Source organism: Podarcis tiliguerta, assembly GCF_965153285.1.
Source record: "Podarcis tiliguerta genome assembly, chromosome: 10".
Taxonomy (NCBI): domain Eukaryota; kingdom Metazoa; phylum Chordata; class Lepidosauria; order Squamata; family Lacertidae; genus Podarcis; species Podarcis tiliguerta.
In genome coordinates, this window is record NC_139543.1 from 39,485,580 (window position 1) to 39,727,338 (window position 241,759).

At 42.7% G+C, this 241,759-nt stretch overlaps 8 protein-coding genes across 15 annotated transcripts; 4 read left to right on the forward strand and 4 right to left on the reverse strand.

Moving 5' to 3' along the window:
* Nucleotides 1-1,260: 1,260 nt before the first annotated feature.
* Nucleotides 1,261-229,426, forward strand: SNRPF (small nuclear ribonucleoprotein polypeptide F). 3 transcript variants are annotated; one of them, XM_083401097.1, is made up of 5 exons: nucleotides 1,280-1,406; nucleotides 1,894-2,019; nucleotides 4,895-4,959; nucleotides 7,438-7,504; nucleotides 229,415-229,426. In XM_083401097.1, exons 1-4 carry the CDS (start codon nucleotides 1,404-1,406, stop codon nucleotides 7,502-7,504), a joined length of 261 nt encoding a protein of 86 aa, XP_083257223.1. In that variant the 5' UTR covers nucleotides 1,280-1,403; the 3' UTR covers nucleotides 229,415-229,426. The 3 variants fall into 3 exon arrangements, with proteins under 3 accessions (XP_083257221.1, XP_083257223.1, XP_083257222.1); XM_083401096.1 differs by lacking the exon at nucleotides 229,415-229,426 and adding an exon at nucleotides 121,737-121,747; XM_083401095.1 differs by lacking the exon at nucleotides 229,415-229,426 and having other exon boundaries at nucleotides 1,261-1,406; nucleotides 7,438-7,689.
* On the reverse strand, nucleotides 7,527-25,910 carry CCDC38 (coiled-coil domain containing 38). Of its 2 annotated transcripts, none has more exons than XM_083401066.1 (16): nucleotides 25,746-25,910; nucleotides 24,579-24,645; nucleotides 22,663-22,745; nucleotides 21,109-21,277; nucleotides 19,999-20,066; nucleotides 19,209-19,372; nucleotides 18,044-18,124; nucleotides 17,142-17,356; nucleotides 16,316-16,426; nucleotides 14,569-14,656; nucleotides 13,949-14,021; nucleotides 13,233-13,384; nucleotides 11,532-11,667; nucleotides 8,943-9,157; nucleotides 8,172-8,265; nucleotides 7,527-7,954 (listed from the first exon to the last, which is right to left on the reverse strand). In XM_083401066.1, exons 2-16 carry the CDS (start codon nucleotides 24,622-24,624, stop codon nucleotides 7,847-7,849), a joined length of 1,803 nt encoding a protein of 600 aa, XP_083257192.1. In that variant the 5' UTR covers nucleotides 24,625-24,645; nucleotides 25,746-25,910; the 3' UTR covers nucleotides 7,527-7,846. The 2 variants fall into 2 exon arrangements, with proteins under 2 accessions (XP_083257192.1, XP_083257191.1); XM_083401065.1 differs by having other exon boundaries at nucleotides 11,532-11,679.
* Nucleotides 26,745-38,744, forward strand: AMDHD1 (amidohydrolase domain containing 1). Of its 2 annotated transcripts, XM_083401074.1 has the most exons (9): nucleotides 26,757-27,004; nucleotides 27,720-27,826; nucleotides 29,415-29,479; nucleotides 30,309-30,586; nucleotides 32,217-32,442; nucleotides 34,042-34,166; nucleotides 35,791-35,884; nucleotides 36,576-36,736; nucleotides 38,402-38,744. In XM_083401074.1, the coding sequence occupies exons 1-9, from the start codon at nucleotides 26,868-26,870 to the stop codon at nucleotides 38,505-38,507; spliced, it is 1,299 nt and encodes a 432-aa protein (XP_083257200.1). In that variant the 5' UTR covers nucleotides 26,757-26,867; the 3' UTR covers nucleotides 38,508-38,744. The 2 variants fall into 2 exon arrangements, with proteins under 2 accessions (XP_083257201.1, XP_083257200.1); XM_083401075.1 differs by lacking the exon at nucleotides 36,576-36,736 and having other exon boundaries at nucleotides 26,745-27,004.
* HAL (histidine ammonia-lyase) lies at nucleotides 39,629-53,577 on the reverse strand. Its single transcript, XM_083401057.1, has 20 exons — nucleotides 53,184-53,577; nucleotides 51,978-52,038; nucleotides 51,789-51,816; nucleotides 51,272-51,346; nucleotides 50,951-51,023; nucleotides 50,735-50,801; nucleotides 50,492-50,529; nucleotides 50,288-50,413; nucleotides 49,689-49,828; nucleotides 48,285-48,332; nucleotides 47,347-47,494; nucleotides 46,540-46,635; nucleotides 45,884-45,942; nucleotides 45,561-45,641; nucleotides 44,726-44,791; nucleotides 44,465-44,630; nucleotides 43,278-43,412; nucleotides 41,606-41,714; nucleotides 41,420-41,489; nucleotides 39,629-39,916 (listed from the first exon to the last, which is right to left on the reverse strand). The coding sequence occupies exons 1-20, from the start codon at nucleotides 53,428-53,430 to the stop codon at nucleotides 39,758-39,760; spliced, it is 1,992 nt and encodes a 663-aa protein (XP_083257183.1). The 5' UTR covers nucleotides 53,431-53,577; the 3' UTR covers nucleotides 39,629-39,757.
* LTA4H (leukotriene A4 hydrolase) lies at nucleotides 55,784-73,302 on the reverse strand. Its single transcript, XM_083401064.1, has 19 exons — nucleotides 72,854-73,302; nucleotides 71,125-71,255; nucleotides 70,491-70,611; nucleotides 68,495-68,563; nucleotides 64,651-64,755; nucleotides 64,447-64,499; nucleotides 63,518-63,590; nucleotides 62,655-62,795; nucleotides 62,426-62,449; nucleotides 61,459-61,529; nucleotides 61,230-61,341; nucleotides 60,610-60,754; nucleotides 60,418-60,521; nucleotides 59,695-59,765; nucleotides 58,938-58,992; nucleotides 58,099-58,194; nucleotides 57,141-57,223; nucleotides 56,401-56,505; nucleotides 55,784-56,240 (listed from the first exon to the last, which is right to left on the reverse strand). Exons 1-19 carry the CDS (start codon nucleotides 73,004-73,006, stop codon nucleotides 56,096-56,098), a joined length of 1,857 nt encoding a protein of 618 aa, XP_083257190.1. The 5' UTR covers nucleotides 73,007-73,302; the 3' UTR covers nucleotides 55,784-56,095.
* ELK3 (ETS transcription factor ELK3) lies at nucleotides 101,462-147,427 on the forward strand. The gene is made up of 5 exons (XM_083401076.1): nucleotides 101,462-101,940; nucleotides 131,758-131,966; nucleotides 132,973-133,767; nucleotides 138,163-138,285; nucleotides 142,927-147,427. Exons 2-5 carry the CDS (start codon nucleotides 131,760-131,762, stop codon nucleotides 143,023-143,025), a joined length of 1,224 nt encoding a protein of 407 aa, XP_083257202.1. The 5' UTR covers nucleotides 101,462-101,940; nucleotides 131,758-131,759; the 3' UTR covers nucleotides 143,026-147,427.
* Nucleotides 149,522-220,501, reverse strand: CDK17 (cyclin dependent kinase 17). 3 transcript variants are annotated; one of them, XM_083401067.1, is made up of 17 exons: nucleotides 219,735-220,501; nucleotides 192,633-192,781; nucleotides 185,900-186,064; nucleotides 181,188-181,321; nucleotides 172,956-173,081; nucleotides 165,740-165,796; nucleotides 163,738-163,852; nucleotides 162,781-162,875; nucleotides 160,463-160,525; nucleotides 157,631-157,754; nucleotides 156,547-156,667; nucleotides 155,962-156,059; nucleotides 155,598-155,703; nucleotides 153,588-153,630; nucleotides 152,144-152,234; nucleotides 151,496-151,573; nucleotides 149,522-151,122 (listed from the first exon to the last, which is right to left on the reverse strand). In XM_083401067.1, the coding sequence occupies exons 2-17, from the start codon at nucleotides 192,748-192,750 to the stop codon at nucleotides 151,085-151,087; spliced, it is 1,572 nt and encodes a 523-aa protein (XP_083257193.1). In that variant the 5' UTR covers nucleotides 192,751-192,781; nucleotides 219,735-220,501; the 3' UTR covers nucleotides 149,522-151,084. The 3 variants fall into 3 exon arrangements, with proteins under 3 accessions (XP_083257193.1, XP_083257195.1, XP_083257194.1); XM_083401069.1 differs by lacking the exon at nucleotides 219,735-220,501 and adding an exon at nucleotides 219,118-219,414; XM_083401068.1 differs by lacking the exon at nucleotides 219,735-220,501 and adding an exon at nucleotides 197,915-198,206.
* LOC310658577 (uncharacterized protein) lies at nucleotides 221,828-225,766 on the forward strand. Of its 2 annotated transcripts, none has more exons than XM_083400709.1 (2): nucleotides 221,828-222,907; nucleotides 225,675-225,766. In XM_083400709.1, the coding sequence occupies exons 1-2, from the start codon at nucleotides 222,038-222,040 to the stop codon at nucleotides 225,729-225,731; spliced, it is 927 nt and encodes a 308-aa protein (XP_083256835.1). In that variant the 5' UTR covers nucleotides 221,828-222,037; the 3' UTR covers nucleotides 225,732-225,766. The 2 variants fall into 2 exon arrangements, with proteins under 2 accessions (XP_083256835.1, XP_083256836.1); XM_083400710.1 differs by lacking the exon at nucleotides 225,675-225,766 and adding an exon at nucleotides 223,809-224,137 and having other exon boundaries at nucleotides 221,830-222,907.
* Nucleotides 229,427-241,759: the final 12,333 nt, after the last annotated feature.

Consider the following 241,759-nt stretch of genomic DNA (forward strand, 5'->3'; position numbering starts at 1 on the left):
CCTCAGCTTTACTCAGACGTAAGTCTGCCTGAACTCAATGTGTTTATTCTTTGGTTAACTGTGTTTAGGATAGCAGCAGCTTGCTTCAGTCTCCTCATTTAATGTCACAATGTCACGTTATAAAAATAATAATGAAAGCCTGAAAGAATAGGTAGTGTATTAAGGAAAGAAACCCAGTCAAAGGGGAATGATTCAGCCTTTGTCTCCATCACTACTGCAAATTGCCTGGATAGTTGCAGCTGGAAGGTAGTTCTCACCCCAACCCCTTTTAGAGCCAAACTATTTGGCTTCTTCCTTCTGCCTCACAGGCTCTCATGCAACAATCGAATAGGCTGATGGATCAGGCCAGTGGCCCATTTAGCATTCTGATTTCACAGTGTTCAACCAAACGCCCGTGGGAAACTGGGAAGCAGGACCCAAGCACAAGAGCACTCCCCCATCCTGGAGGGGAGCAACTGGTATTCAGAAGCAAAGCTGCCTCCCAATGTGGAGACAGAGCATAGCCATCATGGCTAGCAGTCATTAATAGCCTCCTCCTCCATGAATTCGTCTAGTTTTCACCTCTGCAAAGATGGGGTGATGGATCCAATAGGTTTCCAGACGCCTCTGCAAAATCCTTTTTGAGGTGAGGCGACACAGCATTCCGAGTGCACCATAGAATACCAGCACACCTCTGCCCTGTGCGTGTTTACTCGAGAGTAAGCCCAACTGAGTTCAATAGGCCTTACTCCCTAATAAGCGCTCACAAAGGACTGCAGCCTTTGGAACTTATAAACAGCCCTGAGATTAAAGATCGAAGGGCGCAGCAGGGAGGTTTACAGCCGGCTCTGTTTTCCGCGCAACAGACACCCGCAAACAAGGAAGAAGGAGGAGCCGTCCTGCCGGAATGACCCTGAACCACAGAGACAGAAAGTTACCCACCATCGCTATCTAACCTTTGCATTAAACAGAGCCGGTTTCCCCCTCTGAATTCCAAGGCAAAGTACTATAGAGTTTCCACCTTGGCGCTATCAGAAGCCTAGAGCGACGCTGCTCTGCATCTGCAAAGCCACTCCATCCCTGACAGAAGTTCACGCTGAGTATCACTCTGAAATTTCTATCTCTCCTCCTCGGCTCTAGTCCCCGGCTTTCCCTTGGGAAACTCCCCAATCAGAAAAGAGTTTGCTTTCCCATCGGCTCATTGGGTCGGGACCATAGAGATAGGAACGAATACCTATGAGCCGATGGGCGGCAATACTCGTTAAGGTGAAAGGTCAGCAGGAAGAGCCCTCGCAGACCAGCGGAAGCGGAAGCGTTCTTCGTCACTTCCGTGCTTTTTTCTTTTTAGAGCTTTGGCGGGCACACGTGCTGCCTGCGAGTAATTTTTTTGTTGCCGCAGCCGCCCTTCGGTTGGTCTGGTTGCTATGGTGAGTAGAAATGTGTCTGTGTCGCGCGTGAGCTGAGCCGCGACGTGGGGGAGGTTGGCGGCTCGCGAGTCCCAGGCGAGTCTGCGGGCGGGAGGCGAGGGAGAACGAGAGAAGGAGGGTCGTTCCTTGGGAGGAGGGAAGGGTCGTCGGGACGGGGCACGTGCTTGGCATTCAGAGGTCCCCATGTCCAGTCCTTGGCATTACCCCGCTTCTGAGGGGGTGGGGGCTGGACGAGGAGGTTGTACAGTGGTACTTCGGGTTACAGACGCTTCAGGTTACAGACTCCGCTAACCCAGAAATAGTACCTCGGCTTAAGAACTTTGCTTCAGGATGAGAACAGAAATCGTGCAGGAGGCCCCATTAGCTAAAGTGGTACTTCAGGTTAAGAACAGTTTCAGGTTAAGAACGGACCTCCGAAACGAATTAAGTTCTTAACCCGAGGTACCACTGTACGTCGCGATGATGCTCTTTTTCCTGTCCCGCGCAGAGTCTGCCTCTCAATCCAAAGCCCTTCCTAAACGGGCTGACTGGGAAGCCAGTGATGGTGAAGCTGAAGTGGGGGATGGAATACAAAGGCTACCTCGTCTCCGTCGATGGCTACATGAATATGCAGGTAAGGAAGGTTGGCTGGCGGGGAGCTTGCACGACCCGTGCACTGTTGCTTTAAATATCAGGTACTCTTTGAGCATTTTCAAACAAAGTTAGAAACTTGTAGTAATGTAATTCAAGGTGACGATTCACAGCAAAGATAGCTAAAAAAAAAGAATTTTTCGTAGCATGGGACACAAAGCATCCCCCTACAGCATAAAAGTTTACAGAAAAATGGTTCAACAGCTTCTTGGTGCACACACACAAAATCCAGTCAAGACTGTGCCTTTATCTGGGGAGGCAATTTTGTAGCCCCTGTGCCATTTGAACATTTTTAGGTATTTAGTAGCTGGTGCAGCAGGGAGAAAACACACACTGATGTGCCTGTGTATTAAAAAAAGAACCACAACCCAGCATTGTAGAATATTGGTCTTGAAATGCAGAACGCAATGGGAAACACAAATTGTCATATTGATGACATTGAAGGAACTTTCAACTTCAATGTTGTAAGTCATGATGTTCAGTGTTATTCTAAGTACTCTTCATGTCACCAGTGCTAAATGCTATATCTAACTGAAGCCTGAGAGTGTCTGGTCCAGGGTCACCCAGTGAGCTTCATGGCCGAGTGGGCATTTGAACCCAGGGACCTAGTCTGGCATTCTGACCATTCTAGCTCACAGGTAGTATAAAATTTCAGTATACTCTCCTTTAACATAGAAACAGCAGTATAAAATGCAGGTGTAAATTCTTACTTAAAAGGAAAGAGAATTTCATGTACACAGTTTCACCTCAAACTGAAAACTATGTACTGCTTCCCCCCATTTTCCAGCCTTCTCACTCTTTTCGTCTACTGTCATTATCAGCAAGGGATTTTTATTCACTTGTCTTCTGCTAACTCAGGGTGGATTGGTTTGAAATAAAGATGATTTAATCAGGCTGATTATCTGAATAAAGAGTGCATACCAACAGTGCAATACTATGCATATCTACTCTGAAGTTCAATGGGGCTTACTCCCAGGTAAGTGTGTATAAGGATTGCAGCTTAATTGTTTGATAGAACGTTAGTGGGGTGAGACGACTGCTCTGTGGTACAGCTTCTATAGAAAGTCTGCGGTTCAGTTCCTGGCATCTTCAATGAAAAGGATCTTGGGTAGAAGTTAATGGGGGAAAAACAGCTGCTCAATGTAGATAATATTAGGCTGGATCAACAAAAGCTCCGATGGTAAGGTGATTTTATATAGATTTCAAACGTTAATAAACAAGCCTTTATTCTACCTAGGAATATAATCTGACATTTCTAATCATGCAGATCTTATTACTTTGCATTACATCATTTTGTATATGAAAGGACAAATTCTGAAATCTGGTTTTCTATGCATGTGCAAGGATTTTGCAAGATTAGGAGTCTTCTTTTGAAAAACACTGACCAACTATAATTCTAAACTAGATTGCTGCCTTAACTTCAAGGAAGTAAAGCAGACAAAACTAATTTTGCCTATGTTGTTTCATAGCTATTACATTTGACACCAACCACACTTTCCCCATAGCCTTTGACTTTAAATCATTGTGTCATAGTTTTTAGAATTTAATTGTACAAATTTGTCATGTTTGTATTAAATTTGGGTTTCACTTAAAAGCAGACAGGCCATTTAAAAATAGTTACCTTTCATACAACTTTAATTGGTTTACCTTTAAGCTGTTTTTATTTAACACTGCTGTAACCTCTACTCTCCTCCTCTATAGAAGTCATTATTCTAGTCTTTATTTAGAAGCTTTGTTTACTTTTACTTGTTCTTCACTCACTCCTCTCATTTCTGTGCCTTTATATATATTGCTTGGTCAAAAGAGAGAATGGCCTCCCACATTGATTGGGTACTAGGGAAAGCAGGTTCGTATCCCAGTTCTATGTATTTTATGCAAAAGTAAGTCCTACTGAATTCAGAAGGGCTTACTTTAAGATAAACATTGCAGCCACACAGGACTGGGCTGCCCAAATAACAGAGGAACAAAGGGAAGACCTAATGTATTGTGCTAATTGCAGCAATAAATATGGACTTTAAAGGGATACTTTATTGCATCTCAAACTGTTCAGTGTAGTTCTAGCTATTTACAATAGATGCTCGCTGTCTGGGCAAGCAGTTGGCTGTACATCTGTCTGCACATCTAGATTTAGGCTTTTGGTCTTCTCCTTGAGCTTTTCCAACCCAGCTGGTCATCAGAATAACTTGTAACTGTTAATCTCCTCCTTCCAAATCTGTTTTCTTTTTGTGCTCATATTTTTAGATTGTAAGCTTGAGCACACAGATTGCCTTATTTAAGTTATCTGTAAGTCACTTTCAAAGCCTTTTTTTGGTTGAAGAGTGGGATAAAAATGCTTTAAGTAAATAAAAATACAAAGTGCTGGATTTGCAAGTAACCAGAACCATAGCTCAATTATTTGGATTCTATAGCTGTCAGTCTGCAAAGTTTATGTGAAAACAAGAGGCTGTCCTTAAAAAGTGCTATATATAAAAAGAATTAAGACAAGATAATTTAGGATATGCAGGGAAAGATGAAAATAACTTTAAGGAACTGCAGAAAGAGGGGGAGGGAATTCAAGGCTTGAAATGTTAAAATTATTGTTGAACGACTTGTGAAATGTTTTTCTTTTTGTTATAATCTAAAATTATAAAAAACAAGTGCTATATTCATGACTTAAAGAGAACTATTAACACTGAGTAGGATTAAGGCATGCTTTTTTGTTTGCTGAAGGGATTCTGATCCAGTGGAAGCAAATATTTAATGTTTGAATTTATATTAGATGTAAGAAGGTCTTGTGGAAAACCTCTATTGGTATAGGAACATATGCTATCCTTTGTAGCTTCTTTTCCTTATAAAATTGTGTCAATTTTTTTTTTAAGCTTGCAAATACAGAAGAATATATTGATGGTGCATTATCTGGACACCTTGGTGAAGTTCTGATAAGGTAACTAACATTAGAATTAACGGTATTTACATGCTGTGTGTGTCTGCGCACACACACATGTGCATGTTAAAATCCATTAATTAGAATATTAAAATATTGATACCAGAAATTGATTGATACTTAAAATGCAACTTGAAGCAGAATAACTTTGGTGAGAAGAAATTATTTCAGGTGTTCTCTGAAATCTGTGCCATCTTTCTGGTGATGGAAGGAATCTCAGTGGAAGAGGGGAGGGGCAATTTTTAGCAATTACTGTATTTTTCCGTCTATAAGACAAGGTTTTTTACCCAATTTTTAAGGTTTGAAAACGTGGGTCGTCTTATCCATGGAATGTAGCAAATAAATAAATAAATACAGTACTTTCTCTAGCAGTCACAGATCCTGGCAGTGGCAAGCCACGGGGCCTCCATAGTCTGCTTGCCTCCTCCCACTCTGCGCGCCCTACAGCTGGGAGGGAGGCTGTAGGCAGTCCGCTTTTGCTGTGTGCCATCTTCGCATGGCTCCATTTGTGTGTGGGCGGCACAATGTTACACAGGAGGGACGCGGCGATTGAAGTAAGATCCCCACCTCTGCGCCTTTCACATCAGCGAAACATCGCGCAGGAAAGGTGCTGCCGCTCAAGTTGGACGCAGCGTTTGAAGATCTCTCCCCCCTCTGAGCCTTTCTTGCGAGGCATTCTTAGTCTGCTTGCCTCTTCCCACTCTGCCCGCCCTACAGCTGTAGGGGAGGCTGCGTGCAATCTGTTTTTTCTGCATGGCGTCTTTGCGCGGCTCCATTTGTGTGCGGGCGGCGCAACGTTACACAGAAGGAACACAAGGTGCGATGTTTCACTGATGTGAAAGGCGCAGGGGGACAGTATTACATCAGTCACCGCATTCCTCCTGTCTTAACGTTGCACCGCCTGCACACAAATGGAGCCGCGCAAAAACACTGCACAAAAACGGACTGCCCACAGCTTCCCTCCTGGCTGTAGGGCAGGCAGAGTGGGAGGAGGCAAGCAGAATATGGAAGCCCCGCGAGATAGGTGAAAAGTGCTAAAAGTAATGGGGGGGGGAATTCACCACTCTTCCACCCCCTCCCCAAGCTCAGTGATTGCTGGCAAGGGAACAGCTGATAGGTGGCATGTTAGATGTGCGCGCGGCTGTTAGCCTCTGGGGATCCTCCCCCCCCCAAAAAAAAATTTCAACAAGTCAGGGCAATTTCCCATTTTCTGAATTTGGAGTCCCCCAAAATAGGGGGCATCCTATACATGGGGGCGTCCAATACACGGAAAAATATGGTATCCAGATTGCTGCACCTCCTCTCAGCATATTGCAGGGGGTTTCCTGTCTCACTGACAGTGTAATTGTGATGGGTGAGGTGGCAGAGAGCACTGAAAATTGTCTCAGTTCCCTGTACCAATGAATTACCGTATTTTTCGCCCCATAGGACACACCGGCCCATAGGATGCACCATGTTTTTTGGGGGGAAATAAAGAAAAAAAAATTATTTCCCCCCCCCCAGGCGCTTGCGGGGCTGGCAGCGGGGAGAAGCGCTCTTCTCCCCGCCGCCCACCTTCAGACCAGGTCCGGGGACAGCGGGAAGACGCGCTGCGCCTCCCCACTGTCCCCAGAGCTTGCGGGGCTGGCGGCGGGGTCTCCCCACCGTCAGCCTCCAAACCACTTCGGGAGACAGCGGGATGGCGGCGTTCCGCCTCCCTCTGTCCCCGACCTTGTGGGGCTGGCGCTGGGGCTCTCCTGAAGCCTGGAGAGCGAGAGGGGTCGGTGCGCACCGACCCCTCTCACTCTCCAGGCTTCAGCGAAAGCCTGCATTCGCCCCATAGGACGCACACACATTTCCCCTTCATTTTTGGAGCGGGAAAAGTGTGTCCTATAGGGCGAAAAATACGGTACTTCTGCAGTAGAAAGACAGTACAGTGGTCCCTTGGTTTAAGAACAGCTTAGTTTATGAACAACTTGAATTAAGAATGCTGCAAACCCGGAAGTAGGTGTTTGGGTTTGTGAACTTTGCCTTGGAAGCAGAACATGTTCCGCTTCCTGTTAAGTGTGTTCCAGTTGTAAATTGAGTCCCCCGCTGCTATGGGAAAGCACACCTTGGTTTAAGAACGCTTTGGTTTAAGAATGGACTTCCAGAACAGATTAAGTTCATAAACCAAGGTACTACCTGTATGTACAGTTGCTTTATTATTTCTTTCTTATGCAACTGAAAGAGAAGCATTTGTGTAATAGTAAACCTATACAGTTTAGTATTTAACCCTACGCCAATGATAGCAATTGGAAAAGAAATTGTAACAAGATGTATGCAATGAACAAAGGTAAATTTTTATTTATTACCAATTAATTGAACATAGCAAACATAGAATACTTCAAAATAACTTGGTATATGAAATAGAGGTGATGTGTAACTAGCTTTAGAAAACAATCTTCTAAACTCATGTGGATCACAGCAGAACTAAGTAACTTTTGGTTTGATTTGCAGGTGCAATAATGTCCTTTATATAAGGGGTGTGGAAGAAGAAGAAGAAGATGGAGAAATGAGAGAATAACTATTTTTTTTGGGGGGGGGTGTTGTTTTTTGACTGTGCTAAGAAATTAAGTTGTCCGGTTTTGTTTGCTTGCTTTTTTTGTCAAGTTTTGTCAAGTAACATTTTTTATGGCCAAACAATAAACATTGTCATTGAAGAAAAATTACCACTATGGAAGAAAAATAAACATACTATTTCCGACAGTTCTTAATGGATAATTATATTATAGTCAAACAAATATGTATTTTAAAAGGAAACTGGATCAAACATCTGTCACAGTTTACCTACTATAACTCTGCTAAACAGAGCTAGAATCAAGATCTAGCGCTATTCCAAAAAGAAATGTCATGAAACAAGAAGAATTCAACAGAAATAGTAATCATCTTCACTTTTTGTAGTTAAATCTACAACTTGTACCCCTTTTTGTTTAGCTTCTGGCGGCTGGGAGCGGAAAACCAGTTTTCTTCCCACCTAAAATGAAGACAGAAAATATAAACCTACTTTGTTAAATCAGCATGAAAGTTTTTCTTTGTAAACTTTTTTCTATAATACAGATTCTAGATTCTTTTTAACATGCACACTATCACCATGTTGCAGTATGCCCCTAACCATCTTTACTCAGTATTGGGTACTACTGAGTTCAGTAAGATTTACAGCCTAAGATATATTTTTAAGCACTCCTACTAACCCTTGTCTTTGGTACTGCAATTGCTCTTTCCAGAGCATGCTTCAGCCGTTCTTCCTGGATTCTCTTCAGTTCTTTCAATTTATCTTCACGAACTCTTTTAAGAATCAGAGAGAGATTTTAGGAATTAGAGGACGTTTGTATATTGTGAGAGGGAAGTGTCCACATCTTCTCCCTCCAGTGATGCAGCCTTGAAATTGTGCCTATGCTTGTAAAATTCAGCATTACTGTGGTAACAAAAATGAGGGAGCTAGAGACAGAATTTCTAAGGGGTAAACTAGTTGCAGCACTGTGAGCAATTGGTGAATTGATTAAAAGTGGCTGATCCACTTCAATTCTTTCCCTCCTGCTCCAGCCTTAGTCTGAATTGTTGCACTAGTGTCTGCTATTTGAATTGAGAGGAAAGCACTGGCAATAACTGTATTGCTAGAAATAGCAAGCCCCATGACCGGACCTGGATTGACACCTCCATGTCTGCTATTTACCCAGATCCTACGTAATTGCTAAATTATGTGAATGATGTTATGTCTAGTCTGGCCCTAAGAAGGTGGGACAACTAATAGTCACTTATAAAATACTTATAATACTAGGGTGGGGATGTCCATCTAAACAGAAATCTTTTTCACTTTGTGAAACTGTAATGCCTATAGGCTAAAAACTGGTGACTGTTGTCTCAAAAGTTTGGTCCAGAAGATAGTGTTGCAAACTCAGATGTGACTAAGTGATGGGAATACATAACTGGCATACTTCTTTAAGCACTGGCATTAAGGTTACCTCTGCCGTCTTTGTTTTGCTCGGAGTTTCTCCATAGTTTCAACAGTCTCAAGGTATTCCGGTGGAAGTATTTCCAACATCTCACACTGTTCTGAAACTCTGATTTCTATTGCTTTCAGCATTTGAAAGGCGGTCATGCTGGATACTTCAATCGTTCCACAGCAAGCCCTATACACCTCTGTTATTTTTTTCTTAAGTGTATTCAGCGATTTATCCTTAAGATTTAAGAAAGGGATTTTATGTAAACCACAGCAAATGCTTACGTTATACTAAACAAAAAAAAGGTCTACACTGAAACTTTAAAATAAGATGAACTCCCAAGCAATATAAAAGATATAATCATTTTTTAAATATAATATAGAAAATTCATTCTACAGTCCCAAAAAGGGAAACAGTCCTGAAAATGTGATGGCACTTATTCAGCACGTAAGGCAAAATCGTAAGAGAATTGGCAGAATAAGGCACACGGATTGCAGTGTTAAGTCAATGCAGTGTTGAATGTCAAGTAGGAGTAAATCTAATAAAGGCACAAATAAATCTAATAGTTCAATGCGTTTCTGAGCTTCTGGGGGCTCTCCAGGGGGGAAAGTGTTTTTACAATACTATAGGGACATACCGTATTTTTCGCACCATTGGACGCACTTTTTCCCTCCTAAAAAGCAAGGGAAAATGTGTGTGCGTCCTATGGAGCGAATGCAAGGGGGAGGCAGGCGGGAAAAGCCCCCAAGAGCCGCACACAAGCTTCGTGCGCTCTTGCGGGCTTTTCTCCAGGAGGGAGAAGGGACTGACTGGCCGCATCGGTCTGTTCTCCCTCCTCGGGAAAAGCCCCAAAGAGCGGCGCCCTCTTTAAAGGCTGTGCGGCTCCTGCGGGCTTTTCTACTAAGTGGGGGAATCCCCCCACCTCCCAGAAAAGCCAGAAGCCGCGCAGCCCCTTTAAAGAGCGCGCGGCTTCTGCGGGAGGTGGGGGAAGCTGCAGCAGATTCCCTCCTCCCGCGCTCCCTTTGAAGCGGCAATGTGGGAGGGGAGCAGCTTACACTCGTGTAAGCAGCTCCTCTCCCACTTTCCTCCTTCAAAGCAACTACGGAGGAGAGAAGGAAGGGGATCATGGATCCTCCGCTGCTCCGTGATTGCTTTTAAGGAGGAAAGTGGGAGGGGAGCAGCTTACACTTGTGTAAGCAGCTCCTCTCCCACTTTCCTCCTTCAAAGCAACTGCGGAGGAGAGAAGGAAGGGGACCATGGATCCTCCGCTGCTCCGTGATTGCTTTTAAGGAGGAAAGTGGGAGGGGAGCAGCTTACACACGTGTAAGCAGCTCCTCTCCCACTTTCCTCCTTCAAAGCAACTAAGGAGGAGAGAAGGAAGGGAACCATGAATCCTCCGCTGCTCACAGGGATTCCTCCGTGATTGCTTTGAATCAGGAAAGTGGGAGGGGAGCAGCTTACACTCGTGTAAGCAGCTCCTCTCCCACTTTCCTCCTTCAAAGCAACTAAGGAGGAGGGAAGGAAGGGGACCATGCATCCTCTGCTGGCGAATGCAGCAGATTCCCTTCTCCCGGGCTCCCTTTGAAGCAGCAAAGTGGGAGGGGAGCAGCTTACACTTGTGTAAGCAGCTCCTCTCCCACTTTCCTGCTTCAAAGTGGAGGGAATCCAGTGCAGTTCCGAGCAGAGGATCCATGGCTCCGCTTCCTTCCCTCAAAGCAGGGTGCGGGGGTGCAGGGGGGAAAGAGGGCAGGAAATAGAGGCCGGGCAGGAAGACACAACCACACTTTGACCACTGAAAGTCCACCTCAGCCTCCCCAGATTTCCACTGAGATGGCCAGGCTAATCTCGATGGCCATAAGTCAGGCTCAGCATTATTAACTGGACTTAGATAAGCCATGGTTCCCCTTCCTACCCTCCTCTGAGGCTCAATTTAAAGCAGCAAAGTGGACAGGAGCCGCCCGCTTTGCTGCTTTAAATAGTTTACTGCAACATTTGATTCAGAATATTTTTTTCCGTATTTTCCTCCTCTAAAAACTAGGTGCGCCCTATGGTCAGGTGCGCCCTATGGTGCGAAAAATACGGTAATTCCTGTGGATCCCTCCTCCAAATCATTGTCATTGGAGTACCCTGTGAAAGTAACTTCCTGCAGTTAGAAACTAAACCAGCTCAGGGAGTCCCTGATACGCCTTGAAATGTCTTGTTAATGGTGCAACTCAGAACTAGGAGAACCCCTGAATCACATGGAGCTGGTGCACATTCCTGTTTCCAGTATATGCCTACACCACTACTTCTGTGTCCACTTTTGGGGCACCAGGTAGGATGCCAGTGTTGGGCTCCCTGATACTGTATCCCCTAGCTATACTGGCCCTGGTTCAAACTGCTACACATAGGTAACATAGACAAATTGTGATACTTCTACCCAAGTCATTAGGGATAGTATTAAACTGAGTTTTACTCAAAGTAGACCGGTTGAAATGACCCTAATTTCAGTGGGTCTACTCTGAGTAGGAGAAGCACGGAATACCACTGGCGCTGTGGTCTTGTAGCCTGTCAAGGTTTTTAGAACAGAGCTATCAATGTTATAAAGATTGTATAAACATACAAAATTACCATGGATGTTGGATTATAGTCTCCGGAAGAAAACACTTTGATTTTTAATTCCAGTTCAGCACTTTTCTGTTCTTCTTTGAGGCGAGCAGCTGTAAGAGCTTTTTTCTCATTTACTATATCATTTATCCTTTTTTCCCTATAAAAAAGGCTGTGAAAAGTTGTAACTAGTATTCAAGACTATTTTGTAGATTAGTTTTTCTGTGCAATAACCCAACTCTCATATTCTGGCTGTTCTAGGCAAAGCAGCATTTTTATTCTACAGACTTTTAACAGGTTTAATAGGATTTCTGTCTCCCCAGGAAATTCTGAGAATCATAGTTCAGTGATGATGGGCAAAGATCTCTCAGAGCTTGTGCAAGTGCTCCTACAAGATGGTTAACGCTTGTAAGTGGCCTACTTGTATAAACAGAATAGGTTCAAGGGGAGTGAGCTCATTAAAAATCACTCCTTGACTAGAAAAACCATTGTTTTTCTTTTTAAAAAAAATTGAAGATACCTGTAAAACAACAGGGACATACTTGTGCAAATGATGTTGATATTGGAGAAAACGTTTAGCATGGAAACACATAATCTTAAATAAAAAGATGTAAAAAGACTGATGATGGCACTGAAATTGTTCAGATGCTTATGTTCCACCAATATTCAGTGTTAGAAACACAGTTATAAAATCTAATCGCCAAATGGAACCTTAAACCTAGGTTACAGTCACCACAATGAAATGTCTAGGTGCCTTTTTTTGCAATGAAATCTGCTAATAATATTATTCATTTATATGCTGCTTTATATTTTAAAGAACAGATCTCAAAGCAGTTTGCAAGACATTAAAACATCAAATAAAACAATCCAGAATAAAGCAAATTCAAGCTTCAAGGAAAATTATTTCCAATCTTTCTCTAAGAGACACCATGTGGGGATCTGTTAACCCAGTTAACAGATCCCAACATGGTTGCAATTGGACCCACACCAATTGCAAAACACACCTGGCGCCTGGCTAATTTCTAACACTGCCAATATTGTATGCTCCAGTGTGGAACTAGTCCAGGCTGAAGTCTCCTAGAACTGCTGATTGGCTGTTCAAACTGGTCCATTAAGAAGCCATGGGTGTTCTGTTTAAGGCATAGTGCCCTAGTGCCCTATAGATGTTTAGGGCTATAACTTCCATCACCCCAGCAAGCATGGCCAAAGTCCAGGTCTGTGCAACTGTATCTGAAGAGTGCCATATTGGTTATCTCCGATTTAAGGAATCAGTGTAAACGCTACTGCTAAATAACTTGGTTATTTTCTTCTATTCCTGTCTGTGCTGCTTTTCTGCTCTGGCTTTCAGCATGATAACTTGTTTTGTCTATCACTTGCTATGGTGCTTCAGCTGCTACCAACCTCAAGCCTAAACTAATCCATGGTCTGCAGTTGTGGTGGGGAACAAAACATTCCCATCTCATTCCATCAAAGCCACTTCACTCTCCTCTTTCGAAGCCCAGCAAAGCATTCCCTGAATTGATGAGATTTCTGCTACACATTAACTCTACTTCTATTTTTACAAAGTTCTGTCCTCTTGTCATGTTAGTTTTCCATATAGTGGCAAACACACTGGCTTCACTAAACAAATATGTAGTAGTCGTGTTAGGAGAAGGGAAGGGGACCCACTTTGTACCCGAGGATGAACAGAAGCAGCGTATTTCAAAATGTTTCACTTAAACTTACATTCCCTTAACAATGGCCTGTTCTCTCTGCCTTGCGTCTTCTAGTGTTCCACTGAGATCTTGAATATTTTGAAACAGTGATAGATTTTGTTCCTCAAGATGCCTGTACATCTGAAGCAACTCATCTGGATCTTTGAAATATATCTCTGGTTCCTAATGCAGGAGAAGGAATACTATAGAGTTGCTGAAAAATGAGTCATATCAATGCAGTTGCAAACAGTTCTTGATAAAATAAAAATTGTTAAAAATGGGAGGGGAGATTTTTAACACTGGGCAGCATTAGGTATGACAGATTGCACTTGCCTTGCTACTAAATTTTAACAAAAAATGTTAAAAATTATTGTCCAAGTGAAGGCCAATTCACAAGTTCTTTTTCTGCTGCACGTTAATCTCAGAACACTGCCTTGAAGCCAGATTCCCTTATGCAAGTCTACAGCATACTTGCAGGTATGAATACGAATATGCAAATCCTTGATCTAGAGGGCCAAGAACACTGAAATCTACACAGAAAGTTCCCTTAGGTATGAAGAATTTACATTTCAACATACGGATGGAATCCATACATGCAGGAATCTTACAGCCATGCTTGCGGCCAGTGGCTACCTCTTAGCAGTTTTGGCCCAGAGGTTGTGAAGATGTTGCACAATTGAATGAAAAGCAACAAAAGGTCCCATTTTTATAGGATGCTGTTGTATTTAACAAAGATTAATTCATCACCTCGTCAGTGTCTAGATCTTCAAGCGAAAAATCATCATCTGAAGAGGCAGAGATACTTTTTTCACTTGCACAGCTGTTATAAAAGGAAAAAATTAATTCAGATTTGTGTTTATACATTGAAGTTTGCCAGGTCAGTGCTCAGTGGTGGAAGGAACGTTGTGTTCGATAAAATCGAGACTTTGTTCTGTGTAAGCCCAGGCTAACCAACGTGCAGTGCTCCCAATGATGTTATGATTCCAACTCCCCGCAGTCCCCGCTGACACTCTAGTTCACATGCCAGTAGCCAAGGGGATGATAGATGGGAGAGCTGGCGCCCCAAAGCAGAATTGTACAACTACAGTGGTACCTCAGGTTACAGATGCTTCAGGTTGCATGTTTTCGGGTTGCGCACTGCGCAAAACCCTAAAAGTACCGGAACGGGTTACTTTCAGGTTTCGGCGCTCGCTGCGGGTTGCGAACGTGCCTCCCGCACGGATCACGTTCGCAACCAGAGCGTCCGCTGTACTTCCACGTGCCCCAAAGGGATAAGCGCTTCTCTTTCTTGAAGAGAAGCTCTTTATGATACATCTACAACCCGAAACGGAGAGAACTTTTAAAAGCAATTAAATTTCATAGAGTACCTTGCTAGCGATTTTTTTCTCCCTTCTACTGATAATCTTTTGCTCAGTGATAGTCTTGATCCCCTCTTAAAAAACCTGTAGTCGCCTCCTTCAAAAATTAACAAGTCTGTATTATTACCTTTATTCAGCAACAGGGTTATGAGAACTATATTACATATCTTATGTTATTTTCATTAATATTGGAGTGCCTATCCTGTGGCCATCCAGATTTTGCTGGGCTACAATTCCTAATTGTCCCTATTGACCACGCTGGGTGGGGCTGAGCTGAACTGGGGTCCAGCAACATCTGTAGGGCCACAGCTTAAGACACCCCTGCCTTATATTAAAGACAGGATGTGGAGCTGCACAAGAGAGGCACTGCCTTAAAGAAAGACATCAGATCCTGCATACAAGTATTCGTTGTGCAGCTAGTGCCTGATAAACTTTGCCCAAATGAACTGTATTCAGAACTAGAAAGGCACCCTTGCCACTAGCATTTACCATGGGGGGGAAAGGGAAAGGCGTGGGGGTATTTTGTCTGCCTTAACTTCTTTTGTCCTATTATTTCTTATATATCAATTCCTGAGTTTTGCTTAGATAAGAGGTGGTCCCTGATCCCATTTGCCATAATGTGAGTGGCTGAAATTCCTTATCGCCTTCCTTCAGCTACTGTCTGTGCGCAAGCTCCAGCTGACACTTAAATTACAGAGCAGAAGCTTCCCTGGTGGAAAGAGTGATGTATTACCTCAAACTGTTGCTGTACAGATGGGCAATGGGAGGCGTATGATTCACAGCACACAATGTAAGGCTCTTAGATCATATACAGCTGGGACACAATCCAATACTCAATATACTTTGGTGGCAGGGATGGTAGGACGAATTAGAGAAGCCCTGGTATTCCATCACAAGCCCAAATATGTCTCTCCCAATGATGATATGCCAGCAGAACGTCACAGATATACCGGTACTACTCCATACTGGCAGAGTGGCCAAAATGTAGTGGAGGGGGGGCGGGGGAGACTGATCCCATCCCCAACACTGGCATAACATTATGCCAACTTCAGAAGTGGGGGTGGGGAATCAAAAGCTGCATACAGAAGTTAGCAGAGGGGAAAGCTCCATTGCCTGCCCCATTTCTGACTGCCCTGACTGGCAATGGTGGATAAGGCATTTGGTCGAATCCTTAGTCTGTTCCCAGGAGGTGATGCATCACCGCCTTTGATCAAGTGCAATACCTCAGGGTACCCCTGGGGATCTGGGAGGAAGACTCTGTCCAGAAGCCCAGATGGGGAGTGGGTGTTTCATGGCTGAGTGGAGATTTGAACCTGGTCGAATGCTCTAGCCCAGGGGTCAGCAAGGTTTACCTGCAATGGGCCAGATCACTCCCACGGAGATCGTCTGTGGGCCGGACTGGTACAGCGTGATACCTGCGCATCTCTGTGGCGCCGGAAATCGCGCCTGCACAGACGCGATTTCTGGTATCTGCGCATGCGCAGATGTGATTTCTGGCACCGCTCAGCGAGTGCCCGCGCTGCACTGGGGACTCGCTGAGCAGGTGGTTCAGGGCGGCTTGTGGGCCGGTAAAACAGTCTTTGTGGGCCGCATCCAGCCCATGGGCCACACGTTGCCAACCCCTGCTCTAGCCACTACACACCACTGTGGCTCTTGCAGCCCTTGCTCCATTCATAATGCGGTCCTGCCTGGAATATCTGGTGCAGGCAAAGATGATATTCCTACAAGAAAGTCCTTCTTCCCATTGGCTCCTTACCGTGGCTTTTCTGATGGTCTTTCTTCACATCAGTTTCAGAAAAAAATACTGACGATGATGAAGGTAGCAGTTTCTTGGGATGTTGTTGCCCTTTGACATGAGCCCATTTGTCTAAAGACGTGGTTCAAACAGCACAGAAATATTTGGTAGTAAGTAACTTGATAGGCTATTTATACACACCAGCTTGCTAAATCCAAACCAGAGTGGGTCACACCCACACCATACTTTTAAAGCACTCATACTGTATACTGGTTTAACAGTCATGGCTTCCCTCAAAAAATCCAAGGAACTTTAATTTGTTTAGGGTGATGACAGCTAGATAGAACAAATGGTCTAACTTGGTGTAATAAGACCACATCCTTCAAGTACCAGAGCCAAACTGATGGTGAGGGGAAAAGGAAGGAAGGAGGAAGGTAGACACAAAACAAAGGCTAGAAAGTTGTTGTTTTTTTCAATCTCTCTAATACAAGGTAAATGATGAGAAAAACCAAGGCTCCTAAAAAAACCAGTACACCCAACCTTCACCGACTAGGCAGGACCAGTCAGACCCTGAAGTGGAAGAGAAGGCAGAAGGCTGACAAGGACTGCCATCCCATCAGTTGGGAATGTCGAGTTTGCATCATCCAGCAAACTGGAATACTGTTTCACTGGTCTGCACTTTATACATCAATGGGGCAGATATGCAAACAACACTGATCCTTAGAGATTGTTTCTCAGTTTCCACTCTGGGAGAATTGGAAAAAGGGGAAACTGAAGTGACTTCCAACATGCAGGGGTGAGGTGCAATATAAGTTTCTAGTGGACAGTACTAAAATGACATACTTACGTATTTTTTGGTGTAATATGAAAGAAGTAGACCCCATCCTGCTTTTCTCACGAGCAGGAAAAGAAAGCAAAGACTTTGAAACGTCTCTTTTATCCTTTTTCAATAGCTTCTTTTTTGCCATCTGTTGTTCTTGCCACTCTTTAGGAGACACACTCAACAAAAAAGCTTCGTAGGATAAATACAGTCTCAGATTATCTTCACTGTTTGCAATTTCACTGCAGACATTAAAGGATGATCGTTTATAAGCAAGCAGACAGTCATATTTTAGTGAAATACAACAGCTAAATGTTATAAAGAAAATAAACTGACATTATTGTAATAAACAATGCAAAAGCAAATGAACGAGTTTTTATCAGAGTTATGGGAGTCACCTTAAGGTTTGTTTCATCTTAACATTTTGAGCTATGCTAACTCTAATTAAGCCTGAATCTTAATACACACACACACACAATTTATTTCTCTACCTGCTGTTTGTGTGCGGGGTGGCAGCAGCGTGCAACAATATTGTGTGTTAGTGTTTGAATTCTATTATTTTGAAAGTATTGGATCCATAGCTATCCTGCCTACAAGAGGTATTTTCCATTCAGAGAAGGGCTTTGACATATTATGTGCAAGCCTTGAGCAATATAAAAAAGAACTAAATGCATAGCTAGTATTCCACTTGTGCAAGCTGTAGTATGAAAGCTGCTATGGAAGTTATCCCTTATCTGACTTCTTGTAGTTTGAAAACCAATTAGGAACTGCACTAAGAAGTGTTGAATAAGTGAATGACTTGCACATAGATGTATAAACACCCTGCAAGCAAATCAAGATGAACACTCATTGCTGCATAACCACCTCCCCCAAAAAACTGGCAGCAGCCTAGGTTATGCTTTGCTAAATATGTGAAATAAAGAACTCACCTTTTAAGAGAGAACACCTCATTCATTGCTGACCTCACTTCCGCTGTCACCTCCATTTTAGCTTTTGCTTCGTGAGCTGCACTAAAAATAATATAGATGTTGTAATTCTGGGTGCATATAGGCAGATTTTAAAATAGAAACACATTTTTCTGCCTGCACCCCCCAGAAAATAGGTGAACAGTCTGGTTTGCTTTTGTCCACAAGTAGCCAAATCTGCAATCACTCTGAAAACCAGTTTCAGACTGTTACGTTAGTAATCAGTGCATTACAAAACCAATGAACATTTTCAGACTGATGAATTATTCCGCCAATGACAGTCACACCTAGCACAGCACATTTAAAAACCTCTCAATGTCGGTAGGGAAACTTTCAGCCATAAGAATCAACCAGAAATTCCTCACCTCTTAAAAGTCAACAGACTAGAGGAGAAAACATTAGAGAATGAAGCAAACACCAACCCATCTCGTCAAAGCCATTCTGCCCAAGCTTGAAGTAGAGGCCCTGCTCTCCCCCACCAAAACTTGTAACACCCTCCCTGCTGACACCCGTTCATCTTGCCCTCTTCCTGCACACAGATGGCTACTGAAAACCGAACTATTCAAGCGAGCTAACATTTTGATGAACTGCTGTTTCACATATATCTAATTCATCTGATGCCGTTGTCAGTTCCTTATTTGTAGGTACAGTATAATGACCTCCCCCCCCCCCCTTCATTCTTCTTAGGTATATTAGCAAAAACTGGGGCAGAGACGTCACATTTCGACAACTACATCAGCAAAAAGTAATCTCTGTTCAGACATGATGCTGGGATCTGATGGGGGCAATCTCCTAGTGGCAGGGTAGAATGATCTGGGGTGGTCGAAAGCTTGTTTTTGGATGTAAAGTCCCCAAGTTTCTTACTTCTGAGCGTACTAGCAAGAAAAGAAAACACTGGCTGGGTCACATCATGCTTGAAGAATGTCTGCTACAGCGATACAGCGGGCCCACGTGGCCTTCCTGTTCTTTGCAATGGCTACTGGGGCACCCTGTGTCAGCACATTTGCGTGGGAAGGTAGGTCGGCACAAACAGGACCACCAAGCCCTATGAGAATTCTCCGTGTGCAGGCCCTGCAGTCAAACCATCTAGCTTGTTATTCATAATAGAAATTGCAACAAAGTGTCTAACCTTTTAAGAGCATCAACAGAACGTCTGTCGTTTTCTTTGAGAAACTCATCAAATGCTATTGCATCTTCTTCTAATTTTGTTTCGGCGAGTTTGGCCCTCCTCTCTTCCTCCGATACCATTTCCTCCAGCTTGGCTATGGTGCGTTGTTTCGTTTTAACCGCATACTGGGAAGGGGAAACATTGCAAAAAGTTAAGCACAAAAGGATCTTCGTATTCAAGCACCTTGCAAAGCTGAATGCCATTCCAATAGCAAAAAAAGGCTATGCAAGGCCTGGTCGCTCCTCTTTCAGATTACTACCCTGAAGGCTTTTCGATCGAGCATTCTCATCCTAACAGCAATGAAGTTAATAGTCCTATCAGACAGCTAGTGCATGCTACAGAGAAACCATATTCTCATTAACTTAAGGGTAAATCGGGGTTTATGGAATCTTTGGGTTTTTAGTCAGAAACTTTTTTTCTGTCTTCCCTTGGGCAGGTTTATTATGCTGTTAATTGTGCATGGGGTCAGAATGGAATACTCAGGCTTATTCACTAACCAATATAATTAGTCAGGACACTAAATAGTAAATAATGAAGGGATAGTTGAGAATTAAGACAGTGAGTGCGTATTAAAGGATGATTTATTCCAAACAAAATCAGTGCCATACAGCCACCATGTTTAGTGCTCAATTGCTTTGATTTAGTGATCTGTTCTGAACTAAACAGAAATGTTCCAGTGTGTAGCTGAAGCTCCTGTAACTAGAACTTTCCCATTTTTAAGTGCACCAACTACACGAAACAAAATAGTTACCTCCAGTAGAAACAACTCTTTCTGTTCATTGATGTATTCTGTAATAGACTGCCTATCACTCTGAATACCTTTAAAACAGTTAGAATTGTTAGATTCCATCTTCAAACCTCTGCAATTTGTAGGTTTAAATAAACTGAATGTGTACTCAATTATAAACAATATTTGAAGTATAACCATCTTTCCAGACATTATGTGGCTATCTTGGATTCACTAGCTTTGCATACTATCTCAATTTGGACCCAATGCCAAACCATGGCTAACACACCTATGATTTGATGCGATACCTGAATCAATGAACCATGGTTTGTGATGAGTCAGCAAACTAGAATCAGAAAGAGGTTTGCCATGATATTTGAATTGAGAAGCCATAGCTACAGCTGCTGCTCTGGCTCTAAGGTGCAGGAATCTAGAAACAAAAGTGCTGAAAATGAAAGCAGACAAAACGTGATTTGTCATATGGTTTGGGTTCTAAACCACAGTTGGCACAAACATGATTTGGCATGAGGACTTAAATGTATCACTGAAACGTCATTTAATAATGATATAAAAGAAAAAAGGACAATACAGTGGTGCCTCGCAAGACGAAAAGAATCCGTTCCGCGAGTCTCTTCGTCTTGCGGGTTTTTTCGTCTTGCGAAGCAAGCCCATTAGTGGCTTAGCGCTATTAGCGGCTTAGCGGATCAGCTGATAAGCGGCTTAGCGGATCAGCTGATAAGCGGCTTAGCGGCTTGGGGAAAAGGGGGGGGGAGGAGGAAAAAACCCCCGCAGGAACTCGCAAGACATTTTCGTCTTGCGAAGCAAGCCCATAGCAAATTCATTTTGCGAAGCACCTCCAAAACGGAAAACCCTTTCGTCTAGCGGGTTTTCCGTCTTGCGAGGCATTCGTCTTGCGGGGCACCACTGTACTATATTATCACAAGTTGTGGACCTTCTTTTGAATTTAAATATATATCTTAAATTACGTATGACCTGTACTACAGGTCCTATAGTATATAAATTAATCTATAAACCAGTTAATCACAAGATCCTGCATATGAATAGTTGAAAATTCTTGGTAAATACAAGATCTGGTAAACTCAGATTTATATTTTTGTAACTCATTTTACTCACACTTTGCAAAAGCAAGAGTCCAGTCCAGGGCAGAAGTCTCTTTCTCTATTTCTTGTTTTGTTTCTCTTTCAATGGCTTCTTCCAGCTTTTTGAGAGCCTTTCGAGACCTAGCTCTTGATGAAAATGTGCTCTTTTCATGCACCTTCAGATTGTGTTGAACTGTTCTAAGCTGAAATTGAAATCCATGTTATCCAGCTTTAGAGAAAGGAAATCTCTTCTCTCACTTAAACTTCACACTTAACTGAACTAGATGAGACACCCAAGACCCATGATTGGATCTACTGAGTGATGTATAAAAGTAGACATAGGGGAGGAAAAAATGGATCAAAGTCACTGTGCTGGGTGTGGGTGTGTGAACTTTTCTCCACACACCATTTCACTGACTGAAAAGGCTCTAAGTTATGCAAGTTCAAACAAATGTGAACTTTGAATGATGCCAGAAGCTAAATGACAGCCAATACAACAGCCCAAAATTTGGTTTAATATGTTTTCTTCTTCCAAGCCCTCAAAGTTGCAGCTTCTGAAGAATATTTGAGGATGCTAAGGGGTGTGGGTGTGGGTGTGGATGAGTGTTTGTGTGTGGGTGTGTGACTATGAGTGAATGCATGGACACATGAGTGTGGGCATTTCACCCAGAAGAGTGAGTCTCATTAAAAAAAAAAAAAAATTAGCCACCCATCCACATCCAATTAACAGATTTACATGCTTAGAGGATAACATTGACTCATAACATTGTTTTACAACTGTTGCCATTATATGAATTACAGTGGTACCTTGGTTTATGAACTTAATCCGTTCCGGAAGTCCGTTCTTAAACGAAGGCGTGCTTTCCCATAGCAGCGGGGGACTCAAATTACAAATGGAACACACTCAATAGGAAGCAGAACATGTTCTGCTTCCAAGGCAAAGTTCACAAACCCAAACACTTACTTCGGGGTTTGTAGTGTTCTTAATCCAAGTTGTTCATAAACTAAGCTGTTCTTAAACCAAGGTACCACTGTATTGGGAGAAGTATGTACTATCTCTTCACAAAACTACCATTCTGCCCCACTTCCCCAACCTAATAGGGCAAACGTTTTAAATAATAAGTACATGAAGGTATGGGAATTCTACCAGAAAAAGTGACTTATAAACTAAGAGCCTCTAGAGGTCAAAAAAAGTAAATTTCTGTTTGGTTGTGTTCTGCATTATCTACGAAAACAATAAAATCAAACTGCTCTCCTGGCCTATAAATGGCTGTGGATGATACAATAAAATAAGAATCTGTGGAGCTTCACAAACCCTTGGAAAATAAGGGATTTCCATGTTAATTGTGTTTTTAAAAATGTTTTAGACTTGTTATAATTTCTATTATACTAAAAGTCTGGAAGGTATTACTGATACCTCTGGCCTACTTTTGCGTCTCTGCTCTGATATTTCTGTTTCCTGTGATGTTTTCATTTATGCTTGATTTTTCATTTAATGAAAGTTTGAAAAATAAAAATAAACAACTAATGAAAACAATTACAATGGCAACTATAGTCAATTATATATTTGACAATTGGAAATACATACCTTTTCTTTTTCTGTGCACTCAATATCTCTATAAAGATATATTTCAGCATCCATGGCTTTGAAAGGGCTCTTTGGTTTGCCATCTTGCCACATAAAATATAAAAGAAAATACTATTTGCTTTCTAATACCATTTAGGAATATTAGCATTCAACTCCCAGCCCCCCATGATCCCAAACCATTAAAAATGGCAAATCTCAACTCAAGGAAAAACTAGCTAAAGAGTTATCCAGCAGGAATGAGAATGGCTTTTGATTTTCATTCATCAGTTCTGTGAGTTTCCCACATCCCTTTAAAAGGGAAAAAAAGCATAAAATGATATATATTATCTGTTCTGGCAGCACTTTGTGCTGAAGTTTATGGCTGCTTTATATTTAAGTACCAGACTAGCTGCCAAAGGCACCTAGGAATTCCATGCCAGTGAGTGCCTGGAATTCCAAATAGTAAAGTCAATGAGCAACCTGCTTGTTTCTTCTGCCAACCTGCTTGTTTTCCATGTTCCCGGCAGAGAAAGGAAAGTATCTTCCTCCACAACCAGCAAAGAAGTACATCAGGCTGGCAGAGAAGGAACAGACCACAGTCTTCCTCCTTGCCTTGGAAGAAGGCGAATATTTTTCTTAGCCTGCCTTTCCAGGCTTCCTCCAGCATAGAAGCTAGCACAGTGTACTAGGCTTTTGGCAGGTTAGTAAAAAAAAGTGTGTGGGGTAGTAACTTCTGTGAGCTTAATTCAAAATGAGTTATGGAGCAGAAATTTAGTAAGTGAACAATTTAAATACATGTGCCATGTGTAGAACGATGGGGAAGAAAACAAACACAAATCACCGCCCGTTGCAGCAGTGACGCATGTCAAGGGACAAAGTAGTAGTGGTGCTCTTCTAGTGATGGTGCTGCACTCGTTGCACCAGGGATAAATAATAAATAAATTCTTATTTATACCCCGCCCTTCCCAGTTCAGAAAACCGGGCTCAGGGCAGCTAACAAAAAATTTAAAACTCTTAATTTTAACATAGAAGCAGCATAAAATACAGTATAAAAGCATGAATAACAATAAAATCCAAAGTTCAAAAATCAATTTGGGGGAAATCCATCCAATAAACTTTAGCTAGTCAGCAGGGCTAGCTGGCTGAATTAGTCCTACTTGGGCCAGCAAGGAGGCCAGGGGAGAATTAGCTGTGGGGTCTCAGAGTGGGTAATCTTCATAAAAGGGGAGGAGGAGGGAAGAGAAGGGAAATAAAAGATCAGGCTGAATTCATATTAAAGGCCAGGCGGAATAGCTCTGTCTTACAGACCCGGCGGAAGCAGGTTAAATCCTGAAGGGCCCTAGTCTCATGGCACAGGGCATTCCACCAGGTTGGAGCCATCACTAAAAAGGCCCTGGCCCTGGTGGAGGATAGTCTTGACTTCCTTAGGGCCCGGGACCTCTAAACTATGGTTATTCATGGACCTTAAGGTCCTCTGTGGGGCATACCGGATAGGGATGTGGTGATAGTCAGATGGGGGTGTGTGTTCTGGGTTGGAAGCATTACCCCTAGAAGGCGCATGTGCTCCTGTGGGGCTGCAAACCTGGAGGTTCCTGACATCACGATATTCTGTAAAGTGCAATCCTGCAGCCAGAAGGGTGCCACTTCACTCTTGCATAATGCAGAAGTATCCAAGGCCATCCTATTTATGGGAACTCCGAGATGCACCAAGCATGTGTAGGGCCATCCTGAACTTCTTGGTCTGCCATCGCTTGCATTATAAAGATCATCGCCTCCACATCCGAATACCTCATTAGAGTTGGGTCCAATGCATGCCCAGATACCACGCAGAGCCCATTACGGAATTTGCTGTTTCCCCCATGTTCCAGATGTTGACTTTCTAGAGCCCCTGACAGTTCAACCTACAGTTTGTAAAGCTATTTGATATTTTGAATTACCCATATCAATTTTTGATCCCAAACACTGTGTTGAAGCCATCTCCATACTTTAACACCCTCCCGAGATCTAGAAAGAAACACAATTGCAAGAAAGTTTAAAAACACATTTGCTTTTTAGCTGTTTGAAAATTCAATACAGGGATAAAAAACAGCATGAACAAAGGCAAATGACTGTTTAATCTGACAAAAGTCAGCAGTAGTTGAATGAAACAAAGAGACTTAGCATATAAATGTAGATATATTGCATGAATGTGAGGCTTGCTAGACAGATCAATAAAACATTTTTAAATTTATCTCCCTGTGTATTATAATGAATATTTATTGCCTTCAAGGTAATGCTAAACTACCATGGGGGTGGGGGAGAAGGGATTACACGACAAATAAATGGGAAAGCTGGACAATGTCCCCCCCCTTCCAATGTTACATTTACTTAGCTTTGTTTTAAATGAAGCGGGATGGGAAATGGCCTAGACACGCGTCTAGATGAAAATAGACTCATCAGGTGCAAGTATGAGACTCTGCTGATATAAACCTTTTCTTCCTTTATGAGAGAAAATAAAAAAGCAAGCTTTGGGCTCACACACATGTCTTCTACTGTACAATGTTTTCCTTGGATGACATCCCATTTTAGTCAGAACAGACCCATTAAAATCAATGGCCTTAAGTCCACTTATTTCACTGGGGTTGCTCTGAGGAAATAATACACGTACCAGTACAACCCTTCATCTGTTCTCTGAAATCTCTCTCAAACTATTATTTATAGCCAGATCGAAAGGTTATGGACAGCAGGTTCAGAGAGTCATTATTTTATTTGGGGTACACTGAATAAAATTTCGCGCACGACTGCACGGGTGTGTGTAAATACATAAGCAATCAATCCGCGGAATGTAACACGTGTACAGGCGAAGCTGCCTTGATGCATGTGCAGAGCGCTAGGTGGGACGCACAGCTGGTTTCCCCTTCTGAGATGAGGACTACAGGTTTCCGGAGGAGAAAGTGACTTCTTCCAGGTAAGCTGTTGTTTTTTATTATTATTTATGTGTGGGTTTGTTTTTTTTGCAAAAACTGGGCGAAGGCAGGAACCAATGCACCGCACAGCGGCTGCACCCCAAACCTCCCCAAATGCAGCCCCTGCCCTTTCTTCGAGAAGTCTGACTTCCTCCTTACCGGAGAGCGCCCGGGCAGTCGGAGGAGGTAGCTAAAGACATGCGAGAGCCGCCACCGCAGCCACGGCGCCTCCCGGACTGTGAAGGCGGTTGGGAAGAAGAGGCCCCCCGGCAGCGCGAGGCGGGAAGCAAACGCCGCTCGGCGCCGGCGCAGCTCCGCCCACCCCTGCGCGAGGCCGCGCGCGCCTTGGCAGCTTGCAAAGAGCTTGCCGAGACTTTTCTTCGCGCCATGCCAAACACCGCTGGGATGGAAGCGGAGCTGGCCTCCTGCTCCTCCAATGCACCGACCCTGTGCACATGTTTGAGTGAAGAGTTCCACATTTGCCTCCTTCCTTCCTTCCACCCGAACATGCATAGCATTGCCGTTTCGCTTAGGGTTGCCATATTTCCTGACACCCTCAAAATGGTTGAGCTTTTTTTTTAAGGAAACCACCAAAATTGTTTATCTTATGAAGGCTTAACGGGAGCCAAAGCTCAGTCCCCAGGGTCTGCTTTAGATGCTACATCTAAAACAGGACATAATGAAAAGTGCCTCTGAGCATGTGCAGAATGTTATTGTACGGGAAAGTAATTGCCATCTACTCTCACACTGTCCAAAAACCCCCCAAAAACCTAGCCCAAAATTAGAGATTTTAAACTCTTCCCTGACGTAAGGTAAGCCTAGTTTTACTGCCCGATGCAAATTTATCTCAGGCTTTTCCGATTGCAATAAATCGCGCTTCACTGGGATGTTTTTTATATTTGCATCATCCTTTGTCACTTGCCATTCTGGCTGCAGTTGATGGGAGTCCAAAGCATCATATGGACTATTGGGGAGCATTAAAAATGAGATTCCCCTACCTACAGTTGAAATAGCTAGGAGTCCATTCTGTATAACCACCTCAGAACAGCACCAACTCATTTTGAATTCTGTACAGTCCAAGCCCACCCCCATCCCCATCCCCCATGTGTGTTTGCTTGTTTTGGGTGAAAACTGCCAACTAAGAGAAATGATGACGATTCCAGGAGGAGAGAGAAAGACCTTGCCCTGGGAAACTCGTGAGCGTTCTCCCTGCCCTGTGGACGCTGTCTGGGCCAGTCCCACACTTCCCAAGCTCTTTTGTATCTGTCTGGAAAGAGCAACATGGCTGGTGAGTATAAGCTCCTGCTTGAAGGCGCCCAACAGCTGGTGCTTGTCTGCACCAAAGGTGAGAAATACCTCCTGGAAGCTGGCATGCAACATCTGGCCGTGCTGGAAAACGGCAGCGTGGTGATTGGCAAGTAAGTGAATCTCCCGGGAGGGGGGGTGTTGCTTGCTGGGGGCGGGGGGAGTCTCTCCAGCAGAATCTCTCTCCAATGGGAAGGTTTCTGTTAGTTTGTTTTTGTCCTGACCTTCTCTAACGACAGGAAAATAAATGAAGTTTTTACAGAAAAAATAAAACAAAATTATTTTCTGTCTCTCTTCTGACAGTAACCAGCTGACCAAAACGTATACTCTTGAAATAAAAAAAAGATTAACTTTCTTATAGCCAATGAACTAAGTCAGGGGTAGGCAACCTAAGGCTTGGTGGCCCAATCACCTTCTCAATCTGGTCCACGGACAGTCCGGGAATCAGCATGTTTTTACATGAGTAGAATGTGTCATTTTATTTTAAATGCATCACTGGGTTATTTGTGGGGCATAGGAATTCATTCATTTTTTTTTCTTCAAAATATAGTCCGGCCCACCACATGGCTGAAAAAGGTTGCTGACCCCTGAACTAAGTTGTTAGTTACTTTGGACAAGTAACAATGTGACAGTTAATGAATTTTAATTTCCTGTCTACACTGAGGAATCCAACAATGATGCTAGCTAAATAACTTACTAAAGAAGACATTGGGTTAAGTTTTAAGTACATTTGCTTCAGAAAAGAAGTTTTAGATCGGGGTATAAAAAGTAATTCTGTCTCACCTGCTTTGAAATTAATGGTAAGCGTTTCGGTCGGTTTATTTTCAGAGACGGTTGTATAAAGGCTGTGGGCGACTCAAGAGCCATTCGCAAGCAATTTTCAGGAGCGTCTTTTGAAAAAGTCATTGATTGTTCAGGAAAATGCATCTTACCAGGTTGGTGTCTAATATTTCAGAGTTCAACACACCAAGCAGAAAGATGCAATATTTACGTAGGCAGAGATGTTAGCTTTAGTTAGTCTAACATCCTCTGAATTATTTTCCTTTGGAATAAAATGTGATGGCTCCCCCACTGGGCTACCTCAGCACACAAGTGGGGACAAGGAGCTGGGGAGCTTCTGAAGAAAATAAGTATTGACTGTGTACTATAGCTCTGTGTGTGGTAAACTACACTTCCCATGATTCTTTGTGGGAGGGGTGTGCTTTAAACATATGGTGTGCACATAGCCATTAGCCTGGATTTTGAGAAACTTAAGTCTATGACCCTACTTCTTTCCCATGCTGTTTGATCTAGCATGGACAATGGGACAGCCCCACATAATTGGCTAGTAATGGGTAGGCTGAATCAGTACAACTAGCCACTGAAGTTTAAGCAAAGCTCAGTTTAGAAATAAGGTTGTCAGTCGCCATATCTTATCAAAAAGTCCGTGCAAGTTAGTGCCTAACATAGGGTTGCCGTATTCCCCAAAGTGAAAAGTGAGCTGGGGGGGTCAAAGTTATTGAGATTTTTAGGGGAACATCTCCCTTCCCTTAAACAATTAAGTTTTGGGGCGCTTTTTTCCAATTACAGCCGCAAATCTTTCAGGATGACCTTCAGTTGCTGCCTCGCAGTTTCTCCCAGCCTAACCTACCTCACAGGGTTGATGTGAAGATAAAGGGGAAGAGGCTTCGTACGCTTTGCTGAGTTTCTTGCAGGAAAGGTGCAGCTTAGCAGATCCTGATCCTGCTTTGGTGCCGGTGGCGTAGCGTGGGTTGTCAGCACCCGGAGCAAGGCAAATAATTTGCGCCCCCTAACCCTAACCCCCAGATGTTGCGCCCGGTGCGGCCGGCCCCCCCTGCACCCCCCATGCTACGCCACTGTTTGGTGCATGCCAACAGCAGTATGGTATTCAGAAATTAAGCATCTGATTTTTTAAATATTTTTTTGGCCTTCTGGAAGTGAGAGGTGGAGAAAATGTCTCTTGCTCAATGTTTGTATTTCAGGCAGCTTTTGAAGGCACAGGGTCAATGACATAGAATAAAAGGCCAAGCTCCCATCTGGAAGCATTCCAGTCAAAATCCCAGGAAATCCCGAGAGAAAGAGTACCGTATGTGAAGAGTCCTGCTGAATCTGATTTCAGGTTTCATCTTGTCTAGGTCTGGGTTTCTCTCAATAGCCAGCCCAAAGTCAGCAAAGCAGAAAGTGGCATACATGGTTCTCCCCTTCTTCTTCTTCTTTTCATCATCACAACAACCTTGTGATGCATGTTAGCCAGAGGGATGGTGAACGACCCAGTGAGCTTTATGTCTGACTGGGAATTTGAACCCTGGTCTCCCAGGACCTAGTCCAGTGTTCTAATCACTACACCACACTGGCTCATAATAGCATTTTATATACTGAAGGATCATGCTTTTTGATAAATGTTCCTCCAAGGGCACATAAATAAAATTATTAACTGCTAATGTTTCCTGATTTTGTTTCCTAGTGGATATGTATGAGATTGTGCAGTTTGCTGTGTTTGTTTTTGTTTTTTTAAAAAAACAGGTCTGGTAGATGCACACACACATCCTGTATGGGCTGGTGACAGAGTCCATGAGTTTGCAATGAAGGTAAACTTACATACTGTAATTGCAAAGGATTTCTTTTACCTGTGTCTACCTTCCTTTACTCTAGATTAAAGTTTCCATAAGGTGTTGGCGCTGACCTTTAAAGACCTAAACGGCCTTGGTCCTGTATACCTGAAGGAGCGTCTCCACCCCCATCATTCAGCCAGACACTGAGATCCAGCACCGAGGGCCTTCTGGCGGTTCCCTCATTGCGAGAAGTGTGGTTACAGGGAACCAGACAGAGGGCCTTCTCGGTAGTGGCACCCACCCTGTTGAACGTCCTCCCATCAGATGCCATGAAAATAAGCAGCTATCCTATTTTTAAAAGACATCTGAAGACAGCCCTGATTAGGGAAGTTTTTAATATTTAATGCTGTATTGTTTTTAATACTCAACTAGGAGCCGCCCAGAGTGGCTGGGGAATCTCAGCCAGATGGGCGGGATATAAATATATTATTATTATTAAAGTCTCTTCTTCTGTAAAAGGCACAAATATCTTCATTCCAGCCCCTTCTCGGATGCAAATCAATCTCTAATAAGAACATGGGAAGGAATCTGCCTTACGCAGAACCAGACCATTGGCTCATTTAGCTCAGTAGTGTCTAATGTGACCCTCATTGTTTCTCCATGGTTTCAGAAAGGGCTGTCTACCAGGAGATGCTAGGGATACAACCTGGAAACTTCTGCATTCAAAGTAACTGTTCTGCCACTGAGCTGTGATCCTTCCCCTACCAGGACACTTTTGGAGAGCCATTGCACTTCTGGGATTTCATTGCATGAGGGGTATAGTTTGCCCATTATCACATGTTTAACATATAACTTTGTTTTAAAGTTGGCAGGAGCTTCCTATATGGATATTCATCAAGCAGGAGGAGGGATACATTTCACCGTGGAGCACACTCGGAATGCCTTAGAAGATGAGCTCTTCAGCAGCTTCAGGCACCGGCTGCTACGCATGCTCAGAGCAGGCTCCACTTTGGTTGAATGCAAAAGTGGATATGGGTTAAACCTGGAAACGGAAGTTAAGATGCTGAGAGTGATTGAACGGGCTCGGCGGGAGTTGGACATAGGCATTTCCTCTACTTACTGCGGAGCTCATTCTGTTCCTAAGTAATGTACCTATTCTCTCTTGTCATTTTAAGCGCTGTGCTAGAACACAATTGAAGATTAATTGGGTCACTCGTTGAACAGTTCTTCTGCAAAACAGAACATACCTACCGTATTTTTCGCTCTATAAGACGAACCAGACCACAAGACGCACCTAGTTTTTGGAGGAGGAAAACAAGGAAAAAAATATTCTGAATCTCAGAAGCCAGAACAGCAAGAGGGGTCGCTGCGCAGCGAAAGCAGCGATCCCTCTTGCTGTTCTGGCTTCTGGGATAGCTGCGCAGCCTGCATTCACTCCATAAGACGCACACACATTTCCCCTTACTTTTTAGGAGGGGAAAAGTGAGTCTTATAGAGCAAAAAATACGGAAATTCTTGCAGTGCTTCTGTTTGCCATCTACTATTAGAGTGATGTGTGGAAGTGCCCCAAGAGAATATTCAAGCATAATGAAGACTGAGGGAAAGTGGAAAGCCTGAGATGTGCCTGACATTTCCTGTAAAGCATCTGAGGGAAAAGAATTATTATTATTTAATTCAGATGTGACGGAGGAGAACACAGCGAGAGGAAGTTTAAGGCACCACTTGCATTTGCAATGTTACCCTAACCTCTTTCAAAATCAGCTGGAATATAGAAAGGGAATCTTGAACTTAAAAGAGAAAGATATTGTTTAAGGGGGGAATAAATCTCTGACATAGAATCTGGCAGGCAGGAACCTGTGGAACAACCCTCCATAGCATCAGAGCCTGTGGAGTCAAAGCCTGGACCCTCAGGGGCAGCTTCTGCTGCATGTGAGGAACCAAATGCCTCCCAAGGTAGCTCACAAGCCCAGCCATGTAGGGAGCCCAGCCATGTAGGGAGCCCACCAGAAAGTAGCCCTGGATTTCAGGCCAGAGGGATGGCCCTTTAAACAACTACGTTGTCCACAAAGGGCCAGAGTCTGCTCCCCCTCCAGACTGGTGTTTTATGTGGGTGTATCCTGCATCATGGGACGTGGGTGGCGCTGTGGGTAAAACCTCAGTGCCTAGGACTTGCCGATCGTATGGTCAGCGGTTCGAATCCCCGCGGCAGGGTGAGCTCCCGTCTTTCGGTCCCAGCTCCTGCCCACCTAGCAGTTCGAAAGCACCCCTAAGTGCAAGTAGATAAATAGGTACTGCTTTATATAGCGGGAAGGTAAACGGCGTTTCTGTGTGCTGCGCTGGTGCTGGCTCGCCAGAGCAGCTTCGTCACGCTGGCCACGTGACCCGGAAGTGTCTCCGGACAGTGCTGACTCCCGGCCTCTTAAGTGAGATGAGCGCACAACCCTAGAGTCGGACACGACTGGCCCGCACGGGCAGGGGTACCTTTACCTTTACCTATCCTGCATCATATTCTTAGCATAATAATAGTGCATTAGTCGTGGGTTTATTCTGCTTTAGTTTGTGCTTCAGTGGTTTCCCACGTTATTGCTATCCAGAGGGGCTACAGCGCAACAAAAGCAGGACAAAAATAAATGAGAACATTTGCGATATAAAAATTTAAAGGATTTTTATACGGGATATGCACTGGTTGTAAAACAGTGAGACCACCCTAAAACTTTTGCAGGCCACATGAAAACTTAATCTTTTGGTTTTTGCTGCATTGTCTGTTGAATAGGGGGAAAAGTGCCATTGAAGCCACAGATGATATTGTTAGCATCCACCTTCCTAAACTGAAGCAACTGGAGCTTAATGGTGAAATTCATATTGATAATATAGATGTTTTCTGTGAGAAGGGAGTCTTTGATCTGCCTTCGACCCGAAGAATTCTTCAGGCTGGGAAAGATTTAGGGTTACAGATCAACTTCCATGGAGATGAACTGCATCCAATGAAAAGCGCTGAGGTACTTACATTGATATATTACATAATTTTATTTGTATGTCACCTTTCCACAGCTCAAACTATGCCCTAGGCAGCTTACAACATGAAAAATACATACCACAACATAACCAAAATAGTAATAAACAATAAAGAAAAATTTAAAAACACACACAACCAAACTGAATAATTACCACACAAATCACACCAAAATTTAAAATAAAGATACAAAAAACCCTCACCCAACAGCAACAACCCCCAAAAACCAACAACACCCCACCCCAAGAATCTGTTCGGCAGCCTCAGCTTTTGTAGCTGGAGTCAGTCAGGGCCCTGCCCAGGCGGAAAAAGACCTGCGAGGCAGGGAACAGGTCTTCCAGCACTCACAGCCAAGGTGGTCGTCTTCACTGAAGGAAAAATCTTACACGAATTCTGATTTGGCGTTAGCGTATTGGAAGCACCACGGCACAGTTCTTTATTTCTGCAGTACCTAAGTTAAAAGAAAATGTGAGGTTGATGGAGTTAGCGAGATGGACTTTCTGACCTTTGCTTTTCACATCCATTCAAACATTGACTTTGCTTATCTTTTCCTTGTGATGTAAAATAAAAAGAGGAGCATCTGACGAACTCTTTCATTCGCGATAACATTGCTAGATACACATACACATTTTAATAGTTAATGTTTGTGTCTTTAATATCTTTCATAGGGTACTTTTGTTTCACCAGTGGTGATTACAATGTAGTTATAACTGCTAGTTCTATAGTATTTATTATTATTATTATTATTATTATTATTATTATTATTATTATTATTTTACTATTTGTACGTGCAGAGGTGGAGCAAGGTGGGTATGGCCCACCCCAGGTGTCACCCCTGGGAGGGGGTGACATCGTCGCGCCACCCCCCCAGGACACTTGGTATGGGCGGCACACCCCCTGGGACACTTACACCGCCCACAGGTGCACGCCACTCCAGGTACTGGAGCAGCTAGCTTCACCACTGCGTACCTGGCCCACCTTACTGGGTCACCCTAGCCACTCTGCCAAGACAGGATGAACAAACCTGATGCCTGGCCTGCCATGCTGGAGGGGATTTGGAAGTGTCATAGTTGTCCCTCTTCCCAGTCCTGCCTGCTCCCACTGGGAGGGGAGCTGTAGCATTTATAAATGCCTCAATTCTCCTGCCCAGGCAGGTGGAAGCTGCTACTGGCGGTAACCAGTGGTAACCCCCGAAATGGGGTGTTTCAGGGCAGTGAAGGGTCTGGGCTGAGCCAGCACAGGATCTGCTGGATCCTGAGCCAGGCCTGCTGCTGTCACATGATGGTACAGGGCATGATCCAAGCTTCTTTGCTGCCCGGGCTGGTGCAGCAAATAGATTTCCCCCCCACCCTCCTTTCCATTCCGACTGGTGTGAGTAGCAGGGCTCTGGTTACACTGCTGCATTAAGCCCCACTTCATTCTAGATTGAAAGCAGCAAGTTGAAGCTGAGCATAAATGATTCTGGGTTGAGGAGAACTGCATTTTTGTGCTATATAAACAGGTTATTGTGTGTGCAGCCTTACGGATAAGGGAGGTTCTTATGTGACTGACTTTTAATTCAAACCTTGCCTTGGCATCTGTTTAGCTTGGAGCTGAGCTAGGAGCTCAGGCTGTCAGTCATCTAGAAGAAATCAGCGATGAAGGTATTGCTGCAATGGCCCAGGCAAAGTGTGCAGCTGTCCTCTTACCAACCACTGCCTATATACTGAGGTAATCATAATTCTAATATGTATTGCTAGGCTGTATTTTACTGTCATTTGCTATTCCTTTGGGAAAATACGTATTATCTTTTGAAAGAATGCATCCACTGAACAACTGCTGCTAAGAGTGATCCTCCAAGCCTGCAAAAAGTTGCCGGTCTTTTATTAGAGCCGATGGAGATGCTTTGTAGTTCAATCTCTCTCCCTCCTCATGGAATTGTTGTTGTTGTTGTTTAGTCGTTTAGTCATGTCCGACTCTTCGTGACTCCATGGACCAGAGCACGCCAGGCACTCCTATCTTCCACTGCCTCCCGCAGTTTGGTCAGACTCATGTATGTAGCTTCAAGAACGCGGTCTAACCATCTTGTCCTCTGTCGTCCCCTTCTTCTTGTGCCCTCAATCTTTCCCAACATCAGGGTCTTTTCCAGGGAGTCTTCTCTTCTCATGAGGTGGCCAAAGTATTGGAGCCTCAGCTTCACGATCTGTCCTTCCAGTGAGCACTCAGGGCTGATTTCCTTAAGAATGGATACGTTTGATCTTCTTGCAGTCCATGGGACTCTCAAGAGTCTCCTCCAGCACCACAGTTCAAAAGCATCAATTCTTCGGCAATCAGCCTTCTTTATGGTCCAGCTCTCACTTCCATACATCACTACTGGGAAAACCATGGCTTTTACTATACGGACCTTTGTTGGCAAGGTGATGTCTCTGCTTTTTAAGATGTTGTCTAGGTTTGCCATCGCCTTTCTCCCAAGGAGCAGGCATCTTTTAATTTCATGACTGCTGTCACCATCTGCAGTGATCATGGAGCCCAAGAAAGTAAAATCTCTCACTGCCTCCATTTCTTCCCCTTCTATTTGCCAGCAGGTGATGGGCCCAGTGGCCATGATCTTCGTTTTTCTGATGTTGAGCTTCAGACCATATTTTGCGCTCTCCTCTTTCACCCTCATTAAAAGGTTCTTTAATTCCTCCTCACTTTCTGCCATCAAGGTTGTGTCATCTGCATATCTGAGGTTGTTGATCTTAATTCCGGTTTGGGATTCATCCAGCCCAGCCTTTCGCATGATGAATTCTGCATATAAGTTAAATAAGCCGGGAGACAATATACAGCCTTACCGTACTCCTTTCCCAATTTTGAACCAATCAGTTGTTCCATATCCAGTTCTAACTGTAGCTTCTTGTCCCACATAGAGATTTCTCAGGAGACAGATGAAGTGATCAGGCACTCCCATTTCTTTAAGAACTTGCCATAGTTTGCTGTGGTTGACACAGTCAAAGGCTTTTGCATAGTCAATGAAGCAGAAGTAGATGTCTTTCTGGAACTCTCTAGCTTTCTCCATAATCCAGTGCATGTTTGCAATTTGGTCTCTGGTTCCTCTGCCCCTTCTAAATCCAGCTTGCACTTCTGGGAGTTCTCGGTCCACATACTGTTTAAGCCTGCCTTGTAGAATTTTAAGTATAACCTCATGGAATAGCTGCTTATAAGTGACAATTTAGGGACCTACAGTCTCATCTCTCTCTTTTCATATCTCCCTCTCCTGGATTCTGATAGAATCATATAATATTGCTGAAGTGGTTTGCTGCATTTTACACTGCAATTCAAATGGTATTAACCATTGTTTTCTTTTACTTTGCAGATTAAAGCAGCCTCAAGCTAGAAAAATGTTAAAAGAAGGAGTGATTGTTGCTCTTGGCAGTGATTTTAACCCAAATGCTTATTGCTGTTCTATGGTAAGATGTTTCTTTAGAGCAGATGCAAAATTAATGTTAATTTTCTTCTGTCAGTTTGAGTGTCGGGCTTGGAGTATTGATTATTGCCTTGATTCCTTGGGAATCCTATTTAATTTTCTGTACTAGCAGGACAGTTGAGCAGATCACATGAATTTAAATACACACACTATTGAATTCACACATGAACTCTGGCCATTGAAAAGCAGCTTCTGCTTGGAGCTGATGGTTATCAAGCAGGATATTGGCATTCAGCACAGATAAGCCCTGTCTTTCTTGCAGACATGAGCCCTATTCAGGCATGAGATACGGACAGCAGAAACAAGCATACTCATTTCACATAAACATACGCATCACCTTTCCATTCGTTTGTCAACTTGTAGAGGGCAACTGTCTGCAACAGAGGCCTTCTGTGCTTGTGAAGTCCCCCCACTCATTTTTAAAACCTTGGGGAATCAGGATTCTCAAAAGTCCATGGAGTTTGATCTCCAGATCACAGAAGGCAACAGGGAGCTAGTGAGTTTGTCTCCACAGCCCCACCTGCAGTTAGAACAGCTGAAGACCGTTACAGTTAAATTAATTTTACCTGTCGCAGTGAACTCAGGCTTTCAGATGGCAATTCCAATGGCTGACAGACTGTTGGTTTCTGTGCACCTATGTGTAACTTCAGGCTTAATTACCTCTCTCTTACTAGCTCATGGTTATGCACCTGGCCTGTGTAAACATGAAGATGTCCATGAAAGAGGCTTTAGCTGCTGCCACCATCAATGCAGCTTATGCTCTAGGGAAATCGCACATGCATGGCTCCATAGAAACTGGCAAGCAAGGAGACCTCATTATCATCAACTCAACAAGGTGAGGATGCAAATAGCTCTCAAAGGCCTAATTAATGCTCTGCATAAGTTGGAATGAAAATCTAACATTCGGAATACAGTGGTACCTCGGGTTACATACACTTCAGGTTACAGACTTTGCTAACCCAGAATAGTACCTCAGGTTAAGAACTTTGCTTCAGGATGAGAACAGAAATCACGCGGTGGCAGCGGGAGGCCCCATTAGCTAAAGTGGTGCTTCAGATTAAGAACAGTTTCAGGTGAAGAACAGACCTCCGGAATGAATTAAGTATGTAACCAGAGGTACCACCGTAAATTAAATGCATCATGCCGTTTGGACTGCAATGTTTGGGACATTATGATGAGCAATAATTACTCAATCCAAGTGCAGTATTTGAGTCTTCTCCCAATACAGAACATATTGACCAGACATAAAGGAAAACCTCAATCCTTTAAAAAGAAGTCATACCTTTATATGCTTTTAACCCCCCACTTAAGACTTCTTTCAGTCTTTCTTACAGCCATGTCAGTTGAAAGTTGGTCTTTAATAATAAACATTGAATTGTTCAGGATACAATTTTCTGGCACCATGCCAGAGCCCAAATTTCATATCATATATTGTTGTGAACTAAACATACCATCAGTTTTTGTTATTTATTTAAACTGATCTATATTTTCAAGTATATTTTAATGTTGATGTGCTTGTCAATTTTAGATTTATTTGTGTTTATTGTGCTTTTTTATATACCTATACCATGAGCCACCTTGAGTAGGCTGTGCCCCCAAAAGGCAGCATATAAATAAATGACTACAAACATTCACAATGTCTTTTCAAAACAGGCATATGAATTGATAGCAATTGGCTCCTGCTTTCTATTTATCAGTCAACATGTTATGTTAAAACTATATGCTTTAAAACAGTCCTCTTGCCACATTCCTGATGTCGAAGGTGATGTTAGGTATGGGGCAGTTACAAAAGAACCACCAGGAGCTTAATATGAGCTCCCAATTATTCTTTCTGCAAGCTTGGCACCCTGTTAGTGCTGATGATCACTGCCATGCAACCCTAGTGGAGAGCTCTGTAGTGCAGCTGAGGGACTTACTATCTCAGTTTAGAAGAAACTGTTTCCATTCAAACTGCTTCCTCCAAATGGAGCATTTCTTCCACTGCGGAGGTAAAATTGCTTTGTTTGGAGGAAGTAGTTTGAACCCAAACTGACTTCAAAGGGGCTCCCTGTAACTGCCAATCAACAGTTAGTGATTGAGCTCCTTTGAACTTCTGCATGTGTCAGTCACCTGATGTCATTATGTTGCCTGGTGATTGTCTAGTGAGCAGTCCCACCCACCTGTCAAAGTTTGCCTATGGGGAGTGAGGAATTAGGGATCCACCCCACTAACCAGATCCAGTTCCCTACCCCTGCTATAAAAGATACTACTGCGTGTCAGTTTTAAGTTATCAAGTTTAATTGATAATAGCATATAGCTCTGCTATGTGAAACAACAAAAATCCCTATTGTGCACCTAGGGACAAATGGGCAAGGAGGCTTGTTTGACACTATTCTGCCTGCATTGTTTATTTACTTTGAACATGCAGCTTATCTATCATGCTTTCTATTTTAGTCCTATGCACATGAGAGATTGCTGTTGCTTTTCTAAAATATGATTGTAACCTTTTAAAAATCTTTAGATGGGAACACCTGATTTACCAGTTTGGCGGCCACCAAGAACTGATTGACTACGTAATTGTTAAAGGAAAAGTTGTTTATAAAAATGACAGTGTTCTGGGCTACTGAGGAATTCCAGAAGGAAGAAATACAGCAGTTGACAGACTCTCTGAGGCAAACACAGGATGATAATCAGCAGGGTCTCACATCTATAAGATCATACTTCCTTACCGGTCAAAGCTCAATAATTTCACTGGTTTTTATTTTAGTCCTCCCTTTGTATTCGCATGAGGAACACTAGGCCATGTTCATCTCTTTGGTAGTTTCATGGTCCGCTAGAAAATAAACCTACATGTATGCAAACAATTAACTCTGATTTTTTTCCATAAATGAAGGTCCTCTTGTATGAAGAAATCAAAGCTCTGCATTGCAGTGTGCCTACATACACCTCATAATTTTTCACAAGCAGAGTTAAGAACATGAGAAGAGTTTGCTACATCTAGTCCAGCGTCCTGCTCACAGTGGTCAGGTGGATGCCTTTGGGAAGCCCACAAACAGGCCCCGATGACTGCCGGGAGTTCACAGATAACATTTATGCAGTGGGTTGGACTTCCATCTACCTAAGGTGGTTTATGAACGTATGTTTCCTTTGAGTAACAACCTCCTCTCCACAACATGATATGTCGTTTATAGAGATGGCTTCACAAAGCAAGATTTATATGGCCCAGGAATCAGCACATTGGCTTTTAAAATTTTTTTTGTAAGAGACCAAAGCTGGTATGGTATGGTATAGTCATCAGTCTCTGACTAGGATCTGGAAGACCAGGGTTTAAATCCTTACTTGGCCATGAAGTTCACTGGGTGACCTTGGGCCAGTCACTGACTCCCAGCCTAACCTCACAGAGTTGTTATGGGGATTAAATGTGGGGAGAAACTATGTATCCCACCTTGTGCCCCTTGGAGAAAAAGGTGAGATATAAATGCAATAAGGAGGAGGAGGAGTCTCTGTAATGATTGCCACATTAGATTTATTGTTTTTATAAATTAAAAAAAAAGCTAGCTAATTTTAATTGGCTAAATTATAGTTTGATGTTAGTGCGGTTAACTCACAAAATGAGCCACATCTCCACAGGTTTTGTCGCAGCCACCCATTTGCTACAGATAAATTTAACATTCACCTTGTTTTTGTACAAAGTTCAGCCATTGTGAAATCATTCAAACTGATATGGCACTTTCTCAATGCCCATGAATATTTTCGGCTTTGGAATCTTTTTATTTTTTGGCCTTTGGCATAAAGTACAGAATACGGGAGTTATTAAAAACACACAGATTTTGCTATCAACTGAAGTACTGGGGTTCATTTCTGATAGCATTTACTCTTAATCAAATTCTTCTGAGTCGCTATGATGATGTTGGTGGCGACAGCGTGAGGCGTTTTCACTTGCTGCTAATGAAAAGGCAGTAGGGGAGATTGGCCTGGACTCAGGAAGGTGCTCCCTTCTGTATTTTTCAATGTATGGTTCAGCTACTTCCCAAACCTACAGGTAGGAAGAGAGAGAAAGTAGTGTCAGAAGCAAAGGGCAAAGATTTAGATTTTGGACCAAAATATTGACAGACAACATTTCTTATACATGATCCTAATCATATATTTAAAAACCATTGGTGCAAGTTAGCAAAAAAAAACTACTTTCAGTGGAAATGTACAGTGCAAACATCTGGACAAAGTAGCCCCTGTGGGTATGCCCAGATGGTGGTTTCTGAAGAGGACTGATATGTGTCCAATGTACGTTGCCTCCATACTCCATTCCATCACTCTCTACAAGGACACACAAGACCGGCTCTATAAGGGAGGGAGGGGATGAGGGAGCTGCATTTTATGGTGGGCCCACTCTTTAGCAAACAAATGCCAAACACAGCACAGGAGGCTGCTATCATTTCCACCCACCCCCTTCTCACATGCTGGAACTAATACTTGAGAAAAATATATCCAGAGGCTGTGCCTGGCCTTAGAAGACTGTCAGGGACTCAGATATGCTGAGGGATGGCTTTGTAATATGTATACTAGCCAGATGGAGCACGTGCAACATGTTCTTTTTGAACAATAAAACACACTCAACACAGAATGATCAAAAACAAGATTCTCATTTCTTTATTATGAACTTCCTGTCAGAAGCTCAAGCCTCCTGCAGACATGCATGTTAATTCAGCTGTGGATTCCATGTGGTCTATGGCCAGACATACAGAATATGACTTGCCATTTGTAACACAACTGCACAGGCTTCTAGTCCACTAAGAAGCACAATTTGAAGTGTTGGCTTTGACCTCTAAAGCCCTTTGTGTCTTAGGGCTCTTTGCTCCCACATGAACCTGCCCAGATGTTAAACTTCCTAAGAGGTCCTTCTTTCAGTACCTTTGCCATCATCAGTGAGATTGGTGGTGACCTTTGATTGGTCCTTTTTAATCACCTCTGCCCTGTCTTTGGAAGATTCTCCCCAGTCACCTTAATCCAAGTTTTGCTATTTTTGTTGCCAGGTGAAGACCTTTTATTCTTCCAGGCTTTTTAGATGCTGTCTTAATCTGACCTGGCTCTGGTATTAATATTTGGCTTTATTGTTCTGCTAATTATTTATTGTCTTGTGTATTTATTGCATGCTTTCAATTTCTTTGATTGTGAGCTGCTTTGAATAGTGGGAAAGAAATATTTGGAATAAATAAACATGGTTCGCTTGCCTAGCTACAATCTGTCTTTCACTTTATGATAAGCATGATTTACTTTCTCTAACCCCAATCACTCAAATGTTTGGTGGTAGACTTGTGGTGCTGAACAAGTGTCAAAGATATGGTTTCCTCCAACCTGTTTTCCTAGATAGCAAATTAAGTCTGCTTGGTACAAGATTGTTTTCCTTCCTCATAGAATGTCGGAATAAATCATAAGCATGAGGGCACATATTATGCAGCTAGTAGCTAAACACACAAAGGAACTTTTAAAAATCATGGAGTCTCCTCATCAGACTCCATTACCTGCTAATATCAATACTTACCTTCTGATCCACAAGCAGTCTGTGAGCTGCCTCAATGTCTGGGGCCATGAAGCGATCTTTCATCCAAGGCCTGAAAGGAGACAAATTGAACAACTTCTAAATCTGCTAGTAGTGGTGGTAAGTGGTTAATGTTTGGCCAATGTTCTCAGAAGTTACCGTCTCTGTGCAAGTGTTTGTTTGACATACCTGACAACAGAGCGCACAAGGTCATAGACTTTTTCCAATGGGGTCGTAGTCCTCAGGGGGCGTAGAAACTCAATGCCCTGGCATGCTGCAAGGAGTTCTACAGCCAATACTAGTAAACAAAAACAACATAAAAAACCATGGCAAATTCTGGTCATTTTTAAAACATTTGATGTAAACAGATGAGGATGAGCTCTTAGGACTAGGGCTCACCATTAAATGGGCACATTGTTAATATGGGTTAACTGGATGCATGAAATGCAGAATCTTATATTTGAAGTGGTTCTATGAATTTAGATGCAAGTAAAAGACTAAAGAAACTTAAATCTACTTTCCTATGGAGTGTGTTAATATTGTGGCACTCTGTGAAGATATATATGCACATGTGAATGATCACATACAACCCAAAAGCATGATATGAAAAGCATGCAAAGATTCTAGAACAGTTTTACTGAGTCAGGACTCGAAGCCTTGGAAAGAGGAATTGTGATGCCAAGGTGGAGGTGAGGTTCTGCACCAAAGGCAGAAGAATTAACTTCTCCCCTGTGGCTTGGATTTCCTAAGTTCAGAAGTCAGATTAGTTTGCCTTACTGCCACAGGGGCCTAGGACTCGTCTGTCCATTCCCAACAGCAAGGGCTGGTGGACTGGCTGACTGGGCTCCCTTGCCTGCCTGCCTGCCTTCTTCGAGGCCGCCTCAGCTCCTGGCAACCTGGCCAACCCCAGAGGCACCATTCACCTACGGAGCTTGTAGCCAGGGCTGCTGCAACAAACAGCTGTGCAAGCCTTTGGGAGGCAGAGATGCAAGAGAGCATCAAAGGAGGGAGGGGAGGAAAGAGGGACAGAGGCCCGTGTTGCCCGCGGCACCCTAGGGTGCCACAACACACTGGTTGAAAACCACTGATCCATGCAATGAAGCACAATGAACCAGGATCTCTTCTTACACTGTCAGTCTAAGAAATGTTGTTGCCTGACTTGAAGCCCAAATCCGCTAGAGCCCCACACTTAGTTTAAAAATACATGTAGCAGCACTGACACCAATTTCTGCGTTCATCTATCTTCAAGAAGCCAACCGAGGAAGGCTGCTCCACTCTCTTGTACTGCAGGGCCTTTCCTGATCTCTTAAATAGTTTTCAGGTCTGCATTAAGTCTCTTGCCATTCTGACCCTAAACACTTTGGCATGAAATAATGCAGGTAATTCTTAGTATTATGTCTTGTTATTGACAATCCACAGCAGTTCCTCTAACATTTTCTGAAATTATTTGTTCTTTATAATTTATATTTGTTCCTACTTATTATCATCTTCATCTTATTTTGACAGTGTTTTTTATTATAAATTGCAATATATATATTTATGTATAAGTGTAAAATCCAGTCAAATGTATTTTTAAAATGCAAGCAATTCCCATCGTTTTCCATGAAGCTTACATCCAAGTCAGTGTGCTTAAGGTGGTATGAAACACTGGTCACACCCACACTATACATTTAAAACATATTTAAAGCACATGGCTTCTCCCAAACAATCCTGGGAACTGTAGTTTATCTGCCACAGAGCTACAATTCCCAGCACCCTTAGCAAACCACAGTTGCCAGGATTCTTTGAGGGAAGCTCTATGCTTTCTGTGTGTGGCGTAGATGTGACCACAGTTAATATCCAGTTGTGCCTATGACTTTACCTTGTTCAACGTGCTCAATGACTTTGAGTGCTTTTCTCGCAGCCCATCCTCCCATGGATACGTGGTCCTCTGTAGCGGCACTGGTCGAAAGAGTATCCACAGAAGACGGATGGCACAAGGCTTTGTTCTCGGAAACTGCAAAAGTCCAGTTTGAATAAATGGTAGCCTCTGAGGCAATCCACCATGTAAACCAGGGGTTGTCAACCTGGTCCCTACCACCCACTAGTGGTCGTTTCTAGATTCTAGGTGGGCGGTAGGGGGTTCTATGGCACAAGCTGAATCCTTCCATCGAACACTGGTGGGCAGTAAGGAAATTTTACCATCAAGGAAGATGCATTAGTGGGTGGTACGTATAAAAGGGTTGACTACCCCTGATGTAAACAATGCCCCACTTTGAGTAGCCGTCAGCGAGGGAAATGAGGAACCTGGAAACGCTTTTGTAACAGTATTCTGTGCAGAATCAGCAGCGTAATATCAATATATAGCATCCATAAACCTTCTTTCCCCCCAATGTAGAGGACACTCCAAAAAGTGCTCACACTGCCAAGGAGAAAGACAACAGGGGAAGAACACAAACACAAGCCCTGTATTTGTGCTTCCTATAAGCATCTGCCTGGATCAGATGAGCTTCTGGGTCTGACCTAACAGGGTTCTTTTTACCTGTTCAAAGCTTCCTATACATTATCTCAGCAATGTTTATCACAGTAATGCTTACAGGAGCCCTGCAAGGTATCCTTGTGCTGCCAATGGGAGAAAGGCCAAGACTGTGAATTAAGAGAATAAATGGGCAGAGAAGAGATTTAAACCAGAGATGGGCCATGTACACATTACTGTTAACTCTGGCTCCAGTGTGCTCCCTCCATTAAATTTTGAATCTGCGTACTCAGGACATTAGGGAATATCTAGAGCTATCCTGTAGTTTCTTGTAACGTACTGGTTGCATGTGATTTATTTAAATGCCTTGACATGCTAGAAATGACCTGGCTATTCCAGCAATTGAATTCGTGCTGGATCTAGGAATTAGGAGACACACCCCAAGTGTAATGGTCATGTGTACATAGCCCAAGACTCAAATACCTGAGAGGGAAATGCAAGAAGACTGGTCAGAGCAGCAGATTAACTCTGGAATATTGAGAGGTCTGTGTATTCAATCCCTCTGGCAGCCCCGTCAGCCATTTTGTACTCACCCAAGGATGCTGCTGTGCAGTGTGCAATCATGAATCCAGAGTTCAGACCTCCTTCTGTGACTAAAAATGGCGGCAACTCACTGAGGGATGGGTTGCAGAGCCGTTCGATCCTCCTTTCGCTAATCGCAGCAAGTTCATGGACCCCAATTGCAAGATAGTCCAGAGCCTGAAAGATATATATTGGTTTTTAGTGATGGTTTTTAAAGTCCTAAATTGTAAATACTAAAAAAAAAAAAGGGGGGGGAGAATGTTGTTAACTACCTTGGCAGGGTATTCACCATGGAAATTTCCTCCAGAAATTGTCTCCTTCCTTTCAGCAAAAACCATCTTAAGGAACACATTAAGGCTTCAACAATAGTGAGATTGGCCATAGCAAAGCCCAAGTTATTCATTTATTACTGAATTTGTTAGAACTATTTCTATTCTACTTTTCCATTACAAAAAAGGCACATGTTTAAACATGTTTTTAAACCAAGAATATATGTTAAAGAATATATATATTTCCAGAGGGTCAACAAAATACTTTATTTTTCATCTGGACCACCAAACTACAAGGAGTTCATACAGGACAGTGAAAGACCAGAGAGGGAGTTGATATAAGCCTCTTGAGGCAGGGAGTTCCAAAGGCTAGGTGTGGCCGCACACTCTCCTACATTCCTGCCAATCACACTCCAATACTTATAGGTTATAGAGAAGATCTCTCAGTAGATCATAATGAGCAAATAGGCTCATATGGGAAGAGATGGTCCTTAAGGTATCCTTGTCCTAAGCTACAGGTAGGTAGCCCATGTATCTGAAGAAGTGTGCAGGCACACAAAAGCTCATACCAATAACATACTTAGTTGGTCTCTAAGGTGCTAGTGGAAGGAATTTTTTTATTTTGTTTGTCCTAAGCTGTTTAGGTTAGGGCTTTAAAGATGATAGGCTTCAGGTAAGTTAAGAACGATACGCTTTAAAACTTACAACCTAAATGCACAAGTGTGCAGGATCACTTTTGTCTGACAGCTCCTACGGAAACAATGAAAGCCACAGGCCCATGTGGAACGGTGTGAAACATACACTTGACTCAGGCAGCAGAATTATGCAAAAAAGATACAGGATTGTCTGTTGCGCTGTTGAGTTCTGTGGTGATTATGTCCTTGACAAATGCTATCGTGTCATTCGCAACGCCATGAACCTAAAAGAAATTTCAGATATTAGCCACATATCCTACATCTTTGTAAATTACTGTTTTAAATACCTAGTTTTATTTCTGTCCTGCTCCTGGGACCTCCAAGCTTTGCCTTCCATGGTTCTAACTTTTGTTAAGAAGAACAGAATTCAGCTCACTGACAGATTTGAACCATTTTCTTTACATGTGGAAGTGATAATTGAGTTCCTGGCTACACGTGTCAGAACCAAGTTTACATTCAGCTTTACCTGAGGGCAGCAACGCAGTGTGTATGCATCTTGTACTCTATCACAAAATCGATGAGATTCTGCAACACAGCAAAATGAAAACTTATTATTTTAAGAAGAGGAAAACATAGCAAGGTTAGTATTTTAATACTAAACCTCTCTAGCACCAAGTCAAAATATGAGATTTTCCCTGGAGTATCACATGTTTGGATTTATGCGAAACGTTACAATCTGCTTCCACTTTTGTAGCTTATAGTGTATCCTGTTTTAAACGTTTTACAATAAGATTTAAAAAAGAAAATGAAATGAGATTTGCATATTGTCAGGCTGAAGTCTGACAGTTGGATATATTTAATGAACAATTTCATTTTTTTAATATTTGGGACCTTTTAGCAAGAAATGGGGGAGCAAAGTTCAAGGAAGGTCTTTCTGGTGACTGGACCAGTGCTGAAAACTCTGTGGAAGGGGCTGAAACAATTACCCAGCTGAAGAAGAGACATTCCTTTGGATTCTTGGCCTTTAGCAAATTATATCCAAGACTTAATAATTTTTTCTTAAATACTTTTGAGGGCTAGATACAGCATTTTAAAAATAAACCGAGTTGAAGTTATCTGATTGTTTATCTGATTCGTCTAAGTAAATATGCCAAGTATGTATCACCCAAAATGGCCACTCACCTGCTATTTCAGAGGGATGGTGATCAGAATCTAAAAGTGACCTGAATCGAAAAGCCACCTCTATCTGCCCTCGATGTGGTCGCAGTGCATGAATATCTGTTTTAAAATAAAGATAGAGAGTTACAGCATAACACTTATCCCCTCTCTTCAAATTAAGGACAGTTTTGCAAGCAACACTTGGACAGGTGTTTTAAGCCTGGGACTATAGTTACGTGAAATATACAGCAAAATTTTAAATTCAAACGATAAAACCCTAAAATGTAGCCATTTAATACATATGCAGCATTTCCCTGCTCTTTTGAAGAGATATGATCTGCAAGATGTATAGTGCAAGTAGCATCTGCAACAAAGGCTACAGTGTGGAGTGATTCTGGCCAGGATTTTAGCCAGCCATGCCCTTTCCAGTATATTCCATTCTATTGCCTCTCAGCCCATATCAGCTAACATTCAGTGACACTGAGCATGCACAGTCTCTCTCGCTTACATTGTTTTGGATGGTTCTACAAACTTTGTGGTTCTCCTAAGCCTACTGGTACCTGGCTATTATGTGTGGATGGCACCATTTTGGCTACTTAAGAATCCACACTTGGAGACTGAGATGTTGGAGCTTAGTATATATTTTTCCACAAGGCATAGCAGACACTAAAAGCAATGATGTTGGTAGTTCCCATGGTCACAATTCTGCTGGCACTATGAAGATCAGAATCACATCGTCACAGAAATGTGGGAGAGGCGACAAAGCAAATACCCAAAGCCCCAGATTTAAGTATGTTCTGTAAAAGTGACCTTAGAAAATGCAATACCAACCAGTATCAAAGGCTCTTGTTGTGCCCTTCAAAACTTCTAGCGTGAGGGCAGCCACTATGTCAGCTTGTCTAGCAATTGCACTGGCCCTTTCAACTGCTTCACATCCTAGAGAAGTAATCATTTGCGTCCCATTTATAAGAGCTAGGCCCTTCAAAGAAACAGAAAGCATTAATTTTCAGAGACTCTCTCTGTATAAAGACACATGCAGTTTCCCCCTCTCCCCTCACAGGCAATGGCTGGGGGGAAATAGGGACATTCCGGGATCAAATGAGAAGCTTGGATTGCTTATGTAATTCTGGCACAGTCCCTGGAAAATAGGGACATTTGGAGTTTATGAACTTGACATCCGTTGCTCTGGCCCCGCCCACAACTGTGGCCACTGGAGTGAAAAAGATTCTCCCAACCTAAAGCTGCTTCACCATAAAAGTGCCTTCTAGTGCAAATTAGAAATGCTCCCTTCGCCATCACGATACCTGTCAAGGCATCCCGATTTGACTGGGACATCCCGGAATTATAGAAGCCACCCCAGCTTCTGATTAGATCCCATAATGTCCCTTTTTTGGTGCTGCTCTTTATTGAGAGTCAGCTGGCTCCCACAAGAGTTTGACCCTGAAAGATTCACATCTTTCACGCAAAAGGAGGCGGCTGAGCTGGAGCCCATGGCGGGGGGGGGGAGGGAGCTGCTGGTGGTGCAGGCCAAGCCACCACCACTGATGGAGGAGAGGACAAAGACAGGGGTGGCAATGGGGAGGGGGAGGAGCCAGTTTGGGGCTCGCTGAAGGAGATGCTGCTGGTAACGGAGACAGGGGACTGGGGCGGGGAAACCCCAGCCAGCTCGCATGTGCATTTGGCACTAAAAAATGTGCACCCCAATTTTAGCTACATAGTACATGCCTCCGCCTACTGGACCATTGCTGAGATTCTATGCATTTTATTACCTCTTTGGGCTTCAGCGTAATTGGTTTCAGTCCATGAGCTTCTAGCACCTGTAAAACAGTATCAGTAACAAACTTATTGGGCTTATCTTTTGTTACCCCATAAATATTTTTAACTACTCTACCGAGAAGGAAGATTCCCGAGCAGAATTGAAGAAGTGGCTTCAAGGATGTTTCGACACCCATAGTTTTAAAAAACTAATGGTTTAAATTAGTAGTAGTTTCAGTTCCATACATGGAATCCCACTTCTGCATTCTTTTAACATGCCCTTTCAGGCTCATGTAGTTCCTCTAGTTTGCACCGGAAACAACATATTCGTTTTAGGAAGCCTCTCCCTATATCGCCTTACCAGCATAAAAATTAATTAAAAACATGACCCTGTGTTTGCTTCTGAGCTGCAATTCTGTGCATGCTCACTTGGCAGTGAGTCCCAGTTCAATCAGTGGGACATACTTATAAGGAAACATTACCACAGTTGCTATCAGAATTCATTTATGTTCATCACTTGAAACCATTTGAAGTTAACAGACCCTTTGCTGGCAGAACATTTTGGCTTCAGAAAAGTTCCAGCATTTGCATGCTAAGAATACACAAATCCTTTGCTTTGTCTATGGGTTATGACATCTATATTAAAACCATGGTAGACATTGTGCAGGATCATTTGCTCGTGCTACCAGAAAATCACGAGCAGCACTCAGTCACTGTCACTGAACAACAGAAGGGCACCTTGCCACTCCCATCGTGCTACAAAGCCAGCAATTCTGGATAGATTATTTCTACTGCTGTCTGTTCCAGTTCTTCAACTTGCAGTTCTCCATACATACTGGTCAGTAACATTAGAACACTAAAAGACTGGATGCAATCCCAATCAAATTTGTGCCCTTGCACTCTTCCTTTGGGGGGAGGGGGGATTAAAAGGTACACAGGTACAGAAATGCCATTGCACATGCCCAGAATGGAAAAAGTAAGTTCAAAGTGGGGAGTAGTGGTTGAAGGGAGAGGGCAGAAAATACAGCTTAGAAACATTCCATCAAAGAAAAAGTGGGCAATCTACGAAAGCTCTAAGACTTTGTGGGGGGCGGCAGGTGGGGCAGTGGACAGTGTGTGGATGGTCACGTGCCACTCAAGCACACATTAAAAATAAATTCTGAACGTTCAGTTTGTGACACAAAGCCCTCATATGTCTCCCTGTTGCACATCGGTTATAATTGGTCAATAACTCTTCCCCATTAAAATCTAGGACTGAGACCCTAACATTTACTTATAGGATTGCATTGTAAGAAGCCTAAATTTATTACAAATCATTAATCTGCAAAGCATCAGAACGAAACACCCCTCTTCACCTTTCACCATTCTCACGAATGCTTCAGCAAACCAAAAGGAAACAGCAGAACATTGTCTCTTACATATTTTGCATCAGCCCATCCACTCTTTGGAGACCACATCTTCCCTTCTCCTATGAGTCCCAGAGCAAGATGGGAAAGAGGGGCTAAGTCTCCACTGGCTCCAACAGTCCCTTGCTCAGGAATGTAGGGCAGGCAGGATGCTATAAGAACAGGAGGGTGAGGGAGACCTTGATTACAGAAATACACATACCATAATTCACCCTGCCCCTTGAATTTTAGCAGTGAGTTTTACTCCCAGTGACTAGAAGGAGTGCCCTATGCAAACCAAACTTGCCCGTTGCCTTTCATAGCTACAACATTCTATTGACCACCAATATCCCAAATGGCACTGCCCCTTTCAAGGAGACAATCCACAACACATTGCATAGGCCTTGCCTCTCTTGGAAAGTATAATCTGAAATCAATCTTTCTTTAGAAGCTCCAGGTGCAGGTTAAACTGCAAGGCGCAGGATGTCACCGCCTCTCTTTGCACAGTTCTAGGTACAAATGGGAAAGTTGCTGCATTTTTTTTGATGGGAGCTTCATCCCCTTTCAAAATTATGCCTATTGCACTGAAAGCTAAACCCTGAAAAAATGTGGCATAGCAGAGATTACTTTACCGTTAAATGCTTCAATGACTTGATGAAGAGTTTCCAGTGATATTCCACTGTATCCTTTTGCTAAGACATTGATCCTTAGAGCTAAGAGCATACGAGATCTCTCTGGAATCAAAGGCTTCCCAACACCTGCAAGGATAAACAACCACCTCAGTATAGCCTATAATAAATCGTAGGAAAGCATCGGGAAGATCTGCTCTTCCTTACCTGCAGAATGTGACCGAACCAAATTCACTTGAAGTTCCCTCAGAGAAAGAGAGAAAGAAAGAACACAATACAATTAGTTCCAACTGCAGGCAAAATTTTAAAGTTCTTGCAAAAACTGAACAAATAAAATTTTAGACAGAACCTTTACCCAATGGAAAGTAACCTCATTAAATAAAACATGTTAGAATCTGTTTGGCTGCATTTTCTATAGGTTTCTTTTATAAATTTTAAAAAGAGACATACCATAGCTTGCTGTTTGGAATAACAGTTCGTGCAAACTTCCCAAAACCTGTAGTAATTCCATAGACAACTAAAAGAAGAATGATAAAACAAATGTTTTACTTGCATATTTTAAATTAAAAAAAAATGTATTTGAATATATGCAATCACTTTTACATATACTGCAGCATTCCCAACTGCTCACACCCAATTTAAAAAAATAAAGTAATTAATGGTTACCTCTCTGTTCCTTTAGAATACTTTCAATAACATCTCTTGATTCTCTGACTTTAGTTTCAGCTTCAGGGGTTAACTAGAAATAAAATTGCCTTTATATATATTTTTATTTTGAACTAAAGTGCAAATAAAGTATCTACAAGGGTTGCTGTCCCTGTAGGACATTTAGGCAGAGGTCTAGGGCCCCACTCAGGAAAACATGCAGAAGGGCCCCCAGATACAACAGGGCTGGCTAAAACAGGAAGTGGGTCAAAGGTCCAGGGTCTAAAATCATCTAAATTCCACCCCTGGGTACTTTAGAGTTATAATCTTTCCAGTACTCACCTTAATCTTATACAGCCCCTTTCCTAAATTGACTAAATCCTGTGTTGTCAAATGGTTGCCATCTAAATAAATATACTATATAAAAGAACAGCATTAGAATAAGAGAATACGACATGGATAAGCGTAAATAACCAGTTGTGCTATGCGGACACAGTATTTATGTCTCTGTACAGTCAGTGTTGCTACATTGGGAATATCACATTTTCATGTAAGTGTTTAAAAGAACTATTGCAGTTAATTTTTTTCAGCACTTCAAAAATCTGCGACTATGTTGTATGTTGCATTACAGAATTGATTTTTTTTTTAAGTTCTATTTCGTTACTATTTATTGTGCAGCACAAGCCTGTTAATGTTTTCTCAGAAGCAAATCCCACCGTGTTAAATAGGAGCACAGGCACATAGCATTTAGCGTAGTATATATAGCAGACTTAGAACTTAACACATAGGGAGGAGAATTAAGGACAGGGAAAGACATAATTCAAACACCAGTTCTTCATAAGTTACTCTTGCTCCATACCTGCTCTGGTTCTCGATATTTACTATATCTGAAGCACAGCATAGGAAAATATATAATGTAATACAAGATCGTTTAGATTTCAGTCCACATTTGCGGGTATAGGAGAGACAACATGCAAAAACTAAGTGCCCTCGACTTATGAGGCCTCAGAAAAACAATAGACCACCACCACATTTTTAATAAGGATACAAATGAACACCCTCAGGCTGTGATGGAATGAAATCTGGGGACATTACATCTCCTTGTATCACTGAAAGGAAAGAGAGACAACCATCAATGACATTTTGGTTATTCTGTGGCCAGTGTAGTTATGCTTTCACAGGCTATCCCTGTAATCAGAAGTGTATTTTGCTAAGCATTTGGAATCGCTCCTAAACGCCTTTATTCCATTTTCCCACATGAGAAGCTGTGGCTCAGTGGTACTCTGGGAAACCATCTGTTTTACATGCCAAAAGGTCTGAGTTTAATCCCTGGCATCTCAAAGTAGGACTGGGAACTGCCTGACACTTCAAAGAGTAGCTGCTAGTCAGTGTAGACAAGATGAGCCAAGTGTCCGACTTGGTGTGAGGCAGCTTCCTGAATCTCTTTGCACTTCTGATTTCCAACCAGCAACTCCAGTATGTAAGCAACATATCAATGAGGCCTGGATGTGATCAATCTACTATATGATCCATATCAGTGGGGGTGCCTGATGCTTTACAGCAGAAGCCAAAAGACCCACAAGCTACTGCTTCAAAGACCCTATCAACTAATTTACGTATGGCAGTGAGTTGGAAACGAGGAGGAATAACACAGCACAAAATGGAAGCAATTGCTTCTTTTCTTCCTCTATTTGCTGTAGTCAAAGTCTGGGATGTTACAATTTATGAGATGCAGAAGACACCCCAGTTTAAGTCCAATGTATACCGTGGTACCTCAGGTTACATACGCTTCAGGTTACAGACTCCGCTAACCCAGAAATATTACCTCTGGTTAAGTACCCGAGGATGAGAACAGAAATCATGCTCCAGCGGCGTGGCAGCAGCAGGAGGCCCCATTAGCTAAAGTGGTGCTTCAGGTTAAGAACAGTTTCAGGTTAAGTACGGACCTCCGGAACAAATTAAGTACTTAACCTGAGGTACCACTGTATCTGGATACATGTGGAGTTTTCTTTCGGCCTACCAACATGGGAAATGGAAACAGCTTTCTAAGCAACCCTTGTGAAAATAACTGGCTGAAATACTGCACACTTAAAATGCATGCTAGTCCCCCCTAGACATTGATGGTATTTGGAGAGACTTCCCATCACAATATCAAAACATTTTCATTGTTTCCTGCCAAGCATTTCCCTTTAGAACTTCTCCTTAATATGTGCAAACATTGCAACTTGTGGCGTCTGGTCTTCCGCTTACTTACCAACTTCCACAAATTCATTGTCCTCGAGGGCGTCTTCCAAAGTATCGTCCTGATCCAGCAATCCAAGGCCTTTGCAACGGCGAACGTAGAATTGTACTTCCTCCACAGAACCAAAGCCTCCATTGTCAGGCTTGTTTTTCATGTAACGCCTCACGGCTTCTTTCCCCAGCCACCTCACTGTGCTTGCGCCACTTCGGCATGGCACAGCAAGCCATTCCCCGCGGACATGCACCGTGTACCTTGGCATGCTTGTCCTCTGCCTGGGCTCGTCCCTCCACTGCGGAGGGTCGGTGTGAGCACCGCATAGGTGTGCAATCTGCAGCACATGCCACCTGACTGAATTCCACTGTCCCAATCAGAAAAGGCTAAAAAGCTACACACCCACCCAAAAGTTCCCTCACTCTGCAAACAAGCATGTGTATTTAAGCCAAATATCAAATCACACACAACACGGGTGACACACCCCTATCACAACAAAGCAATGAGGAAACAGGAAAAGACGAATCCAAAGCTATGTACACATTGGCATTTATTCTGGACTCTGCGCACTCCCACATCCATACTCCAACCTTGCCCTACTAAATTCACTATAGAACTTCATCTCCTGATAAGTTCGGCAAACAAGACGTTTTCAGTTTTAGGAAGATGCTTCAGATGTTTTTTCATTGGGGGCAGGGTGCATGATTGAACCTGACCCATGGACCCTTCCAAAAATTTGTTATTTAAGCGGCAGTTGACATTTTATGCTGCTTCCCAATAGCCAATATGGCTCTACTGTCTTTATCCATTACAGTGGTACCTTGGTTTACAACCGTAATCCGTTCTGGAGGTACGTTTGTAAACCAAAACGGGTTGTAAACTGTTTCGCCCCCCAAAAATTGTTCGTAATCCAAAAAAAGGTTGCAAAGTACGGGACACGTACTTCCAGGTTTGATGTGTTTGTAATCCAAAACGTATGCAAACCAAGGTACCATTGTACTTTATTGTTTTTATTCATAGATTGCAAGTCAGGGTTGTGGATCTTTTTTTAGCTTAAGAGTTATTCCCCCCCCCCACCTTAGAGGAAGTCTTCAGGGGACCACTGACAACAGCGGGCAAATATATCTGCTGCCGTTGCAGAGCAGGCTGCATTTAAGCCCCTCTCTCTCTCTCCCTCCCTCCCCCCCCACCTCTCAATCCACCTGAGCAAGAGGAATTATCATAGTTCAAGGACACACTCCATCTAGGAAAAAGCAATGGTGAAAGGTTTACCATGCTTGTTATAAGCCATGCTGAAGGTTCTGCAGAGCCATCTGGCAAGGCGAAAAATCTCAAAAATCAAGACAAAAAATGGCAGCACTGGAGCTGGGTTCTGCATGTGCACCAGAAAGAAGTCAGTGAGCATGAGAATGTCATTATTCACCATCAAAGTCAGAACAGGTAGGTGTCTTATGCCACTGCACACTGTTATCAAGAAGATGGGACAAGCTGCAGAAATGTGATCTACAATTTATTACTTCTATGAGCTACTGCAATCCCAGCTACAAAATCAGCACTAGTCAACCATGGCAATTTAACAACCTTTAGACTTCAGCAACCTGAACAAGAGTTGTTTGTAGTTGGGCTAACTATTAATCATTAATTCAGATGTGTCTTTTGGGCACTGTATTATGTAAGTATACATTGTTGCTCTCACTGAACTGCTCTTAACTTAGGCAATTTCTGACTAAGTTGTTTTTATATCTGATTAAGTTGCTTTCGTGCCTGTTGGTACTTTTATTATTCTGCAATGCATGGGGGGGGATAGTGTTTATGCTGTCATAAAGAATACCACCGACTTACCTTACAGAACTGTTAACGATTATAACTAGGTGATAAAGGACCTTGAACATTTATGTAGCACTTTCAGGTCTTAAATGTTATTGCTATTTCATACTTGTTTGTTGTTAGCCACTCAGGGTTCTGTAGACAAGGTAATTTAAGTAACAAATATGGCAGAATTCTGATAATATGTATTTCCAAAACAGTGGGAAAGTGATGTTGCCATTATTTAAAAAAATAAAACTTCAATTAAGAACATTCAGGGTGGCTTACATACAATAAAACAGATTAAGTCACCTCCATGGAGAGAACATGACAAGTGAGATCAAATGGAGTTCAGAAACTTAACCGCTTTATCGTCCAGTGTTAAGGTCTCTAAGAGGGGTGGAGAATGGGCAGCCCTGAGACTAGATCAGACCTGCAGAACCTTCTGATTCAGGTCATGGTCCCTTTCACAACAGAGCATGGTGGAAAGCAACTGTGTTGCATACTCAGGCCTTTAGCATCTGCATGTGTCTGCCTGGTTCCTCGTCTCTTTCTCCTTATGGCAACTGGATTGCTGCAGGCTAGCAGCTTGCTGGATGGTGACTGCTTGGTGGGGGATGGAGACAAAAGGGAATGGAATGGAAGGGTATGCCTGAGAGTATATATATGGAGGGGAAGAGAGCATGTGCATGTTTGTGTTTCACACCCAACACCAGTTCTGGTCCCACCCACCACTGGGAATGCAAGGGCTAGACAGTAGCTTTTTGCATGTCATACTCTGTAAACTGGAGGCAATTAAATATACGGAAAGATGATCCGATTTATCATAAAAGATTTATTGCTTCAAATAAAGCAGTACATGTAGCAAAACTATGAATGCTACTTGTGGTGACGTGCCAAATGCAGTGTCAAAATATATTTTATTTTTCTCCGGTTTTGCAGAATTTTAAATGAGGCACAAGATATAGATGCCAGCATGAATAATCAGGGGTGGGGGGCAGGGGGGCGCTTATTGATTCAGCATCAGAACAGAAAGCTAGTTCAGTAATCAAACATGCAAGTTACAATGATTCTTTTTCACGGAGAGAGTGGGGAGAAGAAAGTCCTTTTCTTATCAGAGTTTATCCTTAGGTCTGCAAAGGTTGGGCTGTTTGTCCGTCGAGTCCCAGGTCTTTGGTTACCAACATCGCAGTGACTGGGTGCATGGAAGCCTTGTGCTGGTGGAAAGCGCTGACAGCTTGAGCACGGGATTTGTCAAATTTATAGAGGTCCCTGAAATAGACGCCACAAAATTAATTTTAAACGACTTTTTAAAAAAATCAAGACAAATACCATTTATCTTTGAAGAACCACTTTGTACATATTTAACATGTAAGATGCAGAGAACTTCCTATATTGAACCACTGCCTGCCTGCTTAGGTAATTGCCTTACTTAAACAAAGGACGAGTGAATTTCATTCTGCCTTGTTCTGTAGCCATCTTCAGGGCCAAAGGAATGGCATCTTCCCAGTTGGCTTGAATGCAGAGACGCAGCCATCTGAAAAGCAGAATTAGCCTTTAGTCAGCTAAGTCAAGATCAAGAAAATCCAAGTTTAACAACAAGCAGTCTCCAAAGTGTTGGGACTAGGACCTGGGATACTTCAGGACAGTCACTGTCACAGTCTAATCTACCTCACAGGGATTCTGTGAAGACCAAACCATTTATACCACCCTTTGCTCTTTGAAGGAAATGTGGGATGTAAGTAATAATCTTTACATTTATATATATTTAAAATGCTTGCATAGTTTATTCTGCATCTAAGATTGCTTATTCAATGAATTTGGATCTCATTGGCAAGATGTTAGGGCCCCACAAACCACATGCTTGCATGTATCTCTAAGCAGGTAAGTTTAGAATTTTGCAACCAGCTAAGCCTGGTTGGACAGTATTCAAAACTACTTTCAGGGACCTATACCAGGGACGAACAGGTTTATTTGTTTTCTCAGTTGTTTTACAACCTCAGGTATAAATGTGCACACACATCACTGCTCAGTTCTATGAAATTGTGCTTTCATTTATATTTTATATATATAAGAGGCAATTCGACTGCAGATTTAAATAAAAGTTACTACTATATAGTATCAGTACATTACATTCGTAAAATTTCAGAATATTCATAACATTTTACAAACCTGAATCTAATTTCAGAGTTGTTCACAGCATTGAAGTCATAAACTTCCTGCATTCGTCTTACATGGCTCACTGGAAGAGGATTCTAAAAATATAAGACAAGAGGGGTACAAGTACAGAGGGGTAGGAAGAAAAGCAACATCAAGTCAATGACTCTTCACTTCTAAATAACTGCGCCAACTCTAGAGTTCTAGAGCAAGAAGCCATTGTGTCCGCACAATAGGACCACATGTTTCTGAAATGACACACAGACCAAAGTTGTAAGCAACAAAATGGCGCTCATTCTGCAGTCTGCTGCCAAAGTGCATGTATACTGTTCAGGGTGGTCAGAACTGTAGGACAAGATACCAACATCCCACAGTAGTTCTACAACTCTATATAAGCACAGCAATAAGCTGGAAGTACGGTGGTACCTCAGAAGTCAAATGGAATCTGTTCCAGAAGTCCGTTCGACTTCCAGAATGTTCGGAAACCAAGGCATGGCTTCCGATTGGCTGCAGGAAGCTCCTGCAGCCAATCGGAAGCTGCAGAAGTTGTGTCAGACGTTTGGTTTCCAAAGAACATTTGCAAACCGGAACACTCACTTCTGGGTTTGCAGTGTTCAGGAGCCAAAACGTTCGACTCGCAAGGCATTCGTGAACCAAGGTACGACTAAGACTTAGTCTCTTATCTACTAAGATGACAAGATCTAACAGTCATTGGAAGAGAGAAATGAACACGCTGTGACTAATAACTGAGCGCCTTCATCTGCCCCAGCTGCAACAAAACACGCCTCTCCTGCATCTGTCTCTATAGCCACAACAGGAACTGACACCATCCAACAGCACTCCTCCATTGTCTCTCGAGACAAACGGATACCAAGCTCCCCTAAATTTCACTCTACAAACTTGGAAACGCAACAAGATGGTGCCACAAACGTGTATCCTGAAAGGTAAAAAAACACCTTTTGCCTATATTTACCTCCAGCAGCAGTAGTGCAAGAAACTCAATAAGCTGGTGTGAAGACAGCTCTTTTATATCAGCTGAGCTGAAGGAGCCAAGATCGTTTTCCGTGGCCTATAAGACAAGCAGAATTAGGAGGAAATTGGAGAAGCAGGCCTTTAAGAAATTACAGGGGGATATTGTCTTTGATTCTAAACACCAGAAGTTAAGATTTGAATTTAATTTGTTTAGAAAACCCCATTTGGATACATAGAAGTCAAAAGAATAACTCAAGGGCTCTGGATTCTTTTCTCTTGTGAGGAATGCTATCTGCATGGAATCCTTATGAATTACAGTGACCTTTCAGCTGATCTGTCAGTAGATACCCAGATGGGCACAAGTGGATCAAATCAGCCCAACCCACCTCTATCTATCCCCCGATCCATAATCAAATCATGAATAAAGTACTGTATTATGACTAACTTGTTCTTAAAACAGCACCAGATTAGAGAGGCAGGCTGAGACAGCAGCCATGACCCTGAAGGAAGATTCAGAAAATGCCTTAGCTTTTGAGCAATAGCCCCTTCTCTTTATCTGATCTGCCCAACCTTCAACATCCTATCTCCCCCTATACCACATTTACTGCCTCTAATGTAAGAGAAGTTTGCAAGCTCATGTCAAAAAAATATGAAGTCTGAAGTTAAATAAAAAATTCAATAAAATCTGAAGTTCGCCTCAATTATAAATTGACTTTACTAAATTCTACATTGCATTGAATCCCCAGTTATGCATGTTGAAAGACAATGCAAAATAAAACACTTACAAGTAATTCACTCAACATGTCTTTAACACGTTATGTACATGAGACATTAACTCACTTTGACCCATCTTTGACTCAAGGCAACACAAGCATTTGACAGTGTTGAATCATACCTGGTGAAGACATAAAAATGAGTATGTCTTGTTTAGAAAAGGTTTGTATCTTGAACATACACAGAACACATGCATTTGTATCTAGAGCACACATCCAAATTCTATCTTGCCAGCTGCTACAATATAGCTTATGAGTAGCTCTCTTTTATGCTCCTCACTGATCACATCTGGCTTTGAAGAAATAGAATAGACTATATTACTGTTACAAGCCACAATAGAAAATGAAAAATGAAGTCTAAAGGAACATTTTATAGAGCAGACACATTTAGAAATTGGCATAACCAAAACTGTGCAGGTGTTTGAGGAATATTTTTTATTATTGAAAGAGACATGCTTATGCTGCATTTAGATCATTTGCTATAGTCATACTTAAAACATTTCTTACCCCAGTCCAAAAGGATCAAATCAAGTTAAATAAAGTGTGTGTGTGTGTGTGTGTGTGTGTATAAAATTGACGATAAATAAAAAAATTAAAAATAGGAAAAGTGATTATATTAAGGATCTAATATAATCAAGGATATATTTTTATTAAATATATAATTGAATATTAAATTCTAATCAATTCAGTTATATAAATAGCTCTAATTATATATTTAATAATTTAAATTATATTATAATTAAATAAACACGATTATTATTAAATATACAGAGGTGCTCTTTCAAAACAAATAGAAATGTTACAGCAAAAGATTGTGTGCTTACGTTGGTTTTACTGGAGGCATGCCAGGAGTGTTCATCCATGCATCCCAGTCAACTTTGTTAAGAAGGTCAACCTAAAATGAACATACCAACAAATTATCCAAAATCTTGGAAGTGTTTTATTTCTTTGAACTCATTGATTCCAATATTTTTGAAGACTTGTTTTTAACTGTTCATTGATAATTTTAATGGGAATCACATATACAATGAAATGATTTAAGTAACTTGAATGGTGAAATCTGAGGTTTCTTCTACTCCTTTCATGCCTAATTCCATATATAACAAGACCAGTGTAATGTGTGGTTCTACCAGCATTTTGCCGCACTGATGACACAGCAAAGATGGCATAATTGAGAAGGCGTTGTGAAACCGAAAGCTACAGACTTCAGAAGACTAAGCCCTCAAAAAATCATTCAGCAAAGTGGACTTTTTTGGGGGAGGGGAGAATGACTCATTGTCAGATTAAACTTTTCAATTAACACTGTTGTTGCATGATAAACACAAGTAAGCAGGGAGCTAATCTGGAGAGGTACACATATCTCTGCAATATGGGAACTTCTAGGAGAGAGGGGTACCTGCAGTACAAGTTTTTTCTAGGTGGAAGTTTACTTTCCTATGACACTATAACTCTTGCTGACATTTGTTGCATAGCCAAAGGGATCGGAGGCTGGCTGCTCTTGATGGGGTTACACTCTAGCATCTCAAACTGGAAGATTAGCGCCTAACCTTGTCCTTGAAGTAGGAGTACAGGAAATTCTTCCAGTCTTCCGTGTCTATGCTCTTGTATGCAAACTGCTGGATGTATGCCCTCAAGAAGCCAATGAAGACATCTGGGAACATATAAGATGCATTAACCAGAAATAAAGTGCTGCAACAGGAAAAAAAGCCACACATATTTAAAGGTAAATTAACCAATACCTGGCCCTCCAAGAAGCTGTTCTAGATAAAGTAGTAAAGCAGAGCCTTTCTCATACGGAACAGAAGAATATGCAACATCAGGATCTACTTCTTTCAGATTAGGGATCAGGTGAGTCACAGGGTTTGTGCTTCCAAGGGTGTTTATCTAGAAAGAGACACATATTGCTGGAAACTGATGTGCTTGGAAGTTGTAACAGAACTCTACCTGCCAGCAACCAGATTGTTGAACTTCCTCCCAAAAGAAGTCTGGTTGTTCCTCTTGTGTGTTTTCGGAGGGTAACAAAGTATTTGTATCCTAATTCATCTCCTGCACTGGAATGTATTTTAAAACTTACCCATTGATTTTATGCCATGCTTATACTGCTGCTTTGTTATTTAATTGATATACTGTTTATTTCCATCCAATTTTTACTGAAGTTGTGCTTTTTAATCTGGAAGCTGCCTTAGAGGCCAAAAGGCAGGATAGAACTTTTCTAAATTACCGCAATATGGAGCAGAAATTAATTCTATCTGCAATACCAGATAAAAGCAATAAATTTGCTCTTAACTTTACATGTGCCCAGCGTTTCTGAAGAAAAGTTATGTGTAAGTTAATCTGCAAATCAACCAGAAGCACTCACCGTGTTCTGCAATTCTCTCCAGCCTCCCTGAGCTTGGAAATGCCTGAACTGCTCACCAAAGAGCCGGCCACCGATCCTGCGTTCCAAGTAAACTGTGTGTCCTTCGTTTAGCCTGAAACACCAAGCGCACAAGTCATTATTTCTGTAAATTAGAGAAATCTTTTAATGAGTTAAACGCACACCAAAAGAAAAGCCAAGTACGTCCTGAAAGCACTTGGATTTCACCTACCAAAAATGCTCCCAGGTCTTGTTTGTTACCAAATTCCCAGTCCAGCTATGAGAAATTTCATGGGCGATAACCTGAAATGTATAGAAGTGGCATAAGCACATAGTGGTCTCTTTTGCCACAAACACACATATCTGTAACAGAAAGGAGGGTGCCACTTAGGTGGCAAAGATGCCCTAAACTGGCCCCATGCAGACATGGTAATAACCATGGAGAAGTTGCTTCTGTTTTTATGGAGGTATTTGGGTTATCCTCCACTGAAATTAAAAAATGCAAAATACTGTTGAATTTGTTACACATTTTAGTGGCATCGAACCTCACATTTGTAAATTTGTTTGGTTTCAGCTTTATTATGGTTTCAATAGAGAAGCCTGTTTATTTTAAAAAAGGGGGGAAAACACTAGCAACTCCATGATCCTAAATACATTCTTTGGCCTTTGTCCCACATAGAAGAGGGTCCCAAACAACTTACAACATAAAAATAAAACCACACTTGTTCCAAGGCAGGTTTAATGTACAATATCCCAGTGAGGCTCCATAGATCTGGTTTCCAGATCACCAGCAAACTCCATTCCAGCAGCTACTACCACTGCTGTTATTATCTTTTTAATTTGTTGTCTTTTTTAGTTCACGTACTGTTTTGAGAACAGTTGGTCTAAGTGTTAACTGAGCAAACTGTTTGTATTGTGCAGAACTCTATAAAGTTGTAACACTTTTGGTTTCTTAATATTGAAGTTTAAGTTTAAAAACTTACAAGACAAGTAAACAGTGAGAAATAGTAGGTGATCTCCAATGTTAGTGAAATTCTAAAATAAATTTCATTCATTTCAGTGGGTCTACGTCTATTCCAAGTATGATTACTGCTTAGAAAACATACATAGCACCTAATGTTTCAGGCACCTTGTTTAGATTTCAGGGGAAAAGAGCACCTTCAGTATAAATACTTGAGTACAGCTGGACTTATACTTACATTGGATAATGATCTGTCACCAGCCTGCAGCAAACAGAGATCAAAAAGTTACGTCTCTAATCCACGTCAGATGAAAGCTTAATATAGTATCATTTCCCAATTCAGGCTAAGTTAAGGTCACTTAGCAAAATGAAAGGCACCATGCAAGTCCCAAACTCTAATTGGTCTTAATATGATGTCCTAAGGAAAGCTATGTAATGTAACCCATAAGAGAGGGAGACACACTTACCAGTAATGTGGGAGTCACAAAAGTGAGGCAGGGGTTCTCCATACCACCATATGGAAATGATGGTGGCAACACTAGCAAGTCATACTGACCCCATACATAAGGACCTGCTAGGTCTTCTGCAATTTTCAGCATGGCTTCTGTCTGAAAAAAGGTCAGGAAACTAAAATAGATTCTAATATATATACAGGTAATGCCCAATTAGTGAGATAAGATACATCACAGACAGGATAGTAACTGACCTGTTTGTACAGAATGAATTTTACTCAGACAACAGAAACCAAGTCCCTCCTGACTTGCAATTCAGGAGGTCTGTAAAGTCATTATTAGTGGGGAAATAATACAAGTGGCTTCATATTTTAAGAAGTGGGAAAGAACTTACAAACCTGTCACAAATATGGCATTTTGAATTACAGTAATACAAACACAACTGTGATAGAGGTAGGATACAATGACTTTCAAGTCATCTTATATGCAGGTGAGAGTTGTGGAGTGATCATCTGAGACTATCTTGAAGCTGGGGAATGCAGTCAGCTTAGTCAATTAGCTTTTAATGTTCAAACTTGCTATATGTTTGCTTTACATAGGGTCTTGGGAGAACACTCGTTCGCTTTTCTTATGCAAAATGTACAGCCACCTAAGGAATAATTAAGTACAGGCAATGACCATTTCGCACAGGGGCTCCATTCCCAGCCCCCACAAATGTCAGCTAAGCCCTGCCCGTTCTGCCTTCCCCTCCAGGTCCAAAAGGACCTGTGCTTCGGCAACTACGTGTAAATTAGACGTACCTAAAATGGTCACTGCCTCTACCAGCTATTCATCTTTTCACAATATGCCAAAGTCATATAATCATAATTTTCACTAACCTCTGAAAATTCATATGCAGATTTGTCCACAAGCTCCTTTTCAGCCCACACCAAAGTTCTGGGGCCAATCTCCCTGAAGAACAAAATTCAGTCAGAAAAACCAGGAATACCATCTTGGATTTCCTGGCTGCTTATTTCTTAGCGAAAATTTCAATGCAGCTGTTTGTGGACATTTTAGTAGCTGGGGCAAGCGAGTGGCTGTAAAAAGCATTATTGAAAGGGAATAGCTGATGTGAACAGTTCCTTTAATTGCCTCTGGTTCCAAAGATTGGCGCAGACATAAGTCCATATCCTGGCCAGAGTTTGTGCATTAGGAGAAGGCGACAGGGCTTCACCAAACCCTTCTTCAACACTTTACCCTTTTGCAAGCAAGTTCTCCCTGCCAGCCTTTGTCATACTTCGTCATGATATTCACACTCCTCTTTATTTAAGTATTCTGTAGCCCAACAATTGGAGTGACCTGGAAGGACTGATGCCAAGATGCATTGCCCAAGCAATGTGCATGTACCAGTCAATTTATGCACATCTGTCTTGCAACTTCTACTTCTTCCAGGAGCTCAACTATATTCTTCAGTGAGGAAGCAACAAAATACCATCTAATTCTAGAAATCGCTTCCAAAACAGCCCGTTCTTACTGCATACAAAGTGATTAGAAAGGGAAGGTAGAAAGTTGTCTTGCCTGTCACAAGCTAGATTGAACTCTAATATTCTGTTAGCAGCCAATGTAGAACAACAGATGAAGTGTGCATTCAGATTCCTGTTCAGATACGAATCCTACTGGTTCATTTTTACCATCCTCCAAAGTGACATTGTTGCAATATTAATAAACAGGCTGCAGCCCACTCTCAAGCCCTTGAGAGAGGACAGGCTCAAGCAATTTCTACACTTTACAAATCGAGGAATTTCTACAGTTATTGAGTAATACTCACCTGCTTTCCAAAGCACCAACAACTAAAGCAATCAGATAGCAGGGTATTGGAACCTAACCCCAAAGGAGAGAAAAATAATAGAAACAATAACAGTGCTACATGTCACATATTTTACACCTACAAGGCTGAAGCCAAAGTTATCCAATGATGCATATCTACATTATGTAACCGGCCATTGTGGGCTGAAAGTGCATAATGGCTTACATTTTGTATGAAGCGGTATATCTTCCTTGTGCTTTCTTCTGGGTCAGGCAAGTCTCCATCTCTCTTGGCACTCATAAGTGCCACCAGCTCATTCGGAACAGATATCTAGTGAAGTACAAAAATACATTTGTTTTTATTTAATAATGTTAAACTATTTCACACCTTGCAGGCAATGATACCCTAGAACAGCTATTCTGTAGCAGTGCAGCTCAGAAATAATTCACTTCTCGCCTTACCTGAAAGCTCCCCTTATTTTCTGCCATGTTCACACCTGGGTTTTTCAGTAGTGTTAAGTGACACATTCCCCGGTGTCATGACAAACATCAAGTTACTTGATCAGAAGTAACACATGCCAATGTGCAATTTTGATCTTTTGGTTCCCTGTTACATACTGATCTCTTGGAGAGAATGAACAGTGACTGTTCCTGCAAAAAGACACCCATAAGACGTACACTTTGAGCAGTGTGGACAGTAAAACACTTTCCGGCAGGTAAGAACTGTTGCAGGTCCTCTGCCCCAAATTAGACTGGAAGTGTGACAGAGGATAAAAGATTAAAACTGCCTCCCATGGTCCTGGCTTGCTTTGTTTTCCCCATCAACTCTTTTTTTAAAAAAAAATAGCTGTGCAAGGGCTTAACAGCCCGTAAGACAGAGGACTAGGAACCTGCACCCAACATTGAGCAACCAACCACCAACATATCCCTCTCCAGATTTCTGACAAAATTAACCTCTGATATGTTTTGCAATGCATAAAGAAAGATACTCTCAAGGAGAACATGTGGATTTGATGTTAAAATGTTGAGTCAGCTATGTTAATAATGCCACAACAGTTTCCACATTCTGGAGTTCTAAATGCTGAAACTGCATTCTCACAACCTCCATCTTCAGCTATTTAAGTGCTTATCATGACAAATCTGGCACAAATGATGCAAAACTTGTCACTCTGCCATCTGGTTATGGGTAATAAAGTGTCTGGGGCTGGTAAGCAAGAGATTCTGACTTCCAATAAACTTAACTTTATATCCATCTGTTTCTTACAGCATTCTTTATAGGCAAGGGTAAATTATACCCTTGAATGTTTTAAGTGTGTTCTAAGGTGCAATTTACACAAACAGCAACACCGCAGCAACTTGAAAAGTTGCTGGGTTGAGGCTGCAGCATAGACAGTTTGCATGAGACTAGGTTGTAAAATGTTCTTTGCTTTATTTATTGGTAACATTTATCGCCCATCTTCTTCCACTACAGAATTCAAAGTGTTGCACATGGAATTTCCCAGTGATTTCCCAGCAGGCACTGGTCATGCCCAGGCCTCCTTGGGTTCAGCAGTGTGGCTGCAACATGTACCCTCAAGATCCTGCCTACACTTTTCTTCTTTCCTAACCTCCCCTCTTTTTCTTGGTAACAGTTTTTATTCATTATCAGCGTTAAACTTTTTAACATGGCTGCAGCATTGATATAGCCATCTACCTTTGTTTACACTAGAGCATATGACATGCAACAATTACATAAAATTAAAATAAATAAACATTTCTGAGTATATTAACAAAGTTGTATCAAAGTGTATCTACCAAAATTATTGCAATAATTGCAGATATGAAATGATGTATAGTAACATGCATTTGTATTTTGTATCAATAACAATTAACATTTATAGGAATTTAAAGGAAGTGGGAAGGAAGAAGGAAGGGCAAGTTTTTTTAAAAAATGTACTTCATGCATGCATCCTTAATCCTTTTATCCAAACTATGATATTTGCATGGATCTTGGAAAGACATGCCTGCTTTTCTCAGATTTTTCTTAAGGCCAGATTGGGGAGATGTCATGTGGTCCAGTCTATACATGACTTGTCACCTGCCAGATCCTCTTGTTTTCAGGTTTAGGAAAGCAATGAGTTCAAGGCACTCCATGGCTCCTACTGCTGAGGTGCAGGCTTTGGCAACTAATTTACATGAAACCTGTCTGTGGCCATTCTCTACTGATACATAATTATCCCACTGGCCCTTCCAGAAACCCTTGTCCAGGGCCCAGATCAGTCTGAGATGTTGAAGATGCAGCCAAGTGACTGCTGTCAGTGTGCCCATTCTTTTAGGGAAGAAGTTGTGGCTCAGTGAGAGAGAACATGCTTTACAATTTCAAGTCCAGTTCTTGAAATCTCCAGGCAGGACTCGGAGAGTCACTTGTCTGAATGCTAGGAGAACCACCCCCAAGCCACCCCCTCCTGAGCAACACCCCTGACCAGACTTTCTCTGCAACCTCCTTGACTGTTTTTGCCTTGCTGGAATGTGTCTCCAAACTCTGATAAAGCTTTCATGGATGGAGGATAGAGAGGGATGTAAAAGTATAAAGGAACTAGCTTACTGTGCAAAGGTAACATTCACAGTGTTGTTCTGCCCACTTTTGCCTCCAGCCCTGCCAATCACTAGCATGTGGCCGCTGGAAGGTTGTCCAGCTATGGGCTGAAACTGGTTCCCCACCCCTGATGGAAGCGATACTGAGCTAGAAGGACCCAAATTCTGATACTGTATGAAGCAGCTTCATGTGTTCCTAATTATCTGATGCAAATTTGCCACGCAAGTCTGATGATAAGCAAATAGATCAAACTCTACCCAGCTCACTGAATGGCTCAATTGTTCAAAGGACTTATGTCATGGAGCATAAGCACAATTTCAGAAGAAAGTTTTCAAAGCCAGAGAGCTTGGCTTCCTTGGGCTGGGAAAACAAACATCTTCAAGCCTCCTTTATTTAGCAACATTTTCTTTAAGGATTTCCCTGAAGATAGAAATTGGTTTTACTGTAAGCTTATAGCGGGGAAAACTTCTACTCAGCCAATTTACTTTAGCCGATTTGTTAAGATTCCTGTGTTATGAATCCTAAGCAGTTTCTGCCAAGTACTAGAACAAACAGACAGCTTGACAAGTGCTTGTTGGATTCAAACAGAGTCACTTTTATATACAAACATTTCTTCCACACTCACCCAAACCCAGGAGAGAGAAGCAGTCAAAGGAAAAAAAATCCACTTGAAAGAAAAAAACTGAAGCTAAAAAGAGAAACCACAAAAGGCAGGAAAAGGGACGCACAAGACCAGCTGCTTCCAGAAGTCAATTTTCCTGCCTTTGGACACTAGATGGCAGGGTTTCTCACCTGCTGGGCCATCCTCCATGGAACAAAGTATTATTTTATTTCCAACATTGCAAATTAAATCTGTCAAAACCTATTCCATGGCGCCCTCTTACAATGGAGGCTAACCAACTGGTTTTCTGCATATTCAAGAGTGGCTCCAGATCAAATAACTATCCTGGCTTCATAAGCCATAATTTATAGAAATGGACAAGTTTGATTAAGCAAGAATCTTACTGTTTGGTCTGTACAGGCGCACCATCTATGCGGAGCCGTGGGAGCCAAGCCTCCCCAAGTTCTACAGTGGCCCTGCACACACACCATGGGGCGTCCACATGCCCTGCAACATGCACGAGTGACATCAGCACACAGAGCACACGGGTCTGTACTAACACCTAGTTCTCCAAACCCCATCTATTTGTTGAAAGACAGTGGCACCTTCCAGATAGAGCATGATAAGGCAGCCAGCTGGAATCTTATAAAGTAGTAGACACTTAAATTTGTGCACCAAAGCTTTACAAACAGAATAACAGTTGGGTACCTGCAAAGAATGCAAGAGTTTTTTGCTATACATTTTCAGGTTTTTTGTCTGCATGTTCACTCAAGTTGCACAGTTTGGTGGCAGGGTTTTAATGAATACCAATACACTAATTGAGATTATGCATGACTGCTAAATAAGAGAGCCAAGTTTGCACCTCAGGGGTACAAAGCTTTCAGGTTCACCTACTTCTGCATAGTATGTTAGCTTCACTGAAGGAGTGTCCTGGCAGGGAAGAACAGCTCTGCAGTGTGTGGCCTAAAAAACAAAGTGACACAGATTACAGGCTGCGATTCTTACAGGCAAATATAGTAATGCACAAGGAACACTTTTTTAATATTACATTTAAGTTTTGCACTACACTGCTACCATTAAAAGCATAATACCCCCAAGTAACCACTTCTAGGCACAATTTAATTAGGCTCATGTGCCTGCTTCAAATTCATATATACATTTCACATTCCCTACTGCAGTCTACCAATCAAATGCCCCTTAGTTTAGAAGGCAATTTGAAGTTTGAAAAGCAAGTGGACCAGTAAGATCACAAGCACATGTACTATTTGTGATTGCCTCACCACATTATAAACATTGCTTCAAAAATGTTATAACAGAGCACCCTCCAGAACTTTATACAACATACATGCTTCCAAGTAATCGTAAAAAGGCAGTAACCAGTGATATGGGTTTTCTGGGGGAAAACTGAACAGGAAATTTCCTAGACTTTTCCCCAAAAAAGTGTTTTATCCAAAAATTCAGCATCTATCAAGCATTCCCCTCCCTACCATATCTGTTCCTGTGTAATTCTATGAGCTTCTCTGAATTTACCGTATTTTTCGCTCTATAGGACGCACTTTTTCTCCTCCAAAAATGAAGGGGAAATGTGTGTGCGTCCTATGGGGCAAATGCAGGCTTTCGCTGAAGCCTGGAAAGCGAGAGGAGTCCGTGCGCACCGACCCCTCTCCCTCTCCAGGCTTCAGGAGAGCCCCACCGCCAGCCCCACCAACTGGGGGGGAGAAGCCTGACTTGGTTAGAAGGCTGGCGGGGGGAGAAGCCTGCTCCTCCCCGTCGCCAGCCCCGCAAACTCGGGGGACAGCGGGAGAGGCGCAGCGCGCCTTTCCCGCTGTCCTCCGAATTGGTTAGAAGGCTGGCGGAGGGCTTCCCCCTCCTCCAGCCCCGCAAGCTCCCAGAGCGAGGCCAAAGCTGCACGCAGCTTCGGCATTGCTCTGGGTCCCGTTCTGGGGGCTGGGGGAGGGGGAAGCTCGGGCTTCCCCCGCCCCAGCCCCGCGCCTGGGGGGAAAATTTTTTTCCCCATTCCCCCCCCCCCCCAAAATCTAGGTGCGTCCTATGAGCCGGTGCGTCCTATAGGGCGAAAAATACGGTACCTGGTAGCACATCCTACATCTGCTTCATCCTGCACCTAATGGATCGATCTAAAGCAAGCTCCATACAGGAATGGTTCTACTAAGTTATTTTCATACCCCAGTACAAGGACTTTAGGAAATGGGTAAAGTTTTCTCCCTTTACTGCTCATCTCCCGAAGACCACAGGGAAAGTCTAGACAGCACCTCCATCATCAATTGACTTTGGTGGAAATTAAATGGTTTGATGTTCTAAGTATCAAAACGATTTCGTTTTGCAAATCTTGTTCAACACTATTATCAGCTTATTTCTGACCTTTGGTAAAGAATTACAACCCTATTAACAGTTGCACTTAGTATTATAGTTCATACAAATGTGTTGAACCATAAATGTCTGACATTTAGAAGATAGTACACAAGATTCACAAGACACAATGACCCTGTTCTCTTAGCCACCAGGTCATAAAACTTCTTTTTAAAAATGTTCAATTTCTTGAGATATGCAAGAACCAGGATCAGTTCTTCAGCTCCAATATAACCGAGGTCTTTTATGTCTTTGCACCCAGCCAATGTACCCACTATGCAATGGGAAGTTATCACACAATGGGATCCTGAGAGCCTTTACAGACTGCTACTCACTCCCCCAATACACTAAGATTGTATGATATATACTTTAAGAGAGTCTGTGGCAGACAGTCTTGGCTTAAGTGATTTCAGTTGACAGGCACCGTTTGGCCAAGTGGAAGCAGTGCAGGATACACAAAACTATAAGTAACATGTGGGAAAAGGTTGCCCATAGCAGAGAAGGAAAACAATGGTTTGCTCACCTGAAACTGACTGAAGAGAAATGGGTGCCTTTTCCCCGATGTCTGCTCTGGAGTGAACCACTGGAGTGCTGAAGACCTTGGAGACGTTTCAAAAGTGATCTCTACAACCACATCTTGCCCCCTGTGAATATTGGAATAGTGTGCATTCAGATGTTATACCTCCATCACCTTTGGAAAGTTCTAACTTTTAAATTTGTAACTGCAAATTTAGGGACAAACTTAGGCAGTCATTTTCTTAAAATTTTAACAGCCAAGCAATTTAATTATGTTAATGAAGAATATGTAGTGGGCAAATAATCTTCCATTCAAACAACTACAAAGTTGTTCGTGCATGAGCAACAGTAGCCCCAACTCACAAATACATTGACTGGTGTATATTAGAATTTCAGGACAATGAGTCATAACTACCTCAAGGAACAAGTCTTATCAGGTTTTACAGCAAGAAAAAACCTATACGGGCCCAAAGTATATTTTGCCAGACTCTTAAGCAAATTTCTTCAAGTCTGGCATCATGTCATATGCTACAATATTACACAAGCACAACTGCTAGTTTAGCATGACACGGCCTCTTAATCTAGCACATTTTAAGATAAGATCGTCAAGAGACTAGAAAAGGGGGATAAACTGAACATACTTTCCCAACTCAAACGGTAGCGTGATTTCCAGTGGTGCTCCTTTGAAGCTATGACGTTCCCCAAGAACAAATTGTGCATCTTGCTTATTGACAACCACTTTGTGTATTGTTAGATCCTTTGTGTCCAAAACCTGTAAGTGATATCATGAGCTATTATTGACAAACACACTAATATATATTGAAAATTGAATCAATATATTCAATATTTTAAATGGCCAAATGGCCAGTATAAATTCTATCTGTTCATAAATTCCCAAAGAAACAGAGAAGCAGACATTTACAAAGGCTCAAAAATGTAGCCCAGCCTTTCCTTGCATGTTGTTAACAGGCTTTTCCTCATGGTCATGCAAAAGGATTATGTTGCCAAGACAAAGGGGACTGACCAGCTCAATTTTCAGAATAGTCAGTGCTATCAATCTCTAGGTGCTATATGAATACAAGACAAGCATCTTGCAAAGCTTTATCTGCCCAGCACAAACAATTATCTGCTTCAGAGCTACACAATTCCAGCTATATTGTGGCCAGTTTTCTACATCTGTTTTTAAGATGTAGGAAAACACAGTATCTAGAGTTAGCTGTATTTCACTTTAAATGTTCTGTTCATTCAACAATCTTAAGTCTCCGTGCCTTCAAGTACTTACAAAGAACAGAAACTCGCATTGTTCCAAAGTACTAAACAGCTGATGGAACAAAGACACTTAAGATTTTTTTGGGCCAGGTGTAACCCATTTCTGTGGCCAGGAGAGTCAACTTGTAAAAGAAACTATTATAAATCATACATTTATTTACACAACAGCAGCACCAAGTAAAGTATATCAGTCCCTGAAGTGCATTAAGTATTTTTTGGATATTGTGTAATCATTAGGGACAGTATCCCAGAAACTGACAGACTGGTATGCAAGTCTTGATTCTCTTTACTGAGAAACTTGACTTGGATCTTTGTTTACAATTTAGAACATCCAGCGATCTCTCCAACTACAAATCAACCGAAAGATTTTAGCAATCGCTGCCAGTTCTTTATCAAGGACTAGGCCACTTAAGTTTAGAGAGAGAAGCCCTTGAGGAACTTGCTTTTGCAAGCACCTACCATACCAGCGTGACAAAGTACAACTTCCAAGGAAACAAAATGCAAATGCTGCAGCCACGAGGGAAAGTCGCCAGCCTCAAGAGCATCTGCTTAAGACAAACCAACTTAAAACAGAAGCCCAAGCCAGCTTTGCGCACAATCCCTCCGCCCGTTTCCTCCAAAGCTGTGATTCCCAATGCGAGGCACATGCCCCATAGGGGGGCAATTTTGAAGCTTGTTTAGACCAAGTTAGTGGCCTTTTAGGCTTCCTCCACGGGAACAGGAGTTCAATTTTTGAATAATAAACTATATGTCACGGGGGGCATCAGGATTTTAGAGATACTTAGGAGGGGCATGGCCAAAAAAAGGTTGGGAACCACTGCTCCAAATGAAGCTCCGCTGGGTTCCTCTAAGATAAACGCGCCCACAGGTAGGAGGAGGGAGAAAGAGAGATTATCTTGGTACGAAGGAGGCGTCAAAGGAGAAGGTGTCACCCAGTAACTTTCCAGCCGGTGCGGCTTCCCGGGGTTCCTTCCGGCCCGGCTCCCTCCGCCCCACAGAGGGGCCTGCCCTCCTGCCGGCTCCACGACGGGGGACGGCCGGTCTTCCCCTCTCCCTACAGACCTAGAGCCCCGCGCCCCGCCCGTCCAGGGAAGAAGTTACCAGTCGGCGCAGGCTGTCCCTCTCCGCCCTCACGGTGAGGGCCGCGGTCCCCCTCAGCGAGCGGCTGGCGAAGTCCACGCGGCAGCGCAGGTGGAGGTGGTGGGTGCGGCAGCAGCCGGGCGACGCGAAGGAGCTGGGATCCACCTCGGCCATGGCTGCGCTCTAGCCTTCACGCCAGCCGGCCCACGGCGCTTAAGAGCCGGCCTGCCGGCCACAGGCCCCGCCTCGTGAGGCGGGGTCAAGGGAAAGGGATTCTGGGAAAGACAGTTCTTTAGATGGGGAGATCCTAAGGAAAATAGGGAGGGCGGACTACTACTCCCACAATCCACTACGGGAAAGCCTCGTTCAATGGCTTCTGTTTGGATGAGTCGGTTATCCTATGGCACACCGCGAATTCTCCGGAGGAAGAATTTAAATTGACAGAAGAAGAGAGTTGACCAAGTGGTTCCTCGTTAGTATAGTGGTGAGTATCCCCGCCTGTCACGCGGGAGACCGGGGTTCGATTCCCCGACGGGGAGGTGCTAAGTTTTTTCCTTCCTTTCTTTGCTCTGTCTATACTGTACAGTATATATAATACAGTTTACAGCAACTATTTCGAACATGTACAATTCACCTACTGGTTTATTAATACTTGTCTCTGCTTGTAGAGTAAGTGCCGGTTTTGCACTAGCAATGCTTACAGCAATGGCTAATGATATTAAGCTGAAAAGCAGCTTTTTAATAGAAGTTCATTATTCATACCTCAGGCGATTACAGGAAACATAGAGTGGCATCATTAAGTGAATTCATATTTTAGGTTGAGATTAGTGCTAGTGCATTTTACTTGATTAAAGAAGTGCCATCCTGTTTCATCAGGGATGGGGGAATTTTGCAAGACTACTATGTTTTCAAAATTTATAATGAAAATTAATTGTGGGTTATTAATTATGAATAGTATTCACAATCGTGGCAAACGGATAGTTGATTCCAACTGTCCACTTGGACTGTGTGGCTCACCTGTTGGAGTGGCTTGGGATGGAACTTGAATGTAGAGGAGGACTCTTCTTCCATTAATAATAATAATAATTAATAATTTTATTATTTATACCCCACCCATCTGGCTGGGTTTCCCCAGCCACTGTGGGCAGCTTACATGATATCTAAAAACATCAATCCTTATAATTTTTCCTAAAATCATTGATTTTTAGCACATACAGAGATTCCCATGTGCCCAGCTCATAGATAACCACATGGATCTTTGGATCAGGTCTGCTTGTTTAAATAAATTGTATTCATTTGTTTCTTAACGAAAGGTTCTACACTTGATCTTAGCCACAAATTACAAATATAAACAACAACAACAAAAAGGACAAACTAGTCTATTTTTTTATCTGTATAGGTACATCTGTGTGCAGGTCTGAAAATCCATGTTATACTGGAGTCCTCAGCACAGAAGAAAACTCGAGGCAGCCAAATTGAGATGTAGGGCACTGAAGATTTATATGTGGTGCTTTTGGCTTCCTTGTGTAAGAAATAAAATGATACCACACACAAAAAATTCTGGTAAAGAGTTGAGTCAGGTTTTGTTTGACTTTGGGTAATTTTTGTATCATTTTGTAAAATTTTTCCAGTAGGGCAGTAATATAAAGTTTATCATACAACCTGTCAATAGAATGCTCTATTTGTCATGTGTTCATTTCATTGGTTATTTATGCCTCTCTGAAGTGAAGTCACTGTGGGGAAGGAGGGTGTGAACATGGGCATCTGAGTCTCTTCCTAGGTGTTGGGTACTGAGAAACTTGTAAATGGAAGCCTATTCTCTCTTAAGGCCCTTTTATCAGTTCAAAGATATGCTAGTTTAGGAAAATGAAGGAACTATGTTTCTCTCTCTCTCTCTCTCTCTCTCTCTCACACACACACACACACACACACAAAAATCTGGTTATAGAAATTAATGGTCTTACTTGTGTTAGCTTTATATGAAAAGCATTATATTCATTGCCAGTTGCTTACTTAATCTTGCTTTCTGCATGAGTTGCTTATTAAATCTACAATGCTGAAATTTCTGTGCTAAGACCATGCATTGCAAAACCATTAGTTTTAGTTCCTCAGAACTAATTTCCTGACTTCAGAATTATGGATAACTTCCTTTTTCTTGTGGTACATCCCTTTGTATTTAGCTTGCTTGCTACACTTCATTAAAATATATACTGATCTTTAAGCATGTGGCATCACAAGTTCAAGCAGACTTGCATATTTATAGTACAGTCAGTTTCTAATCACTTATTTTAACATTTGCATCCCATTCTCATTGCAAAGAGTATTTGGGGGCTGACTACTTGCTAGTGCAATGGGGTGTTGTGCAAGCATAAAGAGGCGCTGTAGTAAGTTCCATCCGATCATATCATTGCCCCGTGGTGTGATGGACGGCACTGCTGTCCGTTGCCTCTGAAAGCTTACACAAGAGCAAACCAGTTAGGACGTGATCTGAACCTTCACAGGGATTGGACGTTCAAGATTGCTCCACATAATCTGAGACTACCTCATTTCTCCATGCTGACGTGTAAGGGGCAGTGCCCACGCAGTGCTAAGCATGCATCAACATTTCTGCATGCAAGTTGGAACTACTATTGCATCAGAGCATCACTCTTAGCTGCTGCACATTTCATCTTATTTTTCCTTTAGGCAATGCTGCAGTCACTTCAGCGTACCACCATATGAACGTAAACCACTCTTAACAACAATGGTTGTTGTTGTTTAGTCATTTAGTCGTGTCCGACTCTTCGTGACCTCTTGGACCAGAGCATGCCAGGCACCCCTGTCCTCCACCGCCTCCTGCAGCTTGGTCAAACTCATTCTGGTAGCCTTGAGAACACTGTCCAACCATCTTGTCCTCTGTTGCCCCCTTCTCCTTGTGCCCTCCATCTTTCCCAACATCAGGGTCTTTTCCAGGGAGTCTTCTCTTCTCATGAGGTGGCCAAAGTATTGGAGCCTCAGCTTCACGATCTGTCCTTCCTGTGAGCACTCAGGGCTGATTTCCTTAAGAATGGATACTTTTGATCTTCTTGCAGTCCATGGGACTCTCAAGAGTCTCCTCCAGCACCATAATTAAAAAGCATCAATTCTTCGGCGATCAGCCTTCTTTATGGTCCAGCTCTCACTTCCATACATCACTACTGGGAAAACCATAGCTTTAACTATACGGACCTTTGTTGGCAAGGTGATGCCTCTGCTTTTTAAGATGCTGTCTAGGTTTGTCATTGCTTTTCTCCCAAGAAGCAGGCGTCTTTTAATTTCGTGGCTGCTGTCACCATCTGCAGTGATCATGGAGCCCAAGAAAGTAAAATCTCTCACTGCCTCCATTTCTTCCCCTTCTGTTTGCCAGAAGGTGATGGGCCCAGTGGACATGATCTTAGTTTTTTTGATATTGAGCTTCAGACCATATTTTGCGCTCTCCTCTTTCACCCTCATTAAAAGGTTCTTTAATTCCTCACTTTTTGCCATCAAGGTTGTGTCATCTGCATATCTGAGGTTGTTGATATTTCTTCCGGCAATCTTAATTCTGGCTTGGGATTCATCCAGCCCAGCCTTTCGCATGATGAATTCTGCATATAAGTTAAATAAGCAGGCAGACAATATACAGCCTTGTCGTAATCGTTTCCCAATTTTGAACCAGTCAGTTGTTCAAAATCCAGTTCTAACTGTAGCTTCTTGTCCCACATAGAGATTTCTCAGGAGACAGATGAGGTGATCAGGCACTCCCATTTCTTTAAGAACTTGGCATAGTTTGCTGTGGTAGACCTACATTTTTGTGACCCTGAAGTTTAAGCTTCTCAACCAGCAATGAGGTCTGTTAGCTTCTTTAGTGGGGTTTTTCACAACCATCTTTACAACAGCTGTGCTACTGATTCTCAAACTTTGGGATTGTTGAAATATACACAACAAAACCCTCATAATTTTGCGTTGTGCAACCCATTTTTTAAAGAAAGTAATTTGGACTAAAGTTGCTTCTGGGGCCCCCCTGGGATAACAAATTCTCCTGTGGCACAATGGGTCAGTGTCTCTGGCTGTTAACCAGAAGGTTGGTGGTTCAAGCACACCCAGGGATGGCTGTGAGTAGAATTCCTGGACTAGATGACTAGGGGTTGGGCTAGATGACCCTTGACTCCCTTCTAACTCTGCAGTTCTAAGATTCTGTATTGGCTGTGAATTCTTCCATTAAAAAGTAAATTGTGAGCTGTTAGGAGTCCACCTAGTGGGGAAAAGCGGAACATAAGTTTTTAAAAGAAATTCAAAAGCTAATGTAATTTCACTCCTTTCTCAATGCCTGGAAGTCACAGTTAGTAGACAATACTGAGCAAAAGAGTTCAATAGTCTTATCAGCCCAAAGCAGTTTCCTGTGTCCTAACTCTTTCAGTTACTGATTGGTTCAAAGAAATTTGACACACACACCCCAATGTGACAAGACCTCTACTGGAGAGAGAGAGGACACATTGATAACACTTGTGGTTGCAGCCTCCACCAAATATAATATATTATTTGCATTTAATAAGAACCATGTCTTTCAAGTTGGAAGCTGGTGAAATAAAGGAGATATGTACATACATACCATCGGCTGCACACTTTATTCATTCCATTTTTCTTCCTCCCCCAAAACAAAAGCTAGCAGCAAAAATAGGTTTGTTATTTACTTAACCATCTGCTGTTTATATGCAAGCCCAGTGGAAATAGGAGGATAAGAAAAACCTGAATGTCATCATAGAGGTCTTATTTTTAAAAAAACCAGCAAACCAGGACAGGCACCTTTATTTCCTGTCTCTCCTGCCACTGTTAAATGCAATTATAACTACGAGGTGGCTTTCAGACACCAGCTAACAGAATGGCATGACAATGAAATAAAGCCAAATTAAAACAAGGAACTCAAAAAGTACTTAATTTGGAGACAGCTTGCAATGGAGAAGCAGGAGTGCAAGTTAAACACCTCACACTCTAGGTACAAAGGTGGACTTGCTAGAGGGAGCAGTACAAGTTTTTATATATATATTTAGAAAAGATTAATAAAAGTTGAAGTCCAAAATGTCTTGCATGAGACTTTTGCAACCACAGGTATTATCTTCACAAGTATTATTTGCAATTTAACATTTGCAGAGGAAACTGAATAGATTCAGAATAACTGTTACAGCTGCTTCCGGTCCTGGTTTATTTGAGGGGCTACAGCAACTATCTCAGATTCAATTCAACTTATGAAGAAGTCATTTTCACCCCGGTCTGCATTCCATAAATTGGCTGCCAACCAGTAGGGTGTACCATTGTCAATGCTTCAGCAAATAAGCAAGCAAGCAAGCAAGCAAACAAACAAATACTTTGTGAAAATAGAGGAGAGAGTTGGAAATAATAGTTTCAAAACTAACTCGGTTTTTTTAAATTAAAATTTGGAATAGGAAATAAAACAAAAATCCTGGTGTGAATTTCATCTCTGCTATAATGTGTGGCACTTCTTCTGTGATATGTGCAATGGGGAAGAGAATCTCTTTGATATCAGAAACCATCAGGCAAGATTCAGTTACAATATCTTAAGAGGTGTCCAAATGCACAGCAAACAACTTGCCAAAATATACAGCTGATAAGCAAGTGTGACCTGCAGCAATAGTATTTCCCCCACCAGTTCTTAATCTTTTAAAGCCTTATATTTAAAAACAACACTGCAAGCAAATTTTCACAGGGAAATATAAATTGTTTCTCTTCAGTGAGCTATGAAACCATAAAAACACAAAATGAGTATCAGGAAAGCAAGCAAAAAATTTACATATTTATTACCAGTAATGCAATGGGAGTCAGAAAAGGTTATAGACAATGGAAGGCAATAATGCCCTTATCCTGTGGCACTGGCACAAATGGGGGATTATTCCACTTAAGAGCAGGCTGCTATGCAGTTGGTTGGTTTCTAGCTGACTGGACTGATTATCCACAACAGTTAAAAATGATGCTCTGTGCTGGAAGCTGGAAACAGTAAGAACAGAATCTGGTAAACTTAGAATGTGCAGTAATTCGTATTTGTGTTCCAGCTTTAAAACCTTTGGGTAGACTATTAGAATTTTTTTTAATATTAATAATGTGGTAAGCTTTTAGTATCCCTGCAAAGATCTTTAGTGTACAGTTCTGTATTTCGAGTCAGATTCCTTTCACAGTCATCCACATCTGAAGTGAATAATAAGTTTATTATTATGTAGTCTGAGGAATAGCTTTTCATAGCCCATTGCTTACTTGTTTCTGCCATGGAATATGCGAAAGACCATCCACAGTAAACTACACAAGCTGGAAAGCAATAGCAACAAAAAAGGGCTTTGCAGATTCTAGGGCAGAGATGAGGGCCCTTGGGCGCTGGGGAAAATAAAAGTATTTCTAAGTAGCCCCAGGCAGGTGTTGTCTTTCCTCGAGCTATGTGTCAGTTAGCAGAAGACAACAGGAGACAATAGCAAAGCTGAGAATGGGAGGTTGCCGGGGTAACAGGCAGGGCATGGTGTCACACAGGAAAAATGCATCCCTTTGAAATTTAGAGGTTGGGGGATAATGCTGGGCTGCTGTGAAGGCTAGGCTCCTCCTGAGATGTGGATGCCATGAAATCTCTCTCCATTGAAAGCTTTCAGTGGAAATACGTGTAAATAAATCATATTTCAAAGACACTGTAGACTGCAGCACACCTCATTTCCCCCAAAGGAACACAGACCCTAGTTGAGTTCCAAGACCCCCTGTAATCTTGTGTACCTCTCGACAGAGATTGGGGTGACAAGTAACAATATAATAAATATATGCAATTTCAGTAATAGGGAATTCAGTCCTGAGGTAGGACCCAGGGTCACCAAGATTTTAGCCCTCCATGACAAATCCAGGGAGGCTGGCCTAGATTGTGAGGGAAGCCTCACTCACCCAAATTTGCTCCCATATGTACTCTCTGTCCTTTGTAGCCCTCTGCTGCTTGTTTACTTTATTGAGTTTCTGGTAGAGATACTTCAGTGTTACTATTATCCAGGCAAACAGGTTTTCCTGCACATTTCTATCAGCTTCTTCATCAAGAATACTTAAACAATGTTAACTGGCAGTTAAAAAAAAAAGAAGAAAGCTAAGCAGTGTTAGAGATGAAACTTGTTGCAAGGTCTGATAGCTGCTGCAAGTGTGTTAAATAAGGCCCTCTTTTGTAAGTTTGTGGCGTGTACTGAGGTAAATGAAACCCATAAGCAGGTGGTTAAAAGGAAAAATGAAGCTTATATATAAAGGAAGTCGCTATTCTAATAGGGTGAATTATGGTATGTAGTACATTCTGCACTACTAATGTAATTAACCAGACTTAAGTAGTTTTTTTTTTTAATCCAAGTTAGGAAGTGGACTAAGATTCTGTTAATAGATAGCAGGAGCCGGTTTCCTGTCCCTACTTATTTCCTCATGACCATTTTTTCCGACCACAGCTCAGGAAAGACTTGCACCTGACCCGAGGGCTATTCAGCAAAATTGCTGATCTACAATATACATTCAAAGCACATTTAAAACACCCAACACCCCCCACAGAATCCTGGGAAATGTAGCAGAGCTATAGATCCCAGTAGTACCCTTAACAAACTACAGTTCCAAAGATTCTTTGGGGAAAACCATGTGCCTTAAAGGTGTGCTGAATGTGCTTTAAATGCCTGCTGTGGTCTGCCAAATATTGTTGGAGACCCAACTCCCATCAGCCCTAGTCAGCCTAGCCAGTGGTCAGGGATAAGGGATAATATAATGGGAGTTGTAGTCCAACTACATCTGGATGTCACCCAGCTCCCCACCCTGCAATACTTATTTAAGCCAAGTTTGCCCCAGGAAAATTTCATTTCTATTGTTACTGCAACCTCAACCTTCTTTTCCCACTGGACCTTCTGCCTCTATGGGGTTTGGGGAAGTAGTTTATCTCTCATAGCTACAACTGGTATAAAAATTTCAGAGCTAATAGTCCAGGTAAACATTATTAGGAACCTCCCCTGCCCCTTCCCATCCACAAAATGCGTCTCCACTTAAAACAGGGGTAGCCAACTTGGTGCCCTCCAGATATTGGCTGGACTACAGGTCCCATCATCCCTGCCCACTGGTCATGTGAGATGGGGCTGATGGGAGTTGTAGTCTAGCAACACCTGGAGGGCACCATGTTGGCTACTCCTGATTGAAAACAATGCAGGGTGGAAGAAAGAAACCAGAGGTTTCTGGCTGGCAACTGTATAACATTACATATGCATTTGGTACCGTGTCATATATTTCGAAACTGCACAAAATAGCACACATTTATTTGCTCAGGTGTATCAGTTATCACAAACACTGGCACCACTGAAGGAACTGGACTGGAGCAGCACACTCAATTGCTAATATACCACACAATGTATACTTTCCAACACTGGAAATATGTCTCAGGAAGTCGGCTGACTGGCTGGCAGACATTTAATTGCTACAGTGGAGCTGTTGTGCCAGACAGACTTCATGCTGCCTTGACTGTCAAAGTATATTGGAAAGGAAACCAGTAAAGTAACACTTTTGATTAAGAAGCTGGAGTGGAGGTGGGGAACGACGTTGATGAAATTGCATATGGATTCCAGAAAAGTCCATTCCACTACTGAACACCTCTTACTGCCATAAAGTTCTTTCTGATATGCATTTAGTCGTAATCTCCTTTCTTGTAACATGAATCTATCGGTTTGGGTCCTACCCTCCAGAGCAGGAGAAAACAAACTTCCTCTTTCATGTGATAGTCTTTGAAGATGTGATAGTCATTTGAAGATGGCTATCATATCTCCTCTCAGTCTTCTCTTTTCCATACCCAGCTCCCTCATTTGTAATACATTCGGCACAAAGGTAAAAGTAAAGGACGCCGACAGTTAAGTCTAGTCGCGAACGACTCTGGGGTTGCGGTGCTCATCTCACTTTACTGTCTGCAGACAGTTTTTCCGGATCATGTGGCCAGCATGACTAAGCCGCGTCTGGTGAAACCAGAGCAGCGCACGGAAACACTGTTTACCTTCCTGCCAGAGTGGTACCTATTTATCTACTTGCACTTTGACGTGCTTTCAAACTGCTAAGTTGGCAGGAGCAGGGACCGAGCAACGGGAGCTCACCCTGTCGCGGGGATTCAAACCACTGCCTTCCAATCGGCAAGCCCTAGACCACAGTGGCACCCACAAATGTATCATTTGTAATACAGCCTACATACAAAACACTAAAAAGAATGTTCTCCCAATGAGATCACTTGATTGGCTCAACATTCAGGCAGATTCAGTTTTAAAAGCATGTTAATAATTAATATTAGTTCTCTAAAATATGGAAAGTATGAGGCAATTTCAATATTTCTTGTACTGAATAGCATTTACTCTATTTTGTATAGGTATCTTACATTATTATTGCTATTCATTTGCATGTTTGGAGTTGTTAGTCTTACACACTTTTAATAATATTAAAATGAGCCTTGATGCCTCATCAATCAAAAAGCAGAGAGACCTAGCAGATGCATCCGCAGTAAAAAACTGCTTATGTTCTAAGTACTGTATCCTTTTTCTATAATTACATTGGAGAATCGCACACATATCAACATATTACTTTTAATAAGCAGCTACTGAGATCAATATTTATTGCTGATATACATAATTGCATAGAGAACTGTTCATGTCTCAGTGGTCCCTCTGTGGAGCAAAACCTTTAAGTCTCAAGTTATGTTGTTTATTTGACCATGAGTGAGTGCCTTTGTATTGCAGACATAGTGTATTTTGGGAACCAGAGAAGGTGCTGTTGAAGTGCAAAACCCCACTAATATTATTATTACCGTTTTTTAAACTTATTTCACATTGTGAATAGCTCTGGGTTTTCAGCATGTGAGGGATTTGAGGACAGAACTGTGAATAAAATATTCCCATTGTTTACATGTCCCTTTGTGTGTCTCAGTGTGCAACTTCACACACACACACACACACACACACACACATATATATATATATACTTGTTTAGCTGAGGTTTCTGTGTGTGCGTGGACAGGCACCCCTCCCTAAGGAAGCTATGACAGAAGGCCTGTGCAAATGTGCTTCCTCTTCCTTTTACTCCCCAACTTTTAAGGTCAGAGGATCTGGAAAAACCTCCTCCACCCTGCGATTTGATCTCATGATTGCAACAGTGCCACTGTTCCTCTCCCCACTGCCAGCCCCCTCCAATCCACTTCCCTTCTCCACCCTTTCCTCTCCTAGTATAGCTGTTAACCCCTTAAATGCCACTTATTGATTCAACCACTCCATATGGATATAATAAGAGAGAGGAGGAACGAGGGAACACAACATTTCATACAGTTACCATGTACTGGAGTGACTCTTAAACATTCTAGCAGTGCTAGGATATAGGAAAATTATCCTATCCTGGTGCCCTAGGCATCTGATTTGCATGCCACATTTCATCTTTTGCATGCACACAGAGACATAAAGAAATACTTTTCTTTACTCCAATATCTTTACAGGGTTGTGGTTTGATGTGAGCTGGATCTCTGGCAAGATCAGGGGTGTCTGCCTCACTTCTATAGGCATTGTATTTGGTGGATGAAATTCTCCATGCTATCTGGAAAAGCAATGACTTATAAAAGGCCAAGATAGTTAGCCAGGGGTATGCAGTCTCCTTATGTAGACAAAAGTTGGGGAAACAATCTGAAGATTGCAAGTGCTGCCAACACTGTTAAAAACGGTGAAGCTTTGCCTCCTGCCCTATTCATCCACTGGTCTGTTGCATATCCTGCTATGCTATGGCAAGAAACTGGGAGTCTTATTTGCTACAACTAGTTGGTAGAAGATGAATTGGGAAGCCACAAGGCTGCATCTTCTTCCGCTGTTTTGATACCATTATAGATAGATACACCACTTCTAGGCGGTGATCTTGTCACCCAAAAGCAACACTGGCAATCGTTAATAATGATTGTGTAAATTGATCCACTTACATTATATATGTACTAAAGAATGTTTATAACCACTGGCAGAGGAAGGGGGTGAGGTGGATGCGGGCTGCCCCGGGTGTCATCCCTGAGGGGGGTGTGACATCGCCGCCCCACCCCCTGGGATGCTCACAACTCGCCATAGGCAGCATCCCCCAGGACATTTGCCGCTTGCCGTGGGTGGCACCCCCCCCGGACACTCGCCGCTCGCTGTAGGCGGTTAGCCCCACCCCCAGGTACACAGCTGGGTGCCAGAGCAGCTAGTTCCCCCTCTGTATGTAACACATAGTGTGATTCAAGGTGTCTACTTACATCAGGGGTAGGCAACCCAAGGCCCGGGGGCCGGATGCGGCCCAATCGCCTTCTCAATCTGGTCCACAGACAGTCCAGGAATCAGCGTGTTTTTACATGAGTAGAATGTGTGCTTTCATTTAAAATGCATGCAATAGTCCATTCTTGAGGTTATCAGGGTGTGACCAAGCTACCCCCATCCAGGAATGTCAATAGCTGAAGCTGGCAAAACGCACTCCTTGCTGTAGAGGCCATTTCTGCCTCCGTTGACAACGACAGCACTTAGAGCACCTCCAATCGATGCACCTGCTTCTTCAGAGAGAGGGGAATCTGCTCCTAACTCAAAACAGGAGAGTGTTACATCAGCAATTGGTTGGTAGTTGTCATCTCCGGGTCCAGTGTTGTTTCTTAAGGAGCAGGTGCTTCACTGTCTTATTTGGAAAGGAAGAGCTTAGTCTGGTTTCCTTTGCCTAGTTCACCCATCCAGATCTCAGCAATACCTGCTAAGCTGGACCCACAACCATGATAGATGCTTTACTCTGCACCAGGCATAGGCAAACTTGGCCCTCCAGATGTTTTAGGACTACAACTCCCATCATCCCTGACCACTGGTCCTGTTAGCTAGGGATGATGGGAGTTGTAGTCCCAAAACATCTGGAGGGCCGAGTTTGCCTATGCCTGCTCTGCACTGAAGAGCACTGCCAGAACAGAGGGCAGAACAGCAGGGTCACCTAGGTCCAGGTGGAGGAAGGACTGGCCAAGAGGACAGCTGTCAGATGCTATCCCTCACCTCTCCTTACCTGACATGTCCATCCTCTCATGTCATATCTCACCCTGCTCAACAGTTAATATCCTGGCACCCCAACTCACCCCACTCGAGACACATACACACACATTATATTCAGCCAAGCATGTGATAGGTGCCAAGTCTATTCCTGTTGCAAATGCACCCAGATAAATAGGTCCCACCTGGTAAGGGCAGGCAGCACCTACTCAGATGCAAAGGTTTCCCAAGGCTCGCATGTAGACACAGACCTAGATGTTAACAATGTATGTGGCTATACAGATAACGCACAAACTTCCATGTAGTTTCTGGGTCCCAGAGATTTGGCTGCCAGAACACAACATGACAACAGAATGACCAGCTGCTTAACCAGCCAGAGACAGGAGAGGGAGCTCTCTCCACATTAGTCAAACAAGAAGAGATGCCATGAGGGTATCCTGCTTACCAAGTTAAGAGACAAGAGCTGGAACTCTCCCTATTACTATTGTCAGGTTTTGTTTTGTTTTTGTTTAACAAAGACCCACCTCTTTACTTCTTTCTGTATACCTGATTCTGAGGGAAAGTTGGTAAAAATAATTCAGGGTGTTTTGAAATGTACAGTGGTGCCTCGCAAGACGAAATGAATTCGTTCCGCGAGTTTTTTCGTTGTGCGAGTTTTTTCGTCTCGCGAAGCACCACTGCATTTTAACACTAACAACGGCGGGGAGGGGCGGGGAGAAGCAGGACAGCTGCCGCAGCCGGTACCTCGGACTCACCCGCACGTTGTGGCCACCGCACGACGCGGCTGCTGGAGGGCGGCAGGGCTCAGGAGCGCGACTCTGGCTGCAACGCAGGCTGCTGGCGGCAGCGGCTCTCTGAGGGGAGCGCGTGAGGGGGGTGGGCAGCGGCGCGAGGCAGCCGGAAGGTTGGCCGTCAGCCGGAAGGTGGGAGGGAGCCGGAGGAGCCGTCAGCCGGAAGGTGGGAGGGAGCCGGAGGAGCGGGGAAGCGAGCGTGCGTGCGTGCGTGCAATGACCGTCGCCATGACAGGAGAGGCAGGGCCGTTTTGTCTAGCGAAGCAAGCCCTTAGGAAAATCCATCTTGCGAAGCACCTCAGAAAACGAAAAACCCTTTCGTCTAGCGAGTTTTTCGTCTTCCGAGGCATTCGTCTTGCGGGGTACCACTGTAGTGAAATTAACATTACCTGCCTTCCTTTCTCACGCCCATTCACAATTTTCAAAATATTGTTGCATACCACCCCAGTCTCCAAGTGGTGTGAGATCGCAGTGTTTTGAGGCACTTACCCAGAGTTCAGTTTCCTCGGAATGAGGGACAGTGGAGACAGCAGTGTTTTTATGATATATGGTTTATTTACATGGATATACAACCTGAGCCTATGGTGGAGGGGCTCACAGTGTTAACACCCCAACAAGACCTTGCTTCTCCTATAGCCACAGCCTTGGATTCCAGCAGAAATCAAGCATGTCTCTCCCTCCCAGACTTCAGGCTGCCTCCTCTGTCTAGCGTCTATCTCTCTCACATGTCAACTTTGGGTTTTGTGCTTCTAACTGCCAGCAGTTTGGTAGCATACTTCACATAAAATGCTCCCAGAACCAGAAACCCATCACCCCAACATTGCAAGTAAAGAAGGAAGCTATACTTGCCTTACTGTACCTGCTTTCTGGCTGGGGAGGGGTGGAGGAAATCAGCCCAACACCTGACATTTTCTAAGTAAAGTAAGTCTTGCTGAACTTGAAATTTCCTTCTTAGTAAAGCATGCAATAGCATCAGGTAGCATAAATAATTTAAATCTACTAGCAAGGCATTATATTTTTGTAATTTATAAAAAGCGATGAATCCACTTTAGAAGGAAAGGTACTGGTTTGCTGAGAAGAAATTGAAAGGGCACCACCATTTCTTCATCCTGTCTAGACTGAAAACAGTTGACGTTCTATCAGTGTTTGTGGTCTGCAATTTTAAAAGAAAGGGAAAATAAGCCCTGCAAGTTGGCCTTGTTCGTCTGCCTAGTGTTTCCAGGCAATGGATGCTGTACCAGCATGTCTTACCCACAGGATAAGTGCTTTCTAACATTAGCATTGGCCAATGCGAGCAAAACAAAGATGTCTACATAATTATACCTTTACATGCAGTACCATTTATTCCAGGAACAAAGTGCCATGGAGCATGGTTTGAGGAAGCTAGAAATAATTGCGTCCTGGAAGAAATCTTTGCGAAATGCCTCCATTAGCATGCCTCCAAAAAAGCATGCCATTTACACAAGAATTTGTTCCATGCAAATCTTTCAGACCTCTTAGAATGTTTCATTTGACAGACAGGAGTAGATTGGGCATGTGCAGACAAACTGGAGAGGGGCAAGACATGTGTCTGTTTCCTAGCAAGCACTGGTACTTTCTGTACTGCTTACAAAAGATGCATGGAATATGTATTGCTTGAAGCAGAAAAGCATCTCCTTTTCTCCATGAGATAATAATAATATAATAATAATTTATTATTTGTACCCCGCCCATCTGGCTGGGTTTCCCCAGCCACTCTGGGCGGCTTCCATAGAAACAAAAAATACAGTAAAATATCACAGATTAAAAACTTCCCTGAACAGGGCTGCCTTAAGATGTCTTCTGAATGTCAGGTAGTTATTTATCGCTTTGACATCTGCTGGGAGGGCGTTCCACAGGGCGGGCGCCACTACCGAGAAGGCCCTCTGCCTGGTTCCCTGTAGCTTTGCTTCTCGCAATGAGGGAACCGCCAGGAGGCCCTCGGAGCTGGACCTCAGTGTCCGGGCAGAACGATGGGGGTGGAGACGCTCCTTCAGGTATACTGGGCCGAGGCCGTTTAGGGCTTTAAAGGTCAGCACCAACACTTTGAATTGTGCTCGGAAACGTACTGGGAGCCAGTGTAGGTCTTTCAAGACCGGTGTTATGTGGTCTCGGCGGCCGCCCCCAGTCACCAGTCTAGCTGCCGCATTCTGGATTAGTTGTAGTTTCCGAGTCACCTTCAAAGGTAGCCCCACGTAGAGCGCATTGCAGTAGTCCAAGCGGGAGATAACTAGAGCATGCACCACTCTGGCGAGACAGTCCGCGGGCAGGTAGGGTCTCAGCCTGCGTACCAGGTGGAGTTGGTAGACAGCTGCCCTGGATACAGAATTGACCTGTGCCTCCATGGACAGCTGTGAGTCCAAAATGACTCCCAGGCTGCGCACCTGGTCCTTCAGGGGCACAGTTACCCTATTCAGGACCAGGGAGTCCTCCACACCAGCCCGCCGCCTGTCCCCCAAAAACAGTACTTCTGTCTTGTCAGGATTCAACTTCAATCCATTAGCCGCCATCCATCCTCCAACCGCCTCCAGGCACTCACACAGGACCTTCACCGCCTTCACTGGTTCTGATTTGAAAGAGAGGTAGAGCTGGGTATCATCTGCATATTGATGGACACCCAGTCCAAACCCCCTGATGATCTCTCCCAGCGGCTTCATATAGATGTTAAAAAGCATGGGGGAGAGGACGGAACCCTGAGGCACCCCACAAGTGAGGGCCCAGGGGTCTGAACACTCATCCCCCACCACCACTTTCTGAACACGGCCCAGGAGGAAGGAGCGAAACCACTGTATAACAGTGCCCCCAGCTCCCAGCCCCTCTAGACGGTCCAGAAGGATGTTATGGTCGATTGTATCAAAGGCCGCTGAGAGATCCAGCAGAACCAGGAAACAACTCTCACCTTTGTCCCTAGCTCGCCGGAGATCATCAACCAGCGCGACCAAGGCAGTTTCAGTCCCATGGTGAGGCCTGAATCCCGATTGGAAGGGATCCAAATGGTCCGCATCCTCCAGGCGTGCCTGGAGTTGTTCAGCAACCACGCGCTCAATCACCTTGCCCAAGAATGGAAGATTTGAGACTGGGCGATAGTTGGCCATACTGGCCGGGTCTAAAGATGGTTTTCACATTGCATTATGTGTACGCGTCCCTTCATCTTAAAAAAGCAATGTAAGTAACGGTGACAAGAACATATATTTTGAAGGCACCCATTGTAACTGTGTGTTGGGACGCAGGTGGCGCTGTGGGTAAAAGCCTCAGCGCCTAGGGCTTGCTGATCGAAAGATCGGCGGTTCGAATCCCTGCGGCGGGGTGCGCTCCCGTTATTCGGTCCCAGCGCCTGCCAACCTAGCAGTTCGAAAGCACTCCCGGGTGCAAGTAGATAAATAGGGACCGCTTACTAGCGGGAAGGTAAATGGCGTTTCCGTGTGCGGCTCTGGCTCGCCAGAGCAGTGATGTCACGCTGGCCACGTGACCTGGAAGTGTCTCCGGACAGCGCTGGCCCCCGGCCTCTTGAGTGAGATGGGCGCACAACCCTAGAGTCTGTCAAGACTGGCCCGTACGGGCAGGGGTACCTTTACCTTTTTATTGTAACTGTGAGTACATTAGAATATTGACCTGGTTTTGGCTTCTGGGATGCACTTCATAAGAGCTAGAAAAAATCCCAGGTGCAAGATCATCTGCATGCTTCAAATCTGCATCTGGATCTTATGGACATTAGTATTTGTTGTGCCTTTCCCCCTCTATGTAGGGCTATTAACCCACAGGAAATATCAGTCAGTGGTTAGAACCAATGGTAGTCAGAGGCGGAGATAATGGTGGATAGAGCCATCCTTCTTTGCTCTTCTCCAATCTTTCCATACCTGCCCCTTTCTCTATCTTTTTCTGCAAGCATGATAAGCAGTGGCATGATTTAACAAAAGCCCCATCGGTAAGTAGTTCTCACTTCAAACCTTCCGGGCATCTTCTAGATCAGGAACCCTCAAAAGGCAGGGTTCTTGGTTGTGAGGAGGGTTGTGCTCACAAACCTCCTCACAACCAAGAGGGGGGCATGTCCCCCTCAGATCTCCACACAAATTAGATGAAGGCCAGGAATGGAGGGGGTATGTCCAGTGATGTTGAGGGTTGGGCCAAGGGGGCATGCCTCCACCCTCCTACACACTTGTGCCCAAGCTGTTCTGTCAACAAGAAAATACACTCAACATTTTGCTTACAATAACAACCTGTTAAGAGTATTTTGTGGCTTCAGATTCAAATCCAGTGGAGAGGACAACCATAACGACTCGACAATAGGCCCCTTCTTAAATAGCACTCTGCTATGTCCTAAGCATTGCAGATCTCCAGAGTGAGGTTGGTCAACAGACTGGAGCTGACATAGTGAAATGTACTGAAGAACCATCATTTCTCTCCACTTTGAAGAGAGCAAACCTTGCAGAGTCTAGCATGGGTTTCTTCCTGCTCAGGGGAGGAGAAGCCAACCATTGAACACTGTAAAGCAAAACAAAAGGCAGAAGAAACCAATCAACAAAAAAGACTAGGGAGATGAAAGAGTCTGAAAGATGAAAGTAAGAAGAGTCTGATGTCGAAAAAAGTAGAGTCCCTCTAGATTACCTTTGAAAGGAATATATTCCAAGATCACAAAGACCTGGAAGCTAAACAAATGCAAACATGTTACTTCATTTAAAAAGGCAGAGAAGAGGGGGAGATGCCACAATGAATGGCTTGTCTGCTCTAGAATCCCTTTGAAGACTGCTCCTGATTCAGAAACCTATGCCTGCCCTGATGTGCGAAGGAGGACACAGCACTGTGTTCATATTGGGGCACTTGTAATGGATAGGAGCATCCTGTACAAGCCTGGAGTATAGAGTTTATCTCAAGTGATTGGATTGTATGAGAACATAGAAGGGAATGTTTAGTTAAGTGGGATAAAGCTACAGAATGCTTTATTGTGTTATTTTTGTATTCTTCTGTTTTATCATGTATTATGTTTTAAATTTTTATGCAACCCACCCTGGGATTACCTTTAGTGATAAGAGGAGCAAGTAAGAAATACTTTCTTTCTTTTCTTTTCTTAAATTAATTTTTATTTTATTAACATATAAAACACATACATATACGTTTACACAATACACGAACACAACACACTATTTTCATAACATACCTACATTACTCTACATAATACCTATTTATACTATACATATCAACATACCTACACACCCACCCCACACGGACACCTATCAAGTGACTTGACTTCCAGCCGTTCTTATTACGCTACTTTATTTTTCCAACTAGCTTAAACGCATTTCATTACAGTGGTACCTTGGGTTACATATGCTTCAGGTTACAGGCGCTTCAGGTCAGTGGCGTAGCGTGGGTTGTCAGCACCCGGGGCAAGGCAAGTAATTTGCGCCCCCTAACCTGGGGCAAGGCAAGTAATTTGCGCCCCCCCCCACTGCACTGTCCCTCACCCAGATAGTCCCTCGCTCTCTCTCCGCACTGCACCGCACGCCTGGCACCCTCCCCTCCACAGTGGGCGGCGACCCGGCGGCTCGGATCGGATTCGCACAGCCAGCACTGCAGTGAGAGTGAGTGAGTGAGCCAGGTAGGGGCAGAGAGCTGCGAGTGCGAGTGCGCCCCCCCTGATGTTGCGGCCGGTGCGGCCAGCCCCCCCTGCCCCCCCACGCTACGCCACTGCTTCAGGTTACAACTCCGCTAATCCAGAAATAGTACCTCGGGTTAATAACTTTGCTTCAGGATGAGAACAGAAATCGTGCTCTGGTGGTGCGGTGGCAACGGGAGGCCCCATTAGCTAAAGTGGTGCTTCAGGTTAAGAACAGACCTCTGGAACGAATTAAGTACTTAACCCGAGGTACCACTGTATTTCTTTTATCTCTTCGCAAGTAAGAAATACTTTCAACAAACAAAAATAAATAATACAATATGGGTGGCATCTGACTCAGAGTACATCCACTAAAATAAACCAGCTTCGTTGAGTCATGACTTACTTAAGTCAGTTGATTTTAATGGGCCTTTTCTGAGTATTACATTTTTATTTGAAGCCTGACTTCCAAAAAGCTGGGAGACAAGATAGATTCTGGAAAACATGGAAATCCTACTGTTGATGTAATGGACTGTCCTGTTCCTTGTGCTTTTTGTTTATCATATTTCATCCAACTTTCTTCTTTGTTCTCTAAGCTGAAAGGGATGCAACTTCTCATATGACTTCCTCAGATTTAGTAGTCCTCTTCATTTCATTGCATAATGTGCTAGCTGGGAATTAATTCCTTTCTGGATATTAATTCTTTGAGTGCTCGTATTAAAAGCAATAGGGCTTCTTTACAACATAATTCCCACCTCAGATAAATAGATGTGAGTGCAAGAGAATGAAAAAGGTAAAGCTAAATATAATTAGGGCTGAAACAGAAGAGTGCTAGGTCATTAGCAGTCAAGCATATGGGGAGCTGGAAATATAAATACTGTATCAACAGAATTAGAAATAGACAAGATGGAGTGTTGGGCAGCTCTTATACAGTGGTACCTCGGGTTACATACACTTCAGGTTACATACACTTCAGGTTACAGACTCCACTAACCCAGAAATATTACCTCGGGTTAAGAACTTTGCTTCAGGATGAGAACAGAAATCGTGCAGCAGTGGTGCAGCAGTAGCAGGAGGCCCCATTAGCTAAAGTGGTGCTTCAGGTTAAGAACAGTTTCAGGTTAAGAACGAACCTCCGGAACGAATTAAGTACTTAACCCGAGGTACCACTGTACAGTGAAACCTTGGTTTTCAAACATAATCCATTCCAGAAGTTCGTTTAACTTCCTAAACATTCGAAAACTGAGGATCAAAGGGCTGGCAGCAAAATCCATTGAAAAAATGGAGAAATGCGCCTCGGAAGCCATCTGACTTTCGAGATACGTTTGAAAATGGAAGCATTAACTTCCGGGTTTTCAGCGTTTGGCTTCCCAAACGTTTGGCAGCCGAGATGTTTGAAAACCGAGGTTTGACTGGAGCTGGGTTAGGCAATGCCGTGCCCTCTAGATGCACGAGAGAAATTTGTCCAAAGCAGGACATTGTTGAGTGAGTCACTGCAAGTCAGGGACTCCAATGCACAGGCCAGGAAACTCTTGGTTTAGTCACTGCTATTCCTGTCACAGATCAATACTAAGAATGGGGTAACTTGAATGGAAGGCTGTATCTACACTGATCTGGAAAACACTATTTTTTAAAAAGTAGCAAAGCTCTCAAAGCAATTTTACATTGACGACAGCTCGCTGCTCTACAGCCCCATCTGGTGCCACATGTTTATAACACATTTTTACGTTTTAAATGACCAGTGTAGATTAGTCCTTAGGACGAATAAATTTTAACATATGAGGAAAAGAGAAAAATCACATATTGTAAACCAGGGGTAGGGAACCTCAGATTCAGAGGTAAATTGCAGTTCTCTGGGCCTCTCTATCTAGCCCTTAGTACTCTTCCAAGCTCCTCCTCCTCCTCAGCTATACCCCCACTTCCTGCCCCAGGCCAAATGTATTACTAGCCTTACTTTGCACCCTCCTAGAATGTTTCTACCTGGCTAAAATGTGACATTGAATTCTAATAATTAATGCCTAGATGGAGGATACAGAAGGGTGTGCAAAACTAGCTTAATGTAAAATGTATATTTTTGCTGCTCTGCACATAATTTGCCTACCCCCAATACCCCAAAGGCTGTCCGGAAGGAAATATGGCCCTCAGTATGAAAAAGGCCCCGGCCCCTTTTGTCAATGATGATAAGAGTCATATATATATATATATATATATATATATATATATATATTCCATATAACCTTAATTTAAGATAAATTATTGGTTTCCCTTCTGGTCTGAAACTTCCTTTGATATAAATGAAAGCTCCCCAATGAATGTTATTGAAGTAGTGTGTTGCTACTGGCAGGTATTTAGGATAGTTCACATAAGGTAGAAACATATCTAGATCCCAGTATGAGATGATAAGTGGTGTACAAACCCTTATTTTGTTCTTGTGATTAACTCAGGCTTCTGTCTGCCACATGCACAGTGCACTCTAATTTTGTGTGTGGGGCGGGCCGGTTCACTCCAGTGGAAACCCTCCATGGGCCGGATTGTGTATGTGCCTGCGGTTTCTGGCATCTGTTCCAACACGATTTCCAGCAGATGGGTCTGCACAGATGCATTTCCCAGCATCTGTGCATGCACAGAGGCGATTTCCGGCGCCACGTTATTGAGTCCTCGCACGGCGCAGCGCCGGTGTGCACAGCGCATGGGGACTCACCGAGTGGGCAGCTTAGTTCGGGGGCAGCTTATGGGCTGGTTAAACAACCCCCATGGGCCGCTTGTGGCCCATGGGCCTTAGGTTGCCTACCCCTGGTTTAAGCTGTCTGCAGAGTCAGTGGAAGATTTTGGGGCCTCAAATTTCCATAGCGCCCTATGCAACGAAAAATTTTATGACCCCCCATCTCTCGCCTTCCACTGTACATCGTAGTTGCAGCACCCCCCACAGCACCCCCGAGGCTTCGAACACAGTGCAACCAAACCAGTCGCACTATGGCAGAGTGATGGTGGAAATGGCTATTGAAAATACATCCGGATAAAAGCTGTAGGGTTCGGGGGTGGGGTGGGGAGGTGTAACAGACTAAAAGTTCAGCCTGCAACCAGCAAATCTATAGTGGAGTTAATTAATAACACTCTGGTGTCAGATAGGTAGAAGGCCACCCTTCTCAACCCCTTTTCCTGTTCATTCAATTGAAACAATTAAGAGAAAAGGCTTACCCACCCTTTTCTCATTTATCTTGGGCTTGCATTCTTGATAAGATCCTGGGATTCTAGTCATTTTGATTAAATTTCTTTTTTTTAAAATCCATTTTTGACAGTGAACATTTCATACAGAGAAGGAACGCTATGTGGTTGCATATACATTTAACTTTTATCTAGTTGTGAATTCAGAAATGGACAGAGGCAAAATAATAAACTAACATTTTGATAGGAACATTACATTCTTAACATTTCTGCAAGGAAAAGGATATCCCTGCAGGAAGGAGAAAGGTGGAGCACTGCCTATGTAGCATTTCTTGTTCAGCATTGTACAATCCTTTGCAGGGACACAGGAAGAGGATACGGAAGTTTCTACAGGAAGAAGGAGAAAAGTTCAAACATAAACAGTGGCCAAAAATTACCAGCAGTTCGTTGGATTTCCTTTTGCTTAAGTCTTTCAGTGTAAGTCAATATAAAAAAAAAAGTCATATGCAAAGGTGTGCTGCTAAACACGCTAAAGCAAATAAGATTAGAACAAGCACAGTGTTTTAACATTAAAGCAATCATTTAGGGAGCATATTCATTTTATAAAATTATAAATAAGTTTAGAACAGCATGCTGGCTATAAGGCAGGCATTACTATGACTATTTGTGGTCTATAAATCTCCCACCTAAATTAATATGGAAGTAGGACTTCTAAAAAGTGTTACTAATGTCCTTTCCTAATTAGATTTGAATCTTCATCTTTGCTATGAAAACTATAGCAATGTTTTTGGGGGGCGGTAAAATTTAGCTCTGGCTAGTCAGAAAGTGATGATAAATATCCCTTCAAAAACTGAGAATTTGGATAGTTCAGTTCAAAAAGTACCGTAGTTCCTGAAACTACAGAGTAGACCTGCACATCTGACCCATCAAGCCAAACTCAGGTGGAATCTACACACATATAAAAAATGCTGTGAAAATGCTTTAAAAAAAAAAAGTTTTGAAAAAATACATTGAATTTGGCATAGCTCACTGTTACCATCTAGTGTCACATTTGCATACTGCACTTTACAACACATTAAAAATGTTTCATTTGCAGCTGTGTAGCTGAGTCCGCAGGGACGCGGGTAGCGCTGTGGTCTAAACCAATGAGCCTTGGGCTTGCCGATCAAGAAAGTTGGCAGTTTGAATCTCCGCGACGGGGTGAGGTCTTGTTGCTCGGTCTCAGCTCCTGCCAACCTAGCAGTTTGAAAGCACATCAAAGTGCAAGTAGATAAATAGGTACCGCTACGGCGGGAAGGTAAACGGCGTTTCCGTGCGCTGCTCTGGTTCGCCAGAAGTGGCTTAGTCATGCTGGCCACATGACCCGGAAAAACTGTCTGCAGACAAACGCCAGCTCCCTCGGCCAGTAAAGCGAGATGAGTGCCGCAACCCTAGAGTCGTCCGCGACTGGACTTAACTGTCAGTGGTCTTTTACCTTTACCTTTAGCTGAGTCCTCAGTCAACTAGTCATGTATTGCAGCCACCCAGAACCCCCTTTTTATTTCTCCCTTGTCCAGACTGCAAAAACAGAATTGGTGTAGCCATAAAGATTTGACATGTCAGAATCCAGTTAGACACCGGTAGCACAGGTGGTGAACTACTACTACAGAGCCTGAATCTGGGAGGATGTCTTTCTCATGTCAATCAAAAAAAGGGTTCACACCACTATAGGACAGACTAAAAAACAGGTTTCTAAATGAATGGTCAAACCATTGGTGGCTTCTCTTGCAGCTTATGGTACATCTTCACAAACAGGTGACTGGATTAACTGGTGGTTTGTGTGTGTTTTTAGAAACTGTGTTAAAGCACACACACACTCCAAGAATGTTGGGAAATTTGTTAAAGGTTGTGAGAATTGTAGCTTTGTAAACTACAGCTCCCAGGATCCTTGTTGTCGTTGAGGGAATTGGGCTTTAAAAGTATGGCATAAACGTAAAGGTAAAGGGACCCCTGACCATTAGGTCCAGTCGTGACCGACTCTGGGGTTGCGGCACTCATCTCGCTTTATTGGCTGAGAGAGCCGGCGTACAGCTTCCGGGTCATGTGGCCAGCATGACTAAGCCGCTTCTGGCAAACCAGAGCAGTGCATGGAAAAGCCGTTTACCTTCCCGCCAGAAGGTATATACTTGCACGTTGGCGTGCTTTCAAACTGCTAGGTTGGCAGGAGCAGGGACCGAGCAACAGGAGCTCACCCCGTCACAGGGAGTCGAACCGCCGACCTTCTGATCGGCAAGCCCTAGGCTCTGTAGTTTAACCCACAGCGTTATCAACGTCCCTAAAAATATGGCATATTTGTAGCCAAAAATGCAGCTGCTCAGAATGTCAGTTTGGTCAGAACAGCAGCCCAAGGAAAGGGGGTGTTTAATCTCACTCTCTATTTTCCTGATCAAAATCACACACATATCCAGGGTGCTCTTTGTCTAAAAGGGGAATATACAATGCTCCCTTGTAGTCTTCTCATTGCAGGAAAATCAGAAGCCTGAATTGAAGAAGGCAATTCTGATAAGGAAAATAGTGGGGAGATGTTTTAAACACCCATACCCTCACTCTCCTCTCCCCAGCCTTACTGCTGCTCTTATTTCTTTGAGAGAACAGGAATTTTGAGGATGAGGAACTCCATCTTTGTCATGCTAAATTTGAGACTACAGGAAAATACAGAGGACAACTGAAATGCGGAATGAGCTGAATGGCAGAGATTTGGATTTAGAAGAAGGGGCCCTCTAATGCTATGATTATATGAATGACTGCATGCAGGGAGCATAAAAACAACCACCACTGAATTTTCTGCTTAAATTTAATTGTGCTTGCTCTGATCAGCGCAACTAACACAATGCACTTACCTCCAGGGGTTTGTGTTTCCTTTTGGAAATGAGACTGTGGTGTCTTTATGATATGTGGTTTATTTACACATATATACTATTTGAGCCTACAGGGTCTTGTTTCTCCCATAACTGCAGCCTTGGATTCAAAGAGAAATCAACCATTGCTCTGTCTCTCTGGCTTTCCCGCTTCCTGCTTTCATCACTGCAAAACTCAACTCTAAATTCAAGCCTTGTCCTTCTAACTATCTCTGAGTTGTGGCACGAGCTCCACCCATTTGTTGTTTTGCACAGCACCCTCTTTCATTTGTTCTCCTAATGGCCCATCATCCAGGTGATCACCTCATCAGGAAGCTAGCCTGGCTTGATTAGTTTTTAACACTTGCTGGATCCAGGGATTAGAAGGGTCTGGCACCCAGTTTAACACACACACACAAACCAACTCATAACAGTATGAAGAGGAACCTTGCTGTAAGCAGGATCCAAACATAGGAGCCCAAGCAAGTGGGTGGAAAAAGAGGACTCTATCTGGGCTCAGAGGTTCATTGGGGCCTGCCCTGGATGCAAGCCATAGCTGTCAACTTACAGATTTGAAAATAAGAAGAAGAGTTTGGATTTGATATCCCACCTTTCACTCCCCTTTAAGGAGTCTCAAAGTGGCTAACATTCTCCTTTCCCTTCCTCCCCCACAACAAACACTCTGTGAGGTGAGTGGGGCTGAGAGACTTCAAGGAAGTGTGACTGGCCTAAGGTCACCCAGCAGCTGCATGTGGAGGAGCGGAGACGCGAACCTGGTTCCCCAGATTACAAGACTACTGCTCTCAACCACTACACCACACTGGCTCTCAATAAGGGACCAGCAGCCTTGAAAATAAGGGATCAGCAGCCAAAATAAGGGATTTTGCTTAGCTTATGAGTTCCATTGGCCCTTCCTCACCTGAGAGGGAGGGAGACTCTCGCTCACGCCACCCACGAGCCTGGCATGAGGCGTTTGCGGCGCTGCCGCAGCCGCTGAAGCACTGCCCTTCTGCATCCCTCCCCATCTCCTCCTCTTCCTCCTCCCTCAGGCCGCCTCCTCAGCTGCCGCTGCCGCCTCCGCCTTCCCCTGGCAGCGCGACCGAAGTCTCGCAAGAGAGAGGCTGCCTGCCTGCCTGCCGCCACCCGTCTCCTCACGACATGTCCCTCGGGGAAAAGAGAGAGATGGAGATGCAGCAGCTTGTGCTCACACTCTTTCTCACTCTCTCGAGGCGGAGGACCCCAAGCCGCTGCTTCCCTCCTGAGCCGGGCGAGCATGAAACCTAGGAAATTTAAGGGACATCATCAATCCGGGACAGCAGCGGGACACGGTGCTGGGATAAGGGAGTTTCCCACCAAATAAGGGACGGTTGACAGCTGTGTTGCAAGCCCATTACTACAAAGAATAAAAAAGAGGCTAACTTGTAGATAATTATTGAGGATGTTATTGCAAACCTATTTCCCTGTATTTATATGGGGTGTTCAGACTTTGTAAGATTTGCTAGAGTCAATAAGTATTGTAAGAACAAGAAAAACAACATTCTGAGTAGTATGTGCTCGCCCTTATCTAAACAAAGCTGGGGACACACACAGAAAGTAAGTTGCACAAGAAACAGTAGAACTTGCAGTCTAAGAGGGACTTGTGCCTCCCTATGGCAGATGCATTCTCAAGAACTACAGAGTTCCTTAGTTGCTGATGGCATTCCCTGTACAGGAATTTTCACCCAATCACTTTGCAGTAGCTGACATAATGTCCTCCAGACATTACTGGACTACAATTTATTTCAGCCCCAGCCAGCGTTGCCAATACTGTCGTACCTTGGAAGTCGAATGGTATCCGTTCCAGGAGTTTGACTTCCAAAATGTTCAAAAACCAAATATTTGCTTCTGATTGGCTGCAAGAAGCCATGGAAGCCCCGTCGGACGTTCAGCTTCCAAAAATAGTTCGCAAACCAGAACGGTCACTTCCGGGTTTGCAACGTTCGGGAGCCAAAACGTTCAGGAAATAAACTGTTTGAAAACCAAGGTATGATTGTAGTTAGAAATGATGGGAGTTGTAGCCCAGCAGTGTATGGAGGGCACCACATTGACTTCTCTTGCTTTAGGAGAAATCACTTTGCACCTACCTCCATCCACTACTTGCTGAAACTTACAATAAATTCTAAAAAGTTACCGAGACAGGACTTACCCTTGCAGAAGGCATGCTGACTCTTAAAAAAAACCCAAAACAAGACTTGTCCATGTATATCATGGGTAGCCAAAGTGGTGCCCTCCAAGTGTTGAAAATTCCCATCATCCCTGACCATAGGTCTTGCTGGCCAGGGCTGATAAAGTTTGTAGTCCACAATACCTGGCCAGCACCACTCTGTTCTGTGTGCTTGTTAATATTGTATTTAATAATGCTTTTCACCAATAGCTGTAGAGCAGGTATTAAATTTAGCAACCCCTTATGTCCTGGATTCCTGTCAACCTAGCAGTTCGAAAGCACAAAGTGCAAGTAGATAAATAGGTACCGCTCCAGTGGGAAGGTAAATGGCATTTCTGTGTGCTGCTCTGGTTCGCCAGAAGCGGCTTAGTCATGCTGGCCACATGACTCGGAAGCTGTATGCCGGCTCCCTCGGCCACTAAAGGGAGATGAGCGCCGCAACCCCAGAGTCGGCCACGACTGGACCTATTGGTCAGGGGTCCCTTTACCTTTATGTCCTGGATACTTCCTGATCCCTTTTTAAAAACTGTTATTGCATTGGCTGCTTCTCAGTCCTTTGGTATAGGAACAAGTTAAATGTCTTTGCTAGAAGACCAGCAACAAGTGAGCTCTTCAAGAACTCTTGCCATGGTAATTCGTTCATTTTCAATTTGTCAGTAAGGCCTAGACCTTTATTGCTGGGCAACCCAATCTGCATCACTTCCTCAGATTTCCTTTCTGAAAAAAATCAGTTTAGGCACTAATATCTGCCCTGCATCTTTTCCAGTGAATACATGTAAATTCATCCAGCTTTTATTCAATCCCCTTATCCTGCTTTAGCACACCTTTTACTTCTGCGTCATTCAACAGCTGATTTGCCTTCCTAGCCAGATTGCTGCTATCTTTAAATAATTTAAATATTTGTTATTATTGATCTTAATGGTCTTTTTGCATTATGCTCCTCAAATTCTCCCCTCGCATCAGCCCATTACTCTCTGCTACCATTTTTTTGCTAGATTATATATATATTTGTTCATTTACCTCTTAATTTGGGAGAGGCTTCCATTTTTTGAAGGTAGCCTTTTGGCCTCTAATAACTTCCTTGGCTTTGCTCTATAACTATGCTGGCATTCTCTTAGGATTTGATGGTACCTTTCCTAATCTGCAGTGCACATCCTGGTTGAGTTTTGTTTCCATTACTGTATTTTGGTTTTGAATAAGCAACAAGTGTTCTGGAGATATCTGACCCTCTTGTCTTGCCCTTTTCACTTACATTTTATTTACAGACCTCCTTCTTTCTGAGGCATTATTGACTTTGTTGCATTGTAAATGCTGAATCTGATAGTACTTCACTGCTTCTAAGTGGTTAATTTTGCTGTTCCTTAAATTACCGTGTGTCATAGCACTGAATTAAGACTACAGTCCTGTGCACCTTAAATTTTATCACAGTTGTGGATTTCAACAGCCTGTGTACTGGATTGCAGAGCTTCTGTTCTGGGTCACTGGGCTCAGAAACTGTTTGATTTTGCATTTCAAGGGATGGAAGGCTGCCTTTGAACTGTCCCATTGTGTCTTAATTTAGTAGTTTATAGCACCTCTGTCAGTGGAAAGCCTAGTGAAAAGATATAAGGGCCACAGTAATTAGCAGACCTGAAGTCCAGACACCCTAATCAACAACAACAGAAAATGCAGACTATTTGTTGTTGCTTATATTAGTAGAGATATTAATACATGCATGCTTATGAATAGAACTCAAACTATTATTGTATAACTCTGTTAACACAGCATTTAACATGCAAATGTGTGAATGTGGGGGTCTCTCTGCGCGAGTCTGCAAGAACGGTTAAATGACTCCAGCTTGCTGTTATCCCAGCATTTTGGGGGAAAGCTGGTTTATTATTTTTCAGCGAAGCCACCTTATGTTTTTAGTAGCTGTGGCTGATGAGCCAAGTTTGTTGGTCTTGTTTGAAGCTCCTCCCCGGGGGTGCAGAACAGGAAGAGGTGGAGGTCAGAGGGAGCTGCTGGAGTTCCTTGGTTTGTGTGTGCGTCTGAGTGAAGTTGCCATTACCCTTTTACTATGTGTGTGTCTTATATTACAGCAATGCTGCACATCAGTGGCCAAAGAGAGGGGAGAAGGGAGGAAAAGCCTGTTTACACAGACTGCAAACCGCCTGGGGAATAATGCAGGAAAGGAAGTGAGCCGGCTCGCTGTCTGACTGCTCCAACTTCCTGCTCTCTCTCTCTCTCACTCTCGCACACACACCAACCGGGGGGGTGGGGGGTGGAAGAGAGAAAGAAACAAGGGGGGGATCAGGATCTCATTACAAGAGCAACAGAGCGTTTTCGAGGACTGTCAGTATGGAAAACGGGGGGATTTTACGCAGCTCCCTTTAAACCTGCGAGGAGAGATCGGAGAAGCCCACCAAACTCCGGGTATGTAAGCTTTTTAAAAGTTGGGCAGAGTTTGGAGTGGGGAGGCAGAAAAGGGCGAGGGGCAGACAGGTGGGAGCAGCATGGGATGGCGCTCAGGCGCCCCCCCCATCTTCCCTGATAAAAGGCGAAAAGTATCGCGCCCCGGGTGGGGGGTGCGGGAGATCCCTGCCCCGCCACAAGGCATCCGGTTGGGGCTGCCGGGGGAGGCGGGAGAAGAAGCTCCAGTGGCAGCTCCAGAAGCCCCAGTTGTAGCTCTTTGCTGCGGGGCAGAAGTGCCATCTGTCGGGGGGGGGGGGGGTTGGGAAATGTCTGAGAGGGAGCAAAGTGGGTTGTGTGGGGGGCGCGCGGAGCGGGGGGGGGGAGAGAGTGGCGAGACGTCGCCCTTTTGGACTGTGCGTGAGAGAGGGAGGGCAATGGGAATTCCCGGGGTGTGGGGGGCAGAAAGGAGTCCCTGGCTTCTGCAGGAGGCGCGCGTTGTGTCAACTACTTGTTGTGCATATGGCAATGTGGAGGAGTCTCCACCTGCCGTTGACAAAAAAACGCTGGGGGGTGGGGGGCTAAAGATGGGGGTCTCTTCTCCAGCGGGGAAGAGGGGTGCGAGGAGGGGCGTCCAACTTGGCTGGAGAAATGGGAGTCTGGGGGTGCTGCTGCGCCTCTCGAAGCGCGCGCGTGGCGGTGGGGAGGGGTCGCCTTATGTTTGGGGAGACGGCGTGGGGGCCAGTGCCTTTGTGCAGCGGGCGAGCTGGAAGGGGCGCGAGCCGCCTGACAGGCTTGAGGAGACGAGAGTTAATCTCTCTCCGAAGGCGCTGCGTCGCCATGAACCACTTTAGGGGTGTGTGAGGGAGAGGGAAAGAGAGTTTGTATGTGCGCCTTTATGTATGTGTTTCCACAACCTGGGAGCGAGGTGGCGGCGTCCCTGCTCTTGCTGCCACATGGGCCGTTTTATTAAGACAATGAATTTGAGTGTGTGCGCGCAGAAGGAAGGAGTGGGGCGGCGAGGTGGGGTGGGGGGGAACCGCACACCAGACTGTAGCCCAGAGGAATTAGAGCAGTTTGCTTAAGGGCAGCGCAAATTGCTGGGGGCTGCAAGGAGAGGAGGAAACGGCCAAGGGGCTTTGGAGGAGGAGGGGGGCAGTGTTGGGAGAGTTTCTGGCTTGTCTGGAAACAGCAAGACTAATTGCCATGCGCTTCCGGTTTGAAACTGGCAGCAGACAACATCTTGAAAATGAGTCACTGCAGCTCACAAAGAAACTCTGTGGTTTTCTCCTTCTCAGGTTTATGTATTTGCTCTTTTACAGTTTCCTTTGTAGTTTTGAGAGAGCGAGAGAGCTGGAGAGTTTCCTTCACTCTCGCCCTCTGCCTCCACCAAACCCCCTCCCCACTCCATTTTTATATTTTACACCATTGGTTTAAAGGGGGGGGGGAGACTGGAGAGTTGTTTTTGGATCTGGCTGTGCTGAAGGTTAGAGGGACTCTGATGCTGCAGGAGGAAAAAGTTCCCTGAATTTTCCACTGGCTGCAGGAAGAGAGCCCATTTAGTCATGGCTAAGTAATGTCTGCACACACCAACTAATCTCATTAGGAGTTTCCGTTCCCTAACACAGGAGGGTTTTGTGAAACCCTCTCAGCTTTTCTGCCCACTACTGTTGAAAGCGAGACAAGTTACATCTTTATTTAGTCAGGGTGGGGGGGGGGTGGACCTACTTAATTTAATGCAGCATCTTTTTTATCATGTGATCTTGAATGGCTTTTTAAATGACAAAGGACACAATGGTTTCATTTTAATGTTCCCCAAATAAGGGCTTTACCCTTTATTTTGCCTTTTTATACTTTTTTATTGGTTTTAGGGCTTTGATGTGTAATATTTGAAAATGGGATCTACTGTATCTTATTAGTTCCCGCCTCCTTTCTTCCATTTCTTTTAGTAAATAGAAGATAATAAAATGTTTATCTAAAAGCAAATATATGCTAACTGCATTTGGCCAAATTATCTTGCAACTAATGTGTGCAATTTTGTGATTATTTTAAAATTTTATATGACTTTTGCATTTGAACCTATTTTTGTATTGAAATAACTTTCGTACCTCAAATGAATCATGCAAATGATTGGAGGCTGTCCTGTCTAGGGCTGAATGCGTCTGTCACATTCCTGTGTACCACTATCAAATTTCTAACTGATGAGGTTACCAGGCATCTGGGGGTTTTCCTAGCCATAATTGCATTAATATCCAAAAACATTTTATCCAGGATTGGCACCCTTTGGATACAAATGGAGAATATCAGGATCATTGTGTGTTTGAAAAAAGTGTAATAGGTATTGGTTTATTGCACTTTTATTTTGGTTTGAGTAGTGGCCTGAGAATTACCATCCAGGCTTTTGTAACTTCAAGGACTGACTGTTGTAGTATTGCTGAACATGGATGCCTTCAGATAATGTTTAGAAGGTCTAGGTGCTGGACAATGTGATAGCTCAACTCCTTCCAGGAACAGGTAGGTATGGCCATATTCAACAGGCATTTTCACACTTTGCTCAATCTTGGGCTGTGAGCACCTATGCAAAATGCTGGGTTTGACCTTTAAAATGGTGCATACAGTGAATACTTTATCAGTGTCTGCTGTTTTCTGGAGAAGTTATGCTCCGACCCTTACGATCATAGACATTTGATGAGCGGTGGGATGGAGTACAGCTTTTTGAATAGTGGTGCATAAACTTCAGAATAGGGACAACCAACTTGGCATCCTCCAGATGTTGTTGGTTGCATTCCAACTCTCATGAGCCTTGGTTGACTTGGCCAGTGTTCAGTGACGATGGAAGATGTAGTCCCAACAACATTTGGAGCGTACCACTTTGGCTCTAGAACATTATTCCCAAAGAAGCACAACTCCAGACAGGTGGTTTTTGCAGGTGTATTCTGCAACATGTCATGATGCAATAATAGTGGTGGATTTGTAGTGAACCATCCATATATCATTCCGCTTTTAGGGCCAGACAATATATCAATATATTGTCTTATATCAATATCAACAGCAAATCATGATAACAATTATAAAACAACAACCTGGCAATATATTGTGAATCGTGTGTGTCTTTGTGTGTGATAGTCAAAAAGCATGATATAGTGGTACCTTGGTTTAAGAACAGCCCTGTTTACGAACCATTCGGTTTACGTACTCTGCAAAACCGGAAGTAGTGTTCCAGTTTGCGAACTTTACCTCTGTCTAAGAACGGAAGCCAAATGGTGGAAGGGCACCACCGGCAGGAGGCCTCATTAGGGAAAGCACGCCTCGGTTTAAGAATAGTTTCGGTTTAAGAACAGACTTCCAGAATGGATTAAGTTCGTAAACCAAGGTACCACTGTATTGTGAAAATTGGGAAGCCAACGTTTCTTCCTGTCCTGTGCAGCCGTTGCCATTGCTAACTCTGCCTCAGCTGCTCCTCTGCGCCTCCTGTAGCGGCAGCAGCAGACTGTCGCAAAATTTGCTCTTTGAGAAACCCTGTGTGCACTGCAGGGTGGCTTTCTGCCTTAGCTCTCCGTCTCCCCTGCCTGCCTCCTCGGTGGCAGGCAAAAATCGTCCTTGGAGATATCGTGTGCACGCCCATGCTTGCAGCCTAACTCCGCCTGAGCGCTCTGTCTCCTGAGCAGGTGGAGCTGAACAGCCTGCAAGCGGGAACTTCCCTCCATCAGAGACGCCAGGCTCTTGTTGAAAGGCAGGCACCAGGTTGGTAAGAGGCTTAGGTAGAAGTGTGGCTTCTGGAATCTGGAGCCCCTTTCCTCCTCCTGTTCTCACATAAAAACATAAACTTGGGCAATAGGAAAAAGAAAAACATGCTGCTCAAGCATAAGACCCCCTCCTTTTTTGCTGTGCTTGTTCGTTGCAGGTGGGTGTGTGGTTGTCTGTATACACCTAAGCTGATTAGAACTCAGTCAAAATAAAATGTGGTATAGCTACACCAGGCTTCCGCAAACTTGGCCCTCCAGATGTTTTTGGCCTACAATTCCCATGATCACTAGCTAGCAGGACCAGTGGTCAGGGATGATGGGAATTGTAGTCTCAAAACATCTGGAGGGCCGAGTTTGAGGAAGCCTGATCTACACCCATATATATCTTCATTCACCATGTTTGTTAGTGGGCATTCAGTAGCTCTGATAAGAAAGAAATATTGGGGGATTTGTTTTGTTTTTGTGATCAGAAATGCTGGTATAATAACATAGTACCATACACACCAGGACCTCATTACAAACAAGTAGGCGAGGAGCTTTTTAACCCTATGACTAGAAATTGTGGAGCAGGCGGGCAGGGAGGGTATCCTGCCACCTCTTCAGTTTTCAAGATATGCAACAGATGTGGGGAGCAGGACAACAAAACAGAGAAGTGTTTCTGCACTCCTTTCACATATAGTTTAGCTTGTGGTGCAGTTGGAGTAGGGGTACATGTTTTCAACCACTTAAGTCTCAGATTTTCAGCAGTGATGATTTCATTATGCATCAGGAGGGTTTTAATCAGGTCTACTGACACGAAGACTGGCCCGTACGGGCAGGGGTACCTTTACCTTTGAGTGAGATGGGCGCACAACCCTAGAGTCTGTCAAGACTGGCCCGTACGGGCAGGGGTACCTTTACTTTTACTGACACGAAAATACATAAATAAAAATTCTGTACAAATTTTATAATCTGTATGAAATAGGCAAATGAAGCATACTTGAATATATTTTCTGGTTTTGTTAATTATGGGAAGGTGGAATAATTACTCAGGTCAATGTTGAACTCCCAATAAGTATTTATTTATTTATTTATTTAGGTGGTTTTGCACAAGCTGCAAGCGAGCTTGCAACAAAAGCAAATAGATAAAATAGGGTTACTGTACACCCGGAATTCCCCGGGATCTACCGTAACAGGCAAAAATAGCACCCAGGGGGAATTTTGGAAAACTGGCAAAATGTCCAGGATTTTGAGATTGAGTTTAAAAAGCTCGACAACTAGTAGCTACCTTAAAAAAATCTCAACAACTTTTGTGTCGTGAATTTTACTTCTAGAAATATGGCAATGCTTGATAAAATCACTCACAAGAACAAATCATTAGACAGTATCCAGTGCACTCTTTCAGGTAGTGCAAGGATTCCACTGAATAACACTGAAAAAGATGTGTCTTAATCAACCACCTGAAACTATAGAGAGATGGGGCAACATACACCTCAGTAGGGTGAGGAACCCCCACTGTGAAAAGGCTATTTCCTAGGCTCCCACACCACATACCTCATCCTGCATGGGAACCACAAGGAGGGCTTCATCTGTTGGTTACGGGCCAGTCAATATGGAATAAGCCATTCTTGTAGATATTTGGATCTCAAGGTGTTCAAGGCTTAATACCTTGAATTGGGCCCGGAAAATAATTGGCAACCAACGTAGCTGTTTTTAAAAGAGGTTAATGTTATTGTGGCCTGCTGCTTGTAGGTATTAGCCTGATTGCTGCATTATTTTGTACTAGTTGTAATTTCTGGAACATCTTCAATGGTTGACCCATGTGAAGTGCATTATAGTAGCCCAGTAGAAATCCAGCTGCTTCTTGCAGCATTGGAAATTTTGCCTGGCATTGCACAAGCGCATTTTAAAGTTACCTTTGGAGGCATAAGGACTGCACCCTTCTTGAGTGATTTTTGGCTGGCTGGAATGTGGCCTTTGATAATGTTTCTTGCTTGCTGGCATAGATAGAAGATAGAGAGCTGTGAAGATGGGCATAGAAAGCTCTGATTTTTATGTCACCTGCAGTGTTAGGAGTATTTTTTAAGCATAAACTGCACAATCACAATCACTGATTAGAATTTCCTGATTAGAATGCATGGATTTCAGGGAAACCTGAGTCCTATAACATCTCATAAATTAAATGCTTCAGGCAACAAACATTCTTATTTCTATTTAATGGTAAGTCCCATTGATCTTTCTCTAATACATTGTAATACTAAGTAGGCATATATGATGGACTACCTTTTGTTTATTGGTATTTCTACCAACTTATAAACAAAGGAATTAACTTCAAAGATTACTGTTTTTTCTCTGTTTTTAAATGAGAACCTGATTTCAATTTGTTCATGATTTATAATGATGCAGCAGGGCTATCTAAATGCTTGCTGGCCCAGGACCAAAATATTTAGGAGAGGGCACGCCTACAGAACAGGTATGCATACAGAAACGCCCCCCCCCCCCAAAACATGATGCTTTGCATGGATTGAAGTGACACTTTGAGACTAGGAAGCAAGTGGCTTTGACAGTTGTAGCTAAAGCAGAGGTGAAATAGCTTTAGAAAAGTTTTGTATTACGAGATTGGCATGAATCAAGGTAATTCTTACATTAATTTCCTGGTTTGCTTATTTGGATATTCAGATACATGTGAATGTAAATTATGTAAATGATGTAAATGTAAAGGATGTAGATGTACAGTGGTACCTCAGGTTACAAACACCTCGGGTTACAATCACTTCGGGTTACAAACTCCGCTAACCTGGAAGTAGTCCCTTGGGTTAAGAACTTTACCTCAGGATGAGAACAGAACTCGCACGGCAGCAGCATGGCAGCAGCGGGAGGCCCCATTAGCTAAAGTGGTACCTCAGGTTAAGAACAGTTTCAGGTTAAGAATGGACCTCCGGAACGAATTAAGTTCATAACCAGAGGTACCACTGTATAGCTGATGTTCGGGGAGGTGGTGGTAGGGTTTGGCACCATGCCCTCACTTATCTTTACATGTTTGCTTACACCTGAGGAGACTCAGTGTCCACGTAGGGCTAGAGAGATCTGGTACAAATGTAAGAACACTATGAGAATGATCTTTTGAGGAACCTTGCACCTTAGTACCACTGCTGACTCCTCTCCTTTCTTCTTAGCATGAAGCAGTCTCTTTCCTGGTTTTGTGGCAAACCATAGTTTATCATTTTGTCTCGACTGGGAAAACTTTTTTATATGATTGACCTGCAAAACAGGATTGAAAAGCAGAGCTAGATCCTAGTTTCTGGTTCTGATTTATAGGGCAAGCACAACTACATCTTGCTGGTTTGAATGAGATGGCAGAGTATGCTTTGCCTGAAGCCAGGAAAGAAAAGAGGTCATCACTGCACATGATGGTAGGAGAGAGCAGGTGTGCCTGGAGCCGCTTAAAAGCTGATTCTCATAACACCAACCGTGGTATGGTGTTATGTCTGGACTACCTGAAACAGGTGGAGTCCTTTGCTACTAAGTAGACTATCTGCTCCTAATTATGCATCTTGAAGGCCTAATGTACATGGGATCAGGAAGTGCACAATTTATTCTGATAGATTGCCAAAATGCGAAGAAACCAGCTGCACACTTGTATGTAAAGCATGGTATGTGTAGAAAAAAACCAGCTTCTTAAAGAGAAAGGTATGTTGTTAAAATAATCAATGTTCTTCAATCCATGTGTGCCACGGTGTGCTAGATATCTATCTTAGAAATAAGAGATGGAAAATAATTTCTCCTTGAAACATAAGTGATGAGACACAAGGCACTTACATATATACTACAGTGGTACCTCGGGTTACATACGCTTCAGGTTACAGACTCTGCTAACCCAGAAATGTTACCTCGTGTTAAGAACTTTGCTTCAGCATGAGAACAGAAATCGTGCTCTGTCAGTGTGGTGGCAGCGGGAGGCCCCATTAGCTAAAGTAGTGCTTCAGGTTAAGAACAGACCTCTGGAATGAATTAAAGTGGTACTTAACCCGAGGTACCACTGTATAACTTTAGGCTTCTGGGAGCAAAACAAAACAAAAAACAAACCTCCTAGTGTGAGCTCAGTGTTATTTTCTTTTCTGATCACAGTTCCTTCCAGGGCATCAGAGACATGCCTGAAAGTCTTCTTTTTTGCAGGGGAGTGAGGTTGATGTGGACCCCAGCTTCTAATTGAAATAGGTATAATCTTGTTTTTAGCAAACCTGATACACTTCATGCTCCATGATTTCCTCAAAAATGGTGCAGTCAGTTGTCCCGTAGTGTTTCATTCCCTTCTTTGCATTTTTTTTTTTTAAAATAGTTTAACTTACTAAGCTATTGTGGGTCCAATTCACCTCTATCAAAACAAGTAAGAAAGCAAAACTACCAAATGTCTAAGCTAACTGGGATCCTTTCTGTCCCCATCAATGTGTTGAAATAGAGTGTGGTACGGATGATCTTAGGGCAGCATTCACTTATGCAAGGACTTTTGCTTGTACAACAGGGTTTGCCTCCCTATTGCCCCCTGTATCCCCCCCCCCATATTGGCTTGGGGGTGGGGTTGGAAGAATCCTAATAACAGCGCAGGGGGGAGCAGTCATGTAGCTAGCTGCTCAGGTGCCTGGTGCGGGGGCGTGTCCTGCAGTTGGGGGCGGGGCAAGCCTCTCCAATGCTTGGAGCCTCTCAGCCACCTCCCCTTCAGTTGTAGGACGACTGAGGGAGAGGCAGTAGGCAGACACAAGTCCCACGCTGCCGTTTCAGGCAGCGCGGAACCTGCAGGAGCCTAAGCCACCATGTCACTCCTAAAAAGTTTTGTGAGCCCAATTTTTTAAATTGGGAGTGGGCATTATGATTGGCAAACTGGAATGCTTGTGCAGATGGAACAACTGGAAGAACACAGTGTTGAATTTCTGCCCTTAGCAGTTTGCCTGTATTGTAAATTCAGTTTTTATGAACTTGCACCACTTAAAAAACACCAGAATAGAGTCCCCTCTGGTTTTGTACATTTTTTTACCTATACATTTATCTTTGTTCCAAAAACATAATCACGAGAGGGGATGAAGGGGTCCTTTGGACACCAGAATTAAATTTTGCTGTAGGGAATTAATAATTAATTAATGAATTAATTAATTGGCTTCATCTTGGTGCAGGAGCAACACTACAGTTGTAAAACTTGAAGCAAAGGAGCTCATCATGGCTCAATAGTTGAGGACATGTTTTGCATGCAAAATGTCCCAGGTTCAATCTCTGGCATCTCTAGTTTGGGCTGGCGGAGACCAGTGCCTTGGGGCACCAGAGAGCTCCTGCCAATCTGGGTGGACGACACTGAGCTAAGTAGGGACCAACGCTCCTATGTCCCTTTCAGCACCACCTCCTTAGCCACATCCCCAAGGAGAGTCTTAAGAACACATGCAGCTGTACTGTTCCACTATAATATATAAATACATATACAGTGGTACCTCTGGTTACAGACGTTTCAGGTTATAGACTCCACTAACCCAGTAATAGTACCTTGGGTTAAGAACTTTGCTTCAGGATGAAAACAGAAATCTTGCGGTGGTAGCGGGAGGCCCCATTAGCTAAAGTACCTCAGGTTAAGAACAGTTTCAGGTTGAGAACGGACCTCCAGAATGAATTAAGTTCTTAACCCAAGGTACCACTGTACTCAAACGCGGATACACCCATATACCAAAGAACAGCAGTACATAGCCTTAATATCCATTTCTTATTTGTATTTTTTTTTTTAAACCAAAGACTCAGTTAGACTACTGGAATACTTCAGATATTTATTCTGAGCTCAGTTTTTCATCTAGGCGTTATTTGCTTCTGTTTGTTTCTCCCATTAGCATTATGGGGTCCAATGTGCCCCAATAGCTTTTGTGTGAGACTTATCTTTTGGAATGTGATATGCCAATACATTCCCCCCTCCCCTGTTAAGCTGAGATCATTAAAAAAAATATCATAGCTTTTATTTCCAGCCAGAACTTTAAAGGGATTCAGGGAACTCCAATTGCATATCAACACTGTTAAAAATGATGGGAGATTAACCGATGGAGGGGCCTGTATTCAAGAGAAACCTCTGAATCTCCCTCTGGGGGCGCTCTCCTGAGGACCGTAAATGGAATATGATCCTTCTGGATATCAGCTGCTGTTGACAAAGAGCAATATCTAACTGCACTATTTCCTGCTTATGAGTTTTCTGTAAGCTGGACTATATGTATCTGTGGCCTGATATTTGGTAGAGCAAATAATGGTTCCAAACAAGGAACCATTTGTTGCCCTTGCATGGTATAGGGAGCCAGGGTTTGCTATTGGATAATATTTTAGATCCTGATTAAAAAAATAAAATAATCTATGGCTGCTTGGAGTAAGGCCATGACAGTTTAACTACTTTAAAAGTTAAAGCAAATTAAGTTTGCTTGCATTGCAGATAATGCATTTGAAGAAGGGAAATCTTGGTGGAATATCAGCGTAGAGCAGAATAGTTAAAAACCCCGAGATGCCCTGAAAAATGGCCTCCATAATTCTTATATTTACATTTCCTATACTTAATTGTGGTGTCCTTTGGGTTAATTTGTGTTGGGACTACTCCAGGATACATTTCAACTGATTCATGTCAAAAGTAGCCTGTTTATTTACACTATACACACCCTTCACTTCCGTAAATGCTGATTCACAGCCTAGCTGTAGTGGAGCGCTGAGCACTTTGCAAAGTGGTTTTTTATTTATCTTTGCTTTTGCCACGTTGAATAAGGGCACCGCTTGCCTGCCAGAAAAGGTATCTGTTGGCCTTGAGCTCTTCTCTGTCATTGCAAGCCACGCCCAATGCTAGTTACAACAGGCCATGATGACATGCTTGCTCTGAAACGCATACTTTCCCATGCCAACTCTTGGTTTATTCTGCTATTTTCTGCGGTTTGCTCCTTCACTATTTTGCACAATAAACATATCGCATAGATTTGAGTGATGATGCATGTTTGTTTTATTTAAAGCGTTTTTTTGCTTTAATGAATCAGCTAGTATTTTGGAGACTTTAGAGAAAGACAAGAGCATATTTGTTCTTAAGAATTTTGTTGAATTATGTATGACTTCAGAATTAGTCATGATTTAGAGTGGAATGTCAAGATGTAGGGACAGGAAGTCAAGCTTACTAAACATTGAAATAAAACACTAAAGCACAAAGTGTTTTAAAATGTATATAGTTTGGATTGTATAGGTTCTTTCTTGAGAACAGGATTAATTTTGATGTTGGGATACACTTTCTCAAAGTATTTGTTCAAGTGCTGACACTTAAAAGCTGTTCCAACTGTTGATGATACTCGTATTTGTGTGACGGGAGACAAGGTGGGGACATATGCAGCAGATGGATAAACTCAGGCTAGTGGAAGAGTTATCAAAAACACAAAACTTTTCAACCTGTTCCCATGAACACAAATTAATGGACGTAGGGCTTGTAGCCTGGAAAAAGCTACACACTGACTAATAGTCAATATGGTTCAGTTTATGTACATCCTGTACCAGCAGCAGTCTCATCACTACAGAATACTGAAACGCAGCTGAAGGCTAGAACAGGCAGTTGCAGGATGTCTTAGCATCCTGCCGAAAAGGAGAAACAAGGAAATGGAAGACACTCCAAGGAACTGGAAAACAAATATGGAGCCAACATAAATCCCAATTAGGGTGCCGTGTCTTCCTTCAAGCCCTTCACAGCAGGCACCAGAACTCTGAAGGACGCACATACAGTAACCTAGTGTGGAACAAACCAGCGCAATATTCATTTGGCCATAGGTCAGAGAAACCCCATATACATAGTAATCTGCTTCGAGACATTATGGAATTGCCTTTCTAGGAATGCTTTGAGGAAACACTGGGCATGCATTTGCTGCAAATGATTTAGGTGTGAGAAACCCAGGACTTACAAAGCACATTACTACTAGCATATAGTTGGTTTAGGTGCAGCTAACTACTATTAGACAAGCACTGAATAATTTATTTTAAAATTTGATAACGTGTCCATGTGTGTTTGTTTCCTCAATCGTGTTTATTTGAGTTTAATATAAGCTTAGTTGTTTTTCTTTGCACATAATGTACTGGTATTCAGTTTTATACTGTTTTGTCCCATGAGCCACTCTGCTGAAACATGCATAGTAAAGCTTCTTGTGAAATCAAATAATGGTTACAAGAGGTTTCTTTTATGCAGGGAATGGCGCAGGAATAGATATTTTTCTGAAATCTATATTACATTTTTATAACAAAGGATCTGCCTTTTTCTTTAAACTTTGCCCATTAGTGTTACGCTGCATATTAATACATCTGCAAAACAGACTTCTGTTACAGGGAAGGCTTCTCTTAAATGCGTTGACAGTATGCTTCTATATCATCAGTCTGCTCAGCACAGAGTGCTTTTACCCATGTGTGTCAAATCTGCAGTTATTTTGCTATTGTTTTCTAGGCATGTAAGCCTTCGCTACCCACATAGACACCCATGCAGGGTGAGTGGGAAGTCCATATCCGGCCATTTCTAGTATACTATATGGAAATGATCTACCAGTGACTAGCAGCTGCCTCCCCACCCTTGAGAGCGTGTTTTTGGAATTAATGTCTGTGGATACGCACCTGTATGAGTGCTACAGCGTATGACACCTAAGAAAAAACAAATGTTCTATTTATTATGTTTTCAGTGGATTTATATTCCACTCTTTTATTAAGTTCTAAGGTGGCTAACTAGCAAATGCAACAAAGCTTAACACAATACCAAAGTATGTGGTAATTTGAAAGCTGTACGTCAACAAAATCAGCAAATATACCCTGATTTTTACTTTTCTCCCTTTGCCTTCTGATTTTACCTTTCTGAGAATCTTTCTTCAGAAAGAATTTACCATTGTGGAATATTTAGGCTCTGGTAATTTGAAACTTTCACAGTTTATTTTAACTATCTGGAGCACCTTTCCCCAAAGAAACATGTGGAAAAATTCCTTAGAAATTATTATTTCAAATTAAAACAAATGTTGTTGTTTTTACGGAGGTAGTTCATAATTATAGTGGCGAAATGCTGAACAACTCAGTCAATCCGATTAATTCTTTGCCAGAGACCTACACAATTTAGGTTGGCAGTATGGATGATATCCAACTAAGTTGTACTCAGAGTAGACCCATTGAAACCAATGGCCTTAAGGTCATTGGTTTCAGTGGGTCTGCTGTGGGTATGATTAATGTAGGATATCACTTTATACTGCTAAGTGTAGAAAACTTCAATTCTTTCTCTCACAGCAATATGTCTTTTGTGGGTTGCATTCCCCCATAAAGTAATCCAGCAGCCCGTGTGTTTGTAGAAGCACAAATACCCAGATGAAATCTATGCAAGGAGGGCCTGCCACATCTTGATAAATGCTGGGGAATGTTGCATAAATGAAACAACCTTAGAAATGATGGAGCAACTCCTGCTTGACCAAAGCACTGTGTGTAAATTAGAACCCCATAGAGCTTTGGATCATGGCTGAGGTGCCGTGTGTTATTAGTGCAAAAATGGAAAACAGATAAGGTACCAACAAAAGAAGAATGGCATATTAAACTGTTGGAATATGCAGAGCTAGCAGGGGTGACCACTAGAATAATAAATCAAAATGACGAAAGATATAAGGAGGACTGGATATTGTTTATTGAACATATGAAAAGTATTATAAGCAAACAATCTACCTAGCAGGATGGTAAGATTTTCAGCAGTGCAAAAAACAGCTAAAGTTTATAAAAGTGGTTGTGATAGGGTGAATCAAGAGAGCTGGCATGATGTGTAGTGGCTGAAGTGTTGAACTAAGAATGGGGAGATGCAAGTTCAAATATACATTCAGCCATGAAGCTTACTGGATCACCTTGAGCCAGTCTCTATCTCACAGCCTAGCCTTCCTCACATATAGAAGGTGTTAAGTTGTGGGTGAACATATCAGATGACACAGCAATTCTTCAGACAGCTCTTGTTTATTCACAGGCCAGAACTGAACTGATCTGAAGGGTTCAGCCAGCCTGCTTATATAGAGCTCCACTACAACGCAACAGTAACAACTTTCTGTAACTATCCAATCACTGAACGTCACTTTCAATTCCTTATTTGCATATGTGGACCTGAGTGAAAACTATCTACAGTATCCCCCTGCTGGCCAAGGGTGAGAACTTCAGTACATAACAGAAGGGTTTTTGTGGGGGACCTTGTATGCCACATCGAACTCTGTGGCAGAAAGGTGGGATACAAAAGCAACAAAGGAAAAAAAATCTCCTATTGAGAAGACCATCAGCTGTAGAACCGCTTGGTTTTCTTGTATTCCTTTGCTCAGGAGATCTACATGCATCAAGTCCCCCTACTCCAGAAGCAGAAGTGTTGTAGAATCATAGAACCATAGAATCATAGAACTGTAGAGTTGGAAGGGACCCTGAGGATCATCTAGTCCAACCCCCTGCAATGCAGGAATATTCAGCTGGTCCACACAGGGATCGAACCTGCAACCTTGGTGTTATCAGCACCATGGTCTAACCAACTGAGCTATCCAGGTTGTGTCCTCTTGTCTTTTGTAGTTGTAGTAGTTTTTTTTGGGGGGGGGGCAGCTGGCTCTAGCAACTTGTTAGCATATTCCTAGACCTGTACCCCATGTAAACTCAGTGTTATCTGTAATGTTTCCAAGCTCAAACAAAACTTGTAGGACTCAAGGTACTGAATATTTTGAACAATTCCTTCATGACGAATACCTCATGAAGAAACTAGCGGTTTCTTCTGACCTATAAAATATAAACAAAGCTGTGGCCTATGCCCTTTTTCTGTCTGCAGTTGGTGTTTAATGAGAGATTAAACTTCATTTAAAAATTCAGCCAACTAGGATTAGATTCATGTCCAAACAGCCATGTACAGGTGCCCAAGTGCTTCTGTGTGCTCAGCAGGGCTCTTTGAACTTTCCCTTCTGAATACTGCACCTTGTTCTTCATTGGGCCATATTTCAGAGTGGCCTTTGTACAGGGAGCTATGTTGGAGAGGGAGATTCAGGTGTGTGTGCTCCTGTTCATGCCTGCAAGAACTGCCCATAACATTTTCCATCTCAACCCCTTCTATAGGGAAACAGTGAATGGGTAACACAAACCCAAAGAAAGAGAACTACCAAGGCTCACTTCTTTAATGGAATCTAAGATGGATTTTAGTTTTGCAGTACTAATATACAGTTATTTGGCTTCTCTCAGTACAGTCCTAGCCATGTCTACTCAAGTTAAGTTCTGTTGAATTCAATGGGGTTTAGCCCCAGTTAAGTGGGGTGAGGACTGCAGCTTTAAAGACTAGCACATTTGTTGTGCTGTGAGCTTGAGTAGACAGATGCAAAACATCTGAAGCAGTGCTATATTAGGCTTGTTCACATGTTACACCAAACATAGGTGCGAGCCGTCTCTATACAGGTACATCTGCTTGTGTGAAAGAGTATATACATTGGTTGATTTGTTCAGCTCGGCTGTCGTGTACACAGGTACACAGATTGTACACATGTTGAACATTGCATGTAAATCATTGTATGAGTGTACAGCTCGAACTATTTGTGTACACTCGTTCAATCCCAACAGAGGGCTTTGCAGTGGCAGCCAGGAATATAAAACTTAAAATGCTTACACAGGACTTTCCCCTTTACATGCTTTAACAAACCTTGGGCTGAGCCTCCAGTGACATCAGGGATGTTTCTATACTTGAAAAGTACAGCCCACGCTGTGTAATATTTCTAGCACTGATGGATAGACTTGTAAAAATGTGTTGCCCCATTTAGCCCGTTTACTGTCAGTATAGCAAGCCACCTTCTGGTGAGAAAAACCGTGGGGAGGAGAATCCAGAGGGGGTGGGGAGAATAGAAGCTTCAAAGTCTATTCAAAGTATAGATTTGTCAGTGAGGAAGGAGTGTAATAAATATTACTCGGGGAACAACTATCCAGGGGTCAGCAGACTTTTTCAGCAGGGGGCTGGTCCACTGTCCCTCAGACCTTGTGGGGGGCCAGACTATATTTTGAAAAGAAAAAAAAAATGAACGAATTCCTATGCCCCACAAATAACCCAGAGATGCATTTTAAATAAAAGGAAACATTCTACTCATGTAAAAACACACTGATTCCCAGACCATCCACGGATCAGATTGAGAAGGCGATTGGGCCAGATCCGGCCCCCGGGCCTTAGTTTGCCTACCCATGAACTTAAGTAGTCGTATACAAGTAGCAGTTACTGGTTTCTGTTTCATCCTGATCACATCTATGTTTTCCATGTTTAAAGAAGGGGTAGCCATCTCAAGTTTTATGTAAGTCAGCAAAATAATTATCTCTCTGCCACACGGACATGAGAAGAACACAGCAGAGATTCATATGGAAAGAATAAAGATACAGGCTGACTTTGAACCTGGAACCGAATGCTGTGCCAATATGCCACAGATGCTCACCACATGAGCGGGGCAGGAAGCAAGATGAGCCTGTGCGCATTTTTATTTCCATCCCATGATAGATTCTTGGAACCAGTATAGATTTACGGGCTTTTTGGTTACCCTTTGAAACATCTGAACAGGTTGGATTTTAAAAGCCTTAATGAGGAGGAACTAGCAACATTTCCTTCCTCCTGAAGGCAGTTTCCCCAGTCTAGGAAGAATAACCTGTGTGCAGACTCAAGCTTTTATGTGAGGCTTGCATTGTTTGAGGAGACCTGGAATAGCAAAGATGCATAGAGTAAAAAAAGAAGCAAACCCTACATTCAGCATCCTATAGGGTGGTATGTAGGGCAATTCTTGCTGGGCTGGGTTTGCATGCACATCTCTTAAGGGATGACTCGTTAAGTGTGTGATTATTTTTGTTAAGTGGTATAACATTTTTATAAATAAAAGTACTGGTGTAGCAGAAATGAACTGATAGGATGCTGTGGAACCAGGAACAGGGATCTGGTACTGTATAGTCAACGTTAACAAGGCTGACCATCTAACTGGGGTGCATTGTTGGAGGTGATATTGCAACAAATACAGCTATCGAAGCTATCAAAATCTTGACTGAAATTATCTGGAGGCAGAAGAATTCAAAAGGTGGTAGGGGAGAAGAAGAAAAACTAAAAGGAAGATAGTGTGTAGGGGAGAAAAGCATAACATTTTCAAATATCAGTGAGCAAATTTCAAGCATGCCTGTGAGATTAAGGGAGAGAGGAAATGTTATAGCTAAGAGGAAAGTATATTCAAAGTTGAATAGGGCAAGTTTAAACTGGCAGAAAATATAAGAAAAATTGACAGGTACTTTAATTGTCTTTAAAAGCAGCATTTTGAACATTGCAGCTTTGGCTATGGAAGGCACCTCAAAAGCCATTCAGTACCTCTTTAAATATTAAGTCAAAACTCAAGTCACCCCTAACATTGATGTATATGGGCAGAGTAATACAGGGGCATTTCGTACATACTTAAACCGCTTCATCATTACACCAGGTTCTTCTGCCCCTCTCATCTTTTAAAAGTGTTATGCAATAGGGGAATTGATGAACATTTTGCATTTCTAGGGTTTAATCCAGGGGTCAGCAGACTTTTTCAGCAGAGGGCCGGTCCACTGTCCCTCAAACCTTGTGGGGCGCCAGACTATATTTTGAAGAAAAAAAATGAATGAATTTCTGTGCCCCACAAATAACCCAGAGATGCATTTTAAATAAAAGGACACATTCTACTCATGTAAAAACACACTGATTCCTGGACCATCCATGGTCTGGATTTAGAAGGTGATTGGGCTGGATTTGGCCCCTGGGCCTTAGTTTGCCTACCCATGATTTAATCTCTGCACTAGCTTTTTAAGGACATAGCATGGGGTTTTTAAGATTTAAGCCTCATACCTAATCACTCATCTTTTCACAGCAGTTTTACTGAAAGCATACTGTGCTGCATACATACATGATTGATAGGCTCTAAAGTGCTACAGGCAATGCATTTAACTTCTGCCTGGAAGAGTTCAGTTCAGCTTGCAAGTTTACTGTCTTGCTTAATCAGTTGCTCCAACAAAAGACACAATATTCCAAATAGCTCTGGAACCTTTCTGTGTTGTTGCTGGTTTTCTGAAGCCATCTTAGAAAACTTGACAGGAGTTGCAAAGAATTCTTAAATGTTTCCACTGGGTGGTGCTGCAGGAATTCCTACCTTTTAACTAATATCTGGCTTTCCCAGAAAGACGCCTCTGAAATATAATAGGAGGAAGTCCTGATTTAGATTATACAGTGTCATCATATTGGGCCGGGGCGGGGGGGGGGCAGGCATGAGGATGCACTGACTGGGAAATGATGCAGTTCTGGGTATGGAAAACAGGATCATCAAATATTGTGTCAGTTACCAGAGAGAGAGAGAGGAAAATTTGCTAAAGCTCAGTGAAATCTATCTTAAAACCCACAAGAGAATTAGTGGTTTAGATGAAAATCTGCATTAATAATACAGATATGTATCTGCTTAGGACTCACTTTACTTTGTTATAAACTGTTTTCAATGTTATATTTTAAATTGTTGTGTCCTGGGCAGGTAGTAAAATCAAAATATAATAGTTCTATACTGCACATGTTACACATTTCCTTGCAAGTCCAACTTTTAACAGTTGAATCATACTCCGTGGCCCCTCCTCTTGTATTCTGTAAAGCACCATGAACATTGAGGATGACAATTTGAGCCCTCACCCAGCAAAATTCAGTATCCAGTAAAGAACAGATTCCCTGTGACCTATGATGCTTACATTAAATCTCTCCTCGCATCCACAGACTGCAGTGGAGTTACATGGGAAAAGCCCCGTCCCCAAATCAAAATGGTAGCTATTCATTTGTAGTCAGCCATTCAGTGTGAAAATAAATGGTCCCTCTATTTACTTTCCTTTAGGGATCTCATTACTTACCTTAACTATTTATTCACCACTGCAGGCCTTTGTCTTGCAGAGGTTGAGAAGAGTGTTGAAAATACCTGAGAAAGTATTATCAAATGCCACAGTTTCCCATTCAAAAGAAACTACAGATCACATTGGTCACTCCCACTTCCATACTATCAAATGAAAACCTGTATTTTGGATAGCTGTCGGGTACAGGGGTTTTTAAAGATGCATGTAACCACAGCAATAGTATCTGCTGCTGCATAAGGTGAGAAAACGCCAGAACAGGAAAGATCCAGGAACCAGCGTGGTCTGAGCAGTCTGCATTGTTGACTTCCTCTTGCCGCAGTAGGAAAGCCCTACCTTTTCCTGGGGATGTGCTTTCCATATGCTTGTGTGAGATTGTATCCAACTGGGAATAGGGGCAGCTGTCTTGTGAACATGTCCTTATTGTGACATATAGATATTATGCAACTGCCACAGGATGCATCACGTATATGAAGGTGTTTGTGTGTGTGTGTGTATCTGTGGAAAACACTTCATGCATCTAACAAAGTGAGATTTTGCCCATGAACCCTTACGTATGTTCAATAAATCTCTTAATTTTTTAAGGAATCACAAGCCTCTGTCTTAAGTTTACATTAAAAAAAATATTGTACAGAATAAGCATTAATCCTACTCAAGAGTAAACCCCACTGAACATACTGGACACAACTAATTTAGATCCATTAATTTACTTGGGTTTACTCTGAGTATAAATTAACACACCCCTGTATGTTAATTCCCATCAGTTCCAAATTGAACATTTTCATACTAAAAACCCAGTGCAACTCTGTGAAGAAAAATGTATCCTTTTTTTTCATTATTCAGCCTCATGTCCTTTTCCCCGTTCTCCACCCCACCCCAATTTCATCTCTAATTCATAAAATCTGTAAGCCAGATCTGTAAGATCATTTCCTCGGTGCTGGTTTGTCCAGATCAATAAATGTTAAAGGGAGTGGCAAATGCTATTGGAACATCTGTGCGTAATATATATTCAAGGAGGAAAGCAAGTGCCTGAGCCATAGTTAAAACTATGATTCTCTATTGAGATGCTTCAAGGATGAGAAATAGGAAGTGGTTGGGGAAAACCCAGCATTTCTGCCAGATGGGGAAAACTTATTTACTTAGATAAGTGATCAAGCATTCAGCAAAGGACGTTAGGCTGATCATTTATTTTGGGGATGAGGAACCTGTGGCCTTCAAGTGTTGTTAGACTATAATTCCTACCATCCCAGGTCATTGGCCATTGTGGCAGAGGCTGATGGGAACTGGAGTCCAACGATATCTGGAGGACTCCACACTGGCAACCCCAAATGTGAGACAAGTTAAGGAAATATGTATTAATGGCACAGTTGACTTATTATGTCAAGAGGAAAGGGGGGAAACTAAGTTGGAACAAATTTAACAAAAATTGGTATATGCTTTGAGTACTGCAGAAGCGGTATGATATTCAAATACACAACATTCCGCACACACCAATTTATATACAGTGGAACCTCGGTTTTCGAGCGTTTCAGAAGCCAAACGTTTTGGAAGCCAAACGCCAAAAACCCGGAATTAATTGTTTCCGTTTTCGAACGCGCCTCGGAAGTCGAACAGCTTCTCCTGCGTGTTTTTCTTTTTCCCCCTCAATGGATTTTGCCAACTGCCCATCGCTCCTCAGTTTTTGAACATTTTGGAATTCAAACGGCTTTCTGGAACGGATTACATTCAAAAACTGAGGTTCCACTGTAGTTTTATTGCTTATACATATTTTGTCTGAATAACAGAAATGTAAGCATGTATGTTACTGATGTTGTTCTAAAAGCATTTTTCTTTCCTCGGGGGATGTGCTTTTTCTAAGCTTGGCTTTTAAGTCTCGGAAACACCCAAGGACATGGTGTTTTTGCATATTGATGCTAAAATAAAGGGGGAAGACACGCTCCATTCAGTTACACATTTGTAAACTTATTCAGATTAGCACTCCATGCAAAATTTGAGTTTCGTTTGATTAGTTTCAAGGTAGTAAAATTATCTGGTTTTTCCCCCTTATGTAGCCCAAATGAGAATGACAAACTCAGTAGAAGCTGGATTGGCATTTAAGGGGTTAATGGAAACCTGCGGTGCTTTAGCAAAATAAAGCCAGAGCTGAGATTACAAACAAGGACAGATGTAGAAGGCCAGGTTTCCTCTGGTCCGTTTTCCCCTGTTTCCTGCCTGCAGCCTGCAGAAAAAGAGGAAGCGAAGTGAAGCTAACAATGCCCTACGTCATTCAGCTGGGGGGGGGGGGGAACAGGGGGGAAAGTTCTGCTAGACACAGTCGAGATTGAGCAGCGATAAATGGATATTCACGCACTAATACCCGAGAGCTTTTTAGAGCGCCTGGAAGAAGAAAAAAAGAGAGTGGAAAGTTGTATCCTTGGAGAGATGTGCACATACAGACACACACACACACACAGACACACACACAGACATTAGCCGTGCGCTAGGTAGCTGGAGAAGTCCTATTTCCTTTTGCAGATGTGCATGTAATCATGGCTCGTTGCATCAAAGTTAATTTACCTGCCCTGGGCAGATCGGTGGTGGGAGGAGAGAGTCTCCTGCCTCCCCCTTGGAAAAGTTTTGGCTCTAGAACAGGCTTCCTCAAACTTGGCCCTCCAGATGTTTTTGGCCTACAACTCCCATCATCCCTAGCTAGCAGGCCCAGTGGTCAGGGATGATGGGAACTGTAGTCTCAAAACATCTGGAGGGCCGAGTTTGAGGAAGCCTGCTCTAGAAAGAGATGCCTGGGAGCACGCTGGGAATGTGTCTTCCTCCCATGGCTAGGATGGGGAAAGCTCCCTCACCCAAGGCATGAGCGCTGGGACCTCTGGGAAAAGGAATTCCTCAGCCCAGGTCTGTGGCAGCTGGAGGGAGGGATGCTACAGAGGCACGTCTACAGCAAGCCTATTCAGAGAAACTCGGTTGAGAAACTGCAGAATTGAGCTTTGCTCTGAGAAACAAGTACAAGAATCACTGTGGTAAATCAGTGAAAGTACAGTGGTACCTCGGGTTAAGTACTTAATTCGTTCCGTAGGTCCGTACTTAACCTGAAACTGTTCTTAACCTGAAGCACCACTTTAGCTAATGAGGCCTCCTGCTGCTGCCGTGCCGCCAGAGCACGATTTCTGTTCTCATCCTGAAGCAAAGTTCTTAACCTGAAGCACTATTTCTGGGTTAGCGGAGTCTGCAACCTGAAGCGTATGTAACCTGAAGCGTATGTAACCCGAGGTGCCACTGTAGTATGCAGGCCCAAAGATCCCCCCCCCATGTGAAATCAGGGCAAGCAATGAAACATTCTAGCCACAAGTGTGAACAAATCTGCATAAACTTAATGAATCCTCTCACATACCTGGCGCATGTTAGCACTTCTAATTTGGCCATTTATTGCCCCTTGAGAGCGATGGGTTCCCTCCAGGAGACATGTTCCACTTTAATTTTAAAAAATGCAAACCCCCGTTTGCATTTCCTGATAAATCCAAGCTCAACCCTTGCTGGGAGCAAAAGTTACCCATTAAATCATGCGATCTAATTGGTTAAGGTGCCTGTGTGGCGGGAAGCCTAATTGCCATGACTCATAGCAGCTTATACCTGTGCCCTTTTATATTTAATGTCACCTGTGTCAGGGAGGACTTTGATCTTTAAAATTTGCAACCTGTGCAAGGCCAAAATCCCCCCCCCCCACCTTCTATTCTGCTCAATTCACCATGTCATAGTTGTGGCATCCCCAGGCTTGGTGCCCAGTGTAGTGGAACTGGTCACACTGCCCTAAATCTGTGTCTTACCTCTGCCCATCCAGGACATTAACAAGATCACTTTGCAAACGTAGGGACTTAAACCACTGTGGGGCTACCTTTGAGGGTGACCCAGAAACTACAACTAATCCAGAATGCTGCAGCTAGACTGGTGACTCAGAGTGGCCTCCGGGATCATATAACACCGGTCCTGAGAGATCTACATTGGCTCCCAGTATGTTTCCAAGCACAATTCAAAGTGTTGGTGCTGACCTTTAAAGCCCTAAACGACCTCAGTCCTATATACCTGAAGGAGCGTCTCCACCCCCATCATTCTGCCCGGACACTGAGGTCCAGCACCCAGGGCCTTCTGGCTGTTCCCTCATTGCAAGAAGTGAGGTTACAGGGAACCAGGCAGAGGGCCTTCTCGGTAGTGGCGCCCGCCCTGTGGAATGTCCTCCCATCAGATGTCAAGGAAATAAGCAGCTATCCTATTTTTAAAAGACATCTGAAGGCAGCCCTGTTTAGGGAAGTTTTTAATATTTAATGCTGTATTGTTTATAACACTCGATTGGGAGCCGCCTAGAGTGGCTGGGGAAACTCAGCCAGATGGACGGGGTATTATTATTATTATTATTATTATTATTATTATTATTATTATTGCTGGTGCCCATCCATTTCACAGCCTTTTCAGATACTATGTTCTGACAAATGGTCCTTGCATTGTCTCTTCAATTTCATTTATTCATCCCCGCCCCTTGTATTTATAACCTGGCTTGCTTCCAGGATGATGCCCATACATGCTACTTCCAGAGGGTCACCCATCCAGTCACTGACAAGACCCAGACTTGCTTACCTTCAGTCAGGTGGTGGCCTCATGTACCATCAGGCTATATCCTGGGACTTCTAGAAGTGTGTGTAGATTTCTGCTGTGCTACAGCCAATTACAGTGGTGCCTCGCAAGACGAAAAGAATCTGTTCCGCGAGTCTTTTCGTCTTGCGAAGCAACCCCATTAGCGGATTAGCGCTATTAGCGGTTTAGCGGCTATTAGCGGCTATTAAAGGTTTAAGGGATTAGCGGATTAGCTACTAAAAGGCTATTAGCAGCTTAGTGCCTTAGAAAAAGGGGGTGGGGAGCGAAAAAAAATCGCAGCAACTCGCAAGACATTTTCGTCTTGCGAAGCAAGCCCATAGGAAATTCGTCCTGCGAAGCACCTCCAAAACGGAAAACCCTTTCGTCTAGTGGGTTTTCCGTCTTGCGAGGCATTCGTCTTGCGGGGCACCACTGTATTGTATCATTGGTTTATTTGATGACAGGTTCCATAGAACCTTCATGATTGGAAAATAGGACAGAATGATATGGAATCAGAATAAATATCTGGATAACCTACCATCACAAGGGAATCAGTTGTCCTTGTTTACATGCAGTTTAGGAGGACTGCAGAAATCTCTGCAGAGCAGTTTTAAAGTGGCACATTTTCAGGTGCCGTGCAGGGAGTGGTGAATCATTTCATGGTATTCAGGCAAGCTTGTAGCTAAGAGGTTGAGCAGGGAGGAGCAATTTATATGCCCTCCCCTTAATATAACAGATTAGAAGTATAAACCATTAACCATGAAACAATAATATTAGCTACAAGTGGATCCAGCAACAAAATGTTGCAGGAAGAAACGTTCCTGCTCAGTCAACCGCCCTGGCCCTCCTCCACAATATTTCAGACCGATTTCCAATTAGGCGGTTGTATTTTGGGAGTTTCCCCATGGTGGGCTGAAATTAAAAAGCTTGATAAAAACCTGAAAAGGGTAGCAATTCTGTAATGATGGCTTCCTGGTTCATGGCAGTTGTAGTTGGTCATTATATCTGAACTGCTCAGACTATAGTTACTGCTTCCTTTTGCTTCCAAGCCAGAGAGGCATTGTGTGAGTCCCCATCTTCCTCCTCACCCAGATGTATTCCAGAGTGTTGTGGGGACCCTCAGTTTGGGGCATGTGGGTGGATAGTTCAATTGAGTGGGCAGAAGTCATTCTACTTGTGGAATGACTCCTTTGGATGCTGTGCCACAACTGGAAAGCCAGTTTGAAGCACCTATTCCAATTCTTGTTTGGAGACAACAATGGGTTAAAGCAGGGATGTAAGAGACCTGGCGCCCGGCAGATGATCGATGACAGCTTCCATAAGCTGCCTGGGGCTGGTAGGATGGAAGCCCACAGATCCCCCTTCATTGTGACAAGGCCATTTTACTTCTACGTATTCCCTAACCAAAATCTATGCCTGTGCACAGACTAACCTGTCTGTAGCACAAAAAGGTTGTGTTTTCCCCCTCGATCCAGAATTGTTCCTGCACATCCTCAATATGCTGCTTTCCATCTAGATTGATTCTAGATACAAAAGTGGGTGTGGTAACTTCAGGGATCAGCAACCTTTTTCAGCCGTGGGCCAGCCCACCATCCCTCAGACTTTGGGGGGGGGGACTATATTTTTTGGGGGGAAATGAACGAATTCCTATGCCCCACAAATAACCTAGAGATGCATTTTAAATAAAAGGACACATTCTACTCATGTGAAAACACGCTGATTCCCGGTCCATCCACGGGCCAGATTGGGAAGGCGATTGGGCCGTATCTGGCCCCTGGGCCTTAGGTTGCCTACCCCTGGGTTACTTGATAAGCCTTTGAAAACCCTTCGCTAGAGTCAGTTATCCACACCTTTTCTTCCCTGTACGTGCCCCAGGGGAATGAAGAAGGAAATGGTGGTTGTGATCTTGGCTTATATACCCACCCACAACAAAGTTGGGCAAGTGTGGACACCCCCCTCCCCCCCCCATTGTATGGACCTCCAACATCTGTTTACTTCTGTTTTCAAATGCACACACCATGTGAATCAATCTGCAATAAGTTTTTATTTTTGCAATGAAACCAGTTTCTCAATAAGCGCTTTTCAGAGACAAAAATATGCAATAGATCCATATTGTTTGTGGACTACAGAAAAAAATACTTGGTCTCCATTGATTCTTCGATAAAATGTTGCATGTACGTAGCCTATGATTGCTTCATGCATGCTTGAAAATTAATATGTGGATTTAATAACATAAGATGGTTAACAAGAATCATATGGGCAAGGTGCATTTTCAAATAGTACTTTTTTAAAAGTGACAGGGATTTTTCTTTGAAAGGATCTACCAGCAAAATGCTAAATGGATGCATTTATACAATTATCCTGATTTTATACTGCACCAAAAAAGGACTTCTCTGGAAACACTTAAGATGTGCATAAAAACATTGTGTGACATAATGAGCGCCTGGGCTTTACAAGTGCCAAAATATACATATAGTTGAGCCTAAAAATACATTTTACATAAACTTATATGGGTTTCCTCATGAGTCTGGAATGACTCCCCATGAACCTGTGCCCTGTCCCACACAGCAGCAATAAGTGTTGCATAGATGGGAATTACAGAATAGACATTCTTGCTGCTTAGAGGGAAATATTTAAAGCATTTTTTTTAAAAAAAAGAATGCTAGTGAAACAAGTGTGGGTAGGTGAGACAGACAGACAAATAAACAAACAAACAGAGAATGAAGTGTTAAATCTGTGGTGTGCATAAGGCAGAAACGAACCACCCTGCTACGGAAAGTCATGTAGCCACTCTCACTAGTTATCCAGATTATGTTCTGCCATAATGAGATAATAGTTGCTGATATTGATTAAGTGGTAGAGAGTTTGCATGCCTGCCCATAGTCAACTACTTTAGAGTTGAGGAATTGAGAGTGGGACAATTCCAAGCCGAGGTCCTCATAGCCTTTTTTCTCATATTGGTGAAATTGGAATAGTAGCAACTCATCTCAGAGGAGTCTTTGATTCATATCTTGTGATGTGGGAATATTATGTACCCCATGTCTTCCACAAGGCTGTTGCTGTGTGTGCACGCACCTCAGGTTAATAAACCTGTGTCTGTATGTGAGTCTGCATAATGCAGTTACAAAATTTCTCAAAAGAATTAAAACGTTTAATAACATAGAATGTGCTTTTCTAGTAAAGAAAAAGGGGTTTTAAAAATTCTGCTTATAAGGCTGCACTAAAGCCTGATAGGTTTGCAAACAGAATCCTGTGGGATGATTCCTTGCGCACAGCTTCATCTGGGACTTTGCAAGGAAGCGTTTGAAATTATTCAGTGCCAATGTGGAAGAGTTACTAGAAGACTCAGAAGTTGTGCGCCACCTAGTGGCAGATACAGAAAATGTGCACATAAGGCCACTTTTTATAAAAATAAATACAGTGGTACCTCGGGTTAATTATTGAATTCGTTCCGGAGGTCCGTTCTTAACGTGAAACTGTTCTTAACCTGAAGCACCACTTTAGCTAATGGGGCCTCCTGATGCCGCAGTGCAATTTCTGTTATTTCTGGGTTAGCAGAGTCTGTAACCTGAAGCGTCTGTAACCTGAGGTACCACTGTACTGTATTTCAAAATCTACAACAGGGCAATACCTTTATTGGGACCAGAGAAAATGTCACAGAAGTGTGGCAAGCTTCCAGGTTCTCCTGAACAACCTTCATCGGGTATTGTACACAAAGCAGAGGGAAGCAGAGAAGTACAACAATTAGGCTTAAGTAGTAGGCAAGTGGTTAGTTTGTAGACTCACTTCTAAGGTAGAGATTGTAGATATACAGATATTCTGAAATCACATTATTTAGAATGATCTTATATTTTAGACTGACTGGAAGAAGTATGTCTCCCTTTGAATATTACCTTGCTTATATATTGCTTTAACTGTCTTACTAATAGAAAGACAGTTAGAAATATATTGCTTTAACTGTCTTACTAATTTACTTTTTCCTTGTTGTATAAACAATAGATGCTAATTCTTTGTAGATCTTTGACATTTGCACAGATACGGGTTTTATTTATTTAAATGAGCTTTCCCTCTACATTGAAATGTTCTCTAAATGGATCACAAAATAAATAACTGCAAATAAGAAAATAAGAAAACACCAAGCAATTGTGACCTTATAAACCTTCCCCGTTCAACTTGAGGAAGGTTGGGGGTTGAGAAGAGGGTGGTACGTGTAAGAATATTGGGGGCAGGGTTTTTTGTGTGCCCCCTTTCCACTCTTAATTGAAGCATATAATATTCTCCAGAATTTCAGTACAAGATTGGTTGCGCACAATATAGGCACCTACCAGTCTCATCACTATTAAGTAATATTTGTGCAAATTACTCTGGTTGATAGTGTATATTGAACACAGCTGGTCAGATGTTTGAACCAAGACATTCACATGGTTTGTCACTTTAAAGTTTAAAATCAAGTATGGTTTAATTTGAACATGTTCTTTGCTCCTCTCTCGCTCCTTCCTGCAGGGGAAGAAACAAACCAGAGCCTGGCTTTGTGTTACATGCAGAACAGCACTTGTAGTTTGTTGCTGCAAAACAAATAGTGAATAGTAAGGCAACAACAACTATGTTGTCTTACTGTGCCTGTGGTTTGTTACAAGGAAACAAACCATGAGCGCTGGCTCATCACAAAAAGCTAGCATCTTGATTGTATCCCCCAGGCTGAAGAGAGATAGGAGCCAAACACCTGCATTTTAGCAGCATCTACCAGCTTGTTCACATTAAACCATAATTTATTTTAAACTAGGGTTTAAAATGATGTACAAATAGGGGCATCGTTTCATTCTGTTAGCAAAAAGTATATGTATGAAGTGGGATTATCTAGCTGTCTTCTGCCATCACAAGTCCAAATTGCACTGAAATAAACAGAATGGCTTTTATGCCATTGTGTTTTACAATTGCAGTGCTGTTTTTGAAGCAAGGAGCAAGAATTTGAAAAACTGATCTATAGCAGGTCCCCCTCCCTGCTTGAGTTTACTAGGTGGGTGGAATCAGTAATCTGGATAGGAGAAGCAAAGAGAAAAAGCACCACATGCAATGAAGAAGCAAGAGAGAAATGGTTTCTTAAGTGTCTTGACTTTACCGTAGCACAACATGGTTCCGGCTAGGTCAAGCCATTCCACCCGTCTACAAAATGAAAGCAAGCGAATACATATAAATAAAACCTTAGCAATCTTTTCAGGGCAAGGTAAAAACATTTTTATTTGGCAATACATTTCAGGTTGCTGTAAATCCTAGTTTTGCTCTTATTTTCTGCCTTCCTGTTATCGTTTGATATTATAATATGAGATCTGGTTGTATACCAGCCTGGAATCCAAATCGGATGAAGGGTAGTGTGTACATGTTTTAAATAAATAAAATATTATAAGATGTTATAGCAAGGTGCAGCATCAATGTACTGAAGATCCTAAGTTAAACTATAATATTGCATAATTCTTTATCATTTTTAAAAATAAAAATAACAATCAAAAAGAGTTATTTTCCTATCACTGTTCAAACTGTTTGCTTAGACTTCCTTGAGAAATGCCTTAAGTCTTAGCACTGAGATGATGGGCATGTGTATCTCTCTGCCCAGGTGTGAAGGGTGTAGTCCCAAAAATGTAATAGCAAAAAGGAAGAGAGGCTATGAAAGAGAAATATTACAACAATATCCAGCTCAGAACTGAGCGAACATAAGCCCAGCATTTTCTAAACAAAGTAAACTGTGAGAAGTTCTGGAAACAATCTGTGGCCTTTTCACTTTATGTGTACAGGGTGTATTCAGACATGTATTTGTCCCAGGAAAGCTGTACTCTGTCCATGTATAGGTGTGTTGACACCAGTCCATGTTTACAGGAACATCACTGTAACTTTGATGTTCTCTATCGCCATAGTATATTTTGCTTCCACCATCAACTTTATACAAAAGCAACAGCAGGAAAATGAAAACCCCAGAATTACAATAGTATTCTGAACACAGTCAGGACAGAAATAAGATTAGAGTTAGGCAGTCCCTTTGTGTCTACGCTTAGAGAGGGAGAGAGAGAAAAACCATGCAATGGCAGCCTGGATCCCATTGACTATTACAGAGGTAAGAGAGAGGGAGAGAGAGAACAATGGGCCATTGTGCAAAAACGGTAGCTTATTGGAAAATCCTTGGGACATTTGATATTCAGAATAAGATGTATCTCAGTATATGCTAAATGTGAAAAATGATATTTTAAAAAGGATGCCTCAATCCAGCATGGAATAATGCCAAAGCCCACTGAAATCAATGGGCTTCACTCTTTGCTGGGTTTAGGCTAGAATATTTCTCTCTCTCTCTGGAATATTATACTACAGGATTAGCAAAAAATGATAATTTTTACAGAATAATTTTACAATAGGGTTTATTGGGATATTTTAAAATGTGTTTTCTTCAGTATTTTATACATCCATTTTTTAATTTTGTACTTTCCTGTAGCACGTATAATTTCGTATATGATCCTACATAAGTGCTGTGGTTGAAACTAAGATGAGCAGGTTAGGCAATGTTTACATTGTCTCCCCCCTTTTTTCCTGTCCATTGCAGGCATGGAGAGTGCAATCACATTGTGGCAGTTCCTGTTGCAGTTGCTTCTCGATCAGAAACATGAGCACCTAATTTGTTGGACATCTAATGATGGTGAATTTAAGCTACTTAAGGCAGAAGAAGTGGCTAAACTGTGGGGACTCAGAAAAAACAAAACTAACATGAATTACGACAAACTGAGCAGAGCGCTGAGATACTACTATGACAAGGTAATTTTAAAAATTCTATTTGTACAGTGCTTAAACAAGAAAGCAAAGAGTAGTAATATGCTTGTTAAAGTTGGAGTGCTGCCTTTTGGCTAAAAAGAGCCCCCCCAAGGCTGCTCACAAAAGTTAGCACGAATACAAAATTCAGACAGTAAAATACCACTTCAGCCAGCCATATATATCAATAATATATTTTAAGGTCTTTATTTTTTTTTAAAAAAAAACTAAAAGCCAAACGCATCATTTTCCTTGCCTAAATGCAAAAAAGCAACCCCCTCAAAATGTCAAAAACAGTGCAGCAGTAAATTCCCCAGCAAACTGCCACCTAAAGGCAGGGCAGCCTACAGACAGTCTATAAGGAGGAAGCATTGTCAATCAGATTCCACATAATATATTATGTTAGGCTGTTGCCTTTATAGAATGTCAGACTCTTAGTCTGTTGGACCCAGAATTGACTACTCTAACTGGTGGTGGCTCTCCAGCTTCTCAGGCTGAGGGTCTTTCTCACCCCTGTTACCTCAGGGCCAGATCTTATCTCCTCTAGCACTTGCAGGCCAAATTTGACAGGAAGGTGGGGGCTGCCCACCTGTCAGTCACCTGATGCCACAATGATGTCAGGTGAGGGAGTGCTCTGAAGTCCCCCACAAGCAGCCAATCCCAGCTGGCCTCCTGATCAGCAGGGACAGCAAAACTTCCCTTGCTAGTGCATGTTTACGAGTGCACTTAAAGGCTCCCAATTGGTCACTGGCAGCCACATCGCCACCTGCCTCTCACCTGACATCACAAGGGGCTTCAGGTGTGACACAGGTGGGCATGGTTTGGGGGAAATGGACTTGTGGCTTAAGTAACCACGTCAGGCCCAAGTAAACCCACAGGCTACCTGATTTTTTTAACTTTAAAGGCCAGGAATCAAACCTGGAGCCTCCTGCCTCGTAGAGGAGATGCTGTTCACTGAGCTACTTTGTGAAAATACTAACGAATGTCACACTTGGTTTGCTGTTTAATGCAGAACATCATCAAGAAGGTGATTGGGCAGAAGTTTGTGTACAAGTTTGTGTCATTCCCTGACATTTTAAAGATGGATCCTCATGCTGTGGAAATCAGCAGGGAGAGCCTTTTGCTGCAGGACAGCGACTGCAAGATGCCTCTTGAAGGTAGAGAGCAACACAAGCATGGCTTGGCGGCCCTGAAAGGCGCAAGCCGTAATGAATATATCCATTCGGGGTTGTACTCCTCTTTCACCATCAACTCCCTGCAAAACCAGCCAGAAACTCTCAAGCAGATCAAAACAGAGAAGCTGGAGGAGAAGCTGGAGGGGCCCACACCTCTGGAAGAAGTCCGAACTGTTATAAGGTTTGTGACAAACAAATCAGACAAGCAAGTCATGAGGCCCATAGTGTCCCTGCCATCAACATCCGAGGCAGCCGCTGCTTCTGCTTTCTTAGCATCCTCTGTCTCTGCAAAAATATCCTCATTAATGTTGCCCAATGTTGCCAGCATCTCGTCAGCTTCGCCATCTTCCTCCCGGTCGCCGTCTCTGTCTCCGAACTCACCCCTCCCTTCAGAACACAGAAGCATCTTTTTGGAGTCCAGTTGCCAGGATTCTGATTCTCTCGAGCCACTGAACCTCTCGTCAGGATCCAAGACAAAATCTCCTTCTCTTCCCCCAAAGGCTAAGAAACCCAAAGGTTTGGAGATCTCAGCACCTCCAATGGTTCTTTCAAGCACTGACCTTGGCTCCATTGCCCTCAACAGCCCAGCACTCCCCTCGGGATCCCTGACTCCTGCTTTCTTCACTGCCCAGGTAAGACTTTGACAGGGGAATCCTATGCATGTTTACTTAGAAGTAAGCTCTGCTGAGTGTAGTGGGACTTACTCCTGCGTGTAGAGGATTGCCAACTGAGTTCCTTTTAGTGATGCCCATGGTCAAAGTGCCTTTTTTCCTCCAAGGACAGAAAGAAAAAAAGCAGCTTGTAGTTTATTAAGAATGTATGAGTCCTTTTTCTATTAAAATGTTCCTTAGATTAAAAATACAATCAAGTTACTTTTTTTAAAAAGCAATTATTACAAATAAAACAAATACAGCAGGAGCAAAAATCAGGACAGCATCAGTCAGTAAAATATGTAAAAGCAGTAATACATCAGCATAGGCGAAATTGAAAGAGAGGCAGTGTGGCATAATGGTTAGAGTGTTGGACTATGACCTAGGAAACCACGGTTTGAATCCCCACTTAGCCATGAAGCTCACTCTCTTCCCTTAACCTACCTCACAGGGTTGTTGTGCGAATGAAATGGGGGTGGGGAGAACCATGTACACCACCTTGAGATCCTTGGAAGATAGAAGTGGCATGCAAATGTAATCAATCAATCCATCCATCCATCCATCAAACACTGGGGAAATGAAAAGGTCTTAACCTGAATGACAGTAGTTAAATAAATAAATAAAATAAAATACAAAACCACTGGGGAAATGAAACCGTCCTAATCTGAATGACTGTAGTTCAGGCACCTCCCAAATCTTTGTGGGAAGGGTGTTCAAATAGGGGCACCACCACTGAGAAGACCCAGCTCAGTAATGCTCTGCCTTCCATGTAAATTTCATTCCTGTATTAACAGCTTTCCAGGTTGGATAACTCACCACTTCCAGCTATCTGCTAGAAACCTCTGCACATGTTCCTCATGACGAATTTTGCATAGCATTGGGGCTTACAGGCACATTTGCAAAGTGGAGATGCTGTTGAGGGCACTGCACACACACACACACACACACACACACACACAACAGAGACAGAGAGCAAGAGAGCAATCAAATACATGTAAACCCACTATTGCCCATCTGCTCTCAGTTAGGCTTTTGCTTTTCTTCAAGCCAAATCTTGGGTGGGTGTGTTGATCTTGCTGGAGAGCTGGGAAGCAAGAGATCACACCCCTCCACAACAATTAGGCTTGAAAAAAGCCTTCTAAGAAAGTGGACACTTTAGATGCCAGGAAATCTGGATGCTTCCATGAACAAGAGGCCAGACTGTCCGTCCCCCCCCCTCCCGCCCTTTTCAAAGCTAGTCAGCAATCATAACCTTAGAGTGGGATAGACCGTTAGCAGCTTAATTACATTTTGTAGTTTGCTGGCACCGTGGCCTTTCTCAAACAAAATATGAAATGACATGTTTAGGTCAAGCTGTTTTCTTTAATCATAAAGTGGTTTTGCGGTATTCAGAATAAAAAAGGCTGACTCCTTAAGGGCAGAATGAGTGTCTATGCAACTGTCTCTCCCTTTTGCATTAAGCATCAGATGGGCTTTAAGTCTGGAATCCTCTGTCACTGAATCCCAGGCATCATCTGCTTACATTAGCCATTTGGTAACAACAGAAGGTTGGTGCTCCACACTAGCATTGAAAGGTACACATTGTGCTAGTGAGAAATGGGTGCTCTCTTTGTTGTCTTTGGGAGGTTGTTGATGGAAATCAGTTGCAGTCCTCCTCTTCCTTCACTGCCATCTTGCAAGAGTCATGTGTTATTCAGTCCAGCATCAGTTCAGAAACTGCTATTTTAACATGGTAACGTGAATATGTATTTTAAAGCAGCATTCTTTTAAGTATTAAGATATGTACAGCCTGGTCCTTTCTGGAAACAACTGAAGACACTTTAGTTTTGTTGACCTTTTCTGGCTTGATGAAAAGGTGTCTCTGTCTAGTTTTTAAAAATTAACCTTATTAATACTCTAAAATGTCAGACAAACTAACTCTCTGCAGGGAACACAGACACTGCACCATAAAGCATCCATTCTTTAAATGTTAAAACACGTAATAACCTGGCTGGGATGTTAGCCCATCACATTCCAAATCTACCTCTTTTGGGGTTAAAGCCGCTTGGCTGGGACAGATGGGAATTGTAGCCCAAAACATCTGGATGGCGCCAGAGTAGAGAAGGCTGGCTTAAAAAATGCTCTTTGCTCAAACCTTGTATAGAACAATAGGATTCCGACATTGTGCTGATGAGGGAGCAGAGCTTAGCCAAAAGACATGTGGTAGAACAGTTAACACTAAGCAGCGATCAACTCGGTCTATGATGCTAAAAAAGGAAACCTAGTTATTTTGGGTATGAAAGCCTGAGACTTTGCAGTTCTTTTAAAAATAAATGACCTGACAGTTGCTTTCTGAGCTGTGGGCTGCTTGCAAAAGAAATCTCAGATTTATTCATTCATGAGTCATGCTGCTGAAAATAGCATTTGAAAATCGACACAGGCCTAGCTAGGTAGATTTGGGCTACAACCTACTAACCTGGGCGCAAGTTCCATAGAGTTCAACAAAATGCATCTCGGTGGAAACAAACACAAGATTGTGCAGGAAGCTTCAGCAGGATGGCTGGGTTGGTCTGTTGCAGCAAAAGCATCAGTCTTCCAGCATGTTAAATGCCAGTTCATAAATTGTGGCATAAGCTTTGAAATGGACTCTAGTCCATGAAAACTTGTTGTAATAAATGTGCCAATATTTAAGTCACCGTTTAACTTTTTGTAGTTGTAGCTGTAAAGTGGCAGCCCTATATACTTTCTTGGGGAGTAAGTCCCAGTGGCTAGGAGATTTCATAGTTGCATTCTGTGGGGTCTTATTCTGTCATCCTACAGTAAATATACATTTTATGGTAAATATACCATTTATGGTATACAATTATGCCCACTTCTACTCTTCTTCAAAGATTAAAAGTGAGAACAATGTCTGATATTTGTGGAAATTTTTGTTGCCTTAGTTTGGTAACTTCCACCTCCACCTAAATATACATTTGTGGATCATTGCAAGTACTCCATGTGAGCTAAAGATGACAAGCAATGAGGAAGAACCACAGTTCAGTGGTAGAACATATTCTTAAGGGTCCAAGCTAAATCCCTCATCATGTGATAGGCAGTATGGAGCTGTCCAGAATATATATGCAGCATGGGGGGGGGTGAAGCAATGTTCATACTTTTTTTTACCTTCTCTGTTAGAAAACAAAGTGCCTTCTCATTCTCAGCTGGGCAGATGTATCATGTGATTGTGGCAAAACAAAACTGAGCACGATGAGGCAGTGAAACTGCTTCCTTATTAAGAAAAGAGGTACTTTGCTCTAGAGTGATGTCATATCCTACAAGGGACACACTCAGCAACATTAACATGAAGTGTTAATAAACAAAATAACTTGCAAAGTAAACAAGCAGAGGAAAGGAGAGTGTTATGCTCAAAGATAATAATAATAATAATAATAATAATAATAATAATAATATCATCAGCCTAGAGATTCTGCCCTGGCCAAAAAGCAAAAATGAACAAAACAGTAGTGATTTTTGTCATGTATTCTGAAGCAAGGGCTGATTTAGTTTAGACCTGTACAGCTTCCTTATTCCAGTTGTTTTTTCATGTGTTAGCACTTAAAGTGGCTATAGAATATGCAGAGTACATTGGTTTTGCTCAGTGCTTTGGACTCACACAGTAAAGCTAGACCCAAAGGATTGCAAACATAGGAAGCTGCTGTATACCAAGTCAGGCCAGCGGTCCATCTACATCAATTTTGCTTATGGTGACTGACATGGCCTCTCCTGGGTTTGAGAGACAATTTTCCCCAGCCTTAGCTGGAGGCGGCTGGAATTGAACCCATGACCTGATGCATGCAGAGCAGTTGTTCTGCCGCTGAGGTATGGCCCCTTCCCCTAAGGGGAACTGCCATGAGGAGTGTCCTGCAAATGCTTAGGTGTCCACACAGTGTGATAATAGGCAGATTCTATGGCAGTTCATGTGCTTTTGCTTACATAAACACAGCTTTGGATCGCAGAGTGATCTCATGTGAGACGTAGAACAGCCCTTTTGTGAGGAGAAGGGCATATTTGGACCCAGCTTCCTCTCTTTCTCCATCATTTTCTGCTCATAGTTCCCCTTTCCAAGAAGATGCAGGTAGAAAGAAGTTGCATAGGGATTCACCCAGAGAAAGCACAGTACGTGCAATGACAATTCTTCCACCAAATCCCTGTTAAAATGCTAATGTTAAAAATCCCAAGGTTCAGAAAGGAAAACAGTTTCTAAGCACAAAACATCTCTCTGAGAAAAAGCTATGGGGCGAAGCAACGAGGAGGGCCGCCCCTGTAACATTCAGGCTGGCAATGTGAGTCAAGACATGGCTAAGCCAAAGAGTAGATGAACGTCGGAACACACGTCGTGTGTCTTTTGTCTTGCAGACCCCCAATGGATTGCTGTTGACCCCGAGTCCCTTGCTTTCTAGCATTCACTTCTGGAGCAGCCTCAGCCCCGTCGCTCCTTTGAGTCCTGCCAGGCTGCAAGGACCAAACACCCTGTTCCAGGTAGGTTGGAGCAATGACTCTGCTCTCTGAGGTGGCGCTTTCTGGCCAGGTAGCCAAAGGAACCTTTTTGAGGCTGGGGGTGGAGGCATTTCCATTCTGAAAAGAGGTAACATTAGATGTGCAAAAACAATACCTTCTCTCAGGAAAGGAGCTTCAGTAACAGGGGGAGAGACAAAGCAATGAAGATGCCAAAAGGCAGGAACTTTACACATTGCACTGAGGGAGGTTTACTGCTTCTCTGGAGTCAGCCTCCTAAAGGGGCAGGCGATTGCTATCACTAGGGCAGCAGCAGAGGTGGCTTCAGTTGATAATTATAAGCCAAGCTGAGATAGCTCAGTTGGTAGCACATGAGACTCTTAATTTCAGGGTTGTGGGTTCGAGCTCCACGTTAGGCAAAAGATTCCTGAATTGCAGGGGTTTGGACTAGATGATCCTCGTGGTCCCAACTCTCAAATATTTTGATTCTAAGTCCCCCCTCTGTCATAAGTTAGTGAAAACAAACGTGCCAGACACCTTGATGATGCCTTGATGAAGATGTTGACCCAGTGTGCGGCACCTGTGAAAAAGGCAAAAATCCTTGCTAGGGATCATTAGGAAAGGAACTGAAAACAAAATTGCCAATATCACAATGCTATTATACAAAGCTATGAAGCAGCTGCATTTGGAATACACTGTGTGCTGTTCTGGTCGCCTCAACTCAGAAAGAGGTTCAGAAAAGGGCAACCAAAATGACCAAGGAGATAGAGCAACTCCCCTAGGAGGAAAGATAAGATGAGCAAAAAGGGACACAATAGAAATGTGTAAAATTATGCATATGGAGATACTTTGGGACATCCAACAAAGCGAAACGCTGGAGGATTCAGGGCAGATGAAAAAAAGTACTTCTTCACACTGCCCATAGGAGGCAGTGGTGGCCACCCACTCAGAAGGCTCTGAAACAGTAGACAAATTCATGTAAGCATGGTAGCTGCTGGCCATGATGGTTATGTTCTGCCTCCACTGTCAGAGGTAGTATGCTTCTGTATACCAGTTGGCCACACAGTGCTGAACTGGGTGGGCCATTGGCCCGATCCGGCAGGCTTCTCTTATGTTTTTCTGGCAGCTCTGATGTTTCAGCCAAAATATGTCAAAGAGACTGTACGTCAAAACTTATCTGTGCATGGGAAAACAGAAACACCCCCCACAAAAGAACATGAAGATTTCTCAAGAGGATTAGCATGCCCTATCTGAGGCTGTGTTAAGGGAAGCTGCAAGAACAGTTTAAAATCACAAGGATTAAAAATGTAGAGAAAGCGCTCATGATTGCAGCAAGGGCATCTTGGCTCCATGAGTACAGTATCATGTGGGGTTTCCCCCCCCCCATCCCTATTTTAAAAAGGGAGAAATTATACTGGGTATGAAAATGTTAGCACCATCACCTGGAATTTGGCTTCCTTGGCTGACGCAGGAAAACTACACTTACCAATAACAGGAAGGAGTAAATTTATGTCAGGGAAGCACCTGGAGCAAGCAAGGAAGATGTAACTGCAGGGTTACCATGCCGTTGAAGTGAGTGGGGGCTGAGATCACCAAATTCCTGCCACACCAGGCACTTCAATGTGTCTCCGTAAATTCAGCCTATAAGAACTGTAGGCTTTTTATTAAACCTCTGTAGCAGCAGTGCTGTGGTATGCTATCTGCAAATATTCAAGTTTGTGTTGTGCTACCTTGCATTCCCATCTGCATTCCTGGATTTAAGGATTTTTTCATACAAAGAAGACAAGGAGTTTTGCTGAAATTCGGGTATCTGGTTGCAATATACCTGCTTCTCATGTTCAGGTCAGAGTCCTGTTGCAAACGTCTCTAAAAACTGGTGGCTTTGTTTTTGTTTTTGTTGCCTACTACAGCCATGCAAACATGCTTGCATTCTTTCATTCCACCCCTTAATAAATTAACAATTGTGTGCTTGTACAAATTGGTGTGCTCAAGGCATTCCCACCAAGTATAAATTCCCTCTTTGTCCTAGTAAATGTTTTTCTGCTGAGTGTGTGCACTCGGGAGGGGGGGGGGAGAAACCACACACCCCTAAGTGACACTGGGTAGTGTTTAAGCAGAAATGGAAGTTGGGGAGAAGGTGCTGCAGGGAAGGAGTTGTGGGCTATTCCCAGGTTGTCAATATACAATGCACCTCGTGCAAACCAGATTCATATCCAGTATATACTGCAATGCATTATGTGAAATAGTCCAGTGTTTTGTAGATCGTCGTTGTACAGGCTTGATCCTGACTCTAAAATGCACACAAGGAGAGGGAGAGGGAGAGAGGAAAAAAGTTTGGAGTATATGCGGCACTAGATACAGAGCATTTGGAAGAAGACACTTGCCACCAAAATCTGGGAATGGACCCCAACTTGTGCAGCACAGCTTCAAGACCTAGAAAACCCCAAATATCCAACTCATATCCTCACTAAGCTTCAACAACTGTTCTGACTTAGAACACAACCTGCTTTGTAGCAGTCCTCCTAGGGCTCTCTTTCGCCTCACACGAACTCCCTTATTTTTAGCATTTCATAATTTTGCACACTTGATTAGAGCCATCCAGCTAGGATCAGACAGAAGCACCCACAACTTGCCCTGTAGTGAGAGCCAAGTGCATCCAGCACCTATTAGTGGTAACTGGAAGTGAAAAGGGGATCCAGATCCGTCACATCAAGGGCCCTGATTTGACTAACGTGTGGTTCAGAGAAAGGCCAAGATGACAAATCTATTAGCATAGGAAAAGTGTTCTTCCCAAGAACCAAATAAGAAGTGGCAACAGCCGCTGAGCCTGAACCTGATCTAACTCACCAAGGATTGGACTCGTTTCTTTCTTTAAAGGGCTCACTGCGCTCACTTCCATCTTCACAGGTAAAGCCTTTCCCCATCAAGGGTGCTTTGAGGGCAAAGTACAGCACTGCATATTGTGAGAGCAAGTTTTGTATCCGGGATAATATGTGGATGGGCAGAGTGCTGAAATCTCAACTAACGTTCCGGACAGGAGTTACAAATTTTGTCCACACATAGGATGCAGATTTTCTCCTTCCAAAAAAATATATTGAGATGGGGGGGGGGCGCAGATATCAACACTCCAAATAAGCTTGGTTTACCTTTTTTCAAGGTTTTCCTTATGATCACCTTTTGAGGACATACTTTATTTATAAAGCTTAAGCCGATAGTGTGCTTTGGTGTACAAAAAAGGGCTGGAAAGCGACAAATAGGGGAATTCCAGTGCTGCTCAGGTGATTTCAAGAAACTTATGTATGTGTGGGGGGGAAATGCAGGTGCTGTTACAGAAAATTAAGACACACTATTCTGGCACACAAGCCAAAGGAGTTGGACTGTTGAAACTATTTCTCTTAAGTTGGCATACAGGTAAAACAACTTCTGTTTCCCAGCAGATGGGCGAGGAGAGTCCTCCATCCAGCTTACTTCACTGGATCAGGTTAATTGGTAGAGCCTCTTGAGGAATGTAATTAACTTACTCCAGGTTTGAAAGCTTGGAGTATAATTAGGGCAATGAGAGACTTGTTCAAAGCTGCAGTTCAGTCTGCAATAAAGGTCTAAAACAATAGCAGGGAAGCACGGCTGGAATTCAACTCAAACATCCCAGTGGCTGATGTCGCTTTGCAGCCAGAATCCATACCATTGTTTGTTTTGCATATTATTTGCCCAGTAGTTGCAACTGAGCAGTTCCAGGGAAGAATCTGGGACCCTTCGTGTCAGGCAGTGCACAAACACACAAAGAGAGCTCATTCTGAAGAGCTGGGACTCTGACAAGACATGGCAAGTGAAGGAATAAAGACACAAAGCTATGGTTGATTGCAGGATTAATTTATTAAGCAAATCAGAGCATTTTGCATAATTGCAGGAAGGCTGAACACGTATGTTCCAAATGTCTCTATTTACAAAAACCTATTAGAATGAGTTGCTGGAGGTTCCTTTCTTCTTCTGCCCCCTATCCCTGAGGGTTTCCTGAAGTTAAGTATCTGACTTGGGTCGTCGCATCTTGTTTCTAATGCCCATGCAATTAAATCCATGCACAGCCTGCCATTTCACATGCTTGGTTGATTATAACATATTACAGGACAATTACATTTTTCTAGCGTACCTTTAGCAAAAACAACACCCTCGCTTCTTTTAAAACAGTACAGGACAGACAGTTGTAGAGTAGAATTAGAACAGTGGCATGGAGGTGAAGAGCTTTCGACTACATTATTTTGGGGTACACATGCTCCCACAGTCACTCTACTCAAGGAAGTGTCCCTATTTACATTGGTGAAACAATAAAGACTGTGCCTGAATGGTGGCTGCTTGGGGTGCAGTTAAGATGCAGGCTGTGCTTCTATGAGAGGTGGGTTGGAATTAAAAGTGGATGGGACTCCCCTTCTCTCTCTCCCCCCCCCCCAATGCCCCTTTCCCTTCCCCGCTCCTTGCCATCTGCTTGAAATTAGGCCAAGGGCTGCATGTGGCTTAAGGGAGTACAGGTTGCCCATACATCTTAAAATTATTTGGTAAACTTAAAAAAAAAAAGCATTTATGGTTTAGAGTCTAGCGTTATCTCTGGATTGAACCTTAATGCACATCTCAAAGACAATAAAACATTTCTCATTTGTTCCCCTTTTGCAGTTTCCAACTCTGCTCAATGGTCACATCCCAGTGCCAATTCCCAGCTTGGATGGGACTTCTTCTCCAGTTCTCCTGTCTCCAAATGCTCATAAATCCTGATGTCTCAGCAAATTAAAGGACTCAACTCACAAACTGGATTTTACACAGCCATTCTGATGGGTTTCATTTTTCTGGTGACACTGGGAGGACATCATGAAACCCTCTTTTACTATGGTTTGCACTTTTCATTACATGAATGATCTACTTGTATGATGTTTATTTAGCATTTTTAAACAGTGTTTTTTTTTATCAGAATCTGTTGTGCATTAAAATGAGTTATAATTTTTTTTTATATCCTTGCTCTCCAAGTGTTGAACACTGTTAATGAAGTACTTTTCTTAATAGATTTCAAGACAATTATCTAAAGGATGTGAAACTTTTTAATCCTGTATTTCTGCATATTATGCACCATGCTTGTATAAACTATAACCGGCTGTGCCTTCTTTTGCATAATGTTATATAAATGATTTATATATTTTCCAGTATTAAGGTAAAGGTTGAAAAGGAACCAAGTATTGAACAGCCCCTTCCCCATGCTAGTATTTCAGTATTACCCTTGCGGTAGGCCATATGGTGCAGTGTATTCATGTAATTTTGAATTAAGTGCTTTCCAGTTATATAAAGAATCCTCCTATTTCCTTGCTGAACTGTGGGGCCATAATAAATATTTTGGCCAGTAAGTGTGTTTAAGAATAGGACACTATTTAGATATAGGTGCTTCAATTCTTCTCTGTGGTAAGAGGAACATGGCCTTAAATATTTACAATGTATTTTAGGGACATTCTTAAATTAAGAAGATATAGCCTTGCTCAGTGCCACTCATTTTCATGTATTCATTGACTGAAGAAACTAATCTGATCTTCATTTTCCTGACCATACTCAAGGTATTGTACCTTCTAAGTTAATTTTTCCAGGACTTTGAAGCCAGTGGCTCCCGTTTCACATGGCCAAAGGCTTAAAAAACTAGGCAGTTTTGGACAATTTTAAGAAGAGTTTCTAGCCCTCATGATTACATTTTTTTAAAAAAAGTCTGTGAGCGTGAGAGACATACAATACAAAGTGTAATGTGTTCAGTAACAGGTTACTACAGAAAAAATATTACTGAACGCTGTGATTTAATAACACCAAGGTGTTTGTTCTCCTCAGAAAGCTAAAATACTGAAGACAGAGAAATAGAGGTTGTGTCACTTTCTAGAATATCATGACTATAGTTTCCTGAAGGTGACATACAACGCAAAAGCAGAATTAAATAAGTCTGGGTGGCATTGTATAAAAAGAGCATTGTGTCCAGGAGCTGTATTCTGGAAAGTATCTCATGCATGCATATTTTATGAACATGTTAACTATATCTAAACACTGAAAATATTTAGATTAAATGAAACATCCCAACCTATGTCATGTTCCCAAAGTTCATTTGAGAATTTATATAAACTCCAGTTCTACTCTACACAAAGCCTACTTTAATAAGTCAATCTAACTTGAAAAGCGCTGGTTCCATTGATCGAGAAACAGCTAGACACTCCGGCAGAAATAATAAACTGTTGGTCTTCCAGGTTGTGAAACTGAAGCCTGTGTGTGCTTTTAAATAAAAATATGAATAAGGAATACTGTCCTATAGCTGGTTCCCACTGCACTTTATATCCTCAGGAATGTACCGCAGTGAGGTATATCATTTATGCTTTCTGGAACAGCATTTGCTATTTGAAGAGAGCGCCACTAATCATGCCCCCTCCATGTTTTCACAGTATTGTATACGCTCCTCTACATCTTCCAGCAATCCTCTTCCACCTCTGCAAGAGGCATCATTTCCAATTGCCAAAGTTATCAAGCTCTATAAATGGAAAGCATATCACTGCTGAATACACTCTCACACACTAAATTCTATTTGCCATTTATAGTGGGATTTGGATAGCACATTTTTACACACTGCTTTTACGTAGAGTCTTACATTGTGCTTCTAAAATTATGTTCCACGTTAATTTCCAATATTGTGGTTTCCAGTCTACCATTTGTTGCAAGCAATCAAAACAGCTATTAACGACCTCTGTCTTCCAGGTTTATAACATAGGCATCTTGTAGGTATAGTATATGCTTAAATTCTGGAGGAAGATGGAGCTTGATAAAAGAACTCCCCAAATCCTGACGTTTTAATGATTAAAGACGAAGCATAATCTGTACAACAGGGTTGGCCTTCCAGTTGATGCTAAACTCCATTATCCTTGACCGCTGGCCATGATGGCTGGGACTGAGGGGAGTTGGAGTCCAGCAACTAGTGGCGAGTCACAGGTTCTCTATCCCGGCTTTACACTTTTCTGTGTTTGATTATATAAAACAAGAACTATCCCACATCTCAGCAATTTTAGCCGGAAAAGCATAGCAGGGGAAGAGTAAGACAAAATTATTTCTTTTTCAGAGCATTCTAACATACCAACTGTGAGCCTGGTGATTTCCAACTAAGAAGGTATAGCAGGAAAAAGCAAACACAGACCAACTATTCTGTATTAATGGTAATTTTATATTAAGTAAAGAGCAGAAAGCTGAACACAATGGAAGGCACATACCAGTACATTAAACAGTTCTGTGCTGGTTCTCTTTCTCTCAGGTGGCAGGACCAAATATCAGTGTGCTGACAGTGCAAGACTTCATTCTTCCACTTTTTCATCAAATGCAGGCTAGGTACTTTAGTGAAGTCCCTTCCAGGTCAAATGCAACAAGATTAATTAAATCACCTGCCCTCTGTCTTTTCTAGCTATTCTTAAGTGGCATTATGATGTCAAAAGATTTGCCCTGTAGAAAAGTTATAACCGAAGCAGCCTTCCGTTTGATTTTCAATAAGAACTGGGATCACACACTTCCTTTGCAAACAACCATGGTGCTCTTACTACTTGATGTCATCCGCTCTATATCCCTCTTTAGCCATTACCTGTGTGAAAGCAGAGTAGTGAGTAGAGAGGAGGCATGCTTTCCCTAACTCTTGCCCTGATAGCATTGGGTACTCTTAAGTTTATCTGCAATTATTTCAGAGGCTTCTCTACTCATGAAAGCTCACCCTGTGATTTAGACTCTTGGAAGATCACAGTTCTTAAGTTGCAAGGGGAGCTTCGACAAGTAAAAAAAGTAAGAATGGACCTGCAGCCCTTTTGTATTCACTCCCCTGAACTGAAGAGGGCTTATGAGTTTTGTAAAGACCAGAAAATGAACATTAAATAATAAAGTGCATACCCAAACCAACTTTAATTCTAATCTCAATTCCTTAAATACAAGTCAGTTGAAGTCATACTACTAAGCTTACTGCTCTTTCTAAATGTCTAGTGTATTTCCAAAAGCCTCGAAATGCCGCACTCAATTTTGTGTCTCTGCTAAGGCCCATGCTGTTTAACTACCATGTGCTGAAAAGCACTGGGTTTCTCTAGAAAAGTTGTTTGTCCTACAATGAAACAAGTGTGTGGCCTCATTGGATGATGGAGTATTTATCAAGCAACTTATTAACAGCCCTATTTACCTTTTACACCTTCATTGGGAAACGCCCCCTCAACAAAAGATGTAATAAGACATCAGAATTTTGCATGGTTTGTGGCAATATGCTACAGCAGAAGAACAAGAGCAGATCAGCAGCTCCGCTTAACACACCAAAAAATTATTTTTGTAGGGTTGCTGGAATTTTGTGCAGCAAAACACATAAAAGTGAATGGCACACCTACCTCTTCAAATATTTAGGGATACAGGTGTGTCTATGTGCTTGCTGTGTAAAACACCAAAGTACACTGTGCACTCATGTTTTCTGCAGAAAGTGTGGCGCTCTTATTCTCTGGGCTGGACAGAAGTATACAGGGCGACACAAGAACAGCCACAAGAGAATGTGGTTCTGCATTAATGTGTCAAAGTGGATATCATTTAATAACATTCATTGCTGGCATTCCATTAAGGTAAAAAGGTGTCTTTCTCCCTTCTCTTGGGGATAGTGTACATCATTCAGAATCATGCAAGCGAAGTAAAGCTGTGAAAGTAAGTTGCAAATAACTCTTTTCCCACTCACATTATGCAAGGGCTTTGCCCCTCTGAGTGAAATAGATGTGTTTTTCGCCATAACCTTTAAATGTACCCCATAATTCAAGTTCTTTTATACAAGTTAACACATACTGTGGTCCAGAGAAGGTCAAGCACATGAGAAAACTGTTTGCAATTACAAGTTGCATTTCTGAAGATCTCCTTTAGTGGCTGGTATGATGGACTGAGCAACGTAGAAACGGCCCAAAATATCCATTTAGCTACGGTATTCTGCTTTCCCAAAACAAATGTCCTCTACACTTCAGAAGTCCTTTGATTGTTTTAATACACTCTTTACATTTGTAAACATTGGAATATCTTCAAGTTATCTCCTTAACCTACCTCACAGGGCTGTTGTGAGGATCAATAATATTTGTACAATTCTTTAGAAAAAAAATAAAAGATTACATATGCAGCAAGTAGCATTATTAAGCATAAAGCAGAACCCAGTAAATATATGAGAAACCCTAGATGTAATGTGTAATTGAAACATACTATTTATTCCCATCCCCCTTTTATGTGTATTAATAATTCTCTCAATCCCCTCTCTGCTGGCTGTGAGGATTTTTGTTTTGAAATCCTCTCTCTCTCATACCTGCATTTTAACTATTGAACGTACGATTCCATTTTGGGTACTTTATACTCAAAAATCCCTCCCATTCTTTCCACCTGAACACCATCCATTAATGAGAAAAGAAAATGTATTTGAAAAATTATCCAAGCGAAGAGAGAATTTTGGTGAAATTCCCATGAACAGGGTGCAGGCTTTTTATGACTCTTACCTCTGAAGTGACCACGCTCAGGGGAAGCCATCATGAGGTAACTGCTCCATCATGGGGCCTTTTCAGATCAGAAAGTGTAGGTAGCCAGGGAAGGTACAGAGTGCTGAAGAATTGTTTACTGGAAAGAAAAATATATACATCCTCCTCAGAAAAAAAAGATCACTCAAAAACCTGACACTGACTGAAATTCTAAAGTGCTCTGAGAATGAGGCAGAAAAACAGAAGCCCCTTTTAACACAGCAAGAAAACTTTTGAGAAACCGGAGGGCAGATTTTTCAGCATACCACTACTTTATGTACAATAATGAATGAAAAACTTCATCAAAACAGAAGCATCACATTCTTTAAAACTAAATTGTAACCAGACCTTTTGGGATGACATGCATACTAGTGTCAACAGGAGCAAGAGCGTTTTCCTGAAAAACAAAAGACAGCTCCTGAGGTAAAATGGACATTCAAGAGTCTCGGCTTTCATTATAAGAACTGTTGACCCCTGAAGACTGACAAGTCCAAGTATAAAATGCAAGCAGCTCAATAAGAAACAATAGGAAGGGAAATAAAAGTCTAAAAGTTTGTTTTTCAGTTTGTTTTGTACAAAAGTGTGTATCATTATTTCAAGTTTCTCAAGTACACAGAATGCAAATTGGCATCCAATGCATTAAAAAAAAATTGACACATAGATTACAAGCAAACAAAATAGGCAGGTTAGACTTCTCTCATGGTGTATTTATTTCCAATTGATTTGCCTTTGCTGAAACTGACCCACTTTTTATTCTACTCCTGAAGTGGATTTTGCCCTTGGTAACCAGAGACTGAACAATTTTGCCTTGCTTGGTATGAAAGATAGAATCACAGAATTGTAGAGTAGGAAGGGACCATGAGGGACATCTAGTCCAACCCCTGCAATGCAGGAATCTTTTGTTCATCGAATACACGACTCTGAGCTATCCCAGCAACTTCATGTTAAATTGGAATCTACTGTTACGTTTATTACTGACATAAAGTAACCAACACATAACCAGCTACATTGAATTCACCATGCTTTGTACAAAACCAGTCCTTGTAATTCTGACGAAACTTATGCCTTGGATTCAGAAACAGTGAACGCAAAAAAAAAGTATAGCCTGGATCGGACATGTTCCTGGCAGTGGCGTAGCGTGCGTTGTCAGCACCCGGGGCAAGGCAAGTAATTTGCACCCCCTAACCCGTGGATTTGCGCCCCCTAACCTGTGGATTTGCGCCCCCTAACCCTAACCCCCAGATGTTGCGCCCGGTGCGGCCGGCCCCCCCTGCATCCCCCACGCTACGCCACTGGTTCTTGGTTTAATAAACAATGGTTTGTTGGATCTGGAATTTACTGCATGTTTGCATTCTCTTGCTTACTGTTGCGCAATCCACCTCCACTTGCATGTCCAGCTTAATACAATAATTCCTGTTTTTTCAAGCCACAGTTTGCTGAACTAAGGTGTCTGAGTGCTCTGGTCTGAGTGCTCCCTATAAACCAGGATTGGACACAGTACTTTCCTAATCCAGCAAAACATGGCATGAGCCAGACCTAGGATTCTTTCAAGGAGGGATCACAATGCAATAATGCATGTTTGGCAGGCGTCTGTCCAGGACATTAAGTCCTTTCTACATCTCATCTACATGAACAAACTTGTTTATGCACAGACTTCACTGAATCAATTTAGCAGAACGCTTGTCATAAAACATTCAAACACAATTGAAGATTTTCCATATAATATTTATACTTTCAAAAGTACAATATTAATACAGGTCCATCAGTTAGAAATAACAGCAGTTTGTTAGCTCTACAGGGTTTCTTTAACGTAAAACCAGCTTACAAATGCTGAAAAGCAGCAGTGGTCCTATAGTCACCATTACACATGAATTTGTCATCTCTTCCAGAAAATTAAAAAAAAAAAGTTCCCAAATTCAATTTACTAGTATCATGAAATATTAATAAAACATCCCCAAACATGCCACAATCACTATTCACAAATAAAGTTAAAGGAACATACAAAATATTTTTTCACTTAATACTGTTAAATAACAATAATAAACTACAAGATTTCCTGAACAGAAATGGTAGGACCCCTGAATGTTTTACAGTGAACTTCAGGAAAAAAAATTAAGTTATCTATGACTATTTTCATGATATACCAGCCAAAGATTTACATAACCATTTCAAAATATACCAATAAAGATTTACAGCCTCTTGAAGATGCACTAAACAAATAGGTCCAGAAAGGGGAACACAAATGCTTAAAAATACTGTTACTATCACCAGGAGGTATTTATGATACTCACTGAGATGCATAAGCTTAGTAGTAACATGTTGACTAGCTCCAAAAAAAACAGATAACATCTAAGATCTTTAAAACCCTCTAAGTTCTCATGCTTTACAAAGTCTGCAATGCAGAGTGATGGACTTCTCTAGTATGGACTTGCATTCTTCCAGTGGATTTCCAGAAAATATGTTGACACTGAACAGCCATGGAAGCATGGGGCTGGGACGCCCGGATCCCATCGTTTTGTTTTTAGTCATTCAATAAACATCAAGAATAATACCAAGCTTCAATTTGTAAGCCAATCCGCACTAATAGACATGGAACCTGATAGCATGTAACAAAAGGAACTGGTTTTTCCCCACTTCTTCAGATCAACGTCAGTACTAAGTGCTTTGAAAAAAGGTCTTTTGTAATAAGTTTTGTTACTTTACATCTAATATTAAATAAGAAGTTGAAGGGCCATGAATTTAAGAGCATTAAAAGACAAATTTACCTATTTAACAGTCAAGAAAGCTTTGTTTACATTCCAGGAAACATTGCAGTTAAAAAAAGAAAAGATAAGATAAGATATAAAACTGCAGCAATAATTCATGGAGAAACAGATGCATTCACATATTATATAAAGCCACTGCAATTTCTGCAGGTGTTCAATTGTTTGTTAACTATACAGACAGTAGTTATTTAGCAGCAATGATTCCGCAATAAATAATGCACTGTGTTTCTCAGTCCTGCACAAAAATTGCAGCTACTGTTACATTAACAGTTGTAACCTACTGGCTCTAATGGCAGAGGAGACCGTATTGACTGTACAAAAATTTGTCACACTGTGACAACAAATATAAAAACATAACCAGCAGGTCTGAAATAAAAAGACTGCACTGTGAGGAGGACAGTGTAGACAAACAAGATTTCAAGTCCACCAAGGGAAGGAACTGCCTTCAGGCTAGAGTCCTCGATAGGTGCAAGGCAGCCTTGGGCTTGGAAACTGTGTGGCCGACTTCTAGAACAGCATGCTTTGCCTTCTGTTCTTTCCGTGCCCTGAAACATAAAACATGGGTTGTATAAAGGAATCTGAGCAAAGTTTATGACTCCTACCAACCACTGCAGCACATGATGCCAGAACGCTTGTGCATCGCAACAGACGTGCAAAGAAGCGATGCAGTTTCTGTATGGCTTTATCCCTATAGCAACCCTATCACTTCTTTGTGAAATGAACCTGCAGAGGCATCTCCAAGCTTAATTCGTAAGCAAAAACTCTGTACTTTCACAACGCTAAAAAACACACCATGTGATTGAGGAATCCAAGTAATTCCAAGTATTCGTTTACAAGGTGTCGATTTTACAGTTTCCTAGCCCTCCGGCTACTGCAGACCTGAAAAACAACAACAAAAATTCTTTGACGCTTACGTACCCGTCTCTGGATAAGTGGAGTTTCGAAAGCCAGGATCTTTCTGAAGCTGAATCTCTTTCAGAGTGAATATTGACACACCTGAAACAATATAAAGAAGTGTCTTTTTCCCCCACTTAAGAGCCTCTTTTCTAGAAACATACACTGTGCTCAGAAGTAGCAAGAAACCACAATGACTGCCACATGGAGTTAGAAAGAAGCAAATACTGGGGGGGGGGGGGGGGGAATGAAGGGATTTTAGGGGAGCTCTAGAACTACTAATGGTGCTCCTAACACTGAAGAGATTATGAAAGGGAATCAAAAAATGATAGGGAGAAAGGAATAATAGATATTTTCCCCATTGCTGCCTTCAAATGCAGCCGGACAAGAGCAGGGAGACCTAAGAGCCTAAGCTTTATTGACCCTGATAGATGCAAGGATCGCATATGTGAGAGAAAGTTCTGTCTAAAGTTTGGGTGAGGTGTCAACAACTGTGAAGTCCTACTCTACCAGACTCTAGTAGACACAACTTTTTGACTCAGTGCTGCCTTAAGAGATGTTAGTGGTTTAAGGAACAATCATCCAAGGAACATTCAGAAACAAGGGAAGTAAGCTGTCACCTCACTCAAACAAATGGCCAACTAACATCAATGACAAGAGTGGTCTGCTTACTTTCTGGCAGGGCATGTATCCTTGTTCCAAGACTTCTAAAATACGCATGCTTCATAGCTTCTTCGGCTGAAATCCTTTTCTTTGATTCATACTGTTAAAGCAAACAGATTTATTTTTTGCACACATGCTTTGAGTAGGGATTTAAATGCAAACTCTTTGAGTGGTACTCAAAAACAGACTAATAGCTAGTGCAGTTCTTTCAAGTGTGGTAGGTAAGCTGTGTCCTCTTTAGTCCATTCAGCATTTCTGCAGTATTTCTTTTACCAAATGAAGCAATCTTCAAGCTTAGGACCAATGCAGCTCTAATACTACAACCCTAAACATGTTTCTGCAGAAGCAAGTCCAAAGAAGTTCAATGTGCTTTTCTCCCAGGTTATAAGACCACAACATAAATGAGATACTACCAATGTGTGGATAACCACAGCTACACTACCTCTGTAACATGTCTAGTAAGGGCTTCTGCTGGTACACCAGTAGCAAGTCAAAGATGCTTCACATCAGAGAAGCCACCTAAGCTTTCAAAGAGAAAGCCAAATTTGAAGGGTAAAGGTACCCCTGCCCGTACGGGCCAGTCGTGTCTGACTCTAGGGTTGTGCGCCCATCTCACTTAAGAGGCCGGGGGCCAGCGCTGTCCAGAGACACTTCCGGGTCATGTGGCCAGTGTGATGTAAAGGTAAAGGGTAAAGGTACCCCTGCCCGTAGGGGCCAGTCATGTCCGACTCTAGGGTTGTGCGCCCATCTCACTTAAGAGGCCGGGGGCCAGCGTGAACGGTTGGCCAGCGTGACGAAGCTCCTCTGGCAAGCCGGCGCCAGCACAGCACACGGAAACGCCGTTTACCTTCCTGCTAGAAAGCGATACCTATTTGTCTACTTGCACTTTTTAGGGTGCTTTCGAACTGCTAGGTGGGCAGGAGCTGGGACCGTAGACGGGAGCTCACCCCGCCGCGGGGATTCGAACCGCCGACCATGCGATCGGCAAGCCCTAGGTGCTGAGGATTTACCCACAGCGTCACCCGCGTCCCTTATTTGAATGTACCCAAAGCTAAACAAACAAACAAACTGTCATGTAGAGGGAGTGCATCCCTGACTCCCAAGTCAGATGAAACACCTACACACAGCACTTTCATCATGTTCATTGGTTCTTTTCCCGCCTATTACCGACTCCACACATCATCTCAACACTGAGCAGCTAAAATTTGAAGGGAGGCCACCACCACTGCACAAAAGTGTTTCCAACAAGGGGCAAAGAACCCTTGTCAATTAAACCAATTTTTTTTATTTGATTGGCCAGTGTTCTTGCCCATGTTTGAACTGATCACACATACAATTTTGTACTCTTATCACCCACCAAGTAACCCATGGAACTCAATTTTCAGTGTTCATCTGAAAAGCTCAGTACAGATGTCTAAAGAGTAAAAAAAAGAAAAAAAGAAAAGCAGCTTACCTGAAGAAATCTTACTATCAGTTCAATTCCTTCCGAGTCAAGCCTGGAAACAAACAAAACAAAGTTTAGCATGTAATAGTTATGCATTCCTAAAACACTGCTTCAAGTAGAATCTAATAACTGAAGTGATGTGTACGTGTTTTCAGTGGAGAGAGAGCTCTGCAAATTTCAAATCACTCAAGAAGTGGAGCTATAATAAAAAACAAATTATACACAAACAAGGACTATGAGACCCTAATTATGCAACTCCACTAACAACGCTCCTCTGCCAATATGCCCATCCAGTACATTGTTTTTAACTCTAAAGCTAACGGCAGGATGAATGGGCATATGATAAGTGTGGCTGCCATCAAGGTATGTTGGGCAGAATTTTTTTTAAACAAATTGCATTATTATATAAGGCTACCTTCAGCCTGTGCTTAGACTCTGTCTCCACACACTTGTGTAAGGCAAATACGAAAAACCAGGAAATGTTACGAAACATTGTAAGGCAAATACGAAAAACCAGGAAAAATGAGAAAAACCAGGAAACATAAAACACATTCCATTACATGCTTCGTCTTAAAGTCAATAAAGCTTAAGTTCTAGAAACGAGTTCATTCCCACTTTCTCATAAGGGACAAAAAAGTATTTGTTATGATTTGGGAACATAAGAACATGGCAAAAGCCTGCTGGATCAGGCCAAGTCCACCATCCTGCTCTTACAGTAGCCAACAGATGCCTGTGGGGAACCCCCAAGCAGGATCTGAGTACAAGAGCCATCTCCCCTCCTGTGGCCTCCAGGTTTTCAGAAGCACTACTGCCTCTAGCTGGGGAGACAGAGTGCAGCCATCATGGTTGTAATAGCCATTGATAGCCTTCTCTTCCATGAATTGTCCAATCATTTAAAGCCATCTAAGTTGGTGGCCATCACTGCCTCCTGTTCGAGCAAGCTCCTTAGCTTTAAGTAGGTGCTGTGTTTAAATAAAGCACTTTCTTCTATCTGAAACTTCCCACATTCGGCTTCACTGGATCTCCTGGAGTTCTAGCGTTATGAAACAGGCAGGAAAAGTTTTCTCTATTCACTTTCTTCACGCCATGCATCATTTTTATAAATCTTTATCATGTCACCTTTCCTTACTCACCTTTTCTCTAAAGTAAAAAGCGCCATGAATGCTGCCACCTTTCTTCAGAGCGGAGTCGCTCCGCCCTCTTGATCATTTTAGTTGCCCTTTTCTGAACCTTTTCCAACTCCAAGCTATCCTTGTTAAGGTAAAGGTAAAGGGACCCCTGACCATTAGGTCCAGTCATGACCGACTCTGGGGTTGCGGCGCACATCTCGCTCTATTGGCCGAGGGAGCCAGCGTACAGCTTCCGGGTCATGGGGCCAGCATGACTAAGCCACTTCTGGCGAACCAGAGCAACGCACGGAAACACTGTTTACCTTCCCACTGGAGCAGTACCTATTTATCTACTTGCACTTTGATGTGCTTTTGAACTGCTAGGTGGGCAGGAGCAGGGACTGAGCAACGGGAGCTCACCCCGTCGCGGGGATTCGAACTGCTGACCTTCTGATCGGCAAGTCCTAGGTTCTGTGGTTTAACCCACAGCGCCACCCTCGTCTCTCCTTGTTAAGGTACCTTGTTAAGGTAAGGCAACCAAAACTGTACACAATATTCCAAATGTGGTTACATAATGGATTTATATAATGACATTATGACATCGACAGTTTAATTTTTAATTCCTTTCTTAATGATTCCTAATATGGAATTTGCCATATTTCACAGCTGCTGCACACTGAGTTATATACTATGACCCCAAGGTCTTGTTCCTGGTTAGTCACTGCCAGTTCATTAGAAGGCGGATATTTTACAAATTTACTACCTACCTACTATGGCTAATTCAAGTGCTCTAGTCCATTGGGGAAGAATTAGCTTTAGATTCTAAATTGATATTTCCATGCTATGTACTCAGACAGATTTGTTAACATGTTCCAGTGTCTCCAAACACAACATAAAATAACTGTAGTACCTTGGAGCATGGTTGATTAAAGGCTGTGGCTTGTATTTGGGAAAGTTGTAGTTCCTAAATTCATCACTGGAAGTAATGCCTGGCCACGTTTCTTGTGATGGAGTTCCTAAGTTGAAAGAAAAACAAATCACACCCATACATGGACTAACAAAATGCAAGCAATTAAACATAGCATCTGAAGCCAAAGTTCCCCCACCCTGCAACAAAGAAGAGATGGTAAGCAAGCAACTAAATTTTGGTTAAATTCAATAAAATTGTAGATTAATTTGCAAAAATTAAAAGTACCTCTCTTTATGGAACACTTTCAGAAATCCTCTTAAAAAGCATGATAACCCCATAACTGTAAGCTAAGCGAAATTTTTACCTAGAAGTCTGAAAATTAAGTGCAATTCATCTTCAACAGTTGACCCGGGAAATAGAGGTCTTCCAGATGCCATTTCAAAAAATATGCATCCAACTCCCCTACAGACAGAAAAAAATTAAATGACAGTTCAAAAATACAGATGTTCCCATTCTGGTTTCCAGTCTAGTTGTACTTAAATGCAACTTAAGCTTTCTTGACCTACCCATATAGTGCTAGTCATGCCAGTAAGAGCAAAGCAACAATAATATAAAATAAGGTACTGCATTCTCTTTCTAATTGGCAAAAATTGCATGCATGGAGTTTTCTCCACCTGATGGATCTCAATCAGTCTCACTGCTGACATTTAGAGTTCCTAAGTAGGGAAACCTTTGCAGAGTTGAATTCTTAAGTAATTTGCTACAACTAAACCCAGGTTAAAATATATTTTTCTATTCTTTGCCTGCCTCCCTCCAACGCTGCTGTAAACTAAAGAAGTGCTTTGAAATGTTTAAGAACACCCTGCAATATTACTGAGTTTCGTATTCACATGTAGGAGACATAATTTCACTGAAAGCAAACATGGCTTAGTAACTGAGAAAGACATACCACATGTCAATTTGCGTTGAATATTCGGAAGATCCAAGGAGAACATCAGGCGGCCTATACCATAATGTGACAACCTCATTGGAATAGGTCTTCGTAGGGACAGATTTTGCTCTAGCCAAACCTTCAATGAGAAAGTGTCACATTAGTTTCCTGTAGCTCTTCTGAAGCCTCCTGGTATTTCATATTACATTGCACTGTATAGATATCATCTGTGCTTTCATCTGTGCTTCTACAGACATTCTTTGTGGTTCAGAAGATACTGCTGAACACACTAAGTAGAAGAATCAGAGCAAGGGTGGGGGGACACATGGCCGTCCAGGGGCTATTAAAGTCCAAACATCCATCACCTCCAGCCAGCATGGCCAACGGCCAGAGAGGATGGAGTTTGTACGTCAGCAGCATCTGAATGGGAGGTTAGACAAATTTATACAACTTGCTGAAATACGCATGCTTGTAAGTGCTTTTCTGCTCTGTACCCAAGGACAGGGAAATAATCATAGCTCTGAGGAGTGACTTAATGCTTAATTCCCTTAATGTTTAGGGAAGCTTTTAATGTTTAATAGGTTATTCCATTTTAGTGTTTTGTTGGAAGCAGCCCAGAGTGGCTGGGGGGACCCAGCCAGATGGGCGGAGTATAAATAATAAATTATTATTATTATTATTATTATTATTATTATTATTATTATTATTATGCTTCCAAAGGGTGGTTTTTGAGGCTCCCAATAACTGTGCAGCCCCTGTGCTACTGAACAACAGGATAGAGCTCTGGCAAACTTCAAAACCATAGGAGCTATGTAGCCCCCAAGTTTCTCTGACAAAGCAGGAAGAGCCGCTTAACCCAACTGAACTAAAGCTTAGGGGTGCTTGGGGGTTTCCCATTGGCATCTGGTTGGCCAACAGAATGCTGGACTAGATGGGCCAACAGCCTGACCCAGCAAGTTGTTCTTATGTTCTTAGAGTCTGTGCACTGTGGACATTCGAGCATATATGCATAATTAATTGCATGTGATTATATGAGAGGTATTCTAAAGAGTGCACATTTCCCCACCACAACCCTCAATGAAGCAAACCATTCACTCCATACCAAAGTCTGCTAGTTTTAATTCTCCTCTTTCATTAATTAGTAGATTTTGTGGTTTCAGATCTCGATGTAGCACTTTTCTCCTGTGACAGTATGCCAAACCACGTAGAATCTGGTATAAAAATAACTATAAAAGGAAAGAGGAGAGAGAGAGGGAAAGAGAGAGAAAGGTTAATTCAAAATTAAACTTTCAGAACTGATAAGGAACCACTGCATGGTTGATTATCTGATCGTAACTGCCAGTCTCCAAAAGCAACATGTACACTGAAAACAAAGAGAAATTCTTCTATAACGGCAAGCTGTTTTCAGGTACCAGCTACCTTAATTGTTATTAGCAAGCTTATCCTTATCACTCAAGTGAATTCTTTTAAAATACTCCTCTCTCATTGCTGCCTCCAATTACCTTCCCTTACACTGCAGTCTTCTATTTCAAATGCAGTGAAAAGGAGATTGCAGGTTAACCCAGCGACATGCTAAAGCAAATGAAAGGCAGCTCTGCATATCAATGTATCTTTAATCACATTTGTCATACTTTCCCCATCATGAGAACTTCGATTTAGTTACCACAATAGCCCCGTGCCTGTTTCCTTATGTTCCTTCCCCTGTCGCCTAAATTTGCCTCTTGAATCAACCCTTTGATATCCTCCATATTTTCTTTTTCTGTGTGTGTTTCTATGCCTGAGCAGGTGTCTGCTGCTGCTGCTGCTGCTGCAGGTTCTTGGCTAAAGACAAAAGTGTCCTCATAGAGCTATTTCTTCATACAAGAAACAAGCACACTCCAGCTTATTATTATTCATCAGCTGACTGAGAAATGCGCACACAATGCCTTGGCACATTGCCACACATTTCACTGCTGAATTCTGCCGCGGAACAGTTTGGGAAATGGTTTTTGAACAACAGCAAACCAAAAAAAGGTTGTGGTGCTTTCTTTGTGGCTTTGCAAACCGTTTTTTCCTCAAAAAACGTTTGGACAACTGTTATTCTCTTTGGCTCTCTTTTAAGGATTTCATTACCAAACCACATTGGGCTACCCTTCTTCGCATTAATTCCTCAATGCCGGGGATGAGGAGAGCAAGATGTCCAATCGGAAGCCTACATTTGCTTGCCTCCATGAATATTCAGTATCAGTGTTTTCGTGTCCCCAATCTACACCCACACTGTGGGTATTTTTTGCATCAAGAGACGAAGGTAAAAATCCCACTCTGAGAAGATGACTGCTGTAGAACAGCAGCTATTAATCATTTGCAGAGCACTCTCTGTCACTGAATCTTGCCCTTGTTCCCAGGAGCTCAGGGCAGCATACATAGATTTTTATTTTTATTTTATCCTCCCATTCCTCCCCTATGAAAAAGGTAAATTAGGCAGAGGGAACTGCAGGTCTGAGCAGGGCCTTGAACCTGGCTTTCCTACATATCAACTCCATGTTTTAGTCACAGCACCACCTTTGTAATAGCCTTGTGGGGTCATCAGTGGGCCCTTAACAATACCTCGAGATGTCAAAGATTGAATCTGGGACCTTCTGCAGACTGAGTAGATGCCCCACCACTATGCTACAGTCCTGGCCCAAACTGAAGAGATAGGGAAGGATGCAAGCAGGTGGGCACAGTAGCTCTTTAGCAGACAAAGATTATAAAGATATACGCCTTTAGGCACCAGGCAAAAATATTCCTCTTTAGCCAGGTCTTTGGTTGACTGACAATGCCCTTTTAAATTGGGTTGTTGTTGTTTTTATTTTGATTATGCATTTTGTGTTTTAATATTGTGATTATATCACGTGAGCCACCCTGAGACCTGCAGGTATAGAGGGCCAATTATATGGCCTGTAGACTATTTCAGCTCATTGTTAACCTGCATGTGTTAAAAAACAATGATTTTATTTCATCTGACGTACAGTCATGAGTGTTGGATGGGTAGGTTGCCTCTTTCAAATGCTCCTATACAGTCGTACCTTGGAAGTTGAATGGAATTCATTCCGGAAGTGTGTTCGACTCCCAAAATATTCAGAAACCAAAACGCAGCTTCTATTGGCTGCAGGAAGCTCCTGCAGCCAATCAGAAGCCACGGAAGCCGCGCTGGATGTTTGGCTTCCGAAAATCGTTCGAAAACTGGAACACTCACTTCCGGGTTTCCACTGTTTGGGAGCGGATTTGTTTCGGAGCTAAGGCATTCGAGATCCAAGGTATGACTGCATATGCCATGGAAAGGCTTTAGGTTATCAATCCAAGACCCTTACAAAATATTAGCAGCAGCCTCGGTTTTTAAAAGTTATTTGCTGCTCATTCAACCCTTGGATAAACCAGTCCGCACCCCAAGGTTAAAAGGTCCAGTTTTTTCCTCCCAATGGAAATTATTTTGAGATCTAAATCAGATGGGTTAAAAAAATATGGAAGGATTGCTACACCGAATAAAATAAAAGGATCTATGAAAGGAAGGGTCCAGCAATGTTATAATAATTTGGGCATAAAATCAACTGGAACACTTAAAATAGCCAAATTTCATGTCATTCTGGCATGCTATAGGGTCATCCACATTTACTCCATCAGTCATCAAGTAAACAAGCTTGAGAAACACGAAATGTTTGGTCCACTGAAAGGCAAGCAATTACATGCAAAACTATGTAACTTGAATACTTGCCAGTTAAAGAGGTTCTCTTCAATAAAGCAAAGTGCTTCTATGCAAATTTCACAGTGGTTTACTAATTAAACCTGCTTTCTGAAGGGGAAATTACTCAAATAGGCACGCCCCCTCTCACATACACTGAAAAATATATAAATATTAAGGAGCACCAATTATGAAAAAGAGCAAAATGGTTGGAATATAGTGACTATGACTTACCTTTACATTGTGCATACTCATAATGTTACCACAATCATCCATATACTGCTTTAAATCTTTGTCCTGTGAAAACAAAAATAAGGTGTTAAGTTATCTACAATAGGGATACAAAGTTATGTTTATTTATTGCTACTCCTTAAAGTGTTTATTTCTTTATTTCTTTAGAGAAGAGAGAGGTGCCTATTCTGACTGATGGACCAGGTGTTTATTTCCCTGCTCCTGGTGGGCCAAATCTGACAGGTGGGCAGCTTCATCCATCACTATGACCTCGGGTGATGCTGTGCCTCAAAGCTCTGACTGTCGTTGCACATTGCCTGAAAGTGTGAGGCTCTTTGGAAAAGGCCTTTTTGGTTTTCAGAGTTTAGAATCTAAGCCACACAATCTAAAAGGCTCAGGGAAGATAGCTACAACCCTGCCAATCTATATCAGGAATATCGTCAGATTAAAACTGGAACCATTAAGTGGTAGATTACTCAACTGAAGCTTAGTAGGACCAGTTTTGAATGAGAGGGTAAATTATAGACAGTGAACAGACACACTTTTGAGGAATTTTGGTCTCCCCTAAAGCAAGAAAAGAAGGGAAATGTTGACGAAAGCTTTCACCTCTCACAATACTGCCTTCTATTTATTACAAAATTCATTTAGCATTTTCAGCATTTCAATAGTCAAAAAGGATTTGGGACACACACACACACACAAACAAACAAACAAACAAACACACACACACACACGATTATATACTGCATCAGCAAAGAGGCAGATGATTAATCAATTCTTTTTTATCATTTGGCAGTTCAGCTTTAAAACTACTCCTAGGAAATGCTTATGTTCAGACTTTGGTGAACCTTTGAAGGTAAAACTTTTGAGGGAAGTAGCTAAAATACCTCTCTGTGCATCCTTATAATCTGAACCAGGCATAGGCAAACTCGGCCCTCCAGATGTTTTGGGACTACAACTCCCATCATCCCTGACCACTGGTCCTGTTAGCTAGGGATGATGGGAGTTGTAGCCCCAAAACATTTGGAGGGCCAAGTTTGCCTATGCCTGATCTGAACTGTATGAACGAATTAAATAATTGTGCGTGTTTGCAGCAGACACAAAAAGTTCAAGATGGAGCATAGGGGAAGGGGTAGAATAAAGTATGTATACCCAAAACTAGTTGAAACCAAAACTGAGTTGCTCCAGAAAGACACTGATGAGCTAGAACAAAACAAGACTTTGCAGGACTGATAACTGCAGAAAACTACGGATGAAAGTCATTAGGTCAAACTCAGAAAAGGCTGGGGGAGCAGGAAGTACTCCTGGTTGCTTGCTACTGAAATATGAACAATTTAAGCACAAAATGGATCCTGAAACAATCTCAAAGCTGTATCACCGAATCCTATTAATGATAGTCCCTTTTCTATCCTTTTCTGCCCCAGGTTGCAGACCCTATGAATCACCCTGTCTCGTCAGGCTTATCTTTTGTTGTAACCACAGACACTGAAGCAGCACAGAGACTGCGTTTTAGGTCTCCACCTTGTCCTTATAGCAAATATATGATTAATTGCCCAACTTCTCTAATATAGAACAACTGCATTTTCTAGCATGCCAATTAGGCACCCAAGCATGAGAGTGGATTGGCTGTATATTCTTTTTTAACAGTGCCAGCACAATGTAATAAGGTAAGTCATACTATAAATAGCTTAAGGTAGTGCTGAAACAGCATTGTTCCTTGCCCCCCCCCATGGTGGGGGGGGGGAGTAGTTGACACAACAGCTGGAATCCTGAAAACAAAGAGCACAAAACAACTGGCTTTCAATAAGAAAACATTTGGGCTATTTTAAGATGTAAAATAGATCTCTCTGTTTCTGTAACTGAATATGAGGAAGATGTACATCTGCTGTACATACAAAACTTTAGAAGACAAATGCATTAAGTATAACACACTCAAATTATATATATAAAAAATAAATTGTTCAGCAGCACCTTAGAGACCAACTAAGTATCTGAAGAAGTGTGCATGCACACAAAAGCTTATACCAAGAAGAAACTTAGTTGGTCTCTAAGGTGCTACTGGACAATTTTTTTATTTTTTTATATATTTCAACTGTGTCAGACCAACACGGCCACCTACCTGAATCTACACTCAAATAAAGAGTTTTGTAGCAAAACAAAAAGGACCTTACTACAATTCATACAAGAAATTGTGGTAACGGAATGAATTAATTAACGCCACTGCCTCCCACAAATCACATATACTGAAACAGTATCATTATATTTCTCTAGGGTTAAACAAATTCAAACAAGAAATTTGAGTGGGAAAGAAAACAACTTACCAGGTACTCAAAGACCAGAGTTAATGATTTGTCTGTATGAACAATATCATGTAGCGTAACGATATTTGCATGTTTTAGATCTTTTAACAACGACACTGCAAAAGGAGAACAGAATTAATAGCCAGGACTGGTAAATAAATGGAAAAATTGAAGTGTACAGATATTAGCGTGTCAAATGGATAGTGGACTTAAAACAGCTCTGTCTGGAAATATATATATTTTTTACACACCATTATTTTAGTTCATGTGCTACAGATCCAGGCAGAAATACAATTATGTTCTGCAGGTGAAATCAAAGGATCCAAAAGCCCAGAGTTTTCTCTGAGTGAGTGGGTTAGGCACACTTTTTTCTGTAGGGGCTTGAAAAGCAGAGGCTTAGCCCCAGGGAACTACCTTGGTGATGATCAAAAGGGGGCATATGGAAGTCGTGAGGGAGAGGAGAGGAGAGAAAAAATATAGGATGAAAAATGCCATATATTTCAAGTGGGGGCGGGACATGGTTTAGATTTGCTGTCACACCAAGATAACAGACTGTTTTACTATGACAGGGTTATGCTCAAGAGGAGTTGTTTCTCATGTCTGACACTTGGGCAAGCAAGCAAAAAGACAGGATGCTTCATCATTTATAACTCCTGGGAATGTCACAAGATGCATTTCTGGCAAAGAAATATACGGGCAGGGCGCAGAATTCTCTGTCACATGAATTCAAGTTGATCTACGGGCTTGAGGTAAGTCTCCAGGGTTTCAGGCAAGGTTCTTTCCCAGTCCTGCCTGGGGACGGCAGGTTTCGAACCTGGGATCTTCTGCACGCAAAGGCAGTGTTCTGCCATTCCGCTACGGCCTTTCCCCTCGGGTTCAGGATTTGATGCATTTCTTCACAACACACAAGTCATACTACTGGAGTTCCAGTTGGTGGAACCATATAAAATGCAATTAAAGAAAAGAAAATCAGCTTACCTTCTCTAATGGCTGTGCATGGTGCCCCCTCTTCGTGTTCTAATCGGATTTCTTTCAAAGCTACCAAGTTTTCTGTCAGCTTACTTCTTCCCTTATATACAGTTGCATAGGTGCCCTGTATAGCGAGGAAAATGACAAAATATATACACTCACAAAAACTGTTTTAGAGTTCTTCTCCAGCTATAGAAAAAAGCATGCCAAACTTTGATTTTTTACTTTAAAAATCATAGAATCATAGACTTGTAGAGCTGGAAGGGATCATGGGGGCCATCTAGTCCAACCCTCTGCAATGCAGGAATCTCAACTAAATCATAAATGACAGACAGCCATTCTGCTTAAAAACCTCCAAGGAAAGAGAGTCCATCATCTTTTGTGGAAGTCGGTTCCACTGTTGAATGGCTCTTCCTGTCAGAAAGGCCTTCCTGATGTTTAGTCACCTTTCTTGTTAACTTAAAGCTACTGGCTTGGGTCCCAGGCTTTGGAGCAGGAGAAAACAAGCTTGCACTATCCTCCATGTGATAGTCCTTTAGATATTTGAAGATGGCTATCACATATTCTCAGTCTCCTCTTTATCAAGCTAAACATACCCGACTCCCTCAACCATTCCTCATAAAACGTGGTCTCCAGACCCTTGATCATATCTTGATTCCTCTCCTCTGCACACATTCTAGCTTGTAAATATCCTTCTTACATTGTGGTGCCCAGAACTGGACATTTCTCCATCTTGTCCATGCAGAGGACCTACCACTTGCTTGTTCCTCCTCTTGCTTTGAAGATAGTCAAATAAACCTTTTAGAAATCATTTTTAACCTCCCTTGCAAGCTTGAGTTCATTCTGAGCTTTGGCCCACCCAACCTTCTCTCTGCAACATTTGACTACTCGTGTATACTGTTCCTTCATGATTTCGCCTTCCTTCCATTTATTATACATTCCCTTCTTATATCTCAGCTCATCTGTAAGCTCCTTATGGAGTTTCAAAAGGGGATAAGTTGGCACTGTGGTCAACATCTGTGCCAAACAAGCACTTAAGCATGGTTAGGGCAAGTAGAGATAGTTTTCACTCTGAATAACAGAGGTGGAAAAGAGCCAATCAAGGGCTAACCATGGGATTGTTTAACCATGGTCAAGCAACTGTGAGTGCAACAATGTACCAGATCTCCTTTACATGCTTATTTTTCATTTCTTTGGGGGGGGGGGGATTGAACACATAGGGTTGTAGCTAATGCTAGTGCAACTCAAGAGTAGACTGACTAAAATTAATGGACACGAGTAACTGGCACATTAAGTTCAATGAGCTTACTCTGAGAAGGAATTTGTTTGATATAACCCAAAAATTATGTTTAAACTAATTCCTGAAAAAAATGCAAAGAATGACAAAATCAAATAGTCCTCATCTATGAATCACTAGGGCCTAAAATAACAGCGTTAAGGTGTAATGGTGCAAATACAAGAGTGCAAATATCATTAGTGTAAGAAGTATATATTTTGTAATATAATGTTCCCTTAGGGCAACTCATGCAATGTATAACCAGGCGAAATCAGACCACATAACATCTCTATATGCTGAAGATGCCCTCACAAATCAGATGACTCAATTGAAACTGTCATGTCTGTCTCAAGCTTTCATGTGTTGTCAAGTAGTCATCTCTATATAACCACTGCTGAACATGACAGTTGTTAGGCATAGTTATTACAAAGGAAAACCATCATGCCTTTAACAAACAAGGCACAGTTACTAGTTTTCCAGCCTGCCCTATTGCTTATCCTGAACAGTCAAGGATTTTAAAACATAAATGAAAGGCAGTGGATATAATGTTGGTTGTAGACCTGCATAGACTCTGTTGGCTTCAGCAAGTCACTATCTATCACTGTCACTCTTGTGAGAGAAAAAACAAGATTATAAAACACCTTACACATTGAAAAAACGTTGATGTAAGTATTAATTTATTGATAACAAGACCCACATCTCTTGGGGGGTTGTAGGGTGGAATAGGATACATACCTCACCAAGCTTTTCCAATTTTATGTAAGTTTCCATTTTCCCAAATCCGATTTCAGACTGTAATAAAAAGGGGGGGGGGGGAGGCAAAAGGCAAATTCATTTAGAACTACTGTAATAAGGAGATACTCATGAAGAACTGTTCACCTATTGGAAAACAAAACTGAGGAAGTAACATGTCGAAGCAGGGTTGGGATAGTCTATACCAGGATAAAAACTAGGGCCTGGAGCTGCACTTTCTTTAGTGGACTTCCTGCCTGCACCTTCCCACTGCAGCCCACTTATCCTCTTGAAATCTGCTTCTGGGGGTTAGAAGATTGCCTGGAACAGCAACAGATGTGGCAAATGGGGAACTGAAGCAGGAAGAAAGAATAAGCAAATATCAGAACTCCCCTTCCCTTGCCACCTTTGCAGAAGCACCGGCTCACTCACTGAATCTAAGCCCTGGCTGTGAATGTCCCAGTAAAAACTGGTTTCCCCACTCCGGGTGTACAAATTGGTCCCAGTTCAAAATATTAGCACTACCACAGGTGCTCTGGGAAGCAATGTAAAAGGAGATTACCCGCAGCCCAGTAACAGAGCTTGTGCCAGGTCCTTTGGAAGTGGATTTGCTAATTTACCGCAAAAGTCATCATCCATCTCCCATCAAAGCAAAATATGAATGCATGACTAGTTATGCAAGAACATGGATGGGGAAATGTACATCAGAAGATGTATCCCATTCAAATTAATATATAGACGCTACCCACACTTTGACCTAATGAAATTATTATTATTTTTTAGAAAACCCAGCAAGAGATATGTGCATGCAAGTCTGCTTATCCTATCAGACCTACTTAGCTGGATTGGGATGAGAGGTTGTGGTTTTTCTTTATTATGCCAGCAGCAGGTTGCAAAATCTTTCCTCATGTGGCCTGTCTTCCCACACACTTTTCTTTTCCCATATAAGACTCTGAGGGCTACTTCTTACACACGCTTGGTCCTTGAGAACAGATACCAAGGTACAAAATGCATACACACGAAGACAAATATTCATTTATTTCCCAAATGTTTAGACCGCAGTTCATCACACACAGCAATCTCAGGAGGGTTTCCAACATCCATCTAAAAATATGGTTGATAATAAAACTTATTTTTTGTCAAACAGTAAAAATATTAGAAGTGCAGATTAAAAACCTAAGACCTTGAACTACCACAATAAATTTCCTCTGAAGGCTTGGAAAATTAAGTAAGCTTTAATGGAATTCCAGAAGTGCGGTTGCCATCCACACCTCCAGGGGGAGAGAATTGTATTGGCATGGTGCCACAACAGAGAAACCCCTGCCTAGCTTGCTTCACCCCCTGGTAGGCCAGGACATGAAGTGCATATGCACACACACAGCCATACACACACACTTTTTTAAAAAATGGACACTTTCCCACTTAAAATACATGCAAGCAGCGGGCCAAGCCATTTCCACTCACTTGGTTTTAGAAAGACAAGAATCTTGATGTAGGTTGCATGTCTTTCATGATATATGTAAGAGCTACGAGTGTTTTGTACTTCACCCAAGAACAATACGCTGCTAAAAAGCAACTCTTTCCCTAGCAAATCAAGACGTTAGTTTCCTCCACCACCCCTCCATTTTACCACTGAATACCAGGAAAAGCCAGGTAAAACTGGTAATTTTCAGTGCCATTTCTGAAACTAACTTTTGCTAGGTAATTGCTATTCTTCCCTTCACCCAGTAGTGGGACTAGAGTCCTGCTTTCACACCTCCTCTTAACTGCAATTCCTGTACTCTGCTTGCAAAAAGTGCAAAAAATGAGACTTCAACTCATTATCTTCAGTAATCCTGAATATTGCTTCTCCTGTGCACTGAAGCTATACATAACAGAGAATGTTGTGTTGCCTCAAAGCTTTATTGCTGTCTCTGTTGGGGAATCTATTTATACATAAGTATAAACAAAGTAGAAATGGGAAGGAACTATAGTATGCACACAGTACAGAAAAACAAAAAACTACTAGCCTTTAGGGAAGGTTTTACAGAATTTTGTTTTTAAAAAGTAGTAGTAAATGTTTCTCATTATTTGTGCTCCTATCACAAACCAGGGTATGATTCTAATCAACTTCCTAGGGAGGAAGTCCCAGTGACAGGCTTAAGTTGTATGTGGGTTTCTACAGTGCCCCATTTACTGCAGCAGAGAAAGAGTAGGATGGAAAAAACAGATGACCCTTCTGATAAAAAACAAAGAGTTTAAATTACTTGGTATATGGAACTAAAAACCATTATCAAGGACTTATTTGGAGGGTGGGGGAAGTTTGCAGAAATAAAATAATCACAAGGTCCTGTTTAAAATCAGGCAAAAAGGGGGCCAGGTAAACATGACAACTGAATGTCCCCCACCAACCACACTTCAGTTGGCAAGGATGATTGGATGGGAAGCTAAACATAGAAAGACAAATAGCAACATCAGTTCCTCGCACCCTCTTAGGTCACTGCAAAACAATCCTGAACTAATTATCTAGAGCAGAATCATGCAGTGGGATATGAACAATGCAAATGGTGGCAGCAAGGTGGCTGACACTCAGGGAGGGACTGGGCTGCAAAGTACAGTGGTACCTCAGGTTACAGACGCTTCAGGTTACAGACGCTGCTAATCCAGAAATAGTACCTTGGGTTAAGAACTTTGCTTCAGGATGAGAAGAGAAATTGTGTTCTGGTGGCGTGGCGGCGGCGGGAGGCCCCATTAGCTAAAGTGGTACCTCAGGTTAAGAACAGCTTCAGGTTAACAACAGACCTCCAGAACGAATTAAGTTCTTAACCCGAGGTACCACTGTACCTACAAATGAGCTTTATGCAATCCCAGATACAGCATGTCAGTGAAATGAAGTTGCAGTTGTCATGGATGCCCCTGAATCATCCTAGCAGCTCCCGCCTCTTAGCCCTGACATGAGGCCCTGAGGAGAAAGACACCAACCTTGGCCTATGGCTTAAAGCTCTCACTCTGTGTAGATGGGAAATGTTCATGCATGCATACTGCAAGCCCATTGCTCGTGTATTTGCTTTTTACCCTTCGTGTTCCCCTAAACAGGGACTACATTTGCAGCATCTGTTACCAGACTTTATTGGCAGGAGGAAGAATAAGCAGCAGAAAAAGCAAGTGTCACTGGGGTAGCACAACCAGCCTTGCCATGCAGCGAGGGAATGTGTTGCTGCTACCCTTTGCAAGGAAATGCTGTGTCCCCACATCAAATGCCATCAGAATACTAATCAGCTGAGGTAAGGGCTGTCTAGCATAAAGCAAAAGTCAGCAATTATCTGCAAATGGCTGATGAAACCATGCTGACAGACATTCAAAGCTATTTTCCCTACATGACTGGTTACTAATTGTGGGGATTTAAAATTCTACTAAAGTTCGCAGACATCTTTTGCTATTTATTTAAATGGAGCCAGCTTTCATTTTTCTCCTCATGACAAAAATCTACTTTATAATCAACAGGGCTTATCTACTATAAGTCTGTTAACAGAACTAATTGTACTCGTTTAACTCTCCTACTTAGTTGGGCCTCCAAAATGGTATTAAATATGTATAACATTTCATTCACCTACAGTAAAGGGCTGTTTCAACTTCAATTTGTGAGGGTTTCACTATAAGCGTTATCAAGGCAAAAGTAAACAGAAACAAAGAATCTCCACACAGGTAGACTCCAATGAAAGTAAATAAAAGAAAAACTCTATACACAGCCCATTAAATGACCCCAACACGGTCAAAACCTCCAATTTAAACAACACAGGCAACTGCTGCATGAACATTAAGTAGCTAAGATAAAATAGAATTGAACTATTCAGTTCTGTCCTCCCCCTCCCCCACTACCACTTCAAGGATGTTCTGAGATGAAAGAAAACTCAAATTAACATTGAGGCTTTGAAGACTAGGAATTAAGATTGGGAACTTCTACAGTCTTGAGATACCACCCCTGTAAGGTGCACTCTTGCAGTACAACCAATAGCTCTCAGTACCTTTTTTACATTAAATATTGGAGATACAAATCACTGACTTGTATCTCACATCAGGCTAGCAGAAAAAGTATAGTTAGTGGCCCTTTTCTGCAAGTCTTTTCTGTCTTTTCTAACAGGCCTTGGCATCCTATTAAGCAACCAGCAAACCTTCTATGGGCAAAAAGCACTGTGTACTTCGTAACGTTCCTCTCTTTGTTCTAGGCAACATTTCTCCCTTATTGACAGCACCAGCATTGGCACCCATATAACTAACTGAAGCACCACTGTTTTCCTAATACTGGCATGTGCTTGCATAACATTTTACACTAATGGAAACTGAGGACTGGATTTAAGTCTTGTTCAAGGCCAAAAAAAGGGAGTGAAATTTTGTGACTGGATATATAGCTCATAGGACATATTTGCAGGTCATGCTAAACCATGGGTGTGCAAGGAGGGAGTTGCTGGAAACCCTGGAAGTGTGCATTCAGTTCCCTTCCTGAACAGTCAAGAAAAAGGCTTTGCTTTCCAAGAAAAAAGACTTTTGCTTTCTAAACTACACTTTCCAAGAATGCCAGGTTTCTGTCCTGACTTACAACAAACTCTGGTTAGCTTTTTACAAACCAGTTTCAGAAACCATGGTTAGAAGTTGCCTCGATTTGAAACTGACCCTGTTTTGAAACCACAACCTCTGGTCTGGGCAACATGACAATCAGACGTTCAGGGCAAGGAAAATTAAGCATTGGTGAAGTTCTTCCAGCCATGCAAGAGAAGTTGGGGGTGGGATATGTGATCATGAGGATCCTTGCACCTTCCCCACTAGTGGATGTGACAAAAAGCCAATGGTTAAATTGGAATATATTTGACCACAGTAATAGTTCACTAAAACATAGAAGGGTTAAAAACATTAGGTATAGACTCTTGCTCTTAAATGACAGATGAATTAAAGGTGTGCCAAGATGATACATTGCTACAAACACAACTTTGCACTTGTCAGTACATGCTAAGCTGATTAAATATTTACTCCACTAAGCTAGGCCTTTAATGCAAATGTTTTCAAAGGGAGACCATAAAATTGTTACTCTGTTTTTAAAAAAACAACAACACTTGATTCCCTCTGCTAACAGCAAGGTTTGTGCCATATCTGAAAGGCTAAGTTGAATGCAGAGTTTCTTGAAAACAAAATTGTTGCACATCTCAAAAGAAGAGCACAGTGGACTGAGCAGAAGGAAAGAGGCAGCATGTGCATTGCCCGCAAACCCAAACACAGCTGCCAGATCTCAGCTTACAAGGAGCAACAAGTCCTTTTAAATGTGGAAGGGGGAGTGCGGGCGCAGAAAAGGCGTCTTGTAAGAGATGGTCCATTTTAAATGCACACTGTGCTCATTAGAGGGCACAATTTTTCCTACTACAGCTTGAAAAACAGGTTCCTACAAACAAGGGTTGCTTGAGACGGAAGGGAAAATAGTCAAGCTATCCTATAAAGAACACTGAAATAGATTTATCTGAATGTGCCAAGACAGGTACAGAGCAGCCCTTCTAAAAAAACACTTCTTTGTAGCTGGAACGATCTTAAGAGAACCCTAGCTTTTCCTTTCGGCTTTAAAATTGCTGTAACCAAATTTATTCATTTTCTATTCTTTTTCCATTTCACCCCCCCCCCCAAAAAAAAATCCAAGGCAGTTCGCAATCCACACAATTAGGAAGTTACCATTTGTGAATCGGTAACTACTGTCAAATACACACTTCTAACATCAACACACACCCAACATTGGTTGTAAACTTACTACTCTCCTACCTGGCACCATATGCAACCTGCCTCTGCCTCTACAATTTAGGATAGTGTCCTCCCTCTGTTGTTGCTAAGAACAGCTAATCTACTCCCATGAAAGCCTTACTTTCACCTTCCAATTTTCCTTAGCTGTCCACTTTCCTCTCATCCAAGGGGGAAAACACCATACCAGAGCAACCCTACTAAAAGGAAGCTCTTCCTCCAAAATCTGCTCCTCTTGATTATCTTGATTGCAAATAATATTCCAAAGTCTTTGCCTGCTGTCGCTACAACTTTCTGATCTTCTTGGCTTTTTATGGCTCATTCATGTAATTAAATGTTTGTGTTGGATGACTGCAAGTTATATTTTCAAAGCCTTCATGAAGATCCATTCACAATCTTCAAGAAGTCACCATGTCCTTATGTCTGGCATAACTTGGAATGTAAACAAGAGCTACCCTACCTCTGATTGGCAGAAGTAAGTATTTACACATAATATTTTCTCCAAGTTTAAAACAAAGCCAGCATGACTGCTATAAATAAATGCTATGAATAAAAACCGACTTAAAACAAGAAACAATGTTCTAGGCATACTCTTAAAAAAAGTATTTTTAAAGTTCTAATCAGCGATTAAGCTCACACTGAAACAATAAGCTTTGCATTTTATCACCTCTTTCAATGCTATGACACTAGTGCTTTCAGCAGAACTTCATTTTAATATGGTATAGAAGGCAGACTGCAACTGCTGCAGTCTTCCCTTGTCTGAGGCATGTTTTTATAAATCACAGAATACTTATAACTAGGGCATTTAATAATTTATGATTCCACAGGGACACATAATATGAGAAGTTTCAAGTGCGAGGTGCCGGGGAAGAGCTCACAGTTGGGTACCATTGGCAGGAACCCATGGTGCAGACAATGCTTTGGCATCATCATTCCAAATAAAAATAAGCATGAACAAACCAGCAGGGGAAAGGGATGATGATGATATGGAGAACAATAATAACAGTGATACTTACAAAACAAATGCCACTACCACCATCACCCAACCCACTTTCTAGCCCAGCATTATGTTCTTTTTAAATAAAAGTCTAAATTATAAATAACACTAGTAATAATTATCTATCTTCCCTGTGCATATACCAAAGATATAAGTACATGAAATGTACACAAAGACATAATTTATTCTGGCAGCTGTTAATGAGCTGACTATATTTTTGGTGACCACTATGGCAGATGTGCAAGAGGTCACTTAAAGTGGTCAGGTATCTATATCCTAAGTATAGAGAGGAGCAGAAGAAACTACTGGAACTGAGTCCAAAAAAATCAAGCAATGTGAGAGACAGTAGCAGATGTGCCACACTGCTGTGCAGCAGACCACAAACACTGCTAGTCACAATCAAATGCCACAACACATTTCAGGTGCTACCAGAGTATCTGTCAACTTGAAAAGGTAGCAGCAACTTACCAGGGATGCTCTGCGAGATCGTCTGCTCATTGGTTGATCAAACGGTGGACTGTTTATCTGTAGCTTTTCAAGATATCCATCTGGTATCCTGATGTCTGCAGGTAGTGACAAACGCTTGTTCAGGTCCTGAGGAAGTTAACAACCATTGTTAGAGGAACACAAGTAATTTAAAAAAACCCAAAAACAAACACCAATCAAATATAGAGTTGATTCAAAGAACATTTCAATGTTCGATAATTGAAAATACTAATTGTGAAGGAAGCAGCATATATCCAATAGTTATGCCAAGGTTACACCCAAGTAACTACATATATGGTTGAAATCTGTTGTGTTCTATTATATATATGTGTAAACACACAGACCTAAAATATGGTAACTGTCAACAGGTGCTCAGGGATGAAGGCCGTCTCCATAATGCTTAAAAAGAGTCATATTAAAACCTTCTTAGACACTCACAGTTTGATCACATACATTATCAAGTATTCTTGAGTTTCTTTTCCTCTCAAATGGACCTCACAGACTGATGATACTTGGCAGAGGCAAAGGTAACCTCTGGAGCCCAAGATTCCTAATATTCCATTCTCTAAATAAAAAAATTCTGACCACGTTCTGGGTTGAGTCCATTAGCACCACATTTTTCTGCAATGTAATTTACCAGTCTGGCATGCTCTAGGCTTCTCCCCTCACCCTGCCACTGAAGTGTGTCCTAGGTGTTCTCATAACTCAACTATTATTTAACCTGGAACAAGATAAAGGTCAAATCTGATACTCTGACTCCAAATGGACTTGTACCAAAGTTCTGATTTATATTATCTGCCCTTTTAGGTACAGTAAGTATTTCAATTATATTCCTATACAGTGGTACCTCGGGTTAAGTACTTAATTCGTTCTGGAGGTCCGTTATTAACCTGAAACTGTTCTTAACCTGAAGCACCACTTTAGCTAATGGGGCCTCCTGCTGCTGCCGCACCGCCAGAGCACAATTTCTGCTCTCATCCTGAAGCAAAGTTCTTAACCTGAGTACTATTTCTGGGTTAGCGGAGTCCATAACCTGAAGCATATGTAACCCGAGGTACCACTGTATTCAGATTTATAAACGTAACACCATTGTGGACAGCAGGCAGCAGTTAACCTCTAGACAGCTTCCAACAGCTAGGAAGGTTTATCAGTAATAAGGTACACTTGCACACCAGTTTTTGGCAACTTCTTCCAAATTGCGACAGTTTTCAAAATGGATTATCAGCACTTGATAACAGTTTCAAACTCTTGAAGCTTAAATTGGGTTTGGGCCTGAATTGCTACCGAACGAGAGGGACTGTCTGGAAAGATATAAGGCATAACTCTAACCTGGCCTGAAGCTGACAAGTGATGTTTATAGACATAATCCAATGTTTTTAAAATAGTTCATATTCTTGGCTGTCAGACAGAATTATTGAGAGCCAGGGAATAATAAACTGTTGAGGAAGCAGCAAAGTAAGTTATAAAGAAAGAAGAGATGTGAAAGAATAGAAGCAGAAAGTAAAAGAGAGATGAGGACTGAAGGCAAAGAAGAGGATAAACTTTCCAGAAATGTGCAACGTAAGCTTTAATAATATAGGTGCACTTCACTGGACAGAAAGCATAAAAAGATAAATTATTAAACAACTGGCAAAGAGGCTAGAAGCCTAAAATAATGGCTTCAGGTTCCCAAAAATTCCTTATTACAGTAGCTGAGAAGCACATAATAAATCATGAGGACAGGCACTTAATTATTTGACTCTAACTATAGTATTGTGCTTGCTACTGCAATGCTATCACAGAGAGAGAGAGAGAGAGAGAGAGAATAAATGGAAAGCGATGCCCACATGCCATGGTCATCAGGATCCCGTAACATTACCAATGAGAAGAGGGGGGAAAGACTGAGCTTCAAAGTTTGCAGATGTCAGCTTGATTGCCCAGAGAATCCATTATAGGTCAAATGAAAGTGATTTGCTCTCTTGTGTAAGTATCAGACTGAATCAGCCATCTCACCAGTTTCAACTAGCATCAGGGAGACATCATGTCAGCAACAGCCACAAGCTGCTTGCTAATAAGTTACACTGCCGCTGCTCAGCAAAGAGGATTTAATATGGCTTGTTTGTTCCACGATGCTGTTTGTTCTGTAGTTTAATTTCCTGATAAGCTGACCCTAAAGGCCCCACAGCCTTACAAATAAAAGCATACATAATATGTAAATATTTAATTGTGTCTTCCAACATGGCAAGAAACTATGAGTCCATGCCATACACATGGGTCCACTTTTCTTACTGTTTTTGTATTATGTACTCTTATTATACAGCATGAGCTCTCCTTTCTCTCAGTTTTTTTTCCAAGCTAACTTATCACATTGCATTTTTGTAACATGACAGAACTGGAACACTTGCAGTGAACTGGATGCACAAATTAAAGTACTGTACCATAAGAACAGTAACTTCTACCGTCTTTGAAATATAAGGATTGTAACTTCCACAACTTAGCCTTTTCTCAGGATACTTGCAGACACACAAAATCTTGTACTGTTGAAAGTAACGTTGGGTTGCTTTCACTTACTTTGCTCAAGACTTCAGAGCAAAGAGGTGTAAAATGGCAACTGTATGAGCAGAAGAAACCTTCAGATCCCAAACAACTGTGGGTTTTAAGGACTGTAAACATTATTTGTTTTGTTGGAAAGGTAACGTGTAAGGTAAATAAAATAGCAAAAGATCAGGATGCCCAAATAAAGGCATATAGGCCACGACACTAATCTATGTGTAGGCACCAGACAATTTTCAAACATGAATCATGGTGCACCATTTTGTTGTTTTACTGTATCATGCCATGTCAGGAACACACTCAGCTAATGGCAATGAGTAATACTTCCCTCTTGAAGGAAGTCAATTTTTCTGCAGCACAAAATGACTTATGAGTGGCTGACATCACAATGTTTATTGCACTTGCTTGTTTAATGTTCTGCTGAATTTTAAAAAATGAAGGGCTCCACTAAAATTTAAAAGAGAAGATTAAATACTACAAAGAGTAATAATGATCATTCCAATTAAATAGCACGGGGCTCCTCAAACTTCTCTGGTCTTGCAAATGCCAAAGGAAAACAGGGGCTTATGCATCTTTAACAGTTGTGTAGAAGAGGTGTTTTCAGCGACTGTGACTTGCCATGCACAGTGAAACTGCCTCTCCTGTGCAACTATTAAAGGTACAGGAGCCTCTGGCCTCTTTCACACCTGAGCACCTTATGTAAAAAGGCTGCATTGAACTTCCCATAAGTGGGCACCTCTACTATTTTTTATAGTGGATGACAACTGATCTTCCCAAAATTGCTTTCATTTACAATTGGGTTCAACTAAGGGGTCCTAAGAACCTTTCCAGCTTAACTTCACAGTACAAAATTGATACAATTGTTTTCTGTGTTACTGAACCCCTGGAACACACCGCCCATTATTTCTTTGGCACGCAAGACATGTGCAAGCCCACTGCTGCATGATAAAGATCTGTGGTTTGGGACACTTATGTAACATAAGCATGAGAAGAGCATATCCCATGCTCCAGCCAGCCAAGGAAGAAGGCATGAGAGGGGAGAAGCTGACACTTAGCTCTGTTCCCTTCCTCTTTACAGCCTCCATGGATGTCACAGTGGGTTGGGCTGCTGCACTGCTAAATAGGTAAGGCAAAAAAGGTAAAGGACCCCTGGATGGTTAACTCCAGTCAAGGGTGACTATGAGGTGAGGCATTCATTTCACTTCAGGTCGAGGGAGTCGGCGTTTGTTCACAGACAGCTTTCCGGATCATGTGGCCAGCATGACTATACTGCTTCTGACAGAACGGGACACCATGACAGAAGCCAGAGCGCACGGAAACGCCATTTACCTTCCCACTGCAGTGGTACCTATTTATCTACTTGCACTGGTGTGCTTTTGAATTGCTAGGTTGGCAGAAGCTGGGACAGAGCAACAGGCGCTCACCCCGTCACGTAGCTTTGAACCGCCCACCTTCTGATCGGCAAGCCCAGGAGGCTCGGTGGTTTAAACCACAGCACCACCCGCTCCCTAGGCACTGCTAAATAGCTACTGCTGGGCAGTAAAGTGCCTCAGGTTCTATGTGCTCAAGGATCCTTTCCCTCCTTTCAACTTGACTCCATTTCCAAGCGTCTTATGTTCACTACCTCATCCCCAGGCTCACCACACAATCTGAAAACTGCTGATCAAAGGAACACATTGCCTATCAAGTTAATCATGTCATTCACAGACATGGGAGCCATTTTAAACCACACAGCCTTCTCCAGCAAATCTATTTTGCATAAATTAAATTTTCTAACACATCTGAAGCAGAACACATCTCAGAAAGGTCAGTAAGCATTAAGAGCTCAACTTTGGAACACTCCAAACACACTCATGGAGAAATCATTACCTCATAAACGGACAGAAAGCTAAACATAATCTTTATAAGATCTTCAAACTGTAAGAGAACTTAAAACTGTGAATGAAAACCTAACAGTTTAATACAGACATTTTTAAAACTAAGTTATAACTAGTTTTTTTTAAAATAAAAAATGTGCTTAGTGGATATGTGAAAAAGATTACACATTTGAAAAATTATTTTCTATATAAGAGAAAAGAAGATCATAGTCTGACTGAATACCCTTCTTAGACAGTATGTTCCTCGTGGAATGAAGGGGAGTATATAGAACAAAAGTTACTGGTGATTATTATTATTAAACAAATAAATTTGTATACCGCCCTCCAACCATAGATCTCAGGGTGGTTCACAACATAAAATTACAACATAAAAACTAACAAAATACATAATAAAAACAAACCAATAATCCTCCCTCCCACAACACATTTAAAAGGGCAGCAGATGTCAATCAACCAACGGCCTAGTTGAAGATGAGTGTTTTTGCCTGGTGCCTAAAGGTGTATAATGAAGGTGCTAGCTGGAGAACCCTGGGGAGAGTATTCCACAACAGGGGGCCACTACAGAAAAGGCCTGTTCTTGTGTTGTCCCCTTCGGACCTCTCATGGAGGAGGCACACAAAGAAGGACCTTAGGTCTCTGGTAGGTTCACATAGAGAGAGGGAGTACTACAGTCCTGAGCCGTTTAAGGCTTTATAGGTCAAAACCAGCACCTTGAATTGGGTCCAGAAACTGATTGGCAGCCAGCACAGTCAGGCCAGAATCAGTGTATTATGCTCAAACTGTCTTGTCCCAGTGAGCAATCTAGTTAGCATATAGTATATATACTACTGTCTGTGTAGGACAGACAAAACAGGTTTCTCCAACCTGTTGCCCTTCAGATGTTCTTGACTACAACCATGGCTGGGGGCTGATGGGAGTTGTAGTCCAAAAATCTGGAGAGCACCAGGTTGCAGAAAGCTGCTGTAATCACCACAGCAGAATCTTTTAACTGCTATACATGCTACTGGCATCACAATTTAAAGACATTCCAGTTCAATAAGAGGAGCCACCACTCAAGTGGTCTCATCTATTATACAATAAAATAATTCTGAAAAGTAGATATTGTCCAAACTTATCTTTGCAATCTCTAACTTGTTATCTACAGCCTCATTTTTCAGAGCACCCAGACATCTTGCCAGCACTGACATCATTGATTGTGCTTGCCAACAGACGTGTAATTAAATCATGTCATTCTAATTTCAATGGCATTAGAAACACGTATTTTGAATTTGGTAGGGGAGGGAAGAAATGGAAGAACCGACAGTCTGTGAGGAAAATGATTCCAGAGTTTATCTGATGAACTTAATTATGAGTATTATGTGCATCATTTTCAAACTGCTAAATGTAAAAGGCTTTCAGTTTGGATACTTAATTTGGAGGGAAATAACTAAAGTGAATGTCGAGGCTGGTTTTTGCATTCTTAGTACATAAACTCAAACAGGTGAAATGGGCAAGTTGCCACACAAATCAATAGGAAAAATGTGTCCTGAATTGAATCCAAAAAGCAAAATTATAATTGTCAAAGTTCTTTTGGACTTTTTTTGGGGCAACAACTTTGTAAGGTTCTACAATGAAGAAGTTGACTTTAATTGTATATTAAAAATATCGATTAGTTACATCTCAGTTTTGCTGCAATTTTTCTCCAGGTAGGATGTCTGGCATGCATACAAAGCCTTATAAATGAAGGAAATTAAGTATTCTTTCCTCCCTTTGTTTACCATCATACAAGATTCCATTTGTTAAACAGGAAGACTGAAAAGCTGAAGAAGTCTAGAACTCTCCCATTGTGTTTAGTTTTTGAAGTGTTATGCAGATTAGTAAGAGGCAAGGGAAGGGAATCTGTGGCCATCACTATGTGGTCAACAGTTAAATCATGTCCTGCTAATTACATGTTGTAGTCCAACAACATCCTGAAGGCCACAAGTTCCCCATCCTTGCTCAAGAGTCTGCATGCCAGGAAATGAAAGCTGACGAGTGCAAAACAAACTCCTGAAGAAAGTTCCAAAATCTGGCCACAATAGGGTGTAGTGCTTTCCCCCCAGCAACATTTGGTGCTCTTCACAACACAAAATCTGAGGATATTTATTTAAAATGCCCTGGTACCAAAATCAGACACCCCTGTCTCCGAGCAGCAAGTGACTCCAGGGCTCACAATGTTAACACTCCAACTGGGAAGTTCTCAAAGCCATAGCTTTGGAGCCAGTCCACAGGAAAGCCAAGCTTTTCTTTCTAGTTTCCAGCCCAGGCAAAAACTCACATACAAACTAGCCCCCGACCTATACTTCTCCATCCTAAGATGATGTGGCATTCACCCAGACGATGTGGGAAAAGACCTATGGTCTGACCAGGTTTACTCTTGTAGCTTCTAACCTCGCAGATATAGGTTTGGAATGGGCCCACATATATCATCAATACCACCCCCTCAGGCCTATATTATGTTTACATATTTCATATGTTTTTATTTCACGATGCTTCTGGGCAATTTTGAGCGTCTGGAATTTTCAACACCATTTCTCTTTGGGTCAAACTAAATGTGCTTGGGATTCTCCTCTCCCCCCCTCCCCCGCTCTCTCCACCAGCAGCAGATGTCTCATTTAGGATTGGAATTACAACATTGGAAGTTAGCCTCCCACTTGCTCCCAGTTTAATTGCACTCAGCAAGTCACTGGAGGTAAATACGTTTACCAATAGAAAAGTGGCCTTCTGTTGTGCAACAGGGAAGCTGCGAGTGCCTCCAGACAGAGACCTTCAATATTGAACCAACTTCAATATTTCCTTCCAGAGAGAAATTCCCTTCCATTCTTGGAGACGGATGTAGCTGAGGAAATCTCTTCCCGCTCAGAGCAGAAGCATTTAGAGTCATGTTGCAACCTCCTTTCCCTGCCAACTTCAGTTCCAGAGGGGCACCAGAAGGTGCTTAAACTTCCTAGACTTTGTCCAGGAACCCCAAGTAAATTCTGAGGGTTATGATTGTTTGAGGTGCCCTTTGTCAAGTCCAGGGAACTCAGAGGAACACTGGGATGGCCAGAATAGTTGGACAATTCCATGATTTATGGTGTCAATGACCATGCTTCCATCGACTCATTTCACACTTCTTGCAGTACAGCAAGAATAGAAGGAATCTGAATTCAAAGCTGAGGAAAACCTATCCTTTCAGGAGGACTCTTCCTGCGTTCTTATGATGGGGGCATGCTATCCATTTCCCACTGAATTAGGGGGCAAAGGAATAGGAGATCTATGGGCACTGATAAGCCCTGAATTCGAACAAACTAAAACACTGGAAACAGGGGGGAAACTTAAGGAGAACAGGAGAAAACTGAAAGTGAAGCTATTAAAAAAAAGTAGACAGGTCTTAAAAATTAAGCTGCCATGCAAAACAATCATTCTCCTTAAGAGGGCAGACTCAGGAACTAAATGTGGCCATTCAAGTTGGTTGACCATTCTTCTCTGGAAGGCTAAATTAAAGTACACTGGCCCAGCCTTCAGACTAGGAGAGTTAATCACTGTACACTTTGACATATTCGCATACCAACTCTCTAAAGGGTTAGATTATTTATTTACAAGAAGGTCTCACAACACTATCAAATATTATTTGGAAAAAGCATGAAAAAAGTTAATTGCTACTTCAGTAACTACCAGCTAATTATAGTGAACATCAATGAATTTACTCTAAAACTAACTGACAAGAAAGGAAGTAGTTAAAAGCAGGCAAACAAATCCCAAGTCTCTTGTTAACATAATATAGTTTCCCATGGGGGAGTATTACCTCCATGGAAATCCTTCTGTGTATCCGGTTTCTGAGGCAAACACCTGTAGGGGATTGGACTTCATCAGACGACGTTCCGGAAGCTTGATCACTTTCACCATCTGATCCCATTTTCAGATTTTCATGTACAATATCTAAATCAAAGAAAACCAGCCATTACTTCACATTTCTGCCTTTACTGCCAACCAAAGGCACTGGAGGAAACTAATGTACCCATTTTATCAATAAGATTGTGCCCACGACATGATTGTTCTTTCTAAATATAAAACAACACCATTATGGTCCAACAAGTCTTATTGACTTGAGTTTCTATTTTTTAATTGAAACTTCTTCGATCTGCTTGTCTTTGAATACCAAGGCTACCAATATGCAGTTGAGATAGCAGGAAAAATGAGTTTAGAATGTGTACGGTCAAAATCTTCTGCAAAGTCATACAGCTTCATATTAAGGATACATTTAAGAGGATGCTTTATTTAAAAGAAAGAAAGAATATTTCGAGCGAGAGTAATATTCAATTATCAAACAACTTCAAGTAATGGCACTGTGTTCTTGAAATGGGCAACAGTGCAAATCAGCTCCTTGCATATGCAATAGTAAATGTCAAATTGTGAATGTAACATTTACGTGTATTTTTTAGTGTTCTTAAAAGATAGTAGGAAATGAGAAAAACATACCACAACTAGTGATGACTAAATTACATTCAGATTTGTATTATTTACCTCTAATGACAACTTTATGAAGGAAAAATAAGAAAATGTCTAGTTGTTGTTGTTTTTAAAGACATTGGGTCACTATTAAGAGGGATTAACAATGCTTTTGCCAATATATTCCAGTGAGGGAAATATGAACAGACTATTTTTCTTAGGGACACCAAATCTATGATTTTCAAAGTAAACAAGGAGTACTTTCTTGATGAAACATAAGACTGCAAGATAAAAGGCATATCTAGGCCATTCTGAAGAATTCAGCGGTGTGAATTATCTTGTCATGCTGCATAGTATTTAACAGATTCCTTTTCAAAAATGGGGGAGTGCATACTTCTCTGGATGGAAAATATTATAATAAGGCACAAGTCTACAACCAAACAAACTGTCCTAGAAGAAATAATCCAGCAACACAATGGGCTGGTTCATTTGTAAAATGAAACCATGGTTTACTGCAACACAGAGAAGCCTCAGTGAGTCTAAAAAGGGCTGCTCTCTCCCTTCTCCTCTCACACAGTCAAGACTTATGCCAAGAAAAATTACAGTTTCAAAGAAACTCAGCTTAGAGTTATGTGCAATCCTGGAATATTGGTTAAAACAAAGGTTAACTGTTAACAAGACAGCTTCAATCCATGGTTTAAAACGTAAGTTACAAAGCGTTTAAAGTCTAATAGTTTTCTCAAAACTTTTAAATAATACTCGCTGCTGCTGTTACAGCAAAGCAGCTGCAGGGCAACCTCACCCACAATGCCTCATTCTGGAAGGACCCTATGTTCCCTAGGAAACTTTGTTAAAGCGAGGCATTGCTTGTTGGAGACCTGAAGAGATTTGGTACACGTACACTATAGGCTCTCCCTCAGGCAGCAGAACATCTTGTGCTGGCTCTTTTCCCCCCCCTTTTGATATCCCGCTTTATCACTACCCGAAGGAGTCTCAAAGCGGCTAACATTCTCCTTTCCCTTCCTCCCCCACAACAAACACTCTGTGAGGTGAGGGGGGCTGAGAGACTTCAAAGAAGTGTGACTGGCCCAAGGTCACCCAGCAGCTGCATGTGGAGGAGCGGAGACGAGAACCCAGTTCCCCAGATTACGAATCTACCACTCTTAACCACTACACCACACTGGCTCTCTTCTGAGTATCAAAGCTGAACTGAGTTCACAGCCCTGCAAAACTGAATCTCAAAATCAAGGTGGGAAGAGTCATTTTGTTGCTGCTATTCTTTAACATATTTGGATTCAGAAAAAATATTGCCTACTGCAACTATTGATCTATTGCAAATCACCCAGAGCCTGGCTGATCTTTCGCCTACTCGAGGTTTAACTATTGTTTGCTTTAAAACAGGATTCCTCTTTTGCACATAACAGCAAGTCAAGATTCTTTGAAACTGAAAGTAAAACTAGTCAGGCATTTTCCCAGCTGCACAGGAGGAGAGTGGGGTGGAGGACACAAATTCAATGCCTTGCTTAGGTTTAAATGCATACATATATTTGATTTTGACAGAAGCTAATTTCCTTTAGTATGGGGTTACAGGATGCTTTATGTTCTAGGCAAATCATGTGCAATCAATGTGTGGGAGAGGAGAAAGACTACACCTGTTCCACCTGTGCATCTAAACTGTTGTGTACGTACATAAGTCCAATCAACATAGGCCTAGTTATGCAAAAGCAACATTAGACAATGTGCAAGTGCATCCATTACATATCATATCCAACGCATGTTGACTCAGGTTTAGGTGACAAGGGTGATGCAATCACCTGCTGATACTATAGGCTTTGTGCCATTTTAAACATTTACTTTGTTATTTGATTCCCCGCCCCCCAATAAATGCTACTTTAGCACTATGCTCCCATAACAGAAATGGATAATTAATTAAATAAACCCTAATGCTACAAAGCCTAGATTCTAGCACTATACACTAACAAATGCAATAGATTATTTTAAAAATAATTATCCAATAATGATCTAATAAAGGAGGTTCTACAATTTCCCATTATGTATTCCAGTACTGTCAACTAAAGAAAAGGAATTAAATCAAATCCAGGTACAGGGTTTATAAATAGGCCTTTGATACAACAAAACATGTTTGTATGTTTATTGTCACATACATGCTTTAAATAAATTATATGGAAAATGACTGATGAGGAAGGTGAAGGCTTTATTGAAAAATGCCATCTGCAGATTAAGTAGTTAGTTGCAGAATGGTTGATATCAGACAACAAAATATTCTATCACTCCATTGTTATGAATACGAAAGATTCTTCTGTGAGTAATGGCATCCATTTTGGCAATTACAGTGCTTAAGCTTCCAATTCCGTAGAAGCTAGGTATAATGACTGCTGCAGTTTGCTAAGCTGGAGTAGCTTCTGTTTGCAGAAATTTATTTTTATAGCCCTAAATATTCTTGTATCTACTTGAAAATAAAACAAAAAATGCACTTTGTATTAATTAAAAAGTCATGCATGGTAGATGTTATTCCCATTATGCAAAAGAATGAATTTAATACAATTGACTGGGTGAAGTAGTGGCAGATGCAGGAAACTGACTATACCAACTGAAGTCCCCTTCTGCTTATCAGACAAAGCTGCACTCTGTTCATAGGAATGATTTCTATATCTTGAGCTTATTGACATAAAATTACACCTCTGGGAAACCTAATTCACATCTGCAGACACAAAGAACTGGCAAGCCTGCCAGTTAATTTCCGTACAAAGAGGGGAGGGGAACCTGCACTCATGAATATTTAAGCAATATTCCAAGGATTCAGTAACATAAAAGCATGTAATTGATTCAGACAACAAAATAATTGCAGGAGGAGAGATCACCATAAGACTTAGGAAGGAGACTGTAAAGAATGGATTGGTTATGAATCTTTTGCAAACGTTTTTCACAGCTGTCATCTCTAGCCAATGGGCTGAAGTCTGGCAATATCATCTTTCTACCACCAACAACTTAGAACAGTCAGTCCCAAATGTTTCATCACGGGGACTCATGCACACTCCACCTTTATTTTGATTGCTTCAACCACCAAACGTTACTGCTATCTTAAGCTTCATTTAAGAAGGAAGCCAACAAGGAGGTGGCAACAACTGCAGTTTCCATTTAGAATGAGTAAGTATACAGAGGGATGTATATTTTTGAGATTTCTCGAAGCCTTCTTTTGTGAAGCACCATAACGATGTGTACATGCTTTGTGGCACACTCTGGTCTGGATTAACTGGGCCTTTCTAGATGACAGTATGTCTTGAATTGTGGGGCTCTTGAATCACAAGAGTGAACACCCAAATAGGGCTTTACAGCACCATCCTATTCATGTCTACTCACAAGTAAGTCACATTGAGTTTAATGGGACTCACTCGCACATAAGTATGCATAGCACTGCAATCTTAGCAGCCTTTAAATACACGATTCTATGAACTGCTGGGCTCCTGTCAACTGCTGCCAATAAAGTGGTACAGGCGCTGCAATGTGGGCAGAAGGCCGCTAATGGTATCCCCAAGACAGTCCAGTGGATAGCAATGAAATGGAGTGAAGGTGACATCAGCCTGGGATTTGCAGGATGCTGAGTTGCTCTCACAGCTGGTAGGCATCAGGACTGATTTGTTCCCAATTGCTGTGCCAGCCTCATGCAGGTGCAGGGATCAAGCCTGATCAGCCCAGCTCCACACCTCCTTTCTGTTGCCGCCACTCTGAGCAGCCAGGCTGTGGATGTGGTAGTACCTCCATGACTCCAGAACCTCGGCGCCAGGGGCAAACAATTTGGATTGTGGTCTATGTGAGGGATACAGTCTACCTTCCTAGGTGTTAGCCATTCACATGCAAATGTTTTATAAATTAATATTTACAGTTTTGATTTGTTTACCCCTTACAGTTGTTGTTGTTGTTTTTCATCCAACTTACTAACCAGTTTTATTTCTATTACTATATTAGAAATATGCTTGCCTTACTGATACTCTGGAGTGTAGAAGCCATAGAATAACATAATGAATTGATAATATAAGGACACATTACCTAATCTGCTCCCGTTCCTTGGCATTGCCATGAAAGAGCCAAGGCTGCCACCGATAACACTGTGTGGTCTTCGTAGCGGAGGCTTTTTGAAGGATCCCGTGTACTGGTGAAGGAATGAGTGCATACTATGGGATGTTGGAGGTCTGCCATTCTTCACAATAGGCTCTGAAATTTGCCAACACCAACCAATTCATCCCACAAGCAGGAAATTCAGGAACATGTTGAGAGAGAGAGAAAAAAAGAACAGAGTTACCACACAGTCTGCTTACTGCGGTATTTGAATGAGGTTCAAAATATTTGAAACCTGGAAGGTAGATCATCAACGCTGAAGCACACCACACAAAAGAAAATGCACAATAAAAAATGTTCGCTTTCACTCCCCCCTGTGCACAGAAGCTGAGCCAGAGAAACTCCCTAAGCATAGCTGAGAGCCAGAATATTGTATAACCTAGCAGGCATGCAGCAATCACTGAGCTGGTACAAGAGACAGGCAGTCAATTCACCCCGATATCATCAAGGTCTTGTACAGACTGACACCTCTGGCTCATCGCAAAGGGTGAGAACGCCGCTGCTGCAGAGAGTTGAAGAGAGCAACAATAAGTAGGTGAACAGATGTCCTTCCTTTCAGGGGTAGTGCAAAGCCATCACGGTATAGAGTCCACAGTGAAAAAGAAATCTGTATGATTGCTGAATCTGCATAAATTTAAACAGGTTGCACCAGCTTTTCCTGACAAATAATGTTAAAATTCTGTGCTCAGGCAATTCACATTTTTAATGCAGGGTACTTGCAGCCCGGTGTATCATCCCTCAGACAATGTGGCTGGGAAGCTGAGGGAATCACATTCTTTGAAAGTCCTGCCTAATGGACTTTTATGAAAAGGTTCTATCCTTAAGATGGCTCATATACATGCAGAAAGGGTAATATTCCGTTTTGTGAATTTAGAATACACCAACATAAGCAGAGCATAATAAATATATCATCAACTACCTTTAAAAAAACCCATAGAGAAAACATGAAGTGGTAAGAAAACTAAATGGCCTCAGACGTTACTGAATTACATAAATTTATTCAATTAATACATCAAAGAATCGACATTGTCTGTTAAAAAGCCTTAAGATATTCATGAAGTACCTTTGATTAAAACTAAACAAATCTGCAAGGAACAGATTGTTCAAAAGTAATCCCACACTGTCAAGTTCTCTTCTTCTATTAGACCAAAACAGTGAGAAGTCCAATCCTATGTGTGGAAAGTTTACAAGCTTTTGTGAATTTTGGATCCATAATGTAATTAAAATAAGTAGCCAAATTTCCTCAAAGGGGGGGGGGAGACTTTTTAAACTGCAAAGTGTTTATGTGCTAAAATGGAAGCATAGCTTTGTGTCATTTCATTGATTACATTTTTACTTTCATGTAGGAACACATAAGTGTGATCTGTTTACTTTCAGCAGATGGACAACATAGTTGTATTGAAATCATGTGTTCTTTTCTACAAGGAGAAAACTGTAACAAATTATTCCTATGAAGTGACCTGCTCTCTATTTTGAGTTAAACAGCGGGCCGCTCAATTCATTACAATTCTCTACAAAGGAACAATTCTTGTTTAACCTTGTACCCAGGACCCTCACATCCTAGGAATGTGATAATGGCAACTAGGAATGTGAAATGTTTTTTTCAGACCTATTCATTTCTCTTTCCTGAGAAACAATCCAAGTAACTTTAAGCTATGTGACTGAATGAAGCATATTACCCTCTTGAATAGCACTACCCAAGCAACAAACCAAAGCTGCTAGCATTCTTTATTGCCCTTGAAGGTATCATATACTTATTAGCACCTCTCTGCCTTCAGAAAGCAGGGAGTCCTGCAAGCTGAGAAGAGTTTGCCAAGGCAAAGGCATTGCCACTGTTGTAGAGGTTCTTAAGCACAACACTGTCCAAAGCCAGGCCTCAGGAAACCTTCCAAGCTTAAAGGCACAACCTTCAAGCTGACAGAAAATGTCTGAGAGGACTGACTGAGTGGCGAGAGAGCCCAAAGGAGGGGGAGCAAGCTGGAAGAACAAAAGGAGCAGGGTCAAAGGGCAGGAGAGGGAGAGGGACCAAGCGAAAGAGAAAGGAGAAAGGCAACTTAGCATGGGAAGGGGATATGTGGGGCAGCAAGAACTGAGGGCAGCCAACCTCTCTGTCCTTTGTTCTCCGCTTATTACGATTCCTCCTAAGTCTCCACTGCTATCACGTACTTATGCACAGCACAGACACTGGAGCAGTTCTGCTTGCCAGAAGCTGTGAGTAACGCACAGGGAATCGAAAGTTAACACCGTTACTTCGTGTTGTCTCTTCTACATAACAGCCCTGTAAGACAAGGTGAACACCTACGCTCAACCACTTCCAGACCGTAGTGAAAAGCTTCCGACGGCTAGATGGACGTTAACAGGGGTTTTTATAAAAAGGCACATCCTGTTGCTCGACCACAATCCATTTGTGCTCATTAAATAATCATGTTCATGGTTTCCCTTTGCTTCTCTGAAGCGAAGCTGACTAGCTCATTCAGTAGAATTTGTCTCTCTCGAGACAGACAGATGCCAACAACAGAGCAGGAGACTCTTAATTGCAGGATCGTGGGTTCATGCCCCACGCTGGGCAAAAGATTCCTGCACTGTACACTAAAAGATCAATTTCTTACAAGTGCGCAATGAGTATTTTGTAGCACTTGTAACAGTGCCAGTTTTGCAGACTAAATAGGCATATATGGGCTAAGGCAATCCCACACGCATACTGGTATATATTTAACTCCCTTGTTGATATTTGGTGAGCTGCTTCTTACGATGAAATCATTTTACTACTTTCCCACAGATCCCACAAAAGCATCTCTAGATTATTAAGATTTACATATTCTGGAACCTAGCCATCAAGGGAATGGTCATAAGCTTTATTTCTGTGTGTCAAGAGCCTTTCCTTTGCAACTGTTCACCACAGCAGGATATTCTGGTCTTCTAAATGAGGGTGATGTCTACCCACAATTTGCAACTGTTCAGAAAACAGCTAGGATACTCTAAGAGAAATCAATTCAAGATGACTTGCAGGAGCCTTAAATTAAACAGTGGCAGATCTCAGAAGGGGAAACGGACAGGTATTAACACAGCTCTAAGTTTCTTTGTAGATGATGGAAACAGTATAAACAATGACTTCCAGAAAAACAGAAGTGCACTCTCTAAATACAGAACGAAGCAGTTGCTTAGGAACAGAATCAGGAAGCATTTCATATAGCAAGATGCTTGGCAGCCAAGGGACAAAGAAACTCTCTGGTGAGATGTTCAACTGTAGTCATATGGATTTATATCTAGCTGTGTACAATATGCGTGTTGGACTTTGGATCAACAACAAGCTTTATGTTGCATGCTTTACCATGAAGAAGCCAACAGTGCAAGATCTAGAAGCAAAGGCTTCAAGCCAAACTGGAAATAGCAAAACTGGTCCTTACTGGTGCCTTAGCACCAGTGCCCTGGGGAGGTCACTTTGGTGCTGTTAGCAGCAGTTTGACTGCACCCCTGGAGGCACACTTCATTGTCTCTTGAGACAGACAGATGCCAACAGTAAGTTATATCCCTAAAATTTATGGAATGTATCCTCTGTTCCCTTCACCACCTTTCCCCAGATGGTCAGTGCAGCTTGAAGCTTCCAAAATGTGTAAATATAAACAGTATACTTGAAAAAGGCTTAAAAGGCCACATAGTCAATAGGACCGGTGATGTAGAATCTCATTTGCCAGGGTTAAATCTACTCCACTTCCTATCTGACTAAAACAACAACACCAAGAGTACACTTTCCTTCGCCCCTCTTGTTCATGATTTCCTTGCAGTACTTTGCGATGCTCCTCCCCCTTCCTACACACTCTTCCGCCCCACACAGAATGTTCTCTTCCCTTCTGCTACTATTTGTTCCTTCTTCCCACAAAGCTTTGCTTTCTCTATACCTACAGTTACTTAAAAATGAGAATTAGCAGCAGGGTTCTGTTCTCGAAGGCCTGAGGTGGCAGTTCTAGCCATGACTTCATGAATGCCTTTTATACAGCAGCAATAAGAGTTCAATTTCCTTAGAGGCGGATACACAGCAAGACAAGCTCACATGTGGGCCAGGATTTGGCTGCGTAATGGCAAGTCAATATTATTCATTCTGAATTGTTGCAAGAGGAAACACAGCCTGTGAGCAAGGAAGGATATTCTGCTCTGAACACACACACACACACACACATGTATACTTAATGCTTAGGATATTATGTATATCAGAATAATACAGTCTGGGAAGTTAAGCCATGCCTTAAGAAACAGTCCTTCGGATAGTGAACTGTATAATTTGACTCATTCTCAGGTCTGAAGAAGGCACACCCACCTTTATGCAACTTCTCCTTTTCTATATAACGCATCACAAATAGCTTTCCCACAAGCATAGGAACTGTGACCACTACTCAAATAAATAATTTGCATGAAATTAAGGGAACCATAATCACCGCTGATGTTTTGTTGACATTCTTTGCTGCAGCTTCTACTCCTATAGAGGTAAACTATTTCTTATACAGTGGTACCTTGGGTTACAAACACCTCGGGTTGCAAACACTTCGGGTTACAAACTCCGCTAACCTGGAACTAGTACCTCGGGTTACAAACTTTGCCCCAGGATGAGAATGGAAATTGCGTGCCAGCAGGAGGCCCCATTAGCGAAAGCGCACGACAGGTTAAGAACGGTTTCGGTTAAGAATGGATCTCTGGAACGAATTAAGTTCATAACCCGAGATACCACTGTATTGAACAATAGCAGAAGAGGCTCCAACAAACCTCTAGCTGAATAGCAGCTGTTCTCTTATTTGCAAATAAATTCCTGTATCCAAATCTAGAGGAGGGAAAGGGCCATGTAGAATTTTGAATGGTCACAGAATAGGGTTTCAGCACCTTCTCCCCATGAGTAACTAAAGCAAGATAATTACAGTAGTACCTCTAGGTACAAACTTAATTCGTTCTGGAGGTCTGTTCTTAACCTGAGGTACCACTTTAGCTAATGAAGCCTCCCACTGCCACCGCCGTGCGATTTCTGTTCTCATCCTGAGATAAAGTTCTTAACCCGAGGTACTACTTCTGGGTTGGGACGCGGGTGGCGCTGTGGGTTAAACCAGAGCCTAGCATTTGCCGATCAGAAGGTCGGTGGTTCGAATCCCCACGATGGGGTGAGCTCCCTTTGCTCGGTCCCTGCTCCTGCCAAGCTAGCAGTTTGAAAGCACGTCAAAGTGCAAGTAGATAAATAGGGACCGCTCCAGTGGGAAGGTAAACGGCGTTTCCGTGCACTGCTCTGGTTTGCCAGAAGCAGCTTAGTCATGCTGGCCACATGACCCAGAAACTGTCTGCGGACAAATGCCGGCTCCCTCGGCTTGTAAAGTAAGATGAGTGCCGCAACCCCAGAGTCGGTCATGACTGGACCTAATGGTCAGGGTCCAGGGTCCTTTACCTTACTTCCGGGTTAGCAGAGTCTCTAACCCAAAGTGTTTGTAACCCGAGGTGTTTGTAACCTGAGGTAGCACTGTATATATTGCTCAATCTATTAGATTATCTTCATCATTGCTTCTTCTAAGCTATTGATCAACACTTACTTGCCAGGATCCCAGGCAGATGTCACTCTAAGCCAGTTAACCAGTTGCACAAAAAACGGGATCTGGGACCTTACAAATGCAAAGCACCACTGAGAGACAGTCTTCTGCCATATTATGCAATTTAAAGAAATATAAATCAATTAAGGAAACATGTATGGATTTCGGGTGTGTGTGTGTGTGTGAAGAATTTGGATTACCTTGGCACAGAAATTTGAAATACTGAAATCTTATTAGCAGTAAGACACTAGAATCCCTTCCGATATTGTTGGACTACCAATTCCTGCTGCCCCAATTCATCAATGAGATGTTGTGCAACCAATCTCATCTGTTATACTGCAAAACACCACTATTGGACAAGCCATGCACACTGTTCAGTGCTTTTCAGAAGCCATGAGTTTGGGAACTCAGCTTATGCTTTCTAAACAACGCATCAGCTGATATTTTACACAGCTGCAAAAATAAATAAATTGAAAGCAATGTTATAAACACAATACTGAATACCATAATTTACAAGGCAGTAAATTGGAACAGTACAGAAGTGGCAATTCTGCTAGTTAAGTATGAAATGATACCACATTTTTGCAGCTTAATATGTTAATGATACAAGGCTAGACACAAAGGCATTTTTGAAGCATTCCCATCAAATCTGTAGTAACTCGAGCTTAACATATATTACAGTGGACGCTTGGGTTGCGAACGTGATCCATGCGGGATGCATGTTTGCAACCCGCAGCGTTCACAAACCGCAGTGGCATATCTGCACACACACAGGTTGCGATTCGGTGCTTCTGCGCATGCACAAAGTGCGATTTGCCGCTTCTGTGCATGTGCGACACTCCAAACCTGGAAGTAACCCATTCCGGTACTTCCGGGTTTTGGTGGGTCCATAACCCGAAAAAACGCAACCTGAAACGTCTGTAACCTGAGGTATGACTGTACTTGCAATTACTTCCCAAAAGTAAAGATACACACTTGTTATTCTAAACTAAAACATCAAAACAATTTAAGTTCCTCACTCTTGCTGCAAGTAACTTTTATCATTAAAAGAATACCATTTTCATAAATACTTGATAAAACTTAAGCAAAGCGGTTATTTTTACCGTTATCTTTACTGCTGTTTTCTTCAATAGTCATTTGCTCGGCCAGTTCAGAAAGTGACTCATCAATCGTCTGGCTCCCACGCAACGTTAGGGAAAGTCTCCTCTTGAACTTTTTCATTCTATCTGTAATACGTCTGGCTCACGGAAGCCTATTAAAATAAGAAAGTTGTTATTTTAAACACTTGTTTCAACCGTAAGAAAAATGTGTTTAGTGCTGATTGCTTATACAGTATCAATCTAAACTTTGTAAGGTCATTTTAACAAAAGAGCTAAGTTTTGAAATTGTGAATTTAATGCAGCTTAATGTTTATCTCAGTTCTATTCTGGCTTATCTTGGCTTGTGGTGGGTAAGTTGTAACAAAATAAAATACCCCATTAAAAGACACTACACATTTATTATAACACACCCAGAGTCTCCACTTTTTAAAACCAACCAAAGTTTTACAGGCTTAGACTGACAAATCTTTAGAAAATGGTAGTTCCACAACTGTGTTGTGACCAACCAGAATATTCTTCATCTATGTGTTCCTGCTGTCCAACTTCATATGTAGATGGTGTAATTTTAAAAAGGTACACCTTATGGGTTATGATGAAATTTAACGGAGGTCTAACCAACAGAAGCACTTCCTGGGAGAATTGATTGTGTGGAAGCTGGGTTTGGAGGAGAATTTTTATAAAAAATTCTGTTGGGACTGGATTAATTGCAAGTGAATTAAAGCTCCTTCACATTAGAAGGAACCTTAAGTGGTGAACTTTCAGCTCTCCAAATGTTGTTGAACTACAATTCCCACCATCCCTGACCACTGACCATGCTTGCAATGGATGATGGGAATGGTAGTTCAGCAAGATTTGGAGAGACAAAAGGTTTACTGCTGCTGTAGTAGATAAACTTCATGCAGCAGCCTTCTGCAGCAAAACCAGAATACACCTTTCACAATTTTCCAGTGAGATCCCTCTCTCCTACACAAGCAGGCTGGGTGGGAGATCTCTCAAGGTGGTAGGGAAGCAAATAAAGCAATTAGAATAACATGGAAAGGGAAAAAAGGGGGGGAGATAATACGACATCCTATTGAGAGCAGGCTGGGCCAGCTTCTCCAAACTACCGTATTTTTCGCCCTATAGGACGCACTTTTTCCCCTCCAAAAATGAAGGGGAAATCTGGGTGCGTCCTATGGGGCGAATGCAGGCTTCGCGGACCTCTCCGCAAACAGCAGGAGCGCTCCCGCTGCTGGCGGAGAGGTGCCTGCATGCGGAAGCCTGCGTGCGCTGAGCTCAGCGCGCCCAGGCTTCGCGGACCTCTCCGCTAGCAGCGGGAACGCTCCCGCTGCTGGCGGAGAGGTGCCTGCATGCCGAAGCCTGCGCGCGCTGAGCTCAGCGCGCCCAGGCTTCGCGGACCTCTCCGCTAGCAGCGGGAACGCTCCCGCTGCTGGCGGAGAGGTGCCTGCATGCCGAAGCCTGCGCGCGCTGAGCTCAGCGCGCCCAGGCTTCGCGGACCTCTCCGCTAGCAGCGGGAACGCTCCCGCTGCTGGCGGAGACGTGCCTGCATGCCGAAGCCTGCGCGCGCTGAGCTCAGCGCGCCCAGGCTTCGCGGACCTCTCCGCTAGCAGCGGGAACGCTCCCGCTGCTGGCGGAGAGGTGCCTGCATGCCGAAGCCTGCGCGCGCTGAGCTCAGCGCGCCCAGGCTTCGCGGACCTCTCCGCTAGCAGCGGGAACGCTCCCGCTGCTGGCGGAGACGTGCCTGCATGCCGAAGCCTGCGCGCGCTGAGCTCAGCGCGCCCAGGCTTCGCGGACCTCTCCGCTAGCAGCGGGAACGCTCCCGCTGCTGGCGGAGAGGTGCCTGCATGCGGAAGCCTGCGCGCGCTGAGCTCAGCGCGCCCAGGCTTCGCGGACCTCTCCGCTAGCAGCGGGAACGCTCCCGCTGCTGGCGGAGAGGTGCCTGCATGCGGAAGCCTGCGCGCGCTGAGCTCAGCGCGCCCAGGCTTCGCGGACCTCTCCGCTAGCAGCGGGAACGCTCCCGCTGCTGGCGGAGAGGTGCCTGCATGCGGAAGCCTGCGCGCGCTGAGCTCAGCGCGCCCAGGCTTCGCGGACCTCTCCGCTAGCAGCGGGAACGCTCCCGCTGCTGGCGGAGAGGTGCCTGCATGCGGATGCCTGCGCGCGCTGAGCTCAGCGCGCCCAGGCTTCGCGGACCTCTCCGCTAGCAGCGGGAACGCTCCCGCTGCTGGCGGAGACGTGCCTGCATGCCGAAGCCTGCGCGCGCTGAGCTCAGCGCGCCCAGGCTTCGCGGACCTCTCCGCTAGCAGCGGGAGCCAGCACTGGGCTCCCACGGCTTGCAGAGAGCTGCCTCTTTGGGGGCTGGGGTCGGGGGAAGCTCGGGCTTCCCCAACCCCGCGCCTGGGGGGGAAATAATTTTTTTCCTTTATTTCCCCCCCAAAAAACTAGGTGCGCCTTATGGGACGGTGCGTCCTATAGGGCGAAAAATACGGTATTTGCTCACTTTTTGACTGATCTGTTCAAAACTGGACCATGTTTCAAACAGAAGTGGTAGAAATATGAAGGCAAAGTAGATAAGGAACTACAATAAAAAGTTATTTTTAAAATTTTTATTTTATAAAATAGTAAAACAGGAAGATTTTTCTGTTTAGCTAATGTTATTGTGCTTAAGATGAGCCATCAATTATGGAAAATCTTTGGGACTAAAGTACAATGACGTGGAAACATCTTCCACATCAGAACCAACGGAATGTATGACTTATTTCTTACTTCCTATCAATGCGCAGGACAGCATTCTAAAACAATGGGTAAATTAAGTCCAGAGGGATGTTCTGTGTGAGTCTCATAGTGTTGGCGAGCAGAGTTCAGAAAAGGATCTGATTCATGTGTTGTGGCCAGTTTAAGTATTTTAAGGATTAGTTTATGAATCCTGCCACCCTCAGACCCAAGTGTTGCATTAGAGGAGACGCATGGTTGCCTCTCCCTTCTGTTAGCTTCCCATGCTGCTGCAGTAACATTTGAAACCCAGCAATGAAATGGGAAATGCAAGACATATTTACTTTCCATACCTGGCACTTTCAACCAAGAGGGAAACCTATTCTATTTTTGAGTTGCAATTGTTTTTGATTTACAGAACATGGGCTGAGTACATATAGTTTTTAGTCCAAAGGACCCATAATGTTTAGGCAGATATAAGCACATACAAATTATACTCCTTTCTGCAGAAGTCTGAATGGCAATATAAAAAGACTACTACAGGCAACCCACCCCCTGCAAAAAACACACTGCTAATCTGGCAAAGATACATTTGTTCCACTGGTATGCCAACACAAACTAAAAGAATTAGAATTTGGCAAGAGAAATATACTGCTTAAGAATAGCTTTGAATCCATTCTGGGCTCCTTTGGGAGGAAGGGTGGGGATATAAATTTAATAAATAAACAAATGCAGCTCAGAACTTAACTAATGCAGCATTTAACATCTGAGTCTTTTCAGGCAGATGCTGCTGAAGACTGGAGATTTAAGCAAAAAAAATCAAAAATCAAATGTAATATCCAAGAACCATCCCCTGCCAGTAACCTGAAAATGAATGCCCTTCATTATATTAAGACATTGATAGATGGATTTGCTTTCTAGTGGAAACGAATTCCATTTCTAGGCACAATACAATAGTAAATGGTACTGTTGCTGGCTAAAGTGTAAGGTTCACTGCCAAAAACCAAACACAAAACCCAACATAAAAGGTTGTGTGCAATGTAGCGACAAGCTGAAGTCAGGCAGAGGTATACTTGTTCCACTGGTGAAATGTTCTGCACCAGCTAAATTCTGTGCACAAAAAGAGAGAAAAAGCATAAGCTGGCTGTTGCTGACTTTGTGCAACAGCTTGCAGAATCTGTTGGAAAGCCAGTTCCTGCTAGCACAACTGCTGTATTCCTTTGTTGTGCAACTTTAAAACTCACAATGAACACTGGATATAACCCACTAAATTCCACACTCTAATCTGACTTTGATAGTCTGCTTTTCTGTGAAGCTCTGATTGCATGCTACCATTGCCTCAACCTCATGTGGCAATGATTATTAAGCTATCACCACAATGTAGATGCTCCTCTCTCCCACAATGACTTGGCCAACCTCTAGCTCCAGAAGCTGGAAGACAGCAAAAGAAAGCTCATATGACTATGCAGTGTTTTTGTACATCCCAACCTGAGCCACTTTGAATAGTCAGCCTTGGAGTCAACAGGCTGCAAAGGACGGGGTCATGCAAGTCAGTGCACTTTTACATGGAAGTGTTTGCCTTCTTCTGCAGGGCTTTCATTCTCCCTACTTGCAAAGCTGTCGAAAATTAACAAAGCAAGTCATTCTTAGCACAAATAGTTATGGTATCAAATACGAAGAGAGGCAGCTGTAATTTCAGACAAAGCTTCATTTACACGGCATCCACAGCTATCGGCAGCATGTGATAACCGTACTCAATTTTTTAGGGCCTGCAGTGATACAATTATTATGTTAGCTGATGGGCAGTTATGTTGTCTGCTTTACAGTGGTACCTTGTGTTACGTACTTAATCCGTTCCAGAGGTCCGTTCGTAACAGGAAACTGCTCGTAACACGAGGCGCCCTTTCGCTGACGGCGCCTCCCGCTGCTGCCGCGCAGCCAGAGCGCGACTTCCGCTCGCATCCCGGGGCAAAGGTCGCAACAAGGGGCATCTACTTCCGGGTTAGCAGAGCGCGTAACCTGCAGGATTCGTAAGGGGGATGGTACGTAACACAAGGTACCACTGTGTTTGTACTGTATTTGTACCTCTCTTTAGTGGACAGTTTTATAATAATCACACACACACACACACACACACACACCCATTTTCAGAGCAGTGCATAGCTGCCTCTGAACAGAAAAAAGACAGCAGGGTAAACTAAAGAGTGATACAGAGTTCAACTCCATGGGCATAGCCAGGCCTTTTGTTAGGGGGGCAGAACCTCAGTTTACTATGTATTTTTATTGATTTGGGGGTGGGAAACTGCCCATCCCTGCCTCCCCTGGCTACGCCCATGTTCAACTCTGCTGTCTTTCATTATAGGAGTGATCACACTTTTTGCGGGGAGGGGTAGCACATCTTGCTGGCATAGTGTTCAGCTTTCAAATTTAAAAAAGGAAGAGCCTTAGACAAAAAACAAAAAAACAAAGCTGGTAATAATCAGGATGGTCCCTGCTGCCAGACACAGTTCTGTCTGGCACAAGGCCTTTATATTTCTATGCCAAAATAAGCCTGCTTCCACCTGCTTCTCACTCACCCGGCTGATCTCTGACTCTCCGAAGTAACATGGGTGCAACAATTTACACCAATCTAAAAATCAACAAGGATAAATGGGAAGTCCAATACATTTCTGGAGGCATGGATGATATGAAGATTTCTGATACAAGTGACAAATCAGACCCCTAACACAACAGTCCTAGGAAGAAGAACAAAATTATGGGTATTAATGTCTGTCTGTGACAATAAACAGGAGAAGAAGAACTTGTAATTAGTAAATGAAAGCCATGCCATCTGTATAAAGCAACAGAAATGACCAGAGGAAGCAACAGAACACATGAAAACACATGACCAGTAAAAGCAGAAACACACCTCTAATGATGTCACAGTTCCAACGGAGTGTGGAAGTTCTTTCCAGGCAACAAATGCCTTTTAGCAGATGACTAGTGTGCTGCCAGATCTGATGGGATTATGAGAAGAAACTATGGCAACATGGTTCCCACTCCTAAAATCACACACTTGGAACCAAAGGCACCCTTTTTCAAGCGGATGGCACAAAATGGCCTCCCTGATTTCCTCCTACACCTTGCATCTACTGCAACTTCCTGAAGCCATGGTATGCTGCTCTCAAGAACCCCTAGATATCAACAGCAACTTTTTGGGAGGCTGTAGCCCCCTAGACAGAGCCCACCTGCATGTTTTTGTATATAAACCCTAGTACTTGAAGAGATGTGCATATTCCCAATATAAAGAGGTAGAGAGAGACAATGTATAAAACGTGAGCTTAATCATCATTTCACTTCTGCTAATATCAAACTTGATAGTCCAGTGAAACATGCTTATTGACCTCCAAGAGGAAGAGGAAGTGGAGTCTATGTCCAGAGTGTATGTCCAGAGAGTATATGGGGAGGTAAACAGATTTGGGAAACATCTGACCCGACAGGACCTCCAACAATTTAAATGCATTCCAAGACCATAATTCTCCCCCCACCCCAACACCAGGATGCTATAAACTTTCAAGGACTTTGAGCTCTTTGAAGTTAAATGAATTCTGGGTGGGGGTTCTGGAATTAATTTGAAAAGTAATTATGCAATCCTAATTAATCATCCTTCCAGGGACTCTTCAAGCTTCTATAAAGGCGAAAAAGTTTCTAAGAGTAAGTAGTCCTGCTTAAAAATCTTATAGAAGGAGTTGAATTGATTCCAGGCTGTGCAACATGACGCACAGGCTCCTTGAATCCAACTTCCCACTCAAAATCTCCTGTACGCTGTTGAAAGGTAAAGGTAAATAAAACCCTTGACTTCACAGCTTGAGTTCAAAGCTACTGAATCCTACTTACCTAGCAGCTCTAAACCCGGACACTCAGACCCATAGTGCAATGGCACTGTAGCACTGCTGAGGTTCAGGCTTAGCTGAGAACTGTTGTTTGAGCTCATTGCTGCAACTGCTGAGCTTTGTCAACTCACTAGCTTTGGCTGAAAGGTGGCCTTGATGGCAGGGGAGGGAGGGAAGTGAAGAGAACAATGGTACTTCCAGCCTCCCAGCAGAGTAGACTCCCTCCCCTCTCCTCTGTTGCTGGGTGATGCAGAATCTGAAAGGGGTCTAGAGTCACTTCCTCTCCCAGTCAATGGTGTCAGTCACTCCAATGGTGACTGTTCTTTGGAGGGGGAGGGTGGGCCTGCGTCCCCAGTGGGGCCAGTTTTGCCAGTCTCTACGTATGCCTCTGCCTACCATTCAGTGCCAGAAGCTGTGAGATCAGACACCAAGTGCCCTTAATTGCTCCATACTTTGGTTAAATTTGGTATTTGGCCTGCACAAAGGGCAGAACAAAGTGTGACAGATCTAATCAGCAAATCTGTTTGATCATCTATTCTCCCTATGAGACAAATTCTGTCTCTTAAAGGCAGATCCAGAAAATTCAAAGATAAGTTCTCCCTCAATATTCATGGGGAGTCCAAAACTTCTAGTAGCACATATATGCATAAAGGGGTTTAGCTGCTGTTAAGAGTTACCACCAATTCACTTTTAAACGAAAAGACTGAACTAACTTCAGGAAAAAACAGAAACCAGAGAATACATGCTAAAATCTATTGAGAATGGGACTCGTTCATCTAGTTGTCCAACTATCACTACCGCTTTACAGCTAGCAGAGGTCTTGTATGCAACTTGATTTCTGTTTATTAATAATAGGAAACTGGTCACTTTAAAACTATCTAAGACAGGCAAGTCTAATAAATCAGGTCCTTGCTTACTTTACAACAGTTCCCCACTGCACACCTTCCATTAAACCTATGAAAATCCTGTGAAAGATTTGATTATTAACTTGTTTTGCATTAGGTTGGGATCTTAAGACCTGCCACTATTGGAGGCAGCATATTTACTTATTGGTCTGAGTATATCATGCCTACTCTGCAAACTTTACATTGGCTAGTCACCAAAGGCAGATTGAGTTTTAGGACAGCATAAGGGCTCGTTTAAAGCTCTGGCTCCAAGACTTCACAGCTTGGTAAAAAGCTGCAATTTGAAATCTACTTGTATTCACGATAACTTAAATGTAAAGGCAATTAGTTGCAAAACTGATTTGCTGAAAGAGAACCTACACATTACGGCACATTTTCCTCTGGTATCTACTTACTGCTTCCCAGATTCAATGCAAATCTGAAACAAATCCAACAGAGGCATTTCTTTAAAGATCCATAGAAGTGCTTATTATTCTTTACCACTCAGTTTTCTATTAACTTGTTCTGCAGGAGAACCATTTTATCTTGTTTTGCGTTGGTTTACTCTTGCGTACAAATACTACATCACAGTGAACATTGACTTCCACATGTGAATTCTGACAATCCCAACTGGTTTGTGTGAATGTCCAAGTGAATCTATGAACAGCGCCCCAACTGCTGTTTTGGATATACACAAGTTGGCAAATTAAATTTAGATCACTGTCAACATTAGCCATCTGGAATTGTCAGGACTCATACTTGAAAACGTCACAGTTTCACCATATTTTGGACATTCATAGCAATGTACACACATACTACAGATTTCTAATGAATAAAAGATGCATAGTGCTGCTGTTTCTTTTTAGCTACAGTACTTTGGGTTATATGACTATCAATAAAGTCTAACCCCGCAAAAATACATGTCCTTTGAACACGAACGTGGCAATCATTTCTGGCTTACAAATACTGGACTTTCCAAATGCAGAAATACCGGTACCTTTAAAACTATAGCATTCATATACACAGATCTGAAAAGCAATCCTAACAGCAAGATTCAGATACAGTATATCTGCTGCAGCAAAAGCTGCTTATCTGCTCAGCTCATTCCTACCACACTGACTGTAATCATTTCTAAACTTTCCAGCAGCTACACTGTAGATAAATGTTTTCATTCATATGCAGGTGGCTAACATGAGACAAATTCAGTGAACTTGAACAGAATGAGGGCTTTCTATAGTTGTTAGTCACTGATGTAATCTGACTGTACCATTTACAGAATGTCTTCACTTACCACTTACATCATTCTGCTCAGTGTAAGGCTTTAAAAAATTCATTATGGATATTACAAAGTAAAATAAATACAGATGCATTATTCAAAGCAGCTCTTTTTTGAACTCCGTTAAAAATATAAGGCATCTCAATAACAGATTCTGATTCTCAAACCTTTCTTAGCATATGTACAAGATTCCAGTAGGGTTCAATACAAAAAAACCACTCCAAACCTGCCTCTAACACTTATCCATCCTGGATAAACATAAAAGGGCTACTTTGCAACCTCTCAATAGTATACAGTGGTGCCTCGCAAGACGAAATTAATTCGTTCCGTGAGTCTCTTCGTCTAGCGGTTTTTTCGTCTTGTGAAGCAACCCTATTAGCGGCTTAGCGGATTAGCACTATTAGCAGTTTAGCGGCTATTAGCGGCTTAAGGGATTAGCGGATTAGCTGCTAAAAGGCTATTAGCGGCTTAGCGCCTTAGAAAAAGGGGGTGGGGAGCGAAAAAAAATCTCAAGAATCGTCTTGCGAAGCAAGCCCATAGAGAAATTTGTCCTGCGAAGCGCATTGAAAAACGGAAAACCCTTTCGTCTAGCGGGTTTTCCGTCTTGCGAGGCATTTGTCTTGCGCGGCACCACTGTATTTTTAAACAACTGGGTTTTGTCCTATGGGACATGGATATTCTTGCAACTATGAAAAATATGGTAGCCAAACAAATATTCGCTATAAATGTTTACAACAGAGATTGCCAAAGTCACCTAGATTGCAAATTTCAGCTATAAGAAGTAGGTAATGCAAAGGTATTGCCTTGCTACAAAAATTGCACAAAATGTGTAGATAATTAGGCTAAAAATGTTGACTGAAACAAGAGGCTTGGATAGACATCTGTAAGAGTAACCTCATAATTCTGTCTAGCAATACACATCATACCAATTTTGTCAATGCTCCCGTTACTAATCAACGCTGTTAGAAAGGGGAGGATTAACAAAATGTAAGCAATATGAAAATCAAGGTGGTCAAATGCTTATCAATCACACTGACGTCCTCTGAAATCACACTTAGAGGGAAAATGTTTGAAGTGTGTTAATCATTTTCAGCTGGATACTATAAGTTTCTCCATTAAATTAGAAGCTGGAAGTCAAAACAGCCCTGTTTATTCAAGTACAGTATCTTCTTAATGCAAAAGGTGTCCAGCTGAATAATACTGTGCACTTTGCCAGCTCAACAATATAAACACCTCAAGATTCAACACAACAAAACAAATTACTGATTGTTCAAATAGAAAACATGATCACCTAGGTTGACATTTGCTGGCACATGTGGAGCCACAGGGAACCCTACAAGAAACAAAGCTATTTGTTTATTTACTCAGGAGGAACCAGCACAAGCTGAAAACAAAAATCCACACATTCAAGTAATCCCAAATAACATGCAAGAGCTTTAAATATTTGTTTATTTTATTTCCTTTGTTCCTACAATGAAACTCATGTTGGTACATAAATAAGAGAAAAAGCATGATGAAGAATGACTCAAGAATGAGTGCGATGTAGTACTCAAAATTATTCTTTCCAATAAAGAATCGTGAAAATGCTTTCCTATCAAAAGAATACACTATTGTGCTATGTATTCCCATTACAGGTACAGAGTCAAAATTTCTAGTTTTTTTAGATCAGGAGTGCTCTGATGGTGTTTCCTGCTTGGCAGGGGGTTGGACTCGATGGCCCTTGTGGTCTCTTCCAACTCTATGATTCTATGACTTTCACACGCTTATCACAGTATGTGGTATATTTACTACCCTACACAGGCACTTTGCAGTGTAAAATATGCAGCCCAGGCAAAGGTTTACATGCGCATCACGAGAAAGTGATATGAAAATTTCAACCATGCTAAAATTATGGCTCACATCTTCCTTCCTCCATCCCCTCTCCAAGTTAGCACCCCTTATCTCAACTTCTCCCCCTAAGATGCACTGTTCCACCCAGGGTTTCTGAAACAGTTTCTACATATGAATTTACTGGCAAAAATTTCCTCATAGTTCTTACAAAGGCTCACCAAGGGTCCAAATCAGATTTTTGTTTTTATCTTCTTGCATGGCACACATGGATTTGCATAGAAAAGCTGGCCAACTAAAGTAACTGGCCATGTACAGTTACTTACCTCACTTTCTACTCTATTTCTTGAACTTCAGTTCAAGTTTGTATATTATGCAAGTTTCATTGTACTGGAAAACTATACGAAAACAACCCACCCACAAAAATGTAGCTAAAAATCAAAAGGTTGTTCTATTTTTATACTTCCAGCTTCTGACAGACTGGCTTATCTTAAGGTTTCAGTCCACCAAGGACAGAGGAAAATAAAATTTGAACTGTTAGAATGATATCCATCTAAGACATACTCAGAGGAGACTCAACAAAACCAATGGACTAAAGTCTCATTATACATTGAAAAGTTGCAAGCAGCATAATCTTCTTCCATGCAGAAGTAATTCTACAAACAGAAATATCTGCAAAATGTGTCACTATTCACCCTACTTATGAGAGCATTTGCGTTATTGTTATTTTTTTTAAAAAAAGCTAAATAATTATTTGAACAAACCTAATCCAAGTATTGTATGATATTTTTTCAGACAAATGGGTTCCAACACACTACAGGCTATTTAATGCAAGGATCCTGGGGTGAAGCAGACACAATAGAGAATACTCTACCCCCCCCCCCCATTTACTGACTAACCAGTGTTTCCTTTTTCTAGACGGGGAACACTTAAATATTCTCTGAAGTTTGTTCCCTCCCCAGACCTTTTAATGTTTGCCTTGTTGTACTGATGATTTAAGGACGCGGGTGGTGCTTTGGTCTAAACCACCGAGCCTCTTGGGCTTGCTGATCAGAAGGTTGGCAGTTTGAATCCCTGCGACGGGGTGAGCTCCCGTTGCTCAGTCCCAGCTCCTGCCAACCTCGCAGTTTGAAAGCACATCAAAGTAGAAGTAGATAGATAGGTACCGCTCCAGCAGGAAGGTAAACGCCATTTCTGTGTGCTGCTCTGGTTCGCCAGAAGCGGCTTAGTCATGCTGGCCACATGACCCGGAAGCTGTACGCCGGCTCACTCAGCCAGTAAAGCGAGATGAGCGCCGCAACCCCAGAGTCATCTGCGACTGGACCTAATGGTCAGGGGTCCCTTTACCTTTACCTTACTGATGATTTAGGGCAACTCAAAACAGTCTGCTATCAACTCCTACGCTTTAAAAGGATGTTTTAACAATGCCAGAGTTTTTAATCCAAAACTTCTATATATGCTCATCTGACTATCCATCAATTTAATATCTGTCAAACTCCTCCAGTTATTTAGCTCAATCACTAGGAATACCCACATATTAGAAACTTGTTGCCTCATGTACTGTCCCGGGCACAGCCAGCCCCAATGAGGACAGGTGGTTGGAAGTGTCCTTCTTTATTGGCAAAACACTTGATGACATCCTAAGGTGCAGGGGATATACACCTCGCGCTTGTTGATTGCCTAGCTAGGCATCTGCTTCTTCAGACTTGTGCTCCAACCAGGACAGCTGGAGCAACAGAGCGACCACTCTCCTTCCAGTTCACTTAAATGCCTTGTCTGAGACACAAGCAATCGGCGACTTCTCCTATGTGGCGGCTGTAGCTGCTCCTGTCTTTAAGCCCTTCCTTGTTCTTGGAGAGGATGGAGGAGTTTCTAATGGCCCAAGTCTCTCTGATACTCTTTCCCCTCTGAGTCTTCCTGCAACTCTTTGCCCCCACTCCTTTCCTCCCAGCTCTGACTGCCCAGACTATTCCTCTTCCTCCACCCTAGTTCCTGCCTCACAGGTGGCGCAGAACCCCACAAGTCACTGGCCCCGTCCCCTGGATCATTCTCCTGCCTCTTCTGCTCACCCCTTGGACTCCTGCCTGCCCTGACATGTACATGGTACTTGATCTTGACAAAATAGATCATTTATTACAGATAACAAGGTGTATTATTCAGAAGCTCTAGCAGCTGACTAATAAAAACCAGAGGGAGTACATGTGCTGTTCTCTGAATACTGCTGTTCTTCCTCACACTAGATTAGACTAAACACAAGATGGCACACTGGTAGAAATATGGTGGTCTTTGGCTAGACTTTGTAAGCACTGTCACAGTAAGCTAGGTATCAATCTGTATGTTTGCAGGGCCTGAGATAAAATTTTCTACCCTGTGAAGGAAGTTTCCCTAAAAGACATTTAGGGACTAAGCAAATTGCAGAAAAGACAGAAACTGGGTCATATTTGGAAAGAAGTGGTAGCCGGGGGGGGGGGGGGGAGGACTGTATAAACAGGGTGGAAGAGACTAAAAGTCAATGAATCTCAGCTAAAAGAATGCTCCAGTACATTGGAAAGAGAAATCTTAATGTAAATCAGCCTTTGCCAACCTGGTGGTGCACAATCATGATAGAAATTGAAGTCCAAAACACTTTGAGGACATCAGGTTGGCAACAGCTGATGTAAATGAAAATGCTTTTCCCTAGAAATACTAATGATTTTATATCATTAGTCCCTAACACTCGAAAACTATAGAGAATGAAAAGAACTCTTAACCATTAAAATATGTAATTATGACTAGCTATTAAAACATGTTGTTGTTGTTGTTGTTGTTGTTTTCTGAACAATCAGCATGATAATTTTGCCAGCTCAGTCATATGGCGTGATGAAAATAAATAAACCAAGACACTTCAGAAACTGATTGGGCACCCAAGTAGCACATGAAATAAACAGTTAATAGAACGCAATCTCTGCCAAAAGCTGAAGCACAGAATTAAGGTTACCCTAGTTTCTACAGAAGACTAGAATTGTTCAGATTTTCATTCCTTGTCTTAAAATCATCCTAACCTTACGCCATTGCTTTTAACTGAGGGTTATTATTTTTTCTTGTAAATGAATAGTATTAAAGTTCATGCATGCATATTAAGCTCAAGACACACCATATCCCCTATTTGCAAGCATTCAAGTTTATAACAACACTGTTTTGAAACAGAAAAATAGCTTTGCTAAATAGTTCACAAATGTTATAGTAGCCTAATCGTATTTACATGCCACCCTTGTTCACTTTCTCACAAAAGCCTGATACTTGGAAACAACATAAACAGAGGCTTCTTTATTCATCATGTAAAACATTATTTCAAAAGCAAGCAGACAAAGTGCAGCCCTGACTGCAGACGGCATTAATGAGGAGATACTGCTGACGATAGCAGCAAGTTCTTCAGGGGATTGGTTTCCCTCTCAAGTACTGCCAGAAGATTCTGTTAAATGAGCAGTGAAAATACTGAATAAAGTATTTATGATTTACACAACATAAATCATATGCTGATACTCCTGACATGAATTTGTAACAAGCCCAGTGTGCATTAAGTGAGCATGGGAAGCGTGCCATGGAAATCGTTTTACTTCTTGCATGTGCTGCAGCATATGTGAAGGAAAGTTACACTTCTTTGTGATGCACTATTTTCAGTCAGTCATATAATCCAAACTGTAATTGTCTTCTATTGTAATTCTACCAAAATAATGATTTCCACAAGACATCTTTTGGGTGAAGCTGTTTAATCTTTTCATTCTTTGCAACTGGTTAGAGAGTCCAAAAAGCTTAGTAAAATTTGTATAGTGTTTTCTGCCTCCCCTCCCCAAATAAAACAAACAAAAACAAACAGATCTTCAAGACAACTGTCAGAACTATGTGCTTAGCAAAGGAAGTCAATGCACCAATTAACTAGTTAACTCATATTACAGCCATACGAGAAATATGAAAAATAACTAAGCAAGTATTAGAAATCATCCCAGAATTGGCTCTACTAAACATCTTCCAAGACAACAATGCCCATTTACACCACAAAGAACTCATAACCCACCTACTTTCAGCAGCCAGAAACACCATAACCAGACACTGGAGAGACCTGTCAGGAGTAAGCATGGACCAATGGTACCAAATAGTATGGGAAACAGCCTTACTAGAAAAATTAACCAATAAACTGAAACTGGCAGGGGGACAAACAGAAGAAGACGCCTTTCCCGGTAGAGCTCCCCTTTATCACATACACAGCCCAACAAGACAATGACAAAAATCCACCAACAGCATACAAATCAATATGGCTAACCTGATCCAAAACACACACACACACACACACACACACACACCCCACTCACTCATGAAAACAAAGATCACCACAGCCAATCACAAACAAACAACCACACCCTAGGCCAACCCCAACCTCTCTCACCACCAAAGGAACACAAGTGAACAGCAGAAAACCTGCACAAGCAACGCTGATACCAAACCCTACATATATTAAGCAAAACAGAAACATCACCACCCACCCTCACCCATCTTCCCCCCTCTCCCCCTTTTCTTCCTAATGTCTCAACAAATGAAACTGATTTGTAAAAATGTTACATGGAAAAAATACAAGAGAGAGACATTGCACATACTTCTGTAAATCAAGAAAATCTTTAATAAAAATACAAAAAAAACCCTAGTTAACTCATATTGAAGGCCCTACATTTATGCAACTTAATAATGACTGTTATCTCCCAAAAATCTAGTGGAAGTAAATGACATCTACACTAAACAAACAAGAAATTTAACCCACTCTGTCCAGTTCTTTGCTCCCCCCCCCCATGCTTGTCTTTGCTAGCAACAGTAATACCATTAATGAGGAGTGATAGTCAATCGCGGCAATTTGCTCAATAATGTTGCAGCCTGCTTCGTTAAATGTTTCATAATGTGGACTTTGAAATTTTAAATCCAACGATTTAAGAACTACATTCTTAAACACCTAATCAGTTCTACAAAGAACAAAGCTCCTAAGAAACTTATGACCCTGGTCTTGCTTCTGAGGACATGAAGTGCACAAATGCTCTCATGCCACTGAAGGGCTGGGATTCAAATGACAGGAGCCCTTTCTTTAAAAATATAGGGAAAAAATTATAAAAATAAAATAAAGAATAACTTGGGGGGGGGGAACAGCACTCAACTTCCTTCAGGTTCTTCAGAGATTCTCTGAGGAAAAGAGATTCTTCGTTGGGTGAATTGCCTTGCTTATTTCGGTTCCTGTGTCCCCTTTCCCCAAAGTTGCCTGCTGAAAGAATGGCTTATGCCTGCAGTCAAGCGTAGGGCAAGAACTTCAGGCTTAATTAGCCTTTGGCTTATTAAACAATCTATGGCCTTTTAAACTTTGAAGGGTTTAGATTTTGTTTGTTACCATGTTATGTATTTTTGTGTTTTTATTCTGTAAACTGTCCTGTGATCCTCGAATGAAGGCCAGTATAGAAATTTAATAAACAAACTACAGTGGTAACTTGGGTTAAGTACTTCATTCGTTCCGGAGGTCCGTACTTAACCTGAAACTGTTCTTAACCTGAAGCACCACTTTAGCTAATGGGGCCTCCTGCTGCTGCCGCGCCGCCAGAGCACGATTTCTGTTCCTGAAGCAAAGTTCTTAACCTGAAACACTATTTCTGGGTTAGCAGAGTCTGTAACCTGAAGCGTATGTAATCTGAAGCGTATGTAACCCGAGGTACCACTGTACTGTATAGAAGCGTTGTACCAAAGATTTCCAAGGGAACTTAACAGGGTTATTATAACAGGGTAATTGATCAAAATTTTCTATAAAATGTCCATTCACTGGTGACGAGTGAATAGAGGTCTTGGTAGTTACCAGGGGTGGGGAACGCGTAGCCCCCAAATTTTGTTGGACCAAAACTCCCATCAGCCCAACCCAGCATGGCCAATGGTCAAGAACAATGGGAATTGCAATGCATACATAGGTTTCCCACCTCTGTTCAACACCAGCTCTGCTACAAGAATGATTACACTTATCCCTACTGTGAAAACACTATGGTTAGGCTGCAGTAATGAAGTCCTTGTAGGACTACCCTTGAAAAGTGTTTGGAAACAACAACTGGTCCAAAATACAGTAGCCAAACTTCCAAGAGGAATTTGCTGCACAGAGCATGTAACTTCTACATTATATCAACTCCACTGGCGACCAACCAAAGACCTAAATGGGTTTGGGTAAAAATATCTGAAGCACCAGTTGATCTCATGTTTGCCTCTACCTGCAGTCTGGTCAACATCTGAAGGCCTTTCTCCATGTTACCTGCCTTTAAAATGAGTCAGGAATACACAACACACTACGGTTTTTCAGTGTAGCACAGCAATTATGGAATTCTTGCCCGAGGCAGGCCTCCCTAGTTTGGTCACAGCCTTTCAGTAAGTATTTACAACCTCACTCTTTAAAATGTTTTTGGGTACTGCTGATGCTATACTGTTTTCATATGATCATGGTGCTGTTCGACAGTGGAATTTGCTGCCAAGGAGTGTGGTGGAGTCTCCTTCTTTGGAGGTCTTTAAGCAGAGGCTTGACAACCATATGTCAGGAGTGCTCTGATGGTGTTTCCTGCTTGGCAGGGGGTTGGACTCGATGACCCTTGTGGTCTCTTCCAACTCTATGATTCTATGATTCTGCATTTCTTCTTGTATTTATTTCAAAGCTGGCTTAGGAGTCCCTCAGGGCCAAAATTATGTAAAATAAATTCTATAGGCTAAACCTTCCTAAAACAGCTATACAAGGTTTGCTAATTTATTTATAAATATTTGTATACTGCTCTATCATTTTTTTAAAAAATCAAACTGATTTACAGCAATAAAACCATACAATTGCAATTTGTGGTATTGGGAGGGATGCAACCAGCCATAGCAAAACAGGTGATACAGAGAGCACAGTGAGACTTAAATTTAAGCATGTATAGGACAGTAACACCTACTGAACTTCATGGCTGAGTAGAGATTTGAACCCTGGTCTCCCAAGTCCTAGTACTAGGTAAAGGTAAGGTAAAAGTCCAGTCAAAAGTGAATATGAGGTGTGGCACTCATCTCGCTTCAGGCCTCTAGCCACTACACTACACTACACTACACTGGCTCTCACTGAGGAAACATGTGTTTCTACCTGCAAAGTTTGAGCTTTAAGAAGAGGGGTGAAAATCAGCCAGCTCTCCCTTTCTGATTCCCCACCAGCAGGAGAGAAGCAATCCATTCACCTAACTGTGTGAAATAGCTTCTTCTGCTTGCTTGCGTATGCAAATCGTAGAACAATGGAAAGGTTCCCTCCGACTCTCAGCACATCAAAAGACTTCCTGAAGGGGAAAGCTTTAGTCACAGATGGAGCTACCCTTGGTTCTCCCACCCAGTGAGAGGAGATCTCAACTTGGTCACAAAGGGGTGTTCCTGAGAAAGCAACTGGCAATGCTGATGGGGAACATCATGTCTGGGAGCCAAATGTAGCCCCCTAGGCCTCTATGTGGCCCTCGGGACTCTCCCCCAGCCACACTCACTTTCCAGCCACTGCCCTCGCCAGTCCTCCTTGGCTGTTCTTCTTGGTTAGAATGTGTCCTGGAATTCTGAGGACGCTTCTGGCTTGGCTGGATGGAGGGCAGAGAGGGATGTGTGTAGAGACAAGTCTACCATACGGAGGCATGTGCATATGACCCCCAGAAGTTTGCCTAGAAGGAAAAGTAGCATTCAGGCCGAAAAAGGTCCCATTCCCCCACTGGCCCTTTGCAGTGGCGGAGGAAGTCTCTTGGGCACCTGGGGCGGAGTGCCCAGGGGCAGGGTGAACTGCCCATAGGGATGGAACAGGGCGTTTGGCATCCCATTACATCCCTATGGGCGTTGCGGCACACCCCGTCCCTACAGAGACGAGATGTGGCGCCCATAGGAACAAGACGTGGCCGTGGCACCCATAGGGATGGGGTGCATGGCGCCCATAGGGACGGGGTGTGCGGCACGGGGGGACAGCGGGGGGGGAGGCAGTGGGAGGGCAGCATGGAGCCTGCAGGCGCTGAGACGTGTGGCTCGTGCGTGCTGCAGCCCCCCCCAGAGATGAGTGCCGCCCACCATTTTGTCACCACCCCCCATCAGGGTGGCACCTGGGGAGGCCCACACACCCCACACACCCCTTTGTATGCCCCTGGCCCTTTGGGGCTGAAATTTAGTCTACACCCTCACCTTAAAAAAACCTCCCATTGCTGATGATGCCAGGAAAATGGCTTGAGGCCCGTCAGCAAACACAAACCTCCAATTTCCTATTTAATGGTAGCTTATTTAATCATGTTGCATAGTCTTAATGGTGTTGACCTGTTGTTTTTAAAGGGTTCACCCTTCGTTTAATTGAAAACTCAAATAGATATTCATTTTCCTAACTTCCTTAGGAAAGGGAACAGAGGTTGATGCCAACAGGATGTAGGGGAAAGCTTTTTCAAAGAAAGACTAAAGCAAGTTTTCACATCAACGCAAATGGGATACTTGTGCTTAGACTAAGATACAACACCCTTACGTGACCATGAACAGGAGCAGAATAGAGACAGAAGGTACGTTAAAATTATGTATTAGAGTGGGAGATGCTGACGAGTGCCAAGATGAGCATAATTCTCATCTTTGGTATTTATGTGGAAGACTAGGAAACTAGCACTGTAACAGAGCATCAGGATTCACATCTTGATCCCTGTTGAACTCTGGAATAAATTCCACATTCCTGCTGACTCACAGCAGGAGGTGACTCTCATTAACTTTACAAACACACACACAAACACACAGTAAAGATAGATAGAAAGGAGTGACTGCACAGTTTGCATGGATTAGACTTAGAACTTAATTGTGAGAATAGCCAATCAATGTCACACAATGAATAAGCAGTACTGTAATGTTAACTATAGATGAGTGTAAAAAGGAACTCCAAAAATTTTGTCATTTAGAAAAGGCAGACAATTTGGTATCTCCTGGAAGTGTTAGACCAGGGACACCTAAAATCAAGACTACGGCTGCATTCAGGCAGCGCTTTATTCCATTTTCCCAACCCTGTTTTGCTTGTTAATTTCCACATTTTCTGTGTTCTTTCACGTGACAAAAAAACCACTTCTGGAAGTCCAGTGGAATCTAACAAAAGTCTAGCACCAACTTTCATGTTAACTTCTTCCAGGTAAAAAAATCCATTTGAAATCCTGTTATTTCCTAATGGGAGTTTTGCACTGTAATTTCATGTGGCAAAATTTGGGTCGGTGTTCCAGCATACAGTTCTTTCCGGCTGCTTAAATTTTAGTGGTATATAGATTTTTAAAAGGCACAGATCCATTAACACAACAAGGGCTGTGGTGTAAAAAGAACATTAGAAATTAAGACAGCAGTGCTAGCATAACCAGGAAAACTAACAGAATAATCTCCACGTCTGAATACAGCCTGAGGCTGCTGTAAGCTAACCTGGAAGTCAGCATCATTGAATTCAATAGGCTATACTAGGGGTCAGCAGACTTTTTCGGCAGGGGACCGGTCCACTGTCCCTCATGCCTTGTGGGGGGCCAGACTATTTTTTTTTGGGGGGGGGGGGAATGAACAAATTCCTATGCCCCACAAATAACCCAGATGCATTTTAAATAAAAGCACACATTCTACTCATGTCCAACACTTTAATTGAACAGGGTGTTGTTCACTTAATGAATGAATTTTCTATATTTTATGATGTTTTAATAATTATATTGTACAGATCCATAGTATATATTTTTTATGTTTATAAAACATAAAAAATATAAAAGTGGGTGGTGTATATGTTATAAATAAAAACAAACAAACACCAGATTCCATCTTAATAAAAGGTTAGAAAATTACACCAACCCTTGGTTATTTGTATATTTATTTGGAGTATTCATAATTATGGAATGTGGGAGTTATGGGGGTTTTTTTGTTCTTGTTCTTATTATGTAATTTTTTTTGTATTTTTGTGCTGTGAACTGCCTTGAGATCTTCGGATGACGGATGGTATACAAATTTAATAAAATAAGTAAATAAATACTCTGCATACATGCTAAAGTTATCAGAACATGTTTATATTTAAAATACAATAAAAAAGACAAAGAAATGCTGGCAAGGGCAAAGCTGTATATTTATATCTCTATCTATCATCTATCTATCATCTATCTATCTATCTATCTATCATCTAATCTATCACTCTGTAGTTGAATTTCCTAGCTTGGAAATAGCCTTCAAAGAAGCCAGATGTTAAGTCCTTGCATATTAGGGCTTCCTCCATAGACTGCTGCTGACCTTACTCACAGCTTCTGGCTTTGGTGGCAGATGCAGGAGGCATTAGGGGAGGCAAAGGTGTTGGAAGTCTCCCTACAGTCCACTGGCATGGCTAGCACCAGTGCAGGTGTAGTAGCGCTGATCTCCTTGAAGGAAAGGCAGCATATAAATGTAATAAATGTGCTCACTTCAGCAACAAAGGAACAAACTGCTACTAAGACTGGCAAGAGAAGGACAGGAGCAATTTGTGCCAGAGTGGGAAGGGTGTGCGGATTCCCAAAGCTGGCTCCCAGATTGCCAACCATGGTTTGGAAGGACTTTTTGTTAAGTTACCTCCAGGGCTCCTGTACTCATTGAATAAAACTGCAAAACCCTACACCAGCCTGCACTACAACTTCTTTTGGCCCCAGCCAGTATAGACAATGAACAGGAACAAGCTGTAGTCCAAACCATGTTGCGGACACCAGGTTGGGGAAGCCTAGCCTAGCCTAGGCAGATTACCCAGACCCTGAGATCACCATCTGAGACCCTTATTTGGGTACGTCCTCTGCAAGAGGTCCTGAGGGTGGCGACATGAGAATGGGCCTTTTCTGCAGTGGCTCCCCATTTGTGGAACGCTCTCCCCAAGGAGGTTTGGCTGGTGCCTTCATTAGACACCTTTAGGTGCCAGGCGAAAACGTTCCTCCTTAACCAGGCCTTTGGCTGATGGACATCCAATGCCCTTTTAAATGTATTGTGAAAGGGGAGATTATTGGGTTGTCTTTGTTCTTATTTTTATTATGTAGTTTGTGTTTTTTTAATATTGTAATCTTATGCTGTGAACCACCCTGAGATCTATTGGTATAGGGAGGTGTAGATATTTTAACAACAACAACAAAATAATAATAATAACAAGCTTAGCAAGACTAGAAGCCTGTTGCTAAGAAATGAGGTGGCTTCCAATTTGGAAAATCCATTACAGAGCAACAAACATACATACCATAGGAAATAATTTGCAGCAAAACTCAGTGCTTTCTAAAGTGTTAAGCTAGCTATTATTATGTTACAATGGGCTTGATTCACCATTTTATCTCATAATACTTATTATATGAGAGCGTTGTGTGAGTTATATCCAAACAAAGAGCATTACATAGGTTCTAAGCGCAAAGCAGAACATATTGTACTGGAAAAATAAATTTGTGGGGGAAACATATACAGAAAAAAATGTTTGAAAAGTGGATTCATTCATAAAGGAAATTCAGGGTGTGTCTAGATTAAGAAAACCTGTGCTGCCAGTAAACAAAAATTTAAAGGAAATGACGGAAGCTCTGTAATTTGGTGACTAAAAATCTGGGCTGGACAAAACAAATACAAGAATCACCTCAAAATCTTTCACTGACAAAATTGAAACATATAAGCATCATCAACTCCTCTACCTAGAAACAGTTCTTCTGCTTTATAAACAACTACAAGTATGTAATCATAACTAATCATAAAACATATTCAGCAGCAATATACAGTGGTACCTCGGTTTACAAACTTAATCCGTTAACGAAGTCCATTCTTAAACCAAAACCGTTCTTAAACCAAGGCATGCTTTCCTTAATGAGGCCTCCTGCCGGCAGTGCCCTTCCACCGTTTGGATTCCGTTAGCAAACCAGGACACTACTTCTGGTTTGCAGAGATCATAAACCGAATTGTTCATAAACAGGACTGTTCTTAAACCGAGGTACCACTGTATATTAAGAAGCAGAGTTATATATTTCAGTTAATTTAAATGAGAAGCGGAAAAGCAAAATTATGTAATTCCTACAAATTAGCAATCTTAAGGGCAACGCAAACATGTGCTGGTCTAGAACGAACCCCAATCATTAATCCGCCATCTCGTTAAAGGTTCAGAAACAATTTAAAAACCATGTTTTTTTAATCCTCCAATAAAATAGTAATTGCATGGATTTTAGGCCCAATTAAGTATAGCTACCATAATTCCACATGTATATTCTTCTTATGGTTGCGCTGCTTTGATTCCTTTTTATGCGCTATAGGAACTACACAGCAGAGCCATATTGGTCTCCCAAGTTAGAAATAACAACATAGTTTTTCTTTTCCCTTATCAGGTTCTAAATGGGTACTATCATTTTTACTCTCATATTTGTGTTGTTGTTGGGCAATGAAAAGCAATTACAGCACAAATACTCCATTGCAAATGAATAATATACTCGGGCAAACTGCACAATGCTTGAAAGTTTGTCATTCATTCATTCATTCATTCATTCATTTATTGCTTGCTTTCTTGCTTTGCTTGATTATCACCTCCTGGCCCTCCTCATATAATTCCCACAATAAACCTGTGAGATAGGTTAGGCTGAGAGGCCGTAACTAGCCCAGTGTGCTTCATGGCAAAGTGGCGATTCGAACCCTGGTCTCTCAGCTCTTAGTCAGACACTCTAACCACCATACCACACTGGCTCACTAAAGAAGCACAAACACTACAATATAAAGTATAAATGGATCATACTGAAGAAATAATTCCATATTATCTAATCTTTCTAATAAACACTATAAAACAGTGTATTACAGTACTCGGCTACTGGACACTCTTCTTAATACTGTATTTTAAACATGTTAAGTTTTTTTCTGCTTTAACTTTTATATGCCTGCTGGGACCTTTTCTATGTGTTTTTGTTGTAAACTGCTTTGATTCTTTTCTCTCTCTTTTTTTTACAAAATAGCATTTTATAAATATTTTTCTAAATATAAAACTAAAACAAGGTTCTCAAAATATTTAAAATCTAAGTTTTCTTCTTTGAGGACAGGCTATAGAGCATGTGCTTTACATGCACAGAGTCCCAGAGTCAATCCCTAGCATCTCCATGTAGACAGAAGAATAAAGCTACAATATTTTCATTATCTAGACATTGGTCATCCCACCTCCTAGCAAGATGTATGCTATACTGGATTTATCGAGGCACATAACATATCTGCAAGCGAAGGTGACAAATGTACAGTACACAAGAATCCTTTAGGAGGCCAAAGGAAAGTAGAAGACAGAAGTTCACACCAACAGAGAGCACTAGGTAGGGGAAGCAGAGGAAACAGGGATCAATTATATGAAAGTTCTGGAGAAGGCAGGCAGGTTTTGGAAACTGGAAGGGCTGCTAATGCTATATCTATCAGCACATGGCACAGATCAGTCAAAATCAAAAGCAGACCCAGATATTCTATAAAATGAAGCAGCATCTGTTAAATATAAAGTATGCTCACATGTACTTTTCATTCTATTTAGCGATGTTTACCTGGCCTACTTCTAAGTCAACATATATAGTGTTGCACTGTGAAATAATGACCAAAAATACAATTCACTGCATAATTTTAGAAGTTGAGGTATCTGCTCAGTGAATCCGCAAACTCTGTTAATATTCAAGGCTACCATATTTTGAATGAAGGAAAAATAGGCAAACTATTTTCTAAAAATAACACAGCAAATATTTCTTCTGGTTCTCAATGGTTCTTTTATTTTACCCCCTGAGGAATTTTAAATATGAAATGCTCAGGCATGAGCACTGCTTGCTGTTTTTCACAGATGCTTCATACTGTATTTCAGTTACAGGCATGGAAAAACAGACATGTAACACCAAAGAAATGATCGTGCAGAAGATTATCATGCAATAACTGCCATGAAGTCAGAAATCCAGTACTAGCACACTCAGAAATCAATGGAAATATTTGTGAAAACAAGCAAGAAAGCAATTCAACTGAAGCCATTAACTTTAGCCATCATATTGAAAGCGATATCAGATACTCCAAAGATTCTAATCTGCTTGCTTCTAGAAGAGACATATTAAGTCCCTGATCCTCTGTTGTCTGGATCTTTGCCATCAATTTCAATAAAAGTGATATTCTCCATAGCACCCCTCATACATCATAACCTTTTTCTCATTTCAAGAGAACAGACAAAGATAGCAATCCAAATGAATTACTAGGAAGTAGGCCTCACTGAATAAACATGCTTTGGGTTGTGCTGGAAGATCAGTGAACAATCCACACCCTCATTCCACCTTTTTACTTATTTTTACCCTAAACAAGTGCAGGACTTGAACTAGTAGTAGTAGAGTTGTGACAGTTATTCAGTTTTCACATTTGGGGTTAAGCACTGTGCTTGCCTTGCTAGACAGCTTGGAATCTTCAGTCTTTCTTAATCATTAATCTGCTTTTGCAGAAGGAGAGAGAGGTTCTTCAGTCATCTAGCCCAAAATCTTTTGCAAGTTTCATACTGCAGCTAAACTGAAATACAGTATGGCAGGGGGCCAGCATGCTGCAGTGAATAGAAGGTGCAGCTTTGACACGCAGAAGGCAAGTTCAGGTTTCTGTTCAGCCAAGAAGTTCAGGTACTAAGCTCAAGTAATTTTATTATTTAAGTGAACTTGGGGTTGCCTATAGGGGTGTATACTCAATGGGGTGTTGCAGCTGGCCAGCCAATCGTAGCTTCCTAATTAGCAAACCCTTATGTTATACTTACCACACTTTTTTAGGTATACCCCTAAAAAAAAATCTGCTGTGAACAAGTTTATTTTTATCCATATCACTGGGTAGTATCTGTTGCCTTAATAAAATAGGAAGGAAATTCCCATTTTATCATAATATCACCAGTGCAACAGAAATTAAATTTAGAACTGCCCCTTTTAAGACGGCAAACATACCAAGGAACAAAATCAACTCAAAGCTAAGGATTACAACCCATTTAAAAAGCACTTAACTTTCCATTTTAAGAAACAGCAGATCAATCCATTATACATTCATTACAACAGTGGAATGCAATCTATGCATAATTCCAGATATACGCATTCAAATATGCACAAGCATATGTTCACATTCGCATACACATACTCACACTTTCATTTTAGTTTGAGTGCACTACACAAATAAGGAGACATAATTCTGAATAGAAATATCTGGCTCTAGTTTCTCCCTTACTTTATCCTTAAGGTCTTTAGAACGCTGGCATACAGCTGATATAAACAAGACGCCAACTGAGTTTTAAAGAACTTGAACATTCTCTGCTGCTGCCCAAACTGTTACAATAAAAAGAATAAGCAGGCGCTCAAGGCCAGCCAAAGAGCAGAAAGAAGCTAATCCGTTTCTAAAAACCCTACAGTGCGATGTTTTCTACATAATCTCAAATGGTGATTCATACCAAGTAGGCTCCACTGTTCTTGCAGAACAGGCTATTTTACTCGCACTGAATATGTGACATTACAGATCCTGGAGAGGAAGGGGGGATTGCTGGCTAGAGTGAGGTCACCGAGGTTCAGGGTCAGTAAGTGTTTCGTATATCCTGTCATTTAAAAAGCGCTCCAGGACAGAAGTGGGAGGAGACAGAGAGAAAGGGGGGAAAGGGCGAGGAACCCGAGGAATGTTAAGAGAATGACAGAATGTGCCACTGCTGCAGGAGATCATACGTATATAGAGCAATTATCAGGAAACAAACACCGCGACCATCCTGAGAGTTGGATCTCAGGAAATGCACAATATCAGGGCATCCATCCCATTTTGTTCACGGGGCCTAAGCTAAGGGGGCAGACTATTAAAAAACAACAACCCCCAGACCTTTTCCCTCCTCCTTTTCCAGCGGCCTCCCCGCCGCCCCGCCCCCCCGCAACACTCACAAAGAAGAGAGCAATGCTTAATCCTTCCGTGTCGTGATAACCCCCTCTTGCCTTTATCTGCACAGCTTTTCACAGCTGACACCGACACCAGAAAAGCCGTGCGCCAGCAAAAGCCACCAAGCCCCCTCTGGGGGAGTTCTTGACAGATAAGATGCGCAGCCCGGAAATGCAGGAGAACCCGGGATCGGGTGGGTGGGAGAGAGTGGGAGAATCCGAACCCAGAAATCCCTCCTGGGGAGATCCGAGCGCACGGGAGGCGACCCCAAAACATCGCCACCGCGTCCCATCCCTCCCACGCAGTCGCAGTCCGGACTTTATCCCTCTCTCCCTGTCCATCCTGGAGGGGGTGGAGGGAAAGAGGCAGAAAGTCACAGGTCCCAAGTCCCCCTTCCGCATCTAGACGTAGGTGTTTTGGATCTGATGAGAGACAGTCGAGGGATCTGGGGGGGAAACGGGCTTGCTCTTCCCCACCCGGCGGGCTTCCCTCCCCCTCCCCCGACCGAGATCTGCTCACCCCATCGCCCCACACCTCCGCGGCAACTCCCCACCCCGCTGATCTCCCCGCCAGGCCCTTGACCCGCGCGCACCGGAGACAATGAGGAGCGCCCCCAACTCACCAGAAGCAGCAGCAGCAGCAGCGGGTCTCTGCCGCTCCGGGACTTGGGGGCGGCTCTCGCCCTGCCCTCGGCTCCCTCCTTCTGGGCACGCTGCAGCCGCCGCCTCCTTCTCGGTAGCCGAGCCCCCCGCCCACCAGTGCCAACGCCGCCGCCGCCGCCGCCCAGGAGTCGCTTCCTGTTCGCTGCGCTGCCTGGTGCCGCGGGAGGGCCTCCACGGGCGCCTTCCCTTCCCGGCGCAGGAGAGTCACGGCATCCCGCCAGCCAACATGGCTGCTCCCCGGGGGTTCGCTCCTCACCACCACCGCCGCCGCCGCCGCGCTACTTCCTTTGCTGCGCCGCTGTGCGACTCCGGATGCTGCTGGGCCGACTCCGCTCGCCAAATGGGGAGCGAGCGCGACGGAGGCAACAGCAGGAGAGAGCTCTGCCGAGCGCGAGCAGCCGCGCAGACCGGAGCCAGCGCGACAGCTAGCGGCCGGCGAGGGAGCTGCAGGCGCGGCCTCCCTCAGTGCTCCGCGTCGCCAAGCCTGCCCGACTCCAAGGCGCGCGTGGAGCAGCGGCGGGAGGAGCGGCGAGGGTGCGGCGCTCTCCGCTCGCCTCTCTCCTCGGGACTGTGAACGCGAACGCGGAGGGAAGGCGCTTCCTCGCTGCCCTCCCCTCTCCGTTGCTAGGGCTGAGGCATTCAGGTTGCTCTCCTGCTGCCGTGTTTTATTTATTCTTAAACCTTATGTGCCAACGGTGCCTATTTACCATCAGGCTTCTTACCTGTCCCGGGAGGGGGGCGGGAAATAGCTGCTCCTTCCTTCCTTCTTTTCTTCCTTCTTTCGTATTTTGTTGCTGAGAATAATCTGGGGGCTTGTTCTAAATTTTTATTTTTGCATTATGCATATTAAGTGCCCACCGCCCTGACACAAATGTTTTTCTGTATTGGTTTTCTAGTTCAGGATGCGGTAGAAATGGGTATGTTTTTAATACACACAAATCCAAAATGTCTTAGCTCACATTCCTGCACTGGATTTTGTAGCAACACAGCCTTGGCAGAAGAACATAGATCCAAGGCTCTGGGGTTTTCCGCAATGTAGGATCACTGTCAAAGATCCTGGGCTTTGAGGCGTCATCATTGCACAAACACAGGGATCCAAGGCATAACTAGGCACTGTTTTTACGTAAAGGCACTCAAATGCGCTGTCATTCACATCCTTCATGGAGTACGCCATGAAAATCAAGTCGCTGGGTGGTCATGGTGGGGCAGAAACATGGATCAGAAGCATATCTCATCACTGATTCTCGTGATTTCTACAGGAAGTTCCTCCAAACCATGCCATGAGAGGACCAACAACAGCTGCATCACACTGTGGTGTTGCCACAGTGTGAAAATGGAGCAAGGTAGCTCCACCACCACCACAACGCTACAAAAACTATTAGAACTCTACTCAGATTTTACTTATTTCAAATACTTTTCTACTGCTTTTCTGTGAAACACCATGGCAGTGTACAATAGATTAAAAACAGTAAAAATATTTTTAAAAACACCATGCAAAAACATAACAAACAAGATCTTTAAAATGTCAAATTTAAAAGGCTGTGTCTTGACACCTTTTCCAAAAGCAAAAAGTGTGGAGACCAACTGTAGCTCCGGAGGAAGCATACTCCACAATTTGAGAGCAACATGGGAGGAAGACCACTCATGCACACCTATGCTTCTCTGTGTGGGTGGGTATCCTCAAAAGGACCTCCTGCAGATCTTAATAACTGGATAGGAAAATAATGGATAGGCCACCCCTTAGATAACCAGGTCCTAATCTGTTTAGGGCTTGTTATGTACTGAGTTGAATAGGATCCAAACTGCAGCAGTCTGATTGGTCCTAGAACAATAGGATCCAAATTGCAGCAGTCTGATTGGTCCTAGAACAATAGGATTCAGAATGCAGCAGTCGGATTGGTCCTAGGACAATGCAGCAGTATGATTGGTTGGCAGGAACCAACCAATCATGCTCCAGATATAAGTGAATCCACAACCTGATTGGCTTACAGTAGAATTCCAGAATTAGCCAATCATGTGCAGCCTATTGTGTAAATAATGTATATAAAGCAGATACTTTGAGGGGGCATTCATTCCTCCTCACCACTATGAGCTGAATAAAGAGCATGAAATCACTCTGCGACTCTGAGTATATTTCACTGGTGACGAAGGTGGGATCCCGCTGAGCTGACTGCCACACACAGCACCGCAGCACCGCCACCTGCCGCACCGCTGCCTCGCACCGTGTATCCAGGCTTCAGCTCCGGGACACAAGGAACTCAGAATGGCAACCGACAGCAGCTTCTCGCCGTTCAACCCAGCATCTGGAGACTGGGAAGCGTACGCCTCCCGTTTCACCTTCCTCCTAGAAGCCAAAGGGGTCACCGATGAAGAAGACGCCAAGAAGAGGGCGATATTCTTCAGCGTCTGCGGAGAGGAGACGTTTGAAATCGCCCGGGCTCTCCTTGCGCCTGAAGACGTCGCTACAGTTCCATACAAAACAATAATGGAACAGCTGAAGGGGCACTTTTCGCCACAGCCCTCAGTGGTGGCTCGTCGAAATGCCTTCTACGCAAAGCGGCAAGCCCCCGGGGAAACCATAACTGGGTTTGTGACCTCTCTCCGCCAAGCCGCCCGGTTCTGCAACTTCTCAGAGCTGGAGAACATGCTTCGGGACCGCCTCGTCGGTGGCCTGGAGGATGAGAAGCTGCAACGACGCCTCTACGCTAAGAAGGACCTAACGTTCCAGGTCGCTCTGGAGGAGGCCCTGGCAACGGAAGCTGCCAAGAGGTCGACGCAAGAGGCACGGCCGAGACTGCCACCCCAACCGAGGGTCCACCACGAAGACCTCACCGACGACTCAGGATCTGACAGGGAGGAGGTGCACCGAGTACAGCAGCGCACTCAAGCAGCCCACATACCACAGCTGCCTCGACGAGAAGGAGGGAATGGCGCAAGCTGCGGGGAAAGTCACGAGAGGAGGACCTGCCGTTTCCGCAACGCAGAGTGCAGGCAGTGCAGAAAATTGGGACACATCGCCCGGGTGTGTCGAGCTCGGTCCACCCGACGCCAGGCATCAGATGACCAATCCAAGAGCCCCAGGTCCTGGGGCCCAACGCACCAAGGCAACTCGACGGAGCTCACGGACTTCCAGGTATACCAGTTGCCCCACCCCAACGTAGAGAAAATTTATGTAGAGGTACAGATAGAGGGCGCCCCATGCCGCATGGAGCTTGACACGGGTTCAACTCTATCCATAATCTCGGCAAAGACCTTAAGGAAACTGTGTCCTACTGGGGGTCCCAAACTCAGGCCGGCCCCATTCACCCTCCGGGACTTCCAGAAACGTAAGGTCCCCACAATGGGGGTGGGGACCTTCAGGGTGCAATACCGAGGGCGGACGCGGCAACTGGACTTGCTTGTGGTCAAGGGCCCCTACATTAGCTTACTGGGATTGGCATGGTTTGGACCACTGGGGTTAGCCATCACCGGGGTGAACCACACTACCTTACAAGTGGACGTGGATGCCATATGCAAGGAATTTCCAGGAGTTTTTGATGGGAAATTGGGACAGTATACGGGCCCCCCCATTGCGCTACAGCTTGACCCCGCTGTACGACCGGTCAGGCTCAAGGCCCGCCGGGTCCCGTTCGCCCTGAAACCCCGTATAGATGAGGAATTGGACCGGCTCGTGGAGCAAGGAGTGCTGGAGCCGGTGCCCAATGCCCCCTGGGAAACCCCAATCGTCACACCCGTCAAGCCCAATGGTTCGGTCCGCATCTGCGCAGACTACAAATGTACCATAAACAAGGCCCTCACGGCCCATGCATACCCAGTGCCAGTGGTCAGCCATGTCCTTGCCACCCTGGCTGGGTCGAAAATTTTTGGCAAGCTGGACTTAGCCCAAGCATATCAACAGCTGCCAGTAGATGAGGCCACAGCAGAGGCACAGACGATTGTGACGCACAGAGGAGCCTTCAGGGTAAAGCGGCTGCAATTCGGTGTCAGTGTGGCACCAGGCATATTCCAGAATCTAATGGACTCGCTCCTTAAAGGGATTCCTGGCGTCACCCCCTTCTTCGATGATGTGTTGATTGCCGGGCCCACACCAGAGGAGTTTGAGGACCGCCTCCGCACCGTTCTGCACCGTTTCCAGACGGCGGGTCTCAAGGTGAAGCGGGAAAAATGCCTACTAGGAGTGCCTCAGGTGGACTTTCTGGGATTTATGGTGGACGCAGAAGGGGTCCACCCGACTGGGGACAAGGTACGGGCCATTTGTGATGCCCCAGCGCCCAAGAGCAAGACTGAACTTCAGGCCTTCTTGGGACTATTGAACTTTTACCATTCCTTCCTTCCCCACAAGGCGGCGGTAGCGGAGCCCCTACACAGACTTTTGGACAAGCGGGCCCCTTGGGTGTGGGGCCAGCGCCAGGAGGCTGCATTCCAGGCAGTCAAGGACTTGCTTGTCTCAAACTCAGTCTTGGCACACTTCGACGAGAGGCTGCCGGTGGTGCTAGCATGCGACGCCTCACCCTATGGCATTGGCGCTGTCCTGGGACACCAACTCCCGGATGGAAGAGAGGTACCGGTAGCATACTTTTCCCAGACACTCAACGCAACCGAGCGGAACTACTCACAAATAGACAAGGAGGGGCTGGCAATTGTGAAGGGAGTAAAAAAATTCCATGATTTCTTGTACGGGCGGCCCTTCACCGTGGTGACTGACCACAAACCGTTGCTTGGCTTGTTCGCCCCCGAAAAGCAGACCCCCCAAGTGCTGTCTCCTCGCGTCCTCAGGTGGTCAATTTTCCTTGCCAGCTACCAGTATGCACTGATTCACCGACCTGGGAAGGCAATGGGCCATGCAGACGCCCTCAGCAGGCTACCACTACCGGAAACAGGCCCCGACCCAGCACCCGCACAAGAGGTTATGAGCCTGGAGCTGCTTCCCGACCGCCCCATTCAGGCACAAGAAGTTGCACACCATTCCAAGAGAGACAGGGTCATCGCCCGGGTCCTGGACTGGGTGTGGAGGGGATGGCCCAGCAACAGCCCTGGGCCAGAATTCGCTGGCTACACAACCCGCAAACATGAACTGTCGGCCCACAAGGGGTGCCTGTTATGGGGAAGCAGGGTCGTGGTTCCCCAGCCCCTCCGCAAAAGGGTCCTCACAGCCCTACACGAGACACACCCAGGGGTAGTAAGAATGAAGGCCCTGGCCAGGAGTTATGTGTGGTGGCCGGGGATCGACGGAGAGATAGAGGCCTGGGTCAAACACTGCCAGGCCTGCCAAGAATCCCGCCCAGATCCCCCAAGGGCCCCAGTACAGTCCTGGGAGTCCGCCCGAGCACCATGGTCACGCCTGCATGTGGACTTCGCCGGCCCCTTTCAGGGGAAAACATTCTTCATAGTGGTGGACTCCTACACCAAATGGCTGGAAGTCGCACTGGTACCGTCCACTTCTACATCCGCAGCCATCCGTGTACTACGCAAGCTGTTTGCAACCCATGGGCTCCCTGACACTCTCGTCTCAGACAACGGGACTGCATTTACGTCAGAAGAATTCCAAACCTTCACAGCGCAGAACGCCATCCGCCACATCCGTTCGGCGCCATTCCATCCTGCCACCAATGGCCAAGCAGAACGCATGGTGCGGACCACCAAGGACACCCTTCGCCGCATGACGCAAGGGGACTGGGAGTACCGCCTTGCCACATTCCTCCTAGCACAGCACAGCACCCCCAGCTCAACGACTGGCCGGAGCCCCGCTGAACTACTAATGGGTCGGCGCCTGGCAATCAGATTGGACCGCCTTCACCCCGATAGAGCTCAGGATGAGGTAGTGGTGGGGGAAGGCAGGAACCCCCGGACCTTCAAGGCCCACGACCCAGTGTACGCAAAGAATTTTGGGGCAGGCCCAGCATGGGTTCCCGCCACAGTCACCAGGGTCACTGGCCCCGTGTCATACGAGGTGCTAACGGATGGGGGGCAATGCTGGCGCCGCCACTGCGACCAGATACGCCGACGATTCCCGGGAAAAAACCAGGAGGAGGAAAGGTCAGAGGAGTCCCAAGGGAACAGAGGGGCAGGGAGGCCCATAGAGCAGGAGGGGCCAGCAGGAGAGGCAGAATCAGTAAATACAGAGAGAACCCGCGAGGCCGAAAGGACACCGGAACCAGAACCACGACTGAGCGAGCCGGTTGCGCCAGACCAAACAGGCCCATCACAGCCAGCATCCTTGGAACACGAGCCAGAACCTGAACCCCGGACCAGGGAACACCACAGGCCGCAACGCACACGTAGGCCGCCGGCGTACCTCGAGGACTATGAATGCGACCTCCCGGGCAGGACTGGAACTTAGAGGGGAGGGGTGTTATGTACTGAGTTGAATAGGATCCAAACTGCAGCAGTCTGATTGGTCCTAGAACAATAGGATTCAGAATGCAGCAGTCGGATTGGTCCTAGGACAATGCAGCAGTATGATTGGTTGGCAGGAACCAACCAATCATGCTCCAGATATAAGTGAATCCACAACCTGATTGGCTTACAGTAGAATTCCAGAATTAGCCAATCATGTGCAGCCTATTGTGTAAATAATGTATATAAAGCAGATACTTTGAGGGGGCATTCATTCCTCCTCACCACTATGAGCTGAATAAAGAGCATGAAATCACTCTGCGACTCTGAGTATATTTCAGGGCTATAGAGGTTATAAACAATACATTGAATTAAGCCTGGAAAACAATTGGCAACCAGTACAGTTTCTTTAAATAACAGAGTACTGTGATCCAATACCAGGCACCAGTTAGGCAGTGCCTAGTTGTTGCTTCTGGCACCAGTTGAAGTTTCCAGATGTTCTTCAAGGGTAACTTCGCATAGACTATAGCATGTTACAATAGTCTAAATGTAAAGTGACCAAGACATGGATACCTGTTGCCAAATCAGACTGACTCAGGAAAAGTAGCAGCTGGTGCACTGAACATAATTGTGCAAATGCACTCCTTGCCACCACTCAGCTGAGAATTCAGGGTCAAGCAGCACACATGAGCTATGAACCTGCTCTTAAAGTGATAGTGCAGTCTCTTCCAGAATAGGTTGCATTTCAATCTCTGAATCTGATTTTCTGGTTACCAACAGCACCTCTGTCTTAAATTTAATCACTGTAATCCAGCCCATTATCAAACCAAGGCAGTGTTCATGGGCGTAGCCAGGATTTTTGTTGGGGGGGCAGGATTTTTGTTGGGGGGGCAGAACCGATGGATTGGTCAGTTAGTTAAGTATTACTACTGTTTTACTTGATCTAGGGGGCAGCCGGGCCCCCTGGTTACACCCATAGCAGCATTCAATGGTACTGATTGCTTCCTTGGTATTTGATGACAAGAAGCAGCAGAAATGAGCACTATCAGCATGTTGGTGGCATTTTCACATTTTTTAAAGACCCAAAACAATGTGGGGGGGGGGGTTACCTGAGAGATTGGATTTCTCCAGCTTTTACAACAGGTCAGCGATATGAGGCACTAGAATAAAATTGGCACATAGAGGGATTCCATTTGTATCCAGTTGCCAATTCAGAAGAAAAATAGGAGCATAGCATCTGTAGCAAGACTAACCACAGAAGATCACTTGCCTGTGGAGCTGCAAGAACACACATTCCTTTTTGAAAATGTCCCAGTAGCATAACTAATTGCACAGAAGCAATTTTATTTGGATGGAACTGCAATTCATTCAGGATTTCTCTGACCTCTAGGAGTTTGTCAAGATCTTGAAGGATTAGGACATCAAATAATTGGGGGTGGGGGGAGACTATTCTGCACTTGTATCCCTTTGCACTTTGACCTGCCTTTCTGCAGCATTTATATTTGTGCTGTCATCTAACCTCTTACTCTGTGTTTATTTTGGAGGTTTGAATGAGAAGCATAGTCTCAAACTTCTCAACACATTATTTACTACCATTTCACAAACCTACTTCCCCACCCTCACTTTGTATTCTCAGCAACACTATGGTAAAGTCAGGGAGTTCAGATAAACATCTGAAATTAGGAAGTCTCTAATTTGCCAGTTTCAGTTTCAGTTTCTCTGCTTCTTATTCTTCCAATTTTCCAATGAGTTTGCCTTGACTTTTTTTTTTTAACAAAATGTCTGCGCAAAAGTGTGTATGTATTTTCACGTGCATTTCTTCAAGGATATGCATTTTTGTGTGCCATTTTTTCCTAATATAATGCTTTTAAAACATTTTAATGCTTCAAACAGTACTTCAAACAAATAGTTCATTACTAAAATCATAGATCTATTACAGTAATTTTCAAAACAGAAATTAACTTTTTAATAGCAAAACACTTGGGCTTCCACCTTCTTCTGCTGAAGTTAGGCCCTTTCCCTTCGTATAGGCAGTTATATACACATTTTTTGGTTGGAGTGTGGCATCACAAAGCTCATAGAAGTGCTACTTTTGAAGGAGAGCTGCATTTTTGTTCAGCAAATATGGATTAAGTAGGTTCACATTAACATACAAACCAAATAAAATTATCCTTCCTATCCGAAATGCAATTCCTAAAATACCTACATCCCGGTCATTGGCACAAGTTGAACTGAATGGGGAACTTGGAACACTGCCTTGTCTGCAAGACAAATATTGTTTTTTGTTGCTTGTGTGCTCTTTCCTTTTATTTTATTGGCTAAAGTTCAGTGCTCCTAACACAGTGCCTTTCATTAGAATGTATTCTGAAGCATTTACAAGGGATAATAAATGCCTGCAAGGCAGTGTGTCTCAGACTTCTAAGGGAAAGGATGAGGAACAGTTTTGTATGTCTCATTGGTGCTAGACTTACATAGAGTCTAAGCTCATGTTCTGTTGTAGGTCAGTTTGGAAGTGGGTGGATTCCAATAAATCTACATTTTCTGCTTAACAGTATTAAACTAGTAATATCCATATGTCAGACTCACACCATTTGTTAATGTCTGGAGTTGGCAATAACATTTAGACACTTTCTCGTCTCTTTCCCAAGAGCTTTGTGATTTTATTTCTTCTTTAACTTAGCTAAAAACATTCACCAAAAAATGTTAAATGCATTCCCATAAATGCATTGCTTACATGAAAACAGCCATTAGATGCATTAGCAAAATAAAATAAACTGTTTTATAACATATTTAGGGTGCTTTCCTGAATATCGTCTTGTACATTTCTTTCTACTGCTTCTACATATTTGCAGTGTTGAATTATTTTCTCCTGTAGTTACTGTATAGAGTTCAATACCAAATTAATGGCATCCATTTTCCTTTGGTTCGCAACTGATGCTCTTGTCTGCTGGGAGGAAAATGCCATGGTTACCTTGTGCTCCCCCCCCCCCCCCCCCAGTTTCCAGGGCAGAAACTTCCACCCAGAACCCTTTACCGGGGTATCCTGAGATATTGCACCTGCTCAAGGGTGGAGGTGATACACCAATTCACCCCACCCTCAGAAACTAGACTAAGGATTCAGCACAATGCAGCCCACTTAAATATACCAGCAGTTCATCAGAGTGAAGACTTCCTTACTCTGGTCTGCCGCTAAAGCTCCATGCCCTCCATGGCCTCTATTGGCCAACACAAATATAAAATATTGGCTGGCTAGGGTTGCCATATTTCAAAAAGGGAAAATTCGGACACAAAAGTTGTTTAGCTTTTATTTTGGGGGCCAAAATATAGACTTCCAACATAGGTTGCCATATGTCCAGATTTTCAGCGATTTCTGCCTTGACACTGTTTTCGTCTGCCACATTCCTGACGTATGGCAGCTCTAACCAAGGCCAAAACCAACAGACATCTTCGAGGAGGAGGGGACCTCTGCACCAGGCCGCAATTGTCGCCCACCCCCAATTCTGGGTAAGCAATCTATCAGCCATCTCAGCATATTCTCCCTCCTGATTGTCGTGGTGGAGAGATCTACGGGCGATTGAAGTCCCGGCTGAGGATGTTGGGACTGGGGGCAAAATGGTGGGGTGGGAGCAGGAAGCAGGGAGTCACGAAGTCAAAGGCCCGAGGGTCGAGAAGCAAGGCGTCACAAAGTCGAGGGTCGAGAAGCAAGGAGTCATGAAGTCAAGGGTCTGAGGGTCGAGAAGCAAGGCGTCACAAAGTCGAGGGTCGAGAAGCAAGGAGTCATGAAGTCAAGGGTCTGAGGTTCGAGAAACAAGAAGCCAAATGCAGCAAGGCAAGAAACGAGTTGCTGTGGCAAAGAGCCAAAGGGAAATGCTGACCTTATATCCCTTCCTGTCTCTTGCCACCAGGTGCAGTGAGTTACCAAGCGGCCTCACCTGTGCGGCCACGCCTTGCCTCTCCAGAACAAACTTAGGAAGGCCCCAGTCCTGTGAAGCCCTACTGGTCACAAGGCCTGGTTCCTGCACGCACTCCTGACAGGAGACCATATATATATATATACACTGAACACTGAAATCCTTTGAGGAAGTGCAGGATGAAAATGTAATGAGAAGGTAAGTAAACAATGTTACGTGTTGCTGTGAAACAGGCTGCCAAAACCTGCCAGAGCATTCACCGCCGACGAGAGACTTGGCAGAGCTGAGATTGCCCAGGGAGTGTAAAACCTATGTCTGTCTCTGGGTGGCTGTATCCTGTTCCGACTTGCCACACGGTCCCTATGACAGTGGGTCAGGTGACAAGTTGAGGCAGGTTGTAGCCACGCAGGGATACTCTTGTGTGAGTGTGGTTGTGATCCTGGAGGGGGGAGGGCAGGAAGGAAAGGGGAGAGAGGGAGGAAGAGATAAATGGTGAGAGGTGGAAGGGGTGGAAGTGGAATGGGGAAGAGAAGGAGCCCAGAGACTAATGGCTAAGGAGCTGAGGTGCTTGACTGTGTGTGCGCACACCATACCTTTAAAGCACGTTACCCACCACTACCACCAAGAATCCTGGAAACTGTACAGTAATTTGTTACTGGTGATGGGAATTTTAGCTTTGTGGTGGGTAAACTTTAGTGCCCATTCTTTGTGCAGGGGTGGGGATGTTCTTTAAATATATGGCGTATATGCAGTGACCGGAATAGGACACGGTTGGAGCCCTGAGGTCTAGTGGAGGCAACAGCAAAAAGAGAGTAAGATATAGGACAGGGGTCTGCAACCCGCGGCTCCGGAGCCGCATGTGGCTCTTTTACACCTTTGCCGCGGCTCCGGGGTGGATACTAGTGAGGGGAGGAGGCGCATTGTGCGCCCCGACACTCCCCACTGTGGCGGGCGCTGTACTGGATGTGACGTCGCATGGGGGTGGTGCGTGCGTTAGTCACACACCGTCCTGACGTCACCTTCCCGCCTGCCCGCTACATTGTAAGGGGCATGTACACTGGTCACTGTTTTGAAGGGGAGTGAAGAACACACACACACACACACAAAAGGTAACTTGTTAATTTAACGTTTATTTCTATGAGGAGGAGTAATTCTGAGTGGTCAAACAAAGAAATAATAAAAAAGTGACAAAAAAGTTATTTTTATAATGATGAGTTTTGCGGCTCCCAGTTTTTTTTCTTCTTCGGAAACGGGTCCAAGTGGCTCTTTTTGTCTTAAAGGTTGCAGACCCCTGATATAGGACACTAGACTGTCAGGAGTTACTGTGGCAGCCTTGCAACAAATACTTACTGCCAGAAAGCACTGAAGCCTACTTGTGCTGCTTCTTCATGCTTATTTATGATGAAGAGGTAGCCTCCATCCCTGAGGGTCCTACAGTCCCATGTTTATTTATGGTTTTGAACATGCATCTCTGCTCTTCACTCCCTGTGGTTCAGAACATTTTTAAAATTACATTGTTGTCTCACCCATAACCACAAGCGTACAGTTATAAACCATTTATGCTAGGTGGTTTATAAATGTTTTAAAATTAATAAATAAAATTCATTATGACTTTCTGTTAATATACTTTTGAAGAATTTTCAGTTTCCGTATTATACACACAGAAAATTTGGAACAATATATGGGAAACACTGAATGCATTATGCCGATTCGAGAAATTAAAGGAAAAAAGTAATAAATATGGACAGGAACAAAAAAAAATTCAAAGTCTTTATTAACCTATGTCTCAGGACAAATAAATAAATGAATAAATAAATCAGGCATCCTTGACACGTGATGCCACCACATAGGAATTTTGAATATTTTTCAGTCTTGGCGTTCATTTACATTTCAGCTAGTTCTTTCCTCAAATGGTAGTTGTTCAATATGCCTGCTACTGTTGCAGGCAAATTCTCTATAGAAACAGCTGTATCTTAGTAACATGCCAAGAATAGATTGAAGGAGGTGTGTGATGGAATGCATCAGTACATACAATAATTTTAAACCCAAGTTTAAATAGGAGATATGAAATATTAGTTGTGGCTTCCACTGATAAACGGAGGCTGCAAATGGTCAGAGGCATCCTTCCTTCCTTTCAATTGTATCTTATATATATATGGCCTAGCAGCTTTTGTCAACCTGGTGCTCTCACTGTTTAGAATGACAACTCACACCAACTTTTATTTAGATGTACAGCATAAAACATTATAACCAAAAACCACTTAAACTTGTCTATTATTTTTCTTCTGTGCTCAGAACAAAAATGTAGTACTTTGTCTGACGGAAGCTCTTTGCTTTTAATAGTTTTTTTGATAATGATACGGAATAATTCAGTGGGTGCAGATTTACCTATCACTATATAGTTGGAAAAGCTACACCTGTAGAATTTTGTGCTTGTCATAGCTGTTAAAGATGCAGAGCCTTTGTCTGAAAATATTGTGCCAGCTCTATTTTGGTTTAACTCAATTAAATTATTTATTACACATGCATATTCATGGACGTTAATTATTTTGCAAACCATAAACCAATGTAATGTGGGGGGGGGGGACCCACCAAATATTATCTGGCCCAAAAGCAGAACCACACACTCATTATGGACTTTTGTTGTGGCCATCATCCTTTCAAAAACAACTTTTTTTTTTAATTAACGTAAACAACAAGGATTATCATCTCATGACAATTTGGGACAGCATTATTTGGATCTGAATTGCATCTTTACTGTCTTGCAGTCATTTCATTCTTCCCTAGTTCTGGTTGCGTAACTGTACTGTTGGATAATGCAATAGAAAGGTGAACTCAGAAAAAATGAGGAATATAAGGGGAAAGTCAGTGGGAGCAAGGGGAAGGAGTAGCGGCACAGAGCAGTATACAGTGCTGTGCATCAGTGGGAGCAGAAGTGCAAGTAATGAGTACCTGTATTAAGGGAACCTTTTTCTATAATATTGTATTTTTTATTTTTCCAATACTGTAACAACAATTTTTCTCATATATACATATCTTATCCAAATTTACATTGATTGATATTCAAGGCTTCAGAATCAGGAACTCATGGGAGCTGTTTTCCCCTCTGCTACACACCCAGTCTCCTTAAATGTTCATTTGTAGCTAGTACTGTACAATATGTGCCCTTCTGTCGGTTTTGAAGCTGTTGCCAGCATGTAAAAACACAGAGAGCCTGGTCCTTCCAATGCCGTTTGCTTATTAAAAGAGCAATGATAGGTGGAACTGATTAGTATACAAACAAACAAAAAGTTTGGTGTACTTTCTATAATGTTCTTAATTTATATCTCATTATTTTTTGATGCACTCTCTCTCTTGTTACTATATCAACGTCAGCTTTCTTATGCAATCATTAACTGACTCCTCAATCCTTGCTGACAACCAGGACAACATTCCCAGACATTGACATGCAAGATGGCACATACGCACGGACCGTTTGAATTTGCCCCCTTATTCCCACTGCAGAATTGGCTGGATGGTTGCTCTTAGTTTTGGTCTAACAACATCCAGCAAGCCGATGCAGAAGTCTCTAAATGTTAGCTTTGATGAATGCGGGAAAAGAGCAATCAAGAAATGTGCCCCAATGTTAGTATTATTTATTGTGGCATACAAAATCCTAGCTGAGTAAAAGGTTTAGTTTATTATTAATAGGATAGCCAGAAAAAACTAACCCAGCTATTGTGGTCAAGGGATCTTCATGTAGGAAAGCATCCGGGATAAGTATATATATATAGGAATCCATGATGAATTTAGAGAATCAGAGTGGGCATGTAAATCTACCAAAACTGCAGGGGGGGGGGGGAATGTGTTCCAACACTGGGCCTATTGTAGGCATGGATTGACTGTGCCAAGCTGGCTCAGAGCTGGCTATAAGACAGAACTTTCTCCTCTGCCTTTTTCTTTTTTCTTAACCCTTATCAGCCAGGCTACAGCTTCTCCTTTATACAAGGTTTGTCCTGTCCATATGCCCTGAGCTCTAGAGACTGATGAGCCAATTAGAGATGCTGGTTAGTCCCTGCCTGGCTGTATGTAACCCTTTGCTCCCCCAGGGAAAGGTTCCTTTTCTCACAAGCAACCTTTTGGGAACACAGAGAGATTCAGAATTAATATACTGGAGCAGTATAAAGCACTTAGCAACAGAAAGTGTGTGGGATGCGGTGACAGCAGTATGTGTGTTGCAACCTAGTGACATTAAGAAAACTGCGTGGAAAATAAAAGCTTTAATTTGCTTTTATTGAGTCTGTCCCCTCCCCTCATTACTCCCCATTTTTGTCCTTGGAGCTGTGATGATATGTTGGACAGCAAAAGGCCACTTAGATTTGACATTTAAAAATCATGTAGGCTACATACACGTCATACATTTATTTCAGTCGGAACTCACCGGAATGTAATTCCAGCATCTCTCAGGTGGGCACCATTGCCATTATAAGAGAACAAGGGAGGTGTTCATGGTGAATTCTGGCACCTCTTCTTCTAGAAAAATAGCACTGCATTTAAAGCACATTTCCCCAGCCAAAGAATCCTGGGACCTGTAGCTTATCCCTAACAGAGCTGCAATTTCAAGCACTCTTAACCAACTACAGGTCTCATCATCCTTTGTGGGGAGGAATGTACTTCAATGTTCTTTAAAACTATGGTGTGTATACAGCCCTAGTCTCTTTGGTCTGCAAGGATATGCTAGAAAAGGATATGCTGGCACTTACCTTGCTGAGGCTCTTAATTTAGAAGCAAGACTTTATTTAAGATAGTAGCCTCGGAATCATGTTTAAGTGCTAACACTCAGCTCTGAAACATACAAAGGATCACTTCATGAGTTTGAGCATGTGCAGAGTACCTTTCCCTCACTGATTAGCAACTACAAGCAGCATCTGAGAATAAGAAAAATGCTTTATAAGTCAGAGGGGATAGTTTCTAGGACAGAGGCAGGGACTGTGTGACCTTCCAGATGTTGTTGGACTCCAACTCCCATCAGCCCTCATCAGCAATGGCCAGGTGTGATGGGATTTATACTTCAGCAACATCTGGAGGGCCATTCTTTCTTTAGGTAGTCATATGTCTGTTTTACATTGTGGCATACGTTTGTTCCATGGCAGCTGAACTGCAAGTACAGTGGTACCTCGGGTTACATACGCTTCAGGTTACATACGCTTCAGGTTACAGACTCCACTAACCCAGAAATATTACCTCAGGTTAAGAACTTTGCTTCAGGATGAGAACAGAAATTGTGCTCCGGCGGCACGGCAGCAGCAGGAGGCCCCATTAGCTAAAGTGGTGCTTCAGGTTAAAAGCAGTTTCAGGTTAAGTACGGACCTCCGGAACGAATTAAGTACTTAACCTGAGGTACCACTGTACAGCAACAGGCTGAACATCAGAGGGTTTCCCCGCTTTTTGCTGTATATGAAAGGGATGTTAAAGAGCATGGATGAGCTTCCATCTGTGTCATCCTATGTAAGTGGCAGGGAGGGGAAGCAGGCCTTTCTGAAGCTTGCTTTCAGCCCTGTCATATTAGAGGGGCTGATTGAAGAGCAGCGCAGCTCAGCCCACTCCTCCATCCCCAATCTTTCTCTGCAGCCTTATATGTCGTGTTCCACAGGCAATTGGCTGCCTGCTGCTGCCAAAGAGGCTTGTGAGCATTCCTGTGGGAAGCTGCCGGCACATTCATCTACCTTTGTTAGGAGCTGCTGCGTGCCTTCCTACTTATGCCTTTTATAGAATCATATGGTTTCAATATGCCTGCTGAGCTACATCCACCAGCTCATAAACGAATAAGTCAAGGCTTGATTACGCCATCTACACCTTTAGAGCACAAGGATACCCTACCGGCCCTGCTGATAGCAAAAGACGGTCAAAAGATGATTATCTCCGATAAATCCTTTGCATTATTTAAAAGCTACAGGGTGCATCCTAGGGACGGAACTTTCCATTGACACCTAGGTTATACTCTGGGCAGCTTTTTTCTTCTGTTGCAAGTGCATAGGAAGTTTATATTGAAACAGTCCACTGCTGGCAGTGACTCTCAAAGATGTCAGATCTTAAGGATCTCCCAGCCCTACCTAGTGATGCCAGGGATTGAACCTGGAACTTTTTGCAGGCAAAGCAGATGATCTGCCACTGAACTATAATCCTTTCCCGAAAGAACTGTGCAATACAACTTACAGAAAGCCTGAACAACTTCTCGCTTGCGCAGAACCACAAACATTTGATGTGGAGGAAGGTGAATGTACCTAGTGATCCACAATACATGGATGTTGGAATGTGTTCAGCTTTGCAGTAATAATAATAATAATAATAATAATAATAATAATAATAATAATTTATTATTTATACCCTGCCCATCTGGCTGGGTTTCTCCAGACACTCTGGGCAGCTTCCTACAAAACACTAAAATACAATAACCTATTCAACATTAAAAGCTTCCCTAAACAGGGCTGCCTTCAGATTTCTTCTAAAAGTTTGGTAGTTATTTTTCTCTTTGACATCTGGTGGGAGGGCGTTCCACAGGGCGGGCGCCACTACCAAGTAGGCCCTCTGCCTGGTTCTCTGTAACTTGGCTTCTCGTAGCGAGGGAACCGCCAGAAGGCCCTTGGCGCTGGACCTCAGTGTCCAGGCAGAATGATGGAGGTGGAGTTCACAAGTTGTACTTGTGGAAGATTAGCAGCCAAACCTAACCAATGCATATTCTTGCTAGTTAGCATGAGAAGGGGCTAGCACCACATAGCTATATTGATGATAGGCAGATATTCAGACCACAGAAATACAATTGGTAGAGAGGGCTCTGTGTAATGTCATTTCCCCTGCTCTCCTGGAGAGGAAGGAGCATATAGTACTTCCTGTTCCTCTTGGTCTTCCTTTGACCAGAGTTTTGAAGATGTGCCTTGTGTTTGTTCCACCTCAGATGCCAGAAGCTGTAAATATCAGTATTTTGCCTACATAGGTTTTCCTGCTCCTGTTACTATGAACCAATGGAAGATTATAAGTAAATTATATTTTTAAACTTACTTCCCAGGTTGTTGCCTGATTCCTTATTAAGCAGGACAAGAAAAGGAGAGCCACCTTACTTCATAGCTGGACTCACTCTAAACAAGGCTTTACAGCTTAATTCCTATGCTTTTAATTTTGCAGCCAAGATGGGTTTTTGAAACTCTGTTCGACCCACACATGTGTGTGCCTGGAGGGATAAATTGCAATTAACATATTCTCTCCCACCCATTAAAACCCATCCCACAGTACTAGCCTACCTCACATGTTCATACCTTCTTTCCTCTGTGTCCACTTACTGAGCTGCTTGCAAAGCCACACGTGATGGGCTTGTTTGTAGTACACATTTCCTCCCCAACGAACTTCTCCTGTGGTTGAGAAGTATGAGAGCTCTATCAGAAAAGCGACAATAACTTAAGAAAAACAATGGGAAAATAATGACTCAGAAGAGCAATTAACGATAAACATTTTATTTCTGTTTTGATTATCTTCAGCTGGAGTTCTCATCAACAATTGAACAATTAATCAATTAACTGAACACATTAAGCAATAAATTAGATTTAAAATTACCTGTGGCTTCTGAAGACATTACGACTAAGGTTGTGTTCACACTCCTGTTTACTGTGCACTTTGCATTTCCAGTTCTTAAGCCATGCTCACAAAGCTTTATCCAAAATACATATGCACCATTAACTTGTTTCTCAAACCATATTCACACTGATTTGGGGTCCTTAAGCTGTTCCTAAATTCATCTCAAGCCAGGTGTGGAAACCTTTGCATAGGGTAGGGACTCCCCTCCCCCATCAACATCCCCCATGTGTACACAACAGTGGCGTAGCGTGGGTTGTCAGCACCCGGGGCAAGGCAAGTAATTTGCGCCCCCTAACCCGTGGATTTGCGCCCCCTAACCCTAACCCCCAGATGTTGCGCCCGGTGCTGCCGGCCCCCCCTGCACCCCCCACGCTACGCCACTGGTACACAAACATAAATGAATCTGATGCTAATGAAGCTGTGCTCCTTGAGTATTTTTGCACCATCCACAATCTTTTCTGGACACAGATGTGCTGGGTACAATTATCCATGCTCTGGTATCCTTTAGGATTGACTACTGTAATGCCCTTAAAGGTCATACAGAAGTTGCAGTTAGCAGAATGTGGAGGTCAGGGAGCAGCGATCCAATCACATATAACTGCTATTCTCAAAGAGATGAACTGGTTACCAGTTATCTTCTGGGTCTAATTCAAGGTGGTAAAGTTGAGATTTAAAGCTCTGAATGGCTTGGAGCACAAATATGAGAGAACTCCTTCTCACATACTGACCTGCCTGTGTATTAAGATCAACAGAAGAAGCAATCCCAGTGGTTCTTGAATTAAATGACTCGTACAGTGTTTGGGGCCCATGGGAGAGTCTTTCTAGTGGTGGCCCCACATCTGTGTAATAACCCCTCCCACAACATTGTATTTCTTCAGACACCAGGTAAAAACCCACCTTTTTTGCTGGGCCTCCTGTGGCTAATGAGCTAAGTCATTTCAATTGTATTTTTAATTATACTTGTGTAATTTATAAGAACAATTTTAATATGTTGGTTTATTATGCATTATGCTTTTAAATTACCTTATTTTTTGCAAACTGCTTTGACCATTTTGGGGGATGGGTGATTAATTAATAAATTCCTTAATAAATAAAGTAACTATGCAAAATTATATATACAAATGTCATAGGGGAAAAGGCTACAGAAACTATTTTAATTAAAATACAGTACATGCTATTTCTTGAAACAATTCGAACTATGTTTTTTGTAAAAGTTCCTTCACAGTCAATGCTTCTTGAAAGAAATAACTGGAAAATATTATACTGGCAGCTTTGGCTGACAAGACACATTCTAAGCAGAGGCTCGAGGCCTAATTTCTTCCTTGAATATGCAATTGTTTCTCTGAACTGAATGGATGTCATTTAGTGTATACATCAAGTGAGTAGGTGCACGAACGCTGTGTGAAGTGCATTACAATGACTATTGCACAGATTTGCTCAGTCACTTTTCATAAGCTGTAGTGAAAGATAAATGAAGCTGAAAACTATGCCATAATACATTCTGAAGCTTTGGATTTGTTGTGGTTCCTGTCCCAAAGATATGTTCCTAGCCATCAGGGTTCCTGTGCATCAAATTCATTCTCTGGGTTATTAGGACATGCTTAATGAGATTGATGGTAGGTTAAACTTCATGGATAGGGAACTTGTGCCCCTGCAGGTGTTGTTGGACTCCAAGAACCAGGGAGAGCCACTGTGGTGTGGTGAATATGCTGTTGGACTGGGAATAGCAAGAATCGAACTGCCCTTTGGCCATGCAGCTTACTGGGTAACTTATCTCTCAAGCTAACTTACTGTACAGGGTTGTTATGAATATAAAATAGAGGGGGAAGGAACATATTTGTCGGCTTCTTGGATATAAATGTACTAAGGAAGGAACTCTCATCAGACTCAGGGAGCACGCCCAATGATCAAGGGCAATGGGAACTCAAGTATAATACATCTGAAGGACACCATGCACTGCATTTTGAAGCAACAGCGCATGACTGTTGATCAAATCTGTTCAACCTACTTCTGCGGTGTTCTATGGTTCTGCTGGAATTTGAACCAATCACATCCACTAAGGAATAATGGCTCTGAGCATTAGGTTCCCCTTACTATGCTTAATGATCTGATCATTAGGTTTATAACCAGGGTTACCCAAGAGGGTATGTAATGAAATAATGATGTGGGGAGGACACTCAGCAAGGTAAACGAACTGGGGGAAAGCCTTTGTTAATATTTAAAACATTGCCAGTTCAAATCAAAGTATACAATCACAGACCTGTTAAAAACGAAATAAAACACAGAAATCATATGAATTCTAACATGGATTAAAATACAGTATAAGACACATATGTTTCAAGTAGGATTCTTATTCATTATTCCTGACTTTGGCTATGTTAACGGAAAAATCCGAGGGCTCCTTTGGACAAAAAACAAAGACACCAACCAGGATAACTTGGAGCAAAACAGCAGCCTGTAGGCTTGGCCTTTATTGAACTGTTGCAACAGGGTGCTCCCCTCACTTGCAGGAGAGAGGAAAGACACAGAAAAATAAAATGGTGTGCAAGGCCTTATAAAAACTTTTGAAATTCCCATCCTGTAGGTCAAGCCCACCCCCAGAAACATCATGCATACATCACAGAAAGGAGGGGTTGAGTGAGGGGTGGTGGTGGTAACCTGAGTGTCCTGTCACCTGGCTGGTTCCCTTCTCCCCCTCCCCATGAGTCATTTTCAGAAGACAAAAGGTAGTTGCAGTTTCCTGCCCCCTGAGGGGGAATCCAATCACTGTTCTTTTGTTATAGTCCGTGTTGAATCCACTTGTGTATGCAGTCCACTCGTGTATGCAGTCCGTTGTGTTATTGATGGTCTTCTGTCTGAGACCATCAGGGTTGGCATAGCAACTGGGCAGGGCTCCTGTGGATGTGCTGGTATGCTCAAGGGATTATGGTGGCCTGTATCAAACCTTCCCCATTTTGTAGTCCTTCCTTCATGGCATAAAATAAAAGTGGAACAGTGCAAATCCGATGTATGGTTGATTTTCTATGAATTTATAACAGAAGCGTAGTGTATGTAGTTTGTTAGTGTGAGTGTGTGTGAAGTTTGTAGAAACTGAATGATTGGGGGGGGGGGTTCCTGCCACAGCTACAATGTATAATAGTAGCAAGTAAGATTGGGGTGGAGTCAATTCATGCATCTCCACCACTTTGGGGGTCTGGGAATAAGTGATAATTCAGTATAACACTGGGTCACTTCTTTGCACAACACATACAGTACTGGATTTGTGCATGTGTTGCCAAAATCATGTGGTGTGACCCCTGATCCTATGAGTAACCCGTGAGTGTCCCTCGAGGTTACTGTGGTTTGGTAAAATGGCATTTTATTTACTGGTTTTCTTATTACTGTTCACATTTCCATGCTACTCCTCTAAGGAGATCAGAAGCGTTTGCATATGGTTCACAAGCAATATTCCACCTAGAGACTTACGAGTCTAGATTTGCTTTGATTCCACAGTAGAAACACACAATATGCCTCCAGGGTTTCCCCCACCTACCGTATTTCTGCTCCAGTTATGCAGACTGAACAGCCAGGAACATTTTGAGCAGTGAATCTCGCAATTCTTTTAGATTGATCAACAAAGCCAAAGAGAGAGCTTATATATTTATATACCACCATTCATCTGAAGATGTCAGGGCAGTTCACAAGTTACAAGTACAGGATACAAGCACAAAATAAAATATTTATTACATTTGGTTCTTATATCACTGTTCTCTCTCTGTCACCCTAATACCAACCTTGGGCAGTCAAGTGTCAAAAGGATCCCAGCCCAAACAGGGCCACTAAGGAAGGAGAGAGGTTATCATCGCACTTTGGGAATTCCGAGGCTTGCAACTGTACCCCCTCCAAAAAACCAAACAAACTACAACCCAGTGAGAACTATGCATGTTCAGCATGCTACTGAATGTTTAGTATCTGTCGGGAAAGGGGGAGGGGCACGAAAATGGTTGGGGGGGGGGGCAGCACGGAGCCTGGCTGGCCCTGTGAACCAAGGTGCGGCTGTTAGGAGTCGAAGGCATATTGTAACATTTTATTGCATGCATATCCCAATGTCCGCATTTGTCAATAAAGGCAACCTATGAAACCGAGCATCA

Excerpts from the sequence above, each read along its gene's own strand:
- SNRPF (XM_083401095.1), top strand. Across the intron at positions 2,020-4,894 it reads ATGGCTACATGAATATGCAG|CTTGCAAATACAGAAGAATA; the intron begins GTAAGGAAGGTT and ends TTTTTTTTTAAG. Across the intron at positions 4,960-7,437 it reads CTTGGTGAAGTTCTGATAAG|GTGCAATAATGTCCTTTATA; the intron begins GTAACTAACATT and ends TTTGATTTGCAG.
- CCDC38 (XM_083401065.1), bottom strand. The coding sequence starts at position 24,624 with ATGGAGATGGCTTCAACACAGTGTTTGGGATCAAAAATTGATATGG. Across the intron at positions 14,022-14,568 it reads AGAAAAAAATCGCTAGCAAG|CTGTGCAAGTGAAAAAAGTA; the intron begins GTACTCTATGAA and ends CTTTTATAACAG. Across the intron at positions 9,158-11,531 it reads ACTATAATCCAACATCCATG|GATAAATCGCTGAATACACT; the intron begins GTAATTTTGTAT and ends TTAAATCTTAAG.
- AMDHD1 (XM_083401074.1), top strand. The coding sequence starts at position 26,868 with ATGGCTGGTGAGTATAAGCTCCTGCTTGAAGGCGCCCAACAGCTGGTG. Across the intron at positions 27,827-29,414 it reads AGGAAAATGCATCTTACCAG|GTCTGGTAGATGCACACACA; the intron begins GTTGGTGTCTAA and ends TTAAAAAAACAG. Across the intron at positions 32,443-34,041 it reads ATCCAATGAAAAGCGCTGAG|CTTGGAGCTGAGCTAGGAGC; the intron begins GTACTTACATTG and ends GCATCTGTTTAG.
- HAL (XM_083401057.1), bottom strand. The coding sequence starts at position 53,430 with ATGCCAAGGTACACGGTGCATGTCCGCGGGGAATGGCTTGCTGTGCCA. Across the intron at positions 51,024-51,271 it reads AGGGGCTGTATAAGATTAAG|TTAACCCCTGAAGCTGAAAC; the intron begins GTGAGTACTGGA and ends TTTTATTTCTAG. Across the intron at positions 39,917-41,419 it reads GACTGCTTGTGGATCAGAAG|GTTTGGGAAGTAGCTGAACC; the intron begins GTAAGTATTGAT and ends TCCTACCTGTAG.
- LTA4H (XM_083401064.1), bottom strand. The coding sequence starts at position 73,006 with ATGGCCGAGGTGGATCCCAGCTCCTTCGCGTCGCCCGGCTGCTGCCGC. Across the intron at positions 70,612-71,124 it reads CTACCGTTTGAGTTGGGAAA|GGGGCAAGATGTGGTTGTAG; the intron begins GTATGTTCAGTT and ends CAATATTCACAG. Across the intron at positions 61,342-61,458 it reads AAGACCTGGGAGCATTTTTG|GCTAAACGAAGGACACACAG; the intron begins GTAGGTGAAATC and ends TTGGTGTTTCAG.
- ELK3 (XM_083401076.1), top strand. The coding sequence starts at position 131,760 with ATGGAGAGTGCAATCACATTGTGGCAGTTCCTGTTGCAGTTGCTTCTC. Across the intron at positions 133,768-138,162 it reads CTGCTTTCTTCACTGCCCAG|ACCCCCAATGGATTGCTGTT; the intron begins GTAAGACTTTGA and ends TTTGTCTTGCAG. Across the intron at positions 138,286-142,926 it reads GACCAAACACCCTGTTCCAG|TTTCCAACTCTGCTCAATGG; the intron begins GTAGGTTGGAGC and ends CCCCTTTTGCAG.
- CDK17 (XM_083401067.1), bottom strand. The coding sequence starts at position 192,750 with ATGAAAAAGTTCAAGAGGAGACTTTCCCTAACGTTGCGTGGGAGCCAG. Across the intron at positions 165,797-172,955 it reads GATCTCGCAGAGCATCCCTG|TCTGAAATCGGATTTGGGAA; the intron begins GTAAGTTGCTGC and ends TTTTTATTACAG. Across the intron at positions 160,526-162,780 it reads CTCTGGTCTTTGAGTACCTG|GACAAAGATTTAAAGCAGTA; the intron begins GTAAGTTGTTTT and ends TTGTTTTCACAG.
- LOC310658577 (XM_083400709.1), top strand. The coding sequence starts at position 222,038 with ATGGCAACCGACAGCAGCTTCTCGCCGTTCAACCCAGCATCTGGAGAC. Across the intron at positions 222,908-225,674 it reads CGGAGCTCACGGACTTCCAG|CATGGGTTCCCGCCACAGTC; the intron begins GTATACCAGTTG and ends GGGCAGGCCCAG.